This window comes from Dasypus novemcinctus, chromosome 12 (genome assembly GCF_030445035.2).
Source record: "Dasypus novemcinctus isolate mDasNov1 chromosome 12, mDasNov1.1.hap2, whole genome shotgun sequence".
Classification (NCBI taxonomy): Eukaryota; Metazoa; Chordata; class Mammalia; order Cingulata; family Dasypodidae; genus Dasypus; species Dasypus novemcinctus.
The window spans coordinates 38,093,547-38,323,281 of NC_080684.1; the positions used below are offsets into that span (position 1 = coordinate 38,093,547).

At 48.1% G+C, this 229,735-nt stretch overlaps 12 protein-coding genes and 2 pseudogenes across 46 annotated transcripts; 10 read left to right on the plus strand and 4 right to left on the minus strand.

Annotated features, from left to right (window-relative positions):
* Positions 1-1,166: 1,166 nt before the first annotated feature.
* Positions 1,167-12,304, plus strand: GLI1 (GLI family zinc finger 1). The gene is made up of 12 exons (XM_058308303.2): positions 1,167-1,234; positions 4,806-4,932; positions 5,136-5,228; positions 5,490-5,685; positions 6,290-6,437; positions 6,763-6,852; positions 6,942-7,079; positions 7,400-7,549; positions 8,177-8,341; positions 8,875-9,105; positions 9,664-9,931; positions 10,340-12,304. Exons 2-12 carry the CDS (start codon positions 4,833-4,835, stop codon positions 12,085-12,087), a joined length of 3,327 nt encoding a protein of 1,108 aa, XP_058164286.1. The 5' UTR covers positions 1,167-1,234; positions 4,806-4,832; the 3' UTR covers positions 12,088-12,304.
* On the minus strand, positions 12,298-25,496 carry ARHGAP9 (Rho GTPase activating protein 9). Of its 4 annotated transcripts, XM_004481307.4 has the most exons (18): positions 25,283-25,496; positions 18,808-19,126; positions 18,304-18,527; positions 17,192-17,416; positions 16,903-17,016; positions 16,602-16,709; positions 16,317-16,378; positions 16,096-16,186; positions 15,790-15,885; positions 15,562-15,660; positions 15,201-15,342; positions 15,002-15,109; positions 14,575-14,673; positions 14,322-14,399; positions 14,138-14,191; positions 13,779-13,913; positions 13,350-13,455; positions 12,298-12,738 (listed from the first exon to the last, which is right to left on the minus strand). In XM_004481307.4, exons 2-18 carry the CDS (start codon positions 19,106-19,108, stop codon positions 12,567-12,569), a joined length of 2,214 nt encoding a protein of 737 aa, XP_004481364.1. In that variant the 5' UTR covers positions 19,109-19,126; positions 25,283-25,496; the 3' UTR covers positions 12,298-12,566. The 4 variants fall into 4 exon arrangements, with proteins under 4 accessions (XP_004481364.1, XP_071075018.1, XP_012376208.1 ...); XM_071218917.1 differs by lacking the exon at positions 25,283-25,496 and having other exon boundaries at positions 12,453-12,738; positions 18,808-19,191; XM_012520754.4 differs by lacking the exons at positions 18,304-18,527; positions 25,283-25,496 and having other exon boundaries at positions 12,453-12,738; positions 18,808-18,865.
* MARS1 (methionyl-tRNA synthetase 1) lies at positions 24,634-46,979 on the plus strand. Of its 3 annotated transcripts, none has more exons than XM_004481300.5 (22): positions 24,634-24,913; positions 25,690-25,780; positions 25,963-26,041; positions 26,119-26,253; positions 26,595-26,670; positions 26,924-27,096; positions 27,260-27,366; positions 30,465-30,581; positions 30,716-30,919; positions 32,037-32,238; positions 34,726-34,800; positions 42,698-42,868; positions 43,036-43,131; positions 43,259-43,376; positions 43,759-43,972; positions 45,064-45,195; positions 45,303-45,407; positions 45,486-45,672; positions 46,243-46,314; positions 46,464-46,487; positions 46,572-46,664; positions 46,763-46,979. In XM_004481300.5, the coding sequence occupies exons 1-22, from the start codon at positions 24,805-24,807 to the stop codon at positions 46,907-46,909; spliced, it is 2,727 nt and encodes a 908-aa protein (XP_004481357.1). In that variant the 5' UTR covers positions 24,634-24,804; the 3' UTR covers positions 46,910-46,979. The 3 variants fall into 3 exon arrangements, with proteins under 3 accessions (XP_004481357.1, XP_004481358.1, XP_012376203.1); XM_012520749.4 differs by having other exon boundaries at positions 24,683-24,913; positions 26,150-26,253; XM_004481301.5 differs by lacking the exon at positions 46,464-46,487 and having other exon boundaries at positions 24,661-24,913.
* DDIT3 (DNA damage inducible transcript 3) lies at positions 46,915-50,944 on the minus strand. The gene is made up of 4 exons (XM_004481304.5): positions 50,835-50,944; positions 48,542-48,589; positions 47,592-47,749; positions 46,915-47,497 (listed from the first exon to the last, which is right to left on the minus strand). The coding sequence occupies exons 3-4, from the start codon at positions 47,727-47,729 to the stop codon at positions 47,132-47,134; spliced, it is 504 nt and encodes a 167-aa protein (XP_004481361.1). The 5' UTR covers positions 47,730-47,749; positions 48,542-48,589; positions 50,835-50,944; the 3' UTR covers positions 46,915-47,131.
* A 40-nt stretch (positions 50,945-50,984) lies between these two features.
* On the plus strand, positions 50,985-60,310 carry MBD6 (methyl-CpG binding domain protein 6). Of its 12 annotated transcripts, none has more exons than XR_009188259.2 (15): positions 50,985-51,162; positions 54,204-54,268; positions 54,459-54,595; positions 54,896-54,998; positions 55,129-55,291; positions 55,525-56,574; positions 56,748-57,409; positions 57,688-57,841; positions 58,020-58,189; positions 58,320-58,733; positions 58,837-58,889; positions 59,104-59,167; positions 59,328-59,497; positions 59,779-59,842; positions 60,100-60,310. XR_009188259.2 is itself a non-coding variant. In XM_012520751.4 (13 exons), exons 3-13 carry the CDS (start codon positions 54,483-54,485, stop codon positions 59,400-59,402), a joined length of 3,036 nt encoding a protein of 1,011 aa, XP_012376205.1. In that variant the 5' UTR covers positions 51,117-51,162; positions 54,204-54,268; positions 54,459-54,482; the 3' UTR covers positions 59,403-60,310. The 12 variants fall into 12 exon arrangements, 5 of the variants coding, with proteins under 5 accessions (XP_012376205.1, XP_058164287.1, XP_071075017.1 ...); XR_009188257.2 differs by having other exon boundaries at positions 51,145-51,166; positions 58,822-58,889; XR_001117858.4 differs by lacking the exon at positions 50,985-51,162 and adding an exon at positions 52,883-53,188 and having other exon boundaries at positions 58,822-58,889.
* A 161-nt stretch (positions 60,311-60,471) lies between these two features.
* On the minus strand, positions 60,472-75,386 carry DCTN2 (dynactin subunit 2). The gene is made up of 14 exons (XM_004481294.4): positions 75,177-75,386; positions 74,272-74,340; positions 66,445-66,541; positions 66,182-66,243; positions 65,745-65,843; positions 65,321-65,481; positions 64,741-64,891; positions 64,400-64,465; positions 64,148-64,186; positions 62,459-62,536; positions 62,294-62,365; positions 62,008-62,110; positions 61,806-61,897; positions 60,472-60,924 (listed from the first exon to the last, which is right to left on the minus strand). The coding sequence occupies exons 1-14, from the start codon at positions 75,210-75,212 to the stop codon at positions 60,838-60,840; spliced, it is 1,212 nt and encodes a 403-aa protein (XP_004481351.1). The 5' UTR covers positions 75,213-75,386; the 3' UTR covers positions 60,472-60,837.
* A 2,133-nt stretch (positions 75,387-77,519) lies between these two features.
* Positions 77,520-108,042, plus strand: KIF5A (kinesin family member 5A). Of its 4 annotated transcripts, none has more exons than XM_058308308.1 (30): positions 77,857-78,272; positions 89,789-89,876; positions 89,973-90,046; positions 90,458-90,562; positions 90,810-90,858; positions 91,236-91,291; positions 91,527-91,614; positions 91,878-92,002; positions 92,562-92,666; positions 92,838-92,986; positions 93,081-93,229; positions 93,547-93,722; positions 95,015-95,083; positions 95,441-95,647; positions 95,996-96,142; positions 97,125-97,313; positions 97,674-97,791; positions 98,189-98,253; positions 98,349-98,458; positions 98,801-98,902; positions 99,549-99,609; positions 99,848-99,919; positions 100,004-100,108; positions 100,627-100,647; positions 102,296-102,512; positions 102,764-102,917; positions 103,232-103,314; positions 103,975-104,002; positions 104,456-104,569; positions 105,631-108,042. In XM_058308308.1, exons 1-29 carry the CDS (start codon positions 78,144-78,146, stop codon positions 104,532-104,534), a joined length of 3,120 nt encoding a protein of 1,039 aa, XP_058164291.1. In that variant the 5' UTR covers positions 77,857-78,143; the 3' UTR covers positions 104,535-104,569; positions 105,631-108,042. The 4 variants fall into 4 exon arrangements, with proteins under 4 accessions (XP_058164293.1, XP_058164295.1, XP_058164291.1 ...); XM_058308309.1 differs by having other exon boundaries at positions 77,872-78,272; positions 98,352-98,458; XM_058308310.2 differs by lacking the exon at positions 100,627-100,647 and having other exon boundaries at positions 77,520-78,272.
* A 3,332-nt stretch (positions 108,043-111,374) lies between these two features.
* On the plus strand, positions 111,375-122,299 carry PIP4K2C (phosphatidylinositol-5-phosphate 4-kinase type 2 gamma). The gene is made up of 10 exons (XM_058308319.1): positions 111,375-111,718; positions 114,337-114,434; positions 115,005-115,101; positions 115,473-115,616; positions 118,166-118,312; positions 118,502-118,540; positions 119,163-119,276; positions 119,647-119,914; positions 120,074-120,177; positions 120,395-122,299. Exons 1-10 carry the CDS (start codon positions 111,545-111,547, stop codon positions 120,473-120,475), a joined length of 1,266 nt encoding a protein of 421 aa, XP_058164302.1. The 5' UTR covers positions 111,375-111,544; the 3' UTR covers positions 120,476-122,299.
* Positions 122,300-123,444: 1,145 nt separating this feature from the next.
* DTX3 (deltex E3 ubiquitin ligase 3) lies at positions 123,445-128,592 on the plus strand. Of its 5 annotated transcripts, none has more exons than XM_058308318.2 (6): positions 123,445-123,684; positions 125,031-125,095; positions 125,279-125,353; positions 125,702-126,450; positions 127,313-127,530; positions 127,879-128,592. In XM_058308318.2, coding segments are annotated over exons 3-6 (1,044 nt in total). In that variant the 5' UTR covers positions 123,445-123,684; positions 125,031-125,095; positions 125,279-125,352; the 3' UTR covers positions 127,955-128,592. The 5 variants fall into 5 exon arrangements, with proteins under 5 accessions (XP_058164301.1, XP_058164300.1, XP_058164299.1 ...); XM_058308317.2 differs by having other exon boundaries at positions 125,721-126,450; positions 127,879-128,094; XM_058308316.2 differs by having other exon boundaries at positions 127,313-127,980.
* Positions 128,593-128,904: 312 nt separating this feature from the next.
* ARHGEF25 (Rho guanine nucleotide exchange factor 25) lies at positions 128,905-137,233 on the plus strand. Of its 6 annotated transcripts, none has more exons than XM_058308321.2 (16): positions 130,147-130,765; positions 131,708-131,922; positions 132,054-132,149; positions 132,233-132,309; positions 132,516-132,582; positions 132,769-132,872; positions 133,104-133,173; positions 133,290-133,379; positions 133,470-133,562; positions 133,744-133,794; positions 134,000-134,077; positions 134,272-134,472; positions 134,615-134,795; positions 135,095-135,306; positions 135,589-135,702; positions 136,301-137,233. In XM_058308321.2, the coding sequence occupies exons 1-15, from the start codon at positions 130,669-130,671 to the stop codon at positions 135,697-135,699; spliced, it is 1,743 nt and encodes a 580-aa protein (XP_058164304.1). In that variant the 5' UTR covers positions 130,147-130,668; the 3' UTR covers positions 135,700-135,702; positions 136,301-137,233. The 6 variants fall into 6 exon arrangements, with proteins under 6 accessions (XP_058164306.1, XP_058164307.1, XP_058164305.1 ...); XM_058308320.2 differs by having other exon boundaries at positions 130,148-130,765; positions 136,333-137,233; XM_058308322.2 differs by lacking the exons at positions 130,147-130,765; positions 136,301-137,233 and adding an exon at positions 128,959-129,089 and having other exon boundaries at positions 135,589-136,052.
* A 635-nt stretch (positions 137,234-137,868) lies between these two features.
* Positions 137,869-144,327, plus strand: SLC26A10P (Solute carrier family 26 member 10). 3 transcript variants are annotated; one of them, XM_023585440.3, is made up of 18 exons: positions 137,907-138,276; positions 138,764-138,874; positions 139,400-139,557; positions 139,746-139,910; positions 140,142-140,294; positions 140,783-140,865; positions 141,030-141,177; positions 141,281-141,394; positions 142,059-142,136; positions 142,213-142,308; positions 142,703-142,809; positions 142,910-142,979; positions 143,050-143,166; positions 143,323-143,356; positions 143,432-143,514; positions 143,594-143,648; positions 143,767-143,934; positions 144,169-144,327. In XM_023585440.3, the coding sequence occupies exons 1-17, from the start codon at positions 137,934-137,936 to the stop codon at positions 143,886-143,888; spliced, it is 2,037 nt and encodes a 678-aa protein (XP_023441208.2). In that variant the 5' UTR covers positions 137,907-137,933; the 3' UTR covers positions 143,889-143,934; positions 144,169-144,327. The 3 variants fall into 3 exon arrangements, with proteins under 3 accessions (XP_058164309.1, XP_058164308.1, XP_023441208.2); XM_058308326.2 differs by having other exon boundaries at positions 137,869-138,276; positions 143,059-143,514; positions 143,594-143,934; XM_058308325.2 differs by having other exon boundaries at positions 137,871-138,276; positions 143,050-143,514; positions 143,594-143,934.
* On the minus strand, positions 141,660-153,126 carry B4GALNT1 (beta-1,4-N-acetyl-galactosaminyltransferase 1). 5 transcript variants are annotated; one of them, XR_011650258.1, is made up of 14 exons: positions 153,032-153,126; positions 152,702-152,905; positions 151,990-152,208; positions 150,897-151,058; positions 150,662-150,768; positions 150,167-150,207; positions 149,845-150,025; positions 147,459-147,557; positions 147,156-147,346; positions 146,548-146,688; positions 146,067-146,307; positions 143,321-145,126; positions 142,566-142,831; positions 141,660-142,304 (listed from the first exon to the last, which is right to left on the minus strand). XR_011650258.1 is itself a non-coding variant. In XM_058308333.2 (12 exons), the coding sequence occupies exons 3-12, from the start codon at positions 152,205-152,207 to the stop codon at positions 144,909-144,911; spliced, it is 1,599 nt and encodes a 532-aa protein (XP_058164316.1). In that variant the 5' UTR covers position 152,208; positions 152,702-152,905; positions 153,032-153,126; the 3' UTR covers positions 141,660-144,908. The 5 variants fall into 5 exon arrangements, 3 of the variants coding, with proteins under 3 accessions (XP_058164316.1, XP_071075019.1, XP_058164317.1); XR_011650257.1 differs by having other exon boundaries at positions 142,566-145,126; XM_058308333.2 differs by having other exon boundaries at positions 141,660-145,126.
* Positions 153,127-177,889: 24,763 nt separating this feature from the next.
* On the plus strand, positions 177,890-179,117 carry LOC101433043 (beta-alanine-activating enzyme pseudogene; annotated as a pseudogene).
* A 10,853-nt stretch (positions 179,118-189,970) lies between these two features.
* On the plus strand, positions 189,971-190,591 carry LOC101432606 (COMM domain-containing protein 3-like; annotated as a pseudogene).
* The last annotated feature ends 39,144 nt before the right edge of the window (positions 190,592-229,735 follow it).

The following is a 229,735-nucleotide window of genomic DNA, read 5'->3' on the forward strand; positions in this document are numbered from 1 at the left end:
AAAATAGCTGCCCCTTCCTCTCATCTGATCACCATGGCAACACAAACCCAAAGGGAGAGGACACTCCCCTTTCAGTTCAACCCTGCAGCTCTGTACTAGCAGCTTCTGCCAGTGTGCCCCTCTATTTCTTTGGGTTCCCATATCCTCTCCTCTGAGCGCCTAACTGGGCTTTGGGTAGGGGTAGGGGAAAGCAGGTGAAGCCTTGCTCCCTCAGGCCCCTTCCTTCTCCTCCGAGACTCGGAGAGGATGTCATGTACCGAAAAGACCAGCAGAGGGAGCAAAAAAAAAAAAAAATCCTGAAGAAATGAGAGAGTACGCAGCTGTTGAGGTGCGGAGGTGGCGGTATTCTCCAGATCTTCGAGATGAAGTAATCAGGGGTGCTTGAGGTACAGTGCCTCGGGCCCGGGGTCCCTTAGTGGCCTCGTGAACACACACCTCGCACCTAGAGCCTCCCCAGCCGCCGCTTCTCTCTTTCACGTTCCTTAGACGCCTCGCTGTCCGTCCAGGGCCCCCAACCCCTCACCCCATCTCCCCCAAACCCCAACTCTGTCCTAATTCTTCCAAGTTCCATCCAAAGGGTGAGATCGGCAAATAAAACACAGGATGGCAGAATGCTAAGTTGTTAGCACCTATCAAAGTCGACGACCCTACCTCCAATGTGTCTTTCTCAGATAACTTTGTCGTCGCCCCCAATACATGTCCCAATCTGTTTTTCTGGCCCTGGTTCAGGGTCTCTCCGTGGACAGCCGATCCAGGGATCCATGCCGGGATTTACTGCCCACCGACAGCAGCGTGTTCAGCGGTGGGGGGGTCAGGCAGTGTAGGGTCCCTCAAGGGAGGGGGAGGATCCTGGGGGTCCTGGGGGTGCCATAAGCCCGGCACCCCCACTCTCCCTTCCAGCTACCCCGCCTCATCTTCCAGAACGGCTAGAGGGAGGGAAATAGGAGGGAGGTGAGGGGCGAGCGGGAAGAGCGGCAGCGCGCCAGAGGCTAGAGCGAGAAAAAGTTTTTGCAAAAGGGAAAAAAAAAAGTTTGCGCTTCTCGCGGGTGGTCCCGGCTCGCGGCCTGGCGGGCTGGGCGGGCGGGAGGGCTGGGGGCCAGGTTGGGGGGGGTGGGGGTGGCACCGAGACTGCGCCGCCGTGGCCCTGTCCGCCCCCCCCCCCCCCCCACCGCACACCCCCCAGCCCAGACTCCAGCCCTGGACCGCGCATCCCAAGCCCTGCGCCCAGACGGAGGTGAGAAGGGGGGCCGGCGGGGGACCACCTGGGACGGTGGGGGGAGGGGGCCTGAGGGGATGCGCTGCTTCCGAGAGCTTGCGACCAGCCGAGAGGGACCTGGGGCACAGAGGCAAAGCGGGGGTGGGAGAGTCGGGGGTGAGGCATTGGGAAGTTCGGAGAACTTTTTCGTTTGTAGTTGCCTCTCTAGCCCGGCATCTGTCTTTTTTTTTTTCTGTCCGCCTGACTGACAGGCTATGCGTCCCTGTCTCAAGCAACTGTGGGTCCCTTTGTCAGCCTCTGCCTCCCTTTCGCCAGGTTGAGGTGAGGGGGCTGAAGGGACGGGCAGCCCGAGGTCCACACTAGAGGGGGAGCTCCAGGTGCGCGCTCAGCGCGGGGCAGGAAGGCGTCGGTGTTTCGGAGAGGAGGGGACCCCAAAGGAGGGAGCCCAGGTGGGCTGGGGATGGCAGTGCGTGTGGGGAGACGCCCGAACCACGGGGGGTCGGAGGGAACTGATTTTGAACCCCTGACTTGTCTCGTGACAGATGTGCTGGCGGGTGCATGTGTTTCAGGGAAAAGAAGTGTCTTCTGAGTTAGGAGAGGGACCGGGAGAGTATCTAGTCTAGGCCTTAGAAGGACTCCCCAAAGAATTCGGATTCCTGAGTCATCCAGGACTGTGGGCAGGGCGCTAAGGAAGAGCTGGGGAGACCTTGTCTTGACCTTCTGACCTCAGGACCACCAGGGCAGCCGCGGCCAGCCTCAAGGAGACCCCTACTGGGGCTGGGAGGGACCACTGGCCCCAGCCAGCCCTGCGTCCCCGTTGGCTCCCCGCCACACACACACACCCCCTCCCGAACGGGAGCTGGGGGATCGGAGGCCCCTCCTCTGGCTCGGACCACCCTGATGGCCCTTGCTCCCCTCTCTGAAGTCTCTTTCAGGCCCTGTGACCCCTAAACAATCCGCTCTGGGCAGCTAGCTTTGGGGAAGGGGGACCCCATAGATGGTGGAGGGAGGGTTTCAGAGGGCTGGAGAAATGGGGTCTTCATAGGCTAGGTTTTTAGGCCCCAGAAGAGAGAAGGTGGGGAGATTTCGCCAGGGAGATGTAAGGAATAAGGGTGTTTTCCCTAGGGGGGTGGGGTTCAAAGACCCCCCCCCCCCTACATTATCTCTCTGGCATCCCCGCCTAGCGGCACAGACACCGCCCTTGACGTCACTAGGGGGTTCCCAGGGGTCTGGAAGGAGTTAACCCTTGGGAAGCCGGCTGGGATACCCGGGAACTAAGGTGTCCCGGCTCCTCCTCCCATCTCATTTTATCTACCCACTCATTTTCTCTCCCGATGTTTTCTGGATTCTTTTTGCTTCCCCTCCCCGCCAAGGGGACCCCCATTCTCCAATAGTGTCCCCCTAGGCGCCAAGGCCTGCTTTCTGGATCACTGAGGGGCGGAGGGAAGAATGTGTCCCGCCCCTCAACCCCCCCCCCCCCCACTACGGCTCGCTCGACTGGGCTCCTGGGGCGGGCGGGGGAAGCCGAGCAGTTTGCAGCCAGAGCCTGCGGCGGCGACTTGGGTGGGCCGAGGAGGCACGGGGGCGGGAAAGGCGGGACCGGGAGCAGGGAGGCGGGGCCGGCTCCTGGGAGTTGGGGAGCGGGGGTGCGAGGGGGACTCTGGAAAATAGGGAGACACAGAAGATGATTCCAGGGTCCGGCAAGGGAACTCTGGAGCTCCCAGTCCCATCCCTCACTCTCACCCACACCCCAGAAAATCTTTGCTGAAGTTGAAAAAGTTGGCGAACTTTTTCCCTTTCACTAGTATGAAGGGGAGACGTGGGTGGGCTGTGGTGCGGTGGACAGGAGGGATGTCGCCCCATTTCCATCGCGGTTGCTGGGCAGTGGGGCAGGAATACGACGGAGCAGGCATGTTTGGGGGAGTCTCTCTAGTGCTGGGGGGGGGGGGGTCATTTGGGAGCCGCCTCCTTGCCCTGGGTGAGTCATAGAGGAAGGAGGCGGGAGAAGTGCCCCCCCTCCAGCTGCCAGCCAGCTGTGCCCCCCCCCGCGCCAGCTGTGCCCTCCCTCGCCCCCAGCGTAGTGCCAAGGTCGAGTTGGGAGGTCTTGAATGAGGGATCTGGATCTCGGCGGGGAAAGGAGGAGTTGGGAAGGGTATTGCCCAAGCTGCGGGGCTTGGGCTGGGTCGCGGGGTCCGGGTTCCGCTCCCCATTTTACCCCGCCCTCACCCTAAATCCCAGCATCCCGGGATCACCCACCGCGCGGGCCGGCCCGCTCACGGTGGTTCTCCACCCCACCCCGCCCCACCCCACCCTCAGTCCCGGGAGACGGGAAAACCCGGGATGGAGTCAAAACGGGGTTTGAGAAGAAGACTGTACAGCGGCGCCCTTTTCTCCCCTCACAACTCCTCTCAATGGATGATGACTTTCTTTTTTTCCTTCTCCCAAAGGCTTCCTTCACAAATCCCTTTCCTGTTCTCCCCAAGGGGTTAAGTGGGTGCCCAGAGGTAAACACCCCAGAATAACACCAGTTTCCATCCCTGTACCCAACAGACCTGGGCAGACTCCCCTCGGAAAGCTTCCCCACTCTTAACGCAGTTTTCTGTCTAGGAGGGAGAAGAGGGACAGATTCGGGCTTGATCTGGGCTTCCTCCGAGCCTCACCACCTCTCTGCCTGGACTGTGGCGAGGGCTCCCTCTACTGGATCCCGGAGAGATGGTAGAGGGTTGTCCCAGGGCAGGAACAAGTAAAGCGAAGGCGCTGAGTTTCCTCAAGCCACCTCTCAAAGCTGGCCCCTGCCCGGAGCAGGAAGAAGGGGAAGTCTCACGGCATTAAAATCACTTGAAGCTCTTTTTACGGGCAAAATCAGTCCATAAACACCACCTCCAAACACACACACACACCGAGCCCACCCAAACAAAGCTCACACCCAGTCCTCACAAGGATCCCCAAGACTGCCTCGGCCTCCTTGGGAGGTCTCTCCTTACCCCCGACCCGGCTGAGTGATGCTCTTTTTTTAATTTTTAAAATTTTTTATTTCTTCCTCCCCCCGCCCCCCCCCCCCCCCGTCTGCTCTCCGTGACCATTCGCTGTGTGTTCTTCTGTGACTGCTTCTATCTTTATCAGCGGCACCAGGAATCTGTGTTTCTTTTTGTTGCTTCATCTTGCTGTGTCAGCTCTGCGTGTGTGCGGAGCCATTCCTGGGCAGGCTGCACTTTCTTTCGTGCTGGGCGGCTGTCCTTATGGGGCTCACTCCTTGTGCGTGGGGCTCCCCTACATGGGGGGCACCCCTGCGTGGTAGGGCATATCTTGCACAGATCAGCACTGCACATGGGCCAGCTGCACACGGGTCAAGGAGGCCCGGCGTTTGAACTGCAGATCTCCCATGTGGTAGGTGGACACCCTATCCATTGGACCAAGTCCACTTCCCTGAGTGATGCTCTTTTCAACTCAGTTTCCCATGGCAGATATCTTGGAGGAGGTGGAACCACAGGGGAAGCCTTGCCCAGGGGTCTGTGCTTGACAGAGTTATCTACTCTTCTCATTTCCCTCCCACCTTTATAACTTGCAGGTATCCCTTCTCCCCCTGCAGTGTCCCCACACCCTCCTCTGAGACACCATGTTCAACTCGATGACCCCACCACCAGTCAGTAGCTACGGCGAGCCCTGCTGTCTCCGGCCACTCCCCAGCCAGGGTGCCGCCAGTATGGGGACGGAAGGTCAGTGCATACCCATTCCTGGACTTGGAGCACTTGGCGGATCCCACCCTAGGCCCAGGATCCCTCTCAGACTCGCCCCCTGCCCCATGCCAGTTTCCCATCTACAAGAGGAGTTGAGCCTCCGCGGCATGTAGGCGGAGACCTGGGGTCAGGCCTTGCCTGGGCTTCGGGGTGAGGCCATTCCTGCTGTCTCTCTTTTCTAGGACTGTCTAGTCTGCCCTTCTGCCACCAGGCCAGCCTCATGTCCGGTCCCCACAGTTACGGGCCAGCCAGAGAGACCAACAGCTGCACTGAGGGTGAGGCCTCAGGCAGTTTCCTCTTTGCACCTCTGGAACTTGTCCTGAGGGAGCAAGTGGGTGGGCGGGGGGTCTGACTTGGAGGAGGAGATGCATGGAGATGGGCACGAGGGACCAGGGCACCATCAGGAGTTCACAGATGGGGCTAGGAGGGCAAAGCAGAGTCAGCTATCACTTTTGCTAAGAGTCAGGACCCATGGGTTGGGTGCATGGGGAGACTCATCCCTTTACTATATCTATCTCCCCCTTCCCCTGCCCCAGCCCCACTCTTTCCTCCTCCCCGGAGTGCGGTCAAGTTGACTAAGAAGCGGGCGCTCTCCATCTCACCTCTGTCGGACGCCAGCCTGGACCTACAGACCGTTATCCGCACCTCGCCCAGCTCCCTGGTGGCGTTCATCAACTCACGCTGTGCATCTCCGGGGGGCTCCTATGGCCACCTCTCCATCAGCACCATGAGGTGCAGGAGCCCTGACCCTGCCAGTCCCTATTATCCAAACCACCTGACCCTATCTGAACCTTTGTCCTTTCAAGGCGCTGAAGCCCTCCCCAGTACTTCCCGGGGTCTTCCTACTTCCGACACCAAGTCTCCCAGCCACCCTCTGAATGGCCCAAGAACTCCCCAGACCTTCTTTTTTTTTTTTAAAGATTTTTATTTATTTATTTAATTTCCCCCCCTCCCCTTGTTGTCTGTTCTTGGTGTCTATTTGCTGCGTCTTGTTTCTTTGTCCGCTTCTGTTGTCGTCAGCAGCACGGGAAGTGTGGGCGGCGCCATTCCTGGGCAGGCTGCACTTTCTTTTCACGCTGGGCGGCTCTCCTTATGGGTGCACTCCTTGCGCGTGGGGCTCCCCTACACGGGGGACACCCCTGTGTAGCAGGGCACTCCTTGCGCGCATCAGCACTGCGCATGGCCAGCTCCACACGGGTCAAGGAGGTCCGGGGTTTGAACCGCGGACCTCCCATGTGGTAGACGGACGCCCTAACCACTGGGCCAAAGTCCGTTTCCCTCTCCAGACCTTCTGAGGTGAGGGGTCAAAGTAACCACAGTCTCCTCTCCTTCTCAGCCCATCTCTGGGATTCCAACCCCAGATCAATCACCAAAAAGGGACTTCGCCTTCCTTCGGAGTCCAGCCCTGTGGCCCCCACCACGACCCCACCCGGGGTGGGATGATGCCACATCCTCATTCCCGAGGACCTCTCCCAACCTGCCAGGTGAGAGTCCCCATATTGGGACCCAATCTCCCTCAGCTCAGGGATGGTGGGTGGTAGATTTCACAGGGGAAATGTGAAGAAAGGATGGGGGTTGTAACAGTTTTCTGTACCAGAAAGTTAAAGGGCTATAAAGTCGGGGTTCACTCCTTGAGAGCCCACTTGTTACCCATCTGATTCATCAGTGCAGTCTGAGGAAAAAGTCCCTCCCAAACCCAGGGGTTCCACCTCCTCGGGTGGGTGCACTCAGGGCAGGGAGACCTGGCTTGGTTCCTCGTCCTTCTGTCCACTTCAACCCTCATCACCCTCACTTCTTCCCTTGGGGAAGTTGAAGTCTGAGCTGGACATGCTGGTTGGCAAGTGCCCGGAGGAGCCCTTGGAAGGCGATATGTCCAGCCCCAACTCCACAGGCACACAGGTACCAGGGGGAGGGGACTTTGCCTCTGGGACCTGAGCAAAACAAAAACTGTCACCCGGGTAACCCGAGGATTGCCTCTCCTGCCCTAGGACCCTCTGCTGGGGATGCTGGATGGGCGGGAGGACCTGGAGAGAGAGGAGAAGCCTGAGCCTGAATCTGTGTATGAGACTGACTGCCGCTGGGATGGCTGCACCCAGGAATTTGACTCCCAGGAGCAGCTGGTGCATGTGAGTCCGGGGAGAAAATGCCTGGCTGGAGCCTGCAGAGGATTCTTAGTGGGACCCTTCAGAATCCAGCTGAGGGCAGGAGGTCAGAGGATACTGAGGTCAGAGGCTGAGTGTCCAGTTGGGTAGGCAGAAGGTAAGAAGGGTCACTGTAGAAAGTTGGAAGAATTGAGATGTGGGGTAGGATACTGTCCCTTCTTCCTCCTTGAGGTGGGGTCGTAGAGTAATACAACTGGGAGGAGGGATGGGGGTCTAGGGCAGGGCTGTTCTGGCTCTCGGGGGCATGGGGGCACTTTGGAGAGCCTCTGCATCTTCTCCTCCAGCACATCAACAGTGAGCACATCCACGGGGAGCGGAAAGAGTTCGTGTGCCACTGGGGGGGCTGCTCCAGGGAGCTGCGGCCCTTCAAAGCCCAGTATATGCTGGTGGTGCACATGCGCAGACACACGGGCGAGAAGCCGCACAAGTGCACGGTGAGGCCCCCACTTCCTAAGCCCGGGGCCCCTCCCTAAATTGGGACTCCCCATTAAGTCAGGGCCACGTAGGACTTTTATGGGCCCTCACCATGTTTGCCTTCGTAGACCCCTTCCTCCACATATGACTATTAAAAGTTATATTTTATGGCTGCGTTGGTATAAAGATGCCTGTATTAATACTATATACTAAAACATTTTCTTGGACCTAAAAGTTAATTTTTTCCTCTTGATTAAAAAATAATTAAACATTCTTATGGACCCCCAAAAGTATTGTGGGTCCAAGGCACTTGCCTCCTGCTCAGCCTAATGGAGAAACAATTCTTCTTGTCCATTCCCTGGGATGACCCCATTCCAAGACAATCTAAGGTCCCCGTGTGGGGAAACCTGCTCTGGCTTGACCGGGAGCTGCTCCTTGCCTGTCTCCACAGCCCTGCAGGCAGGCCTCCAATGGCTTCTGCTCCCCCAGCTCTTGCCCACCCTTGTCCCCTACTTTTGAGGATTCTCCAGAAACCCCTAAAGCTTTCCCATCTTGAGTTATAGTCTCTGATGTATGTCTCTTTTGAGATTTAGGGTCCCTCTACTCTCCATATCCTTCTAGCTGCGAACTAACCTTTGTCCTCCCAGTTTGAAGGGTGCCGGAAGTCATACTCACGCCTCGAAAACCTGAAGACACACCTGCGGTCGCACACGGGTGAGAAGCCGTACATGTGTGAGCACGAGGGCTGCAGCAAGGCCTTCAGCAACGCCAGCGACCGAGCCAAGCACCAGAATCGGACCCATTCCAATGAGGTGAATGCCCACCTAGGAGACCCCTCCCCACCTGAGAAGCCACCTACTGGGGAGCTTTCTTTCCCATAAGAAATCCCCTAGCTCAGCACCCACTCCGCAGAGGTGAATGTCCCCCTCCCCATATAATTCACCGAGAAGTCCCTTCTCAAACCAAGAATTCCCACTTCCCACACCTTCCCCCACCTCCAACCAGCCAAAAGGATAACCCCAAATAGACCCATCCTAAGTAGACTAGACCCATCCTAAGTAGACGAGACCCTGGACCCCTTCAACACCTGGACTGAGGAGGCCACACAGCCCTGGGTTAACCCCCTTACCTGCCCTGTCATTTTTCCTAATCCTTCCCCAGATCCTGTCATCTTTTACTCCTGCCCCAGTAGCCCCCACCCTCCTCACTTCCTCAGAGCCTGTGTGTTTCTCCCTTACCCCCTTCACCCCTCATTCAATGGCCCCATGCCCACCACTTTCTCCCACTCACCCTGCACTTTCCCATTTCGATCCCTTGCCTTCTGCCTTCACTTTCCCCTTAACAGAAGCCGTATGTGTGCAAGCTCCCTGGATGCACCAAGCGCTACACAGATCCCAGCTCCCTCCGAAAACATGTCAAGACAGTGCATGGTCCTGATGCCCATGTGACCAAGCGTCACCGAGGGGATGGTCCCCTGCCCCGAGCACCGTCCCTTGCCACAGTGGAGCCCAAAAGGGAGCGGGATGGAGGCCCCATCAGGGAGGAGAGCAGACTGACAGTGCCAGAGAGTGCCATGGTGAGTCAGCCCAGGCAACCCCTGCCTCCGTACCCTGGCATGCCCTGCGGACGCGCCAGTCCCCTCCTAACCCATCCAGCCCCTCCTAAATAAGTCACTTTGCTGTAGCACTCCTCCAGTTTCTTGTCCCAGCATTACCACTTGGGCTACTCAAAATCTAGGGATTTTAGTTTAATTAGTTCATTGTTTCAGCAAACTCTTCCATAGCATTTAGTATAGGCAGGGTGGTTCTAAGCCCTCTAAATGTATTCTTTTCTTTATGTTTTATTTCACATACTCCTCACACCTTGATGAGGAAGGAACTATTCTCCCCACTTCCGGAGGAGGAAACTCTAGCATAGAGAAATTGCCCATAGTCAGAGAGGTAAGGGCAGGAATTTGAGCTCAGGCAGCCTGTGTTTTAGTCTAGGCTCTTCCACCTGCTCAGGCTTCTCTTCATCTGGAAGCTTCCCCTCAGTCCCAGCAGTCACTGGGACATGGGCTTCAGGCACTGACCAAGTTCAGGAAGTTGTGGAAAAGGGGGAAGGAAGCCGTCCTCAGCCTTTGTCTCTTCCACAGAAGTCACAGCCGAGCCCTGGGGCCCAGTCGTCCTGCAGCAGTGACCACTCTCCCGCAGGCAGCGCAGCCAATACAGACAGTGGCGTGGAAATGACAGGCAATGCAGGGGGCAGCACTGAGGATCTGTCCAGCTTGGATGAGGGACCTTGTATTGCTGGCACTGGTCTGTCCACCCTTCGCCGCCTAGAGAACCTCAGGCTGGACCAGCTGCATCAGCTCAGGCCGATAGGGCCGCGGGGCCTCAAACTGCCCAGCTTGACCCATACCGGTGAGACCTGGGTGTGGGGGAGTGGTTGATGGGATGATATCTGGACCTGCCCTGAGGTTGGGGGAAGCAGGTTTCCCCTCAGGGCTGCTATATGGCACCTTTGTGCAATTAGAAAATGGTCCCCCCTACTGCAAAACACTCCTTTCATCACAATATTGTTGTATTATAGAAATATAAAGTCTATGATGTGTCCTGGGATTGTGCAGTGTACAACTGTTCACAGCATCCCTGAATCTCTGGTGACTCAGAAGCAGAATGGTAATGATGGGAGAAGTAGGAGACAGAATTGAGTGGGTAAGGTTAAGGAGCCTGTCCCTTGGACTCCAGGACAAGACTGTCCCCTAGAGAAGGTACAGTGAGATTTGGGGGGCTCCTGAACACCCTGTCTTCTTTGCCTATTCCTTGCAGGCACCCCTGTGTCCCGTCGTCTTGGTCCCCCAGTCTCTCTTGACCGCCGCAGCAGCAGCTCCAGCAGCATCAGCTCGGCCTACACTGTCAGCCGCCGCTCCTCCCTGGCCTCCCCTTTCCCCCCAGGCTCCCCACCAGAGAACGGGGCATCCTCCTTGCCTGGCCTCACACCTACCCAGCACTACCTGCTCCGGGCAAGATACGCTTCGGCCAGGGGGGGCGGCACTCCGCCCACTGCAGCATCTACCCTGGATCGGGTGGGGGGTCTTCCTGCACCTCCTTGGAGAAGCCGAGCTGAGTATCCAGGATACAACCCCAGTGCAGGGGTCACCCGGAGAGCCAGTGACCCGGCCCGGGCTGCTGATCGCCCTGCTCCAGTCAGAGTCCAACGGTTCAAGAGCCTGGGCTGTGTCCACACGCCCCCCACCGTGGCAGGGGGAGGACGGAACTTTGATCCCCACCTCCCGACTTCTGTCTACTCGCCGCAGCCCCCCAGCATCACCGAGCATGTCACCATGGATACCAGAGGGCTGCGGGAGGAGCCAGAGGTTGGGACCTCCATGGTGGGCAGTGGTCTGAACCCCTATATGGACTTCCCACCTGCAGATACTCTGGGATATGGGGGACCTGAGGGGGGAGCAGCTGAGTCTTACGGAGCCAGGGGCCCAGGCTCTCTGCCCCTTGGACCTGGCCCACCCCCCAACTATGGGCCCAATCTGTGCCCCCCGCAGGTCTCTTATCCTGGGATGGGAACCCCAGAAATATGGGGCGAGGTCCCCTCCCACTCTGGGCTGTACCCAGGTCCAAAGGCTCCAGGTGGGACCTACAGCCAGTGTCCTCGACTTGAACATTATGGACAAGTACAGGTCAAGCCGGAACAGGGGTGCCCAGTGGGTTCTGACTCCACAGGAATGGCACCCTGCCTCAATGCCCACCCGAATGAGGGGCCCCCCCGCCCACAGCCCCTGTTCTCTCACTACCCCCAGCCCACGCCTCCCCAGTACCCCCAGTCAGGCGCCTATGCTCAGCCACCTCCTGATTATCCTTCTTCAGAACCCAGGCCTGGCCTGGCCTTTGATCCCCCTCCTCACTCCCCAGGACAGCTCAAGGCTCAGCTTGTATGTAATTATGTTCAGTCTCAACAGGAGCTGCTGTGGGAGGGTGAGGGCAGGGGAGATCCCCCAGTCCAGGAGTCTTCCTACCAGAACCCCAAGTTTCTGGGGGGTTCCCACATTAGCCCGAGCCCTGCCAAGGCCCCATTGGCTGCATATGGACCTGGTTTTGCACCCAACTTGCCCCATCCCAAGTCAGGCTCCTATGCCACCCCTTCAGCAGGCCATGGTAATTTTGTAGTGGGGGCAAACAGGGCTCCCCACAGGGCAGCAGCACCACCCCGACTTCTGCCCCCATTGCCCACTTGCTATGGGCCCCTCAAGGCAGGGGGCTCCAACCCCAGCTGTGGCCATCCTGAGGTGGGCAGGTTGGGAGGGGGGCCTGCCTTGTACCCTCCCCCAGAGGGGCAGGTATGTAATCCTCTGGACTCCCTTGACCTGGACAACACTCAGCTGGACTTTGTGGCTATTCTGGATGAGGCGCAGGGGCTGAGTTCTCCCCCTTCCTCTGATCATGGGGGGAGTGCTGAGCACACTCCACCTCCCGCTGGACCCCCCAACATGGCTGTGGGAAACATGAGTGTCTTACTGGGATCCCTCCCTGGAGAGACACAATTCCTCAACTCTAGTGCCTAACCAGTGGGGAATCCCATCCATCATAAATCCTCATTTCCTAAAGAGTTTCTATCCCCCCAGAGAAGTTGGGAAGGAGCTCATGGCTATCTCCATAGCTCCCTACCTAGAAGTCCCAAAGATGCAAGGCATGGGCTGGGGGCTGTATATAGTCTATATGTTTTGGGGAGGGTTTTGATAATGACACTGTTTCCTGATAATAAAGAAACTGCATCAGAAAGAGCCCTGCTTTAAGTGTTATTATCTTGGGAGAGGGATGAGGGCAGGTGACAAGGAGAGAAGCAGAGGTTAATCCATCTACTTTCCTCTTTAAAAGAAGCTTCCCCACCTGTCTCACCCTCTTGAGTCAGACTCACAAAGATGGAGAGTCATATTGGAGACAGGATTTAAAGGGGTAGCCTCAAAACAGAACCCCCTGCCAAAGGGTACCCAACAGAGATCATCGGAAGCACGTTTTCTCTTCCTCCTGCTCCTTGTCCAAGTCAGGCGAAGAGGTTGGTGAAGTCGGTGAGCATCAGCTGAACTAGCTGCCCAGGGTAGAGGGCGTGGGCTGCCAGGTCAGATGTCTCCTGCTCTGGCCGAAACAGGGTGGGTCCAAACACAATTCCCAGGTTGTGGGGGGTCATGCGGTTCTTATCTGAGTGTGCTATCACCCTGTGGGCAACGGCCAAAGGAAGGGGATTAGATATGAGGGCTCAGCTTTGACACTTCAAATAAATCTAACCCCACAAACGCTTGCGCAGGGAGGGGATCGCCCTGGATCTCTCCATGTGGTGGCTGAAGTGAAACCAAGGAGAGAACCTCAGGGGAATGGCGATGGGGCCAGTGGTGAAAACTGCAGGAACAGCTGCCTCTTTCCAGCTGCAGGGACTGTCCCTAGAGCCCTCTCTGCTCACAACTTGGGATGCTGTGATTCAAATGGCCATTCCCTCTCAGAAGGCTCTGCCCTGGGCCAGCGCAGCCAAATAAGCCATCACCACTGCCCTAATGGACAGGGAGACAGAGGGAAGAAGAGGTAAGATTTCCTTATTTCTCTCACAGCATCCCTGCCCTTGCTGCGGTCCCCATTCCCCATTTGATGGCAACCTCTTCAAAGGTTTTAATCCTGGCTCTATGTGCCCTGCACAGAGACTGCCTGTTACCTTGTCCTACCCACTAAACTTAGGTGCCTCCCTAGATGCACCCCACCTGAAGAGAGAATCCCTGACAGACGTCCCTCTTCTCCCTCCCCCCGCACGGCAGAGATGTCCAGTCTTCTTCCCGACCTGCACAAATGTTCCAGGAGGTATCGCAGAGTGTCATGGTTAGGCTTTGGCATGGAGCCTATTAGTTCCTGAATTTGGGAGAGGCGCTGCTCTGATTCGGAGAGTGCTAGAGAGAGAGTAACGGGAAGGGCATGGGAATGAGGTTAGGAAAGGTGCTAGGTCAGGTGGGTAAATTCCTTACTCTTTTCCATGCCTGCAGAAGACATCATGAATCTTTCCCACTCAGCCCAACTGCATCCTCAGAATTCTTTTCAAATCAGCACTCTAAACATTCACAAATAAACAACTGGAGTTGGCACATGCATTGAAAGTAATTTTCCATCCTTGTGCTCAGGATGGGACAGAAGAGTGTGAAGGAACCTCTAAACCCTTCTTCACCACTTTTGTCCCCCCATATCAAGAGTGTTGGCCAAACCCCTCATCCCTTACCAAGGGCAGCACGAAAATGGGGCAGCAGCAGTGTGGGCACCAGAGGCTGGGGCAGCTCCCTGAGAAAAAGCTTCAGGGCGCCAGTGATCACATGAATGTCATCCCACTCGGCACTGTCCAAGTCTAATCGGCCTTCTGGAAGGAAAAGAAGGTACAGGGGGATTCCAAGGGCTCCTGAAGGACCACAGGGACTCGGGAAATGAGAAGTCAGGCGTTTGGGAGAAAATTCTATCAAGGCAGACCACAGGAATGCCTAGAGGGTTCACAGGGAGGCAGGAGCAGGAAATAGTAGAATACACAAGGAGCAGGGAGAGGAATGGGGCGATTTCAGGGGTCTGAGAGGCCTTCCAATTAAGTACCTTGTCCTGGCTGTTCTGGAAACATGTACCTCCCATCGGAGGTGACCGCCCTCTCTGCAACATGAGTGAGGAGAGATCAGGAGCTAAGACATGCAGTCCCAGAAAGAAGACCTCCCTGTTGTACGAGGCCCTTCACTCCAAGCCCGCCTGTGGAATACCAGCATTTGTCCATCAACCTTCTCACCTCTGTCCACCAGGAAACGGAGTTTCTGGACCACTGCCAAGTTCCCACTCACCCGGTAAATGCCATCCACATCGAGACCTAGGAGATGGGGCAGGGAGCAGCTAGGATTCCTGCTCTAAAGCCTGTGTGGTCAGGCTGACAGGGGATCCGAGGGTGGAGAGGAAAAGGACAGGAGGAAGACCAGGGTCGGGGCGGGGGCCTCCAGGCCTTGTGCTTTCAGAAGGGCAGACTCTGGGCTCTTTGGGGAAATGACCTCTCTTATCCACAGCAGCAATGCAGAGCTGTACGAAGCTGGGCACAGTGTCCCCATCACGCTGGCACAGTGATTCCAACTGGCATCCGAACACCTGGTCTGGAGAGGCACAGGGTGAGGTGGCAATCCGGTGCCAGCATCACTCACGGAAGCTCTTTGTAAGCACAACCCTGTACTCCCGAGGCCCGCGGGTCCCCAAGGCTGCCTGGGCCAGGCCTGGCTCCCTGCTCCCTGCTCCCACCTTCCCCAACAACCTGGAGTAGTGGGAAAAGTGGTGGTCTCAGAAGACCAACTTTGCAGTTCCTGGAAGCCCTACTCTAAGCCTCACTGGAGTTTTCCGATTTCGGGTCAGGAATGTGAAGGGGGTTGCAAAAGCCCGAGAGCAGGCTCGAGGGGCGGGGCGCCAGGTGCCCCTCCCGCGCCTCACCTCGGAGGAGACCGCGCTCCTGCAGGCTTTGCAGGGACGGTCTCTTGGCGATGAGGCGCTTGAGCTTGTTCCGCACGCGGTTCTGCTCTGTGCCTTCTGGACTCCGGCCTGGGGGAGCACGGCAGAGCTCGAGAACGGCTGCCCGCGGGGGCCCCCGGGGCAGCGCGCCGGCCCTGCGCCTCCCGCACCCGCCGCTCACTCGAGCTCCGGCGGCCGCTGAGCCGCAGCAGGGACTTGGGCAACAGCGGGGGCTCTTCTTCGTCGTCCTCCCCGGCGCTCAGCTCCGCCAGCTCCGCGGGCCCCGACCCCGACAGACGCAGCTCCAGGGGGTTCTCCCGATCCTAGAGCCCGCCGGGCGGGCAGGGCCGGGTTGGAGGTAGGAGGAGAGAAGAGGAAACTGCAGCCCTAGCTGGACGCCATGGGCTCCCCGCCCCAGCCCCGTCCTCGGCTCGACGTCGAGGCCACCCTGCCCCCCACTGCCCCCTGATTCGGCTCTTCCTCCCCCACCCCCGGTGCCTCGGCCCGGCAAGAGCCCCTGCCCCGCACCCGTCTAGTCTAACCAGCCGTTCGATGACCGCCCGCAGCGCGCCGTGCCAGGCTCGCAGCTCGGCCTCGTCGTCCGACTGCAGCAGGAACTCGTGCCCCGGGACCGTGCGGATCTGAGCAGGCAGGCGGGGAAAGACCGGGGTCGGCGGGGAGGCGCATAAAAATCAGGAGGCCGAGAGGGGGGCCTGGGGGCGCCCCCTGGGGTCGGGCCCGGCTGTGGGGACGCGCGGGAGGGCACTCACGTGCAGGACGTTGCGGCGGCTGGACAGGTGACGGCCGTGGGCCAAGGCCGCCCCGCGCAGGTCCACGCTGCTTTCTGGCCGGGTGCCCGCTGGCCCCTGGCAATTAGGGGAGAAACTGAGGCCCCCGCGTTGTTTCCCTCACCAGCCCCCTCTCGTGGTGGGCTCCTTGCCTCCTTTACCTTCGCCCACACCGCCCTCCCCCAACCCCACAGTTGGCCCAGGGCAGGAAGCACGGGACGTTGTGCCCACACCCCTGTGATTGGGGTGCAGGGCCAGCTCACCTCCACGCCCCTCCCTCACACTCACCCAGCCAGAGGAGGGTGCAGTGGGTGGTGGCTCTCGGTAGAACACCAGGCTGTTGCCGGCCAACACCACCCAAGATGGACCCCAGCTCTTCCTGCAGGGGCAGAGGGGGTACAGTAGCGGGAGTGGAAGATTCATCCCAGAATCTCGAGAAGAGGGGGCCCTCCCAGCACCCTGCTCCATCCAGCACTACCCAGTAGCCCCCGGCCCCAGGCTCTTCTCACCTGAGCTTGCGCCCGCCCTGGGCGATCTTGGTCATGTTGAGCAGGCCGGACCTTTCCACCTCCTAGCAAGCAAAGGCAGTGGGATCAAAGTGACCCCTGCCCCCTCCAAAAGCAGCCAAGGTCTTTCCCCAGAGGATCTCCCAGGAGTGCGGTCCCTTAAAGCTGGGAGGGCAGCCGGGTGAGAGAGGACACCCAGTGAGCACTCAGAAAGAGGAAGATGGTTTTGGAGGCCTTGGGGGTGGGGCAGGGAGGATCTTGGCATTCACAAGGAACGGAGAGACTCACGTGGGGGTCTTCGAGGAGCTGCGGTGGGGGTCGGGGGGCCTGCGAGGCCGGAGGGTGGTCGGAAGGCTCCGGCTGGGAGGAGCGTCTTCGGTAGAGGCTGGATGGGCCCTGGGGGAACAGGTAGAGGAACCTTCAGCCTTGGAGTCCCTGACTGTAGGGGAAGAGGGGTGTTGCCTGCGGATGTGGGTGAGAGGCAGGGGGTGGGGTGGGTAATGGAGAAGAATGTCTCTCGTATAAAAGAGAAAGTCGTTAAAAAGTTGCCCATTCCTACAGATAGCTGGGTAAATGAGAGGGATCTCACCTGGAGGTTGAGCAGTTCTGCAGTCCCGGTTTCAGATCCTGAGCCCTTTGCCTGAGGTTGCAGGATACCATTGCCGCTGCTTGGGGTCTGTATCCCCTCCATGGAGCCAGGCTTCTGGGGTTGGGGGAGAGGGAGGTGAAGCTACATCCAGATGCCCCGCCACCTCAACCCTCAACATCTTTTTCACAAATTGAGGATTCTTCTGACCTTCTGTGAGTCCCAGGGAGAAAACACAGGGGTAAGGAGGCGGCTGAGGGGACAATTGGACAAGCAAGAGGGAAATTCTCACCGTCTCCTGGGAGCGAGTACGGCGAGGGGGCTTCCAGGACTTGCAGCCCGTCAGCGAGTTTACGTAGAAGCAGCGTCCAGAGTTGGGGTCCAAGTGCTGCTCCCAGGCGTCCAGCCTCTGCAGTGGAGGGCATGCAGGGCCAGGGGGTGGGGACCGGGGACAGCGGCGAAGGTCCACCAGGTTACAGTACACAGGGGGCTCTGACATGAGGGGCTGGGGTGGCGCCTGCCAGGAAAGGGGGAAGAAAGGTAGTTATCCCGCCTGGGTTCCTCCCCTCTCGTCTCTCTTCCTAACCACCGCCTCCTGCCACCCCCACCATTTTCTCACCACCAGCTCCTGGCTGGGGTGACCCAGGGACTGGGGGAGAACCCCCAGTCCACAGCCGTTTTTTAATTCCCTCCCTCAAGGTCTCTTTGCTTTTCTCCTCACTTCCTGTTGCCAACTTCCCTCCTCCCCTACCCCACCCCACCGCCACAGGAAAGGGGAACAGGCTTTGTGTGTGCAGGGGTGGGTGGGGTGGGGTGGGTTTGAAGGGAGCACCCTAGCGTAAAAGAAGACAGAGTGGGGTCGAAGACCCCTGCTAGGGGAGCATGAGGGAGGAGGGGCCGTTTTCCATTCACAAGTGTGTAAGCGAGAGGGGAGGGGCTGAGTCTGGGAAGAGCAGGACCAGATTGATGGTGCCTAAGGCTGGAAGACACACTGGAAAAACCCTGCCTCTGGGTCAGGAAGAGAGAAAACATAGCCTGCTTGGCCTTTTTTCAGTCCCTCTATCACGCGAAGCACCATGTCCTGTCAGAGATTTTGTGACTTGTCCCTCAGTGTGGGATCCAGTCTCCTTATGGCTCCCTCCTCCTCCTTATTCAAATTCAACTAAATGTCACCTCACAGATGCCTTCCCAGACTTCCTCAGTCACTCTCTACCACATTTACTCTCTCTCATAGCACTTGTTGGTATCAAGGGTTATCTTACTTGTTTGTGCACTTTTGTCACCCCCACAGGAATCTCTTGAGGGCAGAGATTCTATCTGTCCTGTTCACAATTTTGCCTCGAATAGGGCTGAGCAGTAAACATCTGTTGAGTGGCCATTCTCAGAAGAGAAGCTGTGACTCACCAGGTTGGCATTGGCCTCTGTCAGCAAATCTTCCTGGGAGAGAGATCTTCCACTTGGGCCTTCCTGGAGGGGCTTCCGGAGAAGGGGGCTCAAACTGGCAGTACTGACACTTCTAGTAATTTTGGGGGGAAGAGGAGGAGGCTGCTCGGTCCTAGCCTGGGCTCTGCCTGGTGCTGCCTTAGACAGGTGCAGCTCCTCCAGGGAGCTGTGAAACAACTTTGGCCCTGGGAACAGAGAAATTGGGGAGCAGGTGGGTCAAGTGATCAGAGCCATAACCTTGACTGGGGCCCCAATCCTGGGGGTTCATTAGGAACAAAAGAGCAGTGGGAGGCTGTTGGAAATGTAATGAGACCTAGAAAGCTTGGGGCTAGGAAGAGAGGCAGTGGGTACTCCAGGGCAATCACAGAGAAATAAGAGAAAGGAGCCAGCAGAAGCTTGGGAGATCCTCCCAATGATTTCCAGAAGCCAGGGAGGTAGGAAGGTAACAGGGGAGGGCCTACTCACCAGAAGTCCGGAGGGATTGGCTGGGGGTGATGGTAGTCTGGCTCCGGGAAGGTGTGGAGTCCTCTGTCACGTAGGCAGCTGGGACGAAGATGGGTCGAGAGTTGGAGGGTGCACCTAGGCGCTTTGCCAACCACCAATCTGAGTTGGTCTTTCGAAGAAGGAGGAACCTGTCCCCTTCAGCCAGATTCACTTGCCGACCATCTTCCCCAGTGTAAGTGAAGGCATAGAGGGCACAGAGCTGGGATCCCCGCGAAGGCCCTAGGCTCCCCCAGGTACTCGGCCACCACCGGCCCGACAACATTGTGGTCAGCACTGCCACCTGTGGGAAAAGGGGGTGTTGGAGGTCCAGAAAGGGACAGGACTGGCTACCTCAGGGCAGAGGGGCATGGTTCTAAGAGCAGTGTCAGGAGGGGAAGGACAGGAACCCTGTGTCGAGAAGAGAGGGTGAAGCCAAAGGCCTGGGTAGGGTCAGGGACAGGCTTTTGGGGCTGAGAACCCCAGAGCAGCGTGTCTGGTGAGGAAGTATCTGAGTAAGGTGAGAGAGGATGTGGTCAACAGTGCTGTGTGGTCGGCGAGGCAGGAAATCAGAGGAGATGGCCCAGCTTGGTGATTTTCTTCCATTTACCCTCTGGGGCCTATTAGAAGATCCAGCCGTGAGGGGCCCTGGTCCTGGGGCGGGGAGTGGGAGTCTTGAGTTGAGCACAGGGCGGAGATGAGGAGAAAGAACCAGATCTGAGATAGAAATGTGGAAAGAGACTGGAGGTAATGACAAATATAAAAAGAGTTTGTGATCCTGACTTAAATTTGCACAGGCACCAATGTTTCCGGCACTGATCACCTCAGACCTAAAGTTGCGTGCTTCCTGTGCAGACTCAGAGAGACAGAGAAATAATAAGACTGAATCAGAGAGAAAGAGAAAGCAGATGGAAGAAACATAGAGTTGTTCAGAGTTAGAGGCATAGGTGAAAATACCACCACCCTCCCAAACCAGGATATATTTTGGGGGGGGCTGAGAAGTCTTGATACCATCCCCTATATAAGCCTGTTGGGTGGGTCCTACTTTAATGTGGGGGTTCATTCCATTCATTCATTCATGCTTTTAAAAAGTACGGATTGAACACTTCCTGTGTGCAAGGAACAGTGTCAGGCACGGGAGGTAAGAGAGGGGAACGAGACAGACACAGTCCCAGCCCTTTTGGAGTTTAAGGAAAGACAGACCTTAACTAATGACGCAACATATTTGTCAATTACAATTGGGTCAGGGACTATGGAAAAATAGTACAGGATGCTATGAGAGCAGATCCAGGGGGAGGGGGAGGACTGATGTCAGCTCCTCCCTTGTGGAAGGCAGGAATGAATTGCTTCTACTAGAACTCTGCAGAGGATTTCCCTACCAACTGCTGGTGCTTAAAACCCACACTTATGCCTCCTCCTTACCTAACCAACTGCTTTATCCCTCTACTCTTTTTTTTTTTTTTTTTTTTAGTGCACAGTGTGAGACTTTCTGTCCAGGCTTGCAGAGGTGGTTTGTGGGAGGGCTCCCCACCTTGGTGAAGTCAGAGAGCCAGTTCTCCTCCCTTGGTATGGGACCTGAGAGCTGGGCTGCCAGTGCTGGGTATCTGCCTCAGTGATCTTCCTTAGTTTGTTCTACTTTCAACACATGGACAACCCTATCCCTCAGCTCACCCTTTCTCCTTCCAAAATTGTGTCTAACTTCATTCATTCTTCCATCTGATATATAAGTGCTCAAATCCCATCCTTTTCTGCTTCCCTGAAGCTATCCCTCCTACACTTTAGCCCACTTTACTGACTCCTCTGTAGCTGCTCTTAAACATATCCAAGTCTTTCCCATCCCCCCACACCCTGAGATGGCTCTCTCGTCTGTCCACTCTTCTTGTGTCTGCTCATTGTCTCTCCTCGTCTTCTTTAGGAGGCACCAGGAACCAAACCTGGGGCTCCCTTGTGGGAGGTGGTCACCCGACTCTTTGAGTACTTCTGCTCCCCGCAAGTTTTTTCCATTTTTAGGACAACCCCCCTGCTGCTCTCCAGCTACCATCCTGCTCTCCCTTCCTCTTTACAAATTCCTTGAAAGAGTTGCCCACACTTAGGGGTTTCCATTTCTTCTCTTTTCACTCCCCTGCCTTTCCAAAGTCATTGCTTCCTAAGGTCGCCCTTGACCCTGCATGGACACCTTGCAGTCCTCGTGTTGCTTGGTATCACAGCAGCAGTCAACACAACTGACTGCTCTCTCCTGTGACACTGAACACTCAGGGGGTATCTCTCTTATCTTTCCAGCAGCTCCTTCCCTGTTGCATAAGGAAGGATCTTCCTCTGCCTGATCCTTAAGTCTCAGGGGCCTGAGATTTTCTGCCCTTTGTACCCTGCACACCCTCCCTGAATGATCTCACTCCCTCCCCAGCTCAAATGACTTCTGTATGCTGCTGTGTCCCAAATTTCCAGGTGAAGTATTTCTCAGTGTTCCAGGGTAATCCACTGTCCTCTGAAAAACTCCAAGTGAGTATCTCACAGATCCCTCAAACTCAGTGTGTCCTTTGTTTTTTCCAAAGATTTATTTTTTATTTATTTCTCTCCCTCCCTCCCCCCTAGTTGTCTGCTTTCTGTGTCCATTTGCTGTGTGTTCTTCTGTAGGAATTTGCATCTCTTTTTGTTGTGTCATCTTGCTGCGTCAGCTCTCCGTGTGCGCGGCGCCATTCTTGGGCAGGCTGCACTTTCTTTTGCGCTGGGTGGCTTTCCTTCCAGGGCGCACTCCTTACGCATGGGGCTCCCCTTCGCAGGGGACACCCCTGTGTGGCACAGCACTCCTTGCTCGAATCAGCACTGCGCGTGAGCCTGTTCATCACATGGGTCAGGAGGCTCTGAGTTTGAACCTTGGACCTCCCATGTGGTAGATGGATGCCCTGTCCGTTGGTCCAAGTCCACTTCCCTTCAGTATGTTCTAAACCAAACTCTTTAGCTTCCGCCTCAAACCTGCTTCTTGTCTAGTACAACCATTCAGTTAAATTTAAATTCAATAAATATTATATGCCCACTACCATATATGCCAGGCAGGAACTGTGTGCTAAACATTGTCAACTGAGATGCAAATATGACCTTTGCCTTCTCATGACAATAAAAATACAGGGTGATAATCTCTATGATAGGGGAGGTATTACTGTCTGTTGGAGCACATGAAGGGTAGGCCCAATTGTCCATGCCAGAAACTTGGCAGTCAACATTAACTTCTCTTGCTTCCTCACCACCCATATTCAAATGATTACTAAATCCTGCAATTTACATCTTTTTTTTTTTTTTTTTAGGTACCAGGGGGCTCAGGATTGAACCCAGGATCTCATATGTGGGAAGCTGGTACTCAACCACTGAGCCCCATCAGCTTCCCTGAGCTGGTTTTATTGCTTTTTTACTGGTTATTTTTGTTTTTTCAGGAGGCATGGGGAACCGAACCCAGCACCTCCCATGTGGGAGATGGGTGCTCAACCACTTGAGCCCCATCTGTTCCCTACATCTTTTTTTTTTTTAATCCCCCCCTTGCAACTTTTTGCATGTTGTTGGCTCTCTGTGCCTATTCGCTGTGCGTTCTTCTGTGTCTGTATTTTATTTTTATTTCTCCTCCCCCCTTTGCAGCTTGCTTGCTGTCTGTTCTCTGTGTCCATTACTGTGCTCTTCTGTGTTTTTGCTTGTTTTCCTTCTTGATGCCTCAACTTGCTGAGTTGGCTTTCTGTGGCACTTGCGGGCCTGGCGGCTCTCTGCAGCCTGCTGGCGAGCTGCCTTCACAAAGAGGCCCTGGGACACCAACTCAGGGCCTCCCATAAGTAGATGGGAGCCCAACTGCCACAGCAGCTTCCCTACATCTTTTTAATCTACCTATTTCTCCCCCTCCCTCCCAACTACCACCCTATTTAACCCGGTTGATGACTTCCTAATTAGGCCATTTGCATATAGTTCTGCTCCCCTTTAGTCCAGTCCACAGCAGCCAGAGTGGCTTTCTGAAATACAAATCTGCTGCTGCCATTCTCCTGACTTAAATCTTTCAAAGACTTAAAACTCTCAAAGGCTTAAGACAATGAAATGACCTTTCATTGTCCTCACAGTAAAGTCCAAATTTTACAGTGTGGCTAAAAAAGACTTCCCTGCTGTAGCCCAACCTTTTCACACTCCCCACCACACACACCACACTCCAGCCACACACTAATTCCTCACATTCCATTAATTCCTTAAGGTCTCTGATCCTTTTGCATATGCTGTTTCCTCTGCCTGAAACACTTGGATCTCCATTCCCACCAATCTTCACCAGGCAATGCTAGCTCATCATTCTGATCTTAGCTGAAATGTCATTTGCACAAGAAGGCCTCTCGTGACCCTTTAGAGGCAGGTAGGGGCCTTAAGTAGGACCTCCCATAGCAAGCTTTATCTCCTCATCATACCTTTCACATGACTTTCATCACACTTTAAAGATTATTTATTTGATTTTCTGACGTCCTAGAAAGTCGGCAAGCTCCACCAGGATAGAAACCTGTATCTGTTTTGCTAATTTTATCTCCAATTCCATGTACAGTTCCCGGCACAAAGTAACCTCTCTGTGCCTCAGTGCCCTTATCTGTAAAATGTTTTTTGTTAAACAACCACCATTTTATGATAGCTCACAATTTTGGCAGCAATTTGGGTAGTCCTTAGGTTCTGAGCCACATGGCATTGACTAGGGTCCCTTAGTGGTATTCAGTGGGCAGGTGGGCTTCGCTCATGTGTCTGCCACATAGATGGGCATGGCTGGAATAGCTAGGATCAGCTGGAGCTGTTGACAGGAATTGGCCTCTCCAGCAGGGCAAGGGTTGTCTCAGGACTCTTATTACCTGGCAGCTCAGGGCTCCCAGAGTGTTCCAAGAAGCTTGAGGGGAAGTCACAAGGTTTTTTTTTTTAAAGAACATACCAGGGATTGAGCCCAGGACCTTGTACATGGGAAGCAGGTACTCAACCACTGAGCTTACATCCGCTCCCACTTATCACCTAACTTCAAAAAACCAGAATCTCCACAGGGTTTTTTGAAAACTAAATGAATTAACATATGCAGAGTGCTTAGAACAGTGTCTACCACATAATAAGCACTATTAGGTAAACTATCCATAATCTCAAAAATATTACTGACTTGGGCACCAACCAGGGATACAAAGATGAGTAAGGATCCCCTTCTCAATTACTGATATGCACTTTCTTGCATAGTGGATACTTATTGCCAAACTTTCAGCCTTCTTACTTCCCCTCAATCTGACCTTTTCTCTACACTTGTCCTGCTCTCCCTTTAATGAGATTGTATGAGCCTGGGGAAATGTCTAGCTAGCTCCACATAAGCTGCAGACTAATATCAAATCAATATTAATTAATTAGTCACATTCTTTTTTACTCGCTTCGACCTATACCAATTAAAAAAAAAGTTTAATTTATTTATCCCCTCCCCATCCCCTACCCCGTGTTGTCTGCTCTCTGTGTCCACTCGTTGTGGACCTGCACCAATTTTAAGTTTGTGGCTAAAGTAAGCTCATGGAAACTAACAACTCTAAAATTCTGAAACTAACAACTCTAAAATTCTGATTCCCACGAACTCGAACGAGGGGCGGCCATCGTGAATGGCCACTGTGATGACATCGCCACTTTATTCGCGGCTATGACAGGACTAGAGTCGGCCACGGTTTCCGACAGGTATTAGAGCGCAAAAATTCGCGGTGACCTAAACGTAAAAGCCTCCTCTGGCCCTCCCACCAAAAATGTGCCGCTCTAGCACTGTATCTACGCGCTATCTGTCTCTATGGTATTATTTTCCGGTGTCCACGTGTTGCATGATGGGAGAAATAGTCTACTTTGCGGGAGCAGTGCGCGAGGCATGGACAAAGCCGGGACTTTATTTCCCGGCGTGCCTCGCGGCGGTAGCTTAACGCAAAGGCGGGAGGCCGGTTCCGGTTGCATCAGCGTGGGGTACTCGGCGAAATGAGACTGTTCGTAAGCGAGGGCGCCCCGGGGAGCCTGCCAGTGCTGGCCGCTGCCGGGAGGGCTCGGGGCAGCGCGGAGGTGCTCATCAGCACTGTAGGCCCGGAAGGTACTCGGGCTGGTGCTGGTGGGTGGTGGATGAGGGGGGCGGGTCGTAATACCCCCTACACCCACCCCGCAATTGTCCTCGCAAACCCTCAGCCCCATCGTGCATCCCATCGACCTCCTCCCTCATTATCCATGGTCACGCATTCCCTCTTCCCTTCCTATCGTATCTCTCAGTCACTCCTTTAAATTACTCTCGTATAACCCTTCTAACATGTAGCCTCCTTTCCTTCATCTTTCCAGACCCGGCCTCATCCCAGTGAACCCCTCACTTCTCAAGCTTCTCTCACAACCCTTAAAGACCCCTTTGTCATTCGTAGGAAACTCCTCTCTCCCCTCCTAAAACACACACTCATACACTCTTTTCATTTACCTCTTTTCATTTCCAGCCACCTGTCTGGTGATTCTTAAGCGGGCTCCTTGTCAGTCTTCCCAGTCCTCTAATTTTGTTCTCCCATTGTTATCACAGATTGTTCTCTAGATAGCCTAGTTGATTTCATTTGTCCCAGTTCTTGGCGGCAGCACTATCTGGATAACCACCACCTCCTCCCTGCAATCCCCATCTGTTGTTTCCAGCTGGCAGTCTCAGCTCAACACCTGCTGGCTTCTGGAGCTCATTCTGGACCCACCCCCTTTCAGTGGTCCTGTCCTGGAACCACTGAAGATGAGACTGCCCACTTTGTTCCCCTTTTCCTGAACAATGTGAGCTGGTTCTTCTATGCTGACAGAGCATTTCTTTTCTTTGCCCTGTTTTGCACCTCCTTGCTCCTCCTGAATCAGAATGTGTGGTCCCATTCCTGACCCGGCCTAAGATTCCTGTCTTGCAACTGGATAGCGGCAACTACCTCTTCTCCACCAGTGCAATCTGTCGGTTAGTATTGGTCCTTGGCTGGGCCTGTGAGTGTGGGAAAGTGGCTGAATAAAATCAGGGCTCACTGCCCTTGTATATGGCCTTATTAGCAACCACTGCATGGTGATAAAGAATGATTTCTGAAGTGGGTTGGACAAATGGGCCCTTCTAATTCCATCTTCTGTCACTCTTTCCCTGGACAGATACTTCTTTCTGTTATCTGGCTGGGAGCAGGATGACCTCACCAACCAGTGGCTGGAATGGGAAGCAACAGAGCTGCAGGTGGGACTGAGGCAGGTGGATGGCAGGCAGGCCCTTGCTCTGCATGACCATCCTCACCTCCGTCCCTTGCATTTTAGCCAGCTTTGTCTGCCGCCTTTTACTACTTAGTGGTTCAAGGTAAGAAGAGGGAAGATGTTCTTGATCCAGTGCGGAGAGCCCTGACTCATATTGACCACAGCTTGAGTCGTCGGAGCTGTCCTTTCCTGGCTGGGGTGAGTTGGGCCTTGAGATAGGAATTGGGAAATGCTATATGGTGTAAGGTTTAAGAAGACTGTATTCAGAATGTTCAAACCCCAGTGCTTTCACTAACTAGCTGTGGTTCCTTAACAAATCACTTAATCTCACTAATCCTTAATTTTTTCATCTGTGAAATGGGAGTAACATTAGGACTCATCTCAGTGGTTTATTGTGAAGACTAAATGAGACCATGTAAAGTGCTTAGCACAGGGTTTGACGTATAGTTAATGGCTCAGTAAACATGAGCTGTTATTACCATTGGCAAAAAATTGAGTGTCTCACTTGTGTACCTTTTTCTTTTTTTCCCTCTACAAAGGAAACAGAATCTGTAGCTGACATTGTTTTGTGGGGAGCATTATACCCATTACTTCAAGACCCAGCCTACCTCCCTGGTAAGAAGACTAGATATCACTTCATCCCCAGCCCAACTCTGGGAACTTGGTGTAGGGAGTTACAGATTGAGCAGTAAGATATAGATTCCCCGCTTGAGGGTGTAGCTGGGCAGGGAAGCTCTGGCAGAAAGATGGTGGAGAACTGGGGAAGGTGACTAGAGAAAGCTCACAAAGGAAGGGAGGAGATCCACTTCTGCCTGCCTAGTGCAGGTCCCCATGCTTGCTGATTCCCTCTTTTCTCCCTTGCTGACAGAGGAGCTGGGTGCCCTGCGCAGCTGGTTCCAGACACTGAGTATCCAGGAGCCATGTCAACAAGCTGCAGAGACTGTGCTGAAGCAGCAGGGTGCCCTGGCTTTCCGACCCTACCTCCAGAAACAGCCCCAACCCAGCCCCCTTGAGGGGAGGGCTGTCAGCAATGAACCTGAGGTTTGAAACAGCAGAGGAGTCCCCACAGACCCTTGGAGCCTGAGGTGGGGGTGGCTAGGAGAGCATGGTCACTAATGTTTTCAATTGTTGGAGAGCAAGGAGAGGGTTTCCTTACTTTGTGGGCTCGCCTCCCCTGGTAAGGGATTCTGTTCATTGTTCATAGGAGGAGGAGTTGGCTACCCTATCTGAGGAGGAGATCGCCATGGCTGTAACTGCTTGGGAGAGGGGCCTAGGAAGCTTACCCACCCTTCGACCCCAGCAAAATCCAGTGTGAGTAGGCACAGAAGAGTGGGGCTTGGTTTCTTATGTGGAAATTGTTGATAGAGTCAATATCTGTCTGCGAGGTCCCCTTTGCTGACTTTGCTTCAATTTTCCATTTCTTCATTTTTCTTTTTTTTTTTTTTTTAAGATTTGTTTATTTTATTAAATGTGTCCCCCTTTCCCTCAGATGGTTGTCTTGTCTGTCTCTTGTCTGCTCATTGTTTGCTCCCCTTCTCCAGGAGGCACCAGGAACTGAATCTGGGACTTCCCATATAGGAGGGGAGTGCCCAATGGCCTGAGCCACATCCACTCTCCGTGGGCTGCAACCTCTGCTGGCCTATGGCATCTGCTCCTTTAGGCGTCTGCTCGATGTGGTGGGGTGTGGGCCCCTAGCTCATTGCAGCGGGTGCGGGGGTCTGCTCATCTTTAGGAGGCACTGAGACCTGAACCCAGGACCCGTCCCCCATATGGTAGGAGGGTGTCCAACTAGTTGAGCCACATCTGCTTCCTCTCATTTTTCTTAAACCTCTTTTTCTTTTCTTTTAGCTTGCCCTCTTGGATACTTGTGGTCAGTCCCATCTGCACTCATGTTTTTTGTTATTCTTTACCCACTGATAGCATCTAAATCTTTTTTTGCAGTGTGGGTCTCTGTTTTGAGCTCCAGGTGCTTATTCCTTAGATTGCTCCTGACTTATTTCCTAGATCAAAGGTGTCTCAAACTCACCACGTCCAAAACCAGAAATATTGTTGTCCCTGCCAGCTGCTCTTCCTCCTTCATTAACTGCCTTAGTGAATACCCCCACCTTCCGCCTAGAATCCAAGCCAGAAATCTTGGTGTCCTCTAAACTCTTTCCTTGTCCCTCCTACATTATTTATTCATTACGAGCCATTGATTCTAACTCCTAAGAAGTTCTTTAATCCATTCTTCCTCTCTGTCCTCACTGCTGCTACCTTAGATCAGGCCACACCATCTCTTCTCTTTTCTTTCCCTTCTACCATGTGCTCCATATCATCTTGCCCTCCTTTTCTGAATTCTACACAAAGAGGGTTTTTTTGTGTAGTTCACAAGGCCTTTAGGGACCTGGCCCCTGCATGCATGCTTATCTATTTTATTTTATTTTATTTTTTAAAAGCTACTTCTATTATATAAATGTTACAGAGACTGTATAGGGGATTCCCATATACCCTGCTCCCCACGCCTCCCCTATTTTCCCACGTTAGCAACATCTTTCATCAGTATGGTACATTCATTGCAATTGATAAACACATTGTGGAGCATTGCCACTAAGCATGGATTATAGCTTACATTGTAGTTTTTACTCTTTCCCATTCAACTCTGTAGGTTATGACTGCATATATAATAGTCTGTATCTGTCATTGTAATGTTATTCAGGATGATTCCTAAGTCCCAGAAATGTCCTGATACCTGTTTTTCGCTCTCCCTAACCCCAGAACATCCATGGGTCACTGCCTCCACAACAGTGGTCTTTCTTCCATTGCTAGAATCACAACAAGTCTATAGTAGACTACTAGTAAGTTTATTTTAGTGCTTATCCGTTTTAAATGTTTGTTGTGGTAACATATATACAACATAAAATTCCATATTTTAACTGTTTTCAAGTATACAGTTCAGTGATAATCAGTTACATTCACAGTGTTGCTACCGTTAACACCATTGATCACTCAAACTTTTTCATTATCTGAAACAGAAACTACTCAATAATAAGCATTATAATTCCCTTCCCCCCCACCGTCTCTGATAACCTGTGTTCTACTTTGTCTTTATGAATTTCAGCAGCATATTTTGTTACTCTCCTGTTCCACTAAGACAATATATACATATACACAGACTTTTTAAGAAAAATTTCTTAAGTAATTTTATTGAGATATATTCACAAACCATATGATCTATCCAAAGTGTATAATCAGTGGCTAATAGTATAACCACAATGTTGTGCATTCATTACCACAAAACGTTTTAGAACAATTTTATTCTCCAAAAAGAAAAACTCTGCACCCCTTAGCATTCCTTCCCTAGCCCTACATAACCACTAATCTAATTTCATCTTTATAAATTGATTTATACTTATATTTTATATAAATGGAATCATACAATATGTAGTACTTTGTGTCTGGCTTCTTTCACTTAGGATAATTTTTTTTTTTGTCTGATGTTTTGCAGTATTAACACAGATTTTATACACAGATTTTGTTTTTGTTTTTTTTTGGTGTAATCACGTTTATGCATTTATCACTCCAATCACTCCTAGAGAATTTTCATTATTCCAATAATAAAAAACAAACCATCACCTCTCAGTCTCTCTATGGCTCGCCTGTTGTACATAGCTGCTATTGTTTTTCATTCTCTCTAGTATATTTGTGTTTATATTGTAAAAACAGCCTCAGTGCTAAGAAGGTGAGGGTGATGAAGCATGAAAAAGGAGTACTGAATTGACTCACTTCGTACAGCAGGGCGAGGGGAATTGGGGAGGCAAGGGTAGCTGTGGAGGCAATAGCCAGTGCCTGCTGGTTTGAGTTAGGCTATGAGGAAATAACATATATGGGTTGGGGAGAGGAGTCAAGGGGCACAAAAGGAACTGATATGACTTGTATGCAGGGTGATGAGCTGTTAAGGATTTCAGATAGCAACTAGAGGTAATAGCAATATAATACCAGGGGAGAAGGGGAGAGGTCAATGCTGGAGAAGTCTCCTTCAGTGACCCTTTTGCTCAGGCAGTGGTGAGAGTGATGGTGTTGGACAGAACCTAGGGAGAATTTTGGCAATATCTGGGAAGATTGAGCCAGAGAATGAGCCGATGGTCGTGATAGTAAAGAGGGCTAGAGATCAGTGTTGGAATGAAGCTCCTTAGTAGCAGTACATGAAGCTACTCACCTTGGCAGCGCCATGTACTCAGAACTGTAGGGGGATCTTATAGTCCTGTGGGAAAGGAAGTGCACATGAGGAAGACTTCAGGAGTATCTGAACCTCTGGCTGGGGAACACTAGTCAGTGTTGGGGTGTTCTGGGCACTTTTGGTTCCTCTTGAATCTAGCTTCCTGACCAGCGCGTGTCTCGCATGGCCTGTTCTCATCTTCCTTCTCTACCAGGTTACCTGTGGCTGGGGAAAGAAATGTGCTTATCACCAGTGCCCTCCCTTATGTCAACAATGTCCCCCACCTTGGAAACATCATTGGTTGCGTACTCAGTGCTGACGTCTTTGCCAGGTAGAGCTGGCTGCTGGAGGTGGGCGGGTGGGGGAGATCTTCTAGGGAGGTGGTTGCATTGGGCCCCTGGGGAATAAGATGCCTTGAGGGTGGGAGCTGAGTCCTCTTCCCATAATTACCTTCTTCCCTTCTAGATATTCCCGCCTCCGCCAGTGGAACACCCTCTATCTGTGTGGGACAGATGAGTATGGTACAGCAACAGAGACCAAGGCTATGGAGGAAGGCCTAACCCCCCAGCAGATCTGCGACAAGTACCATATCATCCATGCTGACATCTACCGCTGGTTCAATATCTCATTTGATATTTTTGGTCGCACCACCACTCCACAGCAGACTCTGTAGGTTTTTTGTGGCTAGAGACAGAAATGTGGGGGTAATGGATGGGGCTGGGGACACTGAAGATATACTGGAGATTGATGGAACCAGAGTAGCTATCTAGGAATTCCCTCTAAATTTAGGATCTGATTGTTGCATTATAGATGGGATTCCTTGTGTGCAGAAGCCTGACCAGCTGAGAGAGGGGAGAGACAGGATGAAAGCTCAAGGGAAGCATCTACCTTCCCTCTGCTGCCTCCCTTGTCCTTCCTGGTTGCCACAAAGCATTAAGATATTCCCTCCCATTCTTGCGTTCATTTATAACAAGTATATTCATTCTTTCTCTATGTGATCTTTTTTTTTTTTTAAAGATTTATTTTTTATTTTTTTATTCCTCCTAGTTGTTTGCAGTCATTGTGTGTTCTCTGTGTCTGCTCCTCTTCTCTTTAGGAGGCATAGGGAACCTCCCAGCTGGGAGAGAGGTGCTCAATTGCTTGATCCACCTTAGCTCCCAGCTTTGTTGTGTGTCTCATTGTCTTTCCTCTTTGTATCTCTTTATTGCTTCATCTTATTGCGTCAGCTCACTGTGCCTACCTGTTGTGTCAGTTCTCTGTCTTGTCTACCCTAGGAGGCACTGGGAATGGAACCCAGGACCTCCCATGTGGTAGGTGGGAGCTCAACTGCTTGAGCCACATCTGCTTCCCTCTGTGTGATCTTCATCTTTATAAAAACTTTGTTGTAGAAAGTGCTAGTTGACACTGCTGTGCAGTTTAGCATTTGGTCTAATTTACTTTCACTTTTTAGGATATATTAAAAAATAGGCACAGTCATATCTTTTTGAAGCTTTTTGTTAATGAAGATTAGAAAACAGATATAGATATATCTGTATCCAACAAAAATAAATTCTCAAGTGTTGAGTGAAGAGATTGTATGGGTAGTTGGGGAACAGGAGTGAGAGTTCTGGACTCAACCAGTAAAGTTCCCTAAAGTTGAACAAATGACCTTTGCCTTAAGGGGTCCTTTGCCTGATTTCTTTGGAGCTTGGACTAAATGAGCTTGAGTCTTTGGTTGGAGTGGCAAGAGGATGACTTCCCCTGACCTCTTCTGACCTGCCACTCCCCTATCCCTTACCTCGCCCAGAATCACCCAGGACATCTTCCAGCGGTTGCTGGTACGAGGTTTTGTGCTGCAAGATACTGTGGAGCAACTGCGGTGTGAGCGCTGTGCCCGCTTCCTGGCTGACCGCTTTGTGGAGGGTGTGTGTCCCTTCTGTGGCTACGAGGAGGCCCGGGGTGACCAATGTGACAAATGTGGCAAGCTCATCAATGCCATAGAGCTCAAGGTGAGAGAAGGGCCTCATGAAAGCCGGGGAGGAGACAGTCCTTACTCTTGAGGGACTCCCGGTGTCATCCCATGCAGGATTTTTATCTCCATATTCAAGACCTTTTATCAGCGGGCCCTTTCTACCCTGTCTCAGAAACTCATCATTCAGTTCATTTGACGGATAGGTATTGAGCATTTACCATGTACTCAGCACTGTTAGGAAATAGACAATTCCCATTTATGTTTCTCTACCATTTGCTCCTGCTTCAGGCTGCCTGATGTGTCTTGTTTGGGATCATTCTCTCTTCCATAAATAACCTGTCTCTTCTGCTATTCCATGTTTACTCATTCATTGATTTATAAATTCAGCAAATAGTTAAAATAGAGCCTTTTTTAAAAAAAAGATTTATTTTTTATTTATTTCTCTCCCCCTCCCTCCCTCCCCAGTTGTCTGCTCTCTCTGTCCATTTGTTGTGTGTTCTTCTGTGACTGCTTCTATCCTTATCAGCGGCACCGGGAATCTGTGTTGCTTTTTATTATGTCATCTTGTTGTGTCAGCTCTCCGTGTATGCAGTGCCATTCTTGGGCAGGCTGCACTTTCTTTCATGCTGGGTGTCTCTCCTTACAGAGTGCACTCCTTGCATGTGGGGCTCCCCTATGCAGGGGGGACACCCCTGCATGGCAGGGCACTCCTTGTGTGCATCAGCACTGTGCATGGGCCAGCTCCACACGAGTCAAGGAGGCCTGGGGTTTGAACCGCAGACCTCCCATGTGGTAGGCGGATGCCCTATCCATTAGGCCAAGTCTGCTTCCCAATAGAGCCTTTACTATAGACCAATCAGAGCTCTAGGTGCTGGGATCTAAGGGTGAACGAGATAGTTTTATCTAGTGTGGGGAGGAGACCAACATTAAACAAGGAAGTAAGTAATGTAATTATAGAGTAACTGACAGTGAGATGAGAGAGTGATTTCCGGGGGTAGAATTCAAGTTAGGTGATTAGGGAAGTCCTCTCAGAGTAGGTAATAATTGAACCAAGATCTTAATTAAAGAATGAGAAAGAGCAGGCCAAGTGATGAGTGGAGTTAAGAGTGTTCCAGGCAGAAGGACTGGGGAATGTAAACCTCTAGGACAGCAAAGAACTAAAAAGGCTGGTGGGAAGTGGATGTGGCTCAAGTGATAGAGCTTCCGCCTACCATATGGGAGGACCTGGGTTCAATCCCTGAGGCCTTGTGGTAAAAAGAAGAGAAAGCATTCCTGCATGGTGAGCCAGTGCCTATGCAAGTGAGTCATGTGGCAAGATGATGATGCATCAAAAGAGACAAAGGGATAGTCAAGGTGAAGTGCAGTAGAAACCAGGAACTGAGGTGGCGCAGTTGACAGGAAACATCTCTCCAATCAGAGTCTCCAGGATCGAATTCTGGTGAATCCTAGAGGAGAGAAAATGAGAAGACAACACAGACAGCAAGAACAGCAGGGTGGGAGGAAGAGAAGGGGGCAAAATAAGTAAATGAATCTTAAAAAAAAAAAAAAAGCACGGTGAATGAGAAGGAGAGTGGATCGAGATGAGGTCAGAGAGGTAGGCAGTGGCCAGATCCCAAGGACCTTGTAAGCCATCGTGGGAATTTTGATGTTACTCTAATTTAATGGCAACCTGCTTTGTGGAAAATGAGTGGGAGGGAACCAAGAGAGAAAGTGAGGAGACCAGTTTGGTGGCTAGAGTAGTAGTTCAGAAATGATGGTTGTTTGGCCTAGGTTAGTAGCAAGTAGAAATAGAGAAAAAAATAGGATTTGAGATATATTTTGGAGGTATACCCTGTAGAGCTGGATGGACTGGAAGTTGGGGTTGGGGGAAAGTCAAGAAAAATATGACTTCTAAATTCTTGGCTTGAGCAGCGTGGTTGGATGGTAGTACCATTTACTAACATGGGGAAGACTGGGAGAGGACCAGGCTTTCAGGCAGAATGCAGTGATACTGTTTGGATTTGTTAACTTTGAGATGCCTTCTAGACATCCAAGAAGAGATGTAAGGTAGGCAGTTTGATATGGACATGGGGAGTTCTGGAGAGAGGTCCTGAGAGAGCTATAATTTCACATCTTCAAAAACCCAAATCAGAACTTACTTGGAAACTTTCACTGATTAGCCCCACCTTACTACTATTTACTCCCTTAGTCATCACCCTTTGATGTTTATACACTCAACTTGTACCATACAGAATTTCTTCTTTATTACTTTATTTTATTTTTTAATTTTCTTAATTTTTAAAATGTTTTATAAAATTTTTTAAATATTATTTTATACTGGGGCTGGGGATTAAACCCAGGACCATGTTCTGAGGAACAAATATTGTTATAGTAGTTGATGAGTTGGCTGGGTAGAAGCCTGAAGCTAAGCTGGATGACAGAGGGGAGGGTTCTCTTCACTGGCCTGGACAGCTCCCCTGGCCTACAGTCGTAATCCTGGCTGTCCTGCCCTGTGTGACCCTCTTTCTTGACTATTCCTTCACAGAAGCCTCAGTGTAAAGTCTGCCGATCGTGCCCTGTGGTGAAATCCTCCAAGCACTTGTTCCTGGACCTGCCTAAGGTAAGTGGGCCTTTCCCTCAGCCTACTCTGGGTACTCTGGGTGGCCTCTTTTTTTTTTTTTTTTTTTTTAGGAGGTACCAGATTGAACATGGGACCTCGTACATGCGAAGCATGTGCTGCAACCACTGAGCTATGCCCACTCCTTATTAGAGCATTTTTATGCTGCAATTTTTTTTTTTTTAATGCTGCAATTTTTTAAATACAAATTTGATCATGGGGAGTGGATGTACCTCAGTGGTTGAGTGCCTGCTTTCCATGTACGAGGTCCTGGGTTTAATCCCTGGTACCTCCTGAAAAAAAATTGCTGATCATGGCATTCACATTGTTTTGCAACCTGCTTTCTGTTTTTTTTTTTTTTAAGATTTATTTATTTATTTGTTTATTTATCCTCCCCCTGCTGCCAGCTGGTTCCCTCGTCTGTTTGCTCATTGTTTTTTGCTCGTTGTCTGCTCATTTCTTCTTTAGGAGGCCCAGAACTGAACCTGGGACCTCCCATGTGGGAGGTGGGCACCCGACTGCCTGAGCTACATCTGCTTTCTTCCACTTTACATGTCTTGACCAATTTTCCATGTTAGATCTGTGGAGACAGACAGTAGATCTGTCTCCTCCCACCTTTTTTTTTTTTAATTTTTCAACTTTTTATTTGGAAATAATTTCAAATTGACCAAAAATCTGCCCAGATTGCCCACTGCCAAAAAATTGCCAAAAATTTCTATTGCCCAGGTTCTCCAGTTGTTAAAGATTTTGCTCTTTTGGGCTTTAGCATATTCTCTTTTTCTCTCTGTATATGTACACATGAACACACATGCATATATCCATCCTGTTTACTAAGTATTTCAGTGTGTATTTCCTTAAGAAAAATGGCATTTTCTTGCACAACCACAGTACAGTCAACAAATTCAGAAGCCTTAACTGATACATTTGTTTGATATATCATACATATTACAGTATTGTCAATCATCTCAGTAATGTCTTTATTTATTTTTTAAAGATTTATTTTTTATTTCTCTCCCCGCCCCCAGTTGTCTGCTCTCTGTGTGCATTTGCTGTGCGTTCCTCTGTGACCGCTTCCATCCCTATCAGCAGCACTTGGAATTTGTGTTTCCTTTTGTTGCGTCATCTTGTTGCACCCGTTCTGCGTGTGTGCGGCACCACTTCTGCGCAGACTGCACTTGCTTTCACGCTGGGCGGCTCTCCTTATGGGGTGCACTCCTTGCGCGTGGGGCTCCCCTACGCAGGGGACACCCTGTGTGGCTCGGCACTCCTTGCGCACATCAGCACTGCTCATGGGCCAGCTCCACATGGGTCAAGGAGGCCTGGGGGGGAAACGGACTTTGGCCCAGTGGTTAGGGCGTCCGTCTACCATATGGGAGGTCCGCGGTTCAAACCCCGGGCCTCCTTGACCCGTGTGGAGCTGGCCATGCGCAGCGCTGATGCGCGCAAGGAGTGCCGTGCCACGCAAGGGTGTCCCCCGCGTGGGGGAGCCCCATGCGCAAGGAGTGCGCCCGTGAGGAGAGCCGCCCAGCGTGAAAAGAAAGTGCAGCCTGCAGAGGAATGGCGCCGCCCACACTTCCCGTGCCGCTGCCGACAACAGAAGCGCAGAAGCGGACAAAGAAACAAGACGCAGCAAATAGACACCAAGAACAGACAACCAGGGGAGGGGGGGGAATTAAATAAATAAATAAATCTTTAAAAAAAAAAAGGAGGCCTGGGGTTTGAACTGCGGACCTCCCATGTGGTAGGTAGACACCCCATCCATTGGGCCAAGTCCACTTCCCAGAAATGTCTTTTATAGCATTTTTTTCTTTAGTTCAGGATGATATATACACCAACTTTTAATGTTTTCCTACTTTTGCCGTATCATTCTACTTCTCTCTCTCTCTGTATATATATATCTATGTATTATCTATCCATTTTATAATCATTTGAGATGGGGTTGTATATATCATGCTTATTTGTTTTGTTTAATGTCTTACCATTTATTTAGGGCTTCTTTAATTTCTTTTTATTTATTTGTTTACTATTTTTTTTTAAATTTCTCTCCCCTTCCCCCTCTCTCCCCCTTGCCGCTATTGTCTGTTCTCTGTGTCCATTCGCTGTGTGTTCTGTGTCTGCTTGCCTTCTTGTCAGCGGCACCAGGAATCTGTGTCTCTTTTTTTTATTGTTGCATCATCTTGCTGCGTCAGTTCTCCATCTGTGTGGCACCACTCCTGGGCAGTCTGCACTTTTTTTTGCATGAGGCGGCTCTCCTTATGAGGCGCCCTCCTTGTGCATGGGGCTCCCCTATGCAGGGGATACCCCTGTGTGGCATGGCACTCCTGTGCGCATCAGCACTGCACGTGGGCCAGCTCACCATAAGGGTCAGGAGACCCTGGGTTTGAACCCTGGACCTCCCATGTGGTAGGTGGATACTCTTATCAGTTGAGCCAAATCCGCTTCCCATATCATGCTTTTTGAACACTTAAAACTTATGTATGTATTTTCTAAGAACTAGGATATTAACTCTGTAAACATCTTAAATACAGTTATCAAATTTAAGGCATTTAACATTGATATAAAGTTACAGTCTATATCCCAATTTCTCATGTCCCAGTAATGTCCTTTCGGACCTTTTCTTCTCCATTATTAGACCCAGTCAAGAACCATGTATTGCATTTAATTGTCATTGTCTCTTTAGTCTCTCTCTCTCTCTTTTTTTGACATACCAAGGACCTAGGATTGAACCTGGGACCTAGTATGTCTGAACCTAAACCCAGCGCTCAACCACTGAGTTACATTGGCTCCCCTGAGTTGGTTTTTTCATTTGTTTTGCTTGTTTGTTTTGGTTTCTTTAGGAGGCACTGGGAACTGAACCTGGGACCTCCCATGTGGGAAGCAGATGCTTAACCACTTGAGTCACATCCACTCCCCTCTCTCTTTTTTTTTTTGAATCATGAAAACATATACAACATGAATTTTCCATCTCAGCCATTCCCAGGCATAGCATTCATGGCGTTTAATCACATTCACAATGTTGAACTACCCTCACACTATCCATCTCCAGAACTTTCCCATTATCTCACATAGAAACCCTATACTCCTAATGCATTAACTGTACATTCTCCCTCCTGGCCCCTAGTAAACTATATTCTACTTTCTGTCTCTATAATTTGCATTTTCTAGTTATTTCATATATGTGGGGTCATGCAATATCTGTTCCTTTTTTGTGTAACTAATTTCCTTTAACACGATGTCTTCAAGATTTGTCTACATAATAGCATATATTGCAACTTCATTCCTTTTAAGGCTAATACTTCATTGTATGTACATACCACACTGTTTTTCCATTCATTTGCTGATGGACATTTGGGTTGCATCTACTTTTTAGCTATTGTGAATACTGCCATGAGCAATGATGTACAACAGATGTCCAAGACACCGCTTTCATTCCCTTGAGGTTTATATCTAGAAATGGGATTGCTGGGTCATATGGTAGGTTCTATGTTTAACTTTTTGAAGAACTGCCAAAATCTTTTCCATAATGCCTGCATCATTTTACATTCCTACCAAAAATGTACCAAAACACTATTTTTTAAAAAATAATAATACCAATTTTAATGAATATGAGGGAGTATCTCATTGTGGGTTTGATTAGCCATAACCCTACTGGCTGATGATGTTCGATATCTTATCAGTGCTTATTGACCATTTGTATATCTTCTTTGGGGAAATGTCTACTCTAGTCCTTTGCCCATTTTAAAAATTGGGTTTATTGTCTTTTTGTCGTTGAGTTGTAGGAGGTGATCAGATATGTGGTTTCTAGATATTTTCTCCTATTCTGTTGGTTGTCATCTCACTTTCTTTTTTTTTTAATGTTTCAATTTTTTTATTTTTAAGGAAGCTTTAGATTACATAAATGTTACATCAAAAATCAAGGGTGGGGGGTATATAGGAACCTCATATTTTCTGAATGTAACATTTTTAAAAAAGTAAAGAAGGAAAAAAAATAAAGTGGGGAAGCAGCTGTGGCTCAAGCAGTTGTGCTCCTATTTACCATATGGAGGACCCAGGTTCGGTCCCCAGGACCTCCTGGTAAAAAAAATGAAAAAAGGTGTCCCAGACCAACATGAAGAGGCGCAGGCCCCTACACAGTGTGGGGAGGCATGAAAAAGATGGTGACGTAACCAGATAGAAAAATAAGTAAGTAAATAAATAAAGGGGGTGAACAGATGTAGCTCAAGTGGTTGAGTGCCTGCTTCCCATGTGCCAGGTCCCGGGTTCAATCCCTGGTACCTTCTAAAAACACAAAGGAACAAAATCAAAAAGCAACTCTAATTGGGGAGCAGATGTAGCTCAAGTTGTTGAGTACCTGCTTCCCATGTATGAGGTCCTGGAAATAAATAAATAGATAAATAATCCCACATAACCCACTTCCTCATATTGACAACATCTTTCGTTAGTGGTACATTTGTGACAATTGATGAACACATTTTGAAGCCTTGCTACTGATTGTGGATTATAGTTTATACTTTGCACCACACAATTTTATAGGTTTTGATGAAATGTATAATGGCCTGTATCCATTATTGCAATGTCATGCAGGACAATTCCAGTGTCCCAAAAATGCTCCCATGTTACACCTATTCTTCCCTCTCCCTCTCCTCAGAACCTCTGGTGGCCACTGCCTTTATATCAGTGATACAAGTTCTTCCATTGCTAGGATTATAATTAGTCTACTTTAGTCCATAGTTGCATTCCCCCCTTATCTTTGTTCATTCTTCAATCTTGAGGATTTTGGATGGTAATGCCCACTCTGTTTCTTTTTTATTTTATTTTATTTATTTATCTTCCCCCGCCTTGCCGCTTGCTTCTTGTCTGCTCTCTGTGTCTACTTGCTGCACGTTCTTCTGTGTCTTCTTGTCTCCCTTTGTTGCATCATCTTGCTGCATCAGCTCTCCATGGGCACGGGCCGTCAGCTCCATGGGCGCGGGCCAGTCTGCCTTCTCAAGGGGACCCTGGGAAGTGAACCCAGGGCCTCCCATATGGTAATGGGAGTCTAGTCGATTGAGTCACATCTGCTTCCCCTCACTCTGTTTCTGATTGAGAGGGGGTCACGTTCTTAATAATGGCTTTTTATGCACAAAAGTTTTTAATTTTCAACAAGTCCAGTTTATCTATTTTTCCTTTGTTACTTTTACCCTTGGTGAAAAGTCTAAGGATCCATTACTTAATATAAGTTCCTAAAGATCTTTCTCTATGCTTTTCTTTCTTTTTTTCCCTATCTTTTCTTTTAGGAGTTTTATAGTTCTAGCTCTTATAATTAGGCCATTGAAGCACTTTAAGGTTTTGTATATGGTGTGAGTTTGGATTCTCCTTTCATTCTTTTGCATGTGGATATCCAGTTTTCTCAGCATTATTTGTTGAAGACAATTCTTTCCCCGTTGAGTAGACTTGGCTCCCTTGTCAAAAATATTTGCATTGGGGGCGGGGAGGATATAGGAACTCTGTTCTAAGTTTTAAAAAATCAAGATTAGTTTTCATGTCTTTAGTCTCTTTTAATATGAAACAGTTCCGTAGCCTTTGTTTTTCATGACATTTACATTTTTTTTTTCAGAATACAGGCCCCTGTGCCCTTTTTAAAAATAAAACCTTATTTGTTGGACATTTTCTCATGATTTAGATGAGGTTAGATGAGGAATACTACATGAATGATGTTTTGTCCTTTCCAGAGGCACCTGATAGTTATCTATCTCCTCATTGGTGATGTTCATTTGATTGGTTGAAGTGTTCCGTTCCTCCACTGTATAGTTAATATTTCCCCCCCTTGCATCTTATAAGCAATCTATGAGAATAGGTATTTGCTCTTTATCAAAATAGTCCTTCTAAATACAGCATCTATTGAGCATTCTTACCTGAACCAATCTTTATTATGATGACTTTCCTACTATACCACTCCCTCCACATTTACCAATTGGCATAGGGATTCCTGTTCTTTTCTAATAGCTTATAATTTATTCCTGACCTAAATTATCTCCATGTTCAAATTGTCCCTTATCTGCCCAGGGACGCTGGCTCTTCTGTGTGTTTTTGAGGTCTCTCATCATTTTGGGGGCACTTCCTTAATTTCTGGCATAACCTATATACTAGGCTTATCTTTGTCCCAGCCTTGGAATCAAGCTTTCTTCACAAAGCTCTGCTTCATTTTAGTGATGAACAGTATTAGAAACCAAGATCTAGGTGTTAGGTGTGGTATGCTCATTGATGTTGGGGTGTCTTTGCTTTTAGGCCCTTTCAGCAAAGACAGGCATTTATCTTAGATTCATATGACACCTCCAATTCCAATCCATTCCCACAGGATTCTTCCTTGCTTTCCTTTATTCCATGTTTGTTTTTCTCTTCCGCAGTAAGAACTCTGGTTCTCAACATCAGCACTTTGATTCATTTGCTCAATCCTACAAGATAGTAATTTCACAATTGCCTCATCCATACTACTATAAAAAAAACAAATCTACTAAAAAGAGATCAGGACTGCTGTCAATTCTGCTACCTCTCTCCTTTCTTCCCCTAGCCCTGACTAAGGGTATACAGTCAAATAATGTGTTCAAAGCTTACTTGGATTAGTTGTTTCCCTCTTCATTGTGGTTATGGTATTGAAATAAATTATTATGTTTGATTCATTAGCTATTTTTTCCCTAATTCATCCTTCTTAATTTTTAATATTTAGAACATCAACATGCTTACAGAAATCAAAACCATTCAAAAAGGTATACTCAGAGAAGTGTTGCTTCTTCCCCTGCCCATTCCACCCTTTTCTTCTCCTAGCCCCTGTAGGTAAACAACTTTTCAGATTTATCCTTCACATTTTTATTTTTGTAAAGACAAACATATATATATAGTTTTTATTTCTCTTCTTTTTTTCTTTTTAAAGATTTTATTTTTTATTATTTATCCTACCCCCTGCCAGTGTCTGCTCTCTGTGTCCATTCGCTGTGTGTTCTTCTGTGACTGCTTCTATCCTCATCAGCGGCACCGGGAATCTATGTTTCTTTTTGTTGTGTCATCTTGTTGTGTCAGCTCTCCGTGTGTGCGGTGCCATTCTTGGGCAGGCTGCACTTTTTTCGCTCTGGGCGGCTCTCCTTATGGGGCGCACTCCTTGCGCATGGGGCTCCTCTACGCGGGGACACCCCTGCCTGGCAGGGCACTCCTTGCGTGCATCAGCACTGCACCTGGGCCAGCTCCACACGGGTCAAGGAGGCCCGGGGTTTGAACCGCAGACCTCCCATGTGGTAGATGGACGCCCTAACCACTGGGCCAAGTCCGCCGCCCAAAAAGACCTTTGTTTCTGCTTACAGAAGTGTTGTAAAAGTATGTTTAAAAATTTTTTTCAGATAGACATATATGGTATAAAACATAGAAGATCCCTGTAACCTCACCTGAGAATAAGTGTTGGTGTATATATAGAGATATTCCTTTAAATTTTTTTGTTTAATCTGTGTGTTAATTATTTTTATAACAAGATTATATCATATATTACTGTTTTGCAGTTTGCTCTATTTATGTGTCTTTGAGATCTCTTCATGCCATACATAAGTCTACCACTTTTTTTAATGATCTTACAAGTATTTCATTGTATTGAAACACCATATTTCCTTAAACCCTACTGACCTACGGGGGTTATTTAAAATTTCCTGCTGTGACAGACAGTGCACTCTATATACACATCCCTACATTCTGGTGTGAATATTTCTGTTGAATAAATTCTTAGAATTGGAATTGCTGTGTCAAAGTACATGAGTCTTTTACATTTTAATTACATATTGCCAAATTGAACCCCACAAAGGTTGTACTTGTTACCTTTGTGCAATCCATACATGAGACTGTCTTAAATCAGCCCTCTGTCTTTCTCTGCCTGTCTCAGCTAGAAAAGCGACTGGAGGAGTGGTTGGAGAAGACACTGCCTGGCAGTGACTGGACAACCAATGCCCAGTTCATCACTCGTTCTTGGCTTCGGGATGGCCTCAAGCCACGCTGCATAACCCGGGACCTCAAATGGGGAACACCTGTGCCCTTAGAAGGTTTTGAGGACAAGGTAAAAATCCTGTAACCTTTATTCATAGTCCAAATTATTCAGCCTCAGGGATGAGACCCTGGGCTAACAAAATAGACTTTTGTGTATTGTTTCAGTCTGAGACTGGATTGGTGAGTTTTCCCTGTGTTCATTCATTCTACCGTGTTTCCATCCTCCTGACCGTCCAGGTATTCTATGTCTGGTTTGATGCCACTTTTGGCTACATATCCATCACAGCCAACTACACAGACGAGTGGGAGAGATGGTGGAAGAACCCAGAGCAAGTGAGCAGTTCCTGGTTAGCTTGTGTGGGGGGGGTGTGTGTGTGGGGGATAGGGGTTAAAGTTGCTCCCTAGTCTCTTTTGAGCCTTTGAGGAAGGTCTTAGATCTCTCTTGACCCTATTCCCCTAGGTGGACCTTTATCAGTTCATGGCCAAAGACAACGTTCCCTTCCATGGCTTAGTCTTTCCATGTTCAGTCCTAGGAGCTGAGGACAACTACACTTTGGTCAAACACCTTATTGCTACAGGTACTCAAGAAGACTGGATGTTTCTGGGGAATGACGTCTGAGGCAGTACTCAGAAGGACATTTTAGAGCAGTGCTACGTTTTGAATTGAGAGTTGAGATGAAATTGAAAATAGTGAGAATTCGAGAACTCAGTTCAGAAAGAAGGAAATAAGATCCTGAACAAAAGCAAGAATTCAAAGCTAAAATTTTGTGATGGGTGCAAGAAAAGGGACTAAAGAAAGGCCCAAATGGAGAGGAAGTGACTCCAAGTTCTGTGTAAGTCAGCTAGCTATTTGACGAGATGTTGCTGGGTAGGTTGAGAGAGAGGAAAGAGGAGTTAGTAGGTCAGAGAAGGAAATATGTGATTTGAACAGATGCCTCTTATTTTCCTTCTCTGTCCCAGAGTATCTGAACTACGAGGATGGGAAATTCTCCAAGAGCCGGGGTGTGGGAGTGTTCGGAGACATGGCCCAGGACACAGGGATACCTGCTGACATCTGGCGCTTCTATCTGCTGTACATACGGCCTGAGGGCCAGGACAGTGCGTTTTCCTGGACAGACATGCTGCTCAAGAATAATTCTGAGCTGCTTAACAACCTGGGCAACTTCATCAACAGGTGGGACTTGTGAGGGGGTCAGAGTCAGCAGTTAAGCTGGCCTTAGGGCTTTCTCTCTGCTCAGGTGGGAATGTGGAGAGGGCTGATAAATGGACAGGAGGGTCTGCGGGATGGAGAGAACAATGTGGGAACGAGATTTTTATCAGTTAGGCTCTGCTCTAGTGCATTGTAGTTTTATGCTTGAGGGAACAGTTAGCTATAGAGATAAGATTTAGTAAAGGTGGCCACAAAGTAAATTATTGATACTTGTTTTCTTATTAATGTTTTTTATAGAATTGGAGATGTGGTCTCCTATCAAAAAAGTTCACCTGGGGAGCAGATATGGCTCAAGCGGTTGAGTGCCTGCTTCCTACATGGGAGTTTCTGGGTTCCATCCTCAATGTCTCCTAAAAACAAAAACAACAAACAAACAAAAAAACCAACCCAGGGGTCCTGGGTTCAGTCCCCGGCTTCTTCTCAAAAAAAAAAAAAAAAAGTTCACCAGGAGACCACTGAAAAATTTGGCTGAAGGAAGGGGTTATTTTGGTTTAGGGGCAGAAGGCTTCTGCTGTACTTCAGAGTTTTTGTTACTTTAGACTTATACTCCACTGTTGGTCCTTATCTCTCAGCTAATCTATCATCTAAAGAAATATCCTCCATGGTTTAGGGTTCTCCACTCCCACACTCTGAACCCTGGGCCTTTACCTCAGTTCCACCATAGCCCTTTAGGTTTGGTGATTAATCGCCTGTAACAGATAGTCCATACCAGAGTATTTCTCTGATAGCAGTTAATGCATAGTATTTATTTCAGTTTGATCATTCTAAGTTTTGAAATCTTAAAAATAAAATGAACAGTTGTTTAACTTTAAAATAAGGGACGTCTGTATGGTAATTATCTGTTATGTGCATTCACATTTCTTAGGGATAAAATAAGGAATTAACTTGTTAAGTTTTGCCTTCTTGCCTGAGGGAGTCAGATATGGTTAGTTATAGACAGTAATTAATCATGAGAGTATGTAAAATTATGGAATAAGGGTCCAATTAATATAAGGAGATTAGGCAGTTAACACTACCCTTCTTTTTTTCCTTTCCCTTCCTCCACCACTATCAAGAGCAGGGATGTTTGTGTCTAAGTTTTTTGGAGGACGGGTACCCGAGATGGTGCTCATCCCTGATGATCAGCGCCTGCTGGCCCATGTTACCATGGAGCTTCGGCACTTTCACCAGTTGCTTGAGAAGGTTCGGTAAGTAACCTACACCTCTCCCTCATCTTGGTGATCTGCTGGCATGTTCAGAGCTCCATTCTCGTCCCTCTAGGATCTTATACCTTGGCCTGCCTCCTGTTTTCCAGGATCCGGGATGCCCTACGCAGTATCCTTACCATATCACGCCATGGCAACCAGTATATTCAGGTGAATGAGCCCTGGAAGCGAATTAAAGGCAACGAGGCTGACAGGTAAGGGGATGGGGTTATATATAGGAATAGGCTGTGTCCTCATAGAGGTCCTGACATTAAATATCTTTTCTTTCCTAGGCAGCGGGCAGGCACAGTGACGGGCTTGGCGGTGAATATAGCTGCCTTGCTCTCCATCATGCTCCAGCCTTACATGCCTGCGGTTAGCGCCACCATCCAGGCCCAGCTACAGCTTCCACCTCCAGCCTGCAATATCCTGCTCACAGACTTCCTCTGTACCTTGCCAGCAGGACACCAGATTGGCACAGTAGGTCTCCGACAGTTTAAATGGTCATGCTTTCCTAAAATTCCTTTGTCATGCAGCCTTTGAGATACAGTCAGAGAAGACCTAACACCTCTCCAGGTTTATTTTGGGCTTGGGACTCACACAGCTATTCTCTGAACCCCTTCCCTGCCAACTCTGCACCTAGGCTTGTGTCTTAACAGAAAGCCCTTGGTGTTGGTTCACAAGTCCTTTATTATCTGTAGCTTGTATACCTTCATTATTCCTCATGCCAGAACCCAATGTGCGGCACATAAAACAGGTATCCAGTAGGTGTCCAAAGAAACTTCAGAATGCTAATAGACAGTGGGCAAGGAGAACAGAGAATAAGGCCTTTCCTCTGATACAAGATGATGATTACATACACCCCTAGACTTCTTTGACTCTATGAATACTTTGGGTTTTCATAGCAAATGCCAGTGCTTTTTCTGGATTCTTTCCTAAATTTGGCAGGTATTTACTCAGTTATCATGTCAGAGATTGGGGGGTCCTCTGTTTAGTCTGGTAGATGTTATATCTTATCAGTGGAATGATTCACGAATTATTTTTTCACAGGTCAGTCCCTTATTCCAAAAATTGGAAAATGATCAGATGGAAGGTTTGAGGCAGCGCTTTGGAGGTGGCCAGGTGAGAAAGCTATAGACTGTGCTCTCTCTCGCCCAGCAACAGTCACTGTGTCTTCTCCTTCTTAGTTTCCCTAAATAGTTCTTACTCATCACTCTTTCCATCTTTGATCCTACTGCTTCCTCACTTCTAGTTTTTCTTTCCTGTCTTAGCTAGAAGAGTCCTTGGAGTTAAAGGTAATCACTTTCCCATGAATTTATATAAAACAGGAGGCTGGGAGGGTATATATGATAGTGGGTGACAATGCTGTTGTTCTCCAGGCAAAGCCTTCCCCCAAGCCAGCTGCTGCTGAGACTGTCACAGCAACTGGACAACAGCAGATACACATGCTGATGAATGAAGTGACGAAACAGGTATGAAGCTTAAGCCCTGTGGGACACTGAGAAAGCTGAATCCTAAGGCAGTCCTTCTTGGTCTCACTGTTGCTAATCCCTCCCTCCCCTTCTCTTAGGGCAACATTGTCCGAGAACTGAAAGCACAAAAGGCTGACAAGAACCAGGTGGCTGCAGAAGTGGCTAAACTCTTGGAGCTAAAGAAACAGTTGGCTCTGGCTGAGGGGAAACCCACTGAACCCCCTAAAGGCAAGAAGAAAAAGTGAAAGAATGTGATTCATAGTCACTTTAATGGATATAGATAGTAATAAATAAATGTACAATATCTATATACAAGCTGAGAGCATTTCCTTTTGTCTACCTCAGACCTACCCCCTGTGGAATATGTGGTGTTGAGGGTCACATCTTTGGCACTGATGAGAAAGTAGTCAGTAGCCACTTCTGGGAAAGCAGGTTGTGGCCCAAGAGAAAAGTGATGGTCCCAATGTTTATGCCTGGTGCAGGTTAACCATTCGGTCAATCAGAGCCCGGCGAGTCGCCTCCACTTCCCTGGTCAGGCGCTCAATTTCCTGCTTGAGCCGTTCATTCTCTTCAGCTAGCTGTGCCACTCTCCTTTCATTCTCCTGTTCTTTCTCCTTCATTCGCTGCTTCCCAGCCCGGGCTGGGGACTGGCTATTCTGTTTCCTTTTCCTGGGTCTTCCTTGGTCGTCGTCTTCCTCCTGAGCCAGGGAGCTCTGACTGGAATCTGAAGAGCGAGGGCTGTGGGAGATGCTGGTGACCTCTGCTGGTCCTGGCTCCTCAGTCAGCCAAGCCAGAGAGGCAGGGTCAAGAGTGGTGAAGGTTTTTGATTCTTCCTTCAAGGCAATGGGGAAAGGTAGGCAGAAGTTAGTTGGGAAGGTAAGGGAAGGACTACATCTCCCCCCCTAGCTTTAGGCCTAGCATTCTCACCTCCTCGTTTCCACGGGGTGAGACATAGGTACCCCCATTTTCATCTGAGGACAGGACCTCCTGCAGGTCCTCATACCAGGCTTCCAGCTCCCAGCTGGACAGTGTCCCGAAGGAGAAAGGCAAAGACTCAGCTGCCATCTCTGCGGTTGGATCAGCCTCTGGAAAAGTACATACCCAGGATACTCAGGATAGGAGTGGACAGAACAATAGCCACAAAGCAGTCAAAACAGAGTCTATACCAGAGACCAGCGAACTTTGGCCTCTTGGCCTGGTTTTGTAAGTAAAGTTTTATTGGAATACAACTACATCCATTTATTTACAAATTGTTTATGGCTGCTTTCATGCTACAACGGTAGAGATGAATAGCTGTGACAAAGACTCTATGGCCCACAAAATCTAAAAGATTTGCTATTGGCCCTTTAACATTTGCCAACCCTGATCTAAATGAATATTCCCTCCTTGCTTTTGCCCAGCACTTGATGTACAAGACTTTTATGCCCAGCAGAGTGCCTAGATATAAGTTCTTAGGAGATCCTAGTAAAAGTCCTTAGCCCCTCTAGAAATTCCTATCGGTAGTTTCCAGGGGGCAGTGACCAAGTCATTTGTGTTTATTTCTCCTCCTGTGTTGGAAGCTTGGGCAAACAGTCCTTTGGGTCAGCATAATGTAGATGGGGATTGTAGGTTGGTAAAACAAATTAATTGTATTTATTGGGGTTGACTGCAGTCTTACAGCCAGCTTTGAATTATGACATGCTCTAAGAATAATGATTTGATCACCTTATGAGGGGCAGGCCAGGAGGATGGATATGGCCTGATAGCAAAATTTTGCTCAGATTCAACTCTTCTCCCCATCTTCTCAAGGTCTTTTCCTAACTTCTTAGGGTCCCAGCAAAAGGAACCTAAGCAGCATCTCTTATGACTTGGTCTGGGAAAGGGTTAGTTAAGTTTACCTGCTTTCAGGTATGGTGATGTATGAAGATACACTTCCTTCTGGAACACTGCGAGGAAACAAAGATAAATGTTAGCCATTTTTGGAAGGGGGAAGGGCAGGATGCTTTACTTTTATCTCCAGCCTATTTGTCCTTCCTTATATCCTGGTCTTATAGTGTTTGGGAGCAGTTTTGAATAATGGCCCCTGTAGCCATTTCCAAGGACACAGGAGAGCCTGACTTCCTTTTTATTTTTAGTTGCTGATGTTCTGTAGTCCTGATTACATAATAGCAAAGTCCTGGCCAACTCGGCTTTCTCTAAAATCACAGCAGGCCTCAAAACCGCCAGGGTTAAGGGCTGGACCAGAAGGGAAGGGAACAAATCAAGGGGCACTTTCCTAATGCCATTCCCATACTGATACCCTTCAAATGTACATTTCCAGCCTGGACTATTCCTGGGACCTCCAATTCAGCTATCTTCAACTGCCTACTTGCCATCTCCATTTGGATGTCTAATAGGCACCTCCAGTGTATTATGTCCCAAATTAACTCCTGCTGATCCTCCCCTTCACAATGACTTTCTCATCTCAGTAAATGACAACTCTATTTGCTTAAGTTAAAAGCCTTGATATGACCCTTGATCCATCTCTTCCCTCACACTCCATGATCCAATCCAAACCACAAGCAAAATTTCTTAGTCAAAAATGTCCAGAATCTGAGCCCTTCTAACCACTAACATTGTTTCTAGTCTACATGAAGTTATCTTCTCACCTTTGGATTACTGCAGCTCTCCCAGTTTCTGCTCTTGCTACTCCTGGAGTCTATATATCCACAGTACAGCACCCAAAATAAGCTTTCTAAAACTTAAGTCATGTCATTTCTCTACTTAAAACCCTCTAATGACTTTCTATTTCACTCAGATTAATGGCTAACGTCCTTAAAATGGTTTAAAGGTCCTATACAATCTGCTTCTCCCCTGCTCCCCATTTCTCATCTCATCTACTACATCTTCATGCCCACTCTAGTCCAGCCAACTGGACCTCTGCTATTACTTTTCCTTCTGGAAAGCTCTTCCAGATAATTGCATGCACCTCATTTAGGTCTTTCACTTAAATGTCACTAAAGTGGATAATCTCGGACCACCCTTTGTAAAACTGTAACCCTCACAACAAGCATTTTCTATTCCTTTTCCGAGCTTTAGTTTTCTTTATGGCATTTGTCTGTACTTCCTTCCACTAAAAGGTAAACTCTGTGAGCACATTATTTTTTTTCCCCCTCCGGTTTACCAGTGTATCCTGGGTCTAAATGTGCCTGGTACATAACAAGTACTGGTTAAGTATTTGTTAAGAATGAATGGATAAATTTCCCCCAATCTGTCTTGTGGGGAAGGAGGCCTAAGCCCAGAGGCAGAGCAGCAGCTGCCTATCCCTGGGGACTGCAGATGCAATATCGCCCTCAGTGTTTCTCTGCAGGGCTGTCTCCCTGGGGAACTCTCCCTTGCCTTCCAGTGCGTGGGACTTGGCTTTCATCAGCAGTGGAGTTCCAGACCAGAGGGCTGCAGAACCAAACAGGGGGCTGGCCTGATGCAATGGTTACACAGAGATTGGTTGGAAGAGAGGATGGGGGAAATAGGCAGGGACCAATCCCAGAGGAAGGACAGTACACCAGGGAGACTCCAAATGGCTTCCCATACTTAGGAGATCCAGGCTGCTCTCTTAAGCAGGAAGCCCGGAGATTCTAGGGAAAGGGAAAATCCACCTCTATTCCCTGTCCGTTTACACCCCTCCTCCCAGGAGCTTGGATCAGTTTCAGCAAGGTTCTCCCGTCCTCTGCCACAGTGTGGAGTGGTCCTCCTGCAGGAGACCCCAGCCACCGATGAGGCCAGGCTGGCCCCAAAAGGCTGAGGCTGAGACAGGGTTTCGAGTGGAATAGGAGGAAGGGCCGTTGGTGGCAAAGTGGCGGCGTCAGCGGCCCAAGCCACCGTCATCCAGTCTTCCCGGCGCGGGGGTGTGTCCTGCTGACCCGCCTCCCACCCGACGGGTCTAAAGAGAAGGCCTGAGGTCAGCAACCGGAGAGAAATGAGTCTCCGAGAGGCAGCCGGCGCCCCTTCGCCTAATCGCACTCCGTGCTCCGGGGAGGGGTGGGTGACACTCTTGAATAAGGGATTCCCCCACCTCCTTCCATCGAATGGTCACTAACTTCATTGTGGAGGGGGTGGGGCCACATCCTAAAAAGCGGACGTCCCAAGTTTGAGGGGACAACCGATGTTCGCGAGGGTGGGAGGGTAAAGGGTAGATGGGGAGCCAGTACTCACCTCTCTCCTCAGGTTCCGGCTCTGACTTTGGCTCTGTCGCTGCCACCCGCTCATCTTCAGCATCATCTATCCTGTGCCTTACACTCAAGCCTCTGACCTCGGCCGAGCGCGGAGCAGGGCTCTTTTAACTTGGCCTTGCTCACCCCTCAGGGGCGGGACCCAGAAGCCTACCAGTCAGAAAGCGGCACGCCGACCCTGGCCCCGCCTCATCCCCTGCATCCGCCACTCAGGAGCCCCGCGGCACCGCCCCCGCCGCTCCCTCCCGCGGGAGGGTCGACGTCGCACTGGACCCGGAAGTGGCTTTGGGTCACGAGGCTTCTCAGAGGAGGTGGGTGAGTCATGCGCGCGCGCGCGGAGGGGAGTGCTGAATGGGGGAGGGGAGGGAAGGGGGGCGGGGATGATGCAATGTTTGGCAACCGGTGTCTGCGCGCGCACGCGCAGGGGACAACGAGGGTGGTGGGAGGCGCGGGGCGGGGAGGGGGAAGAGGAGAAAGGGCGGGGCGCCGGCTCCCGGCGCTCAACGGCCCCAACGGCTGTCCACCGCGGCTGCCCCTGGGCTGTCCGTCTGCCGTCCCGCGCGTGCGAGGCCTCAGCAGCTGGCTCCTCAGGAGCTGTTGTTCCGCCGACCTAGCATTATCCCCTCTTTTTTACCGACTTCATAAGGGATCCCCATTTTCCTTGGTCCCCTCCCAGCTAAGGGCACGTACTCCTTTTGAACCTTCCTCCTTTGAAAGTCCATCCATTCACTAGAATTGTCAACACCTTCTGAGTCTTGTCAGAGGATCTCCTCTTTTAGTCCCCTTAGCTCCCCGAAAAGGAGCCGAGGTACTTGAATCCCCTTGGTAGTCATTTCGGCATCTCTGGGCGACCACCCTTTATCTTTGTAAAGTTTCTGATGAGCCCTCCTCGGCATGCCAGAATTCTATTCTTTGCCCAGTAGTCCCGATTCTGTTTCCTCGCGTGTCTTCTCCCCGTTGCCCTTTTGTGCCCTTCACCAAAAACCAAAACCGGCTTTTTTCCCAGTCCTATGACCTCCTGCTGTGAAGATCAGAGCAGAGACCTCCTGTCTCCCAGGTGCTGGGGGTAGTGACCTCCGGTAGAGCCTTATTGCCCGAGACATGTGCGTGCACTTGAACACTAGACTGCCCAGGACTGCGTTGTCAGGAGCCCAGATGCTAGCCTCAGCTGCCCCTCCCTTGCCCAGGGATCCTAGACAAGCCATCGAGTCTTTCTGTGCTTCACTGTTCTCGTTTGTAAATGAAAGATGAGTTATGAAGGTAAAATGAGAGAAAAACTATGAATTTGGAAGCAGCTGGAACAAAAGTAAAAAGCACCCATGCAAAATGCAAGGTATTTTTCTTGTGCCATTAAGTAGAAAACAGAGGCCATGTGATGGTCTACTGCCTATCCTGTCATTCCCTCAAGGAGCAGCCAGAGTTTGTCTAAGTAGAAACTGTCACAAGGCCGGTTGTGACTGGATGGCAGGCCTAGTGGTGGTGTGGAGGTCACAGGTCCTTAGCCAGACTGCTCCATCGCGCCCGACCTCCATTTCCGTCTGTGTATGGGGGGTGGCTTGGGTTGGACCAAATGGTCTCTCCTGACCCAAAGACAGACCTGGCTGCCAGTGACAGACAGAGGTCACGTGACTTGACAGGCCGAGGTCATGTTGTGACATGTTGACCTGGGGAGGAGGGTCAAGTCCCAGCACACAACCCGGGAAGCCTCTGGGGCGGGGCAGGGCAAGTCGCGACTTTAATCTTTTGGGGCTGGCTCCTCCCGGACCTGGCATTCTTGGTTCACCCCGCAGATTATGGCTTTGTAAAGGGCCCCTCCCCGGGGAGGGTGGGGATTGGCCACCAGTGGCCTGGGAAGAGGCACAGATCCTTCCGCGGAAGATGGGGGGGGCCGCGTGGGGTGTTTGTTCTCTTGAGGATTAATGGGGGGTTGTGGGGGAAGGGCAGGCGCGCTCCCGCATGCGCACTGCGGCCCCTCCTGTTGGCTCGTTCCTGTCCGCTGGGCTGGGGCCCGGCCCCGCCCCTCTCCCGTCCGGGCGGCGGCGGCGGCGGCGGCGGCGGAGGCGGTAGCGGCGGTAGCGGCAGCGGCGGCGACGGCGGCGGCGGCAGCAGCCTGCGCGGTGCCTTCTGGGAACGGAATCCCCAGGGCTGCCCCTGGCCCCCATGGCGCATGCGCGGGAGGCCGCTCGGTGATCCGCGGCGGCGGCGGCGGCGCTTCCTGCTAGGACTGGCCGGGGCCGTACCGGAGGCTCGGGCTCCACCGACCCTCCTCCCACCCCCTCCCACTCACCCTCTGGGCCGCGACTGCGCAGGGCGGGGCCGGCCGAACCATGGGCCGCGGTGAGTGCGGGGCCCGGCCCCCCCAACCCTGCCCCTCCCCCTCCCCTCCCCACCAGTTCCTACCCTCTGCCCCTGCCGCGTCCTCTCGGCCCCCTTACGCGGCCCCATCCCGGTTCCCCCCGCCCTCACCTGCCCCCGCCGTTTCTCCCTCTCACTGCCTGACTTCTGCCTTCTTCACCTCCCTCCCCTCAGTGCTTCGCCCACCCTCCGCCCGCCCTCTCCCCAAGTTCCTTCCTACTTCGTGCGCCTTCCCCTCCTCCCCAAGCTGAGGGAAGCAGGCTAGGGTGACAGGGCGCCTTGTTATGAGAGGGAAAGTTTGGAAGCCGCTAGTGTGGTTTGGGAGCGACGGTGAGGTCGAAGGGATACTTGCAGGTTTGAGGGGCGTCCACACATATCAGGAGAATTCTTCTTGGAGCTAATTTGAAGCCAGTGGGATAGGAGGTTCTGAATCCCCTTGCCTGAGGCTTGGGGAAAACTGAGGAGCTTCTCAGGATCCTGGGAGAGAGGGTTGATTCCTACATCTCTTAATAAGACCCAAATGAACTAGATCAGTGATTGTCTAATGGAGCAGGCATGGGGGAGGTTTGGCTGATACCACCACAGGGGGCAGTTGGGCAACTGCCTGGTGACCTGTGGGGCAATTTGTACTTTTTATATGATCTTTCTGGCAGGGGTCAGACACTCTGGGAAACTTCGTGGTGGTCTGGCCTTATGGGAATTTGCCCACACACTCCTGGGTAAGGTCTCTTGTCCCTAATGGGACAAAGGGCCTTGCTCTTCCTATATCTAGGGCTAGGGCCTTAGTCCTTGGTCCTTGGGAGTTGGGACTCTGACCCTCTGGTTCCTAAGGACTGGGCTTGGAAAGGATGGTTTTGGTCTCAGCCAGCAGATCCTTGAGAGCTTTCTAGGCACTTACTTCCCACTATTAAGGGTCTTTCCCTGAGAGAGTCCTGGGCTATGGTGCTCTCCTGAGCTGGGCAGATTCCTGACAGTTGCTTCTCTGCTTGTGTTGCAGGTGTGGGCTAAGCCGGCAGCCCCCGGCTTTAGACTGGACCCCACAATGTTTGCAGAGATGTTCAGGTAGCCATGGCGGTATGGCAGAGGGTTCCCCTTATTCTTCCTCCCAGCTTTATAAAGGTCTCCCTTGCCATCTGGGGCATCCCTGAGTTTTCTTGGGTCTTCCCACAACCTTTGCCTTCCTGGAGTATTCCCTCAGGTACCCAGCCCAGCTCAGTTCTCTTAGTCCCCACATCGATGTCTGTGTTATCAGGCACGTGGGAGCTGATTACACACAATGAATGGGGGCAATGAGAGCAGTGGAGCAGACAGAGCTGGGGGCCCTGTGGCCACATCTGTCCCCATTGGCTGGCAGCGCTGTGTTCGAGAGGGTGCTGTGCTCTATATCAGGTATGGATACGCAAAGCTTTCCAAGTTCTGTCACCCCAGCCGCCCATCAGTTGCCTGGTTTTTGTCTTCCTCACCCCTCCTCTTAAAGCCAAGATCTCTGGTACGCTATTGCTCTTCTCCATTCCATTTTCCTTCCTCAGCTCTTTTGTTCTCTGTCTCTGGCTCTTTGCATCCATTCCCTCTCTTTTTGCCTCTTCCCGTATCACTTCTTTCCTCGACTGACTTAGGAACTGTTCTTTTGGAGTATCTCCTGCTTGAGTGTCAACTAACCCCATACCCTTCAACCCTGTTCTCTCCCAGCCCAAGTGGCACAGAGCTGTCTTCCTTGGAGCAAACCCGGAGCTACCTCCTCAGCGATGGGACCTGCAAGTGCGGTCTGGAGTGTCCACTCAATGTCCCCAAGGTCAGAGTGGTGAGGGGTGCCAGAGGGTACAGGGATAAGTCAAGAGACTTACTGCAAATCACTGACCATGGTTGCCCTTCTCATACATTCCACCCTCTCAGGGTCCCTGTTCTTGCTCTCTACCATACAGGTTTTCAACTTTGACCCTTTGGCCCCGGTGACCCCGGGTGGGGCTGGGGTGGGGCCAGCGTCAGAGGAGGACATGACCAAGCTGTGCAACCACCGGCGGAAAGCCGTTGCCATGGCAACTCTGTATCGAAGCATGGAGACCACCTGCTCACACTCTTCTCCTGGTGAGTCTTCTCCACTTTACAGGAAGACTGAGGCAAACCTTAGAGCCTGGAGGAAGGATAGTACGAGGAGCGCTGGGAGAGGGAGCAAGGAGAGAGGGGTGTAGTGGGGAGCCGCTTGTGAGAAGAAGGGATCAGGAGGTTGGGGACTTGTGGGAAATGGGACTTGGGGAAGACAAGAGGATGTTCTTGGAAGGGGCGCCTCAGGCTGACCTTTCATTTCTCATTCATTGCAGGAGAGGGAGTGAGCCCCCAGATGTTCCACACTGTGTCCCCAGGCCCCGCCTCTGCCCGCCCTCTCTGTCGAGTCCCTCCTCCAGCTCCACTTAATGGGGGCCCCGGCTCCCTTCCCCCAGAACCACCCTCAGTTCCCCCGACCTTTCCCCCTCTAGCAGGCCCAGGGGGACTCTTCTCACCACCACGGCTTCCTGACCCACTGCCCTCTGGGGGGAGCAGCAACCCCTGCTTCCTCCCGCGGGGCAATGCCCCCTCTCCAGCTCCACCTCCTCCACCTGCTATCAGCCTCAATGCCCCCTCGTACAACTGGGGTGCTACTCTCCGATCCAGCCTGGTGCACCCTAACCTGGGCTCTCCTCCGGCCCCCCATGCCTCTTCGTCACCACCTTCAGACCCTCCCTTCCACTGTAGTGATGCCTTAACACCCCCTTCTCTGCCCCCAAGCAATAATCTCCCTGGTCCCCCTGGTCCCCCTGGTCCTGCCACTCAGCCACCAGTGTCTTCAGCCACTATGCACCTGCCCCTGGTCCTGGGACCCCTGGGAGGGGCTCCCACGGTGGAGGGCCCAGGGGCACCCCCCTTCCTTGCTAGCAGCCTACTCTGTGCGGCGGCCAAGGCACAGCATCCCCCGCTACCCCCTCCCAGCACTTTACAGGGCCGACGGCTCCGTGCCCAGGTGCCCTCAGTTTCCCACTCCTCATCATCCCGTCCCTCTCACCGTCGTCCCCGCCGACCCCCAACTGTATTGCGATTGCTAGAGGGGGGAGGCCCTCAAACCCCTAGACGGAGCCGTCCTCGGGCCCCTGCTCCTGTCCCCCAACCTTTTTCTCTTCCTGAGCCATCTCAACCTATTCTCCCTTCTGTGCTGTCCCTGCTGGGACTCCCCACCCCTGGCCCTTCCCACTCTGATGGAAGCTTTAACCTTTTGGGGTCAGATGCACACCTTCCTCCTCCCCCAACCCTCTCCTCAGGGAGCCCCCCCCAGCCCAGGCATCCCATCCAGCCCTCTCTGCCTGGGACCCCCAGTGGCAGCCTCAGCAGTGTGCCAGGTAGGTGTCATGGAGCCCTTCCTCTCCCTGGGTGGAAAGAGACAGCCAAGGCATTTAGGGGAGAGTTTAGAGCGCTCTTGGGTGGTTGTCTGGGTTGGGGGCAGGGAGGTGGGGTTCTTTGGACATGGGGAGAAAGGGCCTCCTTTGAGCTGAATCTCTCTCTTCCTTTGCAGGTGCCCCTGCCCCACAAGCTGCCTCCAAAGCCCCTGTAGTCCCCAGCCCTGTTCTTCAAAGCCCATCTGAAGGGCTTGGGATGGGGGCAGGCCCAGCCTGCCCTCTGCCTCCCCTGGCTGGAGGGGAGGCTTTCCCTTTCCCCAGCCCTGAGCAGGGCCTGGCGCTGAGTGGAGCTGGCTTCCCTGGGGTGCTGGGGGCCTTGCCTCTCCCTCTGAGTCTGGGGCAGCCCCCACCTTCTCCATTGCTCAGCCACAGTCTATTTGGTGTGCTGGCTGGGGGAGGGGGACAACCTCCCCCTGAGCCCCTGTTACCCCCACCAGGGGGACCTGGCCCTCCTCTAGCCCCAGGCGAGCCTGAAGGGCCTTCGCTTTTGGTGGCTTCCTTGCTTCCACCACCCCCTGCAGACCTTCTTCCACCCCCTTCAGCACCCCCTAGCAACCTCCTCGCCTCTTTCCTGCCCCTGTTGGCCCTGGGCCCCACAGCTGGGGATGGTGAGGGATCTGCAGAGGGAGCCGGGGGTCCAAGTGGGGAGCCATTTTCAGGTTTGGGAGACCTACCCCCCCTACTTTTCCCCCCACTTTCAGCCCCCCCTACCCTCATAGCTTTAAATTCTGCGCTGCTGGCTGCCAGCCTGGATCCCCCCTCGGGGACACCCCCCCAGGTGAGGATAGGGGGTGATTGGGTGGGAGAGAATAAGAAGTAGAATCAGAGATGGGAGCTGGGAATTGAAGGCCTTCAGTTTCATGCCTGAGCTCTTCTTCAGGGCCTTTGGGGAGGGCTTAGCTCTTGCCTGGGGTAGGATGGCTACAAGAAGCAGGTCTGTATTTAGTGAGCATGGCCTATCTCAGTGAGTTTTCAGTGAGATTGGGTATGTGAAAGTACTTTAAATCTGTTGACTTCTTTACACATAGAAGTGTTATAACCATTCTCTCTCCATAGCCCTGTGTCCTGAGTGCCCCCCAACCTGGACCACCTACCTCCAGTGTCACCACGGCAACTACTGACCCGGGGGCCTCCTCTCTGGGCAAGGCCCCCTCCAACTCAGGGAGACCCCCTCAACTCTTTAGCCCTCTGCTGAGTGCCAGCCTGCTGGGTGAGTCTGAGGGTGGACTTTGGTGTGAACGAGAAGAAAGGAAGAAGTAAAAATTGGAAGTAGTGGCTGGGTGAATTGGGGAAGAAAGTCTGTGGCCCCTGGGTAAAGAGAACAGTAGGGTCTGTTCAACCTAATTGGTTTGTCTAGGGAGACCCCTGACCTTATAATTTCTCAACAGGTGACCTGACTTCGCTGACCAGCAGCCCTGGAACCCTCCCCAGTCTGTTGCAGCCTCCTGGTCCTCTTCTCTCTGGCCAGTTAGGGCTGCAGCTCCTCCCTGGGGGGGGAGCACCTCCACCCCTCTCAGAGGCTTCTAGTCCCCTAGCCTGCCTGCTACAGAGTCTCCAGGTGACGGTTGTGGGTGTAATGTGTGTGTCAGGGAGAGTTTTTCCCCAAAACCGGAAATTTAAGGCTTCAGAGTTACATTAGTAGAGGGACTATATTTGAGACTGACTGGGATTTTCTTTTATGTTTTCAGCTTCCTCCAGAGCAGCCAGAAGCCCCCTGTCTGCCTCCTGAGAGCCCCACCTCAGCCGTCGAACCGGAGCCTGCCCGGCCTCCCCTCAGTGCCTTAGCCCCACCCCATGGTTCTCCTGATCCCCCAGTCCCTGAGCTGCTCACTGGGAGGGGGTCAGGGAAACGGGGCCGGCGGGGAGGAGGGGGACTTAGGGGCATTAATGGCGAGGCTAGGCCAGGCCGGGGCCGAAAGCCTGGTAGCCGGAGGGAACCTGGCCGACTGGCCCTCAAGTGGGGGGCCCGTGGTGGCTTCAATGGACAAATGGAACGGTCCCCAAGAAGGACCCACCACTGGCAACATAATGGGGAACTGACCGAAGGGGGTGCTGAGCCCAAGGATCCACCCCCTCCCGGGCCCCACTCTGAGGAGCTTAAGGTGAGTACAGTGTTGGAGTTCGGGCTGAAGGGCTCTGAGGAAAGGCTAAGGCCATGGTGCCTTTTTCTAACCTTTCCCACACACACAGTCCATCTTTTCTCAGGTTCCCCCTGGGATAGTCAGAAAATCTCGTCGTGGTCGGAGGAGAAAATACAAGTGAGTGTTGGGCCCACCACAATCTTGGCCTTTCCCCATTTCTTGTGTTTGTAGAAATGCAAAGGGTGAGTTTTAGAAAGGGCAGATACAGATTGGAATATGAATAAGGATATTATGCCTTTATTATTCAAATGTAGAAAGTTTTCCAATCAAACCCTGAAATTCACCTGGTGCTTGGGGAGTTGGTCCTGATCATCTATGCCCCTTATTGCAGCCCTACCCGAAACAGCAATAGCTCCCGTCAGGATGTTACATTGGAACCCAGCGCCACAACCCGAGTAAGTGTGTGTTAGTGTGTGTGCTGGGGAGTGGGTGGGAATGATGTGTATGAGAGACGTGTAAGGGAGGAGAGAAGGGTTAGAGGGAATGGGGTGGAAATAAAAGAGTTCTTGATGCCTAGCTATTTGATCACTTCTTTCAACCTCCCATCTTGTATAGGCGGCTGTCCCTCTGCCTCCCCGGGCCCGCCCTGGCCGTCCTGCCAAAAACAAGAGGAGGAAACTGGCCCCATAGCAGCCATACCTGGAGCTGGATCTGACCCTGACTGGGGAGAGCTGAGTGCTGAGCCTTGGGAGCCCCTGCTAGCCACCTGCACCTGTGGACAGTGGGTGGGGGCACTACTCCCCACTCAGAGCACAAATGCAGCCCCTTCCCCTACAATCCCATCCTGAGCCATTGCAGGGGGTAGGGAAGCTCACCCCTTCACCCCCTCACCCCCAAAGCCATGTCACTGAAAAGGCCTGGGGGGGGTGTGTGTGTGGTATAATGGCCCTCTCCCTACCAGGCGCTAAGGGGAACACCCCCTTCCCCAGGTCTTTTATTTGTTTAAGTTATTTTTGCACAAATGACTTTTATATTTAATTCGACTTCATTGCCTCCCTTCTTAAAGCCAGCAGGCTCAGTTTACAAACCTGTGAGCTACTGTTGGCTGCTGTCCTCCTTCCCAGTGAAAGGTACAAAGCAATAAGCATCATGCACCCTCCCCTCACCCCAACACCCCTCTGTCTCTGGCTCAGGTTGCTCAAAGCACAGATCCCCTCTTACCCCTGTCCCCAGGTTTGAAACACATAGCCTCATTTCAAGGTGTAGCCAGGTTCCCTCCCATTTTCCTCGGGGATATTAAAAGGGGGTAAGGGGGCAAAGAGAGCCCTCTGGGCCTCTCCTCCCATACACACTACACTGCCCCTTCTCCCCCCATCGAAACGCTCAGAGACGTTGTGATGATGCGACTGAGGATTATGCAACGTGGTCCAACCGGAGCGGCCAGCATGACCAGCTGTCCAGGGGCTGCCTCCTGCCTTTTCTTTTGTAAAGACAAGACCCTTGGGAGTTTTAATTCTGTTTTGTACTTGCCCTGTGGGGCCTCCACTGCTTTTCTATGGGAGACACTTAATTTAACAGATGAATATTTTGAAACTCTGGCTCTGGCTCTGTGCTCATTTGTCTTCTTAGTTCTTTGTTGAGAACAGGTTATAATTTAAATCCTTCTCTTGAGGTGGAGAGTGGCCTAGACTCCCTGTCTTCCTGTGCAGGTCTCTCTCGCAGTGCTACCTCTTCCCCAGGAATCACAGCAGAGGCCACACAGAGTACAACAGCATTTAATGGTCAGAAACAGTTGTACAGTATTACAATCAGCCACAGAAGCTGTGTTGGAGGACAGACCCAATCCTTCCCCCACACCAGGCAAAGCATCGGACATGAGCTGGCATGTCACTGGGCTCACGTCCTTCACAGAGAGGAGACACCCATCTACTATCCTCCAGCTACCATTCTGTATTCAACAGGGGAAACCCCCACATGCAAGAAGAACCCCTTGCCCCCAGTGTCAAATGGGATGGGGATGCAAGAGTTACAATTAATGGGAAACCATTGAGGGGACAGCCCTATATAAGCTGTTAACTAAGTTCCGAAGAGTAGGGATTACCCCTATTCCATCTCCCAAAGGTGCTCACTTTCCCAGCTTCTTCATCCGTTCATCAATGCTGGCAAAGTTCCCCTCAACTGTGGCCAGGTTTTCACGCATGGTTGTCTGCACCTAAAAAGTGACACAGAGGTTTGCCTTTTTGTCAGGTCCTGGTGATCTGGGCCCCTGGATGAGGACCTGAAGAAATTCTCTTAGAAGAGAAAAATAAACAAGTGGAATTACAGTTTATGGGCCCCAGAGGGGGGTGTTTATAACAGCAGTTTTCAAACTGTCTTTGAGTACTGTGGAACTGACTCCCAAGAATTCCTATCCTGACATCAACTAGAAAAGTTCTTTTTACCAGATTTATACAGTGGAAGGTCAAGTAAGATTTTGTTGAAATGAGGGTTTCACTGGTTCAAAAACTTTAGAAGACTGCTCTAGAAAGAAATACTGAGTTCTCTGCATTATATTTTCATTTATCTTGATCTGTTTTCTTAACTTTAAAGTTCCCTCTGGCACTGAGAAGAGTGTCACAGAAACTGAGGACCCACTACACGCCCAGCATTGCTAAAAGAAAGAATGATGAGGGTTAGAGAGGAAGTGGCAGGAAGAGGTTGGAGCCTGCCTCCTGATTTCAAAGCCTGTATTTCAGATGTACTATATACAAGAAGCACTTGGATGTGGACCCTGTGGAGAGTAAAATAAAGCTAAGACTGGAGGTAAAGGGTAGGTTTTGTAGTAAAAAGTCATGTTTACTAAACCCTCTACAATTTGCCCATATTATTATTTCCCCTAATCCACACAACTCTTGAGATAAGTGTAATTACGGGAAGATGAAGGTTAGAGGTAAAATGAGTTGTCAAATGTCCCTCAAACATGGACCGCGTGGGAACTCAAACCAAGCCCCTGCTATGACACTGGGCTAACACAGAACCCTATGTATGAGATAAAGCTGGACAACCTGGTAAGTGTGGAGAAGGGAGGTGGCAGATCAGTAAAGGGGTACACACCTGGGTCAGGAGGGTGGCATTGTCCTTGAGGGAACTAGCAATCATCTGCTGGGTGGTATCCAAGTGTGTCAGCAGCTGACCAAACTGCATGGCTACAAAGAGGGTAAGAAAGCGCTGAGACTAAAATCTAAGACCAAAGGGAGGGGACCCAAAGTCGCTGACTTTTCAATCCCTATTGCACCCGTGGCTGCTGGCCTCTCACCTTGTTCATGCAGCTGCTTAATGGTGACGAGTCTCTGCACCAGCTCAGGAAGGGTAGAGGCAATGGGGCTCCAGCGCTGTATAGTTTCATATAGCTGGTGCACCTGAAGAGACATGACGGCACAGAAGGCATGAGGAAGGGACCACGTAGGCAGAGGGAAACACTGCCCTTTCTGAGCTGGTAACCGCTGAAGACAGGGACCTGAGAATCTGATGCTATCACCAGGAAGATTTTGGACGTTGTGAGGGAGCAGGAAGGGAAATAAGAACGACAGTGTCTTCCTGACCTTGTTTTGTGTATCTGCATCTTCTACAGAGGCTTTATGCTTGGCGATCTCATTCACCTTTCCCAGGACACTCTGAAAGTATAGATTTTAAGGTTGGTAGTGAGGGCACCCAAGGGCTTCTAAAGTCCCAGGATACCCATAATTCAATTGCCCTCCACCTATTACCTGTAGCCGAGCTTCCACTTGGTCCAAAACTGCAAGGTCCAGGGTGCTCACCTTTGCCTGCAACAGCTCTACAGTCTCCTGGGGGTGGGGTTGGGGCAAGCTTCATGGAGGAGGAATGATTAGACTAGAAAGAGGCTCCCCTATATTCCACTAGAATTATAAAAAGCTACAGACCCCAAATATTAACACAGTGTCTGTGTAAAATGACAAAAAAGTACCAGTGAGGAATCATACTATATTTTCCATCATTTTGCATTTATCCTAGATTGCTAAATGTGCTCTTACCAAGAAAACCGATTGAATTACTGTATACACTCACTGTCACACATGACAGTTGTATCAGAGATTTCAGTAATTAAAATGGAAAACAGAAGCTTAAGTTATTTTCCTTATTGTCAAAACTATGTTCCTTGGAACCATGTGATGATGGTTTTTGTGCTTTTGTACACTGGCTGTCTTAAGCTTAGTAGTTTAGGGGATCCTTTCTAATTACAGCAAAGACCATTTTCCTCAACACTGATCTGATCTGTGATAAATCTGTATTATACACTATTGTAAATGGCTCATAAATCAATTGCAAACAACTCACAAACTTCACTGCTGGTGCTGAAATCTCTTCAGAGTAGTCATGATTTTAAAAGTTGGTTTAAAAATTTGCAAGCAATGGGAAACGGACTTTGGCCCAGTGGTTAGGGCGTCCGTCTACCATATGGGAGGTCCGAGGTTCAAACCCCGGGCCTCCTTGACCCGAGTGGAGCTGGCCATGTGCAGCGCTGATGCGCGCAAGGAGTGCTGTGCCACGCAAGGGTGTCCCCGCGTGGGGGAGCCCCACGTGCAAGGAGTGCGCCCGTGAGGAAAGCCGCCCAGTGTGAAAAAAAAAGAAAGAGCAGCCTGCCCAGGAATGGCGCCGCCCACACTTCCCGTGCCGCTGACGACAACAGAAGCGGACAAAGAAACAAGACGCAGCAATAGACACCAAGAACAGACAACCAGGGGAGGGGGGGAAATTAAATAAATAAATTAAAAAAAAAAAAATTGCAAGCAAGTATCAATCAAAACTGGAGATGAAACACTAATGCATGTTGAATTCTCATGCTTTAGTTTGACTTCCTTTTTAGTTTTTTTCAGTTCTTTGCTATTTTTACCATACTGTTCCAAGTTTTCTACATGCTAACTTTGTGCAACTGAAATAAAACTGTAGTGTGTGTGTGTGTGTTTGTGTGTGTATATATATGAAGCTACAGACCCAAAACAATTCTCAAAACACGTAATCCCTTGGGAAACGGACTTGGCCCAGTGGTTAGGGCGTCCGTCTACCATATGGGAGGTCCGCGGTTCAAACCCCAGGCCTCCTAGACCCGTGTGGACCTGGCCCATGTGCAGCGCTGATGCGCGCAAGGAGTGCCGTGCCACGCAAGGGTGTCCCCCGCGTGGGGGAGCCCCACGCGCAAGGAGTGCGCCCGTGAGGAGAGCCGCCCAGCGTGAAAAGAAAGAGCAGCCTGCCCAGGAATGGCGCCGCCCACACTTCCCGTGCCTGACGACAACAGAAGCGGACAAAGAAACAAGACGCAGCAAATAGACACCAAGAACAGACAACCAGGGGAGGGGGGGAAATTAAAACAAACAAACAAACAAACAAAAAACCACGTAATCCCATAATACAAACACTGCAGTTCCTTCTACACTTACCATAAGACAGGCTCCTTGGAGACCTGCAGAAAGAGGATTCTGGTGGGAAAGGGAGGGAAGAAAACAGTGGCCCTTATATTTCCGTGTGATTACCACATTCTTCTATTCTTTCTGGGTCTCAGCTGGCAACCCACTGGCTGACCCTTATAAATGAAGCCTTTAACTCCCCCCCACCTTATGTGGAACGCTATGGACCTTAGGGATTAGGACCCAGGATCTAAGGTTCAGACTAAGTATAGGAGAACACCTGACCTGGACATCCTGATCACAGCGTACAGTTGCCTCCAGCTCTGTCAGGCGCTTCTCAAGTTCTGCAACCTAGGGGAAGGAAGGAGGTAAGATGCAACACCTACCTCTGCTGCTACCGTGGGAGGAACAAGATCTGCTCTTCCCTACTTGCCATTCTACCTGCCTCCCCTCTCCGCCAATGGGGTTCCTTTCCCTGAAACACATACATAGCCATATCTGAAAATCTTAACTGAAAGGAAGGAAACACGGAGAATGAGGTGGAAATCAGAAGCATTCCAGCATCATTTCCCCAGGTCTGATACCTCTGGCCACCCGCCCACCCCACCCCAACATCGTGTACATACTTTGGCAGCTTGAGAGAACTTGTCTTGCTCAGGTCGAGAATGTAATTCGTAAGTGACAAGGCTGCTATCTGGGGGAGCCCCACAGGTCGTCTTCCCCCCTGGACTGGCCCCTTTGCTGTTCTTTGTTGCTTCCAGCTGTAGCAATAGGCGCCTGGGGCAGGAGACAGTAGGTGTGAGCCAGCCCAGACGCCCTCACTTTTGTTTTCTCTTTTTTTTTTTATACAACCCCTTGTGTGGAGGGCTGACTCTCAATAGATCGCAGCAAGGGAACTACTCTGCTATATACAAAACCTTGATCCAGAAGCGTCTACAAATGGTTTAGCACCAGGTTCCCCACAAATGTGCGGTGTGTGATGAGCAAAGGGGTGGCCCCCTTTCCGGCTGCGCCCGTTTCCCTGACACAAGGGGCTCTCCGCACAGGACCCTGGTCCCGATGCCCGCTGGCAGGGACTCTCTCTCTCTCTGTTGCCTCAGAACATTAAGGAAGAACGAGGCAACCACTCCCCTTAGCAGCACTATCAGTACCTGTCCCTCCATAACCCCAATCAGTGGTGATTTCCCAACAAAGTAGGGCACCCACTTAGCCAGAGCTCCATCAGGGTCAGTGAGGTTGATTGCAGCATCTGGTCCCAGCAGTTTTTCCAGGTGGGAAGCAACCAGCTGCTGCTTAAGGGCTGCAAGCTGTTTAGCCAGCACCACAGGAGTCAGCTTCTCCTCAGTGGCTGACTCCTTCACTGTCATCTAGTATGAAAAGAGGTGGAGACAGTGAGAAATGGCAAGAATGAATAAAGAAAAAGCAAAAATGGATCAACTGTAGCTGAAAGTCACTGGGATGGTCCTTGGTACAGGAGATTGCCCACCTATTGCACTAAAAATAGATTTGTGTGTAATCCTAAATGCTGCAAACCTCAGCTCCCTTAATGTGAGACTTGAGGGAATCATTCTCTTCCCACTGGGAGTTCTAAGGATCATAGCAGAGAGTGAACAAAAGCGTTTGTAGTTACCTTGATTTTCTCAACTTCAGTTGTTAACTCTTGGACCTCATGCAGTAGCCGCTGGTACTTTTGCTGGGGTGTCTCTTTTACTCCCAGACCCTCTCCAAGCTAGAGAGCAAGTACAGAGGGTAATGTCATACTTCCCATTAAAGGGATCCTCAAGGATTTATCCAAACCTTGGATCTAAGTCAGAGGGTGCCACCCAACCCAGAATCCACAACACACTAAGACAAAAGAATGGGAAGTAGCCAGCAGCCTGGACACTCTGCAAGAAATAGGAGGGGGCACAATGCATCCTTAACTGCATCCTGCTGGGTTCCCTAGGACCTCCAACCAGAGAGGACTCCAGAATCCCACCTGCATTCCCTGCTCTCCCTCCTAAGTGCCTGCTACATGGGACCCCTGTGACATCATGTTGTACACACAAACACACACACACGACAAACCATCTCATAGTCTCCAGATTCATATCCTGTCCTCTTGGTTTTTCCAATACGATCTGAGAAATCTGCCAAAGAAAAGAAGATGGAACTGAGGGCCTGAGTTAGGCCCAGGGCAATCACGGTTTCAGGTAACAGAGGTGGTTTCCACAAGAGATCTCCACAAGGGTTCTTTCCCAAAACAAGAGTCACTAAGACCTGAAGACAGGAAGCCACTTCCTATGCTTGCCTTTCAGGCTTCTCCCATCCAACTTTCAGCCCAGTCTCACCAAGTCCCTTTGTCCCCACTCTCTTGTCCTTGAACTTGTCATAGGCAGCATTGGGATTGACAATGATGTGCTCCACACTTGTGCTTGTCAGCTCCTCCTGCAGGAAAAGGTGCTTCAAATCAGTCACACAATCATTCCCACTCTAAAGTTTCCCCAAACACTAGAAGACTGGGCCCTGTTTTTCCAAGGGGAAAGAAGGGTAGCTCCATTCCAAGCTGTTGACACAGGCTCAATCTAGGAAACCGAAGCTTCCTGATAAATTTGGAGTCTCAGTTATATAACTCTTACTACCCTGATTTTACTGGGAACAGAGGCAGCACAACCTCCCCACCCACTCTGTACATAAATCTCTCCATGCCCCCACCCCATCCAACCGGGCCCTCCCAAAGTTATCTGGCACACGCCATGCACTCACTCTACGCCAGAAACAGGCTGACCTCTTTTAACCTCCCCCTCCCAAAAGCAAATCTCCTTGCTGACTGAGGAAGTCCATTTTAAAGCTAATCTCCCATTCCTGCAGGAGAGAAAGAGGAAGGCAGACAATCAGGCCATTAACTATGAGGGTAAATATTAGGACTTTAAGCCTGCTGAAGGGGAGACACCAGCTCTTAGGTACAGAAGAAAGACTGGCAGAGGGCCTGACCAGCAGCTCAGTTTCCAGGCTGCTGAGAGGCCAGGGAATTCGGGGAATTGGGAGAAGGGGCAGGGTTTGATGGACTATTTTTTAAGGGGCATCTTAGAAATAAGAAGCATAAGCAATATCTGCTGGTCAAAAGAACCCTTGGGCACAGGCTATATGCAAGCCTTGGAATGGAGAGAGCCCAGCATCTTTTTGAAGAGAAGCTACAGCACCTGCCTCTTCTCTCTGACCACTGTGCTGTGCCTCAAACACTGAAGCTCCTCCCAACACAGTACAGGAAAGTGAAAAAGAGACTTTGCCCTGGAAATTGAAGCAGAATTTCCCTTCTTACTAGATAGCTACTTCCTGCCCACAGATTCCAGTTATTAACACCAAGCCTGGGCACTCCAGACTGCATGTCCCTCCTTTACTTGTCAGAAGCCCAAAAGCTCTCATTACAGTACTGAAGGAAGAGGGATGGAGACCCATTAGTGCTTTTCTGTGGGAGATCACATCTCCACCTTCTACAGGAGAGGCAAAATGAGTCCTCTGTCCTTCAACTAGGACGATGGTTTTCAACCCTGGTTGCACATTAGAATCACTTAAAATTTTCTTTTTTTTTTAAAGGGCTGACAACCATCTTTCCTTAAATTCACACTCAAGTATATGCTACTCCTACCTGTGAGAGCCCTAATCAATGCAAAAGATGTAGAAATCCATTAAAAACAAACAAAAGCCTTTTAAATAAGAGGAATGGGAGGCATAATCTACAGGCCAAGGAAAGAAATTAATCATAGCTGCCATTTATTAAGCCCTTATTATGGGCCAGGTGCTATGCAGATGAGAACATATTTTCATATTTACTTTCCTAAGTAGGGCAGAGGTAGAGTAAACTCAGAAAACACAGAGTGGCTGGACAGTAACAGAGATGGGCGCATCCCTCTATTCTCTGCTGTAGGACCGCGTCCTGAGTCAGAAGGGCTGCCTGATGCTGGTGTCCTCTTGGAGCCTCTCCGAGGGTGTGGCCCCAGAAGACTCAGGTGGGCAGCACATACTAGTCCTCCAGTGGCATCTACTCCATCAGTGTCTATGAGCTCTGGAGCATGGGTTAGGGGTAGTGTCATTACAGTAATTTGTGAGATGGAAAAGACTGTCAGCTGGAAGGTGGGATTGAGTAGAGGGTTTAAAAGCTTTAGTAGAGAAAAAAGGACAGAGAAACAACTGCCCATCATAGCACACCCCATTACAAAAGCAGATGAAAGGTCAAGCTTCTTACCAGCTCCTTGCGGTTTCCCCAGAGGTGAGAAAATCAAAAGAGTTAAAAGGAAAGGGAGCAAGGGGGATGGGGGTGAGGGAGGGAAAAAAAAGACAAAATTGTTATTAGCAAATTGTCACATGCACTACATAAGTCTTCAAACACACTTGCACCACAGGGCCCCAGGGGAGCCTTAGCACAGTCAGGGGCCAAGAAATTTCAGCTGGAGTCACCACATACCCCAAGAGAAAGGAGAGCACAGGACCATTTCCTCTCTGATGGTGAGGATGTCATAAAGCTTTGCCATCAAACAGCAGCCATTTAGATCATCTGAGAACTAACATGTTATAAGCTAGTGCCATAAAGTAGGAAGGTGTGGGAATAGGTGACTGCAGTGGGGAAGAAGCTGTGGAAGTGGCAAAATATGAAACAGAGACTAGAGATTCTGAGGGCCTGTAGCTGATTGTGGGTCCATACTTCCCAAGGGGGTAGCTCCCCTTACTAGTTTCTGGCCCAAGTCTCCCTGTCTCCTAGTTTCTCTAGTTTTGTGAGAATGAGACATTTGGATGGCACAGGCACAATGACATAAAAAGATGCACAAGCTCAAGTGGGTAGTTTGATTTGACTTTAGGTTAAGCAGAATAAAATATGTCTGTTATAGATTGTGAGCTTAATAAATACAAAGCACCTAACTCCAGCCCTATTTTTATTTCCTGTTGCCGTAGAGAGGCCTGGCAAATCCCCATCCCTCACACAGCATAGCCTATTGGTAACCGCCTTGCCATGGATGGCAACTTACCCTGTGGCTCTGAGGGGTCCAGAGCAATTCTGTCATGATATGCTAGCACAAAGAGTCCAGAGGACACCAAATTTCCCAGCTACCAGCCCATATGCAGAGCATGTTCCTTCAACCCTCAGTCCACAGGATTCACAAGGGCTGGAGTGCAGACAAGGGGGAAGTATGAGAGTATTTCAGAAAGGCTTTATTTTAGTCCAGGCCACATAGATAAGGCTTCCACTTCCAGGCAAGGCTGCTTAAGAACTTCCAGGAGGGAAAATCCAGCTGGATGCCTTGCCTTCCCAGGCGCTCTGCTGATGGGCAGATGAAAGTTGAGATGGCTATGCATATAAGAAAATTCATGGTTGCATAAAGATGCTGCTGCTTCCTTCCCATGAGAGTTCAGCCAGACACCCCTGAACCTTAACTTCTCCATTCCCTGTCTAATGCCAGGATCTGGCACAGTCCATACTCTTCCTTCAGCCTAGGGCAGAGGTGGCTCCAGATCCTGTTGTCTAGGCTACAATTTCTCTACACAGAGTGGGCAGCTGGGTGTATGCACTCACAAGTACACACATTTGAACACATGACGGGAGGCACACGCTCTGTACCTTTCTCTTACTTGCCCCACCAAGCTAAAACCAGCTTGGGAGAAACTCAAAGAGAGAGAGGATAATGAATGGGTCATGCAGTCAAGTTCAAACCATGAGGAACAAACAGAACAGAGGAGGATAGAAAACTGAAGAAAAGGAAAAGTGGTGTATTAATTTATAAATGGTATATACCACCTCCAGGTCTGTCCTTTGGGTGGAAGACAAATAAATTTTATTCATAATTCCTGCAACATGGAGTATTGAGTCACCATGGAAATCTAGTACACCACAGTCACCCTGATTGGAAAATCCCAGGTGCCCCAATCACGCGTACTAGCTTACCTGGTACATAACTCCCAGTCCCTCTCACTAATGGACTCCCAGACTCCCCAGGGCTGTTTGGCTAAGTGGCTGTGCCTCAGAGGACAAGACCTGAGGTTCTAAATCAAACAGGAGAAGAGGCCATTGTTGCTCTCTGAGCCTGTTCAGACACTATGCCAAAGCTGCAGCCAGGGGAACTTCAGAATCGTGATGACAAGGAAGATGGATAGTATTGTAGAATAAAACTGTCCAGGATGGACCCCATAATACTGACCATCCATCCATTTCCAAAGGAGGGGTGCAGAAGCAGACTAGTGAAGCACAAATAACACAAGTTATTTTTTTCTTAAGAGTATAACACTCTTTCCTTCCCTTCCCAATTTGCCCTTCTCTAGGCATAGGGGATATTAAAATGAGTTTTTTCCCCCCAGCAATAATCTGCACACGGCTAAGAAATGATTCCCATGTCTGTGCCCCTTGTTCTCCACCCTTATCTAGAATGGCTAAAAGTCATTCCTTTCCTCTTAATTCCACTCCAGTCTGAGCAGGAGAAAGGCAATCCCCTTCTAACTACAGCTCCGAAATACCTCATATCCAAAAGCATTCATTGCTTCCATGCTTTATCCCATCCTCCAAAGGATAGTTTTATTCTGCAGACCTCACAAAGGGAAAAGACAATGATTCACGGATGAGAGTTGAACTTCTATACTTTGATTAATGATCTTTAAACAGAAGGCCAGCAGATCCCACAGTGTCCCAGCTAGGAACTCATTGTAATTTAAAACAATTAGCTACAACAATTGCCCAGTGGCAGAGCATTGCATGCAAGATGGCAGATGAAAAAAAAAACATGCAAAGAAGAAGCACTGAATGGTCTTACTTGTGCAAACTAGTGTCCAGGCAAGGTGGTGAGGAGGGAGGATGGGGGAAGCATTAGGAAAAACTGAGGTAAGTTCAAGTGAGCCAACAGTCAATGAACACAATCAAGCATACTCTATGACATCCCAAACTTAAGTAAGGGAACCTATTGTTTCTCATCTCAGGCTGGTGGAATGTCCAGCAGTATCTAATCTTTGGCGAACTGAAGACTGCTAGGGCCCCACTAAGCTATGGTTAGGCCATTTTTTTCCCCTTGCACATGGCACTGGGGGTAAACTAAATCCTATTTCTAAGGAGGTCTTCGTAATTTACTCCTTGCTCCAGTAGTTCGAAAGCCATGACCGGAGTGCCTCACAGACAAAAGCAGGTTGTGAACCCAAAGAGGAGGGAATCCCATCTGGGAATTACCCTTCCTGACCCGACATATTTTTAAGTCTCCAAACAAGTCAATCATCCCAGTCAATCCGGAGCATATGAAACACAGAGAAGAGATCCTCCCAGATTGAGGAGAAAATGGCTATCCTGCTCATTTTTCTGGCCCATTCCAATTTTGGAATATTTTATTTTTGGCTAAAATTCTTTCAAATGTATAGTAGGAAAATCAGGATCATCTGCAGCAAAAATAAAATCCTCTACCATTTTTCTCCCTCTTCCTCACTGCCCCCAGGCAGGAAACTGCAAAACCTGGGGGGGGGGGGGGGGGGGGAGATTAAATAAATAAATAAATCTTTAAAAAAAAAAAAAAGAAACTGCAAAATCTTTTTTATTTTTTTTTATGAGTTAAAGTAGCAAGATCTTTAAGGAATATTATAGGACACGATTTCCTTCAGCAATCCAACTCTGTCCACAATGGAGAAATCAAAAGGAGATAAGAGGACGGTGAGGGTCAAAACTATTTGACTATTCTTTTACATAAAAAGACCCTCCAAAAGGTTCCACAAGACGCTGGTCATATTGGATGTCTCCAGGGAAGGGAAATGGGTGGCAGCAGGCAGGGGTGTGAAAGAGACTTTTTACTATATAGTCCTGAATTTTTTGTTCTATGTGCATACATTATCTACTTCAAATTTTTTAAAAATTAAATTTGAAAATAATCTGGAGACTAAGACAGAGAACTCTGTTGCCAGGGGTTGGGAATTTTCATGGTTTAGCCACAACAGCAGTGATGTGCACTTGTCACCTGTGAGGGTTTGGGGAGGGTAGGTGAGGAGGAGACAGGCCGCTGGTGACAATCCAGGCCTGAGGACACAACGTTCCTGCACTGTCAAAGCACAACCCACTGCTCCTCAAGTTGTGCATATTTATGTTAGTATTAAGAGCAGCAGCAGAGCCATTACTCAGCTGACTTCCCGAAAGCTGCCTTCCTAAAGCCCACAGGGATATGCAAAGACCAGAGATATTAGCTGACATCAGGAAACATCTCAGCCACAAGGGCTCCTGGAAGCAGCAGAAGGTCTCCCCACCCCATTCACTCCTCTCCAGTGATAGAGAGCCACTAAAGTGAGCTTAGGTGACAGAGGGAACTTGGCTCCTCCTGTAATCACTGTCACACCATTCTTAGCACTGTTAAATGGTATCCTGGGCAACGCACCTCAGGAAATAATCACGGTACCCTTTCCCCATCAACCTCCCCTTTAGATGCTACTAAAATAGGCTGTTTGGGCTCAGCAGGGAGAATAGCTGATCAGAACTGCACATTCAGGTTCTTCCATGCCTGAAATGGGTGTCATGTTCTTAAGAGATCTCCCAGTTCCTTTAAAAGGAAAATGACAGCGTGTTTTTTTCCACCTGTAAAGGAGACAGCTATGACAATACCCATTTGTATCATAGTGACAGAGTGACAAAGTTCCATTTATTATCTCACCATGAAGGCTTGGTATCTTTTAGGCAGAGCGGAGTAGTCTCTGATTTGTGGCAGTACAGTGAAGTCCTCAGTATCTACATCCCTACCCTGTGAAGCCTGAGGCTGCTCCTTAATAAGACACCTCTTGGAGTGACAGGTGAACACCCCGCTTCTTGGCCAACATCATTCTGCATTGATCTCCAGATACTCAAGCTTGGGGGACAGACTAACATGCCAGCAAGTACAGAAGCCACAAGGAACACACCACTGAGAGAGGGGACAGTGAAGCAGTTCCCTAAAAAGTAGGAACCACTTGCACATGGGGGAATCAAATAAGGAATAAATGAGTACGCCAAGCCATACATTATAAGCCAGCAATCAGCGTTTCTCTGAACTAACCAGCCCCACAGATACAGCCACAGGATTCAGACACACACGCTGAGCCTATTGCCATTGACTCCTGGTCATACCTTCACTCAGGTCTTATACCACCAATGTGACTCCAGCCCAGCTCTCTTTGGAAATAACAGAACCTAAAGCATATCCTGTAAGACATGCTAAGCCATCTTTGCCTCCTTTGACACTTCAGAGTTCCTACTATGTTGATTTTCACTCACTCAATTTTCTTTTCTCTTCCATGTTTTCTGCATATATCCTAACTCCCCGATTAGTCTGGGGTGTCCTGAGTTTAGGGACATTTCTTCCTTTCTCCACATTGCACAAAAATCAACTCAGAATGAACACATTCAATAAACAATGCTAAGTGTTTCCCCTCCTGGTTAAAGCATATCTACAGTTAATTCCTTCCTCCTCAATCTAGATTTCTTCTTAGATCTGAAAGTGATACCAGGGTCTCTCCTCTGCTGATGTGAAAGATTTATATTCTCTCTCAAACTAATTTTGCTCTGACAGGTCCCTTATCTTTCTAAATTTTCCAAATTGTTTTCTATTTATTTATTTTTAAGGAGGTACCAGGTATTGAACCTGTGACCATGTACATGCCAAGGAGAAGCTCAACCACTGAGTACACCAGTTCCCCTCAAATAATTCTTTTACTCCTTGCCCAACGGATACTGAATATTCACATAAAAAGCATTTCTCTGTACCTCAAAGTCTAGCTCTTGGTAGGATACTAATGAATGTGTATTGAGTGAAATACGCTAAGGAAGGGAAGGCCTCGTCCTTAATCACAAGCTCTTTATAGTGCTCTGGCTTCAGGATTTATTACCAGGGATTAGAACCCAGACATCTAATTAAGTCTCTAGCCCCAAACCTGTTTTAAGATATTCCAATTTTATTTAAAAAGCCTAAGGATCAGGGCTTTGCAAACAGATCTTCTTGGTTGTAATTCCACGGACGTGACTCTTTCATGGCACTGCTCATTGCTGGCAGTGAGGCCTCTGCAAGCCCTGCAAGCTCTATATACCATCTAGGCTGGGGTTGGCATATCTGCTTATAGCTCGCCTGAGAAGGGAGAGGGCCTGCCTGGGGAAGACAGGTCAGAGTCCAGAGGAGTCCTAAGGCAGTACATAGTCTTACCGCATCAAACTCTGCTTGATCATCCTCAGGTAGGTCGCTGGTTTCATAAACATCGGGCTCATTCCTGGCCTGCAGACAGAAGCAGTGATCACCCAACCTCACTACCCAGCATCCACCAACTCTCCTTACCCCATTCATTTCAACAAACTAACAAGGAAAGCAGAGTGTGATGCCGGGCAACTGTCCTTTCCCCATCACCTGTGCCGAACAGCCCGTCAGTTCTCCATGTTGCAGGTGACAATGGGATGACAGTGGGACAATTAGAACCTGATGGTAAACAGTGTTGCTGTTGACAAAAATGTTACCTTGACTGGAGGGGGGGTGGGCAGGTCCTTGCAGTATGTCAGAAGCAGATTAGGGCTATCCTCACATTAGGCCCTGTACACCACTACCCTGGCACAACTCCACCCCAAGAAGGCAGTCAGGGCGACCCAACGAGGGTGGTACACGCCGGCACGTGCATCAGGGGACAAGTTCCCAGAGGACAGAGTTCCACATCTGGCACAAGAATGGGTTCTACCACCCTAACTTTCTACTTGAGCGGGCGAAGGCCATCATCAAGTGGCCTGGTGTGTCTGGGGTGGAGTGGGCGGGGGGCTTATGGAGAGACTGCGGACAGCACGAGAGGTATTGATACGGCTGATGGAAACACTAGGGCACAAGTGGAAAGCGCCCTTGGCATTCCCGGGCCGGGAAACCGGGGCCTGCTGCGCCGTCCGACCGCCTGGCCCAGTCCGGTCGGAGGAGTCCAGAAGGTGCTGCGGCCAGTCGGGCAGCGGGCGGCAAGGCACCCCTGGAGCGGAGGAGGGGCCGCAGGCGGGAGGGGTCGCGGGCTGGTGTCTGTTGGGGATCCTTGGTAGGTCGGGGGCGCGGTTGTGGGGAGCCGGGGCCGGCCCTGTACTCACAATGCCGGGGAGGTCGGCGTATTTAGGGTCCGCCATGGCGGCGGCGAGACGGGGTTGGGGGACCGGGGCCTTGGAGGAGCTGGGGCCGGAGCTCGGGGAGGAAAAATGCTGAGGCCGGATCCCGGGCTAAGCGGCAGCAAAGGGAGCGGCGGCGGCGGAGGAGGAGGAGGAGGAGGAGGAGGAGGAGGAGGAGGAGGAGCTGCAAGTCTCGCGACAGGAGCGACACCGGCGAAGAGTAAAGCAAAATTCGCGAGAACAGCTCCCTACCCCACCCCCGGAGGGACCGCGATTGGCGAGGACCAGACCAGGGAATGAGGTAATGGAGGGGGTGGGGGCGCCTAGGATTGTGGGACTTGTAGTCTTGGCAGCCCGGGATTTGGGCGGGGAACGACAACAAGGAGCCTTTGGGAGCTATTTCACACAATTTATGTTCTTTCCTGTTTGCATCAAGCCTTTGAAAGAGCTTTTATAATTCACGTGTATCACTGGGACTCCCAGAAATTAAGTGACTAGATATAATCACACAGCAAGTCCTCTTGTGGTATGGTCAAAGATTTCAAAAACAACAATAACAAGTAAAATTTAGTAAACACTTAATGTACGTAAGGAATAGAAAGGTTAAATAATCTCAGATTAGGGCTTCCCGATAAAGTACAGAACACTTAGTTAAATTTGAATTTCATATAAACAACCATAAGTTTAGTTTTTTGTAGTATATGTCCCATGCCATATTTGGGACATACGAAAAAACTATTCTTTTTCTGAAATTCAGATTTAACTGGGCATCCTCTTTTTATTTTTCTTATTCTGGCAATGTGCTATCTCAAGTTCACACAACTGTAAGTGGTGGCTCCATGGCTGGCTGATCAGTTTCTGTCCTCTTAACCACTTCACTAATCGTTCCCAGACTTTTGGATTTTACAGTTCAATAAAATTAAAACAACAATAACAAAAAACCTTTTTGAAGACAGACATAGTATAGCTATCTTTTTATTTTGCTGAGTAAGTACAATTTATAATCACCATCAGTACTTAGTAGAAACTAGGAAGGGCATACTCTCAGAATAAAAGGCAGTCCTTTAAACTTCATAAATCCAGCTTTATGAATAAATGTACCACATTGTTTTGTTTTACGGAGGGAGGGGGCATACCAGTGAACTTTTGTCTCAAACCATTGGCTCTTTCTATTCTGGCATTTTGAAACTACTTCGCTAAGGATACCACCCTGGAGACCCTAGGAACCTGAGAGTAGGATGTTTCCTGAGTTTGCAGAATGCTGCAACACTTAGAAATAGTGCCAGACCAAGTGACTGGGGAGAAGCCTATTTTCCTGAGTTGGAACTCATTGTCATTCTAACCATCCTCTCCTGGCTCCACCCCAAGCCTCTGTCTCTCTTTCTGTATAGTCCTACTGCCTTCTCATCCAGTTTCTTATACTGGACCCTTTTCCTTCAGTTCCTTTAATATCCAGGTTGGGATAGAGAGTTGTAGGCCCAATGTGGGAAGCCCCCACCCCCACCCCCCAATGAGTGTTTGGGTCTGCAGCCTCTAACCCTTGCCTCATAGTGTCTAAATGACCTTAGACACTTACCAGGTAGTTGATGGGCTGAACTTCTATCCCCTCCTCCCTTCTCCCATCATCCTGCCCCTCCTCCCCTTGGCCTAGAGCCTCAACCTGCCGGCCAACTCCCTGTTGGCCAGCAGAGGCCTGTGATGAAAAGAAAAATCAATTCAGCCAGCTTCTCGGTTGTTCTGTCCAGGGGCTGCAGCAGGAGTCTGACCTGGGGGAGGAAGGACAAGCAAATTCTGACTTTGGCTTTTGCCAGGGAAGGGGAAGAACCAGAGAAGAAAGTCCTGAGAAAGAAGCTGGGTTATTGGGATTCTGTCCAATGGTAACCGAGAGAGGAAACACTCACATGGATGCCAAAACCTGCCTGAAACCCAAATGCAGACCTTCACCCTAAAGGACCTCTCAGAAACATCTGGCCTTACCTACCCTCATCAGCACCTCTCCTTCACACCTTCTGACACTTGCAAAAGTTACTCGCCCCCACTTACATTCCAACCCCAACCTAAGAAACAGAAATGAGAATTTCACTGGCTTTCAGATTCTGAAAGCCCAGAATGGGAATTTGTCAAACTGAGGACCTGGTGTGTACATTGGGGACAGGTCAGAGTGCACCCTGGGATGTAGAAGCGGAGAGGAAGCCAGATTGTCCCCTGACACCTCTCCCCCCAAAATGGAACCTGAAGTCCCACCCTCCATCAGGGTACAGGCAGCAGCCCTTGGCGGTGAGTGGGTTGGGAGTCTGGCACCTGCGCGTGGGGGATAGGTAGAGGAATAAGAAATGGGCTCCCAATTAGGAGAGAAGATTGTGAAATGGGTGGGGAGTGCCCAGGAAATGAAAAGGGGGGTGAACCCCTGGTCGACACGGCTCCCTAGGCCCACCTCTGACTCCTTATTCCCTTCCAGGGGGCGGAGTCCGATGGAGGGACAAACAGGTCGAGGGGGTTGAGTGCAGGCAGAGAATTGGTTGGGGAAGGGGTGGTGGGCAAGGTTATCCGGCAGCGTCAGGGGGTGGGTAGCCGGGAGGAGGCGAGCAGACGGGAAAGGTCGCCCGACCGGGTGGTCGAGGCGGGCCGGGTGGCCCCCTGCGGGCGGCCCCGCCCCCGCGCCTCCGCCGCGGCCCCGCCCAAGCCCGCAGCGCGGCGCTGCAGCGCGAGGGGCGGAGAGGCAGAGCGCCGAGCGAGGACCAGACGCGCCGGCCTCCCGCCTCCCCGTGCCGCAGGAGAGACCGCGCGCCGCGTCCCGCGCCCCAGCATTGGCCCCGGCGACCCCGCAGCTTTCTCGGCCCCAGAGACCGAGCGTCCGTCCTCCGCCTCGGTCTCGGCTGAGCGCGGCCTCCTCCGCAGCGCACACCACCCCTGCAGCCCCAGGAGCGCCCCAGCCCCGCGCCGGGGACCACTATGGCGGAGACGAACAACGAGTGTAGCATCAAGGTGCTCTGCCGATTTCGGCCCCTCAACCAGGCCGAGGTTCTGCGGGGAGACAAGTTCATCCCTATTTTCCAAGGGGACGACAGCGTCGTTATTGGGGTGAGTGCTGCCCCCGAAAGGGATTTCGGGGAGGGGGCGAGAGGCTGCATCTTCCCACTGCGGAGCCGTAGTCCCTGCCTGTCCCTCTGCGCCCCCTCCCCGCCGCTCATCCTCCACCCTCCATCCTCCTCGCTGCAGTCCTTCCTTCTCTTCCCTGCATCCGGATGGCTGGGTGTGGCCTGGCCAGGCCTGGGGCCAAGTGTCCGCAGACTGGGAGGGGGCCCGACCCCGCGATCGGGGACACAACTCCCCTTTGCTGCCCTTTGCAGTGTCTCCACCTCTTTAAGGCTAGTCCCGTGTTTTTCTGATGTTTTCCCTCTCCCTTACAGGAGGCCCATCTTCCCTTTGTTATTGGTTCAGATCTCTCCCCCACGCTACCAGGAAAGGAGGTGGAAGGCTAGTGGATGGGCTAGAAGCGAGGGGGGCAGTCCAGGGTTTCTGCGGGGGTATGCATGGGAGGAAGCGCCAGGACCAAGCCCTCCATCACTCCGAAATTAGTTAGCCTGGGCCTGGGGAAGGACGCAGATCTAGTGAACGGTTTTCTGGAAAAGGAATACTTTGATGCCACACCCAGTTGGGGGGGGAGCCCCTGGGCTCCTAAGAAAATGTCTGCCTCCCGCACCCCCAGGTACAGTAATAAGTGGATTTCAGATTCCTTCCATCCCACCCCCCCAAAAAAGTAAAAATGCCCGAACCCTGAGATCCTGATAAATACTTGCTTACTCACCCTATCTCTTGATGATCAATAAAAAGTAGCAAGCCACTGTGACCTCATTATGACAGCCCCTACCCATGGGGAGATCTTATTAAGAAAGAGAATTAGAATTTATTGTGTTTATCACTCTACATATATTATTGAATCCTCAAAACAACACTCTGAAGTAAGTATTGAGATTTCCATTTTACAGTTGAGGGAATTGAGGCCCAAAGAAGTTTAATGACTTTCTCAAGGTCACACAGTTAATTCATGGATCCAGCCCAAATCTGCGACTCAAGAGCTCATGTTTTTTCTCTACATCACGCTGCCTCCCCAGATTTCTGTTCTGGACCTTTATCTGTTAGGGCCCAAAGGGGATCCCTAGACCTTACTCACTCCCCCTTTCCTAGGCCAGTAGGGACCATCAGACTGTGGGATGAAAGGCTCTGGGGGTTGAGTCCTGTGGACTTAAGGAGTGCTGGGCCAGGAAACTGTAGCCCTATTAGAGAAGGGACTGACACATAGGAGGCCAGTTTCCCATCTTCTCAAGGTCATTTCTTACGCATCTGATCCACAGTGCTTGCTAGAGACAGCTGGAATCTAGCTTGTTAAAGGGATGAAGGAAAGGAAATGGAGCCGGGCCCCCTGAGTCAGTGAGAATGAGACTTGGAGTAAATATGCCTTAGGAAGAGCCCTGCTTTCCAGTCCCCAAGGGCCCTAGTTTGTCACCACTCTGTGTCTCACCCACACTGTCAGCTCACATGGGTGCTTTGGCCTTGCGTGCATGTGTGTGTGTGTTTGCCACATGGAGAATTAGATCCCTGCAATCTTGTCAGAATGGCGAGGCCAGAAACCTGCCTGGATCATCCCTGGGGAGAGGGGAGACCCTTATTTGAGTTGCCTGGACAACAGGCATGAGCTATGAGAGTTGGAGTTTGTGCCTTCCCTCCCCCCACCTTTTGACATGAAGCCTGAAAAATAGGAGAGAGGTGGTTATGGGGGAGCAAATCCATAAAAAGCTTCTACTTTTAAGCCCAGCTTATTTGCTCCAGAAGATGTTTCAGGTAAGTCTGAACCAATTCCAGGGCACAGGGTAGAGGGTAGTGTTGGGAGAAAGAGGTAGTGTTGATCTGTCCAATTAGCTCTGCTAACCAGGAGAGACCCAGTGGGAGGTAGAGAGGAAGAGAGAAGTCTGGAGCCCTCTGCCCGTTCATTTTCTGCCTCAGCTTCACAGCTGGCACTTTCTTGTCTCTTTTGCCTGATATTTGTAGGGCGGTACCTTTGTCTTGCTGGGTATCTCCCCACTCCCCTCCCCCCAACTCTCCCTTTCACTCTCTCACTCCACGATAAATGCTTTGAGGGGCCATTTTGTCTGAGGTAGCCTCCTGGAAGTTTGCCTTCCCAGCTTTACTAATCCTTCCTCAGTCAGGAGAATGAGGACTCCAGAAGTTATTTAGAGGGAACAAGGGAAGATAATCTACCCCGTTTCCTCCTTTTTCCTCTAGTCTGCTTTTAGGACCTGGTATGTGGGGAACTGTTTGAGGAATTAATGGAGGAAGCTGCTTCAGAACGACTGGGAAGGTAAAGGAAGAGCGGAGGTGGGAGAGGACAATCTCTCCCAACCCAGCCCTACTCCTTCCTGTAACAGCTCTCCTCTGTGCCTCTGCAGCACCGGGCTAGCTCTGGGCTTAGGGTCCCTTATGTTCATTGGCTTTGTTCTTACTTGGCAATGGGTAGGAGAAGAAGCTTGAGAGAGACCTCTCTGTGAGCCTTATCCCTTCCCTACTCCGCCAGCTTCTCCCAGGAATCTGGGGATGGAGCTCAGCCAAAGTTCATGGCCTGAGTCATGGTAGAAGGGTGTCTGGATCACCGTTGGTATGTGATGTGCATCTCATTTTGCTCTTTGTCTCACTTAGAATCCCAGAGTGACTTTGTCACTGGACCCATTTGCGTGTCTGTCGTTTGTCTGTCTCAGCCTTGGTCTTTGAGGGCAGCACATCCAGTGCCTGCTCTCTGGGCCGCAGCAGCTCTACCAGGTTGCGGCTGGAGTGCCAGATGTTGGAGGGATTACATTGAGGAGACACACACACACCTTCACTCAAGTGTCCACTGCATGCTGCCTCCCTCGGATCTCTTAGTGGTTAAGTGGGCTGTTAAGGAGGCAAACACCAAACTAGGAACATCAAGTACCTCGTTTGGAAAAGTCTAGATTGGGGCCTGCAGGGTCATTGGAGCCGAGTCAGTATAGTTTGTAGTGACTGAGGATTACTTTGCTCCCAGGAGAGGGGGAGCAGAGCTCCCCTTAGCTTTGGAGAATCTCATCAAGGAAAATGGAGAGGGGAGATAATGTTCGCTGTGACCAGTGCCTCTTCAGCATTACTATGGCAACAATCCCCAGGGGTGTCACCATGGAAATCGGGCCTGGTGCTCAAAGTTCAGGCTGTACCAAGTGCTCTACTGAGGGTTGAACAGGCTGGTCATCTTTGGACCCTCGGCCTTAGACTCTCCCATTAGCTTTAGTCTGCACACATGATGGAAAACTACAGAAAGGTTCTGGGGTATGCAAATGGACAAGAAGATGACAAGAAGGTTTGGACTGGGGTTAAAGGAGAACAAGGAATTCTGGACTGTGGGACTCCAAAGAGAGGCTCTCCAGGACTGCTGTGGGTGGGGGAGAGATTGGATCTCAGGGTGCATTCCTAAAAGTGAGAGGACTCTGCTTCTTACTTAATAAATCTCCCAGTCTCTGATGTTGTGCCAGCTCAGCAGGTCATCAGTTACCTGGAAGTGGGGGTGGTGAGGGAAGCCCCTCTGAGTGGATGGATGGGGGAACTGTATACTTCTGAAGATGGGGCTGTGGTTGGGAGAGGGAGTGATGAAGGACTCCCTTCTGTCTGAAAACATTTGGAGCACGTGAGAGAAGAAAAAGCCATGATAAGGACCTGGCACAGTACTGGCATTTCATTTCATCAATCACCTTTGCAGTGTGGGTCTGGAATCAGATTGCTTGGGTTTGAAATGGTGCTATCCTTTTGCTCAGCTGTGTGACTTTGGGCAAGCTACTTTGCCTCCCTGAGTTTCTGTTTCTTCTTTGATAAAATGAGAATAATAATAGTATCTACCTTATAGGATTGTTGTGAACGTTCAATGAAATAATGCCTATAAAATGTTTAGCACAATGCCAGTCCCATCATATACACTTGATGAGAGTTAGATGTTGTTATTATTTTACATACTTTCTCCCCACAAGCTCACCTTTGACAAAATTGGGATGTGATTAACATTTTCCCTTCTAACTTATTCCTTCATCCAAACATCCAGGTCCCTAGTGTCTTCTTCCATCAAAATAAAAATTTATTCAACCAATATTTGTGAAAAGCATTCTATAAGCCAGGGATGGTGCTTGGTGATGGGCATGTGGGAGGGAATCCCTCTTCAAGAAACTCTCAGTCTAGACGGGACCCTTAAGCTAAGGAGCAGCCTGTGCAGGAGCAGGGGTGAGGGTGGGCGGCAGGACTGGCTTTTGCTAAGTAGACATACACTCGCTCAGATGCTGCTGCAAGTAATTGCGTGTAATGAGAGCTGTGAATAATGGAGATCTTTCCATGTGAACAGTTTAGAGAAGGGGTTCTTAACCAGGGTTCCACAGATCCCTAGGGGGTCAATGGAAAGATTTCAGGGAGTCTGGGAGCTTGAGTTGAAAAAAAAAATCAACTTTTTATCTTTATTTTTTCTGACCTCTAACTGAAATCTAGCACTTCCTTCACTTATGAATGTATGCAATAAATAAATTACATTAGTATTCATTTTACCTGAGTGGCAAAGGGGTCCGTGGAACAAAAAAGGTTAAGAACCCCAGGTTTTGAGGCAGAAAATGTAGAAAATTACTGGTCTCATTCTCATTAAAAGATCCGACAAAATTAATTCATCCTGAGTATAATCGATAGCAAATTGAAAGAAATTTATATTTTAACAGTAAAAATATCTTACGATAAAGGAATGAGGATTTAGACTTGGAATTTAAAGGGTCAGCTACATGGGGAGGTGAGTAGCAGATCTTCTCGGGTCTCCTGAAATTATAACCTCTGTCATATGGCTTTCCCTGCTCAAGAAATTACTAAATGACCCATTTCTGGATTTTGCATATCTTTTACCCTCACAGGTCTGAGAATCCCATCTTTCTGCCCTCTGCTCTCTTCCTTCTCCCCTTCCGAGGCTGAGGGAAAGGGGTATGTCAGGCAATAATTGGCTTCAGCATTTGGAGAGCGCCTTCTGAACTCGTGTAAGGGGGAGCATTTGTGTGTGTGTGTGTGATTATATATGTGGGTGCCCAGGGTCCCAGGAGGGAAGAGGGCGGGCCAAGGTTGGCTCGAGAGTTATGTTTAATCCCCTTTGGCTGGATTTCATGAAGTGTGGAGAGAGATCATGGTTGAGAAGAGATGAGAGTCATTGGCCTATGATAGACATGTTTTGTTTCTTTCTGCTTCTTGGCCACTGGGTGGGGGAAACATTGAGACAGGCTGAGAGATTACAATTCAAGAATTAAGATAGATTTTTCTTTAATAATGTTAAAAAAAAATCTGGTTATAACCTGATACATTTTATTTGTTGACAAAGTTTTAAAAAAAATCATAGCAAAAAACACAAAAATCCCTCAAAAATCTCACACTCAAGTGAAAACACTGTTGACAATTGGAAATGTGTTTGCTTCCAATCTTTTTTCTGCATATATATATATATATAAATTTTAATAAAATAGAATCATATATATTGTTTTATAATCTCTTTTTTCACTTAATATCACTTAATTCACTTAATATCATGGCTATTTTGCTATCATTAAATCTTTTTTTTTTTTCAGATGTTTTCTCAACTTTATTAATTTTGTAAAAAAAAAAAGTAGGCTTGAAGCTTTTTATTTTTTAGTGTAAAATAATTTACCCTGTTAAGGGTCACAGACTCCTGGTTCACTCTGATAAACCATAAAAAGGTCCTTTGGACCCAATGGCTGTAAAGACTGCTTGCGATTCAGCGCCTTGCAGATTTCGGCATTATGTAAACTTTGACAGGTTTGCTGAAGGGGATGGTGCCCTCGATGCTGGTTTCCATCTGGGATGGCACCTCACCACCCTCAATCCAGAGGGATTTTGGAATGTGTGCGTTGGAGTTGTAGGCCAGCAGCAGTTTCACTTCCACCTGGCATGGTTCTGTCCTGGCAGTGTGGGAGAGGTACACCTGACATTAAATCTTTTTACATAATTTTATTTATTTTTAAAATTTTTGCTTAAATTTTAAATAGGCCTTCCCTGCACATGTGACAAAATTTAAATGATGCAGAAAAGTATACAATGATAAATAAGTCTCTTTCCTACTCCTCTTTCCCAGCTACCCAGTTCCCCTTTCAGGAGGCAACCGTTCTTCCAGTTTCTTATGGATCCTTCCAAAAACATACTGTACAATTATAAGAAAATACATATATGCATGCGTATACTTTTTTTTTTACACACATAGTGGAATACTAAGACAGTTCTGTACTTTGTTTTTTTCTACTTAACAATGAGTCTTGGAGATCCTTCTATGTCAGTACATAAAGATTTTTCTCAGGGGAGCAGGTGTAGCTCATGGCTGAGCATCTGCTTCCCAAATATGAGGTCCTGGGTTCAATCCCTGGTACCTCCTTAAAAAAAAGAACTTATCTCATTCTTTTGCACCGCTGCATATATAATACTCTGTTATAGGGATATGCCATATATTATTTTACCAGGTCCTTATTGATGGACATTCAGGGTTCTAATCTCGTTATGAACAGTTGAGGGGCCTTGTATTTATATGTTTGATATATGTGTGTGCAGGATGTCTGTAGGATAAATTTTTAGAATTGAAAGTCATGGAGTATATGCATTTAAAAATTTAGAGATAGTTTCAAATTGCGTTTCATAGAGTTGGCCACACTTTGCTTCCTCACCAGCAGTATGTGTGAATGGCTATTTCCTTACATTCTCACCAACTTTTATTTTGGCCACTTTGATAGGTAAAAATGGAGTTTTAATGTCCATTTCCCTTATTAAGAGTAAGGTTGAGTGGCAACTTATATGTTTAAAAGCTATTATGACATAGTTGCTACGGTGTTATATTTGATGATAGCAGTTACTGAGGTATAATTTACATATAGTGCACAAATCTTAAGCAAACAGCTTAACAAATTTTAACACACATGGACACCCATGTAACCACTACTAAGATCGAGATCTGGAACATTTCTATCACTCGTGAAAGCTCCCTCATCCCCCACTACAGCCAATACCACCCTCAGGTAACCACTGTCTTGACTTCTGTCACTACAGGTAAGTTTTGCCCATTCTTGGAACTTCATATAAAGGGTTTGTGCTCTTTTGCATCTGACTTCTTTTGCTCTTTTTTTTTTTTTTTTTTTTTTTTTGAGATTTATCCTTGTCCTCTTATGGCATCATTTTAAATAGCAGCAAAGAATAAAATCTATGTGTATGCCATAATTTAATCAATTCCTGTGTTACCCAGTGCTCTAAATGCTTTCCTTTATGTTGTTTTCAAGTTCTCATTATTATAAACAATGTGATAATGAACATTCTCATAGTCATAGCTAAATCTTTGCCCAAGTGTGTGATTTCCTTGGTATAAATTCTTAGAATTCCAGGTCAAAAGATAGGTACAATTTAAGGCTCATGATTATATGTTTTCAAGTTGCCCCCTTAAAATTTGCATGGATTTACTCTTACCAGAAGTGAATGAGGGTGATCATTTTCTTGAATCCTCATCTACACTGGGTATTACAATTAAAATTTTGTTTTCCAATTTGATACATGAAAAATGATGTTACTATTGTAGTTTCCTTTTCTTTGAAAAAGTAGAACATCTCTGTTATTGAAAGTTTGCATTTCTTCTTCTGTTGTTAGTACCTAGCCTTTGTCTTTTTGTTTCTGTTTACCTTTTGTTAATTATTTGTGAGAGTTCTTTATGTAGTAAGGATATTAATCTTTGTTTTTCAAAAACTCTAAATTATTTAAAGCAGAGTGGCTGTAGCTCAGTGGTCGAGTGTGTGTTTTGCATATACAAGGTCCAGGGTTCAATCCCTGGGATCTCCTGAAAAAAAAAAATGTGTTTTTATTTTGGTAAAGTTTTAATTCTAAATAAAAAAGAACAAAAAACTCCTAAAAATATCACTATCCAAGGATGACATTTTTAACATTTTTTTCCTATGCCAGGTATATATACATATTTTTTACAGAAATGAGATCATCCTTTGCATATTATTTTAAAATAACTTTTTTACCCACCAATATTTTGTGCACACCTTATCATATCATTACCTACACTTCTATAACATCATCCTTAGTATATTTTAAAAAAATTTTTTTATGAGACTCTTCACTCAATTTTATTTAAATAATTTGAACAGTTGACATCCAGTTGGGAGTTGCCCCCCCTCCACCAGTGAATCTTGTCAGCCTAGATGGTAGTATCTCCAGCCATCATCTTATAGTGCCATGTGATGTCCTCCAGAATCTCTTTAGAATAAAGCTGATGGAAAATAACCTGTCAGTATCCCCTCAGGAAGTGGCAAAGCTAAAGTGTGACAGCAAGGAGGTGATCCATTCCAGTTCTCCAACTATCAGTTCAAGGTGTTTGGATTTTCCGTGGGAGGTTGTGGTTTCTTTGGTTGGGAAGCATTAGTTTCTTACAGGGATGGTTTGGTGTGAAGGTCCTGAAGCCTTTGCCTGTCTTCTCCGTGGAGTCTGAGGTGCCGCTTACGGAGAATGTGTTCAGAGGCGGAAACAATCACCCTGTCTTTCCGCAACCACCAAAATATTTTCTCTCCTTAGTCCTCAAATGTCTAGATTGGCGTTTTAAGGATTTTGCATGAGCCCTTCATTCTCTTTTCCTCTCTCAAATAGCTGCAGCTTCAAAACTCTGTGCTCTAAGCAAATATCATACCGGGTTTACTAAGAATGATTACCGGGTTTCCAAATTCCTCCTTATGCCTATTTTTAAATTTAAAAGCAATATGTTATCATTTTAAAGCATTTAAATATCACAGGTAAAATGTAGAACGTAAGTTCCTGTCGTTCTGCTTTCCAGTGATAACTACACTACTATTAACTGTTTTGTGTAAAATCTTCCATATCTTTTTTTTTTAATGGACTCTTTTAGGTTTATAGAAAACTCTCAGAGAATAGAATTCCCAATATGCCCCCCATCCCCCAGCCGGAGTTTCCCATATTAACATCTTGCATTAGCATTAATGTGGTTCAGTTGTTACAACCGATGCTCCAATATTGATGTTATTATTAACATATCAGTAACTTCTCTAGTTAAATTAGGGTTCACTCTGTGTGTTTTACAGTTCTATGAGTTATGACAAATGTGTAATGTCATATAGCCACCATTCCAGATCTTTTTTAAAAAACTATTCTATCCATATGCGTTTTTAAAAAATGTAATCACTTTCTACACATTGTTTTTAGTTTTCACTTGAAAATTTATCTTGGACATGTCTATATATATATACCAACTTCACTTATTTTCATAGTGGTATTATATAGAGGAATCATAACAAACTTCTTTTTTTTTTTTGATGCAGAGTATGACAAACCTCCTCTTGATGGATGCTTGAATTGTTTCTATTTTTCTTTAATGCAAAAATTGCTACAGTGAACAACCTTCAACATATGTCTTTAAGAGTTTAAGCAAGTGTTTTGTAAGATAAATTCCTAGCACTGGAATTGCTGGTATGGAGTATATGGACATATAAATATTTAATAGACTCGTCCTCCAGAAACATTCTATCAGTTTACAGTACTCCCTTCATTGTAGTGGGTGCCTTTGCAACTTCTTTTCTTTTGTGGATTCTTGCTTCAAAGGCTTTCACCAAAAAGAGCCCAGACAAATATTTCAGATACTTTTTTCTATAAGACAGATTTTTTAAAAATTTTAAATATTTAAAAAATATTTGTTATTTTTCTTTTATGCAAAGATGTATAAAGAAGAAAACAAAATAATGTACTACTGTCTCACACTTTTGACGTTAAATATATATATATTGAATACTTGTACATGGTTTAAAAATGTGAGCAAAACTGGAAACAAAGTGAATAATGAAAGCCTCCTGAAAGTAACCATTGTTGATACTTACCTATAATTTCTTTGAAAAAAAATTCCTCATATATCAATGCAATATTGTAAATATATGGAGAACCGCATCTCCAGCTCAAGCCATGTTTCCTGACTTTCCTGAATTAGTTTAAACATGTCCCCCAAACTCTGGTGTCCATAGACCTAGAGGTTTACCTCCCAATTGTATAAAGATGGACTCTGTAGTAAAACAATTTGACAACAACTAAGTCGTAGTCCGTTTACATCAAATAGCAGGAAAACACAACTGAGAAATCTATTGCTTATAATAGAGAACATGATAGAGAACAGAACAATTTCATTTACTCTTACCTGAGACCTTCATTTTAATGCTGCATATATTTGATATATATAATATCAAGTATATTATTTGTTTAGCACCCTGAGTTGTAAATATTTCTTATCTTTAGCATTCTTATTAGCACAAAGGATTTATGACATACTAACTGGATTAAACAGTATATTTGTAGGGTCAACTGATTTGCGTCACAATTTACCTTTTTTTTTTCGCAGTCTGTTCTTTTTTATTACTGAGTAGTATTGCCCAGTTTCCACATTTTGCCAGCATTGGGTGCCTAGTAATCCCTCACTGTGGTCTTTATTTACTTATTTTTTGTCTTCATTCATTGCACACACTTTCCCTTTATTTAAAGTATTGCCTACTTAAAGGGAGACCCATATTTCAGATATATATTTCTTTCACAGAGAGCTCACATTAATGTTTCCTCAGAAAAGCTGCATGTATTTATATTGCATTTACAAGATAGGAAACAAACAATATACTCAGTGTATGTCCTTACCTTTGCATCTTTCGCTTATTACATATTAAAGATCTTTTTATTAGATCTGTGGGTCTACTGAAGGAGATATTTTTAAACTTTGAGGTAGCTTTTTAGTGTTCATAACTCGTTCTCGCTGTTCTCAGCCTGTGGCCCTGCTGTCTTTTCTCCTCTGGTTTCTCAGGGAGGGCGGGGGGTGGTCCAGTGCTCCATCACCACACCAAGACTGAGACCGCCCTCCTCACACCATCTCATTGGGTGACACTCCTCAATGACGTTCTCTCCACACCCATACAACTCTGGGTGTAAATACTAAACTTTGCTCGTCTCTCTTGAGTCTTGCTCATCCCCATCATTGTCTACACATATGGTGGAGGAATCCGGTGCCTTTCTCAGGGCTGTGGAAGGGTCTGCAGTATTTCTTTTTTTTAGATATATTTTATTTACTCCCCCCACCACCACCATTGTCTGCTCTCTTGTGTCCATTTGCTGTGTGTTCTGTGCCCACTTGCATTCTCGAAGGCACCAGGAATCTGCCTCTTTTTGTTGCATCATCTTGCTGCATCTGTGTGTGCAGTGCCACTCCTGGGTGGGCTGTGCTTTTTTCACACAGGGGCGACTCTTCTTGTGGGGTGCACTCCTTGCACATGGGACTCCCCTACATGGGGGACACCCCTGCATGACACAGCACTCCTTGCGCACGGCAGCACTGCGCGTGAGCCAGCTCACCACACAGGTCAGGAGGCCCTGGGTATTGAACCCTGTCCCTCCTATATGGTAGGTGGGTGCTCTATCAGTTGAGCCACTTCCCTGCAGTATTTCTCCTTCTTCACACTTTCCTGCTAATGTCTGCCGTATTTTATGTCCACCAGGGGAAGCCGTATGTCTTTGACCGTGTGTTCCCCCCAAATACAACTCAGGAGCAAGTTTATCATGCATGTGCCATGCAGATTGTCAAAGGTAATGAATGTGTTTTCCTTACTGTGTTTTTTTCAGGCTCCCTGGTCCCTACCCCACTCCATCCCACCAGTGCTCTTTCTCCCCCATCTCTTCCAGATGTCCTTGCTGGCTACAATGGCACCATTTTTGCTTACGGACAGACCTCCTCAGGGAAAACACATACCATGGAGGTAAGGACTCTGGCTCCTGTGTGGGACTCTGAATGAAAGGCCAGGGAATCTCAGAGGGGAATCAAGGCGCCTAGGAGTCAAGGACTCCTGGCCCGGAGGCAGATGGGCACAGAGGATGAACTGAGAGGCAGCATGTAGAGAGAGTTTAGTGGAATCCCTTCAGTCTGCCTCAGTTTACCCTTCTTTGTACATACTCCCATTTTCTTCTTTTGGTCTGGGAAAGCAGCAACAATGAAAGCCCAAATGCTGCTGGGTTATCTCCTTCTTCCACAAACAGGTAGACATGACAGAAACCTTCTAACTTATGCTGGTCTTCTCATCAACTATTACCTTTGTATTCACCTGCGTTCCTCTCAGTTGTCTCATTCTTCCTGAGCCCCAGCCTCAGTCTGGAACGTCCTTGCTTCACAGGGAAAGCTGCACGATCCCCAGCTGATGGGAATCATTCCTCGGATTGCCCGAGACATCTTCAACCACATCTACTCCATGGATGAGAACCTGGAGTTCCACATCAAGGTGGTCTGGGCGTGACGGCTGGGCCTCCTCAGATGGGAAATGGGCGGGGAGGATCTAGAATGAGACCCGGGCATCCCAATTCGACCCTCCCCCCTGGTTATTACCAGCTCTCCTCTGCCAGGATGTTCTTGTCTACCTTTTACTCCCAGCACCACCATCACTGAGCAGGTCACGTTAGCTTGGAATTCCTACCTCAGATTTAAGCTAGGCATTCTTCACTTCATGCTCCTTATTTCTCCCTAACTAGGTTTCTTACTTTGAGATTTACCTGGATAAAATTCGTGACCTTTTGGATGGTGAGTGGTGTCTGGCTCTAGTTGGGGGGAGGGGGGCGTGCACGTGAGGAGGGTGAGGAAAAGAAAGGTCACATTGCTTCTGGGCAGAAGATGCAGAGGGCACACGAGATGTTCACACCCATACCCGAGGCCCTTGGCTCCACCACCAAGAATTTCTGAAAACCGCAAGGGTCAGCCAATGTTCACGGGCCAGGCCTACATAGAATCAGGGGGAGAGAAGCCAGAGCCCTGGGGCTGGAGGAGGAGGAGGAAAGGAGCCTTCAGCCTGTGCAGGGAGCTCGGGCCACACAGGGGGGTCTTCCATCTGAGCGGCCTGCAGGGTGCAGGGGGGTGGGGGGAAGCGCCGGCCGGCCTCACACTGCATTGTCTTGATTCAGTGACCAAGACAAATCTGTCTGTGCATGAGGACAAGAACCGGGTGCCATTTGTCAAGGTGAGAGTGGGGTCAAGGGGCTTCCACGAGGGGTCCGTGTATTGAGGGTGGAGGTGAGGGCAGAGGGCAGGTCAGTGAGCCAGAGGCTGGAGGGCAGATCACCTGGACGGGTGAGACTGTGCCAGGGGGCTGCGGCTCGGGAAAGACACTGTCCTGAAGGGTCACTGGACCATTGTGCAGGCCATTTTATTTGCAGATCAAAGTTTATGGGTCACTGTCCATTCACCCCCTGCAGGGCTGTACTGAACGCTTTGTGTCCAGCCCGGAGGAGATTTTAGATGTGATTGACGAGGGGAAATCGAATCGTCATGTGGCTGTCACCAGTGAGTGTGGACCTAAGGAGCTCTTGGGCTTGGGGTCTGCCTCCACTCTGGGCCCTCTGGGGCCAAGGGACTTGAAAGTGAGCAAGGGAAGTCTGTCCTCCAGCAGGGCAGGGCCCCGTCCGTGTGGCCCTGCTGCCTGGGAGGGCTGGTCTTGGTGGGCACCCTCTCCCCCTGGGGTTGGGGAGGGGTGAGTGGAAGCTCGGGGCTCAGGGCGTCAGCTGCCCAGGGATGGGAAGGCGACGGTTTCTCCCTTGCTCCTGCAGACATGAATGAACACAGCTCTCGAAGCCACAGCATCTTCCTCATCAACATCAAGCAGGAGAACATGGAAACTGAGCAGAAGCTCAGTGGGAAGCTGTATTTAGTGGACCTGGCAGGGAGCGAGAAGGTTGGGGTGGTCTCTTAGGGGTGTGGGGGGTGGGTTAGGGAAGGATGTGGTCTCTATTTTAATGAAACACATTTTAAAATGTGAGCTATAATTCACAGATCATGAATTAACCCACCGTTTTTTAAAGTGTATAGTTCAGTGGTTTTTATCGTACGGTCACAAGGTTGTGTTAACCGTCACCACTATCTAATTGCAAAACATTTTTAGCACCCCCAAAAGAAACCCCATACCTGTTTGCAGTTGCTCCCTATAACCTGTCTCCCCACCACCACCACCCAGCCCCTGGCAACCGCTAATCTACTTTCTGTCTCTATGGATTTGCCTATTCCGGGCATTTCGTATAAATGGAATCATACACTATGTGACAGGGGTGGCCTTTTGTAAGAGGGTTTAGGAGAACACGGGAAGGGCCGTCCTGATCCTGAGCAAGCCTCTCTTCTGTGCTGTCCCCTCCCCTCTCCTTGGGCCGACCGAGACCCCTAAGTGGAGAAGAGGTGGCGCGGGCCACCCCCTTGGCGGCAGCTGCCCATGACACATTCCTCCTCTAATGCCCGGGTAGGTCAGCAAGACCGGGGCAGAGGGAGCCGTGCTGGACGAGGCGAAGAACATCAACAAGTCGCTGTCGGCCCTGGGGAACGTCATCTCGGCGCTGGCTGAGGGCACTGTGAGTGTCCTTAGCTCCCCCTCCAACGCCCCCCCCCGCCCCCCACCTTCTCAGTGCCCCCAGCTAGTCGGGCCCCAGTCCGTGGGTTGGCGATCCCAGTTAGCACCGCCAGCCTCTCTGAGGCCCCTCTCAGATCTGTTCTTCTGGCTGACGGTCTCCCTCCTGCCACAGAAAAGCTACGTGCCGTATCGTGACAGCAAAATGACCCGGATTCTCCAGGACTCTCTGGGAGGAAACTGCCGGACGACCATGTTCATCTGCTGCTCACCGTCCAGTTACAATGATGCGGAGACCAAGTCCACCCTGATGTTTGGGCAGCGGTCAGTGGCAGGGTCCCCACGGTCCCCTGCCGTGCCCTCCTCGGTGTCGGCCAAGCCTCACGGAAGTCTCTTTCTTCCCCCTCTCTCCACCCAGGGCGAAGACCATTAAGAACACGGCCTCGGTGAACCTGGAGCTGACTGCAGAGCAGTGGAAGAAGAAATACGAGAAGGAGAAGGAGAAGACCAAGGCTCAGAAGGAAACGATCGCGAAGCTGGAGGCCGAGCTGAGCCGGTGGCGCAGCGGTGAGGGAGGGCCGCTGTGGGCACGAGGGGAGAAGGGGGCAGAGGGAGCCAGCGAGGGCCCTGCCCGGGGCGACGTGTGAGGTCAGGCCCCTCTCCAAGGAGGAGGGCTGTGTTTCTGGAGGGCCACGTTAGAGCGGTCATGAGGGGGGGCAGAGAGGGCCGCCAACACCCTCACAGCCCTTGAAAGGTTGAAGGGCCGCTTGGCAAGAGAGACGGAGGGCCTGCAGGTCTCGGCTTGGCCGAGAAGTGAGAAGGAAGAAGGCGCGAGTGCAGCCCTCTCTTCTCCCATCCCTCACCTTGTTCTGCCCCTTCGCCAGGAGAGAATGTGCCTGAGACTGAGCGCCTGGCCGGGGAGGACGCGGCCCTGGGAGCGGAGCTCTGCGAGGAGACACCCGTGAACGACAACTCATCCATCGTGGTGCGCATCGCCCCCGAGGAACGGCAGAAGTACGAGGAGGAGATCCGCCGCCTCTATAAGCAGCTTGACGACAAGGTGAGCGCGCCAGGGGGGCCCAGAGGCGAGCCCTGTGGGAATTCAGGAAGCAAACTTGCACTGCTTTTTTTTCTCTTCTGATGTTAAAAGTGATACATGCTCATTATTAGAAATGTAGAAAATAAATATAAATATAGAGAAGAAAATTGAGATCATTCATCATTCAACTGTTCAGAGATAACACTTGACATTTTGCTTTTCTCTATGCATATACCATGCAATTGAGATATACCATTTATACAATTTGCATCCTTATTTTTTCTTTTTTCCTTTTTTAAAAGATTTATTTTATTTATTTCTCTCCCCTTCCCCCCTGGTGTCTGCTGTCTTATGTCCATTTGCTACGTGTTATTCTGTGTCCGCTTGCACCCTCGGCGGTACCGGGAAACTATCCCTCTTTTTTTTTTTAAGATTTATTTTTTATTTATTTCCCCCCTCCCCATTGTCTGCTCTCTGTGTCCATTCGCTGTGTATTCTTCTGTGTCCACTTGCATTCTTGTCAGTGGCACCAGGAATCTGTTTCTCTTTTTGTTGCATCATCTTGCTGTATCAGCTCTCCATGTGTGCGGTGCCACTCCTGGGCGGGCTGCACTTTTTTTCATGCAGGACATCTCTCCTTGCAGAGTGCACTCCTTGCACGTGGGGCACCCCTACGCGGGGACACCCCGGCATGGCTCAGCACTCCTTGTGCATGGCAGCTCTGTGCATGGGCTAGCTCACTACATGGGTTAGGAGGCCCTGGGTATCGAACCCTGGACCCTCCCATGTCAGTTGAGCCACATCCACTTCCCCTTATTTTTTTCGTTTGGTGTGATTTAATGAGCAGTTTCCTACTTCAGTAACAATTCTTCATAAAAGTATTTTTAAATTGCTGCCTCATAGTCCATTTATCAAAACGTATTTAACCATTACCATTCACTTATTACAGGATTTTTGTTTTTATTTTTGTTTGCTATTATCAATAAATGAAATGAGCATCTTAGCATCTTGGATGATTTGATTAGAATGGAGGTTAGAGCTGGGTTAAAGGACATGAACACTTAAAGGCTCTTGGTGTATATTGTCAAGGTTGCTATAATCAAGTTGGTATAACTGAGGAAGAAAAGAATTTAAAGGTGGATGCAGAAGGTAGAAGAAAAAAAGCTGAGGAAAGACCTCTTTTTAGGCAATGGGGTTTCTAACTCAAAGTCTAAACTCTCTGGATTTTTTTTACACTCCTGCCCATGTTCCGCCCACAATTCTGAACTGGCAACAGTTCTCTTCAGTCTGACTTTCCGCCTTGCCTCCAACAGGATGATGAGATCAACCAGCAGAGTCAACTCATAGAGAAGCTCAAGCAGCAAATGCTGGACCAGGAAGAGGTAATGAGGAGGAGTGCAAGGCCTGAGAGAAAAGGGGTTCATGTTCCTCATCCTGAAAGGGATGGATGAAGGGGCATTCTGCTTAAGGCTTAGACACCCCCAAAACATCACGAGTCTGGGAAGTTCATTAGGGCTTTTCTTATAGCACAGATTTTAGTGTTAACAGTGCATCATCATTCTGGATCTAATTTCTTCTACTTTCCCTATTTCCCTGAAGCCTAAAGCCCATTTCCCCTTGATTCTTACTTTGGGACTTGCCTCTCCCCTAGAGCAATAGCTGGGTGGGGGTTTCAGCTTCCCCAGACCAAGGGGCCATGAAACTGGCCAAGAGAGCACCAGCATCACTTTCCCTCAAAGCTGCTGGTGTCCACTCGAGGAGATAATGAGAAGGTCCAGCGGGAGTTGAGCCACCTGCAATCAGAGAATGATGCCGCTAAGGACGAGGTGAAGGAAGTACTGCAGGCACTGGAGGAGCTGGCGGTCAACTATGACCAGAAGTCCCAGGAAGTGGAGGAAAAGAGCCAGCAGAACCAGCTGCTGGTGGACGAGCTGTCCCAGAAGGTGGTGAGTGGCCTAGCAGTGGTCCAAGAGCTCCTCGACCTCAGAGCATTCTCCATATCCAGAGGGACCACTGCTTATCCAAAGGGACCACTGCTTCCTTACAGGAATGTATCGCATTGGCACCACTGTTCTGATGTCAGTGTGTTGTGAGAGCCTCTCTCACCCCGTCACTGTACTTTGCCCTCTGAGTTCCTCTTACTCCCAGACCCTCCTGCAGGGCCTGGACCCCTCTCACTGGCAGACACTACTCCATAGTAGCCCTTAGGTCATGGATGGAGGGAGAAGCTCTAGCTGGGCTGGAGAGGGGAGCTGGAAGAGGGCAGTGGAAATGACCCAAGGGGCTGTTCCCAGGCTACCATGCTGTCCCTGGAGTCTGAGTTGCAGCGGCTACAGGAAGTCAGTGGACACCAGCGGAAACGAATTGCAGAGGTGCTGAATGGGCTGATGAAGGACCTGAGTGAGTTCAGTGTCATCGTGGGCAACGGAGAGATTAAGCTGGTGAGTGGGTAGGAGGCAGTGGTCTTGTGCAAGATCATTCTTGTTCTGGGTACTGGTGGGAGATGCCAGGAAACAGTCCAGGCCCTGAGGTATACTAAGAAAGATGGGCCAAACAGATCGAGGAAACAGTCCTTCAAACTAGACACAGGAAAGCAAGTGGAGATTTGCACAGACTCAACTGAAAATACACATTCTAAAGGGTGCTGAATTAAGAAGCAATGGAGATATGCTTGCAGTAGGATTTTAGAGATGGGAGCATAGTTAGAAATGATATATGCAAATATATGGAAGTGGGAATGACCCAGCTGGGTGATCATGCAGATCAGTTTGGCTACAAAAGAAAATCATACTGCTTTGTAAAAATGGAAAGGGGACTGTTGGAATTGGATCCTTACATGCAGAAAGAGAAATTTAGATGTTGTCTCAGTTTGCCTGAGCTGCTATCACAAATATCACAAATGGGTTTTGGCTTAAACAGCAGGAATTTATTAGTGCACAGTTTTAAGGCTAGAAGGAGTTCAAAATCTAGATCTTGGCAAGCCTTGCTTTCTTCAAGAAGACTGTAGCATTTGGTGCTATATTGGCCATGCTTGGGGTTCCTTGGCCTTCCTGTCACATGGTGATGTCCTGTCCTTTCCAGTTTCTGTGACTTCTAGGTTCTCTTTATAAGGCCTCCAGTAACCTGGATTTAAAGCCCAGTCTGGTTCAATTCGCCACCCTTAACTAAAGATAACATTTTCAAAAGATCCTGTTTTCAATGGGCTCACACCCACAAGGTCACGGATTAAGATGGACACGTGTTTGCTGCAGCACATAACCTACCACAAGTGTGAATTGCCAGGTTATAGGGTTGTTTAGAAAATACTTGTCCCATCTGAGTCCCCATGTGTATGTTCGTGTGTTGCATAGAAAGTGGAAGGGAATGAGTAAAAGACTTCTTTGGAGCAGAGAAGTGTCTCTCCCCTCCTTTGCCCACCCACAGCCAGTGGAGATCAGTGGGGCCATCGAAGAGGAGTTTACTGTGGCCCGACTCTATATCAGCAAAATCAAATCTGAAGTCAAGTCTGTGGTCAAGCGGTGCCGGCAGCTGGAGAACCTCCAGGTTGAATGCCATCGCAAGATGGAAGTGACGGGGCGGGAGCTCTCCTCCTGCCAGCTTCTCATCTCCCAGGTGCGTGCCTGAGGTCAGAGCCTTTGGCTGCTGTGGGAGAAAGAGGGCTACCTCTGTGGTTCCCGGATAAAAGTCCCAACAGGCATTTTGATGGCAAAATCCTATGGTTAACGGAAATCAAGGCCAGGAGAAGAGCTCGGGTGGTAGCGGGGAGGGCCAGATTGGAGAAAGGAAGGCTTGGGGGGTACTAGCCAAGAGGACCTAGAGGAGGGTCCTCACAGGTGTGGACCCCTACCTTCCATCCCCAGGGCTGGCAGAGGAGGGGTGGAGGACCTGGAGGGAGTTTACAGAGCTCCGCGCTGCCCGGAATTGTGTCCTTTGCTCCATCCATCGTCCTCCTCTCACCCCTTCCCCTTCCAGCACGAGGCCAAGATCCGCTCGCTTACAGAATACATGCAGAGTGTGGAGCTAAAGAAGCGGCACCTGGAAGAGTCCTATGACTCCCTGAGTGATGAGCTGGCCAAGCTCCAAGCCCAGGGTGAGGCCTTCTGAATCCCCCACCCACCCCATCCTTGAAACGGAGATCCTAGATGGGACAGTAAGGGAAGATAAGCGACAAACATCAAACAACAGCAACAACAAAAAACACCGCTGCTAGCTTGGTCACCCAAGCATTATGGGTGCCAGCTCACATACTATCTAGCCAAGTTGCATGTAGCTTATATAGAGTTTATATTACAGAGAATGCTGCCGCCCCGCCATTGGTTTCTGTCCCTGCCACATCAGATTGGATTGTCCTAACCCAGAAAAACATCCCTGTGGGTCCATTCTGCATGGATGTCCCCTGCCCTGCCCAGAGCTCTGATCACAGCATGGAGAAGTTCTTTCTGAAGGAGGTGTGTCTGGTATTATCTGGCTTTCCCTCTTTCCCTCAGAAACTGTGCACGAGGTAGCCCTGAAGGACAAGGAGCCGGACACACAGGATGCAGATGACGTGAAGGTGAGTGGGGAGGGTGTGGGGACGCTTGGGGCCTGGCCCTCACAGAGCAGGTGCCTGGGGGTCTGGCTCTGAGCTCGGGGTGGGGTTGCTTGCAGAAGGCCCTGGAGCTGCAGATGGAGAATCACCGCGAGGCCCATCACCGGCAGCTGGCCCGGCTCCGGGACGAGATCAACGAGAAGCAGAAGACCATCGATGAGCTCAGAGAGTAAGGGCTCCCTCCGCTGCCCACCCCCGTCCTCTCGCCTGGCTGGGCCCAGCGTCCGGTTCTTTAATGTCCCTGTCTTTCCCTCAACAACATGACTCTGCAGCCCACCTTCAGGAGACTAGTCCCTGTTCTTGAGGCCCTTACGATTTGATAGCTAAAGTTCCTCTCTCCCCCTTGGAAACACTGACCTGAGCCTGCCTCTCTTGCCCCCGGGAAGATGCACCTGTTCCAGCTGCCCTCGCTTGGCCATAATGAGGCAGCAGGTTTGAGGAGCCGATCTTCCCTCTCCCCCTCACTGACCTCTTGTTTTCCCTCTCCCCAATGCCTCTTCACCCTCTGTAGCCTGAACCAGAAGCTCCAGTTAGAGCTAGAGAAGCTTCAGGCTGACTACGAGAAGCTGAAGAACGAAGAGCACGAGAAGAGCGCCAAACTGCAGGAGCTGACGTGAGTGACTCACGCGCGGCCGCGCAGGCTCAGGGCTGCAGCTCAGCCCCACGTGCAGAGGCAGGACCGCATGTCGCTGTGACTGTGGTGACTCACGTGACGCGAGCACCTTGAGAGCACAGTTTGCTGGCGTGGGGGAAGGGGAAAAAGACTATCAGAAGTGACCGCTGTTGAGTGCTAGGTGACACAGAAAGGTGCATGTGATGTCTGTCAAGTGTAAAGAGCAGTTAACGAGACAGTCTGACTGATCCCCTAAAGATTTACACGTGGATATATACGCATACAAATAATAGTCTTGAAGGACGGACACTGAAACGCTCATGTGGCTTCACCTCCGGGTGGTAGAATCCTAGGCATTTAAAAAAGCAGGGGGAGTCGGCGTAGCTCATGGGCTGAGCACCAGCTTCCCACATGCCAGGTCCCAGGTTCACTCTCTGGCCCTGGTACCTCAAACAAACCAACAAAAACTCATTTTATGTCTCCCTTTTTCCTCTCATTTTTGCACAGTGAACGCAGGTAACTTGTATACTAAAGAATTAATAAAAAGACATGAAAGGAGTGGAGGAAGGGAGGGAGAGAAGGAGGACAGAAAGAATCCTGAGGGATTTTCCCACTTCTCTCTTTTTCCTCATTTTGGTTGCTGCAGATTTCTGTACGAGCGACACGAGCAGTCCAAGCAGGACCTCAAGGGTCTGGAGGAGACTGTTGTGAGTGGTTTCCCCCTGTGCCAAGTTAATGGGGTGGGAGAGTTTCATCGCCGCCCCCTGCTTTCTCCCTAACCCGTTCCTCCTGCGCCGCTGCACTCAGATTCATCAGTCCCGCTGCACGCCAGGTCACATCTTTTCCTCAAGGAGTGACTCAGCCGACTCTGTAGACAGAGTTGAGGCAGTCTTGGAGGGAGAAGGCTGACCTTGGCTGGCCCTCATTTTTCGTCGTTCTTTCCAGGCCCGTGAACTCCAGACCCTCCACAACCTTCGCAAGCTGTTCGTTCAAGACGTCACGACTCGAGTCAAGAAAGTGAGTGTCATCTTGGTGTCTGCCCAGCCCCCGCCTTCTCCCATCCCCCTGGGACAGTCACATCTTTCCCTCTCTCTGCATCAGAGTGCAGAAATGGAGCCCGAGGACAGTGGGGGGATTCACTCCCAAAAGCAGAAGATTTCCTTTCTTGAGAACAACCTGGAACAGCTTACAAAGGTTCACAAACAGGTGAGGGCTGGGGAAAGGGGTGAAGAGAATTCTTGAAGCTAGGTACCCAGGATGCCTGAAGCCTCAGGGGCCCCTTGGACTTAAGAAAATCTAGTGGCATGCTTTCCTTACTTGTCCCTTTTACTTTCCCTACTAACCCCTTATTTATACCGTATTTGGTTCCGGTTTTACCTTGTTTTTGTTCCACGCCTGTTTCCACCCTCAGAGCTCTCGACCTGCCTCTGCTAGAAATGAAGTCCCTCAGCCCCACCTTGGAGGGAGAGGCTGGCCCTGGCAGGGGTTTTAAGAGGACCAGGGCTGTGGCTACACAAGAGGGATCCTGGCCAGACTTTAGCCAGAGCTGGGAGGCAAACAGGCCAGAAGCAAGCGTAGTTGGATGTGCTCTCCTAGAGAGAAGTCCATCTGCCTGAGCCTGTGTCCTCCAGGTGGCCCTCCAGCCCCTGGTCGGGGCCCGCCAAACCTCCTGTGCATTAAGTTGCTGCCTCTCTGTCCCCCTCCTTGCTGCTGCGGTTCCTTAGGTGGATGACTGGGTTTCAAAGGTATGGGGTGGGGAGGTCAGGGGCAGTCCAAGGAGTCAGGTCAGGAAATGTTTGGTGCGTACAGAGCAGGAGCATTTTCCCTAGTGCCAAATATCTGAACCTCAAAAGACAGGCTCAGCAGTCTGTCCACTGGCTCTTTCCCCTGGTATTATAAAGCAAGCCCTAACCTGAACCTCATTCCCTTCCTCTCAAATCCACCTTAAAATTCCGTTTACATTCATGTTCTTGCTTCCCTACAGCTTAAACTTCTTTTCCTCCCAGCGCAACGGCCAGCATATGTAGTAAATACTCAGTACGTCTCCCTCCTCCTTCCCCCTTTTTATGGAAAACATACCAGCCCTGTGGCCCACTTAGAATCTGCAGTATTTATTTCTTTTATTTGGCCCCGCAGAGGGTGTCACTACCACCTTTTCCCCTTTGCTTATCATAAAGGCAAAAAGTTGAAAGACAGAGGTGATACACTTGTAATCAATTCTGTCACCTATTTTAGTTTCTGAGTATTCACTTTCCGTCCCCACCCAAATGCATATTGCTTTTAAGGGAATCTTTTCCCTCTGGAAAACCATGGGCTGTTTTCTTCTCCCTTGTTGGAGCTTCTGTCTCTGCTCTAAGTCCTAAAGGCCACAACTGTGCACCTACAGAAAGGAGGACTCCCAATTCCCTGCCTCAGTAGACACAAGTCTAGAAAGGGAGAGGAGAGAGAGATAGAAGCTTCTCAGTTAACAGTCTCAATGGCCAGGGCTATAGCCCTATTACAAATGAAAAGAAACTATTATCACAGCAAAACATTGTTATACTTTGTAAATTGTCCAAAATGAAAGCTGCATGGGAAATGTTTCTAGCTTCTGTTCCCATCCCCCAGCGTTCCCCACTCTGCTGATTTACCTGATAACTTCCAAGGCCCTGCTCCTTTTGCCATCTTGGGTGCCCGCACTCACTGTGGGGGGACCCTGGGCAAAGGTCAGAAAGTCTTTTCTGGCTGCAAAGTGGTTGCTACCACGCTCGAGCTTTATTTAGGTGGGGGAGGGAGACCCCAGAAATCCTTGAATGGGAAGGTAAACCAGTGCAGGGCTGTGAGACCTCAAACATTTTCTTTCCTTCCTATGGGGCGCTGTGTGTATGTGTGTGGAGGGGCGGGGGCTCCTGGTTTCCAGCTTCCGCTCGGGCTCTGCACTGCACCTACCCTGTACTCATTTCCTCGATGCCACACCCGCCCTCAAAACTGCTGTTGTGCATTCGCTGCCCCCCCGTGCATGCCACAAAGCCAGCTCTGGGTGAGGGGGTGCATCATGCCCTCAGTTGTCCTGGGCCGTGAGGTAAGCTGTGAGATAAGGGGGTGGCCCGAGGCTGGACGGAGACTGGGACAGGGCGCTGTCCTGGAGTTCTGGGCCACCCTGGAGATGGCAGGTTTTGCTGCCCAGAGGATGGTGTCACTTTTTAATGCCTGGCCACCCTTCACTGGGGGAAAAGGAAAGAAATGCACAAAAGAGCTCACCAGGGAGAGGGAGTGAGGGCTTGGGTGACACACCTCTGACTCTCGGTTTTTCTTGACCCTCTCTCCCCTCCCGCCCGCCCCCTCCCCCCCGGGGGGCTCCGTCCGGGGTCGCTGGCCTTTCCTGCGGCCCCTCCCCTGCTGCTCCCTCCACAGCTGGTACGTGACAATGCAGATCTGCGTTGTGAGCTTCCTAAACTGGAAAAACGACTTAGGGCTACAGCTGAGAGAGTTAAGGCCCTGGAGGGTGCACTGAAGGAGGCCAAGGAGGGCGCCATGAAGGACAAGCGCCGCTACCAGCAGGAGGTGGACCGCATCAAGGAGGCCGTGCGCTACAAGAGTGCCGGCAAGCGGGGCCATTCCGCCCAGATCGGTGAGTGAGGCCGGGCGGTAGGCAAGGCAGGGATAGCACCCGGGGCCAACTCTACACGTCCCTGAGTGCCGAGCAACTAGAAGATTGCTTCTTACCCCTACCCCCAGCCTCAGACCGCCACGCCTCAAAAAAGAAGGAAAAAATAAATGATCTTACACGTAACTCAGTTCAACCCTAGCTGGATGGCCTCGCGGGATAACTGTAGGGTAACAGACAGCCTCCTCACCGCCGTTTTCTCTTCTTGACCGCAGCTAAGCCTGTCCGGCCTGGCCACTACCCAGCATCTTCACCCACCAACCCCTATGGCACCCGGAGCCCCGAGTGCATCAGCTACACCAACAGCCTCTTCCAGAACTACCAGAATTTGTACCTGCAGGCTGCACCTAGCTCCACCTCAGACATGTAGTGAGTGACCATGGGCATAGCCCAAGGCTCTCGGGACCCTTTCAGGCATAGGTTTGGGTCGATTACTGGTGAGACGTTTCCTAAGTAGCTTCATTTCTAACCCTTTCTCGATTTCTTACGTGTGCTTCTGATGAGAAGATGGTTACCTGCCCTCCCAGCCTGGAGCCACGTTTGTGGACGTCCGATCTCTGGGGGTGGGGAGGGCTGTATGGCTCAAGCCCTGGGGGTGAGTGTGGGAGGGCCGTGGCTAGTGGTCTTCAGACGAGTGGAGGGTGGGTGCCAGAGGCTGCACCTCTCTCCTCCACTCCATCCAGCTTTGCGAACTCCTGTAGCAGCAGCGGGGCCATGTCTTCCGGTGGTCCCTTGGCGTCCTACCAGAAGGCCAACATGGACAATGGTGAGTGAATTAGATGGGTAACCCGGCCTTTGAGATCTCAGGGCAAGTCGAGAGGTACAGGGAAACAAAGGGGGAGCGGAAGCGGCTCAGGTGATTGGACACCTCCCTCCCATATGGGAGGTCCTGGGTTCAGTTCCCAGTGCCTCCTAAAAAGAAGACAGCAGACAGCGAGCACAAACAACGAGGGGGGGTGGAAATAAATAAATAAAAACAAATCTTAAAAAAAGGAAAAGGAAAGAAAAGAGAAAGAGGAGAGTGGGTATAGCTCTTGGCTTGAGTGCCTGCTTCCCACGTGCAAGGTCCCAGGTTCAATCTCCAGTACCAACTGAAAACAAACAAGTGAAGTGACCCCCTACGTCTCTCTCCAACACTGTCCATCCCTTCAGGGTCTCGGATCCTTTAGAAGTGGATTCTGCCAATATCTGTGCCTAACCCCACCCTTGCATTCCTGTCCCCTTCACCTCTTCTTTTCCTCAAAGAAAATAATGATACGTTGGGTAGTGGGAGACAGAGGGCAGCAATGCCAGATCATAGCTTGGACCAAAGTCTTTCCCTTTTCTCTAAGGAACTAGGATGAGAGAGGTTTGGGGAAGGCTCTTCCTAATGTCCATTCTCCTTTTCTTCTTCTCATCCTATGTTCTCAATGACGGATCTCTTCAGGAAATGCCACAGACATCAACGACAATAGGTATACCAGTCCGCCCTGGCTAGAAGAAATCATTAAATTTCCTTTGTGCCCTATTAGAGATTCCCTGGATCCTTTGGGGAAGGAGGAGGGAACAAGAGCCATTCTCCCCATCACTGTGTTGAGTCATTCCCCTGTCTCGGGGTAGAACACTGTCCCCACACCGTCCCCTCCTCAAGTTCCATCTGTGGCTTCTCCCTATCCCAGAAATGGGGTCTGGGGGTGGGGCGGGCACATGCCATGACCTGTGTCTCTCTCCTACCTTTTCAGACCTTGGGTAAATCAGCTAGTTATTAAAAATTCCCTGAATTCCTGTAAAACATGACTACTCCCTGCCATCGCTGGTTACCTCACAGGATCGCTGTTAGAGCAGGTGGCTGTGACAGGAATGCGCTCGTTTACCTGGAGTTGACATGCCGTGATTGTGATCCTGGTGGGTCTCTCCTTTCCCTCCAGGAGCGACCTGCCTTGCGGCTATGAAGCTGAGGACCAGGCCAAGCTTTTCCCTCTCCACCAGGAGACAGCAGCCAGCTAATCTCCCCCACCGGCTGCTGATACCTGCACTTTCAGGTAGCTTCAGGCTGCTTCCTCTACCAGCCTCGGGTTGCCTCCTTTCTCACCCTTCAGCCGCTTTGGTTCTCCCACTTTTTTTTAACATCTCAAAACTTTTAATATCCAGTTACCCCTCGACTCCTGCTTTCCCCTCCTAAGGCTTACATCTGTGCTGCGCCTTGTCATCTGGGCAGGCCTTGTCATCTGGGCACTGTCACTCCCTGCTGCCCGCCTCTCCCCTTCCCTTAGGCTATTGTAGTAATACGATACTACCTTTCTGCCACTAGGGGTCACTGCCACATGGCAAAACCGGTCACAGAGGGTGGCCGTTAGGAGACCTTGGGAGATCTCCACCTCCACTCTAAAATTTAAGTGTTGGACAGATAGGTCTTTTCTGAACTAAGAAAGCTCTGGTAAAGGAGCTGTTTGGTTTCCTCCCGGAGCTGCTTCCTGCCCTCCTCATATCTGTATGTGCCACTGTTAAGCTTTCGGAAATTCTCCACAACGCCCAACTTTTTGTCCCCCCGGCTGCAGTGTCGGCACTCCCTCCCATCCTGTTCGCTGGAGCCCCAGCTCCCAGCCCCTCCTTCTCCACCTCTGTCCCAGGCCCTCTCTTCTAGCGGCTCCGGCACCCTCCTGTTCCCGAGTGGCCCCAGGCTTCTCGCCAAGGTCGCTTTAGGGCCCAGAGCTGGGCGCCGGGATCCTGTTTTATTGTCCACTCTGGGTCCTCGGAGAACTAGAAATTAGAGAAAATGGCCAGTCTTTTAGCTAGGCTGCATCCCAGCTGAGCCCTCGCCAGGGGTCCCCCACGATGTAGGCCAGGCAGCGAGCAGAAAGGAGTGAGAAGCAAAGCAGAACGGAGTGAGGAGCAGAGCGAGAACAGGGAAGGAAGCCTAAGGGAGGGTCTGGGGGTGGAGGAGGGGGGATGGGGGCACCTGGGTGTTGGGGTTAAAGGAACAGGACTGAGAGCCAAAATTTACGCTAACGCCACCCTGCTCCTTTGGCGCCAGCAGCTCGGGCCCTTCCAGTGGGTGGGCTGTAAGGTGGTTCCTCACACCTTGTTTCTCTTTCTTTCCCAGTTTCTAAGAGGGACTGAGGCCTCTTCTCTCAGCATGCTGCAAACCCGTGGTCTCTGACACTAACTTCCTCCCCCACTCCTGTTGTTTCACTGTACTATGTTTGATGTCTTCTCTTATTCTCTTGCTCTGTATGAATCTTTGTACTCTGTATCTCTATATCAAAAGCTGCTGCTATGTCTCTCTCCTCTCTGTCCTACTCTCTAAGTATCTGATGTTGTATTTAGCAATTTCTAAGCATAGTCTACCCTCCTCATTTGGGGTAATAGGGAGGAGGGTAAAGGCTTCTTTCTCATGTATTCATCTCTCACACTGAGTGGTGTTGTCACGGAGATGATAAAAGGAAAAACGGGAGCTAGAGGGCTGTGACCCGACACACACACGTGCTTGCTTGTGTGCACACATGCACAGGCACACACGCACACAAAGCCTTAAGCAGAAGAATGTCTTTGCATCATAAGACACAGAAATAGACTCTTCCTCCCTCCTCTTTCCATAGGGGAGTGCAAAACGGGAGGGCTGCTAAATTACACGTATCATTTTCTCCATACACCCCTCACCCCAACCAGGGGCTTCCACGGTGTCCACCTATGCCCTACAATGCCTGCCTTTTGCCTTCCTCTTCCTGTTCTCCCCTGGACTGAGAACATGGATTGCTCAAGGGACCATGTCCCCTTCTCTTCAAATCTCCTTTTGATATCCTCTACCCCACAGCTCATGACCAGAATCCTGAATCAATTAAAAATATTTTGAAAATTTGAGGAGACAGACCCTCCCAACAGTCTGTCAAATGGCTCCTCATCTGTCCCTGGTGAAAGTTTAGTTGAGTGTAGTAAAAATGAGTCATTCTTTGGGTTTAGGGGACGAACAGTATTTTTTTTTCGTTATAGCGCCCTCAGGTTGAGGTGATGAGCGAGACTCCTTTCCCTGTCCCATATTGGGCTGCATGTTCCTCCCTTCTCCTTTTGGTTTGGGGCCCTCCAGTTCATTGGCAAAATATCTATCTTTTGATGCCTTCCTTTCAAGCTGGAGCCTGCCTTTTCCTCATCAGACATTTTAAATTTATTTTTTTCCCCAAGACTTCCTTCTGTGACGTCCCCATCTGGTATGAAGTGCACTTTAAGGAAAGGGGCAGGGCAGCTTTTCCAGAGGTAGAGAAGCCTGAGGGCCTGACCCCATGGGGCTCTCCCATTCCCCTCTCAGCCAGTATATCCCCTTGGATAGTCGAGAGGACTGGAGCCTTGGTTTCAGGCGGTCCTCTCCTTCCACATGGTGCTAAGGTCGTTTTCCAGTTAACTGCAGGGATGGAGGATGGAAGGCACTAGCCAGACCAAATCAAGAAAGAATCTGGTGCCCCGCTCTCCAGTCTTATCTAGGCTAGAAGACAAGCATCCCCCGGTACGAGGGCACCCTTACCTGGTTTCTTCTAAGATAGGAAAGAAAGCTTAGTGTGCGTGCAAGCTGGTAAGTGCAGGCTTTAGTGGTGTGTGACTCCTGTGAGGGACAAAGTCCCTGCTCCCTTTACCTGTTGGGCCTCTGTTAGCAATCAAGGAGAAATTCAGGAGAAAAAATATCAGAGGGGTGTGGAATAAATTCCAAGGCAGTGGTTTTCAAACATTTTAAAAAACAGATCTTACCTAGAACCCCGATATAAAAACTAACCACAAATGATGCAGACCTGGGCAGTTTGACAGAAAATGTTTCATTACTTGAGGAGCCATTGAAACAGTCCTAAGAGCCTTCCTGAGGCCCTAAGGGTGGAGTAGTTTGAAAACCACTGCTCTGAGGACAGGAGTTCAATCTGGCTCCACTTTACCAAACCTGCTGCTCCAAGCAGAGAGAGAAAGGGTGCGGGTAGACGAGCCACACTGTCTCCAGACCGGTAAGAAAAGAAGGAAGATACCTGTGCACCTGTGACCTGGGAATGAAGGGAACCCGGCTGCTACATAATTGAGTCGCTTGCTTAGGGGAGTATCAATACAGGGGCATATGATAATATTTGCCACCAGGGTACCAAAGAATCCAGTGGGTTTTATGTAATCTTGCCACCAAATGATTCTTTTGAAAAACACATATGGAAATGTGAAGGTGTGGAGCAGTGAGGAGGTGACACGGGGTGGGGGGGGCAACTTCCCTTTAACAAGATGTAAGGGAAATATAATTCACTTACATAATTAAGAAACAAGACACACACAAACCCTAGGCCAGGAACGTCATGCTGCATCCTCCTCCTCCTCCCCACCTCACTGTACCCCAGAGAGCCAGGGTCACCATGAGGGGTACCCGGCCTGCCCACTCACATCTGCCAAAATGTTGCATGCCAGCGTGGACAAACCAAACCGCACAAACCCCAGTGTGTATTTACTTGATGTACATAGATATCTTTAAAGTAAAATAAATTCAATGATGACTCCATGGTGGTGTAAATCTTCTTTATCCCTCCCCAATCTCACTCCCTTCCTTATAGATAATTACATTTGACTGTGTGGTACATATCTTTCAGGGTGTTTTTCTATATATTTACACACGGTTTTTTGTTTTTTGTTTTTCCCAGTTGACAAGATATCTTGGAGATCTTTTCATGTCTGTATACATAGACCCACCTCATTGGAAAAAAACAGAATTTTCCATGTATTTGTCCTACAATGTATTCTTCTATTGGTGGATATCTAAGTTGTTTCCAATTTTTAACCAAAAAAAAATGGACCCTGTTTTCTTTTTTTTTTTTTTTTTTTTACCTAGACCATCACCTCTGTCCTGGCATCAATTCCTTCTCTCTCAAGTGCACCTCTCCATCTTCCCTTGCCAATATGCAATTTTCTTGTCCCAGGATCATCTGTAACAGTCACCCCTCTAAGCCCCATTTTAGAGCATACTCCTATCTTTTCTTTAAATCTGAAGCTTCTGAGATGGGTGGAAAAAACTGCACAACTGAAAAAATTGGGCAACTGAAAATGAAATGCTTACAAACCCAGCTGGACCTTCAGGACTGCTCAACATTCCTTCTGTGTATCTCTGCTCACTTTCCTCACCTACCCTCCAGAGAGACTGGACTAAACACTTAACTCCTCAACATCCCTTCCCACCCTTCTGTCTCAGATAGCGAAAATCAAGGCGACTGAGCATGGCATTCATCTCCCCCTCCCACCTACACATTTACTTCTCTCTCTGCACATATCCTTTCCTTTCTTGCTTCTGACAAGGGATAGATCTCCCTCCTCTGAGCTGAGTCCCTTGTAGATCCTTCATTCTCAAAATACGTACATAGAGCCTCAATATATAAAGTAATCAAAAGTGACACAGGCTTGGGCAGTTTGCATCTTCTTTGTTAATTTCTTGTTACCTTATGTCTCAGTGGTTTCTCCCCATCTCCAAGTAAGGTCTCCCTCCCTTTAAAGCCCCTCCCTTCATCCCATGTTTATCTATCAGCCACTATCTTATCTTTTTCTTACAGCAAGTTTCCTGAAAAAGTTCCAATTCTCATCCCCACTCCATGTCCCATTCATTCCTCAGCCCACCTCGATCTGGCTTCGGTTCTGCTGAGATGGCTTTTCTAAAGGTCACTACTTACTAAATATAATGAGCTCTCTCCCTCCTTGTCTTTCTTCACCTCCTCCTGACATTTGACAGTGTTCTGTACTCCTTCCTCCTCGAAACTCCCTTGGCTTCTGTGACCCTGCCCTCTCAGCTCTCCTTTTACTCCCAGCTCACCACTTCTCAGTCTTTTTTCTCCACCACCCCCTTAAATGCTACTCTATCCCAGGGTTCAGCCCTTGGACCTTTCCTTGTTCTTTCTGGGAGATGCCGTCCACACCCACAGATTCCACAACAATCTTTAAATCTCTATCTCCAGCCCAAACCATTCTGCTGAGCTCTGGGTCTATATATCCAAATGCCCATAGGTCCTAAAACATATTCCAAACTAAACTCATCTTTTCCCCCAAACTACAACTTTTCATGCTGCCACTGGCCCTCCTCACCTTAGCCAGAAACCTGGGACTTACAGCAAGGCTTCCTTTTCCCTCAAAACCCACAGCCACTAAGAATTTTCCAAATCAACATCAAACTCCATCTTTAGATGCTGTATTAGTCAGTCAAAGGGGTGCTAATGCAAGGTACCTGAAATCTGTTGACTTTTATGAAGGGCTTTTATTTGGGGGGAAAAGCTTACAGTTATAAAGCCCTAAAGAGTCCAACCCAAGGCTGCTTTCTCACCAGAGTCAGTTGCCACATGTTGAAGCAAATGGCAGGCGAGCTCTGCCTGGTCTCTCCCTCCTTCCTTTCGGGGCTCCATGGGCCCATCTCCTTCCCATCTCAGCTACAGGTTGGCATAGGGCTCATCTCTCTTCCCAGGGCTTTAGCTGTTTCTGCCTTCTCCTTTCTGTTATATGGTAGGACCAAAATGACCGAGTCCTTTCCTTTTGTGTGTCTATGGTGCTCTCTCTTCCTGTGTGTCTTCTTGAGTGAGAGTCCATTTATATCAACCCACCAGGGGGCAAGGACCCAACCTTGAGTAACTCCCTACTGATGTGGTCAAATCAAAGCTCTAATCTGAGCAGGTAATTTAATCAAGGGCTCCTCAACTGAATCCAGTATAATCAAAGGGCATCACACCCAGAGGAACAGACCAGTTTACAAACATAATTTTTCTCTTATGGGGATTCATAAATAATATCGAACTGCCACAGATGCCATCCCCTTTTTTCTCATCCCAGTCACTGCTTTAGTTCTCTGATGCCTGAACTTTGCAGTACTTCTGGTACCGTCCAGAATGATGCTGAGTGGTCCTTTGAAAAGCACCTTTAGGACTTTAAAACCACTTAGAGCAAGGGTTCTTAAACTTTTTTGTTCCACAGACCTCTTTGCCAGTCAAGTGAAAACCACGGACCTCACTAAGTCCACACTATACTGTGTATTATTTAATAAATATCACACCCACACCAAGACGTCCCGATGAGAATTTTTTTTTTTTCAAATTTCAATTCAAGCTCATGGACCCCTTGTTAAGAACCCCTGACTAGAGGATCTCCAGTGCCTACCCTCTCCAACCTTAACTCTTGGTTCTTTCCACTGGTTCTCAAGTTCCAGCCCTATTTTGCCACTTAAATCTGCAAGAAACACTCATTCTTGCCTCCAGGCCTTTGTATACTCTTCTCTTTGCCTAGAAAGCCTTTTAACCCTTTCTCTGACGGTCTCCCTACTTTCCCTATCCAGCTCAGAGTCTCCATTCTCTTTGAAGCCTTCCCTAACAAGCCACACTTTTTTTGTGTCACTAAAATTGTCTCCTACACAGCTCTAGGACAACACTTGTCTCGTATACTGCAACCGTCACCTGTGGCCAGCCAGTGCCAGCCATTCGGCTCTGAGCTCCTCGAGGGCAGGAATTGTCTTATGCCCTACTTCAGTCAGAGTCGTATCAGCACCAAGAACCTGGTACAAGGAGACGCTCAATAAATACTTCAGGAATGAATAAGTGAATTAATGAACTATAATAAAAAGGAGTAAGGCTGCCCCTCCCCAGCCCGGACTTTCTAAGGAAATGCTTTCGGACTAAGTTCAGACCCAAAGTCACCGAATAGAAGCTGGGCAAAACCGAAGGCGGCGCCTTTGCGGCAAAGAAGCCCCGGCCTGGAAGTGAGTCGGGCCAGCCCGGCGCGGTGGCGCGCGGCCGAGGAGGGCTGTGCGCGCGGGCGACACCCAGGTGGGCCCCCGGCGGCGCGCCCGGCGGCGCGGGCGGGGCGGGGGGCGGAGCCAGCCCCGGCGCGCGCCCGCGGGCCAGCCTCCGGTCATGTGACCGCGGCGCAGGTGAGCGCCGCTTCCGGGGTCGGGCTCCCGGATCGCGGCCGGCTCCGGCTTCTCCTCGGTCGGCGGGTCGCGGCCGGCTCCCGCTTCTGCTTGGTCGGGAGCGCGGAAGACTATGTCGTCCTCCTCGGTCCCGCCGGCCACCGTACCCGCGGCGACAGCGGGCCCTGCCCCGGGTTTCGGCTTCGCCTCCAAAACCAAGAAGAAGCATTTCGTGCAGCAGAAGGTGAAGGTGTTCCGGGCGGCCGACCCGCTGGTGGGCGTGTTCCTGTGGGGAGTGGCCCACTCGGTGAGACCCGGCCCCAGCCCCCCGCAGCCCTGCGCGAACCCCTGCGCCCCGAGGCGTCGCTGTTTTCGGTCCCGCCTGCGGAGCCCCCCTGCGCTGCCACTTTTCTCCCGGGCTGTCCAGGTCACTCTCCACCGACCCCCAGGGGTTCCTCCAGCGTATCTTCTCCCTATAGACTTTTTAGTTCCGCTGTGGACTTTTTCTCCCTCTTTTTACTCCTCCACTCGAGTTTCTACGTCCCCACCTGAAATCCCGCTCCCCGTCTCTAGACTCCTTTCTTTCTAACTCCAGTCTCAGTCCCGGGCGACGGAGACCGCCCAGGGCCGGACTCCGGCGGGGAGTATACCGGGGGAGGGGCTCTTCAGTGTTGTTGGGTATGAGGTCTCCGGTGGGTACGTGTTTGGGGAGGAGGGGATAGGAGTGAGTAAACGGGCGGTGGGGAATCGTTCACTTTCCTTTCCACCTTTTTCCAGCCCCGGTCCTTGACTTTGGAACCTTGGCTTTGTCTGGGGGGAAGCGCCAGGCTTCCTGGACCTTAAAATCCTTCTTGTCCCTTTCCCTTTCAGAGGTACAGCACTTCAGAGAGGCTACCCCACCCCTGCCCTGAGCCTTAGGGGATGCTCTTATTCAGGGCTTCTGTGTGTATGCCTTTAATCTTAACTGCATCTCTGTTGCTGGCTGGAGTGGTGGTGTTTGGTGCAAGTGGGGGTCATCTGACCAAAGAAAAGGCTGAAGAGTTCGGGCCCAGGGACACAATGGTGGTGAACTTTAGAAGCGGGGAAACCTGCTGTAGAAGGTATGACCTGGGAGTCCAGAGTCAGGAGGAGACTGAGGAGGCCACTGTATCTTTTCTGAAGATTCCTCAGGTGAAGGAGGCACAGCCATTTGCCACCCCTTCCTCCCCCCCAGCTCTGGAGTGGGAAGGCTGCAGTAACCTTGAATGGGACAGGAAATCTTTTAGAAATCAACTTCCTTGCATCATTATGTTCATGGTAGGGCTGTGGAGGTGGAGGGGGGTGTGGAGGAATGCGATTTTTGTCACATTCTTAATTTGTGGTTTAGAATGTTATTTAGGGCTCTTTTTTGTTTTTGTGGGTCTGTGAACTGATTCCAGCTCCCTGGTTGTTATTGCCCTTAATAGCCCACTATCCAATTTGAGGCACTTGGTATGGGCAAGACTGATGGAGGTAGGGTTGCCTCTCATGTGTACCTTCCTGGGGTTCCCTGTGGGAACCTTAATAGGGTGTTTTCCTTTGGTAGGGATTGGTAGAATTACACAAAAGACCTGCCTCAGCTTCTCTGGGTATATATACTTTACCCTCAACACCCCACTCTCCAGTCAACACACATTTACTTCAAGTATCTGGGATGGAGAAATTCCTTGAACATATGTCTTAGTGATGATTCAGTTTGCTTAACAGCAGATGGGGAGGAGGGGGCAGGAAGAGCTATAGCTGAATTCTAGGCTGGGAATCTCAAGTGGCTTTTATTTTATTTATTAATTTTTTCTGGGAGGAATATGTTCTGTCCTCCTTTTTTTACTGAGAATCGGGGAAGCTGGGCTGCCTGGCAGTGTACGTGATTTAGGTTAGACTGTACTTCATAACCTCTGTCGAATGATTAAGGAAGGATAGGCAAGGATAGGCATTCCTTTATCCAGTTAATAAACACTTCAGGATCACTGTATGCAAACATTGTGCTAGCTAGGCACCTGAGAGATGCAGATGACTACAGTAGGTACTCTCTTGCTCTTGAAGAGCTCACAGTCAAGGTGGGGGAATTTATGTAAACTAGTGATTAGAGTTGGGATAAGTGCACTATTAAGGGCTTGGTGAAAGATACTATGGTAACACCCAAGAGAAAGCACATCTTGAGATTTCTTGTTATAGGAACTCCCTTTTCCTGAAGTAGCAGACTGCAGATTCTGGGGGCCAAGGAGAGCATGCGTTGCTTCTGTCCTTTGAGCTGTGGGTTGGCTTGACTTTAGTGAACAAGTGCCTAATGAACTCATACCTTCCAATTACCAACCTTCACTCTGAAATCAGCTGCTTTTCCTTTACGTTACACTTCAGCAGGTTAGGACCTACTGCAGAGAACTGGGTCAGAGTGGGCTGGATACGTGCTGTTTGTTAGGAGATGCCCCTTACAGGATATGGCACTTTATCCTTCCTGCTGCTGTTGACCTCTCAAGAGTCCCATTAACTCCCTTGGGTTCTTTAAAATTGCCTTTTTTTCTTCTTTTTTTATGGCACATGGAACTGTTTGTCTTGAATATCTTGAGTCTGCTGGGGATTTTTTGTTTTTTTGTTTTTCTAGAATTTCTCACAGCTTTAAAAATAGACCAGAATTGCTTACAGGGTTTGCCTAATATAAAATGACTGTTGTGAGCATGAAGTTCCAGGACGGTGGAAGTGTGAAGGTTGCTTACTGCATTGCATCTTGGGTAGCCGAAGTGGTTGGACATATTCTCTCACTTCTGTCAAGCAAATGCATAGCCAGTGTTTTTAAAAGAATAAGGTTTGAGTTGCCCTTTCCTCACTCTTGCTCAGACACAGTGTATGAGTAGTGCTCTCTCCACCCTCCTACTTACTGTGTCCCCATTCGCGTTTTTGGCTTATCAGATCAATGAGCTCAGCCAGGTGCCTCCCCCTGTAATGCTGCTACCAGATGACTTTAAGGCCAGCTCCAAGATCAAGGTCAACAATCACCTTTTCCACAGGTCAGTGGGGATTTCCACATTCTGTCTTGTGTCTGTGTTCCTAGAAAAAAGTAATAAACTTAAAATTTAAGATTTAATGAGTTGAAGGTTTTATATTTAGCAGGCAGCTTAAAAGTTGTGTTGTCTTACTTCTTCCCTGATGCGGAAATTGAGTTTTGTGCAGAGAACCATTATTTCTCAGGCCCTTAAAAGACAAGTATTACTGTTCTTTCATCTCAGCAACTCCATAGAATAAATAAGTTCAGATGCAGTTATTACCATTAGCTTCTGTTTGGGGCTCCCTGAACAGTGGCACCCGTTGCTGACTTTAGGATGTCTCCAACTTGCTTGAGATTTGGGAACTTCTGCTGCCTTTACTCAACCACTTACCACTTAGGCCACTCAGCCACCCTGAGCCACAGTCTCCCCTTCTATAAAATAGGGATACTATACCTTTAAAGGACCTCACAGGGTTTTTTGAGAATTAAATGAGGTAATATGTGTGAAGGTGCTTTATAACCTATGGAGCCCTATGTAAATGTAAGGTAATCTTGTTACTTTGTTTCCTTATCTTGAAAACCCCTATTCCAGGGAAAATCTGCCCAGTCATTTCAAGTTCAAGGAGTATTGTCCCCAAGTCTTCAGGAACCTCCGTGATCGATTTGGCATTGATGACCAGGATTACTTGGTGAGGGTCCATTGTGGGGTGAGGATAGTCCTTTCTCCCTAGCAACTGGGAATTCTTCGGGACTAATCATGTTTGGTGAAATGAGAACCTTGGCAAGTATGATTCTTTACCTTTTTGCTAGTCAGGCATCTTTAAAAAATCTGAGGACAGCTATAAACTCTGGTATTCCTTGGGAAAAATGTAGATACACTCAGACTTTTGCATTCATTGTCATTCATTTCGTGTGTGGACACCAGGTTAAGAATCCTGCTCAACCTCCTACTTCAGGGTTTCATCCACTTTCAGATGTGTACAGTTGACTGTTACCCAATTCTTTGCATCTCTTTATAAAGGGTGAGGAGAAGAGCCTCTGGCCTATTCTATGTTCCCAGGTGTCTCTTACCCGAAGCCCCCCGAATGAAAGTGAAGACAGTGATGGTCGCTTCCTTATCTCCTATGATCGGACTCTAGTCATCAAAGAAGTATCCAGTGAGGACATTGCTGACATGCATAGCAACCTCTCCAACTACCACCAGGTCAGGCCTCTCTCCAGGTCCATTCTTTTCTTCTCTTCACTACTTATAGATGAGCTGCCAGAGCACACAGGGAGACTACTCCTGTTTTCCTCCCTACAATACATTTTGCACCCCAAAAAGCACTTGGCGTTATGTTTTTGAAAACTAGGAATTGTCCAAAAAGGACCTATCTGTACCTGTTTGTGCTTGACTAAATAGAAGAATTTATATATGTTCCTTCCCATCAGGGACTTGCAGTCTAAAATCAACGCTGTGGGTTGATGCAGAAAGGGCACATGTATAGCTAAGTATAAACTATAGGGTAAACCAGGATCAGATGAGGTGTTAGCATCAAAAATACTATCAGGAATGAATAAGTATGGGGAGAAAGCCAAGATAAGTGCCAACTGGGATAAATCATAAGAGAAAAGCCAATGATCATATCGAACCCCATTCCCCATTAGGGAAGTCATTCAGTCAGATCAGATTAACTTAAAATGTTGGTTTTATGGAATACTTTGGTGACAGAAACAACAGTCTGCCAGAATGTTTCTGGATGAAAAAGTTCGTCAGAATTAATAAGCGAGAAACAGAAAATAATCAGAAGACTCTAAAAGGAATCTTTAGTTGTTTGAACAAATACTGAAGGTCTAATATTAGTAGGCTCTATATTAGGCTAGTGAAAAGTGAATGAAACAGGCCCTCAAAGGTCTCTTGCTCTAATGACAGAGAGCAGTGAGCCAGCACTGCCACACAGCAGCATGTGTGCAGTGAGCCAGCACTGCCACACAGCAGCATGTGTGCAGTGAGCCAGCACTGCCACACAGCAGCACATGTGCAGTGGTAGAGGTGGGGCAGAACACTCTGGGGATGCAGAGGAGGAATGTCCCAGCTTACCTGCAAAAGAGTTGCAGTTGGGGGGTTCAAAGAGAGTTTTTTAGTGTTGATTCTTGAAGAACTGTTAACCATTGGACAGAATGGAAGGGAGTATTCTAGGCGAAAGGCAACAGCACTGTAAAAGATCAGAGCCATTGGAACTTGGTTTAGTGAACTGCAAGAAATTCAATGTGGCTGGGATATGGTATAGTGAAAAAAGAGTTAGGGAGGAGCCAGGTCACAAAGGGGCTTATAAGCTACACAAAGAAGTTTAGAATGCAACCTGAAGGTAATTTGCAGGGGAGTAACATGTATGAGATTTAGAACTATCCCTGTGACAGCATTTTAGGAAGGGTCATACTGTTAGTGGCTGTACCAGGAGATAGTTATAATAGTCTAGGTAAGAAATGTGAGGCCTGAAGAAGCAGGGCCAGTGGAGATGGAAAGAGCGGATGGGGGGATTGTGGGAGTTAGGCAGGGGGAGGGGCACAGGAGCCTCCACATTCCTGGTTAGGGAAAACTGAGTGCCCATCTGCCAACAAGTGGGAATTAGAAAGAGGAACAGGTATTTGGAGGTAGACAGTTATGATTTCGACATGCTGGGTTTGAGGTACCTGCAGTTCATCCAGATAGAGATGTCCAGTAAGTGACTGGGAGTATGGGCATGGATTTCAGGAAAGGGGATTAGAACAGGAGTATACATGTGGGAGTTGTGAATATTAAAGCAATGACTAGATAAGATTATTGAAGGGGAGTGTGAGGAGTACAATAAAAAGAAAGTTGAGAACAGAACCTTCAGGAACAAGTGGAGAAAAGAGCCCATAAAGGAGCCTAAAAATAAAGGAACCCTTTTAATTATTTGTGCCCTATTTCATTCCATGAAGTAGTTGAGAACAGACAGCAGGGAATCAGAAGAGTGGTACAGTGAGAGTTGAGGATGAAGAAAGTTTGAAGGAGAGACCGGTCAATAGTAACAAGAGCCATACAGAGTTGAAATATGACAATGACTAAAAAGTACCCATGGATTTGGCAGCTAAGAAATTGTGGGGATGGGGAAGTAGAGTGATTTCAGAGGAGAAATGAGGATACAAATTTTATTTCAGTGGTTTGAGGCGTGAATGAGAGAAAGTAGAAATATTGATTGCTGACTACTTTTCTGAGAAGAGGAGGCAGCAATGTTTAGAAATGGCAATATTGGAAGAGAAGTGTTTTATTTTTAAGAATCAATATTATAGGCCACCAAGTGGACATTTTTACTAAAAGAATCTAACCCCCTAAGAAGCACTGGTCTAGATGAAATTGTTTGATAACATTTGAAAAGCAGATATAAGTTCCAATCCTGCTTCCATGATCTCTACCAAATCACTTGCATATACAGAAGGTCTAAAATGAAGGTAATATCACTTACCATCCCAATCCCAAAGAATGATATAGATGAAATGAGAGAAGTCACTTTAAAATTAAGAGACTTTATGTAAATGGAATAAATAAGAGGAGATGGGGACTCAGGAGCAATTATGTGGACAATCAGAAACATCTTCAGGAAGCTCCCACCAGTTTTGACCTTGTAACTTTTCTACCTGAAATTTTCTGCCACACTCTGGAAGGGTAGTGTTTGAATTCTTCCTATACCTGGGCTGTTGATGGATCTACTTCTCAGTCTTTTCCCATTCCTTCCTTGCCTCCCCCGCCAGTATATTGTGAAATGCCATGGCAACACACTACTGCCCCAGTTCCTGGGGATGTACCGAGTCAGCGTGGACAACGAAGACAGCTACATGCTTGTGATGCGTAATATGTTTAGCCACCGTCTTCCTGTGCATAGGAAGTATGACCTCAAGGTAAGGAGAGGATAGCTGGGACTTCGGGGAGGTTCCTGAATGCCTGAGAATGGGGAAGGGCCTGGGAGGGCATTGGAAGATTTCCTTTTAAAGGAAAGTAGGCGTGGATTTGGGTACTGGTCTTAGGAATTGGGTCCTGACTGTTCTTTTAGCCACTTTTGCTGACTTGATCTTTGGGTCTCTCCACAGGGTTCCCTAGTGTCCCGGGAAGCCAGCGATAAGGAAAAGGTGATATTAATTTTAGGCAAAAGGGTGAGGGACGGGTGAGGGCAGATGAAAGGGACTTTTCTGAGGAGTAGAGGCCATTTTCCATAAAGAGGTAGGGCTCACCAACTATTTATTGTTATCTTAAACCACTGAAATAAAAGAGAGATGTAAACTTGTACTGATCCATGGATTTTTTGGAAGGGGTAGTCGGAATAGCTGCTTTGTCACTGTCCTGGATCGTTCTCTTTGGAGGGTTTGGGGAAGAGTGAGGATGCCAAACTTTTAAGTGCAAAATGGTTACTCTTCCTCTGCCATTCTGGGCTCTCGTATTCAAGCTACTTATTTTTACTTAAGAAGCAAGTCAGCATGAAGGGTCTTGGCTGAAAACTAAGGAGGTGGGATGTGATTCAGGTAGATGCAGTGAGTGATAAGATTGGGGAAGCCACTGGAGGTGAGAACTGACTTTGGGGCAGCATCACAGTGTGAGGTCAGATTGGGGGTCAGAGGATGGGGGGCTGTAAGGTGTCTCTGTCCTAGAGGCCCCTGAGATATGGAACAGAACCCTGGATAAGAGGCAGAGTTCTCTGAGACTTTGGGGGAAAGGGAGAGATGTATTTCAAGATGTCTCTTTACCTATTCTCAGGTTAAAGAATTGCCCACCCTTAAGGATATGGACTTTCTCAACAAGAATCAGAAAGTTTATATTGGTGAAGAGGAGAAGAAAGTGTTTCTAGAGAAACTAAAGAGAGATGTGGAGGTGATGATTGGGGTGCTCTGGGACATGGCTTTGTTTCCTTCCCCCCCCACACACAGGGTAGTTGTCATTCTCATTCACAATATAAGGGAGCCTCCCCCCTTCCCTTTATTCTTTGCATGTAGAGAGCTCGGTATGGGACATGAAAAATCCCCAGAGCTGAATCCATGAGGGTGGCTGAAATGAGCAAAAAAGGATGATCTTAGGTACCAGGACCTCTAGGTACCAAAGGGCAGTGGTATGCCCCCAACCCTCATTGTTTACACTTCCATTCCCCAGGAAGGCCCCAGGAAGTCACAGGTGGGGGTGTTCGGGTAGTACCTGGGAGTGGGGAGCAAGATCTGGGGTGTCTGATTCATCAGTGGGGTCTCAGTTCCTAGTACAACTGAAGATCATGGACTACAGCCTTCTGCTGGGCATCCACGACATCATTCGGGGCTCTGAACCAGAGGAGGAGGGGCCTGTGCGGGAGGAGGAGCCAGAGGTGGACGGGGACTCTGGCCTGACTGGACCTCCTGCTCTGGTGGGCTCCTATGGCACCTCCCCTGAGGGCATTGGCGGCTACATCCATTCGCATCGGCCTCTGGGCCCTGGAGAGTTTGAGTCCTTCATTGATGTCTATGCCATCCGGAGTGCTGAGGGTGAGAGAAATCCTTGGAATATTAAGGGGAGGGGGGTTGTCTCTGGTGGCCAAAGACCAGGCTACAGTGAGTGGAGACATTGGTGTGCTTTTCAAAACAGATCTGACTTGTTCCCGGGAAGAGGGAATCGGGACTTTACCTGCTTCTTATCTTCTCCAGGGGCCCCCCAGAAGGAGGTGTATTTCATGGGTCTCATTGACATCCTGACACAGTATGATGCCAAGAAGAAAGCAGCTCATGCAGCCAAAACTGTCAAGCATGGGGTGAGGGTTCCCCAGAGCCTTTCCTTTCCTGCTGCATCCTCTATCAGGAACTACTGACTTGACTCTTCTTTGGGGAGAGTCTTTTGTACCAGAACAGTGGGGTGACAAAAGGATAAAGAGTTGGGGATGGAAGTGGTACGGGTGGAATGAAGTGGGGAGAATGGGGAATGGCGGTAGGGTGGAGGGCTGATACCTTACTCCATACCTCCTCTCACAGGCTGGGGCAGAGATCTCCACTGTCCATCCCGAGCAGTATGCTAAGCGATTCCTGGATTTTATTACCAACATCTTTGCCTGAGAGACTGCCTGACTCAGTGGTGACTGCTGCTTTGTTTTGTTCAAGGTGGTGGGGTTCTGAGAAGCTTGGGGGAATTGTGGATATTGTGGCCACTGCTTCTCTTCCTCCTTTGCTAAATTCAGGCTGTAGCCTCCTTCCATCCAAGTAACTCCATTTTGTTGAGTAGGCTTTCCTGGTCCCCAGAAGTACATTGTCCCTTCTCCCCTCTGCTCATGTTTCTTCCCTCTCTCCCTTCCCTCGACAAGTCTGCTTGCTTCATTAGAATGTTATTGTTGACTCTCTCCCAAGTGCCTTGATCTTTGTAAAAATGTCCTGTTGTTTCTATAAAATAGGAGGGCTGGGGACGGGGGTTGTTTGCCATCTTCAGAAGCTGACTGGACAGATGGACCTGGCTCAAGCAAATACTCTGGATGCACTTTGCTGTGTGGGATGAACAAAGAGTGTCTGAATTTTGCTCTTAACTTGTAGAACTCACTATGGCATGCTTCCCTCCTGGTCAGCCCTGGGATGGAGGACTACAGATGTCGGTGTGGGCGTACACACAATATAATGGAATATGGTCATTCTTACACACAGAGTGGCTCCTTGTGGGACTAAGGGGCCTCCTGCAATTAGGCATGGAATTAGGATTTCTGTTAAGGATTGACTACTCTTCAATCTCTCCCCTTAGCCTACTTCCACCCCCACCTACCTGTGCTTCTGGGCACAGGACCCCAGAAATAGCCATGGTGTTCAAGCCTGGTCAAATGTTTGGCTCTTTGCTGTACCTCATAGAAAGAGCCTCACACCCCTCCTGGGGCTGGAACCCTTCAGTGGATATGTGGCCAGTTCTGGAGTTTGGGATGATGGGCCAGGTGTGCGAGGTTCATTCCTCATGTTAAGTGTCCTTTCTTCCTGTCTCTCCTTCCCTGAGGTTTATTCCCAGCAGAAGGGAGTTTCCTGCCCTGGGTCAGTCCTGGTCATTTGAAGAGCGTGGAGGTCTCAAGTATGGGAACCTCCCCCACTTCCTTCCCCACGCCTTCTCAAACCCTTTTTTCCAGTTGGGTTTTTCATCATTCTGTTCTCTTCTGTCCTGCTTATGCTGCTACTTGTTTCCCAGGGGACAGATGGCCTTCTTTGTCATCTTCACTCTCCACCCCCAGAGAGGAGTCAGAGCCATAACTCAATCACCCACATGCACACATACACACCCCTGTGTCCCCAAAGACTTGAGTTGATGTGTGACACTCTGAATGTAGAGTACCTTGATGAAATGAGCTACATTGCCCTCGTCACTCCCTCCGCCCCCCCCCAGATGTCTTTGGGGCTAAGGCAGCCATTCTTCTTGATATCCTCCATCCCCTTGAAGCTTCTACATTTTTTTTCTAACATAAAGAGGAGCACCAGGAAGGTGGCTTGGGGGGATACAAGAGCTTTGCTGTTTACCTGTCTGGACTGATTTGTCTCACAAGAAGTCATAGAGTCATAAGGGAGAATCCTTCTCCACCATCTTCTGCTCCAAAGGAGGTAAAAAAGAAAAGTTCTGCTTAGGGATTGGAGTTCTTGTAATATCTTCTGTGAGAGGCCCGATGGATCTTTTTCATTCCAACCATATACCTTTCCTTCTGTTGAATGCAATAAAACTCCATGCCACCAGCAACCATTGTTCTTTAGAAATGGGTTTTCTGACCATGTGGCTGATGTATCATGGGCAGTATCATCTTCATTTGTTCCTTCTGTTTTTCATCTTTTTTGTTTTACTAATTTAAAAAATCTTGTATATTTACTCCCATTGCTGTCACAATATAGAAAATAAATTATTGAATTTAAATTTCTTCACAAAAATGTCTTGTTCATTTTCTGAAGAAGTATGTGCTTAGGGGGTGCAAAGACCAGATGAAGAGTTCTGGTCTCCAGCGTGTTGTCTCCTAATTAACCATGTGGGTTTCTAGACAGAGATGACCGTGAATGGCAAAGGTTGTAGAAGGTGTATGGTAGCAAGGGGTTTAAAAACTCCATCTTTGTGGGAGCTCAACTACACTGGGTGCCAGGGAGAACTGGGATGATGTGACCCTCTTCCCAGGGCCCTTGGCTTGATCAGGTAAATGTGAGTGGGCCTCAGCCAAGAGCCAAAATAAGAAACTGAATCCAGTGGTCCCCAGGCTTCCTGGGAAAGATGTCCTCTGCTTGGAGGGCAGGATGACACAGCAGGGTCCTGGGAAAGTGGAGAAAATTTCCAGCTCTCTAGCCCAGAAGGGCAGTGGAGAAAGTTGGGTGGATGAACAGAGGTTTTTTCGAGTCTGGGTGATCCAGTACGTCTTGGCTGAAGAAGTCTTTTGGCTGGTAGAAAAACCTGGCTTGATGTGGCCCCAGGGAAGTGAGTAGGACAGGGGGGTGGAGACTGCTCTGATGGGGGAAGAGCTTTTTTCCTTTCCTTTGAGAGTTTTTAACTCTTTGAACCACAGACTTGATATTCCAAGGCATTTAAAAATTTTTAAAAGTATTTACTTCTTATTCTGTACCAACGTCAGTATCCCTGTTTGTGGAAAGAAAAATCAGAAGCATTTTACAATACCCAGCTAGCTGGGAGGACATTGTGGGGAGTCACAGAAGGTAACAATCTAGGAAGAGGCAGGAGGGGAGGAGATTGAAATAGTTTAGTACTGGGATTTATTTTTTATTTTTTTTTAGAACCAATGCTTTTCTTTTTACTATGATTCTTCTTCCCATCCCACATTGTTCCTCAAAGGCTCTCCTGGCATAAGGGTTTCAGAAAAATTGCAACCCCCCTCCCCATTCCCATATACCTAAAGCTATACTCCCCACCCACCCAATCCATTACCAGCTCTCAGAAGCTGCCACGCAGCTGGTTGAGGAAGAAAAGGCAGAGGGCTCCTCGGAGGGGGAAGCGAGAAGGGTGGCGGCGCCGTCTCTAAGGGATTTAACCTCCTACCTCAGTTACACGACGCCACCCCCTCCCTCCAATGACAGGGACAGCGTCTCCATTTTTGTTTTGGGAAGGAGGGGCGGGGGCTGGTGGACAGAAGGGGTCAAAGGAAACAGATTATCACCTGGGAGGGGGAAAGGGGTGCTGTCCTCCTTCCCTTTCCCTCACACTGCACCCCCTGCAAATCTCCCCCACTCTCTCGGGGTCCCCCCCCTTGTTGCTAAGGCCCGGACCGTCATCCCAGCCTCAGTCATGTGACCGGCAATGGCGGCGCTGACGAGAGGTAGGTGAGCCCGGCGCCCCCCACACCCACCGCGCGCCCCCCGGATCCCGCGCGCCCCCCCGCGCGCCCCCCCGCTCCCGCTGCATCCGCTCCTCCGCCCCACCTGGCTCGCGTGGCTCCAGAGGCCCGTTCCATGCCCGGCCAACGCTCTTTCCACCATCCTCCAGCCTTGGCCTCCATTTAGGGATTCCGGGGACCGCGATCCGGCAGACCTGCACCCCCACCCAACAGTGGGGCTCGGTGGGCTCCGGGCGAGAAGGGCATGTAGGGGGGGTGGTTCCGGGTCGGGTCTTGGTGGAGGCCGAGGGGGGAGGGGCGGAGCTGCCTCGGTGGATGCCCCCAGGGACCCTTGCCCTTCCCCGCCGCCCCTGTCCCAGGCTTCGGTCTGGAAGGAAGGCTTGGCCAGTGTCCGGCCTGGGTTGCCCCAGAGGAATCACAGACCCAGCATAAACTGTGGCCCCGCCTCCCTGCTCTCTGCCAGCAGGACTTGGAGCTAGGACACCTAGGTCCTAGGTCTCCTCCGATTGCGGGGAGGAGAGGGGTTCCACCCTAGCTAGCTAGTGGGGGCGAAGGACTGAGGGTTCAAGTTGCACTTCCTGACTCTCTAGGTGAATCAGGCCTTGAGGGGACTATGATGGAGGCACAAACCAACAGTCTCTTCCTTTTAGATCAGACAAGGAATTGAGGTCACACTAACGGCCCCTTTTTCCATCTGAGCTGCATCTGGAGGTGTTGTGGGGACAGCCCTGTAGCTGAGAATGACAGGGCTCAGGGGAGACAGCAGGCCCCTCCACTGAGCCCCCCGTGTTATCCCCACCTGGCTCTAAATGCAGATGAGGGAGTTAACAGGCTGCGCTGGGTGGAAAAGGTGACAGTGAGAACTTTGTTATTGCAGGGGCCGCTGCCACTTTGTTCACATTCCTAACACACTTAAAGAGAAGGGACTGAGGTTAGCGCGCAACAAAGGCTCCCTGGCATTAGGGACTGGATTATTTGGGAATGTGGAGCAGGGTGACGACTTGGGGAGCACAGAAAATATTCCTGTCTATGTGATCTGAGGGAGGTGGCAAGAAAGGCCTCCATCTGTGGTGGCTTTTCCCTTCCTGATTTCGCTCATCTGTGCCCTGGGCTTTCTTGGGGGCCTCAGAGCTGAGGGGGGCTGGGGGTGGGAGAGGGAAGGTTCGCATGTTAAAGTTCCTTCTTTAACAGCCTGGGAAAGGCTGGGGATGGGATTCTGCAAGAGAGAGGGAGAGGAAATGGAAGAGGAGTTTTTATTATTATTTTGTTTCTGGGCTGGCTGGGAAAAATGGTAACATTTGCCATCATAACCCTTGACCTTCTCCTAGTCCTGGTCAGCTGCGTGTGGAAATAAAGGGATTTCTGCTGTCATCATTGCCCATGGGCTTTCCAGGTACCTTCCCCCACCCCCCGGGAACTTTAATTTTCACCCTTAAATTGGTTCCCTCCATTCCATGTCCAAAGTAATCCCATTGCCAGTAATCTACACCCAGGTTCCCGTCTCTGTTTACACGGCTGCGGGGTTGGGTATGTGGGGTTTCCTGACTTTCCCTCCATTTCCTTTCCACCCCACCAGGTCCTACAACCTACAAGTAGGAAGCAGGAAAAGAGAGTGAGCCTGCATGCCAATTCTAAGCTCTTCAGGATCAAAGTGAGCAAAAAGGAGGGTCAAAAAGTCTCCTCCCCTTTAAAGAGCCCATTTTTCACCCAGAGTGGGAAGGGGGCAGATTATTTCTGTTGTCATTGGAGGAGTGTCAGGAGAACCAAGACTGATTGCTTGGCTTAGCTGACGATAAAGTTAAGAGAGCTTTCAAGCTCTTCAGAAGGTGCTGGGGTTTGGAAGCTGTGGGAAGACAGGAAATGAATTTGGGGGAATGTTGGGGGTTGGATTTTGAGAGAATGGAGATAATAGAGAGTTTAGAAGGAACCTGAAGTAGGAGGCACTGATATTTGTCAAATGGGGACCCCCCACCCTGAGTCCCTTTCACCCTGGGGGCAGTGTCGTTCGTCCTGTCCAGAATGGCAGCCTGTGGAGGCACCTGCAAGAACAAAGTGACCGTCTCCAAGCCTGTGTGGGACTTCCTGAGCAAGGAGACCCCAGCGCGGCTGGCCCGGCTTCGGGAGGAGCACCGTGTGTCCATCCTCATAGATGGCGAGACTTCTGACATCTATGTCCTCCAGCTTTCTCCCCAGGGCCCTCCCCCTGCCCCTCCCAATGGGCTCTACCTGGCCCGGAAGGCTCTCAAGGGGCTGCTAAAAGAGGCAGAGAAAGAGCTGAAGAAAGCTCAAAGGCAGGGGGAGCTGATGGGCTGCCTGGCTTTGGGGGGTGGGGGAGAGCACCCTGAGCTGCACCGCCCAGGCCCACCCCCTCTTCGAGCAGCCCCACTCCTGCCCCCAGGGGCACGGGGGCTTCCCCCGCCTCCCCCTCCCCTGCCACCCCCTCTTCCTCCACGCCTTCGGGAGGAGGCAGAAGAGCAGGAGAGCACCTGTCCCATCTGTCTGGGGGAGATCCAGAACGCCAAGACATTGGAGAAGTGCCGGCACTCATTCTGCGAGGGCTGCATCACCCGGGCCCTGCAGGTGAAAAAGGCCTGCCCCATGTGCGGGCGCTTCTATGGGCAGCTGGTGGGCAACCAGCCCCAGAATGGGCGGATGCTGGTCTCTAAGGATGCCACCCTCCTACTGCCCAGCTACGAGAAGTACGGCACCATTGTCATCCAGTACGTCTTCCCGCCTGGTGTCCAGGGGGTAAGAAGACCACAGCCTGCTCCTATCCTTTGGTTTTCCCCAAGAAAAACTGGGTGAGGAAGTTCCTTCTTTAACAACTTGGGAGTTTGTTGTGATACAGCCTTGCTGTCTCCCATTACGCGTTCCTACTCAGTGCCCTGGAGCTAGGAGGTTCCCTAGAGGCCTGGCTTAGGACCTCAAGACACAAATAAAAATCAAGTTAGGAGGAGAGAAAGGGTTCTACTACTATTTCCTTGATGAACCTGGTGTCAACAGATATTCTTGCTTGAGGTAAATTTTCTGGAGATGGTGTCCTCAGGCACAGGCAGGCACAGCTGGAGGGGAGTGTGACTCTGTTCCCCAGTTAGGAGAGGGCACAATCTTGATGACAGTGGAAGGGAAAAACAGGCAGTGATTAAGGGTCTATTGGCATCTTCCTGCTGGACAAAGAGTAATGTCCAATTCTGGTCTGCTGAGAGGAGGCTCCAAAGAAAAGTAATAGAAAAATGAAAGAAGTACTGGGAGTGTGTTCAGGTGGAGAAAGGGAGGCTAAAAAGATAAATTATTCTCAGACTTCACATTTCTGCTGAGTTGTCTGGAGAGTAAGGACCAGCTACCTTCCCATCACTTCTGAGAGCCGAACTGGGACTTGAGGGATTGAGACAGTAGAAGGAACCTCTTAACGAGGACTCTATCTGGAAACAGGCTCCAACTGCCCAGGCCCCCGAGTCTCTTCTTCCCTGGAAGGCTGTCGGCCCGCCGCCCCTTGTCAGCATTAGCTGGGGGTGTGTACCCAGAAGGCCAGCCCGGACGACCCTCCCCTGGCCTCATGGGCCCTAGGATGTCCAGCTGCTCACTGCCCCCTCTGCCTCCCTCCCTCCAGGCTGAACACCCAAACCCAGGCGTTCGGTATCCTGGCACCACTCGGGTGGCCTACCTCCCAGACTGCCCAGAGGGCAACAAGGTGCTGACCCTGTTCCGCAAGGCATTTGATCAGCGTCTCACCTTCACTATCGGCACCTCCATGACCACAGGGAGACCAAACGTCATCACCTGGAATGACATCCACCACAAGACCAGCTGCACAGGGGGACCCCAGCTGTGCGACACCCCTTCATTTCCCTCCCTTTGGCTCCTCCCCTTCTCATGTCCACTGAGGGAGCAACATCACCCCCTCTCACTCTGGGAGCCTCCTAACATGAGAGGACCACCCCGCAAACTGTTTGATCGTCTCTCCCAGCCCAGTTTCTCCTACATTCAGCCTCGTCCTGATGTGCCCAGCTTAATCTCTAAAAATAAGCAGAACTGGGCCAAGTCATCCTGGGTTGGGAGGTGCCCCCTCTTAGGGGAGGTGGGGAGGGATCTGAATGGGGCCTCCACTGCGTCACCCAGAATGAGGGTGAGCATGGGGATAATATGAGCCTGACCCTCACTTCTCTTTGCTCCCAGGTTTGGGTACCCAGACCCCACTTACCTGACCCGAGTGCAAGAGGAACTGAGAGCCAAGGGTATCACAGACGACTGAAGGACATCCCCTTTGCCGAGGGACCTGCTGTCCTCCTCTACTAGGACCCAACGGAAGCCTCTGTTCTTTTCTCTCCCCCTGCCCCCCCATGCCATACTAGTAGGGGACCTGTCTGACTGGGGAGGAAGTCCAGAGGGGGAGGGAGCAAACCCTTCCCCTGTCCCCGCTGGCCAAGGCCAAGAGCTCCAGTGCAGTGTAAGCCACTCCCTCCTGGCAGATGCTCATCTCCAAGGCTCTATGGGACTCCCTCCCCATGTACATACTCCCAGTTTCCCAGCTCCCTCCATTGCCCCTGGCTTTTTCTAGTACGTGCTGTGCTCCTGTAGCAAAGCTGAGAAAGGACCTGGTAGGAAGGGAAGGGTCTCAACGTCCTCCACACAGCGCTCCAATGCTGAATCGGTGGTGGGAAGAGGAAATCAGGCTGTTGTGAGCCCCTGCGGAGCCGGCTGTGCGTCTCCATCAGATACAATTCTTCTCCCTAACCTTGTCCTTTCTCTCTCTGTGTCTCTGTCTCTGTCAGTCTGTCTTTCTCTCACTCTTCTCTGTTCCCCTATATGGAACCTCCTTACCCTGTTCTGGAATCACCGCCAGATTGTAGCTTTTAATTTAATAAAAATAAAGCAAAATATGCAACTCTCTATGCCACACCCGTTCTGTTCTGTGAAGGGGGTGGGGGTAGGGAGCGGGGGCCTGCTGAAAAGGGGAAAGGCGGGGGTGATAGGGGAATCCCCGCGTCCCAACCCCCTGCGGGCCTGGGTGACAACTGTACTTAGTGGACTCTATAACCCAACGAAGCCCTGGGTCACACTTCGACGTTGGAAGCAAGACTAAGTGGGGTTTGTTTGTTGTTGGACTACGGTTGTAGAGAAAGGAACAACCCTACCCCCTCACGAAGTTTGGCTGGGGTGGGAGTGGGGGCGGAGCCGGGCAGGGGCGGATTCGGCGGCAGCAACTCCCCGGACGCACGCAGTCCTCAGAGCCCCCCGGCTTCCGTGCCCCCTCGGCCCTGGCACTCGGAGCAGAGTAGGGGTCCAGCATGAAGCCCCCGGACCGCCCCACCCCTGGCCGCACTGACCGGATACTGGGGGTCATGGGGGGCATGCTGCGCGCATGCGCCCTACCCGGGCAGGAGGGGGTAAGAAAGGGGGACGGCGGTGGGTTTGGGGTCTTTAGGGGCCTTCAGAAGGGCTGCACCCCACAACTCAGTTTATCTGCACACAGACGCCCCGCGGGGCAGTCGCAGGAATCCATGAGTTCCCTTACAGGGGCTGTGGCCACGTCCGTGGGACCCTAGCCTGGACGACCCTTCCTGAACAATGTGGACTTGACAGGAGCGCGGAAGGGAACGCGGAGTAGGACTGGGTGTGGAGGACGGGTTCCTCACAGCCGTTCTGTCCCCGCAACCCCCGAAGAGAAACACTGGAGACGGGGAAACTGAGCCAGAGTCTGGCCATACGAAGGGGGATCAGAGAGGGGAGCTTCGCAGCTGGCGAAGAAGCTCGGGGTGGGGTGGGGCACAGTTTGCCATCCTGCGCAAAGTGACGAGCTCAAAATATTCCGCTCTTATTAGTACAGAGATTGATTTGCATCTAATTTGCATGAGACCTATTTAATCGCAGAGTCCTTTCCGCTTCTTCTCTCCCTGTAGTCCGCTGTGTGTTCCCCACCCAGCCGGTCCCGAGCCCCCGCAGGCGGAGTGTCCCCGCGCCCCACCCCTGGCCCCTCGCCAGCCCGGGCTCTAGGACTTCGCCTTAATTGGAGATCAGCCTCAGCTGGAGGGCCGGGACCTGGAGGGAAGAAGGGTCCGGGGAGAGGGTGGCACCTGGGCTGTGTTCCCACAAAGAGCTCCCCGCACATGTAACACCTATCGGGGGGCCTCGTCCGTCCCCGCGCGGACAGGGACCACTCCAACCCCAGGATATTTTTCCCCGGCGGAGGCGTCTTGCCCTGAGCCCTTCTCCACCGCAGAAGCCGAGAAGCGGCCCGGGGAGACCCCGCCGAGAGGCTTGACCCCCCCACCGCAGCGCTCAGCCGTGCGAGCCCGAGTCGCGCGGGGGAGGAGGAACCCGGGCGGGGGAGCCCGGCCTGGGGAGAAGGGGCGGAGGCGCTGGGGACGTGGAGTGGGAACGTGGTGGTGCCTGGGGGAGGGGGGATCGGGGCGGAACCCGGCACAAGCTGGAGGGGGAACGCAGGGGAGAGGGCGGAGCTGGGTTGCAGAGGCCCCTCCCCGCAGCGGCACCGCGGCCGGGCCTGTTATTCCGCTCGCCACTCGGCCAGGACCCGCGCAGCGCCAGTGGCTCGGGGAGTCGGCCCTCACCTCCTCCCCCACCTGGGCCTAGCGCCACCCCCAACCCGAGAGGCCGGAGACGGAGCTGAAGCGGCTGCCGCATCCCGGCCCAGCCTCCCCCACCATCCCTCCCCCCGGCCGGACATCTGGACCCTGGGCCCTGCACTGACTGGGTTCCGGAAACCCTCCCCGCCCAGCTCGGCGACCAGGCCCCGCGTCGCCCTCTCCTCAGAGCCCCCTGCCCTCCTCCAGACCAGACTTCCCCCTCCCCCTGGACACCCCCTCCCCGTTCCCTCTCTACCCCCCTCCCCCAGCCTGGACCCGGGTAGCAGGGGGGGGTGCGCGCCCTGCGCCGTCCCCGCCCCGCCCCCCTTGATTCCCCCTGCATGGCCGGCCCGGGTGGGGAGCGCGGGGGGGCCCGGGCGCCATGCGGGGGGGGCACAAAGGGGGTCGCTGTGCCTGTCCCCATGTGATCCGAAAAGTGCTGGCAAAATGCGGCTGCTGCTTCGCCCGGGGGGGACGTGGTGAGTGTGAGGTCTCAGGGGCCCAGTGTTGAGCAGGGGGCTGACTGGGGGTTCCCGGCATCTGTTTGCCCCACTCTAAAGATTTAGAGGCGGGAGACTGTGCAGTGTGTTTATCAGTAAAGTGACTTAATAGATGATCTGCCCTCAGATTTCTATCAGTTCAAGTTAAGGAAATTGGGGAAGGGGCAGGGGACTCATCTCTCCCGTAGTTGAATGGGTATGAGAAAAGCCCATCCACAATCCTCTTAGACCTAGGACTAGTATCGTCCCTCAAATCCTTTTGCCTGGAATCTATTTCCAATCCCCAAAAGGACAGGGGGATGGAGGAATGAGAAATGAGGGGTCTACGTGGGACTTCATAGAGAATTGCAGCTCATATGCCCCATCTGTCCCTGAGCCCAGTCCAGAGATAACCCTGATAACCTGCCTCGCTCTCCTGGGTTTGTGCATGTGTTGGGGAGGTGGGCTGCAGAAACCTTTTCTTTTTATAGTGATTTCTGCACTAGGTTTGTGTGTGTGTGTTGGGGGGGGGGGGTGTCCTGGCAGTAGCAGATGGACTCTTAGCTCTTCCCCACTCCTTCCCAGAGAATAGTCTGTACCCATTGGAAGGAGGGAGGGCTGTGGGAGAGCAGATGGCCACCCCCAGCTTCTAGTGTCTGCCCAGATGGCTGCCCCCACCTCCATAACTGTGCCATGCTCGGGATGTGGGGAAACCGCCACATGTACCTGGGGAGCCTGATGTTTTTGCTGTCCCTTCTTCCAATGGTGCCCAGTGAAATTTTCTATCCTGGCCAACTCGAACAAGATGGCAAGCCCGTGAGCCCTTGGGGAGAGGGGAGGATCATCATGGAGAGGAGACCCCGGGTGCTCCCTGGGGAGCTGGAGTCTGGAGACGGAGAAATGCTGGCATCTATCACCCCCTTCCCTTTTTCCCACCACCAGAATCCTATTCCATTGCTGGCAGTGAGGGGAGTATCTCGGTTTCTGCTGCCTCGGGTCTGGCTGCCCCCTCTGGCCCCAGCTCTGGCCTCAGCTCTGGCCCCTGTTCCCCGGGCCTCTCGGGGACAGTCAGTGGCCTGAGGAGGTGGTTGGATCATTCCAAACATTGTCTCAGTGTGGAAAGTGAGACAGACGGTGGCCAGGCAGGACCATATGAGGTGAGCAGGGAGTGCCGCAGAAGCATGTGTGATAGAGAAGGACATTGGGAAGAGGGCAAGTTGGGGCCACCGGTCATTGGAGAGACCTAGCCACTGTCCCTGACCTCTGACCTTTAACCTCTGGCCCCCAGAACTGGATGGTAGAGCCAGCTCTAGCCACAGGGGAGGAGCTCCCAGAACTAACTCTGCTGACCACATTGTTGGAGGGCCCAGGAGATAAGGCACAGGTATGAAGAAATGGGTCTGGGGAGGCCCCCTCACCAGAGGCATCCCTTTGCTCACCTTACCCTAGGATGTTCTATCCTTCCAGCCACTTGAGGAGGAAGCTTCGTCCCAGGCCCCAGAGAGTGAGGAGGAACAGAAGAAGGCTGCTCTGGAAAGGAGCATGTAAGTCCTTTCCTCCCCCATCCAACTCCTCAGCACAATTTCCAGAAGAATCTCCCTCACACTTTAGATTTGGGACTGGAAATCCCCTTCGAGGTTGGCTGTGGTGATGAAGGGAGACAAGGGGCTTCTAATAGGAAGGAAGAAAAAGCTAAGCCAAGGATGTGCTCAGACTCTAAAGTGGGGGTGCCCTCCTGCTCTTTTTCCAGGTATGTCCTGAGTGAACTGGTAGAGACAGAGAAAATGTACGTGGACGACTTGGGGCAGATTGTGGAGGTAGCTTCCTCTACTCCTTCCTGGTCCACCTGCCTTTTCTCTGACCAGGGCTAATTTCTGGAGATTCCTTGGGATTCCTCTGCCCCACCTCCCAGCTCCTCCTGCATCCTGGGCCTTCCTGGGGCAGGGGAAGTTTCTCCATTGGGCTGGCCCTGCACTCACACTCCCACACCAACCTTCCCACAGGGTTACATGGCCACCATGGCTGCCCGGGGCATCCCCGAGAGTCTTCGAGGCCGTGACAGGATTGTATTTGGGAACATCCAGCAAATCTACGAGTGGCACCGAGAGTGAGTGGTGTGGGCCCAGAGAGGGAAAGACTGGAGCGGGGCTCAAGTCTCGTCCTCTGTATCACACCTGTGGGCCCAGTGTGGCCTAACAAAGCACCTAGAGCGGAAGACTGAATGTTTGGAGGGGCTTGGCGGGGAGCACTGATAGTGTGGACCTTGAAATTGGGTGGTGGGAGGGGAGGCTGGTTCTGAGATATATTTGACCTCCCTTTTCCCTGCCAACCTCTTCAGCTATTTCCTGCAGGAGCTACAGCAGTGTCTGAAGGATCCTGATTGGCTGGCTCAGCTATTCATCAAACACGTGAGGCTTGAGGGCTGGAGCTTATAGGGGTGGGACTTGGAGAGAGTGAGGGTTCTCTAGAGAGGTGCTCTCCCTCCTCATCCACCCTGTTCTCTCTCCCGCTTTACCCTCATTAGGAGCGCCGGCTGCATATGTATGTGGTGTACTGTCAGAATAAGCCCAAGTCAGAGCATGTGGTGTCAGAGTTTGGGGACAACTACTTTGAGGTCAGTGGCTGAAGTCCATTAGAGAGAGGGGGACAGAATTGTCATGAGCAGGCATTCAAGGCTGTGTTATCACAATATCTCTGTCCCCAGGAACTCCGGCAGCAGCTGGGGCACCGCCTGCAGCTCAATGATCTCCTCATCAAACCTGTGCAGAGGATCATGAAATACCAGCTGCTGCTCAAGGTCAGGACCACCTTCTCCCTGGGTGGCACAGCTGGCTTCCCTCACTCATTTGCCCGAGGATATAAGACCCCAAGACCTCCTTGGGGGTGGGGAGGGTCCTTACCTGTGTCCTCAGGGAGGAGGGGAGGGCTTCTGAGCACGTCGTCGTGACCTCCCTGAGCCTTTTTTCTCCATGTCTTAGGATTTTCTCAAGTATTACAGCCGAGCTGGGATGGATACTGAAGAGCTGGAGGTGAGGACCCCCAGATCTTCTGAGACACACCAAGTACACCTTATCCTCTTGGCCTTGTGGGTGCCTCCGGTCCCTTGTGTGGTTTAGGGCTGTGCTGGTGTTTAGGGGGGAGGTTGGTTGGGGTTGAGACATTGTGTTAAGAGGCAGCTGGCTGGGGCTGCCTTTCCCTAAAATAACGACGCTCCCGTCTTGGTCTGCAAACCAGCACGCTGTGGAGGTCATGTGCTTCGTGCCCAAACGCTGCAATGACATGATGACCCTGGGGAGACTGCGAGGGTTTGAGGTAGGGGGATGGGGCAGGAACCTGGAAGCCCCATGTCCAGTCCTAGCACTTGGGACATCCTGATGGGGAACCGTCCTTTCCTGGGGCTGGCCCCATGGCTGGTTGGGAATGTCAGGGGAGGGAGGGAGGAACGGACAGTTGCCCATTTTCCCTTCTTGTTTCTTTTCCTGAAGACCACTGTCTTTTGGTTCTAGGGCAAACTAACAGCTCAGGGGAAATTGTTGGGACAGGAGACATTCTGGGTCACAGAGCCCGAGGCTGGGGGACTGCTTTCATGCCGGCCTCGAGAGAGACGTGTCTTCCTCTTTGAGCAAATTGTCATATTCAGCGAGGCCCTGGGAGGAGGAGTCCGAGGGGGAATGCAGCCCGGATATGTGTACAAGAGCAGCATCAAGGTGGGTCGGGGACCCCGAGGGAGGGGGCTGGCACAGATGGAAGGAGGCCTCAGGGAGGATGTCTGGCTCTTGGAGTGCAGAGGGGACAGGAGCCAGAGAGGACCTGAAGATTCTGGGGGCTATCTCGGATTTGCCAATTCAGGTGAGCTGCCTGGGACTGGAGGGGAACCTCCAGGGTGACCCTTGCCGCTTTGCACTGACCTCCAGAGGGCCAGAGGGTGGGATCCAGCGCTATGTCCTGCAGTCCGCAGACCCCGCAGTCAGCCAGGCCTGGATCAAGCAAGTGGCCCAGATCCTGGAAAGCCAGAGGGATTTCCTCAATGGTGAGGCGCCCCCCCTCCCTCCCCCAAGTGTGCTCTCAGCCCTTTGACCACCTGAATCCCTCCCTGCCCAATCTGCAACACCTGCCCTCTGACCCTGGCTTCTCTCTGCCCCCCTCCCCCTCCCCACTTTCGCACTACCAGCTTCAAATTGGTAACTCAGAATCCCTTCAAGCCCCGGGCAGTTGACAGTGGCCGACAAGCGTCATGAGGGAGGACATAATAGGACGGTGGCACAAGCAGAGCCTCTGGGGCAGAGGCTGCCTCTGCTGTAACCCTCCTTCTTTCCTCTCTTGGCCCAGCACTGCAGTCACCCATTGAGTACCAGAGACGGGAGAGCCAGACCAACAGCTTGGGACGGCCAGGAGGGCTTGGGGTGGGCAGCCCTGGGAGAACTCGGCCTGGAGACCGGGCCCAGGTCAGGTCACACACCCCCATCAATGGCTCTCTCCCCTCCCTGCTGCTGTTGCCTGAAGGGGAGGTGACCAGAGCCCCCCTGCCCCTGGACACACAGGTATGAGGAATGGTGTTCCCTGGCTGGAGGGGCGGAGGGGGGAGGGCCTCTTATTCTGAGATCCCCAAATACCCCTCCCCTGATATCATTTCTTGCTTCCACCACCTTCCTTTTGCCTGTCTCATCCTACTTCCCATCCCTTATCCGGCTTAACTCTGGGAGAGGCCGAAGGTCTCAGATAGCTGACTAGAGAGGGTGCCTGGGCAGGGGCTTACCCAGAAAAGAGGGGGGTGAGAGTGGATTCTGGCTCTTTGTGACCCTCTGACTTGAGTCTTCCTTCAGGCCCGCAGTGACATCCCCCAGGCTTCTTGTGATGCTCCTGCAGCACCTCCAGCTCTGAACACCCCTCCCTGCCAGGCCAGACTCGCCAAGCTAGATGAAGATGAGCTGTAGCTGGTGAGGGCCGGGGAGTGGTGCCGACTCAGCTGCCCTAGTCCCCAAGGCGCTTCAGGGCAGTCCTTCTGGCAGCAGCCTGGATGCCTGCCCCTCTTGGAGTGTCTGGAGGGCGGGCCAGCCTGGAGTGCTGTCAACACAGAGGAGGGCACCCAGACCCAAAAGGACTTCTTTCTGCCCAAGGAGCAAAGTTCCTTTAGCTCCTACTCCTATGCATGCATCACAAGTCCCCCCACAAGGAGGTTCCGTGGGTGGGTGGGTGGGCCGGCACAGGGGCCAGATAGAACTTATTGGTTTTGGTTTTGATTTTGTTTTTCTGTTTTCCGAGAATAAAGGTTTTGTTATATCACTGAGGCTGCTGTCCTGGCACAGTTTAGGAGAGACTGTAATGGGGGTACATGGGACCCCAGGGGTATGCAAGAAGCTCAGTTGGCCCCAGTCATTTGAGGAAAAGTCTGGGGAAAGAAGAAGGGCTCTGGGTATGAGATAAAAAGATGTGGCTCTGTCCCTCACCGGCAGTGGTAGCATTTCTCAGTCCAGACCTGGGGCTTGGGGCTGCTGGAAAACCCTCGATCCTTGACATATCCTCTCCTTTACCCAGCCCTTCTTTTCCTCCCATCCGTCCTGTTCTAGACCCACAGGAGAGCTTCCAGTGGTGTGACTTCCCACCATCCCGCAACACCCAGGTGTTAAAGCACAAGGCCCGGTGTACCTTTCCTTCTGAGGCCTCCATGTTCAGCTGAGAGAATGGGAACATTGAGAAGATCCTGGGGGCTGTGCTCCCTTCTTGGCTCTAGGGCTCCCACCAGGGGCGCCCTCCTTGTCTTTGCTGTCTGGGAGGCCATAGGCATGACCGTATGGAGAAGGAGGAGTGTCTTCTTCAAGGCACAGACCCAAGAGCAGAGCTCCCAAGGAGGTCTTCACGCCTCCTCAACTTCTGGGACAGGACCTGGAACAGGGAGAGCCAAACGTGCAGCCATCCGTATTCAGATGCCTCGTCCTGGGTCCTTGTGCATCCGTGTGTCCACTGTGTCTGACTGTCCCCTGGGCTTGGTCACGTGCACTTGGGTTTCCTCAGCAGACAATGGACTTCGGGGTTGGGAGGGTGAGGAGGAGCTGGAGCCTCCCTGAGGACCCGAGGCCCCTCTGCCCGACAATGGGGGGAGGGATCTATAGAGGGGGGGGCAGGACGTAGGCCCCCGATAAGACTTCTGGGGAACAATAGAAGGAATTGAAGAGAGGGGAACCACCCTCACCGCACCCCACCCCTAGGGCTTTGGGGTCAGGGACTTGGGTGCCAGAGAACGATGGGGCACGTTGCTGAGGACTCATGTAAATGGAGGAGGGGATGGGGACAAGAGGAAAGCGGGATTTCTGGGGCTCAGAAACTTTCTATTTCTTTTAGGGACCACGGTGTAGATGAGGTGGGTGGGTGACACCTTTGTGTTTAATCCAATCATAAATGTGTTTTTAAATGCCTGCTTCGTGAATAGCTCTTATATGTAATAAAGGGCACTTTTTTTCCTTTGGCTCATAGGAAGCAAAATAAGAATTTCCTATCAGTTCAGCATTTCCCTTGATGACAGGAGCTGGGAGCACAAACCAGCCACTCCCAGCAGAGATGTGGGGTGGTGGCTCTCTGTCATTGTTCCTTTCCAATACATATCAGCTTCCCATCTCAGTATTTTGTGAAACTGCTGAGACCCATAGATCCCCTTACACTTTCTTGGAGCAAGCAGTGCCCCATGAGGGTTTGGGTCTGGGGTGGGGGTCGGGAATCCGGGTGAACTTTCTTGACTGCTCTCAGGAGGCAGGAACGCAGTGGCTCAGGGCAGAACAGGGACCGCAGTGGAACCAGTCGTTGTCTCAGCCCGAAGTGCAGATGCGGAAAGGACCCCGGAGGGGGGCAGAGCGCATTGGGAGACAAAGGGTTTAAAAGTGGTAAATAGTGGGTGTTGAGTGTTGGGTTTGGGGGGCGTTTGTCTTTTGGCCTTCTTTCCTGGTGCCTGCTCCCTTCCACCGCCGCGCCCATAGCAGCTCGACCCATGTCGGAGGAAAAGCTTAATCTGGAGAATCCCCATCCCCAAGCCACAGTTTTCGGGCAACTGGAGAAAGTGGCTGAGGAAGGGCCCCTCCAGGGCCGGATTGGACCCTCCTCGGTGGGGGCGGGGCTCAGGGCCAGCAGGCGGAGGGGTATTTAAGATCTGGCAGAGAGGGAGGTGGCCAAGGGCAGAATGAGTGGGCTACCCGGTGCTAGGAGCCTCCCAGGCCAGGGAGAGGCCTCCGACCTTAAGTACCCCCTGGGCACCGAGCTCAGGAAACCCCTCACCGAGGCTCGGTTCCAGCAGCTCTTCGGGTGCGCAGAGGAGGAGCCGCAGCTATCAGCTGAGCCCGGCGGGTCGTGGCTGCGCAGGCTGTGCAGGCGGCCGGCGCCCGCTTGTTCCGGGCCGGGGGCGTGGCGCCTGCTCCTGGCACGGCTGCCCCCCCTGCGCTGGCTGCCCGGTTACCGCTGGCGGACCTGGTTGCTCGGGGATGCGGTGGCCGGAGTGACCGTGGGCATCGTGCACGTGCCCCAGGGTGAGCGGCTCCGACGCCAACCTGCCAGGGGCCCAAGCCCTAGAGGGTGTCGGGGAAGTGGCGCGGGGAGCTGGGAACCCGGGAGCAGGTGGGTGGTTAGTGTTGCCGGAGGGTTCGGGGAGAGGGAACTGAGACTAAGTTCGGGGTAAGGACGGTGGAACTCGCCACCTCGGCCCCTTCGGATCCCCACCCCCACCTCCCCTCCTCTGCGCAATCCTGCGAGAAATGTTGCACATGTTCCGGCCCAGGGACCTGGAGAGAGGCACCACGTCTGCCTCCCGCCAGGACTCAGGCCGACACGGACCTGTGACCTTGGCCTCACAACCTCCCACCGAGGCCTGTTAACCCCTCTCTGTTCCTTCGTGTGGCATGATTTAGTGTCCCTCGATCCCAGCCTCTATGACTGTGGAGAGGAGGCCGGGTCCTGGATGCTGGCCCGCGCCACGCACCTGCACCCCGCAGACCTTTCCTTTTTCCTTTGTCCCAGGCATGGCTTTTGCCCTCCTGACTTCCGTGCCCCCAGTGTTTGGACTCTACACTTCCTTCTTTCCTGTCCTCATCTACACCTTGCTGGGTACTGGGAGACACCTGTCCACGGGTGAGCGACCCAGCGACCCTCTCTGGGGTGCAGATGGACAGGGCTTGAGGCTTGCGATCTTGTAAGGGCCGTACCTCTTATGTCCTTCACGCTCCCACGGTCCCTTCCTCCCCAGCGCCACTCTGCCGCTACCTGATGGTAGCCTTGCTCGCTGGAGTGCCGAGTGGGTGCACAGAGGCGCGGGTTTACTCGAAATTTTTCTCTCCGGGGAATTCGCTAAAATGAAAGTCTCCGGGACTTGGAAGGGGAAGAAGAGATCCGCGGCCACCCAAAGGAGCACGCAGTTCGCGGGAGTCTGCAGGAGGGGACGGTGATGCCGTCTCAGGGCAGTTTTTGCCGGCTGGTGCACCCTCCTCTCCTTCCTCACCACCGATTCCCGCCTGCTGCACCAGCTCAGGGCCCCACTCGCGGCCTTCTCGGCGAGTGGGGTCTGACAGCAACACCACCGATGCTAGAGCGCGGAACCTGGGCTGTCGCCGTGCCCCGGGACGCACAGCTGGTGATCTGTTTGTCCCCGGGCCCTAGGAACTTTCGCAGTACTCAGCCTCATGACGGGCTCGGCCGTCGAGCGGCTGGTGCCCGAACCTCCGGGGGGAAACCTGAGCGGAATCGAGAGGGAGCAGCTGGACGCGCAGCGGGTTGGGGCGGCAGCGGCCTTGGCCTTCGGGAGCGGGGCGCTGATGGTGAGGGCGAAGCCCGGGAGCGTCCCGGGGGATCCGCGCTGCGGCCCCGGGGGAGCTGGGCGGGCTGAACCGGGCACGTCGCCGGCGAGGGTGCAGGGGCGAGAGAGGCGCCGAGAAGCCGGCGCGCTGCGCTCTGGCCCTTCTGCGCCTGCGCCTGTTGGTGATTGCGCAACTTCTCCCGCCCGCAGCTGGGGATGTTCGCGCTGCAGCTGGGCGTCCTGTCCACCTTTCTGTCCGAGCCTGTGGTCAAGGCGCTGACCAGCGGGGCCGCGCTGCATGTGCTCGTGTCCCAGCTGCCGAACCTTCTGGGGTTGCCCCTACCGCGCCAGATCGGCTGCTTCGCTCTCTTCAAGGTGGGGGTGGGACCACAACCGGGAGGAGGCTCCCAACAGTCCCGGGAAGAGGGAAACCCGAATTGGGAGGAAAGAAGACCCGTGGAGGGAGAGTGTGTGGTGGGGACGGAGGAAGGAGGCTCCCTGCGGAGGTGGAAGTCCGGATCGTAGCCTGGCTTCGGTCTGGGGGGTCTGCGCTGGGGGTCGGCGGGCCCTGGCACCCGGCCCTCTGCTCACCGGCCTTGCCCGCAGACTCTGGCCGCCGTGCTGACTGCGCTGCCCGGGAGCAGCCCGGTCGAACTGACCATCTCTGCGCTCAGCCTGGCGCTGCTTGTGCCGGTCAAGGAACTGAACGTCAGATTCCGAGACAGGCTGCCCACCCCGATCCCCGGGGAAGTCGTCATGGTGAGGATGGCTTCGGAGTCCCGGCTCCCGGCCGGGTACAGACACTGCCTGCCCCCTCGGAACTGGCCCTGGGTGATCAGCGGGGCCACTGCTGCCCCCTTGTGTACATTTCCAAGCCTTCTTCCAGAGGGCCAGCACCGGCCGGGTCCGCCCACCCATGCTTCCCCACTTCTCTTGAGGAGCCCCCTCTAGACCTCTCAGAATGCCTCCTTCCCTCCCCTGCAGTCTCGCTGGCCATTACACCGCTACCCACTTCTTCCCACCCCCTCCTTCACTGTAATTCATGATTATCTCCTTTAACACTCCCCACTTAACATTTCTCAACGACCAATATTAGGGGACCCTCTGCCCCCTATATAGCCCAACTCCCTGCTTGCTGGGCTCCTGCCACCGCCTAGTGGTTCACTGTGGTCCTCTCTCATGCCGAGGCCCTTCTGACCTCTGCCAGGAGCCCCATCTCCTATGAGCTGATTTGCTCTCTTTCCTAGGTGCTCCTGGCATCAGTGCTCTGCTTCACTTCTTCCCTGGACACAAGATACAATGTTCAGATAGTGGGGCTGCTGCCTGGAGGGTAAGGGAGACTGAAAAGACCAGCTTTCTCTTCCCACATCTTCCCTGGTGTCCCCAGCCTTCTCCTACCCAACACCTCCTCTTGGCTTGCCTTACTCTTTTCTCTGTCTTCTTTACATCCCTGCAGCCCCAACCAATGCTCAACGTGAATTCCTCCCTCTCCAGATTCCCCCAACCCCTCCTCCCCAACCTGGCTGAGCTGCCCAGGATCCTGGCCGACTCGCTGCCCATCGCACTGGTTACTTTTGCTGTGTCCGCCTCCCTGGCCTCCATCTATGCAGACAAGTATAACTACAGCATTGACTCCAACCAGGTGTGACTGGCTGTGGACCCCAACCTCAATCAGGAGACAGCCCCTAATCTGACCTCCCTCCATGCCTTGTCTCTCTCCCCTTCATCTCACTGTATCCCTCCAGGAGCTCTTGGCACATGGTGTCTCCAACCTCATCTCCTCCCTCTTCTCTTGCTTTCCCAACTCAGCCACCTTGGCCACAACTAGCCTACTAGTGGATGCTGGTGGGAATACACAGGTAAGAGGGCATCCTTGGGTGAGGAGATGAGGGACATCCAGGTAGGGGTGGAGAAATAGGTGGATCCCCAGGTGGCATCTAGAGAGAGCAGGTTGGGAATCTGTGAGGGGTCGAGGGAGGGGATGGGATTATCTAGGTAGGAAAAAGAAAAGATAACAAGACACAAATAAAGACCTTGTAGGTTCTCAGCACACACACACACACACACACAAATTATGATGCCCCATGTGCAGGTAAAATAAACATACAGTACTGAACTGTAAAATAAATTTGAGACAAATTTTGATTATTTTGATGAATTATTAAAAAGAAATATCACATATCAAAACCCCCTGCCCTGCTATTTTTGGTTTCCTTTACTTTGCTGGAGCCCTAGCATGTGTTTAGCCTGTTTATAAGGTAATCCAATGGTGGCTTTTAAGGTGGAGGTGGGCTCCAGAAAGAGGGAAGTTGAACTACATTGGTGGGGGCGACTGGCAAAAGATAGGCATTTAGTTGAAAGGGAAAGATGGGTATGAATGGCAGAAGAACTAGAAAAAGGGTGAAGAGTCTGTGTATGTGTGTGTGTGTGTGAGGGGGTGATTTGGGAGGAGGGAGACTTCCCAGGGAGAGGAGCAGAGTGGGCAGGGGGGCTGGCCCTCCTCCTCTCCCTCCTTCCCCCTAGCTGGCAGGTCTCTTCTCCTGCGGAGTTGTCCTGTCAGTGCTGCTGTGGTTGCGTCCCTTCTTCTACTACCTGCCCAAGGTAAAGGGCAGAGAAGGTGTGGGGGTGGCCGTGGTCCTGGGCTCCGGGATGGTAAGCCTGCCTCCTCTGCCCCAAGGCTGTCCTGGCTTGCATCAACATCTCCAGCATGCGCCAGATGTTCTTCCAGATGCGAGAACTTCCCCAACTGTGGCGCCTCAGCCGCGTGGACTTTGTGAGAAACGACAGTATTGCCCCCAGATTGCCCCCGCCCGTCTTCCCAGTAGCCCCAGGCTCTGCCCTGGAGCAAAGCGAATTGCCCTGGCCTTAAGTTCTGCAAGCTTCCCCTCCCCCCAACATCTCTACCTCTTGGTACCCTCCACTCAGAGACAAGGTAAGGGTGGGGTTTGAGCCTCCTCAGACCTGAATGTTTGTAACCCCCAGGCTGGTACAAGGTCTGGGGCCATCACACATGGTCAATCCCGTCCTCACCTTCTGTCATTCTTTCTGCCTCCTGAGTCATCCTTCTCCATCGCTTGTCCTGGCATTCATGTCCCTGGACCCCTCTCCCTGGCAATGATGGCCATGGCCTTTCTCCTGGGAAATCCACTCCCCTCCATGTCCTGTAGGCTGTGTGGATGGTCACATGGGTGGCTGTGGTGACCCTGAGTGTGGACCTGGGCCTGGCCGTGGGCGTGGTCTTCTCCATGATGACTGTGGTCTGCCGTACCCAGAGGTGGGAGAGGCGGGGAGCAGGGCTGGGGGGGCAGGAGGTGATGCTGGGGTGACTCCCCAGCAAGGGTAGGCTGGGACTCTGAGCCCAGCTCCCTGCCTAGGGTGGAGTGCCTGGCACTTGGACTGGCTGAGGGGACGGAGCTCTACAGGCCACTCAGGAAGAGCCACAAGGTGAGTGGGCTAGAGCCAAGGGAGGGAGGGAATGTTACACCTGGATGTTTTTCTGACCCTTTGCCCTTAGCTCCTCCAGGTCCCAGGGCTCTGCCTCCTGAGCTATCCAACACCACTCTACTTTGGAACCCGCGGGCAATTCCGCCACATCCTAGAGCGGCTCCTGGGGCTTAGAGAGGGAGGCCAGGTGAGGGATTGGGTCAAGCAGGGCTGTTTCCTTAGGGAGTGGGAGGCAGGTGGTTGTTCTGAGGGGGATCCTTGTGCTCGAGGGGTACACGTTCAAGCTAGTGTCTGCCCAAGTGTCAGATCGAAGGAGGTGGTGACTGCCCTTCTCTACTCACAGGAAACCCCAAAGCCGGATGGCCCACTTGACGCAGGTGAGATGGGACGACGAGGAGGAGATTTGGGCGTGAGCCATGAGGCATCTGGATACTTTGTCTTCTTTACCCTAGCTGCTGAGCCCATTAGAGCAGTGGTCCTAGACTGCAGTGGTATCATTTTTGCGGATGCTGCTGGGGCCAGAGAAGTAGTCCAGGTGAGGGAGAGGGTAGGTTTAGTGTCATCCCACCTGACCCTCTGACTTCGTACTTAACACTCCTTTTCAACCTCTGCAGCTGGCCAGCCAATGCCGAGATGCTGGGATCCACCTTCTCCTCGCTCAGTGTAACGGTGAGAGGTGTGGGAAGGTGAAGGGGACTGGTGACTCTGGAGTGCCTGGAAACTCGGCGGAGGGAAGAGGACATGGCGTGGCCTTGGGAGCTGAGAACCTAATCCCCTTCCTGCACAGCCTCGGTGCTGGAGACGCTGACTGTGGCAGGACTCCTGGACAGAGTGAGCCCAGAACAGCTGTTTGTGAGTGTGCAGGATGCAGCTGCTCATGCCCTGGAGACACTGCTGTGTGGACAGTAGCAACTGGAGTGGGAGCCAGGAGGGGAAGGGCTCTGGCAAGCAAGGGGTGAGTCAGTGGCTAAAGATCCAGGGAGGGGGAATTGGGAAGGGGTGAGGATGAAAGGATTAGACAATTTTAAGAACAAGCCAGGGAGGCTGGGCCTAGCTGTGGGTGAAGAACTGAGGAGCTTAAGACCCAAACGGGGTGGTGGCACCCCTCAGTGGACTGCCACGTCTCAGGGAGAGGAGGTGGTACCCAGTATATCCTAATCTATTCTTGACCTTGGCTCTCCTATTCCAGGAGCTCACTGGTCTGAGGACTTATACAGTGTGGGTGTGACCCACTCACTGGGAGTGTGAAAAGCCCCAACTGCCTGTGTGTGTGGACGTCCAAGGTCCCTGAGTCCCCCTACATGACTTAACTAATAAACCGAACCTGGGAGCCTCTGGGGCCCATGCAGTGAGTCTGGCTGTCTGTACACAGAGCACCGGTGTCCCTTCCCTTGTGCCCACAGCACTGCAAAAGACACAACAGAGGATGGCTTTGACAGTGTGTTCACAGCCTCCACCCCAGCTCCACAGTCCCAAGTTCTCTCATGCGGGTGGGGCTGGAGCCAGTGCAGAGTCTTGGAGCCAGGGAGGGTGGTGGGTCCTGGAATTACACGTTGCGGAGGCGGGGAGCTACCCACCCACTCAGCCCCAAGGAGATTCAAGGAGAACGTTTCCACTTGAGGTTGTTAGAATCCCCCTGGGCTCCTTGGCACTTGGAAAGCAACTCCCCCCATTTCCTGCCCCATGAGGATGGGGTAGGGGAAGGACTTGGCACTGGCTGTGGGAGAGGTTATGGCTCCATCGCGCCGCTGGGCACTCACAGAAAGGAGGGGTGTCACCAGGACAACCCCCTTTTTGGGATCAGGAGCTGAGGGGAAGGGCTGAGGGGCTGGGGGATTGGGGATAGTCTGTGGAGTGGTCACTGGGTGGTGGAGTTGGTGGAGATTTCTGGCAGGTGCAGCCAGTTGGCCGGAAGGCCCTGTGTGGCCATTACTCCACGGTCATGCACTGCAGCCGGTGTTTGAAGAAGAGCAGGCGGTGTTTGGCCATCTGACTTTCGTCCAGTGGTCCCGGGTAACGGTACCGGGCATAAGTCTCTGCCCCAGCATCCCTTGACACCCAAGGCAACTTCAGCTTGGACGCATGATCCACAATCACATCTGAGCAGGAGCCGACACGGAGGGAACCAATCCCGTCCAGGAAGAATTCTGGGGGTGGAGGCAAGGAGGGGACACAGGGAAGGGTCCTGAGGATGCAGAGGGCCCACTCTTGAAGAACTGAGGTCTGAGGTACCGAGGGTGAGTGTCCCAAGATCCCAGGTCTAAGGACCTAGCCTCTGTCTCAGTTCTACTCTCTATAAAATGGAATCAATATACTGGCTTTGTATGTTGAAAAAAATGCCACCCCCACTACGCACACACATACACACGGACTGCTCCGAGTGTGACCAGGGCAAGCAGCTGGCAGTGAGGTGGGGGTGGTGGTGACAGCGATGGGAGGCCCGCTACACAGGTGGACCTAGCGGCTGTGCTGGCAGGAGAGGTTTAAACGGAATGCGAGGGAAACCGACTTTGGCCCAGTGGTTAGGACTTTGGCCCAGTGGTTAGGACTTTGGCCCAGTGGTTAGGACTTTGGCCCAGTGGTTAGGGCGACCGTCTACCATATGGGAGGTCCGCGGTTCAAACCCCGGGCCTCCTCGACCCGTGTGGAGCTGGCCATGCGCAGCGCTGATGCGCGCAAGGAGTGCCGTGCCCCGCAAGGGTGTCCCCCGCGTGGGGGAGCCCCACGCGCAAGGAGTGCGCCCGTGAGGAAAGCCGCCCAGCGTGAAAAGAAAGTGCAGCCTGCCCAGGAATGGCGCTGCCCACACTTCCCGTGCCGCTGACAACAACAGAAGCGGACAAAGAAACAAGACGCAGCAAATAGGCACCAAGAACAGACAACCAGGGGAGGGGGGGAAATAAAATAAATAAATAAATATTTTAAAAAAACAAGAAACAAAAAAAACGGAATGCGAGCCGGGAGGGAGGGGGAGCTCGTTGTCTCGCGGGGAATTCTCCGAGCCCGGCCCGGGGTAGCCCGGTGGCAGCGAGCCTCCGCCAGCGCCTTGCGCGGTCCCGCCAGCACCGGCCGGGAGCGGTTGCCACTCACCCAGATGCGCCACGCGGTTGAGCCGGGGATCGAAGCCAACCTCCCGCACCTTGTCGGTTCGCGCCAGGAAGAAGTTGACCACGCCGTCGGTGACCACGCAGCCCGGGAAGCCGACGAGCTCGTGGTGGAAGCCGCGCCTCTGTTGGAGGCAGTTCCCGCGGCCTGGGGCGCCAGGTTCCACGCTCAGGAGCTGCCGGTACGTGGTGGCGAAGCCCGAGATCTCGCGCACCGCGCCCCCCACCTGCCGGGAGGGGGAGGGTGGCGCCAGGCGGGGGACGGGGGCGGGCCCTGCTGCCTGTCCGCAGCCCGCCGCCTTCCCCCGGCTTCACCCCCGCGGGCCCCAGATCGTCCCCCGGGCTCCGCTTCCTTGCCCTCTCTCCGCGCCTAGCCTGGCCTCGACCCCGTGCCCCCCACGACCCCCCTCGGCCTGCCTCGGCCCGCCGGGCCCCTTCCCCACCCCGCCCCTGCGGCGTTCGCCCACCAGGTCCAGCGGCGTCCGCTCCAGCACTTCCACCAGCTTCTCCAGCCTGGTCCGCGCCGTGAAGACGAAGTCGTCATCCACCCACAGCACGTACTTGGTGGTTACTTGCGACACAGCCAGGTTCCGGCCTGCGAACCAGCCCTGGGGAAGGAGTGCGTGGGGCTGAGGCAGCTTGTGGAGACTACAGACCCAAGGACAACCTCCTCTGCCTGCCTTTCCTCTGCCTGCCTTTCCTCCTCTTGCCCCGACCCCTCTCGACTGCAGGTGTCCCTCTCCAAACTGCGGCTTGTCCTACTCCCGGACGTTTTGAGTCAGTGTTCTGGGGAGGGTTCTTGGGGGGCCTTCGTTCATTTATTCCGTCAGGCATTTATTCGGTCATCAACTATGGAGCGCCCATAGGTGCTAGGAACTGTTGTAAGAATGCAGCAGTGAAGGAGATAGACACGATTCCTGCTCCCACCGAGCCGGCCCCCCAGGATCCGCATGCTCACTAGGCGCCCAGGGATTCGGAGGCAGGCGGTCCTCGAATCGCCAACCCGGAGGCTGCAGACCGAGGGCTCGACCCCTCCCGGGGCCCTCTGCGCCCCCCAGCTTCGCTCACTGCGCACCTTGCCGAAGGGCATGAGATAGTGCTCAATGTGCGGGCCGCTGACGACCTCCGGCTTCTCGCTGTCGTCGGCGATGATCACCGTGACCGTCGGGTAGAAGCGGCGGATGCTGGCGATCAGCGCCCGCAGTCGGTCGTAGCGAAGGAAGGTCTTGGTGGCAATAGTGACCAGAGCGCTGATGTTGTACTGGGCTGGGAGTGAGGGCCCAGGGTGGGATGCAGACAGGGAAGGCCGGGAGTGAGGAGCGCAGGAGACACCCCCTCTCAGAGCCTCCCTTCTTAACTTGCTCCCCACCAACCTCACCTCCCTGAGGTGGAGCCCCAGGCGGGTACAGCCGTGGGTTGGGGGGCTGTCTGATGCGGATGGTGAAGGCAGCCTCGTGGCCCTCGGTGGAGAATCGGACTGGGGAGAAAGGACAGGGCATGCAGCCTTCAGGGTGGGGCAACAGTCCCTATTCAGGCAGCCAAGATTTAAGCGCCTACTCTGTATTCCCACCTTCCTCGGTGTACAAGAGCACCAGGTCCTTCCCTCCACAGAGCTTACATTCTCATGGGTTGGAGAAAGACAATTAAAAAGGTTTCCCCGCATAGCTAACCTTTATTGTCCTTCATAGAAGTATTATGTTTCTTTATGGATTTTGTGATAGTGAGATTTATCAGCTTTTCAAATCTGTAATTTTTCTGATATTCCTCATGCTATTTGCTATGGTAAAAAAAAACGCACTAACCTTTATTTTTTTTAAGATTTATTTATTTATCCCCCCCCCCCCATTGTCTCTTCTCTGTGTCTATTTGCTGCATCTTCTTTGCTTCTGTTGTTGTCAGTGGTACAGGAATCTGTGTTTCTTTTTGGTTGCGTCATCTTGCTGAGTCAGCTCTGCGTGAGTACGCCACCATTCCTGGGCAGGCTGCACTTTCTTTCGTGCTGGGTGGCTCTTCTTACGTGGCGCACTCCTTGCGCGTGGGGCTCCCCTACATGGGGGACACCCCTGCGTGGCAGAGCACTCCTTGCGTGCATCAGCGCTGCGCACGGGCCAGCTCCACACGGGTCAAGGAGGCCCTGGTTTTGAACCGCGGACCTCCCGTGTGGTAGCCGGATGCCCTAACCACTGGGCCAAGTCTGCTGCCCCCACTAACCTTTATTAAGCATTTACTATATGCCAGGCACTTTTAAGTTCCCTAGATGCATTAACTCATTTTACCCTCATGATAGCTCTATTAAGTAGACTCTCACTACAGTAAAAGGCATGGAGAAATGAAATAGTGTGCCCATGTTTATATAACTATAAGTTTAAAAGTGAGGGCAGGAATCTAGTCAGTCTGATCTGAGGCTAAGTAAATAAGAAACTATAGGGAAGTGGATTTGGCCCAAGGGACAGGGTGTTACCTACCACATGGGAGGTCCAAGGTTCAAACACAGGGCCTCATGACCCATGTGATGAGCTGGCCCACGTGCAGTGCTGATGTGCACAAAGGAGTGCCCTGCCACGCAGGGGTGTCCCCCACATAGGGGAGCTCCACGTGCAAGGAGTGCGCCCCGTAAGGAGAGCCGCCCAGTGTGAAAAAAGTGCAGCCTGCCCAGGAATGGCGCAGCACACATGGAGAGCTGACGCAGCAAGATGACACAACAAAAAGAGACACAGATTCTAGGTGCTGCTGACAAGAATACAAGCAGATGCAGACGGTCACAGAGTGAATGATCACAGAAAGCAGACAACTGGGGGTGGAGGGGAAGAGAAGAGAAATAAAAACAAATCTTTAAAAAAAAAGAAAATACAAATATTAAAAAATATTGACACATGGGAAGCAGACGTGGCTCAACTGATAGAGCATCTGTCTACCATACGGAGGGTCCAGGGTTCAATCCCCAGGGCCTCCTGACCTGTGTGATGAGCTGGACACAAGGAGTGTCCTGCCACGCAGGGGTGTCCCTGTGAAGGAGAGCCCCACGCACGAGGAGTGCACCCCGCAAGAAGAGCTGCCCTGTGTGAAAAAAGCACAGCCCACCCAGGAGTGGTGCTGCACACATGGAGAGCTGATGCAGCAAAAAAGAGATACAGTTTCCCAGTGCCGCCCGATAATGCAAGTGGATGCAGAAGAACACGCAGTGAATGGACACAGAGAGCAGATGGGGTGGGGAGGGGAGAGAAAATAAAATAAAAATATTGACACAAAGGCAAGTAACATGAGAGTGAAAAGGACACATTTGAGCTAAGATCTAAACAACCAGATAGAGTCCCCCATGCAAAAATCTGAGGGCAGAGGATTCCAGCCTGAGGGAACAGCAAGTACAAAGGCCCAGAGGTGGGCGTGGCCTTGGAGAGAGGCAGGAAAGTTCCGGCCGTTTTGCTAAAGTTTAAACAAGAGCTTCGGGAGGTAAAGCCCTTTGCCCTTTAGTAAGTGGTAGGCTGGAGTCTTCTGACTCTTGGGCCAGGTCACTTCCTGGGGCCTCCATGGTTCGCCTGGAAGGGGGATACAATGGAGTCTCAGGTTTCTCTCTGGCCTGCTCTGGCCCCAGATGAACAAAGGCTCCTTCTCTCCCTCCCCAGCCCTGCTGGCCCAAATGAAACACACATTGTGTGTCGGGGCAGCTCTGCCACTGACCGAGTGCCTCCCACACCCTTGGCCTCTTGTCTGTTCCAGCCTTTCTGCCCACCCAGCCTGCCCCTACCTCCACCCAGGTCTTGCACCTGTGTCCGCTGTGTTTGCCTGGTAGCTTCGGCTGCTGTAAGTGACCAGTTGCAACTGTCGATTGAGTTGGTCCAGCCCTGGGCTGGTGAGGGTGAGATTAGGCTTCCCCTCCCCGGTGAGAGTTACTCCAGACACTTCCCCTGCCACGTCCCAGGTGCCCAGGGAGGCGGTCAGGTTCACCTGGGAGAGGTGATTGAAGAGGGCAGGGTTAGGCCTCAGCCCTACCTATTGCGTCTTGGTTCCTCCGCCTCTCCTTTGGCCCTGTCACCCTCCCTGCTTACTCACTGCCCACCTGCCCGCCCTGTCTTCCTCTCCTCTCACCTGGTATACTTCCCGACCAGCAGATGCCTGCAGGCTCAGCCCTGGGAGGAAAGATGCAGGATTAGAGTCACAAACAGCCCTGAGTTCTTCCTCATTCTGTCTCTCCTCTTTAGCCAAACACAACACATGACTTATAACTTATTCCTCTTTTTGAGGCCTCAGCAGGCTACATTGTTAACATATGTAACCAAAATGACAGGCTTTTGAGTCATTCCCATTAAAAGTGTTTCTTCTATGGCCTGCCCTCCTCATTCACCTAACCTATGGTCAGTCAGCAAAGAGTAGATTCTTCTCCCCAAACCACCCAGTTCTGCAATTCCTGAGACAACCCTAGAGTTCCTTCTGTCCCACCCCCCACCCCAGGAGCTTCCTTCTGACCTCCAAGCAAGCTTCCCTCTCATTAGGTATCCTGCCTCCCCTCATTCTTTCCCTCCAAACTTGGGTCCTGTCATCCCCACCACGGCCCAGGTCATTCTCTAGGGCCCTCTTCCCCACCTGGCACCAAGATGCTCCTGAGTGGTTGCACCTCCACACCCTGCAGGGGATATTGTAGCGGGGAGTTGGCAGGGGCTATGAGCAACTGGTCAGCAGGCGAATGGCTCCTGGCAGTGGAGGAAAAGGAGAACAGGGAGGAGTCAAAGGAAGAGGGCTCTCCTTCCTGTCACACCAACCCTCCAGGGCTCCCTCTGCTTTCCCCCTGCAGAGTCACTCCCTTCCTTCTTGCTGGTACCTTGAAAGGAAGGCCTGGAACTCCTGCTCTCTACTGGCAGAGACGGCCCTCAGCTCTTCAGGGTCAAAGGCTTTGGTGAGGTCAATGGCTTTGACCTGCCTCTGGAGGAAGGGAAGCCCTCCCCGACTGGACTCACAACTGCAGTTGTTCTGGGCCAGCAGCCTGGAGGGGGGCAGGAGGGATCACTAGAGCTCAGCCATACAGCTCCATTCATTCAGAAAGGAAAATTTCACACAGTGCCCCACCACTTGGCCCTTCAACCCCGCCTATCCAATATTTGTCTCCTTAAACATTGTCCTTCAGATTGTCCCTAGGAGTGAGGACAATGGATGGAATGCCCTGTCCCCTAAATCTGGATTTTTCCAGTGTGGGGAGATCTGCAAAGCAAGGCTCCCAGAGGCCTGCAAAGCAGGCTCCAAGGTTCACAGAAAGAATGTAGGAAAGAAGGAGGTGCTCTAAGAAGTCTAAGAAAATTGTGTTATCAAAGGGCTATTAAGATCAAAGAATAAACGTATTGACCTAGAAACAGGAGTTTCCCACGGGAACTGCTGTATGTGCTATTTGTCCTAAGGGTATAAAATAAATTGCGTAATTACACTGGAGCCTGAGGCAGCCGTCGCACTCCTGCAGCTCCTCACAGCCCGCCTGATCCCCTCTATCTTGTCTTTCATTTCTCATCCCCTCACCTCACCCTCCTGGGGACTGCACAGATCCTGTTCAACTGGGACTGCACTGTGCGAGTCGCACGTGACATTCTAGAGGCATAGAGTAGGGCCAATTTCTAGAATTCCAGGAGCTGCTTGCCCACCATTCAGGACCCCAACTGAAATCTCCTCTCACGACTGAATCACATCAAGGAGACTTTCAGGGCCCTCCTGGGGCACTCTCCCACCCCATTACCATGACCAGGTTGAGGGAGGCCAGATGTGTACCCCAGCCTGAGCCTCAGGAAGCCCCCCCCACCTCCCACATCACCCCCACACAACCCAGTCAGGAGAACCCAGATATCAGAGCCCAGCAGCCAAGGAAACCAAACTCCCCGACATGGCCCCCAGCGAGCGCCGCGCCGCCGCCGCGCCCGGCGGGACCTCACCTCATCGCTGGCTCCTTGATCCTGACTGGGATGTGTGCGTAGCGGGGCTCGGGGGCCAGGTCGGGCAGCTCCAGCCTGGAGGGGCCCTGCGAGGACACCCACAGCGCAGGGGCAGCCCGGAGGCCCGGCGCCTCCCGGGTGCTCACGTACAGGAGCCCGAGCGAGGCACAGGCGAGCAGCAGGACCAGCGCGCAGAGGGCCCTGCGGCCCAGCCGCATCCTGGAGGTAAGGGTGAGGAGGGAGCGCGCGGGCTGGGACCCCCGGCCCCGGCGGCTCCGGGGGCTGGGGCCGGCTCCCCGGGGCGCTCTCCACGCTGGGCGATTTGCACAGCGAATCGCTCCCCACGTACCCTCTCCCTTCACGCCCCGGGCCGCAGCGCTCTCGCGGCCTCCTTTCTTCTCGCCCTCTCCCGCACCTCGGTTTCCACTCCTACCCGAGGCCCGACCTACGCGAAAAAGCACGGCTTTCCCAGCGCAGCCGACACCGCCCCGCACCGCGCGGGCCCGCCCTCCTCTGCCCGACCCGCACCTGAGCCGGAAAGGGCTGCGGAGGACCGCTCCGCACCTTGCCTGTCACGACAAATGCCGAGGCACGCCCGCGGTATCGGGTGCCCCCGGGGGAGGTCACCCCGAGCCCGCGCGGGGGCCACGCAGGTCCCGCGAGCGCGCCCCCCCCCGCCGGCGCCTCGGCCCCCGGCCCGCTGGGCACCGACCTGTCTAACGCTCGAAGGCCGCACCGAGACCTCGGTCCGGGCTGCGCCGAGCTCCCAGCCGTGGCCTGAGGGTCCTCATGGGGCTGGGGGCCGCCCGCTGGGGGAGCCGGGCGAGAGCCTTAGAGCGGGGGCGCCTCCGACCCCGCCCGCCCTCGGATCCCGGGGCTTTGTGGATGGCGGCGCCCCGGCAGTTCTGGGCGTTGCCTGTGGGGGAAAACCGAGCTGAGAACCCGCCGCGCCCGGGCCGCGGGAACAAAGCCAGGGCTCCCTGGCGTGCCGTCCCATGTCCCGGACCAGGAGGGCTCAGGCCGCGCGCCCGGATCTCCGTACCGCGGGCAGCGCTGCGGCACTCCCGCGCTCGCCGCGGCGGAGGCTCGGGCTCCGCGCCGGGGAGACGCGCGCCCGGGCTCCTCCTGGTGGACAGTGCCGGGGCGCGCACCCCGCGCCGGAGAGGGTCCTCGCCGCCCCCACCCCCCTCCCAGCCGTTCGCCCCCAAACCCTGACATCTCAACCGCCTGTTTCCAACCCCAGCTGTCATATTCCCTCCTCGTTCAGAGACTCCTTGCCGTAGAGACTGTACTCAGAGCCGGGCTGTGGGAAGGCATGGGGCGCAGACGCCCTGCTCCCCAATTCCACGGTTTGGCCCATTGGAGCGATATAAAGGAAACCAGTCTAGACACTGGAAAATAAAGGTTCCGCCTAGCTAACAGAGACAGATCCAGAAGCCTCCTTCCCTCTCCATTATCTAACAAACACTCAGGATAAGTATTCAGCAATTCAAGGGCCTGCTTTCTCCCAACTCTCCCTAAGGAGCAGACTTGCTGGAAGAAGGAATCCTCCCACCAGCGGCCTGATTGGCTGGAATTCTGCCTGCAAGCCTTGGTTCCGTAGACACCTCTCCCTACAGCCTGATTCCTGACACTGCTCAGATTCGAAGTCGCCATGGTTCTAATGAAAGATATAGCAAGGTATAATGGGGGGGGGGGGCGAGGGGGGACATCATAGGAAATATAGAACATAATGTGAATGTATGTGGGGGGTGTTGAAAGATGGATTATTGAAAAAATTATACAAAGAAATGACTAATCAGCTGGGAAAAAAGTGGGATCCTACCTCCTTATTCCAGAATTATTTCCAGATCAATAAAACATTTAAGTATTAAAAAGTAAACCATAAAAATAGTAGAAGAAACCATGGATTATTTTTTTTTTTTTACAATCTTGGAGTGGAGAAGAGCTATCTAAGCAGAGAAATATTAATAAATTTGCTTGCATAAAACCTTGAGTGAAAAAACAGAATAAACAAATGAGAGAAATGGGAAACTGTGAAAAAATGTTTGCAACATGTAAGGCAGGTAAAAGTCTCATTTCTTTAAGGGGTAATAAGGAAAAAACGACCAACTACTCCCAAATGGATAAAAATCATGATTAGGTAGTTGACAAAAAAGTGAAAATGGCTTTTGAATAAATGAAAGCATACAGGACTCATTCATAATAAAAGGAATGCAAATTCACGTAACAGCGAGGTATATTTTGACTACCAGGTTAGTAAAGATGAAAGACTTAGCTAAACCCTTCTGTTGCCAAATATTTGGGGGAAACAGCCACTCCATACATTGTTGTTGTTAGTGTAAATTGTACAACTTAGGACTGCAATTTGGCAAATCTATTAACATTTTAAATTGTATGGTAATTATTTAAAATTTAAGTATTAATAATTTGAAGTTTTAAAAAATATGGTTCCATCAGAAAATGGGATACTAGGTTAATCTATATCTGCTGATATTGAATGAGATCCAAGATTGTGAAGGCAGAGAAACAAGGTAGAGAACAGCATTTATAATTTGTTCCTGTGGGTGGGTTATAGCTTTTGGGTTTGGCTAAAATCTGGAAATGGGGCTGAAAATTTTAGGAAAGTCTGAAAATGTAGGAATGCTTTGGGAACTAGGCAGTGGGCAGAAGCTAGACGGCATTTGAGGAGTATTACTGAAAGACCAAAGTCTGATGACCAGAGATGACCTTTAAGAATGCTGCTGATGGAAGCGGACTTGGCCCAGTGCTTAGGGCGTCTGTCTACCACATGGGAGGTCCGCAGTTCAAACCCCGGGCCTCCTTGACCCGTGTGGAGCTGGCCCACGTGGAGTGCTGATGCGCGCAAGGAGTGCCCTGCCACGCAGGGGTGTCCCACATAGGGGAGCCCCAAGCGCAAGGAGTGCAACCAGTAAGGAGAGCCGCCCAACGCGAAAGAAAGTGCAGCCTGCCCAGGAATGGTGCCGCACACACAAAGAGCTAATTCAACAAGATGACACAACAAAAAGAAATACAGACTCCCGTGCGCTAACAACAACAGAAGCAGACAAAGAACATGCAGCAAATTGACACACAGAACAGACAACTGTGGCGGGGGCCGGGGGATGGGGAAAGGGAGAGAAAGAAATAAAATAAATCTTTAAAAAAAAAAAAAAAGAATGCTGCTGTTGAGGGAAAGTGAGGAAAATCTTATTGGAAACCAAAGGAAAGGAGATCCTTGTTACGTAATGGCTGTAATTTAGCAACACTAGAAATTAAGGGTGTGTAGAAAGGAGAAACTGTATCTGGTGAATTGAAGGATCTAGCTGAGGAGATTTCCAAGCGGAGCGTTGAAGCTGCCACCTGGTTTCTTCTTGTGGCTTGCAGTAAAATTTGGAAAGGGAAGAGATAAGCTAAAGGAAGGAATGCTAAACAAAAAAGGGCTGGGGATTGTTGGGACTGAAAATGCCTACTCTCTCAAGCAACCAATGATGTTAACATTAATAAATGGCTTCTAGGCAAAGATCATATTAGGGATTCTCAAAAAAAACCAACACAACAACAACAACAAAAAAACACGGTCTAAAAATGAAGCCATTGATGTGAATTTAAAACCCTTTGTTAAGAAAGAGCTAAGGCAGTACCTTAGAGAACTGTTCTCTAAGGTAACAATAGGACTTCTAACAAGGAATGTTGTCCCTCAGCAGTAGCAAATGCCCAAGGTCGAGAAGGGTTTATTGCAATGAGATTTGTGGATATGGCTTTCATCTAATGTAGTAATCTCAATAAGATTCATAGAGGACCTACAAAGATTTTAAGAGAATTGCATTTGCAGAATTTTATTGGTAATCAATATCTCTTACTATTCTGAGATAATAAATAAACGTTTGCTGTTTTCAGCTCCAAAGTTTGGGGAAATCTGTTATAAAGCAATAGATGACTAATACAGAATAATATAGAGCAATGAGGATGAATCTATAACTATACACAACAGCTCATAATGGTTAGTGAAGAAAGCCAGGCACAAAGAGTACTTTTTATAAAAAACAGGCAAAGTTACTCTACGATGTTAGTAGTCAGAATGGAGATTGTCCTCTGAGTGGTAGTTAACTGAAAAGGATCAAGTGGAAGACATCTGAGGTGCTGGGAAAGTTCTGTTTCTGCATTGGGTATCAGTTAAATGAGCATGTTTAGTTTGTGAAAATATACTGAGTTACTGAGTTGTGCACTTATAATCTCTTCTTTCCTATATGTATATATTTTAAACAGCAATATTAAGATATAATTCACATATCATACAATTCACCCACTCAGTAGTTTTTAAATATATTCACAGTTATGGGCAGCCATCACTACAGTTAATTTTAGAGGACTTTCATTGGGAAGTGGACTTGGCCCAGTGGATAGGGCATCTGCCTACCACATGGGAGGTCCAAGGTTCAAACCCCTGGCCTCCTTGACCCCTGTGGAGCTGGCCCATGCACAGTGCTGATGCACGCAAGGAGCGCCCTGCCACACAGGAGTGTCCCTGGGGTGTCCCTCTCGTAGGGGAGCCCCACACACGAGGAGTATGCCCCGTAAGGAGAGCAGCCCAGAGTGAAAGAAAGTGCAGCCTGCCCAAGAATGGTGCCGTGCACACAGAGACCTGACACAGCAAGATGGCGCAACAAAAAGAAACACAGATTCCTGGTGCCACTGATAAGGATAGGAGCAGTCACAGAAGAACACACAGTGAATGGACACAGAGAGCAGACAACTGGGGGTGGGGAGAGAAATAAATAAAAAATAAATCTTAAAAAGAAAAAAATTTTAGAGGACTTTCATCATCACAAAGAGAAACCCATACCTTTTTAGCCACCATCTTCTACCCTCCATCACCCCTCCCCAACAGCCCTAAGAAAACACTAATCTACTTTCTGTGTGTCTATAGCCTTGCCTATTTTGAACATTTCATATAAATGGAATCTTATAATATGTAATCTTTTATGCTGGTTTCTTTTTTATTATTATTTTTATTTATTTTTATTTTCTGTATTCCCCCATTGAATTTTGACTGCCACAGACAGAAAGTGCAAGGATATTTTCTCTTGCATCTGTAGTTGTGGCTAGTTTCTTTCAATTAGCATAACGTTTTCAAGATTAATCTATGCTGTGACATGTATCAATATTTCATTCATTTTTATAGCTAAATAATACTCCACTATATGGATATACCATATTTTATTGATCTGTTCATCCATTGATGGACATTACAGTTGCTTTCACCTTTAGCTATTGTGAATAGTGCCTCTATGCTCACTGATGTACAAGTTTTTGTTTGGACACCTGATTTCAATTATTTCGGGTAAACACCTAGGAGTGCAGTTACTGGTTCATATGGTATTTCTTTCTTTTTTTTTAAAGATTTATTTTTATTTATTTCTCTCCCCTTCCCCACTCTCCCTACCCCCCAGTTGTCTGCTCTGTATTTCCATTCACTGTGTGTTCTTCTGTGTGTTCCTGTCAGCAGCACCCGGAATCCGTGTCTCTTTTTGTTGCGTCATCTTGCTGTGTCAGCTCTCCGTGTGTGTGGCGCCATTCCTGGGCAGGTTGCACTTTTTTTATGCTGGGCTGCTCTCCTTACCGGGCGCACTCCTTGCGCGTGGGGCTCCCCTAAGCAGGGGACACCCCTGAGTGGCAGGGCACTCCTTTGTGCACATCAGCACTGTGGGTGGGCCAGCTCATTACATGGGTCAGGAGGCCCTGGGTTTGAACCCTGGACCTCCCATGTGGTAGGCAGACGCCCTACTCATTGGGCCAAATCTGCTTTCCCATACGGTATTTCTAAAATGAACTTTCTTTGAGGAACCATCAAACTGTTTTCCACAGCAACTGCACCATTTTACATTCTTGCCAGCTATGTATGAGGGTTCCAATTTCTCCACATCCTCATCAACACTTGTTATTTTCCTTTTTTAAAAAAATCACAGCCATCATATTGGGTCTGAAGTGATATATCATTGTGTTTTTGATTTGCATTTATCCAATGGCTAATGATGTTGAGCATCTTTTTGTTTGCTTATTGGCCATTTGTATATCTTCACTGCAAAACCATCTATTCAAGTCTTTTACCCAGTTTTTAAAACAGGGCAGCTTGTCTTTTTGTTATTGAGTTGTAAAAGATCTTTATGTATTCTGGATACTAGACCCTTATCAGATCTATGATTTGCCAATATTTTCTCCCAATTATAGGTTGCCTTTTTACTTTTTGTTTTCTTGGGGGGGAATGGGGAAAAGAACCTGTCTCTTTAGTTTCACAGATCTACAAATTGAGAGAAACTGTATTCAAGGAGCTTTACTCAAGGACCTATACCCAAGAGCCTCATCCACACCTGGACCTGATTTAGATGGCAAGATTCTGGATTTTGACCTTATACTGTAATGGGATGAGACTTTTAGGGACCTTGGGATGGAGTGAATATGAGTGTACTTGTAGGTGGGAGGGATGTGAATCCTTGGGGGCCCAGAGGGACTGTGGTAGGCAGACTTCCAAAATGACCTAAACTGTGGAGTGGGTGTAGCTCAGTGGTTGAGTGCCTGCTTCACATGTACGAGGTCCCAGGTTCAATCCCTGGTACCTCATTAAAAAAAAAGGTAAAATGAACCAAATGTTTCATATCTATTAGTATTCACAGCCTTCGGTAATCCTTTCTCCTTGAGTGCAGGCTGTACCTCATGACTTGCTTCTAACAGGTAGAATACAGCAAAGATGATGGGATGTTACTTCTAAGGCTAGGTTTAAAAGACCATGACTCTCATCTTGCTAGCTCTTCCTCTTTCTCACTTACTTACTCTGATAAAATTAACTGCTGTTTGTGAACTACCCTGTGGAGAGACCAACATGGCAAGGAATTGAGGTCTTTAGCCCAAAATCCCACATGAAACTGAATCCTGACTACACTGCAGAGTGAATTTGGAAGCAGATCTCACCCTGATTAACCTTTTAGATGAATGCAGCCCCGAATGGTCCTTTGATTGCAGCCTTGTGAGAGACCCTGAACTGGAGGACCTAGTGAAGCATTACCTGAAACCCTGATCCATAGAAACAGTGAGTTATTGAATGTATGGTTTTGCTTTAACTTTTAATTCGGAGATAACTGTAGATTCATAGACTGTTGTGAAAAAAAATAATACAGAGATCTCTGTGATGATTAGGTTATTGTGTCAACTTGGCCAGGTAATTGTGCCCAGTTGTTTGGTCAAGCAAGCACTGGGCTAACTGTAATACAAGGGCATTTATAGACTTTAGTCACCATTGACTTTACTGTGTGGTAAATCATAGATAGCTGTTTGTAATTACTTCATTCAGGGAGATTTCCATCAACAATGAGTGATGCTTAACCCAATCAGTTGAGTCCCTTAAAAGGGGAAGTGATTTCAGCATTGAGAGAGAATTTCCCAGTTCATCTTTGGGCAGCCAACATCTCCCAGAACTCGTCAAGAATCTTCACTGGACTTTCATCGGAGCTCCTTGTTGCAGCCTTTCTGCGGAACCTGGACTTGTGCATTCCCATGGCTGCATGAGAGACTCTGATAAATCTCTTACTATCGACAGATATCCCTTGTTGATTCTGTTTCCCTAGAGAACCCTGACTAAGACAATCTCTTGTACCTTTCACCCAGTTTCCCACGGTGTTTGTATACTGTCACAATCAGGAATTGATACGGATACCAATGACCAACCTTCTTCATATTTCATCAGCTTTAAATGTAGTCATTTGTGTGTGAATGTGTGTATTCAGTTCTATGGACAGTCAAGATAAAGAACTGGAGTCGGACTTGGCCCAGTGGTTAGGGCGTCCGTCTACCACATGGGAGGCCCGCGGTACAAACCCCGGGCCTCCTTGACCCGTGTGGAGCTGGCCCATGCGCAGTGCTGATGTGTGCAAGGAGTGCCCTGCCATGCAGGGGTGTCCCCCACATAGTGGAGCCCCACGCGCAAGAAGTGCATCCTGTAAGGAGAGCCTCCCATCGCCAAAGAAAGTTCCGCCTGCTTAAGAATGGCCCCACTCACATGGAAAGCTGACATCAACAAGATGATGAAACAAAAAGAAACACAGGTTCCCATGCTGCTTACAACAACAGAAGTGGATAAAGAAGACGACGCAGCAAATAGACACAGAGAACAGACAACCAGGGTGGGGGGAGGGGAGAAAAAAAATAAATCTTTAAAAAAAATAGTCACATCCTTTCAGACTCAGATGATAATAGATGGACATCATTTTAAAAAGAAAGATACAGAACAATTCCAGCATGAGGATCCTTTGTGCTACCCTTTTTTAGCCACTGAGTATAGAATTCTAGGTTGGCAGTGTTTTTTTTCTTTTAGTACTTTAAAGATCTTACTCCACTGTCTTTTGGTTTTCTTGGGCTCTGATGAGAAATCTGCTGTTGCTCTTATCTTTATGCCTCTGTATATAACATGTCTGTTTTCTCTGGTTGCTTTTAAGATTTTCTCTTTATCATGTGTATTAGTCAGCCAAAAGGGGTGTTGATGCAAAGTACCAGATATCTGTTGGCTTTTATAAAGGGTATTTGGGGTAGAAACTTACAGTCATAAGGCCCTAAAGAATCCAACTCAAGGTACCATAAGAGGTACTTTCTCACCCAAAGTCATCTGCCCAGTGTTGAAGCAAGATGGTGAGTGATGTCTGTGAGGGTTCAGCCTTCCTTCTTCCTTTCATTTTTAAGATTTAGTTTATTTATTCCTCCCTGCCTTGTTGTTTGTGCTCACTGTCTGCTCTCTATGTCCATTTGCTCTGTGCTCTCTATGTCTGCTTGTCTTCTCTTTAGGGAGCACTGGGAACTAAATCTTGGACCTCCCATATGGGAGAGAGGCACTCAACCACTTGAGCCACCTCACTCCCTGCTTTGTTGTATCTCTCATTGTCTTTCCTCTTTGTGTCTCCTTGTTGCATCATCTTGTTGTGTGGTCTTGTTGTGTTAGCTTGCAGTACCTGCCTCTCATGCCAGATTGCTGTCTTGCTCATACTCTCCAGGATGCACTGGGAACTGAACCTGGAACCTCCCATGTGGTAGGCAGGAGCTCAATTGCTTGAGCCACCTCTGCTTCCTGCTTTGTTGTGTCCCTCATTATGTTTTTTTCATCTTGTGTCTCTTGTGTCAGCTCACCATGCCTGCCCATCATGCCAGCTTGCTGTCTTTTTTGGAGGCAGAGGATCCAAACCAGTGACCTCCCATGTGGTAGGCAGGAGCCCAGTCACCTGAGCTACATCCGCTTCCCACACACTGGTTTTCAATAAATTTAATTATGATGTGCTTTGGTGTAACTTTTCTTCATGTTTTTTTGTGCTTAGAGTTAATTGGCATTCTTGAATTTATAGTTTTCATCAAATTTGAGAACATTTTGGTGGTTATTTCATCAGATATTTTTTCCTGCACTCTCTCCTCCCTCAGGGACTCCAATTTATATGTGTAGCTGGTTGTTTAGAGTTGTCTCACAGTTCATTGATGCTTTGTTCATTTTTTTAATCTTTCATCTCTGTGTTTCAATTTTGATAGTTTCTATTATTATGCCTTCAAGCTCACTAATCACTTTTTTCCGCAGTAACAAATTTGCTATAATAGCCCATGTAGTGTATTTTTCATCTTAGACATTGCAATTTTTATATCCAGAAATTCAATTTGTGTCATTTTATATCTTCTTTATCTCTCCATAACATGCTCAGTTTTTCCTCCAAACTCTTTAACATATGTTATGTTGTCCCTGTCTGCTAATTTTATCATCTGTGTCATTTCTCAATCTACTTCTATTGGTTGAGTTTTCTCCTCATTATGGGTCATATTTTCCTCTTTTCTCCATGTGTGGTAAAGGCAGCAGATGAATTTTATTTTGCTTTTAGTAGAGTATTTACTGGTTTGGTTTATGAAATGGTTTATGTAGGCTTGTTTTTTCGAACTGATTTCTTATTTATTTATTAGAGAAGTTGTGGGTTTACAGAAAAATCATGGTAAGATATGGGACTCTCACATACTACCTTTTTTTTTTTTTAGATTTATTTTTTATTTATTTCTCTCTCCTTCCCCCCCACACCCTGACCCCACTGTCTGCTCTCTGTGTCCATTCACTTTTTGTTCTTCTGTGTCCGCTTGTGTTCTTCTCAGCAGCACCGGGAATCCATGTCTCTTTGTTGTGTCCTCTTGCTGCATCAGCTCTCCATGTGTGCGGCGCCATTCCTGGGCAGGCTGGACTTTCTCCAATATAATCTAAGATGCCCGGAGGGACAGACCAATTTACAAACATGATCCAATATCTATTTTTGGAATTCATAAACAATATCAAACTGCTACAGTTTCCCACTGAGTTTGTTTTTAGCATTAAATTAGATAAATGTGTCTGGATAGGTTTTTTAAAAGTAATGCTTTCATAATTTGTTACTCTGCCTTTTGTGTATTATTTTATTTTTTGAAGTTGAAAAAAGTTAAAAAAAAAAAAAAAGATGGAGGCGACCAACCACGCCCTGGCCCGCTACCGCTTGTAGTAGTGGGAGCAGGATAGAGGCTCTAGGAGGATCCTGGCCCTTCTGCCATGGGAAACAATGTGAGCACTGCAACATTGAAGAACACCTGTGGGTTAAGTATGTGGTTCCTTCTTAAGGGCAAGCCTCTCAAGGATGGGGCAGCATGTTTACTGCTTTTAATCCTTTCTTTCAGGAAGTGGATGTGGCTCAAGCAATTGGGCTCCTGCCCCTGGTTTGGTTCTCAGTGCCTCCTAAAGAAGACAGCAAGCTGGCAAGACAGGCAGGTGCGGCAAGCTGATGCAACAAGATGATGCAACACGAGACACAAGAGGGAAAACATAATGAGAATCACAACAAAGTAGGGAGTAGAGGTGGCCCAAGTGATTAGGCACCTCCTTCCCAAATCAGAAGTCCTGGGTTCAGTTCCCAGTGCCTCCTAAAGAAACAAGAAGTCAAGACAAACAGACACAGCAAGTGTAAATGAGGGGGTGGGGAGAAATAAATTTAAAAAATAAATCTTAAGGGAAGTAGATATGGCTCAAGTGATAGGGCCTCTGCGTACCCTATGGGAGGGCCTGGGTTCAATCCCTGGGACCTCCTGGTGAAAAAGAAGGAGAGAAAGCGTGCTTGTGTGGTGAGCCAGTGCCCATGTGGCGGGCCAAGTGTCCACGCAGTGAGCCAACTATCTACATGGTCATAGCCGAGTACCCACATGAGTGCCCACATGGTGAGCTGAGTGCCTGCGTGGTGAACCAGTGCCTGTGCCAGTGAGTCATGCAGCAAGATGATGATGCAACAAAAGAGAGATGAAGGAGAGAGTCAAGGTGAAGTGCAGCAGAAACCAGGAACTGAGGTGGTACAATTCACAGGGAACCTCTCTCCACATCAGAGGTCCCCAGGATTGAATCCCAGGGGAATCCTAGGGGAGAAAGACGAGAAGAGAAGACAAAAAAAGAGAAATAGATAAAGAAGATCACACAGCAAATGGACATGGACAGCAAAAACAGCAGGCAGAGGGAGGGGGGGAAGGGAAGAGGAGGGGGGAGGGAAAGGAGAAGGGAGGGGAGGAGGGGAGGAGGGGAAGGAGAAGGGATGGGAGGGGACAGGAGAGGAAGAAAATAAAGTGACCTTTAAAAAAAACTTTAGGGAAACGGACTTGGCCCAGTGGTTAGGGTGTCAGTCTACCACATGGGAGATCCGCGGTTCAAACCCCGGGCCTCCTTGACCCGTGTGGAGCTGGCCCATGCGCAATGCTGATGCGCGCAAGGAGTGCCCTGCCACGCAAAGGTGTCCCCCGCGTAGGGGAGCCCCACGCGCAAGGAGTGCACCCATAAGGAGAGCCGCCCAGTGCGAAAGAAAGTGTAGCCTGCCCAGGAATGGCGCCGCCCACACTTCCCACTTCCCATGCTGCTGACGACAACAGAAGCGGACAAAGAAACAAGATGCAGCAAATAGACACCAAGAACAGACAACCAGGGGAGGGGGGGGGGAATTAAATAAATAAATAAATCTTTAAAAAAAATAAAAAAAACTTTAATGGGAAGCGGACTTGGCCCAGTGGTTAGGGCGTCCGTCTATGATATGGGAGGTCCTCGGTTCAAACCCTGGGCCGCCTTGCCCCGTGTGGAGCTGGCCCATGCACAGTGCTGATGTGTGCAAGGAGTGCCCTGCCACACAGGGGGGGTCCCCCACGTAGGAGAGCCCCACGCGCAAGGAGTGCGCCCCGTAAGGAGAGCCGCCCAGCGCAAAAGAAAGTGCAGCCTGCCCAGGAATGGCGCCGCACACACGGAGAGCTGACACAACAAGATGACGCAACAAAGAGAAACACAAATTCCGGTGCTGCTGACAACAACAGAAGCTGACAAAGAAGAACACACAGCAAACAGACACAGAGAACAGACAACTGGGGTGGGGTGGGGTGGGGTGGGGTGGGGGAAAGGGGAGAGAAATAAAAAATAAATAAATAAATAAATGCCAATTCTTAAAAAAAAAAAAGAATAAAAAAAACTTTTAAAAAATCCTTTCCTTTGTGGCTAGAACTTGCTTCCCTGCTCCATTTACTTGCAAAGGGGGAACAGATCAAGTGGCTTATTTTTCCCCCAAGTAATTCAGGGCAGATGCCAAGTTGTCCTTCACCTTGGAGTGGAACTTTGGTGGATATGAAAAGAAGCAGTTAAAGTATCAGAAAAGATTTATTCGAAAATTTCACCCTGAACTGGTGGCATTAAAACTGACTGGAGGGAAGTGTATTTGGCTCAACTGGTAGAGTATCCGCCTACCACATGGGAGGTCTGCAGTCCAAACCCCGGGCCTCCTGACCCGTGTGGAGCTGGCCCACGCATAGTGCTCATGCAAGCAAGGAGTGCCGTGCCATGCAGGGGTGTCCCCCGCATAGGGGAGCCCCACGCGCAAGGAGTGCATCCCGTAAGGAGAGCCGCCCAGTGCGAAAGAAGGTGCATCCTGCCCAGGAATGGTGCCACACACACGGAGAGCTGACACAACAAGATGACGCAATAAAAAAGAGACACAGATTCCCGGTGCCACTGACAAGAATGCAAGTGGACAAAGAAGAACACACAGTGAATGGACACAGAGATCAGACAGTGAGGCAGGGAGGAAGGGGAGCAAAATAAATAAAAATGAATCTTAAAAAAAAAACTGACTGGAGGGAGTGGATGTGGCTCAAGTGGTTGAGCGCCTGCTTCTCACTTGGGAGGTCCTGGGTTTGGTTGCTGGTGCCTCCTAAAAACAAAAACATGGAAAAACCACCTTAGGGCTGTGGCATGGTGGTTAAGTGCCAGCTTCCCACATATGAGATCCCAGGTTCAATCCCTGGCCCCTGGTACCTCAAGAAAAACCACCAAAAAACCATAAAAAAACAAAAACAAAATAACAACAAAAAAGCTGACCGGAGAACAGCCTGCAGTTTACATATAAAATGTATGAAAAGCAGTTTCTAATGTAAAAAAAAAGTTTTCAAATGTTCTAAGTAGAAACTTTTCACTTTTTTGATAATGTCCTTTGATGTACACATTTCTAATTTTGAGTAAGCACAATTTACCTATATTTTCTTTTTTTTTTAAAGATTTATTTTTTATTTTTTATTTATTTCTCTCCCCCCCCCCAGTTGTCTGCTCTTTGCGTCCATTCGCTGTGTGTTCTTCTGTATCTGCTTGTATTCTTGTTAGTGGCACCGGAATCTGTGTCTTATTTTGTTGCGTCATCTTGCTGAGTCAGCTCTCTGTGTGTGTGGTGTCATTCCTGGGCAGGCTGAGCTTTTTTCGTACTGGGCAGCTCTCCTTACGGGGCGCACTCCTTGTGCGTGGGGCTCCCCTACACGGCGGACACCCCTGCGTGGCAGGGCACTCCTTGTGCGCATCAGCACAGCATGTGGGCCAGCTCATCACATGGGTCAGGAGGCCCAGGGTTGGCCTCCCATGTGGTAGGCGGATGCCCTATCCATTGGGCCAAATCCACTTCCCTTATGTTTTCTTTTGTTGCTTGAGCTTTTGGCATTATATCTAAGAAACCATTGTTACATCCAAGATCATGAAGATTAACCCCAATATTTTCTTCTAAGAGCTTTATATTTGTAGGCCTTACATTTAGATCTTTGATCTACTTTACATTAGTTTTTGTAAATGGTGTGAGGTAGGGGACCAACTTCATTCTTTTGCATGTGGCTATCAAGTTGTCCCAGGACCATTTCTTTTTTTATTTTAGGAAGTACCGGGGATTGAACCCAGGACCTTGTACATAGAAAGCAGGTGCTAAAACACTTGAGCTACATCTGCTCTCCCCAGCACCATTTCTCAAAAAGACTGTTCTTATTCCTTTGAATTGCCTTAGCACTCTTGTTGAAAATCAATTAATGATAAATGTGAGGTTTATTTCTGGGATTACAATTCTATTCCTTTGACCTATAAGCCTATACAGTACCACGCTGTCTTGAATACCATTGCTTGGTAGTAAGTTTTGAAATCAGGAAGTCTGAATCCTACTTTGTTCTTCCTTTTCAAGATTGCTTTGGCTATTCTGGGTCCCTTGAATTCCACATAAATTTTAGAATCAGCTTGTCTGTGTCTACAAAGAAGTCAGCTGGATTTTGGTAGGGATTGCAATGAATCCGTAGATCAGTTTGGGGGGTATTGCCATCTTGACAATATTAAGTCTTCTGATCCATGAACATGGATTATTTTTTTCCATTTATTTAGATCTTTAATTTACTCCAACAATGTTTGTGGGCACGGCACTCCTTGAGCGGGGCAGTTCGGTGCGTGGGCCAACTCACCACATGGGTCAGGAGGCCCTGGGTATCGAACTCTGGACCCTCCCATATGGTAGGCAGATGCTCTATCAGCTGAGCCATGTCTGCTTCCCTCCACAATTGATTTTTTTTAAAGATTGATTTTTAAAAAAATTTATCTCTTCCCTTCCCTGCCCCCCAGTTGCCTGCTGTCTGTGTCCATTTGCTGTGTGCTCTTCTGTGTCTGCTTGTATTCTTGTCAATGGCACCCAGAATCTGTGTCTCATTTTGTTGTGTCATCTTGCTGCATCAACTCTCCGTGTGTGTTGCGGTGTTCCTGGGCAGGCTGCTCTCCTTACAGGGTGCACTCCTTGCACGTGGGGCTCCCCTATGCAGGGGACACCCCTGTGTGGCACGGCACTCCTTGCACGCACCAGCACTGCGCATGGGCCAGCTCATCACACAGGTCAGGAGGCCCTGAGTTTGAACCTTGGACCTTCCATGTGGTAGGCAGACGCCCTATCTGTTGGGCCAAATCTGCTTCCTCACAATTGATTTTTATATATTGATCTTGTATCCTGCAACCTTGCTGAACTCATTTAGTAGTTCTAAAAGCTTTTTAGGGAAACAGATGTGGCTCAAGTGATTGGGCTCCCATCTACCATATGGAAGGTACAGGGTTCGATTCCCAGGGCCTCCTCGTGAAAGGCAAGCTGGCCTGCATGATGAGTCAGCCTGAGTGGAGAGCTGGCCCATGTGGAGTACTTGCCTACACAGAGAACTGGTGCAGCAAGATGATACAACTGAGAGAGACACGAAGGAGAGACAATAAGAGATGCAGCAGTTCAGGGAGCTGAGGTGATGCAAGAGATTAGCACCTCTCTCTCACTCCAGAAGGTCCCAGGATCGGTTCCTTGTGCTGCCTAAAGAGAAGACAAGCAGACACATAGAACACACAGAGAGCAGACAGTGAGTGCAAAAACAAGGGGGGGGGGGGGATAAATAAATAAATCTTTTAATTAAGAGCTTTTTAGTGGATTCCTTCTGTTCCTAGTTCGATAATGGATTATGTAACATTTTTTCCTCCCTGCATGTATTGAGTAATCATGTGGTTTGTCCTTTATCCTACTGATTTGTGTATTACATTGATTGGTTTTCAAATGTTAAACCAATCTTGCATGCCTGGAATAAATCCAATTGGTCATAATGTGTAATTCTTTTTGTGTTTTGCTAGATTTGGTTTGCCAGTATTTTGTTGAGGATTTTTGTGTCCATATTAATAGGAGATGTTCATCTGTAGTTTTATTGCAATAGCTTTGTTTGGTTTTGGTATCAGAGTAATACTGGTTTCTTAGAATGAGTTGGAAGGAATTCACTCCTCTTCAATTTTTTTGTAAGCATTTGTGAGGTATTGGTTTTAATTCTTCTTTAAGTCTTTTATGTAATTCACTAGTAAAGCCATCCAAGCCTTTGCTTTTCTTTGTGGGTAGTTTTTTTTTTTTTTAAAGATTTATTTATTTATTTATTTCTCTCCCCTTCCCCCTCACCCCCCCCACCCTGGTTGTCTGTTTTCTGTGTCTATTTTGCTGCGTCTTCTTTGTCCGCTTCTGTTGTTGTCAGCGGCACGGGAATCTGTGTTTCTTTTTGTTGCATCATCTTGTTGTGTCAGCTCTCTTTGTGTGCGGTGCCATTCCTGGGCAGGCTGCACTTTCTTTCGCACTGGGCGGCTCTCCTTACGGGGCGCACTCCTTGTGCGTGGGGCTCCCCTATGCGGGGACACACCTGCTGTGGCAGGGCACTCCTTGCGTTCATCAGCACTGTGCATGGGTCAAAGAGGACGGGGGTTTGAACCGCGGACCTCCCATGTGGTAGACGGACGCCCTAACCACTGGACCAAGTCCACCGCCTGGTGGGTAGTTTTTGATTACTACCTTAATTTCTTTACTTGTTATAGGTCTATTCAGATTACTTACATTTTTAAATAATTTTCAGTAGTTTGTGTCTTGCTAGAAATTTGTCCATTTTACCTAAGTTAACTTATTGGCATACAATTGTTCACGGTATTACTTATAATTCTTTTTAATTCCTTTAGGTTGGTAGCAGTATCACCCCTTTCGTTTCTGATTCTAGTCATTTGAGTCTTCTTTCTCTCTCTCTTTTTTTTTTTTGATCACTCTAACTAAAGATTTGTTAATTTTGTTGATTTTTTTCAAAGGGCCAACTTTTGTTTTCATTGATATTCTCTATTGCTTTTCTAGTCTCTCTCATTAATGTCAATTCTAAGCTTTATCATTCCTTCCTTATGCTTACTTTAGTTTTTGCCCTTCTTATTCCCAGTATCTTATTCTTTTTAGTTTTGCTCTTCTTATTCCCAGTATCTTAAGGTAGAAGATTGGGTTATTGATTTGAGCTCTTTCTTTTTTCTTAATATAGGCACTTAAAGCTGTAAATTTCTCTCTAAGTATTTGCTTAAATTCCATAAGTTGTAGTAAGGTATGTTTTTATTCAACTTGAAATATTTTTAAATTTCCATTTTGATTTTTTTTGACCCATTGATTATTTAGGAGCATGTTGTTTAATTTCTATATATTTGTGAGTTTCTCAAATTTCTTTCTGTTGTTGATTTTTAATTTCATTGCATTGTGATTGGAAAATATATTTTGTGTCATTTCTATCCTTTTAAATGTTTTTTGACCTAGCATATGGTCTATGCTAGACAACGTTTCATGCATATTTGAGACAAATGTATATTTTGTTGTTGACTGGAGTGTTATATGGTCATCTCTTAGATCTGAATGTATATTATACATCAATAAAAAGTTTAAAAAATTATAATCTGCTTCCAAAAATATTCAGAAGGCATCTTTTTCAAGAAGTATATAAAGTTTCAGTTGGATGGTTTTTCTGATAGTCTCATTTTGGGACACTGATGGTACTGCAGCCATCTAGCTGCTCAACTGGGGCTAGATGATACAATTTGCCTTCACTCACATGTTGGGGGGTTGGTGCTGGTTGTTGGCTAAACCTCTCTTTGTGTGCTCTTTCATCCTCAAGGAGGCTAGACTGGCTTCATTACATGGCAATCTCAGGGCAGCAAGTGGGTAAGAGCTGAAGCTGCAAGGCCCCTGGAGGCCTTGCTTGGAATTCATACAACAGTATTTCTCTATGATTATTTTATGTATATGTATATATGTGTGTTAGAGGTTCCCCCTCACTAGGTTTGCAATCATTAACAAGCTGTGACTCATTTCCCCATGACATGCATTGAGGAAAGACAATTCCCCCCCGTAACCTCTGTGTCTGAAAGCATGGCACTTCCCCAAAGTTTGAACAAAGAAACCATGTGGAGATGGGAGTAAAGTGAGATAGAGACTTTCATCCACTCCAGATCAAAACACCACCTGCTCCTAATAGCATTCCAAGAAAACAACTCTCTAACCCACTACCCTCTGCCATACAAGTGAAAATTTTCACCTCTAGGGCTCCCTGTTGGTCCCTGCCCCTCACTCGGGCCCTCAATCCCCTCCCACTATCATTTCCCCACCTAGGAATGTACTGTATAAATTCATATTCCCCTTTCCAGGGGCGGGCTGAAGTCCACCTTCAGACCCCCTCCATTGGGAGAGCTTTCCAATTAATTTTCTGCCTACAATCATCAGTCTCCACATCCCAGTAAGTGCCGCCTTTTCTCCAACAATGAGTAGGTGTGTTTATGTATCAAAGAAACATGAGTTCAGCCCAGATTCAAGGAGTGATTAAATAAACTCTACCTCTTGATAAGCATAGCTGCAAAGAATTTGTAATCATTTTTAATCTGCCACTGTATTAGTGTACCAAAGGGGTGTCAATGCAAAGTACCAGAAATCTGTTGGCTTTCATAAAGGGTATTTATTTGGGGTAAAAGCTTCGAGTCCCAAGGTCAAATCAAGGCATCAGAAGAGATGCTTTCCTAGCAAAATCAGCTATTGACTTCTTTTTTTTAAAGATTTATTTTTTATTTATTTCGCTCTCCTCCCGGCCCATTCTCTGTGTGTTCTTCATGACCGCTCCTATCCTTCCCCACTCCCCCTCCCCCCCTCCGTTGTCTGCTCTCTATGTCCATTCGCTGTGTGTTCTTCTGTGTATTCTTGTCAGCGGCACCTGGAATCCATGTCTCTTTTTGTTGCGTCATCTTGCTGTGTCAGCTCTCTGTGTGTGCGGTGCCATTCCTGGACAGGCTGCACTTTCTTTCGCACTGGGTGGCTCTCCTTACAGGGTGCATTCCTTGCGCATGGGGCTCCCCTACGCGGGGGACACCCCTGCATGGCTCGGCACTACTTGGGCGCATCAGCACTGCACGTGGGCCAGCTCCACACGGGTCAAGGAGGCCCTGGGTTTGAACTTTGGACCTCCCATGTGGTAGACGGACGCCCTATCCATTGGGCCAAGTCTGCTATTGACTTCTGAGCATTGCCAAGTGGTGAAGCAAGATGGCTGCCGATCTCGGCAAGTTTTCTCCTTCCTGGCGTCTTCTTACTCTTGAGTTCTTTGGGGTCTATCCATGAGGTTTCGGGCTTAAGTGATCCTGTGGTCCTCTCTCCTGGAATAAGGCTTTGCTTTTTCAGGCCTTCTATATCAGTTTCCTCTGTTCTTCCCAATCTCAGTTGTAAGCTATCAGGTAAAATGACTCATCTCTCCCCAGGGCTTCAGCTGTTTGAGACTTGTTCATTCTGTTACATAGCCAGAGCAGAAACAATAAGCTCTCTCTTCCTTGTGTGTGTGAGTGTCCATTTATATCAGACCCAGGAAGGGAGCAGAGACTGAACCTGATTCACATGCACGCACATAGTCAAATCAAAAGCCCTAATCTTAACAGGTAATCTAATAAAAAACACCACTAAATTTAATGCAGTCAAAAGTTATCACACTCAGAGAAATAGATTAGTTTACAAACATAATCTTTCTCTTCTCTTTTTGGGATTCAAAAGATAATCTCAAACTGCCATAGCCACTATTGTCAATGACTAAATATTCTCAAGTAAAAGGAATTGTTGCTTAATTAGATATTTTTAGAGAGGAAGAATCTTAATAATTTGATGTCAGCATCACAAGAAGCAATATCCTGAAATGGCAGAGGTAGCCTAAAAAGTCTTTCTCCTATATGTCAATATAAATTCATGTTCTTTTTTTTTAAAGATTTATTTATTTTATTTATTTCTCTCCCCTTCCTCCCCACCCCAGTTGTCTGTTCTCTGTGTCTATTTGCTGCATGTTCTTCTTTGTCCACTCCTGTTGTTGTCAGCAGCATGGGAATCTGTGTTTCTTTTTGTTGCGTCTTGTGTCAGCGCTCCGTGTGTGCAGCGCCATTCCTGGGCAGGCTGCACTTTCTTTCGCACTGGGCGACTCTCCTTACGGGGCACACTCCTTGCGCGTGGGGCTCCCCTACGTGGGGGACACCCCAGCGTGGCACGGCACTCCTTGCGTGCATCAGCACTGCTCATGGGCCAGCTCCACATGGGTCAAGGAGGCCTGGTGTTTGAACCGCGGACCTCCCATGTGGTAGATGGCTGCCCTAACCACTGGGCCAAGTCTGCTTCCCAAATTCATGTTCTATTTCTTCCTTTTTTTTTTTTTTTTTCTCTCTCTCTCTCTATCTGAAAGAACTTAGAAGTAAAGACGCCTCAGTTAACAAAGAGCATCAGGAATCCATATCTTGTTTTCTAACATCATTGCCCATTATGAGGAACAGGGCCCCTTGGGCTGATTCCAGGGGTGGGAAAGAGAGGTTCAAGATGAATCAGAGGAGGCGGATTTGGCCCAGTGATAAGGGCATCCGTCTACCACATGGGAGGTCCACGGTTCAAACCCCGGGCCTCCTTGACCTGTGTGGAGCTGGCCCATGCGCAGTGCTGATGCGCGCAAGGAGTGCCGTGCCACGCTGGGGTGTCCCCGTGTAGGGGAGCCCCACGTGCAGGGAGTGTGCCCCACAAGGAGAGCCACCCAGCACGACAGAAAGTGCGGCCTGCCTAAGAATGGCCGCTCACACGGAGAGCTGACACAACAAGATGACGCAACAAAAAGAAACACAGATTCCCGTGCCGCTGACCACAACAGAAGTGGACAAAGAACACACAGCAAATAGACACAGAGAACACACAACTGGGGTGGGGAGGAAGGGGAGAGAAATAAATAAATAAATAAATAAATCTTAAAAAAAAAAAGATGAATCAGAAATGCAAGAAAGCATGAAGTGCTCAAAAAAGGAAGGGAGCATGTGAAAATAGCACACACAGAAGCCAGCTTGAAGGACTTTCCACCGGCTGCATCTGAGACCACTGAAGCAACAAAATAATTTAGGATAGGAATGAATGATAAACCATTGAAAAAATAGAAATTCATGAGTCCATGCTGACAATAAATAGACAAGCAAGCAAGCAAGCAAGCAAACTCAGGCGAGTGGAAAGTGTCAATGATAAGAATGATGGAGTTGGAAAATCATTATTTTGCAATCATCATAGTAAAAAATGCATTTGAGCAAGAATCATCAATGAGTGCTAATTCTAGGGGGGAAATTTTGATGAGGAGCAAGATATTTATATAGTGTTAAAGTGTTTCACTGTAGTTTGCTTATGAGAAGAATGGTAACTGTACAGTTTTTGTTTTTTTTAAAAAGATTTATTTTATTTTTATTTTAATTCCCCCCCTTCCCCTGGTTGTGTGTTCTCTGTGTCTGTTTGCTGCGTCTTGTTTCTTTGTCCGCTTCTGTTGTCATTAGCGGCACGGGAAGTGTGGGCGGCGCCATTCCTGGGCAGGCTGCACTTTCTTTCACGCTGGGCAGCTCTCCTTATGGGGCGCACTCCTTGTGCGTAGGGCTACGCGGGGGACACCCCTGCATGGCAGGGCACTCCTTGCGCGCATCAGCACTGCGCATGGGCCAGCTCCACACGGGCCAAGGAGGCCCGGGGTTTGAACCGCAGACCTCCGGTGTGGTAGACGGATGCCCTAACCACTGGGCCAAGTCCGTTTCCTGGTAACTGTACAGTTAGTTACAAACAGGACCTTGGGTGATTGAAGTTAACATAGCCAATGAGGGACAAAAGAACATTGTGTTCCTCCAGATATGCTATCCTGAGAAAGATACAACATCAACTAGGCAATATTTACGCAATAGTCCAGATGGGAATACATAACCTGATTCTAAACAGACAAACCCCAAACGAGGAACATTTTATAAAAGTAAAAACAGCCCAGTATTTGAAAAAATGCCAATGTCATGAAAGATACAGAAAGACTGAGGAAATGTTCCAGATTAAAGGAGACTAAAGAAACACAACTAAATGCATGTGATTCTGGATTGGATCCTACCCCTGAAGGGAAAAAAAATGTTATAACAGATATTTTGGGACAATTGAAAAAATTGGAATATGGATGTAGATTAGATAAGAGTATTTTATCAATATTAAATTCCCTGAAGTTGATAACTTCATGCATCGACTTGGCTAGGTTATGGGGTCCAGTTGTTTTTTCAAGCAAGTGGTGGTCTGATGGTACCAGTGTGTGATACATACAACATCTCCTACCTGACCCATGATTGACCTCACTCTTGTGGCGTCCCCATTACCCCCCAGTCACCTCTCCCTGTAACTCTCTGGAAGCACTGAGCTTTGGCTGCTATAACCTTAAATTTTATTTGTATACTAACCAGTTTATGGACATTTGACTTGTTTCCAGTTTTTGGTTATTACGAATAATGCACCTATGAACATTCACTTAAATGTCTTAGTGTGTACATTCATTTCCATTCCTACTGGTAGATACTTGGGAGTAGAATTGCTGATTTGCATGGTAAGTTTAACTAAGTTGTTTTCCAAAGAGATCATACCATTTTATATTCCCACCAGGAAGGTATGAGGATTCCAGTTTCCCCATTTCCTTGCCAAAATTTGTTAATGTGTTGTTTTCATTATAGTCATTCCTGTGAGCGTGTGGTGGTATTTCATTGTGATTTTAATTGGCATTTCCCAATTTATTCGCACTACTGAGCATCTTTGCATGTGCTTGTTATTTTGGTACAATATCTAGTAAGATTGTTGCCCATTTTAAAATTGGATTTTTTAGTCTTATTGAGTTGTAAGAGTTTTTTCTTCTTTTTTAAAAAAATTGTTCTGGTTACAAGTATTTTAACAAATACATGATTTGTAAGTATTTTTCTCAAGCTTTCTTTTCATTTCCTTAATGACAATTTTTAGAAGGCAAGTGTTTTAAATTTTTATGATGTCCAATTTGTACATTTTTCTATTTTATGGGTTGTGCTTTGGTGTCGTATCAAAAAACTCTGGCTAAACCAAAGTCCCAGAAAATTTTTTCCTATACTTTACTTATAAGTTTCATGGTTTTCATTTTTACGTTTAGGTCTGTGATCCATTTTGAATTAACTCTTGTGTGTCATGAGCAGTAAGAGTCTGTATTAGTCAGCCAAAGGGGTGCTGATGCAAAATACCAGAAATTGGTTGGTTGTTATAAAGGGTATTTCTTTGGGGTAGGAGCTTACAGACACCAGGCCTTAAAGCATAAGTTACTTCCTTTACCAAAGTCTATTTTCACGTGTTGGAGCAAGATGGTTGCTGATGTTTGTGAGGGTTCAGGCTTCCTGGATTCCTCTGGGCTCAACTCCTCTGTTTTCTCCACAAGATCAGCTGTAGACTATGAGGCTCTCTAGGCTTTGCCTGGCTCCACAAGGTCAGCTGTAGACTATCAGGCGAACGGCTCTGTCTCTCTCCCTGGGGCTCCTGCTTCAGTATCAAGCTCCAACATCAAAACTCCAACATTAGGGAAGCGGACTTGGCTCAATGGATAGAGCATCCGCCTACCACATGGGAGGTCCATGGTTCAAACCCAGGACCTCCTTGACCCATGTGGAGCTGGCCCACGTGCAGTGCTGATGTGTGCAAGGAGTGCCCTGCCATGCAGGGGTGTCCCCCATGTAGGGGAGCCCCGCACGCAAGAAGTGTGCCCCGTAAGGAGAGCCACCCTGCGCAAAAGAAAGTCCGTCCTGCCCAGGAGTGGCGCCGCACTCACAGAGAGATGATGCATCAAGATGACACAACAGAAAGAGACACAGATTCCCAGGCTGCTGACAAGAATAGAAGTGGACACAGAGGAACACACAGCGAATGGACACAGGGAGCAGACAGCTGGGGGGGCAGGGGGGAGAGAAATAAAAAAATAAATAAATCTTTAAAAAACAACAAAACTCCAACATTAAAAGCCCTCAACTCTGTCCTTTGCCATGCCTTTTATCTGAGTCTCCATCCTGGCACAAGAGGTTTACATGATTACTTAATCAAGTAAACCTATGAATCCAATATAATCTAATATGCCCACAGGAAAAGATCAGTTTACAAACATAATCCAATATTTCATTTTGGAATTCATCAATAATATCAAACTGCTACAGGGTCTAAATTCACCTTTTTGCATATGGATATCCAAGTGTGTCCAGCATTATTTATTGCAAAGACTATCATTTCTCCTATTGGATTACCTTGGCACCTTTTCCAAAAATAAATAAGAGTTTATTTCTGGGTTCTTAAATCTCTTCCATTGTTCTATATGCTTATCTTCACTCCAGGACTTTTTCTTTTTTACTATGTTGTTTTGATTACTATGGCTTGATTATTAAAAAAAAAAATTAAGGCGAGTAAAAGCCTGAGCTGTTGTTGGCAGCCAAGACTGAATTATTACTTAAAAATTTCAGAAAATAAATGATAACATCTTGTTCCACCAAATTGGTTAGGACAGAACAAACTTACCCCAACCCCTTCCCTACCAACTGAAGCCACAAGGCAAGAAGACACTCCTGTTTCATCCCTATTAAACCCCAGACCTAACTCGCCGGGTGCCTCTTCACTAGTTAGAGTACCTACATTCATGTTTCAAGTGTGTACTTTCACTTCTTTGACTTTGTAATAAATTCTCTGCTTGCTTGCTTAATCTGAGGCACGCCCTTGAATTCTTTCTCATGATGCAGTCAAGAACCTGGAAATCACACCCAATCTTTTGGAGAGCAACCAAGAGGTAACACCTCTGATACTTGATGACGAAGACTGGAAAGTCGAGGCTTCTACTCAGAGCCTGTCTGTGCCCTCTTTTGTCTGTCTGCTTAATCTGGTTCCCTATCTAACGCCACAATGGTTACCAGTACCAGAGACCCACTCAAGGCTTGTGGCCTAAAGAAGAAACAGTAAGGGACTCAAACACTACCCAGCACTATTGGGGGCTCCCTGCCAGTTCCTGTAGTTCCGTGCTTCTAAAAACAACTTATGCCAACCTTAACACCTCACCAAAGATGCCATGGGTGTGTTGTAGACCTGATGCCTGTGGCCTGGGAGGAGACGTCACCCTTGTCTGGGACACCCAGAGAAGCATCCTGTTTTGTAACTCAGGGCCCAATGGGTGTATGTCAGCATTGTCTGCTAGCAGGTTAACCAGCGAGCTGGTAACCATCAGTTCTAAAGAGGGCTCCAGCTCACCAATAGCCAATCTCACATTTGCTCATACTTTAAATTACCCAGATGGACTTTTCTGCCTTTGCAGAGACTAGGCTTACCTCTCCTTAACCTCCCCTCTGGACAGGCTTGTCCTCACTAGTGCACATCACCTCCCTCCATATACTTTGTCCAAGAAACCTCACCCTCCCATTTCCTATATATATATATATATATATTTTTTTTTTTTTTTAAAGATTTACTTTATTTATTTCTTTCCCCTTCCCCCAGCCCCTGCCCCAGTTGTCTGTTCTGTGTCCATTTTGCTGCGTGTTCTTCTTTTTGTCCGCTTCTGTTGTTGTCAGCAGCACAGGAGTCTGTGTTTCTTTTTGTTGCGTCATCTTGTTGTATCAGCTCTCTGTGTGTGCGGTGCCATTCTTGGGCAGGCTGCACTTTCTTTCACGCTGGGCGGCTCTCCTTACGGGGCGCACTCCTTGCGCGTGGGGCTCCCCTATGTGGGGGGCACCCCTGCATGGCAGGGCACTCCTTGCGTGCGTCAGCACTGCGCATGGGCCAGCTCCACATGGGTCAAGGAGGCCCGGGGTTTGAACCACAGACCTCCCATGTGGTAGGCGGACGCTCGATCCATTGGGCCAAGTCCTCTTCCCATGGCTACTACTAGATTTTAAACTAAATTAGAACATTGCCCGTCAGTCTATCCTTTGAGTTTAATTTCACCGACTCATATTCAAAATATAAAAACGCAAATCCTCCAACCTTTATGGGAAAGTCAGAGGAGCTGTCCTATATGGCAAAAGATTCTGAAGGGGAGAAACCTATTTATTATAGGGGCTGAGAAACTGGAGTTACTTGTGAGGTAGAGGTCAGACACAGGCAAATGTGTTGACGCTTCACCTCTGGTTATAATACCAGCTGTTGATATTCCATCTGCAACTATGTACATTGGCTCCATTCTCAGAGAATAAAGGCAGTTGGCCTTTTCTCTGGGAAGGTGAAATGGGAACAGATTTTGGGAGATCAAATTGAATTTTTAGCATGTATATCAAATTGTGGAAACTTTATTATAGTGGACTGTTAAAATGGGTTAGTTTATTTTGAAAAGTAATCATGGAGGGAAACACTGGATATTTGCCTCTCAGAATGCTCTCAAAAGCTCTGCAACCATGGCTCTAACCACAGGACACCTTTACATTGCCTGGGATGACCAGCATGCATATGCTTTGGATATTTATAAAAAGATGTGTGTTTGGAAGTTAAAATGTGGGGCAACTGTCTTTTCTTCTTGTTTGAGCCTGAATCCACCTCACTTGCATTTTGCTACCCTGGGAGGACTTTTGTTGGCTATAAGTCCCTCCCCGGAAACATTCTTGTGGAAAACCACTCTTCTATTCTCCACGGTGCTGTCTACAGTATATTTGTATTGGTTGTCTAGATGGGCACAACAGAGTAATCTGCTTTACTCATTTTGGAGAACAAGTTTGGCAGTTCTTTACCAGAGGATTAATGCTTCCACACCCATGTACCTCAGCATCAGAGCAAGAGATATTTTTTGGTTCCCATGATTGCTAAGATTGCTTTATCTAGTTTTGTGAAATGAAAGGTCACTCCCAGTGGAAATCTGAAGCTACTCCAAGGGAATACGCAACACCATTTGCTTTCCGTAACCACAACTGTAACAATGAGATGTTGCTGGCAGTAGCACCTGCTGATGGGAAACTGTGGATCTTGGAATCTAAGAATGGACAATTGCAAAGTGCATATGAACTTCCTGGAGAAGTCCTCTCTCCTTTTGTGGTCTAGGAAACAATGCTTATTATTGGATATAAAAATAACTATGTTTATTGTCAGGATTTATTGGGTGGTGTTAAAAAATAATCAGGTGCAGTCCTTACTAGCATATATCTTAATGATGTTTGGAAATATTATTTATTTTACAATTATAGAGGTATGTGGATAGTCTCATTTTATATTAAAATTATATTTTGGTTTAGGAAAAAAAGTTCCCAGGAAGGTGTCAACAGAAGATTGGTGCTGGCAGAAGAAAGAATCAGCAAATTTGAAGACAAAACAATTGAAATGTGTCAGGCTGGGGAGTAGAAAGGAAAGAGAATTTTTAAAAACCAAAATAGCCTAAGAGATTTCTGAAACACCTTTAAGCATATCAGTTCATACATTGTGGAAGTCCCAGGAGGAGAGGAAAGACAGAAAGGGGTAGAAGGAATATTAAAAGTAAAAAGGGCAGAAAACTTCTCAAACTTAGCAAAAGACATGAATAAGCCTGCAGAACACCAAACAGAATAAACTTGAAGAGAAATACACCCCATCACATATTGATCAAAAGGACAAGAAGAGAGTTCTGAAAGCTGCAAGAGAAACATAATGTGTTATGTATAAGGACTTCCCAATTAGATTGAGTGCAAATTTCTCATTAGAAACCATGGAGGCAAGTAGATAGTGGGTTGAAATACTTAAACTGCTGAAGGAAAACAACCGTCACTCAAGAATTTTATATCTGGTGAGAGTTTTTTTCAAACATGAGGGAGAGATTAATAAGACATTCCCAGATAAATGAAAGTTGAGGGAATTCATCACCACTAAACCTGCCCTACAAGAAATGCTAAAAGGAGTTCTTCAGACTGAAAGGAAAGGACACTAGACAGTGGTTCAAAGCAGAATAAAGAAATAAAGACTGGTTGTAAAAGTCACCATTTGGGTCATTATAATTGCCTGTTTTATTGTAGCATATTGTTTGGTATATAACTCCACTACTTCCTTTAGGTGCTAAAAGGCAAATCCATGAAAAGTAATGATAAATCCATGCTTTTGGACATACAATGTACAGAGACTTGTTGGGGACAATTGGTGCGGGCATACGCTGAGATCAGCAATGCCAATGGCAGGGCCACCAGAGCGGAGCCCATTTCCTGGTTCTTCTCCCTCCCTGCTCCTTTGTTCCCTAAACCCTGCCACTCCACCCCAGCAACAGCAGTCACCAATCCCTAAACCCTGCCACTTCCCCCAGCAACAGCAATAGCCAATCCCTAAACCCTGCCACTTGCCCCAGCAACAGCAATAGCCAATCCCTAAACCCTGCCACTTCCCCCAGCAACAGCAATAGCCAATCCCTAACCGCCACCCCTCCCACTACCCCTCCCCTTCCCAAGAGTATAAATGCGGGGGTTTCCCCTCCTGACGGGGGCAGCTGGAGGGGTCAGGAGGGCCGCACCTTAGGGGGGGTTCGAGGTCCGAGCAGACGGCCTCGGGGGTTCTCAGGTGTGGAGGACGCACAGCGGGGGAAAGGAAGATGCCGCGGAGACCAGGTCTGTGCGCAAGTCCAGTTTATTGAGGAAGTACAGTGGGTTATATAGGAGACGCAGAGGGTGGGGGGAGACGTGCTGGTAGGGGATTGGCAGAAGCATGGGCGGACTTGTGGTTGGCTGCCGTAAGCAGTTACTAGGGATGGGGGCGGATACTAGGTTAGCTCTACCGTCTATAGGGACGGGGATTGGTGCAGGCGGGTACTGCCTTCCGATAGGTGGTTGCGATCGGTTGCTACGCAGAGGGCAGGCGGAGAGGCTAGGGGAGGGGGGAGGAAAAAGGGGGAAGCGGCTAGGCAGGAGTCTACTATCTAAGCTGTTTGAGGAGATAGGCTAACATATAAATGCTTTGTTCTCACAATAAAACTTTGCAGCTTGAGCCTCACCCTGTCTCGCTGTAATTCCTCGCGTCTCCTGTCTCACCATTCTCCTCCGCAAGACCACGAGCCCCCGTTCCCAGCTTAACAGAGACTTAAAAGGCAACAAGTACAAAATAACGGTGGTAGGACAGAGGAGTATAGGAGAAGTATACGTGTATGTTATTGAAGTTGAGCTGGTAAACCAAACATGATTGTTATATACCTAGGATATTATATTTTTACCTCATGGTAAACACAAGGAAAATATTTGAAAAATATATCCCAATAGTAATGAGAAGGGACTCAACATGGTACAATACAAAAAATCTGACAAGTATAAAAGTAAACATTAATGGAAGAATTGAGGGACAAAAAAAGTGTAAGACTTATAAAGACTAAATAGCAAAATGGCACTGGGGTGGCGGCCAAGCTCTTTGTGAACACCTTGGCACAGGTCCCGCCATCTCTGAGCACTGGGATGGCAACACTCTTCCTTAACAATAGGGTAGAATGCCCGCCCCCTCCAAGCAGAGGGGTGGACCTGCCCTTTCCACACACATGGGTAGGTCTGCTCTCACAGCCCTAGAAGATATCTTCATTCCAGATCTCAGCTTCCATGGTTCTGCCCTTGAAGTCATTCTTCCTTCAATTTGCTCTTTCTCTGTCTTTTTCAGTCCAGGCTGTCAGTGGTACTCCTCATAAAATTTTGCAAAAACTTGTCCACTTAGCATGTAGTTCACATGGATCCAAACCATCAGATAATGACTCTTCTGCAGATCCTTCCTGTATAACTGCATTTCCAGTCCTGACTTCCACTGAAATGGCTGGCTGGATCCATGTTCAGTTACAGCCTCCCATGGAGCCCTATTCCCTGGGGGACTTGCTTTCCGGAAGCTCAGGAAGGTTCCTGAGAGAGCCACTTCTGGCCCTAGTCTCAGAGTGCACTATCTGGATAGGCTCAGAATTTTCCAAACTATCAATTTCCGGTTTCTTTTGTGTCCAGAAGTTCAGTTCTCAGCTATCCCTTTCCTCTTTCATTTCACTATAAGCTACAAGGAGAAACCAGGTTGTACTTTCCATACTTAGTTTGGAAATCTCAGCTAAATATGCAAATTTATTCATTTCAAGTTCTGCTTTCCATCCGACATCAGAACTCAGTTTTGCCAAGCTCTCTGCCACTTTAAAACAAGGATTGCCTTTCCTCCTTACTGACTAAGGCCTCAAGAGAGTACCTTTAGCATCCATATTTCTATGAACAGTCTTTTCAAAGCACTCTAGGTTTTTTGTCAGGCACCTTACAGTTCTTCCAGCCTCCGCCCATTACTCAATTCTAAAGCTGTTTCCACATTTTCAGTATTTGCAATAGCAGTACCCACTCTCTTCGTACCAAAATCTGTTTTAGTCTCCTTGGATACTTAAGCAAATACCATGCAATGGATTAGCTTAAACAATGGGAATTTATTAGTATATGGTTTTGAGGCTAGGAAAAGGTCCATCAAGGCATCATCAGGTGACGCTTTCTTCCCGAAGACTTTTTGGCTTTTTGGAGCTGACTGTGAGTGATTACTGGTCCTGGGCCCCTCTATCACATGGCGATGCACACGGTGACCTCTCCTAGCTTCTCCCATCTCTTCTGGGTTCCATTGGCCTCCCGCTTCTTGCTTCCCATGGCTTTTTCCCTCTCTTTCTGAATTTCATTCTGTGTATAAAGGACTCCTGTAATAGGATTAAGGGTCGTCCTGATTGACTTGGGCCACACCTTAACTGAAGTAACCTCATCAAAAGAACCTACCTACAATGGGTTCACACCCACAAAAATGGATTAAGTTTAAGAACATGTTTTTCTGGGGTACATAATGCTTAAAACCACCAGAGATATAAAGAACTTATACACAGAAAATGGCAAAACATTGCTTATAGAAATCAGAGAAGACCTAAATAAATGGAAGGACATTCTGTGTTCACGAATTAGAAGGCTAAATATTGTTAAGATGTCAATTCTACCCAAAGCAATTTACAGATTCAATGTAATCCCAATCAATATCCCAACTACTTTCTTACCAGAAATGGAAAAGCCTACCAGCAAATTATATGGAAGGGTAAGGGGCCCTGTCAAAGCCATCTTGAGAAAGAAGGACAAAATTGGAGGACTCACACTTCTCAATCTCAAACCTTATAACAAAGTCAAAGTAATCAAAAAGTATGATGGAAGTGGATGTGGCTCAAGCTATTGGGCTTCCATCTACCTTATGGGAGGACCGAGATTCGATCCCCAGGGATACAGCATCTGATCCCCAGGGATACAGATGGATACAGCATCTGCCTACCACATGGGAGGTCCAAGGTTCAAACGCAGGGCCTCCTGACCCGTGTGGAGCTGGCCCATGCACAGTGCTGATGCACGCAAGGAGTGATGTGCACGCAAGGAGATGTGTGTCCTGCATAGGGGAGCCCCATGCACAAGAAGTGCGCCCCGTAAGGAGAGCTGCACAGCGTGAAAAAAAGTTCAGCCTGCCCAGGAGTGGCAGCGCACACACAGAGAGCTGATGCAGCAAGATGATGCAACAGAAAGAGACACAGATTCCGCGTGCTGCTGACAAGAATACAAGCAGACACAGAAGAACACAGCAATGAACACAGAGAGTAGACAACTGGTGGGGGAGTGGAAGGGGAGAAAAAAAAATCTTAAAAAAAAAAAGAGAAGATGAGCAGACACAGAGAGCACACAGTAAATGGACACAGAGAGAAGAGAGTGAGTGCAAACAACGGGGTGGGGGCGGGAGTAAAGAAAATAAATCTTAAAATAAATAAAATTTAAAAAAATTTAAAAACAGCATGGTACTAGCACAAGGACAGAGGTATGTATCAGTGGAATCGAACTGAGAACTCAAATATTAATCCTTACAATTATGGCCAAATTTTTTACAAGAGAGCATAGACTACTCTATTGGGAAAGAAAAGTCTCTTCAACAAATAGTGCCCTGAAAACTGGATCTCCATTTGCAGAAGAATGAAGGTGGACCCCTACTTTGCACCATATGCAAAAATCAACCTAAAATGGATCAATGACCTAAATATAAGAGAACTATCAAACTCTTGGAAGAAAATGTAGGGAAGTATTTTCAGGACCTTGTGCTAGGCAGCAGTTTCTTAGACTTCATGCCCAAAGCATGAGCAACAAAATAAAAAATAGAAAAATGGCACTTCATCAAAATTTAAAACATTGTGCCTCAAAAGACTTTATCATGAAAGTAAAATAACAACCTGCACAATGGGAGATAATACTGGGAAATCATATGTCTGATAAGGGTCTAATATCCAGAATATGTAAACAAAGCCTGGAACTCAACAATAAAAAGACAAAGAACCCAATTAAAAAATGGGCAAAAGACTTGAATAGATATTTCTCCAAAACATTTATTTTCCTAAATATTTAAGAATTACCCAAATTTCTTACTGTTCTTGATTTATGATTAATTACACTATGCCCAGAGAATATACTTAGTATGATTCCAATGCTTTTAAATTGAGATTTTTTTATGGCCTAGCATATTGTCTATCTTGAATAATATTCCATATTTGCATGAAGATAATGTGCATTCTGCTCCCTTTGGGAGGAGTGTTTTAATAATGTTAAATAGAACACATTTTATTTCTGTGGTGATTTTCTCTTTTGTTCTATCACTTACTGAGAGTATTGAAGTTTTCAAGTATTATTTAGAATTTTGTTTCTCTTTTTACTTCTGTCATTTTTTGCTTCATGTATTTTGGGGCTCTCTTGTTAGGTACTGTATTAGTCAGCCAAAAGGAGTGCTGATGCAAAATGCCAGAAATTGGTTGGTTTTTATAAAGGGTATTTATTTGGGGTACGAGCTTACAGATACCAGGCCATAAAGCATAAGTTACTTCCCTCACCAAAGTCTATTTTTATGTGTTGGAGCAAGATGGCTGCCGACATCTGCGAGGGTTCAGACTTCCTGGGTTCCTCCAGGTTCAACTCCTGTTTTCTCCACAAGGGCAGCTGTAGACTATCAGGTGAACAGGTCTGTCTCTCTCCCTTGGGCTCCAGCTTAAGACCTCAGCATCAAACTCCAACATTAAAACTCTAACATTTAAGAACCCTCAACTCTGTTCTTTGCCATGCCTTTTATCTGAGTCCCTACCCACCAAGAGGTGGAGACTCAATGCCCTAATTATAACTCAATCATGCCCAGGTTACAGATCAGATTACAAACATAATCCAATATCTATTTTTGGAATTTTTAACCATATCAAACTGCTACAGGTACATTCACATTTTAAATTGTTATGTATTCCTGATTAAAATATCCTATTATCATTATGAATCTTCCTCTTAGTCTATAGTAATAATTTGTGCCCTAAAGTCTGTTTTGTCTGATTTTAATATAACCACATCAGCTTTCTAATGGTTATTGTTTGTATGGTACTGTGGAAGTTTGATATTGTTTATGAATTCCAAAAATAGGTATTGGATTAAGTTTATTTAGTCTGCTCCTCTGTGCATATTAGAGTACATTGGATTCAGAGGTTTCACTTTTCCTTGATTAAATAAATATTAAGGCTTCGATTAGGCCACGTGAGTAGGACGTGAAAATAACATGGCAAAGGAGTTAGTTGGAGTTTTTGAGCTGGAGCCCCAGCAAGTAAGCATACAGGGGAAGAACACAGAGGAACAGAGATGGCTCCACAGACACAGCAGAGGCCTGGGGAAGAGAGAGCCTGATAGTCTACAGCTGGCCTTGTGGAGAGACCAGAGCAGCTAAGCCTGAGAGAAATGAGCCCCAGGAGAGAGATGAGACTTATCCCATCCTACAGCCAAAACTGGAAGAAGCTGGGACCATGGAGCCGTAAGAGGAAGAGGAAGCCTGAACCCTTACAGACATCAGTAGCCAAGAGAGCCCGAACCCTCGCAGATATTGCCCATCATCTTACCTCTCAGACTCTGACTGAGAAAGTGCCTCTTATGGTACCTTGAGTTGGACTCTTCAGGGCCTTGTGACTCTAAGCTTCTATTCCAAATAAATACCTTTATAAAAACCAACTGACTTCTAGTATTCTGCATCAGCACCCCTTTGGCTGACTAATACAGGTACATATATTTCCTTTAATTTTATATTATTTGTATCTTTGAATATAAATTATGTCTCTTGTAGAGAGCATATAGTTGGATCTTTTTTTAAATGTCCAGTTTGGCAATCTCTGTCTTTTGATTAGAATGTTTATCCTAGTCATACTTGATAAAAATGACATAGTTGGATTTACATCTGCCATCTTGCTATTTGTTGTTTTTTTTTCCTAACAAAAACTCTTCTCAGATATCCACTTGGTGCGCAAGAGATTTAGCGAAAGCTAACAGAATTCTTTGCTCCATGGATGGGTTTTATTTTATTTATTTATTTATTTATTTATTTTTAAAGATTTATTTTTATTTATTTAATTCCCCTCCCCTCCCCCGGTTGTCTGTTTTCTGTGTCTTTTTGCTGCGTCTTGTTTCTTTGTCCGCTTCTGTTGTCATCAGCGGCACGGGAAGTGTGGGCGGCGCCATTCCTCGGCAGGCTGCTCCCTCCTTCGCGCTGGGCGGCTCTCCTTATGGGTGCACTCCTTGTGCGTGGGGCTCCCCTACGCGGGGGACACCCCTGCGTGGCACGGCACTCCTTGCGCGCATCAGCACTGCGCATGGGCCAGCTCCACACAGGTCAAGGAGGCCCGGGGCTTGAACCGCGGACCTCCCACGTGGTAGACGGACGCCCTAACCACTGGGCCAAAGTCCGTTTCCCTATTTTATTTTTTTAAAGATTGATTTATTTATTCCTCACCCCCCGCCCCCCGTTGTCCATTCTCTGTGTCCATTCACTGGGTGTTCTGTGTCTGCTTCTATTCTTGTCAGCAGCCTGGGAATCTGTGTCTCTTTTTGTTGCATCATCTTGCTGTATCAGCTCTCCATGTGTGTGGCGCCACTCCTGGGCAGGCTGAACTTTCTTTTGCGTTCAGTGCCTCTCCTTACAGGGCGCACACCTTGTGCGTGGGGCTCCCCTACACGGGGGATACCCCTGTGTGGCATGGCATTCCTTGTGCACATCAGCACTGCATGTGGACCAGCTCCATACAGGTCAAGGAGGTCCTGGGTTTGAACTGTGGACCTCCCATGTGGTAGGCAGATGCACTATCCATTGAGCCAAGTCTGCTTCCCTTGCTATTTGTTTTTTGTTCATTTCTTCTCCTTTATTGCCTTCTTTTGTGTTAAATAGATGACATTTTGTGTGTACTAATTTAATTCCTTTGGTCTTTTTTTTATACTACATAAATTTTTATTTTTCTTAGAGGTTTCTCTGAAAATTATAATGTTTTCAATTTATCATAGACTATTTCAGATTAATATTAACTTTATCATGTTTAAATACCCTTTGTTGTAATATCATATCATATCATCATATCTTATACCATACCATACCATACCATACCATATCAATAAGTTAAAAACCCCCAACAATAATGTGCTATAATTATTGTTTTATCCAATTTTGTATCTTTAAAGAAGATAAAATATTTACTTTTTGACCTTTTCATTTCTTTGTGTAGATTCAAATTGCTGTGTGGTGTCATTTTCTTTCAGCCTGAAAGAATTTAGTATTTCAACCTTTAGTATTTCTTGTAAGGAGGTCTCTTAGCAACAATTCTCTCAGTCTTTGTGTATCTGGGAATGCAAGTATTCCAATTCTATAGTTATAGGGTAGTTCTGCCAGAGATGGACTTCTTTTTAAATTTTTAGAGCAGTTGTAAGTTTATAGAAGTATTATGCAGGAAATACAGTGTTCCCATATATCCCCCTCACACATGCACAGTTTTCTCTATTATCAACAATTTGCATTAATGTGCTACCTTTGTTAAAATTCATAAAACATAATTATTATAATTATTCTATTAACTTGAGCGCACTGTTTACATTATTGTACAATTCCATGGGTTTTTATGTGTGTGTTTATGATAACTTATATAGAACCTAAAATTTCCCCCATCCCCCTTTTCAAATACATATTTCAGTGGTGTTAATTACATACACAAAGTTGTGCCTCTATTCCCATCAACCGTTGCCATAACTTTTCCATCACCCCAAACAGAAACTCCATACGAATTAAACATTAACTCCCTATTCCCCTCCCTCATATGGCCCCCTGGTAACCTATATTATAGTCTCTGACTTCATGAAAATTCCTATTCTACCTGTTTCATATAAATAATATTTTCGAGGTTCATCCATGTTGCAGAATGAATCAGAACTTCGTTCCTTTTTATGGCCAAATAATATTCCATTGTATATATATACCATATTTTGTTTATCCATTCATCAGTTTATGAACACTTGGGCTGCTTCCACCCTTTGGCAATTGAGAATAATGCCACTATGAACATCAGTGTGCAAATGTCTGTTTGAGTCCCTGCTTTCAGTTCCATTAGGTATATGCCTAAAAGTGGGATTGCTGGGTCAAATGGTAATTCTATACTTAACTTTCTGAGGAATGGCCATACTGTTTTCCACAGTGGCCACAACATTTTGTATTCCCAACAGCAAGGTACGAGTGTTCCTAATTCTCCACATCTTTTTCAGAATTTGTTGTTTCAAATTGTTAAGCAATTTTATTGAGATATCTTCACATACCATACAATCCATCTAAACTATACATTCAATGGCACTTGGTATAATCACAGAGTTATGCATTCATCACTGCAATCAATATTAGAGCATTTTCATTACTCAAAAAAGAAAAAAACCCTTCCTCTCTCAATCTTTCTGTTCTTCCCCTGCCATACATATCTGCTCATTTAATGCCATTAAGAAAAACAGCAACCATTCTAGTGTGTGTGGTGTGGTATCTCATCCTGGTTTTGATATGCATTTCCCCAATGGCTAATGACTTTAAGCATCTTTTCGTGTGCTTTTTGGCCATTTGGACATTTTCTTTGTAAAAATATCTATTCAAATCCTTTGCTCATTTTTAAATTGGGTTGTTTGCCTTTTTGTTGTTGAATTGTAGGAGTTCTTATATTTTCTGGGTATTACACCCTTAACAAATACATGGTTTCCAAATACTCCCACTCTGTTGGTTGTTTTTTCACTTTCTTGATAATGTCTTCTTTGATCCACAAAAGTTTTTAATTTTGATGAAGTCCCATTTATTTTTTATGTTGTTACTTATGCTTTTGTGTGAGGTTTAAGAATACATAGCCTAATCAAGGGGTATGGGTTTTTTTAGTTTGGAGTAACAGAAATGTTTTAAAATTGATTGTGGAGTTGTTTTTTAAATCATTAAAATGTATATTAATATATATTATTGAACACTTTTTCTGTATCTATTGAGATTATCATATGATTTTTCTTCTTTAACCTTTTAAAATAGATTACATTAATTGACCTACTTTTTGTTTTTGAATTATAAACAACATATTCCAGCCTCTCAGGGAGGCACTTTCTACTAACTTTATTGGAACTTGGGAGACAGTGGGGGGAAGATACCACTATTTGTTAGCTCCTGGGTGATTTCATTATTCTGAGCTGTGATTGAGCAGATCCTTATTTATTTTCCTTTTAGGTACAGGAGAGGTTATATGGCAATAAACTGTGGAATTGAGCAAGGAGGATGGTTGTTTCCAACTACTGGTTGCAGGAAAGCTGGTTTCCAGCATTTGAGGATAAAAGCTCAGACACTGAACTAACCATCAATCAATCCATAAGTCCCTACTGGTAATCAGGCCTGGAAGTGGTCCTATGGTGATAGTTGCTTAACATGTTTATGCCAGAAAGAGGAAGTTTGGCCTTCCTGAATTTATCACAGGAAATTAATAGCGACAAAGGGCCCGTAAATGAAGAAAGATAAACACTGGGAGTGGGGAGGGGAGGTGGGGCGTTGAATGAAGTAGAAGGATACTGGTCAATTCCCTTTGTCTCTTACATGGTAAAGGTTTCTAGTAACCAAAATACAAAGAGCAGGATATGGTCAAGTCCTAAAAGTTTAATAAATAAAAAACTCCGTGGATGGATTCAACATCAGAAGAAAGATGGCAGAGGAAAGAGTCAGTGACCTTAAAGAACATCATAGAGTTCCAGCTGCTGGCCGACCCCGGCGCCTTCGCACCTGGTGCCGCCGCGCTTGTGCTGTGCGCGGCCTTCTGGAGCCTGCTGGGCGCGCCGGCCGCCGAGGCCAGCCTAGATCCCCCAGACCTAAAACATATCGACCCAGTGGTATTAAAATACTGTCATGCAGCAGCTGCCACTTGTATACTGGAGGCAGGAATGCAAAGAGCTGACAAACCAACTATAAGCACTTATCTAGAAGACTGTAAATTTGACAGAGAGTGAGTAGATCTGTTCTGCACGGAGTATCAGAATAATTAGAATTCCCTAGAAATCCTACTGGGAAGTATAGGCAGATCTCTCCCTCACATAACTGATGTTTCTTGGCATTTGGAATACCAGATAAAGACCAATCAGCTTCATAAGATGAACAGACCTGCATATTTGGTGACCTTAAATACAGAGAACACTGATTTGGGATCTTACCCAGAGATTAGTTTTAGTTGCACCATGGAACAATTACAGGACTTGGGGAAACTGAAAGATGCTTCGAAAAGCTTGGAGAGAGCAACTCAGTTGTGACGAGGGCAAGTGAGCCATCCGTGATTGGTCCGGGTGGCCAGGAGGATCAGGCACGCCCTTCCTGCAGCTGAGCCATCGCTTCTGCGTGCCCTCCTTTTCCCTAGGAAAAATTGTCCTCTTGGGTTGATGCTGTTCATCAATCTTGACACTTTATGCCTCTGCTCTTGGGAAGAGGGGATGAGGGACATTCTAAGCAGTTGACTTGCCCCTTGCCTACACTGCCCAGCTCTCCCATGTTGATCTTTTCAGGTCTTCCAAAGGACGTAATCAGTATTACACCCTGAATAAATAAGATGGTGTTCGCACACACAACAATAACAACAACAAAAGAACAACATGGAAATGACGTGTTCTCCTCATTGCTCCTTACCAGGTATATCATTGCATCCTATCGAATGTTCTAAGTTCCTCTCAGCGGGAAGAGCTAGGAATATTTGTGCACACCCACCCACACACACACTCCACATACCTACTACCTTATTATAAATAATCAATGAGTTCCCATCAATCCCTCAATTCCAATCCTACATTTCTACACCATAGGGTTAATTCTAGTTTTTACACTTTCCATATTTGTAGCTCTTTTCTTTGTCAGTGAGAAATCTGCCCTCCAGTATCATTAATATATTACTTATTCCACCAATAACCATGTATAGAACCAATTTTTCTTCAGTGTTGCCCTCCCTGCCCCCCCCCCCCCCAATACGTTCAGCCTCCTGATCCCATTTGGGCTCTGGTTCCTCAAGCTGCCCTTCCTCTCTCCCTCACTGTGGAAATCCTTTTTATCCCTCTTGCGTCCTCACTCTTAGGCCCTCACTCTCCTCTCTAGGGCTCGCCTCCACACCCTGATCAAGTTCTCCCGCCTGGCTTCCCCTCCACATTAATGCCTTCCTCTCCTACTTGGCTCCCAGCATCCGATGCAGCACTTCTCTGCAGCAAAGCAGTGTGAACTGCTTGGGTTTTGACACTCCATGCCGGGCAGCAACTCTGCCTGGATGCCCACCTGGCTCTGCCCTACGTAATGTGTTCCAGACTACATTGCTCAGGAACAGAAGGGAAGGGAAGAAAAAGGAAAGGGATGTGCCATTTTGACTTTTAAAGCACATTATTTATACAAACAAACCTCAAATTGAAAACAAACTAAAATACACGGAGCTAATTTTTATCAATTTGGCAACATAACCACACACAAAGGATTTACCTTAAGTGACTTTAATAGTTTGTGTGCTAGTTATTTGATTCTCTAATGTTAAATTGACCTTGCATTCTTGGGATAACCCTAATCAAATATTATGTATATTCATTTTATGTAATGTCTGTCTTAGTTTGCAAGAGTTGGTATCACAAATACCACAAATGGGTTTTAGCTTAAGAACAAGAATTTATTGGCTCATGAATTTGAGGCTAAAAGAAGTCCAAATTCAAGATTTTGGCAAGACTTGCTTTCTTCCCAAAGATTTAAGCATTCTGGTGCTGGCTGCCAGCAATCCTTGGCTTGTATCTCTATCTCCCATCCCACGGGCTTCTATGACTTCCAGGTTTTCTTTATAAGTCTCTGGCAATATGGATGAAGATCCACACTGATTCAGTTGGCTACACCTTAACTAAATAATTCATTTTTAAATGTCATCGGGGAAGCAGACTTGGCCCAGTGGTTAGGGGGTCCGTCTACCACATGGGAGGTCTGCGGTTCAAACCCCAGGCCTCCTTGACCCGCGTGGAGCTGGCCCATGAGCAGTGCTGATGCGCGCAAGGAGTGCTGTGCCACGCAAGGGTGTCCCCCGTGTAGGGGAGCCCCACGCACAAGGAGTGCACCCCGTAAGGAGAACCGCCCAGCGTGAAAGAAAGTGCAGCCTGCCCAAGAATGGCACCGCACACACAGAGAACTGATACAAGATGACACAACAAAAAGAAACACAGATTCCCGTGCTGCTGACAACAACAGAAGCCGACAAAGAAGAACATGCAGCAAATAGACACAGAACAACTGCGGGGGGGGGGGAGAAGGGGAGAGAAATAAATAAAATAAATAAATCTTTAAAAAAATGTCATCATCCATCTTCCCTTTGTTTTTAAAAAAACATTTTATATATTTAAATATGTAATAGCACCTATTATGGAGTGATCTTCAGGACATGTTGAAAAGCAAAATAGAGAAATGTATGCATAGTATGCTCTCAATTACCAAGGAAAGGGGAAGATATTCATAATCATAATTCATAAATATATGTTAGCATACTACAAGTACTTTACTTTTTTTTTTAAGATTTATTTTTTATTTCTCTCCTCCCCCCTCCTCCCCCCCGCCCCAGTTGTCTGCTCTCTGTGTGTTCTTCTGTGACTGTTTCTATCCTTATCAGCAGCACTGGGAATCTGTGTTCCTTTTGTTGCGTCATCTTGTTTTGTCAGCTCTCCGTGTGTGCGGCACCATTCCTGGGCAGGCTGCACTTTCACGCTGGGCAGCTCTCCTTATGGGGCGCACCCCTTGCACGTGGGGCTCCCCTACACAGGGGACACCCCTGCGTGGCACAGCACTCCTTGCGTGCATCAGCACTGCGCATGGGCCAGCTCCACACGGGCCTGCGGTTTGAACCGCGGACCTCCCATGTGGTAGACAGACGTCCTAACCACTGGGCCAAGTCTGCTTCCCCAAGTACTTTTCTTAGTCTAGTCACCAAAGGGTGAGGTACAAACACAACCCACAAGGAGGTATGCTACACAAACACAACCCACAAGGAGGTATGCTACACACCAAAAGAAGTACTTGCTGTTTTCCAGTTCATACAAATGGAAGAGACGACATGGACTTGCCACAGGAGAAAGTGATGAAAGATGGAGCCAGAGACTGGAATGCCGTGGCTGCAAGTCAGCTGGAAGAGACAAGGAACGGATGCTCTACCAGACCTGCCAGAGAGCGCAGGCCTGGAGACACCTTGGTTTTGAAAGTCCGTCCTCCAGAACTGCAAGGGAAGAAGTTTCTGTTGTTTTTGTTAGATTGTAACGTACTGACCCTGAGCTCAAGCTCTGTGTCCAAGTGCAGAACGCTCCATTCCAGCCCTGCTCATTTCACACCGCCGCTGAACCACAGGACATTCTGTCCCCCAAGATAAGGCAGTCCCCAGAAAGTCACTCCCTACCCTGATAACAGCAAGCATGGGGCTTTTTTTTTTTTAAAGATTTATTTATTTAATTCCCCCCCTCCCACCCCCGGTTGTCTGTTCTCTGTGTCTATTTGCTGCGTCTTGTCCGCTTCTGTCGTCAGCGGCATGGGAAGTGTGGGCGGCGCCATTCCTGGGCAGGCTGCACTTTCTTTCGCGCTGGGTGGCTCTCCTTATGGGTGCGCTCCTTGCGCGTGGGGCTCCCCTATGCGGGGGACACCCCTGCGTGGTGCGGCACTCCTTGCGCGCATCAGCGCTGCACATGAGCCAGCTCCACACGGGTCCAGGAGGCCCGGGGTTTGAACCGTGGACCTCCCATGTGGTAGACGGAAGCCCTAACCACTGGGCCAAGTCCGTTTCCCTAGCATGGGGCTTTTCCACCCCATATCTTCGCACCCCTCTTCAATCCCGTCCAACTCTACCAGTTCAAAAGGTGCTCCCCAGCTCAGTCAGATGGGCTGAAGTCTCTCAGACTCCCGCCATCCTGGCGACCTCATTAACTCCTGCCTGAATCTTGGTCTGTCCCCGAGCCCCACTGAACCGGGATCTAACAGTTTTAAGCCACTGAGTTTGGAGAATTTATTACAATGGCCACAGGAGACTAATAACACCAGGAAAAGTATTTTTTGTGATTACTACAATCAGTTTTATCAATTTTTTCTTGCTTTTTTTTTTTTGCTTTTGAATCATAGATAGAAAACTGTTCTGTCCCTTGCATCATTTATGTCAGTGATTCCCCATATTAAATTCCTTCTATTTGAAATACCTAGAGTTGTTTCTGCTTTCTTTAGTGAACCAATCGATTGCAATCTTTTGAGGCTTCAGTATAAATTTTGTCATTGTCATCTGATTGCTAAATACCAATGTCATATATTTTAGTTTTTGTTACAGCTGCACTCCAGTCCCACTGTCAGTTTCTGTATTATCTAGGGTTGATATACAACCCCCATATCCAGTGAATTAACAAAAATTGATTACTTGCCTTGGTAGTCTGGCATAGTTTGGAGTGGTGGTGGCAGGGCGCTCTGCCCCAGGCATTCATTTAGGGAGAGAGGTCTCCCATCTCTAACATGTACAGCCATGGTCTCCCCAGGGGTTGTTATCCAGGCTTCGGGGTGGGGTGGGGGCAATAAAGAGAGTGTGGAAGAAAGCACAGAATATTTTAGGATCCAGGCATGGTGTCCATCACTTCTGCCCACATATCATTTGGCTAGACTTATCTGTGTGACCAGGAGGAAGATAAAACTAGTTAGATAAAACATTGCATTGTGTCTGATACAACAAACTTCCTTCTATTTCTAATTTGCATGCCATATATTTTTTCCACCTTTTCATTGCTAATCATTCTGTATCTTTACGTTTTAGATACTCCTTCTTATAAGCAACATACATTATATTTCATGATCTTAAGAAAGACACTCGCTCATATTTTAACGCCCTGATATTGGGATGCACCTTTCCAACAATGGAGGGGCATGGATTAATTGATAGAGCTCATGTCCTTTTTGGTAGTAGATTCAATAATGGTGTTTCTTGAAACAAGTGTCATGATAGACCAGCTCTTTTATTTTTCCCTTTTAATTTTTTCCATTCATTAATTTGGAATTTATATACTCTGTTTCTACTCTATTACTGGTTACCTACAACATAAATATTTTACTTAAAAATCTAAAGTTAATCAGTTACCTGTATCACCAAGGTTTCAGTCAGGTAAACAAAAATAACACTAGATACTTCAACAGAGAGAATGTAATAAGGACTTGATTAAACAAGTGTTTGAGGAATAAAAAAGCAAAATAGACCATCGAGACAACATAGAAGTGAATACTGCAGGGAGCAGCTACCAGCCCTGGAGCTGGGGACAGAGGGAAGAGGCTGGGCTTATGGGAACCAGAAGGACAGAGGAGGGACCCCGCGGAGTTGCAGCGCAGACCTCCGAGGAGGGACACTTCCCGGCTCTCTTTGGTACCTCTGAGAGGGCACGATGAGGCTGATTCTAGGAAAGCTGAAAGAAACTTGAGGCTGTGCCAGCTACTACTCCATGGCAACACTGATAGGCACAGCAAGAAAACAGGAAGAAGGAAGTCCCTTCTTCCTCCTCCAGCTTCCCAGTCTCCCTCTAGCACTCCTCTGGAAGAACCTCAGAGGGAACCAGCTGACAGAAAAAGAAAGAGCATTTGCAGAATACCAGCCCCAGCCTCACAGTGCCTAGGAAAGTGGGTTGAAGCTGAAACACATAACTTGATAACTGGCACACTCTCCTTGCAGACGATACAAAAAACCTAGAACAATTTAAATGTATTCACTTACCTCCCAAAGTACATGTTATTACTTTGGTGTGCTTTATTTCAACTTTGATATTTAAACTCCAAAAGACATCATTATTCACTTTTTTAATTTAAAATTTTGTAAATAGAGAAGTTATGACTTAACAGAAAAATCATAAAAATTGCAGTGTTCCCATTTATCCCCTATTATTGAAACTTTGCATTAATGTGGTACCTTTGTTAGGATTGATGAAAGAATATTAAAATTACACTATTAACTATCATCCATCATTTACATTAGTTGTATTTTTCACATTTACCATCCTATTATTAACACCTTGTATTAGTGTGGTACATTGGAATTTATTAAAGAATATTTTTGTACTGTACTATTAACTACAGTCCGTAGTTTACAGTAGGGTTCACTGTGTTATACAGTTCTATGTTATATTTTTTAGTTTTTACTTAAGTCATATATACATGATGTAACGTTACCTCTTTTAACCACATTCACATATATAATTCAATGCTGTTAATTACACTTAAAATAATGTGTTACCATCACCGCCATCCATATCCAAAACTTTATACTCAACCTAAATAGAAATTCTGTACATATTAAGCATTAACTCCCCATTCTCTATCCCCAACCTATCCCTGGTAACCAATATTCCAGATTCTAACTCTATGAGTTTGTTTCAAATTATTTCATATTAGTAAGATCATACAATATTTGTCCTTTTGTATTGGGTTTTTTTTCACTCAACATAATGCCCTCAAGGTATATCCATGTTGTTGCATATATCAGGACTTCATTCCTTTTTATGGCTAAATAATATTCCATTGTATGTATATATCACATTTTGTTTACCCATCCATCAGTTGATGGACAGTTGGGTTGCTTCCATCTTTTGGCAATTGTGAATAAGGCGGCTATGAACATTGGTGTGCAAATGCTTGAGGCCCTACTTTCAGTTCTTCTGGGTATATACCTAGTAGAAGGATTGCCAGGTCATATGGTATTTCTATATCTGAGGAACCGCCAAACAATAGCTGCAACATTTTACATTCCTGCCAGCAATGAATGACTGTTCCTATTTCTCCAAGATCTCTCCAACACTTGTACTTTTCTATTTTTTAATAGTAGCCATTCTAGCAGATGTAAAATGGTATCCCATTGTGGATTTGATTTGCATTTCCCTAAGAGCTAGTGATGTTGAGCATCTTTTCATGTGCTTTTTAGCCATTTGTATATACTCTTTGGAGAAATGTCTATTCAAGTCTTTTGTCCCTTTTTAAAAAAAGATTTATTTATTTATTTATTTCTCTCCCCCCACCCCAGTTGTCTGCTCTCTGTGCCCATTTGCTGTGTGTTCTTCTGTGACCGCTTCTATCCTTATCAGCGGCACTGGGAATCTGTGTTTCTTTTCTTTCTTTTTTTTTTTTTAATTTTTATTTATTTATTTATTTAATTCCCCTCCCCTCCCCCGGTTGTCTGTTTTCTGTGTCTTTTTGCTGTGTCTTGTTGCTTTGTCCGCTTCTGTTGTCGTCAGTGGCACGGGAAGTGTGGGCGGCGCCATTCCTCGGCAGGCTGCACTTTCTTTCCCGCTGGGTGGCTCTCCTTACGGGTGCACTCCTTGCGAGTGGGGCTCCCCTACGCGGGGGCACCCCTGTGTGGGGTGGCACTCCTTGAGCGCATCAGCGCTGCACATGGGCCAGCTCCACACGGGTCAAGGAGGCCCGGGGTTTGAACCGCGGTCCTCCCATGTGGTAGACGGACGCCCTATCCATTGGGCCAAAGTCCATTTCCCCTGTGTTTCTTTTTGTTGTTTCATCCTGTTGTGTCAGCTCTCTGTGTGTGTGGTGCCATTCTCGGGCAAGCTGCACTTTCTTTCGCGCTGGGTGGCTCTCCTTAGGGGGCGCACTCCTTGTGCGTGGGGCTCCCCTATGTGGGGGACACCCCTGAGTGGCATGGCACTCCTCACGCACATCAGCACTGCTTATGGGCCAGCTCCACATGGGTCAAGGAGGCCCGGGGTTTGAACCACGGACCTCCCATGTGGTAGACGGACACCCAATCTATTGAGCCAAGTCTGCTTCCCTTTTGTCCATTTTTAAGTTGAGTTTGTCTTTTTGTTGTTGAGTTGCAGAACTTCTTTATGTATTCTAGATATTAAACCCCATTGGTTATGTGGTTTCCAAATACTTTTTCTCATTAAATAGGTTGTCTTTTCACTTTCATGATAAAGTCCTTTGATATACAAAAGTTTTTAATTTTGAGGAAGTTCCATTTATCTGTTTTTTCTTTTGTTGTTTGTGATGTGTGTTAAGTCTAAGAAACCATTGCCTAACACAAGATCCTGAAGATGCTTCCCTACGTTTTCTAATTTTACAGTCTTAGTTCTTATATTAAGGTCTTTGATCAATTTTGAGTTGATTTCTTGTATAGGGAGTGAGGTGGGGGCCTCTTTCATTCTTTTGCATATGAACATCCAGTTCTCCCAGCACCATTTGTTGAAGAGACTGTTTTGTCCCATTAACGTGGATTTGCTAGGTTTGTCAAAAACCAGTCTGTTAGGGAGCAGATGTAGCTCAGTGATTAAGTGCCTGCTTCCTATATATGAGGTCCTGGGTTCAACCCTGGTACCTCCTAAAAAAAAAAACAAATCAAAACAAAACAAAAAAAACAATTGGCCATAGAGATGAGGGTTTAACTCTCAATTCTATTCCACAGATCTATGTGTCTTTTTTCATATATAGAAGGCTATAAGGATTTCTTTTTTAAGATTTATTTTTTTTATTTCTCCCCCCACCTCCGCCCCCCGTTGCTTTCTCTTGCTATCTGTTCTCTGTGTTCATTGTGTCTTTGTCTGCTCATCTTTTTAGAAGGCACTGGGAGCTGAACCCAGGACCTCCCATGTGGGAAGGAGGCACCCAATTGCTTGAGCCACCTCAGCTCCCTGCTTCTTGGGTCTCTCTTTGTTTCCTCGTTTGTCTCCTCATTTGCATCATTTTGTTGTGTCATCTTGTTGCATTAGTTTGCTCTCTTGCTCATTTTCTTTAGGAGGCACCAGGAACAGAACCCAGTACCTCCCATGTGGTAGGCAGGAGCCCAACTGCTTGACCCACATCTGCTTCCCTGATGTGTCTATCTTTATGCCAGTACCATCCTGACCTGACCACTATAGCTTTGTAATATGTTTCAAGGTCAGGCAGTGAAATACCTCCCATATCACTCTTCTTTTTTAGGATGCTTTTGGCTCTTTGGGTGCACTTTCCCTTCCAAATAAATCTGGTAATTGCCTTTTCTGTTTCTGTAAAGTAGGCTGTTAGAATTTTGATTGGTATTACATTGAATCGCTAAATCAGTTTGGGCAGGATTGACAGCTTCACAATATTTAGTCTTCCAATCCATGAACACAGAATATCTTCCCATTTGTTTAGGTCTTTATTGATTTCCTTTATATTGTTTTGTAGTTTTCTGCATATAGATCCTATACTTCTTTGTTTAAATTGATTCCTAGGTATTTGAGTCTTTTTGTTGGTATTGTAAATGGATTTTCCCTGATTTCCTCCTCAGATTGTTCAGTACTAATGTGCAGAAACATTACTGATTTTTGTGTGTTGATCTAGTATCCTGCCACTTTGTGGAACACATTTATTAGCTCAAGTAGCTTTGTCATAGGCATTTCAGAATTTTCTAAACATAGGATCATGTCATCCATAAATAGAGTTTTACTTCCTCCCTTCCTATTTGGATGCCTTTTATTTTATTTTTCTTGTCTAATTGCTCTAACTATAACAATTAGCTAGAATAATGTGGTAACAGATGGCATCCTTGCCTTGTTCCCAATCTTAGAGGGAAAGCTTTCAACCTTTCCCCATTGAGTGTGTTGGCTGTGGGTTTTTCATATATGCCCTTTATTATATTAAGGAATTTTCCTTCTATTCCTATCTTTCTTCCTCTCCCCCACCCCCATGAGATGGCTCCCTCATCTGTCTGCTTGTAGTCTGCTTGTTGTCTCCACTTATTGTCTGCTCATTGTCTGCTTAGGAGGCATCAGGGACCGAACCTGGGACCTCCCATGTCGTTGAGCCACATCTACTTCATTTCTTATCTTTTGAAAAGTTTTTGTCAAGAAAGGATGCTGGCCAGCATCCATGTGGAATCTAAGCCCCCTCTTGATATAGATGTAGAGTGGACACAATCATTCCAAGGTCCATAGGATGGAGGAATAGAATATGGATTAGAGTGGACTTACTGATATTCTATACATGAACTATTGTGATTAGTAATAGAAGAAAATGTGGCATTGGTGTGAAGAAAGTAGCCATGGTGGCTGCTGGGTGTGGGGAATGGGAGGAAGAGATGAGATGTGGAGGCGTTTTCGGGACTTGGAGTTGTCTTGGGTGATGCTGCAGGGACAGTTATCGGACATTGTATGTTCTCCCATGGCCCACTGGATGGAACGTGGGAGAGTGTGGGCTATGATGTGGACCATTGACCATGAGGTGCAGCGGTGCTTAGAGATGTATTCACCAAATGCAAGAATGTCTCATGATGATGGAGGAGATTGTTGCTATGGGGGGAGGAGTGGAGAAAGGGGGGTGGGGGTATATGGGGATCTCATTTTTTTTAATGTAATATTAAAAAAATAAAGACAAAAAAAAGGATGCTGGATTTTGTTGAACACCTTTTCTATATTGATCAAGATGATCATGTGGTTTTTTCCCTTCAATTTGCTAATCAATTTGTTAGTTGATTTTCTTATGTTGAACTGCCCTTGCATACCAGGAATAAATCCCATTTGGTTATGGTGTATAATTCTTTTGATATGCTGTTGGATTCTATTTACACGTATTTTGTTGAGAATTTTTGCATTTATGTTCATTAGAGAGAATGGCCTGTAATTTTCTTTCCCCGTAATCTCTTTATCTGGTATTAGGGTGATGTTGACTTCATAAAATATGTTGGGTAATTTTCCCTCCTCTTCAATTTTTTTGAAAAGTTTAAATGGGATTGGTATTAATTCTTCTCAAAATGCTTAATAGAATTCACTTGTGAAGCCATCTGATTCTGGACTTTGTTGGGAGGTTTTCGGTGACTGATTCAATCTCTTTAAATGTGATTGGTTTACTGGTTTCTTGTGTTTCTTGTAGTGTCACTATAGGTTGTTTGTGCATTTCTAGAAATTTGTCCATTTCCTCTAGGTTGTCTAATTTGTTGGCATATAGTTTCTCATATTATCCTCTTATGACCCTTTTTATTTCTGTGGAGTCAGTCATAACTTCACCCATTTCTCTGATCTTATGTATTTGCATCTTCTTTCTCCTTTTGTTTGTTAGTCTAGCTAAGTGTTTGTTAATTTTATTTATTTTCTCAAAGAACCAGCTTTTGGTTTCATTGGTTTTCTCTATTGTTTTTGTTTGTTTGTTTGTTCTTTATTTCATTTATTTCTGCTCTAATCTTTATTATTTCTTTCCTTCTGCTTGCTTTGGGAATGGTTTGCTGTTCTTTTTCTAGTTTCTCTAGTTGTTCAGTTAGATCTTTGATTTTAGCTCTTTCTTCTTTTTAAATATAGGTGTTTAGGATTCTAAATTTCCCTCTCAGCTCTGCGCCCCATAAGTTTTGTTAAGTTGTATTCTTGTTTTCATTCCTTTCAATATATTTCCTAATTTTACTTACAATTTCTTTTTTGACCCAGTGATTGTTTAAGAGTGTGTTGTTTAGCCTCCACACATTTGTGAATTTGCCTCTTTCCCATCTATTATTGAGTTCCAGTTTCATTCCATTATGATCTGAGAAGGTGCTTTGTATCATTTCAGTATTTTTATATTCATTTGGACCTGTCTTGTGACCTAAAAGGTCTATCCTGGAGAAAGATCCATGAGCACTTGAGAAGAATGTATAAACTGCTGATTTGGCATGCAGCAGTCTGTATATGTCTGTTAGGTCTAGCTCGTTTATAATATTCTGTTTCCTTGTTGATATTTTCTCTATGTTCTATAAAATGATGTGAGTGCTGGGTTGAAGTCTCCAATGGTTATTGTAGAGATATCTATTTCTCCCTTCACTTTGGCTGGAGTTTACCTCATGTATTTTGGGATACTCTGGTTAGGTGCACAGATATTTATGACTGTTATTTCTTTCTGGTGGATTGTCCCTATTATTAATAAATAACAACCTTTTGTATCTCATAACTTTTTCATATTTAAAGTCTGTTTTGTCAGATATTAGTATAGGTACCACTGTTCTTTTTTGGTTACTATTTGTGTGGAATATCTTTTTCCAGCCTTTCACTTTCAGCCAGTTTATATCCCTGGGTCTAAGATGAGTCTCTTGCAGACAGCATATGGATGGTTCATGTTTTTTAATCATTCTGTCAGCCTATATCTGTTTTTCCCCCTGAGATGGCTCCCTCATCTGTCTGCTTGCTGTGTCTGCTAGTTGTCTGTGTTTATTGTGTCCACTCATTGTCTCTGCTTGTCTTTAGGAGTCACCAGGATCCAAATCCAGGATCTCCCATGTGGGAAGCAGGTGCCCAACCACTTGAGCCACATCCACTCCCTGCTCATTGTGTCTGCTCATTTGTCAACTTGTTGCATCTGTGCATCTTCATTAGGAGATACCAGGAACTGAACTCTAGACCTCCCATGTGGGGGGTGCCCAACTGCTTGAGCCACCTCTGCTCCCCAGCCTATATTGTTTGATTGGAGAGTTTAATCCATTCACATTCAATGATATTACTGTAAATGCATTATTTACTTCCACCATTTTATTCTTTGGATTTCATATCATATCTTAGTTTTGTCTGTCTTTTTACTCTTTTAGTTATCTTTTCTGCTATTCTTGCCTTCTACACTCTCCTGTCTTTTTCTTTTGGACTGTAAGCCTCCCTTCAATATTTCCTGCAAAGGCAGATTCTCTTTTATAACTCTCTTAGTTTCTGTTTGTTTGTGAATATTTTAAACTCATCTTCATATTTGAAAGACAACTTTGCTGGATAAAGAATTCTCAGCTGGCAATTTTTCTCTTTCAATATCCTAATTGTATCATACCACTGTCTTCTCACCTCCATGGTTTCTGATGAGAAATCCATAATAAGTCTACTGGGCATCCCTTGTATGTGATGGTTTTCTTCTCCCTTGCTGTTCTCAGAATTTTCTCTTTATCTTTGATGTTTGATATTCTGAGTAGTATATGTGTTCAAGTAAGTCTATTTGGATTTATTCTGATTGGGGTATGGTGTCCTTCTTGGACATGTAAGTACATCTCTTTCAGGAGAGTTGGGAAATTTTCAACCATTATTTCCTCAAATACTCTTTCTGCTTCTTTTCCCTTCTCTTTTCCTTCTGGAACATTCATGACATGTATGTTGTTGCATTTCATGTTATCATTCAACTCCCTGAGTCCCAGCTAAAAATTTTTTCCCATTCTTTTCTCTTTCTGTTCTTCTCTCTTTATTCAATTTCAACTGTTATATCTTCAGTATCACTTATTCTGTCTTCTATCATTTTGAGTCTGCTGTAGTATGCCTCTAATGTGTTTTTATTAAAAAGATTTATTTATTATTGCTCTTCCCCTTCTTTCACCCTGCTGTTTTTTGCTGTGTTGTCTTCTCTTCTCATGTTCTCTCCTCTAGGATTCACTGGTATTTGATCCTAGAGACCTCTGATAGGGAGAGAGGTTCCCTTTCAATTGCACCACATCAGTTCTTGATTTCTGCTGTGCTTCACCTTGACTCTCCCTTGTCTCTCTTTTGATGCAGCATCATCCTGCTGCGTGACTCACTTGCTCAGGCACTGGCTCACCATGCAGACACTCATGCAGCACTTTTGTGGGCACTCATGTGGGCACTGGCTCACCATGTGGGCACTCGTGCAGGTACTGGCTTGCCATGCAGGCATGCTTTCTCTTCTTCTTTTTCACCAGAAGGGTCCAGGGATGGAACCCAGGTCCTTCCATATGGCAGGTGGAAACTCTATTACTTGAGCCACATCTGCTTCCCTCTAATGTGCTTTTTTTTTTCCTTCTTTTTTTTTATATCCCCACCTTGTGAATTTTTTTGTGTGCTGTTTGCTCTCTGTGGGCATTTGCTGTGCGTTCTTCTGTGTCTGTATTTATTTATTTTATTTCCCCTCCTCCCTTGCAGCTTGCTTGCTGTCTGCTCTCTGTGTCCATTCACTGCATACTCTTCTGTGTTTTGTTTTGTTTTTTGCTTGTTTCCCTTTTTTGTTGTGTCACCTTGTTGTGTCTGCCCTCTGTGTTGCTTGCAGGCCAGGGTGGAGCTCCGTGGCATCTGCAGACTAGGCAGCACTCCACGGTGTGTGGGCAAGCCTGCCTTCACAAGGAGACCCCAGAATGAGAACCCAGGGCCTTCTGTATGGTAGATGGGAGCCCAACTGATTGAGCCACAGGCACTTCCCTCTAATGTGCTTTTAATATCACCTATTGTGCCTTTCATTCCCATGACCTCTGCTACTTTTCTATTCAGGTTTTCAAGTTCTTCTTCATGCTCACTCAGTGTTTTTTGTCTTTTTTAAATCTTTTATTATTATTTTTTAAAGATACATAGATCATACAAAATGTTACATTAAAAAATATAAGAGGTTCCCATATACCCCACTCCCCACCCACACACACACACAATCCTCTCACATCAACAACCTTTTTCATCAGTGTGGCATATTCATTGCATTTGATGAATACATTAAAGCACTATTGCACAGCATGGATTATAGTTTACATTGTAGTTTACAGTGCATATGGCAGGATATATAATGTCCTGCATTTGTCCCTGCAATATCATTCAGGACAACTCCAGGCCCCAAAAATGCCCCCAAATCACACCTCTTTTTCCCTCTCCCTGCCCTCAGCAACCCCCACGGCCACTGTGTCCACATCAATGATACAGTTTCTTCCATTGCTAGAATTGCAATAATTCTATAGTAGGATACCAATAAGTCCACTCTAATCCATATTTTATTCATCTGTCCTGAGGACCCTCAGATGGCGATGTCCATTCCACCTCTAAATCGAGAGGGTGCTTAGATCCCACATGGCTGATGGATGGGATTCTCCTGCTTGCACTTGTAGACTATCTTGGTTCCCTGGTGTGGTGGTTGACCATCCTCACCTCCCTGTTAGCCAACCTGGGTAAGTCCAATGAGCTGGAGAGTAGGTGTTAGAACTCTGCTGAGGCTCAGGGCCCAGCTGGCACACGGACAGTCCAGAGATTCAAGTCTCCTGAGCATACACTAACTCCAGTGCCAACCACAGGTTCAGTAAAAGTGACAGAAGAGGCATGTGTAGAGAGGTCCCATCTGAGTCCAACTCCATCACATTCAGGAGTACAAGTTCCAAAGTAGGGCCCACTGGCAAGGCATCTGAGCTCCAGAGCCATCTGCCATGACTGTAGGACCTGGGTGTCCCCATAGTCCTCAGGAGCATCACTACCTGGGGTTGTATCTACTTCGGCTGTCTCTGAGATCCTGCTGAGGTGTGTAAATGTGACCCCTCTGATGACATCCTGACTCATTTTGAAGTCTCTTAGCCATATAAACTCATTTATCTTTACCATTTTCCTCTTTCATTCAAGGTCTTTTTCTAGTTGCATCAGCAGCTGGTGTTTGATAGTAATCCCTTGGTGCCAGGGAGGCTCATCCCCAGGAGTCATGTCCCATGCTGGGAGGAAAGTAATACATTTACATGCTGAGTTTGGCTTAGAGAGTGGTCACATTTGAGCAACACGGAAGCATCTAAGCATAGTCATGAATCAAGGGCCCATCACTGGACCATCTTTCTTCACTGGTCTTTGCCCTTGCACTTGGGGGATTGTTACTGTTCCATTGGGGAGTGTGACAGAGTCCCCAGAAAGGGAACTCAGCTCTCCCTCAGTTGTCATATGAAATTCTACCCACTATGTCAATACCCAATGAACATCTGAACATATCTATATACCCTATATGCATGCCCTGGAAAACTCCCTCCCACCCATGCATCCCCCATCAATGACACCCCACATCAGTGCTCCTCTCCTGCCATAGTTGAACCCCTCTGTGATCCAAAACTTCTTCAAAAATGGAGCCTAATATATTGCCAAATTCAATTAATAGGAAAATGTAAGAGTAATGGTATGTTTAAAGAGTAGAAATAGGGAAAACGGACTTGGCCCAGTGGTTAGGGCATCCGTCTACCACATGGGAGGTCCGCAGTTCAAATCCCGGGCCTCCTTGACCCGTGTGGAGCCGGCCCATGCGCAGTGCTGATGCACACAAGGAGTGCCGTGCCACGGAGGGGTGTCCCCCGCGTAGGGGAGCCCCACGCGCAAGGAGTGCGCCCCGTAAGGAGAGCCGCCCAGCGTGAAAGAAAAGTGCAGCCTGCCCAGGAATGGTGCCGCCCACACTTCCCGTGCCGCTGATGACAACAGAAACGGACAAAGAAACAAGACGCAGCAAATAGACACAGAGAACAGACAACCGGGGGAGGGGGGGAATTAAATAAATAAATCTTAAAAAAAAAAAAAGTAGAAATAGAATGTGTATTAATTTAGAATAAAATAAAGTAAAAAATAAATTGGGGTATTAAAAAAATGAAAAATACCATAAAAATTTTTTTTGATGTTTTGCCTTTCATCATTGTAATAGGTGTCGCCCTGTATGTACAGTGGCAAGGCAATCTCTTCCATTTCTTCCTCAGTGTCTACATCCTTTTTTTTTTTTTTCATTATTATGTCTTCAAAAGAATTAAAGGTCACAGTAAAGTCACATATAGAATATAGGGGATTCCCATATACCCAAGATCAAACCCTTTCCCCCTTCCCCAGCACAGATTTTTTTACATGTGAATGTTACATTTGCTGCAATGGTTGTACAGATATTGAAACATAGCTACTAACCACAGTTCCATTATGGTTTACATTATGGTTTACATTTTAGACTATACACTTTTAGAAGTTTTTGGTTAAATTTAACATGGCCTGTATCCATTATTGAACAATCATGCAGAACACTTCCATTGCCCCCCCGCCCCCAGTTACCCCCTTTTCCATCTATTCTATTCCTCTCTCTCCCAATCCTCGGGGACCACAGTGACAACCATGCTTCAATGCTTGAAGGACAAGATTTGTATATACTTGCAACAATGCTGAGGGCTTGATACACTAGTCTGTCCTCTCCCACAGGGAGCCACCCATGCTCTTGAGAGACACCCTCCCCTCTATTTGAGAACTTCAGGCCTCCCCAGGATGGGGGTATAACACCTTCCTGCTCATTGTGTGAGTCTCCACCCATTGATATAACACACCATGACAAGATGAGTACTCACATACTCCCTAGAAGCCTGCCCCAGGTGCACGCTGTGCCAGATGCTCCCCATGAAACACCTTAAACCAGTAACCCTTCCTTATTTTATTTTCTAAACAGTTTTCTCAACACTATAGTTTCAACCACATACCCGGCAATCTCCCATGTTTACCTGCTCTCCTCCAGCCCTATCCCCAGTTCCTTGGACCATCTGACCCATCCTCCCAACCTTAGACCCCTCAAGCCTGCAAACCCAATCCAATAGTATCTCTATGCCTCCGTTTTATCCCTTCACTGCACAACTACATACCTCCACTTTATCATAGATTTTGCCCATGTAGGCATTGGCTCACAACCTTCCTCTCCCCCCTCTATTTCCTGTAAGCCTATCTTCCAGTCTCTAGCTCTCTGAGACAGCTTGATTTGCTTAATTCATATCAAAGAGGTCATGTAGTATTTGTCCTTCAATGCCTGGCTTGCTTCACTCAATATAAGGTCCTCAAGATTCATCCTCATATTTTTTGAATGTAATATTTTTTAAAAAAATAAAATAAAATATAAAAAAATAAAAAATAAAAAATGGGGGTGGTGGGGTTGAATGGGACCTCATATTTTTTTAATGTAATATTTTAAAAAATAAAATAAAATATAAAATAAAATAAAATAAAAAAGATTCATCCATGTTATCCCATGTGTTAGTACTGTATTCCTTCTTACAGCTGAGTAGTATTCCATTACAAGTATATACAACATTTTGTTTATCCATTCATCTGGGTTGATCAATCCATTTGGGTTAATTCCAACTTTGACAATAGTGAATAATGCCACTATGAACATTGGTGTGCATATATCAGTTCGTGTCCTTGTTTTCAGTTCTTCTGATTATATACCCAGCAGTGGAATTGCTGGGTCATTTGGCAAATCTATATCTAGTTTTTTGAGGAACCACCAAACTGTCCTCCACAATGGCTATATCCTTCTACATTCCCACCAGCAGTGGATGAGTGTTCTCATTCTTCCACATCCTCTCCTACATTTGTAGTCCTCTGTTTTTTCAATAGCTGCCACTCTAATGGGTGTAAGATGATCTCATTGTAGTTTTGATATGCATTTCCTAATAGCTAGTGATGTTGAATGTCTTTTCATGTGTTTTTTGACTGTTTGTATTGCTTCTTTGGAGAAGCATCTGTTCATTTATTTTCAAGATATACGATTTCTTTATATATGCTGGATGTTAAGCTCCTATCAGACATATGTTTACCAAATATTTTCTCCTATTCAGTAGGTTGTCTTTTCACTTTTTTGATAAACTCTTTTGAGGTGCAAAAGACTTTAATTTTGAGGAGGTCTCATGTATCTATTTTTTCTTTTGTTGCTCGTGCTTTGGATGTGAAGTTCATGAAGCCATTTCCTATTACAAGTTCCTGTGGATGCTTCTCTACATTTCTTCCAAGGTCTTTATGGTCTTGTCTCTTATATTTAGATCTTTGATCCATCTTGAGTTGATTTTTATGTAAGGTGTGAGATGGTATTCCTCTCTCATTCTTTTGCATATGGATATCCAGTTCTCCAAGCACTATTTGTTGAAGAGGCCATTCTCTCCCAGTTGAGTGGGCTTGGTGGCATTGTCGAGGATCAGATGATTGTATACTTGAGGATCTATATCAGAACTCTCAGTTCAGTTCCATTGGTCAGTATGTCTATCTTTGTGCCAATACCATGCTGTTTTGACCACTATAACTTCATAGCATGTTTTAAAGTCAGGTAGTGTGATTCCTTTCTGATTTCATTTTTCTTTTTGGCTATTTGGAGCCTCTTTCCCTTCCAAATAAATTTTATAGTTAGTTTTTCCAGTTCATTTAAAAAGCTGTGATTTTTATTGGGATTGTATTAAATCTGCAGATCAGTTTGGGTAGGATAGACATCTTAATGGTAGTCAGTCTTCCTATCCATGAACAGGGAATGTTTTTCCATTTATTTCAGTCTTCTTTGATTTCCTTTAACAGTGTTGTATAGTTTTCTGTGTGCAAGTCTTTTACATCTTTAGGTAAATTTATTCCTAGGTATTTGATTTTTAAATTTACAATTGTTAATGTTATTTTTTTCTTGATTTCCTTCTCAAATTGCTCATTACTGGTGTTCAGAAATGCTACTGATTTTTGCCCATTGATCTTATAACCTGCAACTTTACTGAATTCATTTATAAGTTCTAGAAATTTGTTGTAGATTTCTCAGGGCTTTCTATGTATAGGATCATGTTGTCTGCAAGGAGTGAAATTTTGACTTCTTCCTTTCCAATTTGGATACATTTTATATCTGTTTCTTGCCTCAGTGCTTGAGTAAGTACTTCTAGCACAATGTTAAGTAGGAGGGGTGATAGTGGGCATCCTTGTCTTGTTCCTGATCTTAGAAAGATTTTAGGATTTCACCATTGTAAATTATGTTAGTTGTGGGTTTTTCATATGTACCCTTTATCATGTTCATAACTTTCCTTCTATTCCTATCTTTTGCAGTGTTTTTATCAGGAAAAAGTGCTGTATTTTGTCAAATGCTTTTTCTGCATCTGTAGATATGATCATGTGATTTTAAATTTTGTTTATGTGGTGTATTACATTGATAGATTTTCTTATGTTGAACCATCCTTGCATACCAGGGATGAAACCCACTTGGTCATGGTGTATAATGTGTTGTTGAATATGATTGGCAAGTATTTTGTTGAGGATTTTAGCATCTAGGTTCATTAGAGAGATTGGTTTGTAATTTTCCTTTCTTGTGGTATCTTTGTTTGGCTTTGGTATTAGGGTAATTTTGGCATTATAGAACAAGTTAGGCAAAGTTCCTTCTATTTAGATATTTTGGAAGAGTTTAAGCAAGATTGGTGTTAGTCCTTTCCAGAATCTTTGATAGAATTCACCTGTGAAACCGTCTGACAGGGCTCTTCTTAGTTGTGAGGTTTTTAATGACTGATTCTATCTGTTTACTTGTGACTGGTTTGCTGAGATCATCAATTTCTTCTTTCATCAATGTAAGCTGCTTATGTGTTTCTAGGAATTTGTCCATTTCTTCTGAATTGTCCTTCTTGTTGGCATATAGTTTCTCAAAATATCCTCTTATGATACTTTTATTTCTGTGGGGTCAGTGGTGATATCCCCTTTCTCATTTCTTATTTTGTGTATTTGCATCTTCTTTCTTTTTTCCTTTGTTGGTCTAGGTAAGGGTTTGTCAATTTTATTGATCTTCTCAAAGAACCAGCTCTTGTTTTATTTTTTTCTAGTGCTTTCTTATTTTCTATTTCATTTATTTCTGCTCTGATCTTTGTTCTTTCTTTCTTTCTTCTTCCTTTGGGGTTAGTTTGTTGTTGTTATTTTTAACTAATTCCTCCAAGTGTGCAATTAGGTCTTCAATTTTAGCTTTCTTCTTTTTTGATATATGAATTTATGGCTATGAATTTCCCTCTTGGTACAGCTTTTGCTGCATTCCATAAGTTTTGATATGGTGTGTTGTCATTTTCATTAGTTTCAAGTTAGTTACTGATTTCTTTTGAGATTTTCTCCTTGACCCACTGTTAGTCTAAGAGCGTGCTGCTTAACTTCCATATCTTTGTGTCTAATCTGGTTCTCTGGCCCTTGCAGATTTCCAGGTTCATTCCATTATGATCAGAGAAATTATTTTGTATCATTTCAATCTTTCTGAATTCATTGAGACTTTCTCTATGGCCTAGCATGTGGTCTATCTTGGAGAATGATCCATGTGCACTTGAGAAGAATGTATATCTTGTTGTATTTGGGTGTAGTGTTCTGTATATGTCTATTAGGTCCAAATCCTCTAATATATTATTCAAAGTCTTTGTTTCTTTATTGATTCTCTGTTGAGATGTTCTGTATAATGGTGATAATGGTGTATTTTAGTCCCCAACTATAATTGTAGAGGCATCTATTCCTCCATTTAATTTTTCCAGTGTTTGCCTCATGTATTTTGAGGCACCCTGGTTAGGTGCATAAATGTTTATTATTGTTCTTTCTTCTTGAAAGATTACCCCTTTTACTAATATATAGTGTCCATCTTTGTCTCTCACAATAGTTTTGCATTTAAAGTCTATTTTGTCCAGTATTAGCATAGCTACGCCTGCACTTTTTGGTTATTGTTTGCTTGTAAGATTGTTTTCCAGCCATTTACTTTGAACCTTCTTGAATCCCTGGGGCTAAGGTGGGTTTCTTGTAGACAGCATATAGATGGGTCATTTCCTTATCCATTCTGCCAATCTTTGCCTCTTGACAGGTGTGTTTAATCCATTAGCATTCAGTGTTATCACTCTCAAAGTATTACTTACATTAGCCATATTTTCTTTGGATTTGTGTATGCCATATGTTGTTTTTATTTCTCTTTTCGTCTTTTTAGTTATTCTTACATTCTCTTCCAACTCTGTCTCTCCTGTTTTTTTTTTTCTTCTTTCATCCTGCAGAACTCTCTTTAGTATTTCTGAACAGCAGGTTTCTCATTGGCACACTCTCTTAGTTTCTGTTTATCTGTGAATATTTTGAACTCTCCATCATTTTTGAATGCCAGCTTACCTGGATAGAGTATTCTTGGCTGGAATTTTTTTTCTTTTAGTACCTTGACTATGTCATACCACTGCCTTCCTGCCTCCATGGTTTCTGATGAGAAATCAGCACTTAATCTTATTGAGCTTCCCTTGTATGTGATGGTTCTCTTTTCTCTTACTGCCTTCTTTTTTTTTTTTTTAAAGATTTATTTATTTATTTAATTTCCCCCCCTCCCCTGGTTGTCTGTTCTCGGTGTCTATTTGCTGCGTCTTGTTTCTTTGTCCGCTTCTGTTGTCGTCAGCGGCTCGGGAAGTGTGGGCGGCGCCATTCCTGGGCAGGCTGCTCTTTTCTTTTCACGCTGGGCGGCTCTCCTTACGGGGCGCACTCCTTGCGCGTGGGGCTCCCCCACGCGGGGGACACCCTTGCGTGGCACGGCACTCCTTATGCGCATCAGCGCTGCGCATGGCCAGCTCCACACGGGTCAAGGAGGCCCGGGGTTTGAACCACGGACCTCCCATGTGGTAGACGGATGCCCTAACCACTGTGGTAGACGGACGCCCTAACCACTGCCTTCTTGAGCATTGTCTTGAGCATTGGATAATTTGACAAGTATATGTCTTGGAGTAGGCCTGTTGGGATTTATACTGTTTGGAGTGTGCTGCACTTCCTGGGCATGTACATCCACTTCCCTCAATAGGTTTGGGAAGTTTTCAGTTATTATTTCCTTCCTTTTCCCTTCTCTTCTCCTTCTTGGATGCCCATAATGTGTATGTTTGTACATTTTGTGTTGTCATTCAAATCCCTAAGTCCCTGCTGGATTTTTTCTATCTTTTTATCTGTCAATTCTACTATCTGTTTGATTTCAGATATACTGTCTTCTACATCACTAATTCTTTCCTCTGCCTGTTCAAATCTGCTATTAGCTGAGAGTGTATTTTTGATTTCTTGGATTGTGCCATTCATTGCCATCATATCGATTATCTTTTTGTGTATGTTTACAATTTCTTCAGTATGCTCCCCAAGTGTGTTCTTAATATCCTTAATCTCTTCCTTCACTTCATTAAATTGGTCCATGATATTTGTTTGGACAGCTTGATTAGTTGTTTAATGTTCTGCTCTTCTTCCTGGTTTTTAGTTTGTTCATTGGGCTGACTCCTGTCTTCCTGATTATTGGTATGATTTTTAACTTTTTGTTGCTGCCTGGTCATCATTTTTTATTGATGGATTTTTCAGTTGATTAGCTTCTCCCTCTAGTCTTGGGTTTTATTCAGGTGCTGTTTTTGTGTGTGTGTGTTATGTTTTCTCTTTGACATTTTGTTCTTCTTATTCTGTTTCCTTGTTGTTGTCTAAGTTCCCTTGAAGGAAATAGATTAGGGCCAAGGAAAGCAAAAGAGGTAAGAAAAAGAAAAAGTATAATAGTAGTATTGATAGTAAATGTTAGTAGAAGAACCATATAAGACCTAGGAGAATGAATATTAAACCCATGTAAGCAGTGTAGAGGTATAGGAATAAAAAAGTGGAGTACCTGCAATGAAATGGGAAACTGAATATGGAGAATATAGCATGAATTAAAAGGCCAGTGTGATGAGGAGAGAGGGAAAGAGAAAAGAAAGGACAATAACAGAAAAAAATAATAAAAGATAGAAAATGGAAGTGTTAGAAATAAAAAGCCAGAAAAATTGGGGGCTAAACAAAGAGAGGTGGAATGTAAGAGCAACAAAAGAAGGTGGAAGATAGAAAGATGTAAGAAGGAAAGAGATAGCATTGGCAGCCAAAATCAGTACACACAGAAAAGAGGAAATCAAGGAAAAGGAAACACAGCAAACAAGAAACAAGCCAGCAGCACCTAATTGAGGGGGAAAAAAGGGTGAAGGGATAAAGAGGAAGAAAAGACAAGAAAACAAACAAACAAACAGACAAGCCCTCCTGCATGGAGTCAACCAAACATTAAGAAAAACCAGACCTCCCTCTTACACCCCTGAGGAACTTGTCAGGCTGCTGGTGTTTATCAGTCAATTACCCTGAGCTTTCCCACTGCAGATTCTGAAGTGGGTTTTAGTGCATAAACTAAGTTAAATTATGTAACAAAAATAATCTTTCTTTTTTTTCTTTTTTTTAGGAAAAATAAGAGGCCCAAGGGACGCTAATACAAGGATAATGTCTATGTTTTCCCTGTCCCTAAGTATCGGCTAGATGTTTAATATCCCAGTGGGTCACTACTCTAAGAGGAGCTGGAAACTGAATCAGAGACCTTGCACATTCAAGGCTGAAACTCCTCCACTGAGCCAAACCCTCCTTCCAGGTCAACCTGCTCCTCAAGTAAAGTCCCTTCCACGGGGCAGGATTGACTCTTTGCAATTGAGTAAACTGATTAGGACTCTGTCTTTCCTCTTTTCTCCCTTCCTCACTGCCCTTTCTCCCTTCCTCACTGCCCTTTCTCCCAGGGCAACAGGAAGCCCATGTGAGAGTTCACCTCTGAAGTTCAAATGGGACTCTGGTGAACCAAATTACCACAGAAAATGACACTCAGTCTCTGAGAGAGAGCACCCACACCTTGCCGGGATCCCTAAATATGCTCTTGGAAACCTACCAAGCCCTTCCTACTGTCCCCCTCCCTTAGGTGAGTTGCTGCAGAACTAGTTAATTGCCTGGCTCCACCTTCTCCCAGATCAATTTTTGCTATCCCAGGGCGGTTAGGTAAATCAGGCTGCCTCAGCAGATTTGCCTCTCCCCTCTTTCTTATTTCTCCTCAAGCCAGCTGGTATGCTCCTCAAAGCTCAAAAAGGAGGGTCCAGACAATCGAACCCACACTAGTGGGACCCCTCTGCACCCTTCACCAGAACCCTCCCACTCTGGGGGGTTTTCTCCTCCAGCTGGGTGACTGGTGAGGTTCGGGGAACACTGCGGCCTCCTGCCCTGAGGGAGGGGCTTAGCCATCCCACTGCTCCAGCCTCAAGTGCAAGAAACTCACGGTTTTATCCTGAGCAGTCACTCTTTTTGTCACACTCTCTCCAGATTGATGTCCTGAAGCCTCCTGCTTTGTGGGTTCCCAAAAGAGCTTACTCAGGCAGGATTTTGTCCCTGCTTGGTCTTTTTTTTTTTTTTTTTTTTTTTTGGTAGGAGAGGTCATGTGATGCACTTATTCTGACACCACCTTGCTGTGTCCTCACTCAGTGTTTCCTTGATGTCCTTTATCTCATCATGTTATAGACCAGCGATATCGACCAGACTCAGACTCTGAATAAAGATTCAATTGAGAGCTTTATTAGCCATGTGGCAACTGCCCCATGCTACACAGAGGAGAGAGCAGCCCCGGGTTGTGGGGGAAGTTTGTGGGGGAAGTTTGCTTTAGGTTCAGGGCAGGGGGCAATAGCTCAGCAAGCAAGCATGTACAGAAGCAGGTGTTTGTGGTTAATTAAGTGCTGGGGATTCTATCAGGGGAGACAAGCGGTTCAGGAGTTCTTGTTATTTACAAGGGTCTGGGTCAGGTTGGTCTTTTGGCAGGGGCTGATGAGATTTTCTATAGGAGGAGGCTCTGAGATAAGGTTTTACAGTCGAGCAAGCTTGTTACAGAAGTGAGATATATGCGGTTAGGGGGCTGTGGAATTTTCCTCTCGGGTGGGGATGGTCACAGGCTCCTACTTCTTCACATTCCCTACTTCTCTTTTGGGGAGATTCAAACCCTTGAATTTGGGTACTCTCTATTGTCCAGCATAGGTAAGCTTTGGTATGGGGTGTTCGGGATTAAGAGCGTAACAGTTTGCACTCTCTCTTGGATAAATCAAACTAAACAATTGATTATGAGTGGGCCACAGGTTAACAGCAATAATAGGAGGATTAAGGGACCTGAAAGGGCAGTGATAAGGGTTGTAAGCCACAGGGACTAATTAAATAAACTTTTATACCAATTTTTGGTGGCTGACAGCCTTTTCTCTGACAGTTCTTTTAATCGTTTCTGGACTAAGTTTAAGCTTTCTTTAATGATGCTGGAGTGGTTAGCATAAAAGCAACAAGTTTCTCTTAAAGCTAAATAGAGGCCTCCTTGTTTGAGGAATAATAAGTCCAGACCCCAGCAGTTCTGGAGGACTACCTCAGCTAAGGAATCAAGTGCCTCTTCTAAATGTGAAATTTGATATTCAAGGTCCTTGAGGTCCTGGGTAACTAGGGCTGACAATCGGCTGACATCAGAGTGACTTTTTATGAGAGCTGCTGATCTTACCACAGTTGACCCAGCAATGCCCAGCCCAATTAGAAGGGGAACTAGGATTGGGGACCTCTTGTACCGGTGGTGCTCAAGGCTCAATGTTTCAAGATATTCTCTCCCAGTTTCTCCAGAGAAGTAATGTACGGGCCACTATGCCTCAGTTTCCAACATCTCCCCCTTTTTGTTTTAGTCGAGGTGACTGTGCATTTCTTAGTTTGCCCTCCTTCTGAGAGTCTTACCCATCATTGATTACCAGCCAAGCTCTTCGACTTGGGGAAGTTACTGAAGTGCTTTTGCTAGCACCAGATTATTCACATGTCCCATGGCAGTAACGCTTTGCAATTTTCTTTGAAAACACTGTCTGGCACAGGTGAAAATCATGAGCAACAGAACAAATATGATTAGCCCTATTCCTAAAGCTGATAGGAAATGCTGTGATTTCCACCAATTAATTGGGTTAAATTTTGTAATATGTGAAATCATACCTGAGAAAATATTCTTATTATTGGCTACATTAATTTGATTTTGAGACATTTCTAATATTTTTCTTTGTAATTCAATTATTTCCAGAGAGATATTACTTTTATGGCCTAGCAAATGATTCTTATTTTTTCTCCATTTTATATTGGATGAATTATAGGCAAGAGGAGTAATACAAAAGTTGCTTTACCCAAGTGCAACGGCAAAGACCAAAAAAGAAGGAAGGTCCAACAATGAGCCCTTATACTAATGACTATGCTTGTGAGCCTGTGCACCTCCATGTCGCTCAAATGTGGCCAGTCTCAAAGCCAAACTCATCATGTAAATGTGTTGCCTTCCCCCCAGCATGGGACATGACTCCCGGGGATGAGCCTCCCTGGTGCCGAGGGATTACTACCAAGTACCAGCTGATGATGTAACTAGAAAATGACCTTGAATAAAAGGGTCAACTCGGACCAGCAGAATATCTCAATCTACATATAATACCAGGAGTTAAAAATGCTTTTTGACTTGAATCAAGGGGGAAATGGAAAGGACAAATGAGTTTATATGGCTATGAGTCTCCAAAAAGAGCTGGGAGGTTATCAGACGGGTTGCCCTTATGCACACCTGAGCAGATAAAGTAGATACAACCCCTGGTACTGGTTCTTCTGAAGGCTAGAGATACCCACAGGTTCTATGGTCATGACAGATGGAGTTCAGTGCCATGTCAGTTGGCCCTACTTTGGAGTTTGTGTTTCTGTGTGATGGAGCTGGACTCAGATGTGATCTTTGTTCACAAGCCTTTCCTGTTACTTTTACCAGAACTAGTTGGTGCTGGGGTTTAATATATACCCAGGGGACCTGAATCTCTGGACTGACCATGTGATAGCCAGGCCCTGAGCCTCAACAGACATCAGCTCCTACACTCTGGTTTATTGGACTTACCCCACTCAACTAACATGGAGTTGAAGAAGGTCAACCACCACACCATGGACCCAAGAGTGCCTACAACTGAGAGTGGAAGGATTGCATCCAGCATCCATATGGATTCTAGGCCCCCTCTTGTTACAGATGTGGAGTGGACATGACCATTCCAGGGGCCACAGGATGGAGGAATAGAGTATGGATTAGAGTGGACTTACTGATAATCTATTCATGAACTATTGTGATTAGTAATCAAAGAAAATGTGGCATTAGTGTGGAGAAAGTGGCCATGGTGATTGCTGGGGGATAGGGAATGGGAGGAAGAGATGAGATGTGGAGGCATTTTCGGGTCTTGGAGTTGTCCTGGGTGATGCTGTAGGACAGTTACCGGACATTGTATGTCCTCCCATGGCCCACTGGATGGAACGTGGGAGAGTGTGGGCTATGATGTGGACCATTGACCATGAGGTGCAGTGGTGCTCAGAGATGTATTCACCAAATGCAATGAATGTCTCATGATTGTTGTTATGGGGGGAGGAGTCGGGGGAGGAGGTGGGGGGTATATGGGGAACTCATATTTTTTTAATGTAATATTAAAAAAAAATAAAGACAAAAAATATTTACTTAAGACTAGTAACTCTATTCCTTCTGATACTCCCTTTTGGAATAAAAAATTTTTAACTGGTAAAAAAAAGTTGCTTTAATTTCAATTACATTTCAATCCTCTTAACAAGTTTAAGTTATACAATTAATCTCTAGTATGCAAAACAGCCAATTCTAAATCATTAACCTGATTATTTAACTGTTCATCAATGTGTTCTTGGTTATGCCACAAATCACTAGCATTTTTATGCCAATCATGCACGTATTGTTGTTTGTACTTTCATGTAAAGCTATTACAGCAGTAGCAGCAGTTGTAATGATTCCAATCAGTCCCAAAATGCTTATAATAAGCAGTCTAATAAAGCGTCTAGTCCGTTTCAAGAATTTTTGTACCATATGTAGCAATAACTGACTTTCAGGAGACGACTGCCAAATCCACATCATTCTCACAGGTATCCAGATGCCTTTTCTTCTTCTGGCCATCGCTATTGTTTCTCCATCCTGCAACACACTTTCTGGTAGACATGTATACAAGGCACAATTTTCATAAAACAATGAGTCATTCTTAATAGTTACTTTGCCAGTTATGAAAATAAACGGATTTCCAACACAGGCTTTAAAGTGATTTGTTTGATTAAGGGTCAAATACTGTTTTGTTTTATTTATATTTCCCAACCATTCATAAGTAGGGGCAATTCCAAGAAATATCTTCCCCAAATTTTTTTTGGGTTATGACTATGAGTAACATTAGCCCAAGGGGCTGGTATTCATTTTCCTTTGTAATGTTAACAATTTCTGCCACAATAGCATAAAGAGAGGGCACGCACGCCCCAAGTCCATAGGAAGACACAAGCTGCAAGTTCACAGTTCCAGGATTTGTAAAGTTAATGTGATGCATGACGGCAATTGCCACAGGTTTCAGTGAAGTATTTTAACCTCGGGCCATATTTCCACTTTTCCCCCTTTTTGTTTTTGTAAAGTAATGAATACAGTTCGGGTTCTTTTTGTTGTATTAATCCACAGAAGATTTGAATTGTGCATCTGGGGGCTCATTCCTCTCAAGAGCAGAAGGGATCTGATGTTACAGTCATTGGAGTCATTGGACTGTAACATCCATGTTACAGTCCATGAAGGAAGTTATGGGTGGATGTCTATGAGCTGTTGGCAAGTAACAGGCAGCCGGAACTGCTGGGCTAGGCACCACAAGGGTTGGTACTCACAATGTTTGCCTTTTCAGTGGAGTCACTTTGCCTTTTCTCAGGTTCTAGTGGCAGGGCCCTGGATCTTCACAAAGGCATCTGCGTCAACAGTCCTAAAAGGGATGTTAGCGCAGTGGGAGGGACATGACAGACAGTTACCTGTTACTACTAGCAGGTATTCCCGATGCTTTTTCATAGATCTCAGGGTGATTTACAATAGTCTGTCATTTCTGTTTTACTTTTAGTATTTTCAATCCACCCCTGGATAGGGATGGGAGTTTTCAGAGTGACCAGACACTATTGGGTTAAATCTTTCACTTTTAGCAGGACTTCCTATGTTGCACACAATTGCTTTTTTATATGCACTTTTGGCCTTCTTGCAGAATTGTGATTAAAACTCAAGGGGTACTTGTTTAGAATTTTGCCTTTGCCACAAACCCCACCCAAAGCCAATATTGGTGCTTGCCACATTTAATTCATAGGCTAAGTTAATGTCCACAATATACTTTTATTATTGAAAGCAGCTTGCTGGAGGTTTTTCTACTTCCATGAAGGATTTTTTCCCAATTAATACATACAATGGTTTTAATATTTGAGCTAAATGAGGGATGAAAGATTTTTAGTATTTTAATAATATTACAAATTTTATTAGCATGAGGGAACATTGTACTTTATCAATTACAGCAGAAAGTATAGTTTTATCTTACCCAACCAAACAACATTTAGTAATTTGATAGAGCAGCAGGGACTTTGCAGCCAGTTCCAATTGTTTGCTTAGTTTAGGCTCTTAAGATAAGATTCTATTGTCTTTGATGTTTCTTTTAATTCTGAAAAAAAGGATTACTGGTTAACATAATGTTATCGGTAGGGTTTCAGCCACAGATTTTTACTACGCAGCCAGATTATTATCACCATGCCCAGAGAGATGGTTGGGCTATGTACATAGCCCCAAAAAGCACTGCAAAAGTCCATTGTTGGGTTTTCCACAGATAGAGGAATGCAGGCTGGCTTGAATTGTCTAAGAAGACACTAAAGAAAGTCTTAGCAAGTTTAAAACAAAGTGATAGCGACACAGCTGGACATAAAATTTTTGTAACAAACTAGCGATATTTGGACTGCCGCGTACTACAGTGTTGTTATTTTAATTTATGAAAAGAGGTTGTTTCTGTGACATATACCTTTTATAATAATTAAAACCGTAATTAACAACATTGTACTTCTGTTTAATATTATGCTGAAATGTTGGTAAATTTATATACCCTTAAGTATTCATTTGAACCTTTTACTCATACAACTTTAACAGAGGGTTAAAGAAAAAAACCTGTTAATTTTATAACACTTTTAAACACCTTCCATTCGACTTATAACATATTAAATGAACTCAACTATTACTTTAGTTTTTCTCTCAATTAGTTTGAAATAAAAAGCTACTTTTCAGGATTTCATTTTGAGAAAGCAGGTTTTAACATTATGTTCCTTTAAAAGAGATAAGACCTTTTCTTCTTCAAACACTGCGGAAATGATGAGGTTAAAGCACAAGAAGTTATTTTGATAAAACAGACTTTCTTTGTATACTGATTATTCAGGAAACTTCTACCAAAACAGACTAATGACTTGAGAGATTATGAGAAAGAACAAAATTTTTAACTTTGATACATACTACTTGATACTAAAGCTTTTAAAACTTTATAGATAGACCCATCAAATTTTATTTAACTTTAATCATAAAAATTTCTTTTCCACGAACCTTCTACACTTTCAGTATTCATTCAGGTTTTGTCCCACACTCTACTGTTCCCAATAATCAATCATTTTATCTTAGGACAAAATCGTCTCCTGTTTCCTTAACAATAAAAACACATTCCATACATCCCACATACATAAGTTACCAGGCAAACTTCTTATAATGTATAATTACCATCAACATTAAACTTTTCTTCTTTAAACTTAGTAGCATGCAATACCAAAAATAGTCTCCTAGAAAAGCAAGGTTGGCAGGGGAGGCTGGCTGCTGACAAGTTTTCTTGTTATAAAATTACCTTTTATTATTATTATTATCAATTCAGTTTTTGTTTAATAGTGACTTTTTGGAATTAGCCATTTAAATACCTTAATTTAAACAATGCTTCATTAAACTTTTTATAGTTATTTATAACCATATAGACTATAATTGTATTACTTTAAGACAAATTTTACCTTCACAGAACACATTCCCTTACTTAAAGTTACCACAACACCTTCTACAACTTGCTACATGCATTTAATTCCCAAGAGTTTATGAAAATTAGCCATCCTATTTTAGGACAAAACACGCCTTTTTGAAAAAACTTATTAAATTTTAGTCAGCATTTCCACAAACTTTTAACTTTCTTTAATATTCATTTAAGTTTTACACCCTTCATTTTATTCTATGAGGAAAAATAAACTATTCATTTTAATCTAGGCAAGAACTATTTTTTTAAATGGAAAGACAGTAATTTTGTTAAGACTTACAATTTTTGTCATTGTAGAAATCTTATTAACATTTAAACTTATGTATTAATATAAGTGCTTATTTAATATTTGGCCATTTGAATAGAGCTCTTTTTAAAAATTTTATTTATTAATTTATATTACCATCCAGAGTTATCAAAATACACACTGACATTGAAAAAACAAACACACAACAATTACAACACATTAGCAGAAACATACAGTTTACAATTGACTCATAATTCTTCACAAATTACACAGAACAGAAATACAAAAAGACAAACGATTAAGACAGACGAAGAGACAAACCAGACAACCTGAACCCGGGTCAAGAGCGACGTCTCGCTCTGGCCCAGGGGTAGGATCTGTATGCTGCATCCAGCAGATCCTGTTCCCCAAATTACTCTGCAGAGTTTTCCCAGAAAAACAGACTCACTTAGGGACATCCCGTTTGCTGATCCTGGGCCCAGGAACTCCTGACGCTCTCCAGATAGAATTTAGGTGGAGACAAGTTCCAGGGCCCGGCGGCGTCCGGGGCGGAGGAACATCCCTCTGAGGCCTTCCCCTAGACCGCTGGTCACTCCCCAGAACGTACCTGTCTCCCTGAGTATGAGGAGATCAACCCCGCTGGAGTGGGGGATCTCATCGATGAATCTCGCTGGGGCCTCCAAATGTTATAGACCAGCGATATCGACCAGACTCAGACTTTGAATAAAGTTCCAATTGTGAGCTTTATTAGCCGCACGGCAACTGCCCCATAAGCAGCCCCGGGTCGCCGGGGAAGTTTGCTTATATAGGCCTTTAGGTTCAGGGCGGGAGGGAGGGGGGGAGGGCAATAACTCAGCAAGCAAGCACATATAGAAGCAGGTGTTTGTGGTTAATTAAGTGCTGGGGATTCCATCAGGGGAGACAAGGGGTTGGGGAGTTCTTGTTATTTACAAATGTCTGGTCAGGTTGGTCTTTTGGCAGGGGCTGACGAGACTTTCTCCAGGAGGAGGCTTTGAGATAAGGTTTTACAGTCGAGCAAGCTTGTTATAGAAGTGAGAAATATGCGGTTAGGGGGCTGTGGAATTTTCCTCTCGGGTGGGGTGGTCACAGGCTCCTACTTCTCCACAGTCAGCCATATTGTCTCTCAACTCATTAACTCAATTTTGGAAATTTATATGTCTCATTGATTAGCTGTCTCAATCTCTGTCTTATCTGGGGCTTTGAATATATTCCTTTACTTGGGTCATTTCTTCCGTTTTCTTAGGATAGCTTGTAATTTTTTGCTGATGTCTAGGCATCTGATTATGATGGTGAGTTTACTCAAATGCTCACTTTTCTCTCTTTCATAATGGGCTTTAGTGGGGGAGGCTGTGTGTTACAGCTGTTCTTTGATTCTTGGTTCAACTTCTTGGGTCTTTAGGATTGTTCCTGTTATTTGCTCAAATCTGTGCCCTGGACCCTGTAATGGGTGCAGACCCTCTTCCAAGGGCCTAGGGGAGGGAGGCTGTAAAGGCCAGAGGAAGCCTCTCAGTTGCTTCTAACATCCTCACATGCACTTCCTCTGTTTGCCAGCAGATGTGCTCCTCTCAGTTGAAAGACAGGTTGGCATGTGTTTGCTGCAACATGGTTGGGATCAAGATAGAGGATTCTGGAAAACGGACTTTGGTCCAGCGGTTAGGGCGTCCGTCTACCATACGGGAGGTCCGCGGTTCAAACCCCAGGCCTCCTTGACCCATGTGGAGCTGGCCATGCGCAGTGCTGATGCGCGCAAGGAGTGCCGTGCCACGCAAGGGTGTCCCCGCGTGGGGGAGCCCCACGCGCAAGGAGTGCGCCCGTGAGGAAAGCCGCCCAGCGTGAAAAGAAAGAGCAGCCTGCCCAGGAATGGCGCCGCCCACACTTCCCGTGCCGCTGACGACAACAGAAGCGGACAAAGAAACAAGACGCAGCAAACAGACACCAAGAACAGACAACCAGGGGAGGGGGGGAAATTAAATAAAATAAATAAATCTTTAAAAAAAAAAAAAAAAAAGATAGAGGATTCTGCCTGGAGGGAGCCCTGAAATTCAAACACTCTTAGAGGTTGTTCCCTAACCTTTGTTGGCAGCCCTCTCTCTTTTCCCGGGTAGGAAATAATTCCACTCCCGTCCATGTTCTCACCAGTCCTGGTCAGCATGGAGGGTGATTAAGAAGGCCAGATCTCTTTAGTCCCATGCTAGTTCCCAAGACAAACAATGGTGCTGCCCCACCCAGCCTGGAAAGGCTCATGGACACAGCAGATCAAATTTGTGGGTTAAAAGCAGAGTATCCTTAGGCTGTGCCCCTCTGTCTCCCATTTCCTGGGGAGGTGGATCCCTGCAGGCCCCCTTTCTCTGTACTCGCAGGCCTGCGGCCTGAGGATTCAAAATTGTCTATAGGGAAGTGGACTTGGCCCAGTGGTTAGGGCATTTGCCTACCACATGGGAGATACAGGGTTCAAACCCAGGGCCTCCTGACCCATGTGGAGCTGGCCCATGCACAGGGTTGATGCTCGTAAGGAGTGCCCTGCCATGCAGGGGTGTCCCCTGCGTAGGGGAGCCCCCTGTGCAAGGAATGTGCCCCGTATGGAGAGCCGCCCAGTGCGAAAGAAAGTGCAGCCTGCCCAGGAATGGTGCCGCACACACGGAGAGCGGAAACAACAGGAAGAAGCAACAAAAAGAAACACAGACTCCCGTGCCGCTGACAAGAATACAAGCGGACACAGAAAAAACACACAGCGAATGGACACACAGAGCAGACAATTGCGGGGGGCGGGAGGGGAGAGAAATAAATAAAAAAAATAAATCTTTAAAAAAAAATTGTCTGTAAGGTGGGGGAGGGCCAGGGCAGCTGTAGCTGCAGTTTTAACTCACATTTTGCCTTTGACAGTCTTTTTATTTGCCCCTCTCTCTTCTGGGCAGTGTCCAGCCTTCCCCTGATGTCCTAAACCCTAGAACGTTTTTTTCCAGGCCGGTTCAGCCTGGAAATAGCCTCTAGCTATTTTCCTGGTAGAGGAAGGAATCCAGTCTTTCTAATCTGCCATCCTCCCAGAAGTCCTCACCCTTTTGTATAATTTTTTAATATGCTGTTGGATTCAATTTGCAAGCATTTTGTTGAGGGTTTTTCATTTACATTTATAAGAGATATTGATCTGTAATTTTCATTTTTTGTAGTATCTTTTACTGGCTTTGGTATTTGGGTAATGTTAACCTCATAGAATGGTAGTGTTCCCTTCTCTTCATTTTTTTTGGAAGAATTTGCACAGAACTGGAGTTAAGTCTTCTTGGAATGTTTGGTAGAACTCCCTGTGAAGCCATCTGGTCCTGGGCTTTTCTTTTTTGGGAGTTTTTAAATTTATTTATTTATTTATTTATTTATTTTATTTTATTTATTTCTCTCCCCTTCTCTCCCCCCTACCCCGCCCCAGTTGTTTGTTCTCTGTGCCCATTCGCCGCATGTTCTTCTGTGTCCCCTTGTATTCTTGTCAGCAGCACGGGAATCTGTGTCTCTTTTTGTTGCATCATCTTGCTGCGTCAGCTCTCGGTGTGTGCGGCACCATTCTTGGGCAGGCTGAACTTTCTTTCTCCCTGGGTGGCACTCCTTGCATGTGGGGCTCCCCTATACCAGGGACACTCCTGCATCACACAGCACTCCTTGTGAGCATCAGCACTGTGTATAGGCCAGCTCCACATGGGTCAGGAGGTCCTGGGTTTGAACCCTGGACCTCCCATGTGGTAGGTGGATGCTCTATCAGTTGAGACAAATCTGCTTCCCTCTTATAAAAACTTTTGACTTAGGGAAACGGACTTTGGCCCAGTGGTTAGGGCATCCGTCTACCACATGGGAGGTCCGCGGTTCGAACCCCGGGCCTCCTTGACCCGTGTGGAGCTGGCCATGCGCAGTGCTGATGCGCGCAAGGAGTGCCGTGCCACGCAAGGGCGTCCCCCGCGTGGGGGAGCCCCACGCGCAAGGAGTGCGCCCGTGAGGAAAGCCGCCCAGCGTGAAAAGAACGAGCAGCCTGCCCAGGAATGGCGCCGCCCACACTTCCCGTGCTGCTGACGACAACAGAAGCGGACAAAGAAACAAGACGCAGCAAATAGACACCAAGAACAGACAACCAGGGGAGGGGGGGAAATTAAATAAATAAATAAATCTTAAAAAAAAAAAAAAAAAACTTTTGACTTAATGTCTATTTTGTATGATATTAGTATAGCCACCCTAGCTCTTTTTTGGTTACTATTTGCATGGGATATCTTTTTCTATCCTTTCACTTTCAACCTATTTGTGTTTTGGGGTCTAAGTGAGTTTCTTGTAAACAACATAGTTGGATCATGCTTTTTTATCCATCCTGCCACTCTGTGTCTTTTGATTGGGGAATTTAACACATTAACAATCAGTGTTAGGGAAGCAGACTTAGCGCAATGGATAGAGTGTCCGCCTACCACATGGGAGGTCCACGGTTCAAACCCCGGGCCTCCTTGACCCGTGTGGAGCTGGCCCATGCGCAGTGCTGATGCTCACAAGGAGTGCCCTGCCACGCAGGGGTGTCCCCCGCGTAGGGGAGTCCCACACGCAAGGAGTGCGCCCGGTAAAGAGAGCCACCCAGCGCGAAAGAAAGTGCAGCCTGCCCAGGAATGGCACCGCACACACAGAGAACTGACGCAGCAAGATGACACAACAAAAAGAGACACAGATTCCCGTGCCGCTGACAACAACAGAAGCAAACAAAGAAGAACACTCAGCAAATGGACACAGAGAACAGACAACTGGATGGGGGGGAGGGAGGGAGAGAAGGGGAGAGAAATAAATAAAATAAAATCTTTTTAAAAAATTCAGTGTTATTACTGTAAAGTCAGTACATACTTCAGCCATTCTGTCCTTTGGTTTTTATGTGTCATATCTTTTCTTTTTTTTCTTCTTTCTTTTCCTTTTTTGTATAGCTGAGCTTTTGTAATGTATATCCTGCTGGTCCCTTCCTCATTTCTGTTTCTGTATATATTTTTAGCTATGTTCTTTGTGGTTACCCTAGGGTTTATGTCATGCAATCTACATCTAGAAATACTAATTTGAGAAGGCACCAACTTAGCTTCAATGGCATACACATTCTCTGTGCTCATATCTCTCTGTTTGCGCTCATGTTGTTTTTGTCCCACTTTGCCACTTTATATTTTGCATGTCCATTATCAGGAAATATGTTCAGATTTTATCAGCTCTACTTTATCTGATTCTTGCCCTGGGTATCTGGTACAATTTTTTTAACATTGCACTTGTTGTGCAATTGTTTCACCTCTAGGAAAATGCTTCCTTTCTTCTGTTCCTTCTCTGTGAATCTTGATGTTTGTTTTGTGCAAAATTTTCTCCCCAGCTCCTGTGATTTGTTTAACTTCTCCCCCTCACCCAGTGCCCTTTTCCTTACACTTTTCAGTTCTGGGTCCATCCAGTCTTATGGCAGCAGCTCAGTTTTCCACCATCCCTTTCTTTTTTCCAGTGAGGCTTTTCTGCCTCCAGTTTATTCCCTCTTAGGGTATCCTGCCCCAGGAAACCAGATGGGGTTAATCTAGAAAAGTTGGGTCACATCAGAGAAGTCCGTTTTGGGTTTAGGTGGTCCAGCGAACAGAAACTGGATTTAGTAAGTGTACTTCTTACCCACAGTTCTGCTGTGGACTCTCTCAATCCCCGCCCCCCTCATCGCTGGAGGCCTTTCTTTACGCAGCAAGATTAGTGGCTTGTGTTCTGCCCTAGGTCTCTGTGAACTTGGTGCCTGTGCCTGGATATGCATGGATTTCTCTCTTGCTGCTACGAGCTGCTCTATAGTCTGTGTCTGCCATGGGAGGGACCCAGGCCACTGCCTCTGCATGACTCGCAAGGTGCACAGGACGAGTGACGGGGAGAGCGGATGGACCAGTGGGTCTAGGATGGAAATTTCCTACCTGGTTTTGCAGGTGCTTTTCCTTTTTCTTTGATTCATGTCTTTTAACACTTTTTAAATAACTTTTAAAAAAATCTTTATGGCTGCACTCTCTTATTCCTCAGGATTTAATGGTGGTTTTTTAATTCATTTGTTTTATTTTCAGGTCCCCTCCTCCCTTGCAATCTGTTTCTTCTAATTTGCTTTCTTCTCTTTGCTTGTTTTGGTCTCCTCGCATATTAAAGGCTTTTCTTAAATGTCTAATGATCCTCGTCTGTCTGCTTATATTTTGAATGAGTACCAAAAAAGGTGATCGGACAGTCTGTGTGAAGGATTGGGTATACAGGTCAAGGTCTTAACTGAAGGCTCAGCTATTTCATCGAAAGGACCCTGATGAGAGTATTTGGGGACTTTTTTCTTGGGTAGTCAGATTCCCCAGAAAAGGTTTTTTCCAGTCTTCTGCCTGAAGGTAAAATCACGTTCTTATTTACCTCTGTTTAGGGACCAACTTTCTCAGGTTAGCAAAACCAGTTACCATTCTTCCATTTGCTTTTCAATTTCCAAAATGTTGCTGTCATTGCCTCCACTCCCTTTCTATTTGTCTTTGTAGGTTTATAGCTTAGGATTTGGGGAATAATATGTGCATTTGCTCCCTCCTCTCCCTCCTTAACTGGAAGCCCTCATTATTTCTTTAGGATAATTTTATTGGAGGAAAATTGCAGGGTCCTATTAAAGTGTTTTTGTTTTTTTTTACTTGGTACTGGGGATTGAACCCAGGACCTGGTATGTGAGAAGCAGGTGCTCAACCTCTTTGTCTACATCTGCTCTCCAAGGTTTTTTGTTTGTTTTTTTTTAAAGATTTATTTCTTTCTTTCTACCCTCCCCCTCCCCCCCATTGTCTGCTCTCTGTGTCCATTTGCTGTGTGCTCTTCTGTGTCTGCTTCTATTCTCATTAACAGACTCTAGGAACTGATCCTGGGACCTTCCGGAGTGGTAGAGAGGCGATCATTCTGCACCACCTCAGCTCCCTGGTCTGCTGCATCTCTTATTGTCTCTCCTCTGTGTCTCTCTCTCTTTTTTTTTTATACCCCCCCTCCTTGTGGCTTTTTGCTTGCTGTCTGCTCTCTGTGTCCATTCGCTGTGCACTCTTCTGTGTTTTTTGCTTGTCTCCCTTTTCACCGCCTCACCTTGCTAAGTCGGCTCTCTGTGGCACCTACAGGCTGGCAGCTCTCCGCAGCGTGCAGACAAGCCTGCCTTCACAAGGATGCCCCGGGATGTGAACCCAGGGCCTCCCATATGATAGACTGGAGGCCGACTTATTGAGCCCCAGCTGCTTCCCACGTGTCTCTTTTTGTTGCATCATCTTGCTGTGCCAACTCTCCATGTGCACCAACACTCCTGCACAGGGCAGCACTCCTGCATGGGCCAGCTCACCACACAGGTCAGTTTGCCTTCACCAGGAGACCCTGGGTATCAAAGCCTGGCCCTCCCACACGGAAGAGGAGAGCTCAATTGCTTGAGCCACATTTGCTTCCCTGGTTTTTAAAAATATCTATTTTTTTATTCGAGAAGTTGTAGGTTTATTAAAAAATCATTCAGAAAATATAGAATTCCCATGTCCTCCCCTATTATTAACAATTTGCATTAGTGTGGTACCTGTGCTACATTTATTAAAAGAATATTATTATAATTGCACTATTAACTATAGTCCCTAGCTTATGTAATGGTTCACTGTGTTGTACAGTCCTATAGGTTTTTCATTGAATTTTTATTCTAGTAATATATATACAATCTAAAATTTCAACTTTTAAGCACATTCAAATATATAATTCAGTGCTGGTAGTTACAGTCACAGTGTTCTGCTACCATCACCAACACTTTTTTTTTTTTAAGAGTTATTTATTTATTTCTCTCCCCTTCCCCCCCCACCCTGGTTATTTCTCTGCCCTTCCCCCCCCCACCCTGGTTGTCTGTTTTCTGTGTCTATTTGCTGCATCTTCTTCTTTGTCCGCTTCTGTTGTTGTCAGCGGCACAGGAATCTGTGTTTCTTTTTGTTGTTGTTGCATCATATTGTTTTGTCAGCTCTCTCTGTGTGT

Bases quoted from the DNA above. Each gene is read 5' to 3' on its own strand.
- GLI1 (XM_058308303.2), top strand. From the start codon at position 4,833: ATGTTCAACTCGATGACCCCACCACCAGTCAGTAGCTACGGCGAGCCC. The intron at 4,933-5,135 runs GTCAGTGCATAC...TCTCTTTTCTAG, and splicing joins CGCCAGTATGGGGACGGAAG to GACTGTCTAGTCTGCCCTTC. The intron at 7,080-7,399 runs GTGAGTCCGGGG...CTTCTCCTCCAG, and splicing joins CCCAGGAGCAGCTGGTGCAT to CACATCAACAGTGAGCACAT.
- ARHGAP9 (XM_004481307.4), bottom strand. From the start codon at position 19,108: ATGTTGTCGGGCCGGTGGTGGCCGAGTACCTGGGGGAGCCTAGGGCCT. The intron at 16,710-16,902 runs GTGAGATCCCTC...CTGTTCCCCCAG, and splicing joins CAGAACTGCTCAACCTCCAG to GGCCCATCCAGCCTCTACCG. The intron at 13,456-13,778 runs GTAAGGGATGAG...CTCTCTCTCTAG, and splicing joins CCATTTTCGTGCTGCCCTTG to CACTCTCCGAATCAGAGCAG.
- MARS1 (XM_004481300.5), top strand. From the start codon at position 24,805: ATGAGACTGTTCGTAAGCGAGGGCGCCCCGGGGAGCCTGCCAGTGCTG. The intron at 45,196-45,302 runs GTAAGTAACCTA...CCTGTTTTCCAG, and splicing joins CAGTTGCTTGAGAAGGTTCG to GATCCGGGATGCCCTACGCA. The intron at 45,673-46,242 runs GTAGGTCTCCGA...ATTTTTTCACAG, and splicing joins CAGGACACCAGATTGGCACA to GTCAGTCCCTTATTCCAAAA.
- DDIT3 (XM_004481304.5), bottom strand. From the start codon at position 47,729: ATGGCAGCTGAGTCTTTGCCTTTCTCCTTCGGGACACTGTCCAGCTGG. The intron at 47,498-47,591 runs GTGAGAATGCTA...ATTGCCTTGAAG, and splicing joins CACCCCGTGGAAACGAGGAG to GAAGAATCAAAAACCTTCAC.
- MBD6 (XM_012520751.4), top strand. From the start codon at position 54,483: ATGAATGGGGGCAATGAGAGCAGTGGAGCAGACAGAGCTGGGGGCCCT. The intron at 57,410-57,687 runs GTGAGGATAGGG...CTCTCTCCATAG, and splicing joins CCTCGGGGACACCCCCCCAG to CCCTGTGTCCTGAGTGCCCC. The intron at 58,734-58,821 runs GTGAGTACAGTG...CCACACACACAG, and splicing joins CCCACTCTGAGGAGCTTAAG to TCCATCTTTTCTCAGGTTCC.
- DCTN2 (XM_004481294.4), bottom strand. From the start codon at position 75,212: ATGGCGGACCCTAAATACGCCGACCTCCCCGGCATT. The intron at 62,111-62,293 runs GTCAGGAAGACA...ATGTCTCTTCAG, and splicing joins ATGCAGATACACAAAACAAG to GTGCACCAGCTATATGAAAC. The intron at 60,925-61,805 runs GTGTGTACCCCT...GTCACTTTTTAG, and splicing joins ATGCCACCCTCCTGACCCAG to GTGCAGACAACCATGCGTGA.
- KIF5A (XM_058308308.1), top strand. From the start codon at position 78,144: ATGGCGGAGACGAACAACGAGTGTAGCATCAAGGTGCTCTGCCGATTT. The intron at 89,877-89,972 runs GTAATGAATGTG...CATCTCTTCCAG, and splicing joins TGCCATGCAGATTGTCAAAG to ATGTCCTTGCTGGCTACAAT. The intron at 93,230-93,546 runs GTGAGGGAGGGC...CCCCTTCGCCAG, and splicing joins GCTGAGCCGGTGGCGCAGCG to GAGAGAATGTGCCTGAGACT.
- PIP4K2C (XM_058308319.1), top strand. From the start codon at position 111,545: ATGTCGTCCTCCTCGGTCCCGCCGGCCACCGTACCCGCGGCGACAGCG. The intron at 115,617-118,165 runs GTCAGGCCTCTC...CTCCCCCGCCAG, and splicing joins ACCTCTCCAACTACCACCAG to TATATTGTGAAATGCCATGG. The intron at 118,541-119,162 runs GTGATATTAATT...ACCTATTCTCAG, and splicing joins AAGCCAGCGATAAGGAAAAG to GTTAAAGAATTGCCCACCCT.
- DTX3 (XM_058308313.2), top strand. From the start codon at position 125,325: ATGCCAATTCTAAGCTCTTCAGGATCAAA. The intron at 125,354-125,720 runs GTGAGCAAAAAG...CGTCCTGTCCAG, and splicing joins CTAAGCTCTTCAGGATCAAA to AATGGCAGCCTGTGGAGGCA. The intron at 126,451-127,312 runs GTAAGAAGACCA...CCCTCCCTCCAG, and splicing joins TCCCGCCTGGTGTCCAGGGG to GCTGAACACCCAAACCCAGG.
- ARHGEF25 (XM_058308321.2), top strand. From the start codon at position 130,669: ATGCGGGGGGGGCACAAAGGGGGTCGCTGTGCCTGTCCCCATGTGATC. The intron at 131,923-132,053 runs GTGAGCAGGGAG...TCTGGCCCCCAG, and splicing joins GCCAGGCAGGACCATATGAG to AACTGGATGGTAGAGCCAGC. The intron at 133,795-133,999 runs GTGAGGACCCCC...TCTGCAAACCAG, and splicing joins TGGATACTGAAGAGCTGGAG to CACGCTGTGGAGGTCATGTG.
- SLC26A10P (XM_058308325.2), top strand. From the start codon at position 137,934: ATGAGTGGGCTACCCGGTGCTAGGAGCCTCCCAGGCCAGGGAGAGGCC. The intron at 139,558-139,745 runs GTGAGGGCGAAG...TCCCGCCCGCAG, and splicing joins TCGGGAGCGGGGCGCTGATG to CTGGGGATGTTCGCGCTGCA. The intron at 143,515-143,593 runs GTGAGGGAGAGG...CAACCTCTGCAG, and splicing joins GGGCCAGAGAAGTAGTCCAG to CTGGCCAGCCAATGCCGAGA.
- B4GALNT1 (XM_058308333.2), bottom strand. From the start codon at position 152,207: ATGCGGCTGGGCCGCAGGGCCCTCTGCGCGCTGGTCCTGCTGCTCGCC. The intron at 150,769-150,896 runs GTACCAGCAAGA...CTCCACTGCCAG, and splicing joins TTCCAGGCCTTCCTTTCAAG to GAGCCATTCGCCTGCTGACC. The intron at 147,558-149,844 runs GTGCAAGACCTG...CTTTCTCCCCAG, and splicing joins GGCAAACACAGCGGACACAG to TCCGATTCTCCACCGAGGGC.